The following is a 278,410-nucleotide window of genomic DNA, read 5'->3' on the forward strand; positions in this document are numbered from 1 at the left end:
TCAGTTATTCTGTCAGCTCTACCATCCACTTTGCTGTTTGTCTGACACATTTTCAAAGTGGCTCATGAAGAGTGAAATATGTTTCTGCAAATTTAGCTGATGAAATCAGTCCCTGATCCCAACACATACCGCCCCGTCCTGTTCCCCAGAGCAAGGCACATATACTGTCAGTTAACCAAAAATTATTCATTGATGCTTCACTATTTTAAGCTTTTGGTGAGACTGACCGTGCGTGTGTGTGTGTGTGTGTGAAAGTGAAAGTGAAAGGTATCTGAGGTGGATGGCCATGCTGCATAAGCCTGTAGTATTAGCAGTATTGTCAGGCTTACCTTGGTCTTGCATACATAATGCACCGATCAGTTTAGCAGTAGAGAACCAGCTGGCTGCACTGGAGGTATTGACTGATCGAAAGACAAAGAGTTTAATAAATGTCAAGACCCCTGCATTAGAAAAGACATGCAAATCTACTGAGAGAGCACTTTACTCTCTCAGTAGTAGATTTGCACTTTTGCAGAAGAGCGTGTGTTTGTGTGCACATGAACACTTCACAGAGTGCTCTCGTGTGCACACACACCTCATAACCCTTTGGGCTTCTGCGGACGAAGCCTTAGACTAGCTTTTAATCAAAACATCACTTACCAAGGTCACAGGCTGGGAAACAAGGATTTCTGTTAGTGTGTGTGTGCGTGCGTGTGTGTTTGTTGTGTGCCTGCTTTGAGATAACTCATCTTCATGTTGAGGGGTGACTGAGAAAACTACAATATCGATTAAGTCGTGTGTATGTCTGTGTTTCCGTTTGTGTTCGTTTCTGCAAGTTTTAGCTTTTTCTGTGCATATACATTTCTCAGTGCAGTGGTTCTCAACCTTTTTGCAGCTTTTGAATTGATTGCTATTTTCACGCTGCACTTTTTAAAAAAGTCTCACATACCTCCTGGAGTGCCCTCAAATACACCCCAGGGGTACACATACGCCCATTTTAGAACCACTGTCTTAGTGTATGTTTCTCCCTCACCGTCAGTATCCACTGGGACAACATTAATTGAAACGTGTTCAAAAAATCAAAGAAGTAGCAGAGGATAAAAGATGGCAAGAAAGAGAGAAGGAAAAATAGGATTCAGGGAAACTCAGGAGACGTAGTGACAGAGATGGCTTTGTAAGGAAAAAAGAAAGATGTAGTTAGAAAAGTGATGTGAGAGCAATAGAAAGAATTCATGTAAAAGGAAGGACCAGTGGAGAGAGAGACAGCGAGTGAAAGGGAGAGTGAACGAAACACAAAGACCTACAGTGAAACAGAAAGCGGAGAAGGAAATAATGAAGATGGATGGAGAGGGAAAACAAGAATAAACGTCCTCCTTTGATCGGGGGAAATGGGTGTGTTGGCAGCCAAAGGTTTGCTGTTTTGAAATTAAAACTACAGCTGCAGGGTTCAATGTTGACAGGGAGTTCTGTGTGTGTGTCTGTGTAGGAGACACATACATGATGCAGGGAAGGCTGTTTCTTCAGGAAACAAGTGTAATTAGAAGAACAATGAATCAAACAGGTAGCCTGTGGCCAGCACTCATGTGTGTCTGTGCAATAGGGATCGTGGGCAATCAGCGGTGTGTATATTTGTGAAAAAGATACAAAGTCGCAACAATGAAAAAACCATAAATTGTCGAGTGGCAGTTACAAATTGCTGTATTTTTAGCGTAACCAACCTGAATATATTTATTTAACCCTTTATCTTTCTGCAGGCTGTTTTCTTTCAGTGAAGCTAAAATATAAAAAAAAAATCTGTTCTCCATAAAAGATGATTAGTTGTCAATTGCAAGTACACAAAGAATTGATCTTCACTGTCTCAGATTAAAGAATTTTGTTTCTTTTATTTGCTGAAAAACCATGAAAAGCATGTGTCACCCTTTCCTCTGTCTGCTTTGATGATCTTCTGCATAACTATTCCCAACTGTAATTTGATTGAGAAAATAGAAAAATCAAGGAGTTGCAGTATTTGTGGTTTTTTTTTTTTTTATCTAATATTTTCTATATGATTTAGCATTTAATATGACAGTTGCTTTCCCCCCTTCAGCACCAGTGCAAGCATAAATAAGCCAATCTCTTCTCCATCATAGAAAGTAGCTCATTACTTCCGCTGCTTGTTATATGTCAGGGTAAAAAGGAGAGCGCGGTGTTGAGCCAAGGGGAGTAATCACTTTACTCATCCATGACTGCTGAGTAAAAGGGACACTGTAAAAAGTTATTAGGAGTGAAGTGGTTTGAATGCAGCCAACCGTAACTGACTTTGTTTGAGTAGTGGAATTATCTCTTGAAAAAAAAAAAAGAAAGTCTAACTTCTTTACCCTGTCTTACCTTGTCTTCTCTTCTCCTCCAGGGTCAAAACTGTCAAATACCAATAAATGCCTGTATTAGTTTCCCCTGCTTGAATGGAGGAACCTGCCACATTCAACCTGGCCATGAAGATTACTTCAGGTATAATCTAGACACATATTGCTTTTGTCTGTGTGTCTGCATAGCCTTACAAATAATCATGAAACGCTTCCTTTTCTATTTTGAAACAAGCATCGGAGCCATTGTGTCTATATATATACTCCAAGAAAACAAGTGAGAATAATAAAAGAGGTCATTTCAAAGAAGTTCTTTGGGAATCCATTTGGCTGTGGGTCAAATCACATTGCCCTTTCTCCCCTGCCACCCTCTCCCTATTAGCAGAGACATAAAAAAACATACTCTGTATTCTCATCTAAAGGGAAATATCATTTTTTTTTTGCCTCCAGAAATATTGACATCATGATTAGAGTAGACAGTTATGCATTACCCAAGATAACAACTTACCTGGATCCTATGATGTGTTTTCCTTCTTGTGTGGGTTGTGAGGTGCGGTGGAGGGTTGAGCAGGAAGCGAGCGGCTCTTTCAAAGGGGGAAGCCCCATCCGGCTTGCTCATTAAAATTTGTGTGCCCTTGCTGACCTCGTTGGCTGCCCAAAGAGATCTTTTAAACTTCTGTCATTACTCACAACAGTGCTTTCTTGCTGGTTTTGTGTAAAACTGTCAACAGGTTTCCAGGCTCCAGGTTAAAGTTTTACCAGCATTTCAGAAATCTCAGATGAGATTTTATTGTTGGATACACATTACATACAGACATTAAAAAACAAAAAGCAAGTGAATGTATGTGTTTAAAACTAATTATATTACAACTGGCTACATTAATTGTGGAAATTTTATTCCCTTTAAGATAAGTTCTCTCATGACAATGCCACGGTTTGTTCTTTTTAAATTTAAGCTTATAAGCTCACGTAAGTTTGCAGCAGAAAACCATAATCTATAATGTACCTGACCTCATCTGAATTTGTCCTGGGAAAGCACGCAGAACAAGCTCGCTCTTCTGCAGGAACTCCTTTATGCATTCGCACAGTTCCACACATTCACACCTGGGAGCGGCCCAACACAATCACAGCGTTTGACTCTTGGCTGCAGAGCGCCTCCACTGGAGACTCTGCGGGTCAAAAGCCTCTCTGTGGCAGTTGTTGAGGGAATATAGAGCAGCATATCACTCATTTGCTTTTCCAAGCCATCCAGTCCCAGCTGATCCAGGATTTCAAACTAGTTTCTCACACTTCTAGGCTACTGCTGCAACTTTGCCTAATGAAACAGCTTGAAATGTTGTAAATATTATGTGGAATGGTAAAATCTGTGTTAAAATATTCTTGACCGTGACTTTAATTATTAAGCACTGCATCCTTCTGGTACTTGTCATCTCATGACTAATCCCTTTTGGACTTAGAAACCAAAACGAGAGACAAAATACAACTGTGGTATTAACCCACAGACCAAAGTAATCAAAAGGGTGTTTAGAAATGAGTTCAATAAAAAACAGATTGTATGTGACATTTTTATCCGGTGCATTTTAAACCAAACAGCCATTTTATCCATTGAGTTCAACGAAACCACAGCATATATGTAATATTTCCCAGCCATTAAAATGCTTTGAATGACCAAGGAGCCTTGCTAGTGCTATTACACATATTTGAAAGACTGTATTAAAATGAAAATCTACACACTTAATGCCGTCATACATATAATGCCTGCCAGTCCACTCCAAAAAGTCCGTCTTTGTCAAAGGCTCATGACGAACAGCCACTTTTATTGAAACAATTGTCAGAAATATCTTAACCAGATTTGTTTCTTCCTCTGGTCCCTTAACAAGGCCTTTGCCCTTTCAAGAGCTTTGATATGCATCTAGCCTTTAACGTGGTAATGCTATTAGGGGATTCTTTACCCTTTACGGATCTTCTCTTAATGTTAATACCAACACAGGTGGATACGTGTGCCTCAGAGGGAGACAAAGAAAGACCAGACCCCTTTGACATTTTAATGTTGTATAATCAGTTGGGGATATTCAATAAGTCCAATTAGCCTTTGGTTCTTACGGAGACACATTTGTCAAAATATATCGTTTAAATGTCAAAAGTAGAATTTGATTGGTGGAACAGAGCTTCATGACCCTGTCAGCAGTGGCACTGCTCTTCTCATTTGTATTTCCTCAGTTTCTCATGGGAGCAGCTCGTGTCTTTTTCCTTTTCCACTTTCACTCCAACACGTTCTATTACCGTTTCTTCTCTTCCCTCCATGCCATCTTTTATTTGCAGTAGCAGCAGATATTGTCGCAAGAATGATTATTTGTTGATGTAATAACCTCTAGATTTAACAAGATGTTCTTCAGTGGGAGGTCAAATCACATCCAGAGTCCATTTCTCTTTTGGGCAGAGAGAAGGTGTGTGATGTGTCGGGTCAGCAGCGATGTAAAAAACTCCCTGTGGCAGCAGAGTGATTGTGACAAAGATATGACAACAGACACAACCTTTTTGACCCAATTTTAATATAGATGGAAATGTGGCTGCATTGCAAAGTGCGTATTTAAACCTGATCTGCATAATGGGCAATATTTTGGATATTGGCATCGACAAACTGAGTAATAACATAATAAAAGGGTCACTCTTATCGTCAAATGGCTGAGCATCAACCCAGTGTTCTGCCTCTATGTTGCTTTTACATGTTTTTGGTCCTTTTAGCCACATGAAAAGAAAAGCTGTTTGGTGAGGAAAGTCAAATGAAAGTCAAAAATCCAGCTGTGGATATTAAACCAAAACAAACAATGGTAACATTTCTTTGGGTCTTAGACTCAGTGGCACTAAAATAAGATTAGAAAATCCTGAGTGAGAGTGAAACAAAAGGAATGAAAAATAGATTTTGACGGTCAACTAGTTTTTACAGGTGTGAGGAGTGTGTTACAAATAAGTGGGCAGGAGGAAGAAAAGGAGGCTTTGATAATTCCTGGGCCACAGGTAGGCCGTGTTCAGCACCAGTGGCAAAGTCAGCTTATCACAAGATCCCAGTGTGTTGATTTTGGCTTGAATTTTTTGTTGTGCCTTATTAGACAACCCTCAACCAGAAAGACAGGCATAGGTTGGATCAAAGCCCCGTGCAGGAAAAGTCAGGACGAGTCCATGTGTGGCACTCGTTTAAACTTTCATCACCCATGTTAAAATTTAAAATAAGGCATGAAATGATGTCTCTTGTTGGACCGCTAAATATAGATATGATGTATCTCCAGTGGTGTGTAAGAGCCACCTCAGGGTGGAGGAAACCCCACGAGAATAAAGAATAAATAGTTTTTCTTTAAAGCTCTGAGTTAAGTGACGTTGAGCAGCTGTTTGAACTGGCTGATGGATTTTATTTCAAGGTGTGCGGGATGAGTGTGTGAGCTCGGATCTGGTTCAGTCACCATCTAATGGTGCCCATTTTCTGTATTTCTGCATCTGTTTTTGTATGTGCAGCTGTGTGTGTCCGCCCGGTTTCGAAGGCCGACGTTGTGAGATTAACCCAGACGACTGTGAAGACAACGACTGTGAGAACAATTCTACCTGCATCGATGGAGTTAACAACTACACCTGCATGTGCCCTCCCAACTACACAGGTACACACAAAATCACACAATCCTACATGCACCATCTATTTCTGGACTACAGATATTCCTCACTCTTTGCCCCTGAGAGGCAGACGAGGTCAGCAAGTGCCTCCACTATTGCACACACATACCCACACTTAGAAAATCATAGTTTCCACTTTACTGGATGATAAGTTAGTAATGGACAGCCTCTCTGCACTGAGCTGAAACTGGTCCTACAGGAGGTTGAGAGCACAGTCATGAGCGAGAGACATCACAGAGAGAGAGAGAGAGAGACTGAGGGGAGGATGACAGTCAAATGGCAAAGACGGAATGTGCAGCAGAGGGAATGGGAAAAAGAAACCAGGCCAGGAAAAGAGTAAAGAAGAGGCTAATAATGGGAGAGAGTAAGTGTAGTCCAACAAGTGGAGGCTGAAATGCTGACTGGGAAGTTAAGTTTTTCTATCTGTGACAGAGTCCTCTAACACACACACACACACACACACAGCTGGTCCCCTTTGACACTGGATTTCGGACAATATACACACACATTTACCCACACGCACACTATGTCGTTATCGTTGTTGGCATAAAAACGCTTCATACACTGCCAGCCATCACCACATACAGCTGGAGTGTGCGCACACACACACACACACACACACACACACACACAGCTGGTCTCTTTGGCTCTGCACCTCTACTCAGCCCAGTGAACCGCAGCGTAATCTTCAGGTGTCACATTAAGAGGACAGTCCTTCACTAGTCACTCTGCTTTCTCCAACCTCAGCAACCACGATAGTCACGTCATATTTGCACCAGCCTGGAAAAACACATCAGGATTTAAGGTCACAAGACCCTTTATACAGCTGATATAAGGTTTCTACCACAGAGGAGTCTCATTCCTAAAAAGGAAAGTCAGTGATTTAAGGCGCTTGACAAATTAAATGCCTTTTAGATCATAAGATATGCTATCAATGTGCAGTATCACTATTTTGACTTGAAGGTAGTAAAAGGTCACGGGGGGGGTCGCAAGAGCATTACGATTCATCCCTCTAAACGCAAAACACATGTCAAGAAAGTTCAGCCATGTTTAAAATGCATCACCAAACACCAAACATTAGTAAAACCTGAAGTTGTTTCACTCATTAAATTGATAATTTGAGTGTTAATTGGTTTCCTAATGTTGTGACAAAACTTTAATGTGTTCTGGCTGCCACTTTATCATCATTAACAATCATTACTTTGTCAAAACAAAAAAGACTGCCATGGTCTTTTGGTCGCAGAGCCAGGGCTAACAGTGACAGCGGTTTCCCAGTACTCCCCTCTGTTGTTCTACGGTACAAGTCAAGTAGAGGGCAACGAACCTGCATCACAAACAGGGCTACAGTAAAGCTTTCACCGTGTCTTGTGGTGAGGAACAACTGAATGGGTAAATTAGGCGGAGGATGTTTATCTTCCTTTGCAATTATCTCAACCGCTCAAGGTCTCATTTGTGTATGGTAATTGTACTGAGGTAACACAACTAATAAATGAAAGTTGGCATCTTTTACTTAGTGTCGAGTGTGAAATAGTGGAGCCTGCCCATTCAGTACCCAGGCGCTGTTGGACAGCACTCTGTTGTTTTCTCCACTTGGTGCAGCTGAAAAAGCTAGAGATGCCATTTCTACCAGATGCAGAAGTGAAATGTGGCTCAGAATAATGTGTTTGAAAGTGACTTGATGTGAAGGTGGTGGAGACGCACAGTGTGGGAATGAGGCTGTACGATTAGATTAAAGCGGGCAGAGAGCAATGGAAATGTGTTTGACCTTTCTCAATCTCCTGTTCCTTCATATGACCAACTTCAGCCAGGGATCTTACACACGTTGTTAACCCTTGTCAACCTTGGTGTGTGTGTGTGTGTGTGTGTGTGTCTTTCGACAGCGGCCACTGTGACACACTCTATTAACTCGCTCCTCAATCAGCTCTGAGAAAAAAACTGATAATGCTACTCCCTCTGTGTGTGTATGTAATAGATAAAGACTCCCAAGAACAATCTCTGAGGCCTTGAGAGATAGATAAACATAAAATATATTTTTTTCACTTCACTTTTTCTCTCTCTTTCTTTTCCACCTCCATTTAAAATATAAAGTATGTGTGAGAAATGGTTTACTTTATGTGATAACCTGAGAGTTTCTAAAGAGATAAATGTCTCTCTCTGTCTCCAGGTGACCTCTGTGAGGAGGTGGTTGACCCTTGTCTCCACGGCTTTGACCCATGTCAGCATGACTCAAAATGCGTTCACGTTGGCCGCAGTTACAGGTGAATGATGGCCGGTCATAGTCACTGTGATGTCATTGGAAGTTTTTTTTTTCTCTATTTTTTAACCAAAGGGACACTGAGTAATCGTTATCAAGTATGAAGTGTTTGCTGCCCACAGACAGACACACAAAACAGTAAAATATCTGTAATCATCAGGCAAAGCCTGTTGCCAACCATATTTCCATGTCACTTTAGGTGCGAGTGTTTACCGGGCTATGTGGGGCAGCACTGTGAGCAGGACTATAATGACTGCCTGGAGAATAAGTGTCAACACGGAGCGGAGTGTGTCGACGCTGTCAATGGTTATACCTGCGTCTGCAAAGAGGGTTTCAGGTGAGAGTGATGGGTACAAATCACGGGCGCAGGAACTCACAGAGACGAGCACACTGAACAGTAGACAGTGTAGGGCCAAACTGGGAGGAAATGCAGATGGTGCTTCATAATCAGACACTTGACTGTCTAGACCTATTCCGTGTATGTGTGTGTTTGTGCGCGTTATGTGCAGCAGATGAAGCTCCATGTGGTTAATTATAGCAGGGACTGCTGGCAAGAGAGAAACAAATTCATCACAAGGGACAGAGAGAGAAAGAGACAGAAAGGGGAACCAAAGGAAAATCAGAGAAACGTTAAGGAAAATTGGTTTTAAAAAAAGGAGCTAAATTAAAAATTAAAAATAAGATTCAGAAACTATATAGAATGGCTTTGCTGTGTCATGCTGCTTATCATTTCTTTCATGGATATTACCTTTCCAACTTCAGACATGCAACCCCAAAAGCAATAACTAAGCAACTTTTATCAGAAGATACTGGCGCAGCAAATCAGTCTGTGAATAAGTTTATCTACTGTTTAATCCACTTCTTCAGCGGGCTCTTCTGTGAGAACCCTCCGCCAATGATCTTGCTGCAGACCAGCCCATGTGACCAATCAGACTGCCAGAACAGCGCCCAGTGCCTTGTGGTTGCTGGGGAACCCGTTTGCCGCTGCATGCCTGGTTTCTACGGCAACAAATGTGACAAGATGGCCACTGTTCACTTCCTGGGTCGCGACGGGTATGTGGAGCTGCCAGGCACGAAGCTTCGCCCCACCGCTCATATTTCATTACAGGTACAGTCAGCGTTTGGTCTCTGCTCACAAAGCTTCAGTTTCAAGTTACAGAAATCCAGCAAACACGTGGGAATTAATAGAAGCCTTAAACCTGGTGAACACTAAATTATCACATGGTGCTGCCTCACCTTGAGAATAAAAAAATTTCACCCTTGTAGCCATACTTTGCTGATCTACATGGAAAATATTTCTTGAAATAGAGCCACGAGTCGTTCCCATCAAGGCTATAGAGTTTCAGGACTTTGGGGCAATGAAGCAAAGTAAATATCTGCTACACCCTCTGCTTCCATGTTACTCTTAGCTGTCGCACACACACACACACATGCAAATGCTCAGACTATGCAGCCTATGTTTTGGCCACCTGAGGGTCATATCCTTATAAAGACTTATTTTATCTCCCTTCTTGGGAAGGAAATGTGAATTGGGTGAAAGAGAAACAGGAGACGGAGGGCAGTCTAAATGATATTTACCACCTGTTTGGACCCACGTGAGTCTGGGTGTGTGTGTGTGTGTGTGTGTGTGTGTGTGTGTGTGTGTGTTTGTGTGTGCACGTGCATGTGGGTATTTCTGCCTTCCTGCCAGGAGCTTTCTATGTCAGTGCCAAGGCTGTTAAAACTCTACCAAGGGGCCCTGACTCAGAGGCAAGAGAGGGAAAACGAAAAAAGCAGGAATGAAAGGGCAACAACACTTCATAAATCACTGAATGTTTTTTTTTTTTTTGTCTTTGTCTTTCGCACTTTCATTTCTTTTTTCCTTTTCTTTCAGTCTAGATCTGATTTCTCTCTTTACCCACTTTTCTATATTTCGCTCACTCTTTCCATCACCCGTCTCTCTTCGCCCCCTCCTCTCACTCTCTTTTGTTGTCTCGGTCGCTCCCTCGCTCTCGTCTCTTAGTCTGTCTCTCTGTCTTTTCTCCAGCAGCTTGTTAGCAGGTGTTGACTTGGCTATGCTCCATTGAAGCCAGAGTGTTAAGTGCTTGGCCCTTTCGCCCCATTTCCACTCGCTAGTTAGTTAGCGCTTAGCGGAGCACGCAGGCAAGTGTGACATGTCAAGTGTGTCTGCGTGAGCGGGAGATGTGGGTGACCTCGTTTTGGGTTTCCGAATTTCCGTTTTCTTTCCATTTTCTGCTCCTCATTTAACAGCTTAATTTGTGATATCCGATCAACAGTTCTATTTCTCTCGCTTTCCATCGGCACTCATTGCCAACTATCTGAGTGAATTACCACCAAGTGACAGTCTAGACGTTTCACCAAGTTTTAAAACCTTAAAAACACCAATATGAAAGCTTTAAAGTTTTTATTAACGTAACAGCAGTTGAGATGATTGGCAAATCCTAAAGTCAGAGCGTAATATCAATATTCATGACTGGATTCATTAGCATCTTTACCATGTTACTTTGTATGAGTTCGTTTTACTCCAAATTTGGGTAGTGTGCCAGTATGTGAAGCCATTTCTGCTTCTCATTTGTTCTCCATCTTTTCTGTATACTCAGGTGGCTACAGACAAAGACAACGGTATTTTATTGTATAAGGAGGATCATGACCCCCTGGCGCTGGAGCTCTACCAGGGACACATACGACTGATTTACGACATCGCAAACTACCCACCGACCACTGTGTATAGGTAAGCCACACACAGACAAAACTACTTTCCTGATATCTCGACTTGTACATTGGTTGTTTACTCAGTTAAATTGAGCTTATATTATGCATTGGACTCAAGGTAGTTTAACTACACAAACAAATCAAAAACCTACACAGCGTGTAAAAGCCACTAACGAATTCAATTCAACACAGTTTAAAGATTACAAAAGGGCTGTACCTGTAGACATGTATTTTACATTACTTTAATGTATCCATTTAATTGTGCCACAATGCTATACAACATTAAGAACACTGAAGTTTTAAAGGCGCTTAAGGCGAAGAATATTTTTAACTGTACAGTGCACGCAGTTCCACAACTGAAGTCTTTAAGGATCACAGGTTCCGAGTACTTTTAAAGACTTTTCAGAAAGTGCTTATGTAGCCACACATACACAAATGTACCAGCACACACATTTAAAGACACACACACGTACAGTTTCAGACCCATATCTGAACACTTTCCTCAGTAAGGAAACAGAAACCCTGAACTAAAAGAGTCCGTCTCAAACAGTTGGAACAAAATCCCTCCTTCGTGGTCAGTGGAAGACTTTGGATATTATATGAACTCCATTTATATTTTAATAGTCATGGATATTCAGTTCTAGAAAACAGGAATTTTAATAGGTTCATGGCATTGGTCGTGAGGTCAAGAGAAAAAGGGAAGGTGTATGAAAAAGAGAAAGGGATTAGGTAGAGAAAAATAAAGGAGCAAAAGAAGAAAAGAGATTGGAAAAATGAATTACCCAGCTTTGTAGTGAAGGAGAGGGAGTGTGTGTGTGTGTGTGTGTGTGAGTGAGTGAGTGTGAGAGAGAGAGAGAGAGTGCCCATGTCCACTTTTGTTTGGTGGTGATTGGCTCCTATTGATTCTGTCTGCTTCTCTGTCTGCATGGTCTGTTGCAAAAGACAGATGTGAGAAGGATATATGATACAAGATTCAATACCACAAGTAACATGCACACAGACCGCAGTGCATAACAATGTATAACATGTAAGACTTCCATTAATCAGCAGCAATAATCTGTTACTACATTTATTTGAAAAAATACCAATAACCAAAAAGGCTATTGGCAAGATGTTTGACCACTGTTGTCTATAACTTGATGTGTTGAAGGAAGACAGATACAGTCATAAAGAATCTGAATCTACACTGCACAGAACAATACATTGCCAGTTCAAATACAGCTGAAGTTTACAGAATATTTTGTGTTGGGAGGTGCTTAACGCTCATGGAAAAATCACTTGTGTATAGTTCAGCATGGAATGGGAAAAAAATAAAATTTTTTACTGGAGCAAACTCTAATGGAAACAGCAAGTTTTTGGGGAAATTTGCCAATATCGAGAAACATGAGAACCAACTATACAATAATGTGAGACTGCAGCTTCTAATGCGCTTGGCCAGGGACTAATTTACCTGGTTATTATGGCAAGGTATGAAGGTATGATTGATTGGAAAGTATTCATTGATTAATAGTAACTTTTTTTCTGCATTTGAAGGAGACTTCAGCAAATACTATATGTCGGATGTATCATCTGGGAAGGAAAACAGTTAGTTTGGTATTTTTAATAAAATCAACCTGCCACCCTGTTGAGTCGGTCTAGTTTGCTGCAGATGTTTGTGGCCTCCTGTGCACTTTCCATTTTTGTGGGGAGTTTCTGCTTCCTGTCATGGATGGGGCGGTTTGTAATCTGGGTGGATGTGTAGAAACCACTTTCCCCAAATTTCCTTAACCAGAATATTGCTGTTCACATTACATGACACGTGGTGAAAGGCAGGAAGAGCACAAGAGGACGGAAGGACAGAGTAAAAGAACGGAAACAATGGAGTGAATCTAATTAGCCACTGATACAGATGGGAAGAAGTGGAGACTCCATTGAAAAGGTTGAGAAAAGATAGGGAGGTATGTATTGATGCACTTGGACAGACAGACATAAATGGAGAGATAGATAGAAAGATAGATGAATGGGCTGAGAGGACAGGAATGAAATCGCAAACAACATGATAAAGAGATAACTGGGCAGAATAGGTCGAGCGCCAGAGGAGAAAATGGGAGAAGTAAAACAGATGGGTAGAAGCAGCTGAAACGAAAAGACCATGAGACACGGTTGAATAGCAGGATGGATGAGAGAGGAGTGAGGGATGACAGAGGGATGGAGTGAGAGGCAGAGAAGAGCAGAGGGGGAAAAGTAAACCGCAGAGTGAGTCAGGGAATTATCCTTGTCTGGTCTTGTTAACTTGACACAGGCCACGCCTGGTAGGGAGACAGACAGATGGACACTGCGAGAAAGTGGAAGTGGAGGAAAAAGTGAAAGAAAGACAGATGAAGACAGACAGGGACAAAGAAAGTGACAGTAAAACAGGAAGGAAAGATTGAATTTGATATAATAAACATGTTTCAATGGAGGACACAAATAGAGACAGGGGAGCCAAACGTGGAACATAAGACAATCTACAAGTGTGAGCAATGAAAAACTGGACAAAAAAAATCTATAGGATCAAATCATATCTGAGCACAATGCTGAGCACTAAGTAAGCACCGTCTCTATGTTTTGTTTTGTTTAGCATTAGTAGTCTGGACGAAAACGGGCCTCATTCTACCACAAGCTTCCATGTAGTTCTTTGTACGTGCCATTGTTTGATTGCACGAGTCTGAGCAATGCAAGTGGCCTATGTTATCTGCCCTAATTTGGAAATACATTGTAAACGGACTCAAACCGCATGGCAACGCAAGCGCAGGCAGAATGTCGTCCCGCCATTAAAACTGATGCTGTCCAGAATGGCGTAACTGTTTAACCACCACAATCTGAGCTCAGTATTTCTGGCAGATCCTGAACATGGCACTGTCCATACAGTTACTGCGGTTGAACGACTGAGAGCCAGGGACTAGTGCCAGTCCCTGAGATGTTTCGGAGCGATCCCAGGTTTGGTTATCTTATGTAGAAACCAGAGAAACAGAAAGGGTACTGCATTCAAGTCAGTCTTTCACAATGAGCTGAACTGAAGCTGCCGCGGCCAAACCAGTGTACACTTAAACAAAATTTAGGCTGATAAAACGGTAAATTAACACATCGCCTCAGTTATAATCCTTAATATTTGGCAGTGGCCAGTTGGATGTGTGTGTGAGCTTTCTAGTGTTGGATATCTAAGGGTCAAAGGTTTTCTGTACTGTATGGGTAACAAACTTAGATACATTCGGTATAATTTTGAGTGTTAACAAACATAATGTATACCTTTTGCGTCACATTAATTCATTTGTATTTATCTCCAGCAATGTTTACATCCATGTGCACTAGTTTGCAGCATTCTTCATGGTGCATTACTGCATTTCCTGGTACATTACCATCACCTGTAGATCGTTGGGATAAAAGAAATTTATGAATTATGCAGAATTTATGCTGTGTCATCCACGTATGGGGACCCAAATCTAAAAAACTCCTATATAGCACCATTCCAGGTAAACAACTCTAAAGGGTAGTTTAAAGTTTGTACTAGAAAATGTGTTCCAGGGTCAGCAGAAAAGATAAACGGTAATGGAGTATGTGCAAGGACCAAACACATAGGTCTGTATGTGGAAAGACCAAGAAGGGGAAACAGTAACAATACAAGTACATCACGTTGCCCTTATTAGCAACAGATTAAAGGTTATGTGCATGTGCGGTATTGAATGAACGTGTGTTTGTGTGTGTGTGCGCACGCTGTTGTGTATTAATTTGCTGCCCTTTACTAAATGCCACACTAATCTCCCATCGGGTCAAAGGGAGCACATCTACTGTTGTTCATCAGTGACAGACAGAGAGAGGGATGCAGGGATTTATGGGTACATGAGAGGAGAAGAGGATGATAAAGGAAGGCAGAGGCAGAGAAACCAATGGATGGACAGAAAGGAGAGAGAGAAGACAGAAGTACTGCGGGCAGGAGGGATGATGAAATGTTGGGCAAAGATAAATGGAAAGGGATCCAGAGAACAGTGTTCACTTTGTGAAATAAAACCAAATAAACCAGATTTATTTTCGAGTGGCAGTTATGCAAAGTTCAGAGGAAAAAGGAAGTAAATGAGAAAAACATCTCACCTGACAAACTTTGCCATCATGTCCATGAAAACCGAAGCAGCAGTTCATTTTGACACCAAAAACTGTTGAGTGCAACCAGCAGCGTCTTCTGCTGGGATGGCCAGAAAATGGCGATCCTTGTCTGTTAGGTCATCTTTGTGCCGCTTGAACACAAACAAATGAACTCTGGATTCAACACTGAAATCAGCGAGAGATTACAGAAATCATGCAGGCTATGGAAGAATCCTTCATACTTAAACGCTGAAATTTACACCCAGCGTCTGTTTGTATTTACATCTCTAAAATGATTTGGCCCCCAGATTAGTATGTGACTGACTAAATGCCTGTCATGAATCTGGCTCTTAAAAACCACTGACTTGTGGTTACATCAGAAAGACAATCCGTGAACATTATAGGTTTAAAACACCCAAGGGCAACAAAAATGGTCTAATACTGAAACTTTATAGGCCTGACACAACGAGCAGTCATTCCTGAAACCCTACATCAAACAGTAATGCATCCTCTCCTGAAAAGTACAAATTTCATTCAAACTGGCCGGTCCGCTTAAATGAAAGCTGAAAAAAGAAAGAAAGAAAGAAAACAGCAAAGGCGCTCGCTGTTCACCAGCTGCTGTCTCAGCAACGACTAATTGAGGTTACCACAGCAATACGGGGCTGCGATTCCTGTCTGCTGAACATCATTTTAATCAGATTGGGCTGCTAAACACACACACATGCACATAAATGCACATATGGAAGCACATGCAGACTCACAAACAAGTAAAGATCTACAAAACGGACTGAAACATGCAGACACTAATGAATAGACTGTCCGTGCGCGTACACACTCGTGTAAAGGTAAACGCACACTCGTATATGTTAAAGGAAAAAAAACCCACATTCACAGGCACACATGGGTTCAGTGTCAGATACTTTCATGCATGTATATATCCACACAGGCTGCAGATGGTTGGTGGTTCAATGATAGCAGTGCCTAATTGGATTTAACAGTGGATGTGGATTTGTGCATTTGTTTCTAATCCAAATAGCTTTTTTCAGTTGAGATAAAGTCAACAACCAGTAATGACCTCTGAGTTTTTATGGGATTCGTTTATGTGAAAAAAGCCAGTTTTCAGTTTTAGGAAGTTCTTTTTTAGTAAAGTTTATTTGTCTATGAATATGCTTCTTCGGGGTGTATTTGATTCTGCACTGACAGGAAATTGACGTCCCTTGTGGCTACGGGCAAACGCAGTGAGTGTAAGAGAGAAGGGCAGAGATCTGCCGCAGCTGTGTGTTTGTTTTTATTGAATTCCATAATGGGCTGTTTTTTCACTAATACACTGGGCCAACATGACCGACTTCAAAGAGCCTTGGATATACTTATATGCACACACCCACACACACACACACACACACACACACAAATAGACCCAGCTCTACGATATATGTTCATAAAAGAAATGAAGAAATGTGTTTCACACAAAGGAAAATAAATTCTCACAGGTGTTATTAAGACCTTTTATATGGCTATTTATATATTCCGAGTTTCATTTCCAAATGAATTTCCAAAGTATGTTTCACATTTTGGAAATGATCATTTTGATAGAACAGGGATGAAGTTTGATATTGGCAAACGTCAAATACACAGACTCACGCACACATTGTGACTGCTGCTTGAACTCGCACTAGTTTGACCATCGTCTACTGCCACCTGGTGGAGCTTTATCCTCCCAGCAGAGAGTTTGTGTGTGTGTGATGTGTCAAAATGAGTGTATGAACCTCAAGCCCGTGCCAAAAAATCAATTTCAGAATGCTTTCTGCCATAAGAGCCGCTTGTTTGATTCAACTTTCCGGTGACTTGAACAAATTCAAAGGGGGATGAAGGGCTTCTTGAGAGAAAGCGGAGGCGCTTTAGACGAAGAAAAGGAGGAGAAAGGGCTGTTGAATGGTGTTGGGGTGGAAAAGGACAGCAGAGCGTAAGGGTGAGTCAAGAAGAAACTGGGGAGGAAAAAAGAAAGGGAGGAAGAAGAGTGGAATCGGAGATTTATGGAAAAAAGAATCAGGAAAGCTAGAGTGGGAATACAAAGTAAAGATATGAGAGGAGGGGATGAGGTAAGGTACTAATCTTTCAGGCTAGCAGACCATCATTTCGCTCGGTTGCAGCAGGCCTGTTTGAGACTATTATTAAATTACATGGCTCCTAATGGAAACCATGTATGTGTCTATGTTGGGTCTACAGTGAAGTAACAGCTCTTATTTTAGAAACCACCGGCTAAATCCTCAACTATAGACCGATGTCCAGAAGAACACAATGTTTTGTTGTTTTTGCTGCTGTTAATTGCATAAATGGCTTTGTTGCTCTTTATTACCTCTGCGCTGAGAACAGTCATAGCCAGAGGAATTATGTTTTTTGGAAGTCCAACTGTCCCGTTCTCGTGAGCACAATAACTCGTAACTCAGAAATACACCTCATAATGTTTCATAAATTGCAGTCTTTTATAAAAGCCTGGATGAAATCAAACAGAAAATTGACTATTTGTCATAGTGGTATTGTTGATTTTTTTACTTTATACTATCTAACCTGCATTCTCTTATTGTCGCTCTCAATGATAGCTTCTTCCTTTTTTCCTTTGTTATTTCCCAGCCCTGTAAGTCACTCAGGACTGATTCCAGACTTCACAGCTCCGCTGGCTGATCATGCAACATCACTGTAATCTCTCTATTTTCTACAAATAGCTGTCAATCAAAATGGACTGAAGACTCCTTAGCTAGTCAGACAATGAACGGCTGAAATAAAAGGGATGTATTGTCTTGATGTTGAGCTGTGGGAGTCTTGAGCAGACCACCAACGGAAAGAGTGGCTTCACTTCTTATTTTGTGTTTTTGATGTTGTGCTCGTTTTCTCCGGGTTCGAGGAGGAAAAAACTTGGGTGAACGGAGGCACAGTCAACTTTACCACCCCGCCATCTACCTCTCTTTCCCGCTCTCTCTCTTGCTCTCTTGCTCTCTCTCAGCGGAGCCAAACCACTGTCTCTATAGCTGTCTGTCTCCCCTCCAGCATAAACCACTTAGTGGGAAATCTCAGACACACACTCTTATAGACAAACACACACACACACACGGTTCCCAGGGTCAGAGCTGGTGCAAAAGGTCATGATCCTGATTCATTGCAGGCTCCTCTTCAGCGCAAACAATTATTTCCTCAAAAAAATATCAGAGCTCTCATAACAAAGCTCATTTCTGTAACACAGGAGTAGAAACTGGCTGAGTGTGACCATTAAATTGTCTTAATTTAGTCTCTCCTCTCGGTGCAGGCCCATCAGATTCATTTTGGGCCTAAAGCCCTATGGCCTAAATCAAGGGCACATTTTAATCACTTCCAAAAGACCATTGAGGATGTAATCAGTCTGTTTTATGTTTGAAAATAACATTTCAACCCGGATTTCCCTAATTTCTTTCTCATTTAGTCTGGTCGATTTGCAAACATAACAAAACAAAGAAAAAGAACCGTTTACTTGAAAATGTTTGGTGCCTGCTTTGTGTCTGGCATTTTCAATATGCTCTATCATGGTTTTTTTCTTCACAAATTCTCCTGACTGGTGTAGAATACAGCAGTCATTTATCATAATAAAAACCATCCAGAAAATTTCTCATTCCATGTTTTTTTTTCACTCGTGTGTGTATGTTTGTAACAGCGTGGAGTCGGTGAACGACGGGCTTTTCCACACAGTCGAGCTGCTGATTCAGAACCGTTCCCTGAGCCTGGTGGTGGATAATGGCGTCCCGAAGAGCCTGGGAAAGCTGGCACGCCAGCCGTCGGTCGACCACAACACTCAGCTTTACATAGGAGGTACCCTACACAAATACACACAAATTAAAATATAGTTGTTGAATTTAAACACACAACAGACAAAAATACTTTTTGGTTTTTGTTCTTCAAAAAGAGGCAAGACGGACCCCGGGAAGATTTTTAATTACTTTTATGCAGTGTTAGAAAGAAAAAAATTTGAAGTACTATGATTGCTTATTTCATGTACTTCTCAAACAAGAATAAAAAATATTGGACAGACAGACAATCTTCCTTTACATCACAGCTTTTTTTCTCTAGTCAGCTCAGATTCATCCTGATTTGCTTTCCTTTTCCTCCACGTCTTTATGTCCATTTCTTAGGTGTACCATCTCAGGTGGTGGCTTCAGGTCTACGTACAGGCCCTGAACGTTCTCCTCAGGCTTTCAATGGCTGCCTTCAAAACGTTCAAATCAATGGAGAAACTCAAGATTTGAGTCGCAGAGCCACCGGAGGACGACCACTAAGTGTTGACAGCAAGGTAATCCAATTTTGCAACTCGGGTAGTGTCTTATTACAGCGGAGTGTACAACTCATTCAGCTGTAAGTGTGGCCGGGGAACAAAGCTGTCATCATGTCCATAAAGTTGTTTTTACAAATGAGACCAAGTCCTGATTAAAAAATGCTGATAAGAGAACTTCTCTCTATTTTGGAGCTGTACTCTGACCTTTTCATCGCTGATGGGTACTCCAGCATTCATGTCTTATCTGCATTAAAACACCTTTGACCCTCCTTCCACTCACTTTACTGTCACCCTTTCTTGTTCTGTCACCAGGCCGATGGTATTCTCGCCGGGTGTCATACCTGCAGTGTGTGTGCTAAGGGTGTATGCAGGGAAGGAGGCGAGACGGGGGTAACATGTGACTGTCCTCCAGGACGAAGTGGAGCCCTGTGCGATAAGTCGACAACGCCAAACCCCTGTCAGACCAACAGGTGGGCAGACACACCAGAGACATATGTGGTCAAGTTAAGGAGAGTTTGAAATGTTTCTACTGTTGGTTAAACAGACCAGCCGTGTGTAACAGCAGATGTAAGTAAAATATTAAATCCAGAATAGTTCCAGCTGTTTAATGTAATGCATTACTTTTTTTATATTATTAGCTCAACATATGGGACCTGTCTGTACATCTTTTTGCATTTTATTCTTTATGGTGTAAAAGTTAAAATAATATAATTCATCAAATGTGTATGAAATAATGGAAAGGTGAAGTCTTTTAAAGAAATGTGTATTGCTTCACCACCACAGGGATGTGTGGTTGCATGAACTTTCCCTTGGCATAATTTGTGACAAGTTTATCCCTTTAAAAATTTAGAGGATGCAATGAATGATCTCATCATTTGGAAAAAAATAACATGTTGAAATTTCCCTGGTTGATTTTTCCTGGATGCTCAGTTGTACATCAAATAACTTGAACTTCTCTTTGTTGAAGTAAATCTCATTACCAAAGTGTGTTGAGTAGTTCCTTTAGGTCTTAAAATAATCGCTTATAAAACACACATCTTCCTGAACATAACCTTCTCTTATGACCCGTCTTTCCTCTGTCCATCCTCTTCTTTATACTCCAGATGTGTTCATGGTCTGTGTACACCGAAGGGGCAGTCATACACTTGCCAGTGTAGTGAAGGCTACCAGGGTCAGTATTGTGATAGACGACAGGAGCCTCCCGCCTGCAGGGGGCATCGCTGTGGGCAGGGGGAGTGTCGGGTGTCGGATGTTGGAGAGCCAGTCTGCCACTGTCAGCCTGGCTACACCGGGCCCACCTGTGATACAGGTAAGACACCAAACCAGGAGAGAAATGATCATAGGTCAGGATATGGCACACAAGCATACATCTCATTTGTCCCCTTCCTTCTCAACCAATGTCCAGAGCTGACGTGTCAAGGAGAGATGGTAAGGGAGCAGCTGAAGCGCCACCACCCCATGAGAACATGCACATCCACCAGCAAAATTCCCCGCATGGATTGTCCGCGATCCTGCCAGGCGACAGCACCCTCTGGTGTTTGCTGTGGGGTCACCAAGACCAGGAGGAGGAAAGTGGTTTTCCGCTGTACTGATGGCACCTCGTACTCCGAGGAGATGGAAACTGCTCTGGAATGTGGCTGCCTCAAGTGCCCATTGTAACAGCACCGCAGTTTCTTTCTTTGTTTTTGCGACACCCACCGCTGCCATTTTGTGAATTCTACATGTCTGTAGAGGGATTTTTTCCACGTTGATGAGCACCATCAATATGTGATTTCTTTTTTTCTCCACATCCAGTTTGACCGCTGCCAATTTGCTGCCAAGAGAAACCACAAACAAAAACAAAAAAGGGACATGTGTGTGTTTTTGACAGAGAGAAAATATATTGTAAGATATAAGTGAGAAAAACATAGAACTTATTTTTATTATGGATTTTTTTTTTCTAAAAGATGATAAAAGGACTGATGAGTTGTTTTTTAATGTTGATTATATAATGTGTTACATAGTATAAAAATGTTATTTTGTACCTTGTAAGAAGAAAAAGTAGACCACAAAATAGATTAACATTGCTTAAAAGTATATGAATTTATATGTATGTATAAATCTATATAAATATATACCTTAACCCAATGAATTTTATATTTTCTAAGTGTATTTGCATGATGTTAACGTGAGTGCTGATGTGTGGGAGGCTTTGGACACTGAGTAAAGAGGGCTGAGGAGAAGAGCTCTGTTGATTCCACACAAAGGAAAAAGTGGCAGTCTTTTGTTGCCCTCTCTCTTGGAGGCTGAAGGGGAACTGTATGTGCCTAGCTAACCTGCTTCACTATATAATGGACATCATCCTCACATGTGAGTTTGTTTGGTTTTTTTATTTTTGTTTTGTTTTTTGTTCATTTTTTTGACAAAACATGAAAGACTCTTTCCAGAGAGAGATGAATTGTTTTAAAGTTGTGTTATTCTGTAGTTTGCTGTTGCACACCAGACTTGGAGCCACATGAGGTTTGACATGAAAGACGTCGTTAGCTATTCATTCGGAGTCCATCGCAAATCAGGATTTCCCATTCACATCAACAATAGTGTAATGCTTTAAACTCAGCATCATGTTGAGTCTATCAGCTACTGAGATTAAATTTTTCAGAAACTTTTTTTTTTTTTTAAACATAGAGTAACTGAACACCAGGCTGAAAACATTAAACATTTCAAGTTTGCATCACTGCGTGATCAGAAGTTAGCTAACCAAACCCAACAGTGACATCACACGGTGTGTCAGTACATTAACAATGTGAGGAGTTTAACCACTGGAGTCAACTGTTTTGAATCATGCCATTACACCAAAGTGAACTCTATTTGCCTTAACCAGTAAGTACATCCAATGGCAGAAAATCTTAATTTATACAAGTTGAAGTGCCTTGTACTTATTTTGACACCCAAAACTGGTGCTGTAATATTGTCAGTGGCTTCTCCTGAAAAATGCTTTATTACGTACAGCAGCTGACACCCGTCTTCGTGTCAACACAGTCAAAATTCAATAGAAATGCCAAAATAAATAAAGCAGTTTGTCCAAAAATGATAGAGGCTTTGAGGATGCCGCAGTCCTCTAGCTATGAGCTATATTTTTGTAGGATGGATAGCCTCAATACAATTTTTTTAAATTGCAGCATCAACAAAGATCCCCTCATGCCCCCAAAATGTCCTGTGTTGTATTATGCAGGTTTTCGCGGAGGCCTTAAATAAGAATCTTACTGTTGCTCGCCAAAAGACAGAGTGCTCCAGTCTGCACAGCAAACCTCCACAGCGATTATTAGAGTAATTGGTTGCCTGCTACGTCAATCCAATTCTGTAACTTTGTCACACCGTAGAATGAGATTTGGACCAAGGTACCGCTGATCAGCTGAGAAGAACTCCAACATCAGTTTGGTTTTTAACTTCCCATAAATGACTTACATATTTACAAGCGTAGCAAAATACTAAAATGTAACTACTACTGTATTGTTTATTTTATGCATAGTTGCTTTGTTTACAACAGGTGCAAAGTATTGTCAGACTTAAACAGTTAATTTACAGCTCTGTTATTCTGGGTTTGAGACATATCAGTATTACCCTTGTTTATTAATGTCAGTTTTCTACACACTCTGTTTCTTCCATACAATCCCTCATTTCTTTTCTGCATACTTTTCATTCCTCTCCCTGCTCTGCGCTGCCATTCTTCCCCATTTCGGCCGGGATGATGCCTCTATTTCTGCAGAAATAAACATTCACCATCTCTGCCTGTTGCTTCTTTCTGATTTTTTTTTTTTTTTTTTTTTTTTTTAAAGCTTTTGCCTCATTGTCCTTTCCATTTCTCACCTCTTGTTTCCCTGCCTCAAAATTTCATTGTGACCAGGATAAAAACATTCATGTTTCAGTTATTGACCATAAATTTTATGTGAAGGCAGTCATTTCCATTTTCCAAGTCCTAGATTAAATAAAAATATGAATATGCAAGTGATAATTGATAGTTATGTTGAATGTTAAAATTAAACTACCATTGAAACTACACTTCTTCTCTTTGTCTGAGTTCTTGATAAATTCATGCTTGACTGTAAATATTCATTTGTGTAATTTGCCCCATCGGTTTGGATCGACTAGCTGGTTCTTGGCCAAATTCATATGTTTTTGTCTCTTTGTTGTTTGTTTCTTTAGTTTTCTTGTTCATGTGGAACAATCTTTGTGATTAATTGTTAGACTTTACTATAAATAACAGTCATCACAGTCATTATATAAACATTTATTTGAAAACATATTGATCCTAATTTATCTTTGAATGACTCCCTGCACTAATTACAAGACATGCAAAATCTCCTTTTTATTAATACTGTCAATATAATGTGTTTTTGGTGAATAATAGAAAAGTGCGTGCTTTGGAAAAAAAATGGAGTGTCACTTTAATTTTCTGAAATACAAAAGGCGATGCAATTTCACAAAAAATTTAAATTAAAACAACAGTAGCCTGTGAGGGTGATGGAGTAGCATCCTGCTCACCTGCTGCGGTTGTAGGTAGTGATGTAATCTTTTGAATGACTCAGGAGTAACAAGTCGTCTCAGTGGGTGAGTCGTTCTTTTTCTCTAGTCTCTGGAGGGACCAGTCTGTGGAAGGGTCCGGTATCGTTTCTAGTCCCTGGGAGGCAGAAGTGGACACAACTTCAGTACAAAACTTCACTACTTGAGTAAAAGTACAGTTACTCTGTCAAATATCACTGCAATACAAGTAAAAGTAGCTTCGTCAAAATATGACTGAAGTAAAAGTACAAAAGTATTTGCTTAAAAAATTACTTATAGTATAAGTATAAAATAATACCTCAGGAAATACAGGAAAGGAAAGTATATTTACTGTCATAATACAACACACTGATGTGATTCTGCTACAGACATGTTTATAGCTCAAAAATACCTTCAGTTAAAGAGGCCCTACAAGAACCGGTCTGTGGAGGGGTCCGGTCCAGTCCAGAGGTCTCCAGCTCCGGTCCTGGAGGGGTCCGTTCCGGTCCAGTCCAGAGGTCTCCAGCTCCGGTCCTGGAGGGGTTTGGTCCAGTTCAGAGGTCTCCAGCTCTGGTCCTGGAGGGGTCCGTTCCAGTCCAGTCTAGAGGTCTCCAGCTCTGGTCCTGGAGGGGTTTGGTCCAGTCAGAGATCTCCAGCTCCGGTCCTGGAGGGATCCGGTCCAGTCAGAGGTCTCCAGCTCCGGACCTGGAGGGGTTTGGTCCAGTCAGAGATCTCCAGCTCCGGTCCTGGAGGGATCCGGTCCAGTCCAGAGGTCTCCAGCTCTGGTCCTGGAGGGGTCCGGTCCAGTCAGAGGTCTCCAGCTCCGGTCGTGGAGGGGTCCGTTCCGGTCCAGTCCAGAGGTCTCCAGCTCTGGTCCTGGAGGGATCCGGTCCAGTCCAGAGGTCTCCAGCTCTGGTCCTGGAGGGGTCAGGTCCAGTCAGAGGTCTCAAGCTCCGGTCGTGGAGGGGTCCGTTCCGGTCCAGTCCAGAGGTCTCCAGCTCTGGTCCTGGAGGGGTTTGGTCCAGTCAGAGGTCTCCAGCTCCGGTCCTGGAGGGATCTGGTCCAGTCAGAGGTCTCCAGCTCCGGTCCTGGAGGATCACAGTCCTGCATGTTTTAGATGTTTCCTGCTCCAACACTCCTGATTCAAAGGATCAGTTTGTCTGTTCAGGAGTCACTCATTTGAGTCAGGAAACATCCAGGACCGGGTTTGGAGACCTCTGGACTGGTCCAGTCTCTGGAGGGGTTCGGTCTCAGGGGGGCACTGGACTGGTCTCTCGTCTGTAAAAAACATATTTTATATGGACACAACAAACACAGTCAAAAACTCTGGGGGGTCTCTGCTGGTTGTGTTGTGTGTTACCTGTATTGCTGTCTCTGCTGTTCACCTTGGGTGTGCTCCACGTCTAGTTCCTCCTCTGCCTCCTTTTATGATCGTACTTCTTGTCATAGATTCAGGATGACGACAAAAGTGGAGGTGAGAATTAGTGAGTTAGAGTCGCGGCTCCGCACTTTAGCTAGCTCAGCTTATGCTAATGTAGCTAGCTGTAAAGCTAAGTCTCGTCGACGCTGGTAACCATGGTAACTAGCAGTCCGGGCTGAACACATGGACCGGCTTTATTCAAACATCACACTGACTATAAAGCTTACAGCGGCTACAGCTGGAGTTACTTCTCACACCGTTCACCGGAGAGAGAGACAAACAAAACAAAACAAATCAACACAACATGGCTACGTCACACATTACCCAGAAGGCCACCTGCTTAAAGGGGAATGCTCAGCAGTAATTGGTTAATTGGTTATGAGTAATGGACTGGGATAATACAAGATACGGCGCCCCCCAGGACCAGACCGGACCGGACCGGACCGGACAGGACAGGACAGGACAGGACAGGACAGGACAGGACAGGACAGGACAGGACAGAAAAGAAAACAGGACCGGACAGAAAACAGGACCAAGACAGGACCAAGACAGGACCAAGACAGGACCAAGACTCACTGAGATGACCTGTTTACGGAGGAAAAGGGACGGAATTTAATATACTTTAAATGTAAAAAAATATATATATGGTCCTGTTGCAGTGCTTCATGAATTTATTTTACCCATCAAAGTCAGTGGACGGGGACAAACGGGTCTGCTGTCTTTAAATTATGGAATAATTTTTCCCGACCTTCTTATTGAGGGGCCACCAGAAAACTGGTAGATCAGCAACCTCCATCTGTATTTTTCATTTACATCCCAGTTCAATATTATAAATATGATAGATATCTATTTTATTTATCCTGAGAGAAGTTCACTTACATGCAGCATTCACACAATAAGACAATAAGACATACAGGGACTGCCTCACCTTCACACTGCAGTGTGCTTTACTTCAAACACAACAGACACACACCTTTTTGTACAGATTAGATGATGAAAGGTTTACAAACACAAAGCAGGCTCAGTGATGGAGAACTACAGTGAAATGTATGTTGATTCTTGTGTTTGTGGCACATGAGAGCAGCAGCAGCACAGATGGTCACAGCTCCGGGATAAACTCTGACTGCTGGTCAGTTTGTTGGTTTATTTTTCCTGAAGCTTCTGCCACATTGTGACAGTCCAAAGTTAGTGTTGGTGTTAGTGGACCTTCTTTTAAAGTGTTTATCGGTGGAGCTAAGAGGAGTAGCTGCTGCTGAGGTGGATAAACAGATGTAAGTAAACAATCACATTACTTCATCCATGTCCGTTTATTCTACCAATTTGTTGAATGTGTGAATAACTTTGAGTCAAATTGATTGAAAAGGTTTAAGTTTTAGTGTTGACCGCACTTCTTCATCTCACTGAGCAGCCAGCAGTGCGGTTTTGTGTCGAATCGGTTGTGGATTTGTGGGAACTGTCGGTCTTAATCAATTCAAGAGACTTTTTTTTTTTTTTAACCTGTTAACTTTTCACTCGATGGATAATTTGTGAGCTGCTTGTTAAAAGTTAAAAGTTAAAAGTGTTTTAAAAGTTTGACGGACTTTTTCGCCTGTTAGCGAACCGTTAGCTAACGGTTGGCCACCTGCTAGGTAACTGTTAGCTAACGGCTAGCTACCTGCTAGGTAACTGTTAGTTAACGGCTAGCTACCTGCTAGGTAACTGTTTGCTAACGGCTAGCCACCTGCTAGGTAACTGTTTGCTAACGGCTAGCCACCTGCTAGGTAACTGTTTGCTAACGGCTAGCCACCTGCTAGGTAACTGTTAGCTAACGGCTAGCTACCTGCTAGGTAACTGTTAGCTAACGGCTAGCCACCTGCTAGGTAACTGTTGCTAACGGCTAGCCACCTGCTAGGTAACTGTTTGCTAACGGCTAGCTACCTGCTAGGTAACTGTTTGCTAACGGCTAGCTACCTGCTAGGTAACTGTTAGCTAACGGCTAGCCACCTGTCGGCTCGCCGGTAGCTCCGTTATGGAGCAGCAGCGGACACAGAGCGCAGAGAGGGACGGGCTGAATGTGATCAGTGGCATTAAGTCAGACATTAGCGACGCACCTGTGTTTGGAGACAGCTTTTCAGGCACCCCGCCGCTCGCTAACGGGATTAGCCATTGCAGAGTCATGCGGGTCAATTAGAGGGACTGCTGCTGAGGAGTTAACCGGTTCACTGCTGATTAATGCCGTTTTTGTCTGTAAAACGATGGATCCAAACTCTTAATAGGAACCAAGTTGCAGGCCATTTAAGATTATTATTGTGTTAACAAACCAGTGAGTGCATCATGGATATCCATTAAAAGGTGAACAGTAATAAAGGATGAGCCAGAGTTCATGTTTGGTTTTTGTCTGAGGGCTTATTCATGTGAAAGAAGGAAACCAACCTATGAAAGATTCACCGGTCAGCGCTTTGCTCTGTTGTCTCTGAAAATAGCAAATAAATCCTTTTTGTTTTTGCAGTAGAAAAGAGGAAGCCACATTTCTTCTTTGAGGTTTGCATGCGTTTGTAGGAGCTCATGATGATATGAGCAGGTACTCAGTCTGTTTGTATTTTGTGGTTGGGGTTTGTCTTTGCAGCTGTTAACACACACATAAGGTGTAAAAGCTGCAAAGAATTTCAAAATCAAATGAATAAAAGGTGGTAGTCAGCAGGTCTGACCTGTACACAGCAGATTCTAAAGCAATCTGCCAGGTAGTTGTTGAGATATGTTAACTAAAAGACAAACCTTGCTGGTGCTCTTCTGTATGTCTGTTGAAATGTCCCATCCTGCTACAATACGTTCAAAAATTGACATATCTGTGAGAACATGACTGTTAATAGGTGTACTAGAGTGATGCACGCAAGACGTATCTCAAAAATCAAAACCCACTGTAAGGAGACAAATGCATTCATCTGAGTCAATGAAAGGAGAGTGAATCAGGGAGAGAGAGGGAAAACAGCTAGAAGCCTCCGATGCTTTGTCATTGTTGTCTTAAAGAGAAAGCAAAGTCTGCAAAATGCCAGTACTGTGGTTCTAAACAAACCAAGAAAGTTATAATCCAATTCACAGCTGTCCTGTGCACTATGAGAAAGACATTGGTCATAGTGATAACTGATTTGTGTACTTTGGTTGTGTTGTTAAAGAATAACTCACAATTCACATGTGTGTCTCTGCTATAGTGTCAATAGTTACTCAGTGGTGTTTCACCTGTAACACCAGATAGTTTTTGTCCTTAGAGTTAAATTTTTTTTTTTACCAGAGTAATTATTTCTGATATTCTTTCGTTTGAGAGAAAATGATTGACTTGGTATGTGAGAAATAACTTCAAGTATTTCTTCACAACCACAAAGAATCCTGTTTGTCCTATAAACTACTAAAACTACTAATCAGAAGAAAATCTTATTTTGTATGTAAGATTATTCTGTTCATTATTTTTAAAATGTTCATATGAGTGTTTGTTTTAAATCTTTTTAGCTGCACAACTCTTTGAAAGGGAGTTAGACAAGAGCCTGACAAACATGCAGATCCAGATGCTGCCCTCAAACAACCACTGACCTAACAGCAAGACTAATACTCAGAAGTGACATTCACTGTGTTCCACAGGATGTTGGTTAAGAAGTGCAAACTGACAATAGCCGGTAGCTGGAGGTGGTGGGCCAGGTGGTTAAGTATATTTACTCATGAAACTAGTCTTCAAAAAAAACAACAACAATAAAAGAGAAAACAACTTCTGGACAACAAGCAAGTTGAAGCAAAGCAACACTTTTTTTTTTTTTTTTTTACATTTCTCATGTTTGACTGGCTTTATTATTGGGGTGGCATGTTTACTTTTCATTTGTTGAAAAGTATGTAGTATGTTAAATAGCCTGTCTACGTCATGGAACATGAACTTTCAGATGAACTGCCACAACACAAAGACCACTTTAAATGATGCTGACAAATTTGTCCATGGGTGTGAGGGTGTAAACAGGTTAAATGATAACATGAAAGTGTGGATTCAGCATTATACCACCAAACATATGCTTTCCATGAAAGGATGTGTCTATTAAAAAAAAAAAAAAAAAAAAAAAAAAAAAAAGTATAACTTTTTGTCTAGTGTTGCAACAGCTAGTACACACAGACAGAAGAAAGTAACAGAGTTACACAATAGTGCAAAATCCCTTAATGTTTTATCTGGTTTATTCTAACTACTTTGTTTCACAGCAAGGATTTGCAGCAGAAACTGACATTCTCAACGATTAAGTTTTAACAATTACCATTAATTTTAACATGCTTCTAATACTGTATACTGGTATTGACGGTGGTAGTGACTATGTTTGTGATCTAGATTGTTTTGATGTACTTTTGCAAAGTATCTAAAACTTTGCTGCTTATGCAGCCATGTGCAAATTTGGCCTTGCTCTGATTATATCCGTTGCCAAACAAACTCTGTTAATGCCTTGTTGCAAAATGTTCCCAGAACAGTAGCTGTTGGACAAGCAAATCAAAGTTCAAAATCAGTTCTATAAATGACTTGACCACTTCACAGAAACTGGTCATTGGTCCCCTTTCCTGATACAGGGGCATTTTTGTTGTTGTTGTTGTTAGTATTTGAGAAAGTAAATAGTTTTAATTGATTCATTCATTCATTTACAAATTATTCATTGATTGTTGAGTCTGCCCAGCTGAAAGGAATAAACAAAAGTAAAGAAGAAAAAAGAACAGGTAAGACTTTAGTTTCAAACCTAAATAGTTAGTTTTTAGTTTTAGTATATTACAGGATGTTTGTCATAACAAAAAGATCACTATACATTATCTGTTGCTAGAGTATCAGTGTTGTTATATTGCTGTGAAAAAGATTATGTTTTTAATCCATGCCTGAGATATTAAGATTTGAAAGAAAATTGGTTTTGGGCGTTGGAAGCTCAGTAGAGTTCACTTTGAAAAATGTTGTGATAACACAAGTCTGATTAAGCTGCAACAATCAGAAATTATTTAGTTTCAGAAATGTTTGCAAAAAAGTAAAGTTGATTTATAATATGAACAATAATCTATTGGTCCACAGAAAAAATATAGTTTTGCATGATGAAAATGATAATTAAAAGTTTTGCATACTCGTCTCTGATGTTGCAATAAGTTCTCTAACAACATTTATCTCATGTCTTCACCAGGGAAACATGAGGCTCTCATTTGCATGTTTGCTGCTGTTTTCTGCCAGTGTGCTCTCTCAGGATGTCACAGAACGCTACAGAAAGTTTCTTACGCATCATGTCAATGAGCAGATGATTGTTAACAGGTGTGATGATGTGATTCGAAGTCGAGGTATCTCAAAAACCGACCCTCCCAATGAGTGCAAGGAGACCAATACGTTCATCCGAGCCAACAAAAGGCACGTCAGAGCCATCTGTGAACGTGCAGGAGTAACTGACGGTGAGATGACCACAAGTAACCAACCCTTTGACATCGTCATTTGTACACTGAGAAACCAGGGTGGCAGGCAACCTCGCTGTCAGTACCGTGGCCAAGCTCGCACCAGAAGAATTGCAATTAAATGTGAAAATGGTTTCCCTGTACACTTTCACAGAGACATTTTTCACCTTGAGAACTAGTAAAACAGGAGTTGTTCACTTCAATATCATTGTAAATCAAATACCGTTGGTACCTTACAGTAGGTTTTGGTGGTGGTGACTCAAAAAAAAAAGCCCCCAAACGATTCATAATGGATATTATACAATTTTTCTGTGTGTATAAAAGCTCTGATAAAGCCAATCTATGCCCACTGACACACTTGTGCCTCATTACTTCTTTGTGTGTGTGTGTCTCTCATTATTCTAGTCCACTATTGTGACATTTTTATATTTTCCAAGAATGCAAAAAGCAAATAATATCAGACCTCGAAGTATAAACAGCTAGGGAGGAGTTACATTTGCTGAAAGTAGGTTGTGGTATATCAGCCAGGATGCTCAGCTTTAGTGCATGCAGAAAAAATTAGTCAAGGGTTGAACTGGGCATCATGGGCTGTGGTCACATGGTTTGGGGGTTTGAGGGTGTTAAAGTGTGATTGAGGGGAATTTTCACAACAAGGAACAAACTATAAATGATTTGTATTTTGAAGACTCTTCATTGCTGTCGAGCAGTGCAACACAGGTAAGTGAAACTTTTCTGACCTGTTACGGTTTACACAGTTGTTACAATAAATGACAAAATAACAAATGCTTATTTTTTGCAGAATGAACTAATAAGAAGAAAAAAGGAAGTCACATTTCTTTGGTGAGGTCTGCATATAGTTCTGCAAGCACATGGTGAACAGACATACTCAGAGCTTATTTCTATGTAGGCACGGGGTTGTTTGCAGCTGTTACCACCCATAAAAGCATATGGGTGGTAAAATCTATAAGATTCATTCATCTTCTACTGCTTCTCTTTTTTTTCAGGCTGCGGGGGATGCTGGAAAATGTATATAATTTTGCAAGATGATAATTAGAAGTTTTGCATACTTGTCTCTAATGTTGCAATAAATTCTCTACCAACATTTATCACGTCTTCACCAGGGAAACATGAGGCTCTTGTTTGCATGTTTGCTGCTGCTTTCTGCCAGTGTGGTTTCTTGGAATGTCGAAGAACGCTACAAAAAGTTTCTAAAACAACATGTCGATGGGCAGATTAGCGTTAAGAAGTGTGATTATGTGATACAAAGTCGGGGTATCACAAAAACCAACCGCACCACCAAACTGAAAACCAATGAGTGCAAGGAGACCAATACCTTCATCCGAGACAACAAGAAGCACGTCAAGGCCATCTGTGAACATGCAGGGGAGCCAGACGGTGAGATGACCAGAAGCCGCAAACCCTTTTCCATTGTCATCTGTAAACTGAAGAACCATGGTGCCAGGCAACCTCGCTGTCACTACCGTGGCCAAGATCGCAAGAAAAAAATTGTAATTAAATGTGAAGGAGGTTTCCCTGTGCATCTTGAACGTGACATTGATCAAATTGACAACTGGTACTAGTTGATACTAGTTGCTTGCGTCAATATTGTAAATAGAATACTTTTGTAATCTTACAGTTGTGTGGTGACAACCATAAAAAGGATATAATACCAAAAGCTCTGATAAAGCCGATCTATGCCCACTGACACAGTTGTACCTCATTATTTCTTTGCGTGTGTTCCCTTTATATCCATACATACTTTCTCAGCCTTGCCCCAGCATCAGTCTTTACGCCAACTATTCACTGTATTTGTCCGACCTGTTTCCTTCCTCTGTTCTTTGAAACAAAACCCCATCATGGTGTGGACTGAAAGATTGTTTTTGAAAGTACATTTTTAATTCTACTTGATTGGTTCTCTGTTATCTCCTCTGTTGTCTAGACCTTGAACTATGACACTTTTAAATATATTATTAGTGAATTAAGTAGGGCAGATTCTAATGAAAAACAATGTGCTTTTAAAAAGATAAACTCCTTTGGTTTTCTTAAATAAATGGACCGTACATAGCTGGGGTTTGTTTTGGGTTATATATATATATATATATATATATATATATATATATATATATATATATATATATATATATATGTGTGTGTATATATATATCTCAAAACAACAATGACAAACAAACTTCGATGAATGTCAAATAAGAAAATGTATATTGAATTTGTGTTATCATAGCTCTTAAGTATTCTACTTAGGTTATGTAGTACAAATGTAATAAAGTTTATATAAGCTTCCTTCACTGAATCTGCCAGAAGATGGCAGCAGATACTACTTATACTTAATATGGGCGATTCAAAGTTGTTGTTGCTGTTTTTTTGGGCTTGTTGTTTAAAGTGTGGTTGCCTATTTGGGCTTGCTTTACTCCGTGCATCAACCTCTTGGTTCTCCACAACCACAATAAAGCTTTTACCATAAAGGTTTTGTCAGTCCACAAACTGTGCGCCGGGACTGAGCTTCCACTGAAAAACACGAAACAACTAAAAACCCAAAACACCATCAACAACAACAACAACAACAAAAAAACCCAACTCCACAGATTTTCCATTTATGAGGCTTACGGACATCAGTTTGACTGTCTTAAAACAAAAAGAGCCAAGGCAAACAAGTGAGCTGAAGATAGCCACTTACATTTAGAGCTGTCGATCATCTCAGTGAACTAACTGTGTTCCTCGACTGATAAAGACGTCAAAATGCTAAAACCAGTAACCAGAGTAATGCTGCAACTCACCCATGCATGTTCAAAGACCTGATGAGTTACTGGGGGGGTGCCCAGTAATACTTTGTAATACATGAAAGATATTTACTGTTTTCTAACAAGTGAGATTATTAAATTGCTTCACACTATGTTGTAGGTTTAGATCACTGGTTGGTTGAGAAGTTAAGTCGCTTTTTTTGGGCTTGTCATTAGAGCTGGTTGCTTGTTTTTCTCACAAGATCTGGAAAACTGATTTTTACTGAATCAGCAAACCATCTGCTTGTCACCAGAGGGTGGCAGCAGTGAGGGGGGGGGGGTAATGGTGGTGGGGTGGGGGTTATCAATGTGTAACAAAAAGGAGGCATACATATCTGAGGGTAGAGCTATTATAAGAGCCACATATCTACAGAGGAGACATGATAACATGCCAACTGTATAGGTCTTGTTTTCATTTAGTTCAAATAGGAAAGGAGTAGTTTTGTTGCTCATACAACACAAATGCTCCTCCAGCTAGCGTGGTCTCTCCTGTAGTCCATGGACAGTTTGCATCAGGATTGTTTTGTGCAAGTAACCATTGTTTTATTTTAAACAGATTATCGGTGCTAAACTTATGTATTCATGTTTTGGGTGTTGAGATGAATTTGCCCCCCTGTCCCCCCTCCAGGTTTTCTCTTCTTGTACTTTCTTGGCTTTCAGTGTAGCTGAGAGCCAAAAAGCTGTAATGTGATGAGTGTGGAAAGATGATAAGACAATGATTAAAGTCTACTTTGAGTATGCTTTTGTGTTTTAACTGTGGTAAACCCCACCTGCTGCTATTGAAATCTCCACAACAGTGGCACCCAGCCAAAATGATAAGACACCATTGAGACGGCTCTGAAAGTGTTCCCTCCCACTTCGTTGTAACCTCCCATTTGATACAATTACATCAGAATTTATTGCCTGACAGTGCAGTCTAAATGAGCTGCTGTCCCACATAGATCAACCAGAAAATGCTGATTTTATTTTGTATCATACTCGTGTTCACAAGTGGACGTAAGTACGATATTCTTCTGTCAAGATGACCTAATTACATTCAATTTGTTGTGTATAAATGTATACACAATCTTTTTGACATGTGTCCGATTTTTTTCTCAGGATGTAGAGAGGATCGGGACATTTTGCAAAAACATGTTTCTGTTGGAGCAGATGTCACTCTAACCTGTAACTACCACAATAATATGAGTAACCCAGGAAGCTTATATTGGATCAGACATGTTCCTGGAAACTTGCCTGAAGTCTTGGGAGCTACTTACACTTTTGGTGGTTTAAACATTAATAACACTCCTCGATTCATAGCCACAATAGGTTCAGGCACATATGTCCTTCGTATTTCCAACACACAGCTGAGTGATACTGCATTTTACTACTGTGAGATCGTTTTGGAGCTGCAAAAAACATATGGGAATTTTACTTTTCTTAGAGTCACAGGTGAGTAGAAGAATATTAATTTCTCACTGTTCATTAATCAAATAAAAGAGGTCAGCCTTTGCAGACAAAAATATGTTTTTAATAGGACGTGTTTCCAGTTTAGTGTCATACATTTTGCCGTGAAGTTTACAACTTGTGAAAATGACTAAATCTTTTTTTTTTTCCTCTCATTTCCCAGAACCAGAAGCAACAATCACTGCTGTCACTCAGGAACCTCCATATGATCTGGTTCGTCCAGGAGACTCAGTGACTTTCCAGTGTTTAGTGCTCTCTGACTCTGAGAAGGGAGCTTGTTCAGAAGATCACCATGTGTACTGGCTGAGAGTCAGCTCAGCAGAATCCCATCCTGCTATCATACATGTTAATGCAAACGCTGGTGATCGATCCGAAGAGAGTCCCGAGGCTCAACCTCTTCAGAAATGTCTCTATAGTTTCTTCAAGAACAACATCAGCTCCTCTGATGCTGGGACTTATTACTGTGCTGTGGTCACATGTGGAGAAATTATCTTTGGAAATGGGACTAAACTGGAAATCGAAGGTAACCGCTTAATAGCCATCTGTCTTTTTTTTTTTTTTTTTTAATAACTTAAATCTTAAATAAATGTAACATAGAATGTATGTATGTCTTTAAAAAGAGGTGGCCATACAGTTTAATGATATTTGATTACAGTTCACTGATTTTTGTAGTTTGTTCCTTTTTTAGCAACCAACATGTCATCGTTTCTGCTTTCTGCTGCTTTGGCTCTAAGTTTAATCATTATAGCCTTCCTGATTTACATCATCAAGAAAAACAACTTTAATTGTTTCAGTGGTAATGAAAAAACCTCCCTTAATCAATCTTCAATTCATTTTCATTTTAATTATCTTTGTGGTTACACCTTCACTAATTGTTTGTGTTTTTTCATGCAATAATCCAGATTCCGCTGCTGCTGTTCAAACAAATGCTGCATCAGCCAACCTAAGTCATGTGGTAAGTAAATACAAATATATGATTTGTTTGTGTGTTTGTTTCATTTGATCTCAGTGGTGTCATTATCTTTATCCTTCTTCTACAGGCAGATGAAGACACACTGATTTATTCTGTGGCAAAGTTTACAGAGAAACCTGGCCGGCATTTAAGGAGAGGTGCGAATGTAGTTGATGAAAAGAGCCTTTACACCGATGTGGCTTTTAAGAGGGAAAGGAATACAAAGATAAATGGTGGAGATTTGAATTGATGCTAATTTAATACTTATTTGATACATCATGTGTGGATATCAGAGATTTATGTTGTTTAACATCACTATATATGCGTTACGGCAAATGCCGTCCCTCAAGTGACAAAATATCACACGTCAACCCGATCTTAATTTGTTTAAGTAATTTAAAGTTGATGATATGCCCATAGATGGCTTTTTATAAATACAGAAATATCAGCTTTGAAGACTAAAAATAGCTTTGTGTAGTTGTGTTGACATTATCTTCGGATAAATAATTCAGAGGGCATGTTTTTGTAGAATGCATAAATGTACATATGCAATAGCAACTTCATGATCAAAAATTCCTTTTGTTCAGGAAGATTTCAGCACCATTTTTTGTCTGCCATTGTGGATTGGTTATCATTAGTGGCAATTCTTCAACAAATCAATTATGAAAACACAATTAGAAATGATTGCAAACATCAACCTTTTCCTGTAACCAATTTCAAGCAGCTAATTTTCTGTTACCAAGAGCCACATAATCAACCTATTATACTCCAGCCATCATAAGAAATAAGCATACGTTGAGGATGGGTCTGTGTGGCTTGAAGGAGAGGGGAGGGTTTGTGTTTGACACATGCAGCCTTTTCCTCTGAATGTGAGTTGAAACATAAGATTTTTCATTTCCCCTCATCATACTCTGATAAAAACCTGTTTTGTAAAGTATGATTTGATTAATAAAGTTCTTGGCCAGCTATTCGGAGCTTCTTTTATTAACTGCACACGATTTTTAATGATACAACACAATGAAGAATAATTTGTTCTTGAGTTTTGTTTTTAGTTTTGTTTTCATTTTAGCCATACCAGCAGTGTGGCTCGAGGATGGCTCTAGGGTGTGCTCTTGGGCAGTCCGTCGAGCCACCCCTTTGAGTCTCTCAAAAAGTAATTGATGGATTACAATGAAACAGCTTGCATTATTGCCACAATAGCTGTTGTTTGTTAGGTACTTAGCAGAAGCTATTAATACATTTTATCATAGTAGTATATGAGTAATGGACAACACATCTGTGGCAAGTCTGCATTTTGTTTGCTTTTAAACTTGTCTACCACTGAATCTATTGTCAGTCACTGTTGACCCAAAATCATCTTTAACACTCATGATATTTGCTTCCTGCAATCAGCCAAAAGAAGCTGAATCGTAGGTGGGAGACGTGAAAAACCCTTATTTTGTTAAAGACCACCTTCCGAGTAATTACCTTTCGGTGTGGCTGTCCTCCTTACAAACAAAACCACAGCACCTCATAGACACAAACTTACTTAACAAGTGTCAGAGGAAACACACTTTTGAATCTGCTCTTGTTAACAAAGGAGAAGCATTAGACTGTGGCACAGGAGACAACGTCAGCATGATTATTTTATGGATTGCTCTTCTTCTCCATCAAGGATGTAAGTCAAGCTCCTTTTACTATACAGTGTTTGGAAAAACATTTTTCTGGTTCATTGAATGTTCTTGTTTTTACCTACCATGTTTAGCAGGTAATGTGTTGAATAAGTTATGTAATAAATTACAGCTTTGTTTTTGTTGTCATAAAAAGCTAATGATTCTTTTGTTTATATATAATTCAGATGCTCTGATCTCAGTGGCCACAGTACACCTCGGTGAACCTGTGACCTTCAAATGTGCGCTACCTTCATCAGAACACAGCAATACACGAGTGAAGTGGTACAAACAGAGCTTTGGTGATACCCTCAGATTAATTACTTCACTGATGAAAGGTACCATTAATCCTACGTTTGAAGAAGGCTTTCCTCATTCACGATTTCATGTAGACCATACCGCCACCACAAGCGCTCTAACTATTCACAGCACAGTCCGGGAAGATGAGGCACTGTATCACTGTGCTGTCACCACATGGCACATGGATCAGTGGAACGGCACGTATTTGTCTCTCAAAGGTACATCTACAAATATCTTTTCATTAGGAATATGAGCCTTCCCTTTTTCCCATTTTTATTTTATTTTTATTTGATATTCAAAATCTGCTCAGAAAATTGCACCCTCTAACAACCTCTCACTTTTTCCATTCTCTTGTATTTGAAAGAAAACTCTAGCAGGATGTCGGGCTACACTGTTGTTCAGTTGCCGGCAGTATCGGATGAAGTTCACCCAGGAGAGTCAGTGACTCTTCGATGCTTAGTTCTCTCTGGCTTGGAGAAATCCTCCTGTGCAGATGACCAGGATGTCCACTGGTTTGGAGTCACTTCCGATAACTTTTTGCCAAACGTGCTTTATTCGAACAGGAAAAAAACAGATCAATGTGACAAACAATCTGTTTCACCTTCTACGAAGAGCTGCATTTACAAATTCTCCATGAACCTCAGCTCCTCTGATGCTGGGATCTACTACTGTGCTGTGGTCTCATGTGGAGAGATTTTATTTGGAAATGGAACAAAAGTGGACATTGGAGGTATCTCTACCCTTCATGTGATTATAAAGTTGTAAATATCCGTATTCCACGCTGTTCGATATTACTCATTCATTCAGGACTTGATGGCCTTTTGGCTTCATCATTTATTCAAATGGAAGTGTTTTCGATGCCTTTTGTATACTTTTATGTATATATAATTATGTTGGTTCAAATTATGTCTGTATAGCAGGTATTTGAAATAAGAGAAGTCAGAAGATAGATGTTTATGAAGATAATCAGGGAATCTGCATATTAAAGTCAAATGCATTTCTCTGGTATTATGGTTTCGTCCACTTGAACTAATAACCCTTTCATCATATGTAACTTTTAATGTTTCAGGAAACAAATGGTGGTCCTTTGATGCTTTATGGAAGGACAGCATGAGTCCGTTTCTGCTGGTTGCTGTATCATCAGCATGTCTGATGGTTATCGCCTTCCTGATTTATGTCATCAAGAAAAGCATGTGGGACCATGCCAATGGTAAAATGACTCACCAAACTGACATACCATTCAGCCGATGTCACATAATTATGACGTCTATCTATTCATGCTTATTATTTAAATTGCAGATGCTGTTTCCCTTCAAGAAGATATTGAAAACATGAATTTAATGGTAAAATGAACCTCTTAGTTATTGCGTTTTACTTAACTTTACTGAACTTTTAAGTTATTAAAAGCTATTGTGCATTGTGATAGTTCTCATCTAATCTTTCACAATCCCTTTCCTCAGAGAGATGAGGACAAGTGGGTGTACTCAACGGCTGTCTTTACCATGATGAAACCTGGGAACAGTGGGACAAGAGGTACAAACGCACATGACGGGGAGAAAACCTACGCTGCTATCAAGGCCTTTGGGTTCGAATAGTCAGTCAAATGGACTTACTGAAATAAGTAAGTACCATGAGTGAAAGGGAGCGGTATTGCAGAACTGTGGTGTTGCCTCTTATTAGTGCATCAGTTTTACCAAGATGTACCGAATGAACTGACAGCTCAGTGTATCCTGTGCCTTCGTTTATTGTGTTTTGTCTTTTGTTTAAAATGAGTTGGGATTCAGTCAGATTGCTGTTCTTCTTTCTAATTAAATTGGGCACAACAGTGGGTGAAACATTTATGCTGCTGTCTCATGAACGCACACCTGTCTTTGTGTAAATCACACATGACCTATGACCTTTTGACATTTCAGTTTTGATTTCACCACACTGCATAGTAAATTGCATGCTCCACTTTTATTGTGTCCTCTTATTTTGTATATAATATTTTTTATATATTTGCTTGTATATTTTGGGTAATTGGAAATATGATGGGTCAAAATTAACGTGTAACTGAACTATTGTTTCCTTTGTTAACAGAGTGTTTAGAGTGGGTTTCAGAAATGTGTAGATACGACTTAGTACTTCAGCTAAAGGAAATGACCTTTTCATATCTATGTTTCAAAAAACAGGATGCCCCTATACTCAGCCTGTGAGCAAGCTGTACAGCTGATGCTGCCTTTCACCGACTGCTGATGTTACGGTTAGCTACGGTTGTTACGTTTGTTCATCCATAATACTTTTGACAGTTCTGCACCAAATTTTATTCCTTTACTGACCACAAGGTGTCTCCACTATTAAAAATCAATGTCAATATCTGTGTTCTTCTATTTATATAATTTTTTTCTTCTTCTTTTATATTCTTGTAAAGTTTGCGTGCTAACACGTTAGTGCAGTTTGGACCCTGTCCTTACTCTGTGAGACTGTAGTGTAGTCTGAAGACATAAGGCTTCATGCTGGGCGTATTGTAGTATTTTGTATTGTAATAACAACAAAAGCCTTCAAAAACACACTAAGATCAATTCCTCAGCTATGTTTAAAGAAACAATATATCAAGGTTGGCCTCATTGAGTATACGATATAACATTGCAGCCCCACAGGTGTCAGTTGTTTTTTTGTTTTTCTTGTTTTTCTTAATAAGTAATGATGCAGTATGCATAATCATAAATGTTGAATGCTGTTGTTGACATGCCTCTGCATTTTGGACTTTTTCTACTAGAGATCATTTGCAGAAACGTCTCACCTGACAGCTCTGCAAATACATTTCGACCAGACAGACCAAGAAAAACCAAACAAAAGACAGAAGGACTGATTCTATTTCTACTTGTTTTTTCACCTTCAGTTTGTTTTCATCAACAGTTACAAGGGGAAGCGTTTAGAGTCTTTTCTGTATCTTGGTGGTCGACGGTTAAATGGATGTCTTTTAACCACAATGCCCCTGATGTTTGTTTCATGTCATGCCTCCTCTCTCACATATCATTTCCTGTATGTCTCATCGCTTCTTTAGTCTACAAACTCCAACATAGCAAAAGCATGTATGTGCCAGCAATCTGCCGATGGTGGCGGGCAGCTGAAGACCTGACAAAAGCATTACTGCATGGTGTTTTACTGGTTATTTTCAACCTCTAATGGAGTTGAAAGACTCATTCTAGTTTAAAATAGCCTGCATTGGGTTTTATGGCCATCCCTAAAATTTGCTTAAAGAAGAGATTGATAGACACGCCCCAAAACTGGTCTTGAGTAACTATCCACCACAACATGCTGCACTTGTAGATAAAGAGAAGCAGAAAACTTTTTAATATCATTGGTGCATTTGACTTTTATTTATTTATTTATTTTTTGCAACATAAAAAAAAAAAAAAAACTGTCAAAAATTTGAGCTCATCAACCCAGCCGCTTTTGTCTTTGAGCTCTTAAAGCCAGTTTACACTGAAAACAACAGAAAAGCCACATGCAGCAGCTACCCTCACACACACAGGCTGCGGTGGGCTAGGTCTCTACCTTTGACCAACCACTGAAGTTGCTTACTCAGAACAGACCTGACGACAGTGTTCAACAGGATGTGTAGTGAGGTTACAGATACGGGAAACGCTTCAAGGGCTAGCTAAGAACTTCATTTTAACCAGGTGCTGTACTGGTATAATGATCACAGAGCTACACTCTGAAATTTAATTGGCTTTTTAGGAAGTCAGTGGATCTACAAAAGCCAGAGTACAGGCAGGCTTCATCTGCAGTTTGTATTTATATGGAAAATAATCCTCACCTGAACAAATTATCTTAGAAATAACAGTTGCTGTTTATACATGAACGAGGGAGGAAGTCAGGTGATGGAAATAACCACTGCTTCTTTTAATCATTACCTTTCTAACAATGATGTGTTTGTGACAAAAAAAAAGGTCCTTGAAATTTTTCAGACCAAGAATGAGTGATAGAATAAAGGATTTAAAAGGTTTCCAAACAACTGGGGTTGAGCTCACGGTGCACCATACATTGCACTACAAATTACCATGTATCGTGATATTATTGTGATCTGTACTTTCTCCCTCTGCCCTGTGGTCATGTCATGTGCTTCTGAGAACTAAAGATACTGTATGTTGTTTGAAGTGCACACACTTGGTTGAAGAGTGTGTGAAAACCATGCAGAGCATACCAGACCTACAACGTCACAGAACTAATTCTAAGAAGACAGTTTGCATATTTCTATTTTCATGCCAAGCAATAATGATAGAGGGCAGAAGTTAGAGAACTGGCAGCAGTGCATTTACATTTATTGGTTGGCACGTCTGCTTGCAAAGTTTCCTTCGGAGTTGTGCGTTAAAAGAAGTCGAACTGGACGTGGGAGGATTAAAGTTTTAGCAAAACATGTCACAAATGATCATCAGTGGACCAGTGAGTGTTAGCACGCCTCCGTCTCAGTCAACAGAAACCACCAAAGCAAAAAAAGGTCCAGCGAAAAGCAAGTGGAAACACTCACTGGCTGACGATGTTAGAAGGAAGTGTCGATGTGAACTTTGTGCTATTACACAAAGGGAACAGTAAGTTTGCATCATGTTAGAGCATTGTCATAATAACTACTGTCCCACTTTGTGTTGAAGTCCAACGTTTGTTACTTATACTATGTTATATGGTAATAACTGTGAAAATGGGTGAGCAATGACATGAAACAACTTCGAAGCTTATTTGAAACATATTCACCCCCAGCCATTCTCTATTTTCCATCGTTTGTTTGTCAGAGGTCACTGTGGAGAGACGCATACACCAGAAAACACAGGGGAGGTAGTTTCACTTCTGGTATATTGGACCGCAAATTGGTGTTAGCAGGAAGGAAGGCCTACTTATTGTGCAAGTGGTTTTGCTTTAATTCAAATAAAATTTAACTCTATCCACCGTAAAAACACAAAACTGAAACTGAATATTGCACCAACCATCATCTTTGTTCCAAAAGCTTCATCGACCTCTGTCCATTAAACATTTAATGTCAGATGAATGGGAAACTCTAGCATTGCTGATGGGAACGGGAACTTTCCCTGGCTTGGACCAATGGCAGTCCTTGGACTGGTGGGTTGGCTGGATGGCCGTTGAATCAATGTCAACTGGCCGATGAGTTTCATTTGATCCAGAGCTGGATAAAAATGATTAGCCAAGCACAAAAACAAAACTTCAGACAGGCATGCAAATGAGGGGGGTATGAAACAACGAGTCAGTGAGGGTGGGGTTGTGACTGATCAGATGCCTCTGCTGTTGCTGTTTATCAGGGGGAGGACGGTGTGACGGTACAGCAAACCAACACAGCGAGAGGCCCGTCAGATCACTGACGTTGGTCCAACCCACTTTTATGTCCAGAAAGGTGGATAATTTTGGAGCAGGACCAAACTGAGCAGCAGTCTCGTGTGGAAAAACAAAATAAGTAGATCATATTTTATATACTACTGATGGTTGGAGTGGAGAACATCTGTATTCCATTTGTGGTTTGGCTGTATTGTGATATTACAGTAAAGAGGGTGTGTATTCAGTCAATGTTTGTGTTTTTCTGGATGCTCAGAGAAGCAGATGGTTGAGAGAAAGATCATTTGTTCTGGAGAAAATGTGAGCCGCTAATGTGAATGCAAGAATTCAGGATTTTGTATTTTGAATCAAGTTTGTTTCTGGAAACTATCCTCAAATCTTAAAAAAAAAAAAAAAAAAAAACATACAGTAGTCAGACTGTAGTCAGACAATGAGTCTGAATCTGGAAAGTTTATTCTGCATATTGAGAAAGTAAAGCAAAGTGATGCAGCAGTTTCAACCACAAAGAGGCGTCATATCTTTACAAAGAACAGGTCTGACAGTTGATACAGAAAGCAAATCAGTTTCTTCACAGTCCTTAAAAATTGTTGTGTTGAAGGTCTCTTTTGTGTAGATGTACAGTAGCAGTCAAAAGCTTGGACACACTTTCCCATTCATTTAAAAGGGTAATCAATTTAAATAAATTATGATATGCCTAAAAATGTTCTATTAAAAAGTTAAAAAGGTGATTTAGCCTTAATTATGCATAGATTTTTATATTGTTCTCTTCATTTGTTCTTTCTATTCATATTTTGATATTTTTCAGCAGTCAACATGTGGGATTCTCAGACGGCAAACACAAGTTTGTCTCTCTTGTGTTTTACTTTGGCAATAAGTGTGATCCTCATATTTGGCCTCATTTATTCCATTCAGGTTTATCGTTGTTTCACTGGTAAGGAAGCTTTTCTTCTCCTTTGTTTTATTTGAGGAGTTCAACGTAATTATTGCTGATTATTTATTTATTTTCAATATATTTTATAATACTTTAACAAGAACTGCAAACACGAGTGGACAACAAAATAATTTAAGGGAAAGATTAAGCTTTCTCATAAAATACAGGTCTTCTTTCAATCTCAACTGCATTTATCATGATAACTTGTCACAACTTGCCCAATGTTTTTCCAGAAAGGGGAGGACATGCACATTTATTCAGCCGCCATCTTTGCCATGAGGGATACAACGAAGATGGAGAGGATCCATGACGCTGTCAAGGCTTTTCGGTGAGCCATTCACTCAATTCAAGCAGGAAACATGGCTTTTGCTCAACTTTTAAAGTCAGTCAAGTCACATTTTTACAGTACAAATTTTAAGAAATTGTTATTGTTTGGATTCTTTTAAAAATCCACCTCATAAATACTGGTAATCACAGAGACATTAACACAGGCCACAGTAAACCTGATGACATACACCTGTTGTCGACATTTGCATTTGAATCATTGTGACGGCTATTTGAAAAGCATTTAATCATTTTTTCCTCCAACCAAGGAGTTTAAATAAAAGTACAGAACGGCTCAGTAGCAATAATTTGAAGTTTGTAATTGAAAATGTGTTATTATGCCGTTTAAATCCTGGTGTGACTGGGTCTGACCCTAACCCTTGGCTGGGTACAGAAAGGAGTGCCTTAACTAACTAAACTTTAGGTGGCCAGTTCAGATTCCTTATACAGTACATACTTTGCTGCGTCTATGAAGAGAGTCGGGGCAGCATGTCAGAATCTCATCCAATGTACTCTGAGTATGTACACTCCTGTTGTGACTCGTTCGTCTTCCTTAATCTTTTTGTTCTCTTTGAAGAGAAACTCAGTGCTGCGTAGCTCAATCCTTCATCATCCTAGAAACAATAAAAAAAAAAAAAAAATTAAAAAAGACAATATAAAGGGGAACTGTGTGGGATGGTCAATACAAGTGACACCTTTCTTTGAACACCTATTTAATCTGTTAATATAAAAATGTCCTACGATCACTTCATAATGATGGGAAATATAGAGATATATGAAGTATGCCAGCTCAGTATATTTAATGTACATTTACCACATTATTTGTTTGGCCATGTCCGCTGTGGTGAGAAGCACTCCCAGCTCCTGCAACAAAACAAAACAAAATAAAACATAAACGTTTTCAGCATCTGATTGTTGAGTGAAGTTTCATCGTTTCTACAAGTAAGCATTTCGACGTAGCATACTCACAATTAAATAAACAGTGAAAATCATGAAATGCACGTGAAAGTGTTTGGATTAATAACTACAGTTTTATCTGGCAGATGTACGGAAAGTAATAAAAAAAAAAAAATACAGGAAACTTTCAATTTAACACATCACTGTTTTGACTGTTATGGTTGATTTCTTATTGTTCAATCTTTAATGAAACAAAACTAAACAAAAGCAGAGTAAAATGGAGCAGAAATTAAAAGTGCAGTAATGAGTGGGGAATATGTATGATCAGGGGTTAAACTGGGATTTGTTTTGTGGGGGGTGGTTGTTGGCAATGAGTGCCAAAGTGCATCTTTTTCGTGTTATTCCTATTCTTATTCTTACTCAATGTTTACGGTGCCAGCAGCTGACACGTCACCTTTAAGGTGATCAGGGAAAAGAGAGAACCAGGTTAGGCCTGTGTGCTGGGGCTCAGTGCCGGACGGCCCCGGCCTGCTTTAACTGCTGTGCATGATCAGCCTACCTTCAACATGTTTGCAGACTCTTTGATTTCCACAGAAAATGAGGACGGCTATCGCAGTGACACAGCAGACCAACAGTCCTCCCAGCACGAGGACGACCGGGTCCAGCCCTGATTCTGAATGAGTCATATTCAACATGTCACGATTAGTAAATAATCAGCAAAAATTATGTTTTGCAAAGAGCTGGTACTTTTCCAACTGGTATAGAAATAATAATTAAATTGGACTCCAAGCAATTTGCTTTGTGTCTAGCCAGCCACATTATGATATGTTTTAAACTATTTAAGAGCATTTATAAATGTCAAACTCTAAACACATACTTGTCTCCACTGTAGTTCCTCCACCAAACAGGATCTCTCCACATGTGACCACAGCACAGTAGTAAATCCCGGCATCAGAGGAGTTCAGTATAGTTTTAGACAAACTGTAGACGCAGCTCCTTTCCTCTTCTTCATCACTTCTTTGAGGGTAAATGACTCCTGGATGAAATCCTCCTGATCCGGCTCTGAACCAGTAGACGCTGTTTTCAGCTGGACACGGCACTTTGTTTCTTTCATTCTCATAGAAAAGTGAACAGCGGAGAGTCACAGGGTCTCCCAGATGGACCGATGCTGTCTCTGGACTTTGTTTCACATGTTTCTGCTGATTCCAGTCTGTGTGATTCAGTTTTAAAGAGGGGATAAGATCAATTCACAAACAAAAGGATTTGTGTTATGAGCTCACTGAGGGTTCGAACACAGGAAACGTTACCATTCACAGCCAAGAATGTGCCGTTGCTGAAGGTCTGTTCATACGCAGTCCCGTGTTGACACAAGTATATTGCCTCATCATCTTTGCTGACATTTTTGATGGTAACAATATACTGATCATCCCCTTTTGTTACATTGAAACGTGAAGCAAACTCTTTCATGACTGTTATTCTACCGATTACTGCTGTGCTAACCTTTTGGATCATATGTCCAAGAGGTAGCTTAAACACATTCAAGAATCTGTCACCTCCTCCAGATACTGGAAATGCTAATGTAAGATTGTCACCAGTTTTCGCCTCAGTCAAAGAGATCAGACGAGGAACTTCCGCAGTTTGAATCAGAGCTAAAGAAAAGGGAAAAACAAGAACAATATTACAACCCAAATAAATATATGCATTAAACATAGCTGAAATGTCTACTTTTATTCTTTTTATTAACAAACTAGCCTGTACACTTACACATTGCAGAAAGAAGAATCAAAGCAGCCAAATTTCCGATCATTGCGGCAGAGCAGCCTTCTCTTGCACTACTGATGTTGTCCCGCCCAGATGAAACGTTTAAGTAGTAAGGTCATCATGGTTTACAGAGAAGACGTCGTACTGATTGGCTGACTAAAACTGTACTCTCCCCCTAAACTTAGAATATCTTTTTCCACTTCACTCAAAAAGTGTTCTGTGGCGTGTGAAATCTTTTTTGGGTCATGTTTTGTTTACTACTGGAACTCTCGAAACCTTCTGATTGGTTTATTGTTGTTGTTGTTGTTGTTTTTTTGTTTTTTTTTTGACAAATTCAAAATATTATTTCTAAATTAAGAAAAATCTAAGAAAAGTGTTGCACATTTTTTAGAGCTATAATCTAGCTAATAAAAATTTGGTTCATATTTCAGTTTTGCTATGATGTAAAAAAACACCCTGAACCAAAAGGAGAGAATATCACAATGATCCCCTCCCCCAACTCAAAGAAAATACTATAATTTACCACACCGTCTCATGAAAGCCACACTGATACTCAAAAAAAAAGCAGAGTTACTTTCAATCGAGAGTGTCGAGGAACAGGAAGGAAGATGAAAATGTAAATAATTTGTCTGTATAGTTCAAATCTAAATGATCGTGAACAGCATTTGCCGCCGTCTTAGCCAAACTGTATACAGGTCGGAGTTCATGAAACTAAAACTGACGGTCAAACATAAAAGAAGGCCCTTTTGAATCCGTGCCATAGCTTTACAGCCTCACCACAACACTGCTTAAGTTTCCGTGCATCATGGATTATGTGCACAGTGGTGGTGTGCGGTGACTTTCACTGAAAGGCAACTTTAGTCATGCTTTTTATGGTGAATCTCTCTTGTGCTTTGCATTCTTCATCTTCAGCTTTCTGGCTTAAGTAGCATTAGGATTATATGTTTGAGCTGACAGTAAGCATGTTATACAGGAGAAAATATATGTAAAAAAAAAGTATTACCTGACAATGACACACTCCAGTGGGAACCCCCCAATATTTGTGTATTTTCAACATTTTGTCGTCACGTGAACGCGTCAGACTAGTTTGTACAGTGCAGTTTGAAAGTTTTGATGAATTTTACAAATCCACAGGTCGGGTCTGCAGCTTAACTCCAAATGTGTTTGAGCAACTGGCATACGAGCTGATCGTCAGTGCATCACTTTTAAAATCATGTGATGTCAAGAGGTCAACATGCTTCTTATGTGATAATGTTGACAGTTTCATAATCAATCTAACGTGATGTTGTGCAAAGCCACATCAGAGCTGAAACACTTTAACAGCTCAGCAGAAAGGTTCTGAGCACATAATTCACACAAAACACCTTGAAATAAATTGTACACCGCACCTCCTGTGCTCATAGCAGTACCTTTAATATTGCTTCTATTCTCATAGATTGTCATTTGTGTTGTGTTAAATATTTTGTGTCATGTGAAATATGGCACAAAAACGTTATTTATTAAGGCTTGTCATGTGAATGACAGTGAATGAATGAATTTTGAAAACTCTACTGACTCCACAGTTTTCTTTCTCAGTAGCAGCACTCAAAAGCATTCGGGGCCAAAGCAAAAGGATCATTCTCCTCTTTTGTTGCGTCGTTTAGCTCTTCTCTTAATCCATTGTTCGATTTACTATCAGCTCCAAACCCACAGTGCTCAAAGAGCCAAATACTGCAAATGTTTTTCAGGAAAGCCGTTTGAATATCAGGTTGGACTGTAGAACTGTCCAGGGCTGCCAACTGTCACAAACAAGTCGACTGTCACGCTGCCCGACGAGCTTATATCTGCGGCGCCATTAGTGAGCTTCCTGTGACACCTGCACACTGTGTAACGTCAGGCAGCGTCTCTGTTGGCTCAGCTCTGTCAGTGTATGTAAATGAAGCAGCCTGATTGGCTGTTTAGCATTCAGTCGTAGAAGTCAGGTCATTAAATCCTTACGCAGGTTAGCAGCTGCAGCTTTTATAAACCTTGACAGGTAATTGAATCCAAATGTGTGCCGCTGATTTAGCATGCACCCATCTGATGAAGTCCATGGTACCAAAATCTGATTTTCCAAAAATATGCTTGGATTTTAGATCCCTAAACGAAAAGTGAGACCCTCTTATGCTGATTGGAGTCCGTTTGTACCAGCCTCAGATTAAACTACAAAGAGAGACACATCGTGTTTCTAAAATGATGTTTGGTTCAGGGATGAGGACGTTCACAGCAGGTCGTTCCCCAAAGAGTGAGTTGATCTGCAGCCACGAACATTAATGAACATGAACAGCATGTCTGCCTGGAGAAGGCGAAGCAAAGCAAAGCGGCATGCAGCAGCTTCACTGACAGTCAGAGGTTATGGTGAGATATTTCTCCCCCTCTGACCAACCACCGAAGCTGTTTACTCTCAGCTGCTATGACTGTGGGCGTCAACAGGATGTGAAGCGAGCCCCTCACATGGCAGCTCGCAGCGAGAAGCAAACCAAATCAAAAAAGTTTGATGTAGCATTACAGAGCAGGTGTGTGTGTGTCCAAATCTGTTACCCCAAGAGATACTGTTATGAATCATAACAGTAACAGCAGTCATATTTAAGTGACAAAGCAGCGGTGAAAGCTTGGCTTGGCTTCTGGGGACTGAAATAGAGAGAGAGGAAGAAAAGCCTCTTTGTGTTAGTTTGAAGCGGCAGCCACAACATTGTAAGTTTCCACGAACCATTTCTTTGTCGGCGGTGACCGAACGTGATTCTGTTTGTGTGACAAACAGCAGCAGTGTGAACACAGACGAAGTGTCATGTGTCAGCGTCGGTGATGATGTGGTGCCTTTCCATTGGCTGGTTCAGAGGTCAAATCAAAACACTGTCAGGAAAAAAACACACACACAGGCTTTTAATCTGTCACTGAACTTCTTTATCTTAATGCTGATGTCTGACACGTTTGGGCTTTTCTGGAACATCAGTGAATACACACACACAAGATGCACAACACAAAACTATGCAATTTGATGCTGATATTTCTGTCTCTATTTCTGTGATTTTTGAGCATATTTAAAAAGAATCAGCTGAAAAGTCAAGCAGTGATTGTAACTCATTATTGCACATTTACTGCTTACATCATATTTCATCAGAGTGAACTCAGTGCTGTGTACAGACACCCACCATGTGAAAAAGCTTGTTTTAAGAGGTGTTTTTTGTGTTTCGACAGGAAGGATAGTGATAATATTTCCGCTGTGGTGGAACAGAGCAACGCCAGTGTCATGACTGACCAATCAGGTTACTCGCATGTTGTTCCATCCCCTTTGTAGCACTGCTTTATGGGCAAGCGTCTTAAACAAGGTTTAAAACAACTGCTGTCTTAGGCGGGTTAACAGGAAAATGCTGATCATGTTACATTTTCTGTTGCTACTCAGAGCAGGACGTAAGTAGATTAAGTCAGCTTTTCTCACGTATATTCTGTAGTCTAGGTTTGAAAACATAGTTCAGACATGACATGAATCTGTCTCTCTTATTAACCGCTGCTCCATTTAATTGTATCTTCAGGATGCACAGATGATCTACTCTTTGACACAAAGACTGTTGGTGTTGGAGAAGATGTGACGCTGACGTGTGACCGCTGGACATCTGATGCCACTCCTATATTATTTTGGATCCGACTTGTTTCTGGAAACTTACCTGTTGAACTCTTGAGAGGAACATTTTCATTTGATCATGATGGTGTTAAGAAGACTCCTCGTTTTAGAACAAAACAGGAATCTGGAACTTTTCTCCTGCATATTAGGGCAATTGAGCAAAGTGACACTGGACTGTACTACTGTATAAATACAGCACAATTTGACGTGATGTTCTTAAGAGGAACATATTTGAGCGTAAAAGGTGCATAAACTACAGGACACACACACATTTCAAACAGTTTTTACCTATATTGTGCCAAATGACAACTGAAGTTCTTTAAAGGCAATTATCAAACACAGCAGATATAGTCTTCACATTAATGTGACTAAATAACTTTGAAGTATATTGACTGTGTGATTATATTTCTCAGGAGCAGAACCTGAGATCACCACCAACTTTCAGCTTCCTCCATCTGATCCAGTCCGTCCAGGAGACTCAGTGACTCTTCAGTGTTCGGTCCTCTTTGACTCTGAGAAGAAAACATGTCCAGGAGATCACAGTGTGTACTGGTTCAGAGCTGGATCAGATGAAGCTCATCCCAGTTTCATTTACGCTCATGGAAACAATAGAGATCATTGTAAAAAGAGTCCTGAGTCTGAGTCCACACAGAAATGTGATTACTTCTTCTCCAAGAACGTCAGCTCCTCTGATGCTGGGACTCATTACTGCGCTGTGGCCACGTGTGGAGAAATTTTATTTGGAAATGGGACTAAACTGGAGATTGAAGGTAAATACACTTATTGTTGTTATTTTCATCATACATTTGAAGAATTCAACTTTTACCTTCATTGAACCTTTTATATATTTTAATTTACATTATTTTTTAAATAAATGTAACTCATTGTTTCCATGTTTTCATCATGTTTCAGAATCCATGTTGACGTCTGTTCTTTTTACTACATATCTGCTGCCTGTTCTCTTGCTCATAAGTCTGATAGTCATATTTATCTTCGTTTTCACCAACGAGAAGAACAAATGTGACTGTTGTAATGGTAATGTACCTAAATCATACTTGTCTTTCCATCAGTAAACCTCTCCTGCATCCTGACTGACTGATATCTATATATTTTCTGTTTCCTGCTCCAGCTGCTGCTGTCCTGCACAAAAACAGACGACAACAGACGAGTCAACAGGTGAGGAATTTAAATGTTGGACTGATGTGAACAAAAAAGAGGATTCAGATTTTTCACCTTCATTTCTCTATATATTTCTCCAGAGAGGGAACGATGATGCATGGATTTATTCTTCTGCCATCTACAGCGTGATAAAAACTGGAAGTTGTTCATTAAAGGATGCAAAAGCAGCAGAGAGAGAGAGGACCTTCACTGCTATGAGAGCTTTTGGGATGGATCAATGAATGAATGTGTATTTGTGCTGTATAACGGCAGATATGATCCAAAATGCTATTTTATATCTGTCTGATTGGTAATATTGTCAAAAAATTCATTTTGAACTATTCTACATTTGAAACTTTCCAGATAAAACACTGGATGATGAGTGAAAGCACCGATCACAGTTTGGTGTTTGAAACTGGTAAAATTACAGACATGAATTTTTTTATATCCAACTTTATTTTTCACATCATGATTTTAGTAACACTGTTTTACTTAATGCTGATTGAATTCTTTAGTTTTGTGTTTGCTTCACTGAAAAAACCAAACAGAGTAATAAATTGTTCTCTGCACACATTTACGCTCATAGTGTTTATTTTTTAACAATTAAATTCTTCTCATCTGCTCATGATTTTGCAAACATGCAACAGAAAATAATTTCTCTACGTAAAGATAGATCTTCCAGGAAGTGGCCAGTTGTAACGATGAAATGTGATCTTTGTCACCCACGAGGCTCATTATTTTCATCTGGTGGACAGAATAACAGTGTTGGTGTTTGAATGTCTTCATGATTTCATTCACACCAGAGAAAAGTTTTTAGCTTTTCCATTTGAACTGTTATCACAGACCAGTCTGGCATCAGTCAAGATAACAGCAGTCTGTACATCTTGTGTGCATTTTGGTCTTCTGGTTAACAAAGAGGTTGGTGTGGTAGAGATGTGGGGAGCGACCTACAGAAAGGGGGCTGGAGCCAATCGCAGCTGACAATGGGTGAGCAAACACTCTGAAGAGGTCGGCGGTCGATATCAGGGCCGACATATAAAGGAGGACGAGCATTTACACTCACACTCAGGTCACATATTAATCCAAAGATGAATGTCTCTGGACTGGGAGGAAGCCAGAGAAGCCAGAGTGAACCCAAACAGGCAAACTTAGAAACTGTTGGAAACTCCACCCAGAAAGGCCCCGAGGCCGGGAATCGAACCTTCTTTCTGCGAGACAATAATGTTACTAATGTTCCCACTTTGCTGGTTAATTGATGATGTTTCAGAGATTAAGACTTTGACATCAAGATTAATTATCTGATCAGACTTCTTCAAAAGTGACTACAACCATCTTAACATACTTGATTTATTTATATATTTCCACTCTTTCAGATTTGTTGTGTTTTCTCTTTATATATTCATTCATTACGTCCGGCTGCCAAACTTGTGTGTCAATAATGAAACTTAACATCTCAGTACAAACTGCTGCTCTCAGTAAAAGAGCCTCCTGAGCACCTCCCCCTCTGACAGCAGCTACCAGAGAGCAGCAAACCGCTAAAAGGTCTGAGCAAAAATGGCCGCCATGTAACATGACTGAGAAAGTGTGTGTCTGTGTGCGTGTCTCCGTGTCTCCTTTTACATCTCCTGCTTGTTGTGGTCATCTTTTAAATGATAAAGCAGCAGTAAGAGCTCAGCCTTCTGGGGCTAAAATAGAAAGTGAGAGAGGAAGAAAAGTTTGAAACCACAAACACAACAGTGCTTCAGTTTCCATGCATCGTTTGTTCATCAGCACTGACTGTGAATCTGAGTGTATTTGTGTCAGAAACAACAAACAGTTTGAACACACAAAGAGCTTCATGTACAAAGCAGAACTCAGAATATGTGACAGTATTTTGTTTTCTGGCTCGATGTGTGTAACCATGTTTGTGTGTCATGTTAACAGGACTGGACCCAACATTTTACATGTTGGCCTTCATGGTGACCACAAACTAGAAGTGTGGCCATCTGACATATCAACTACATTTAAAATACAAATTTATGTTGCAGATTATTTCACATTTACTGTCAACATCATGTGTAATCATCTGTTCAGTTGCCTGTTAGAGCCAGTTTTAGAAACCCACTGTGAAAAAAACAGACTTGTTTTTCAGATGTCGTGTTTAGACAGCGAAGATGGGCAATATTTTTTTCACTGTGGTGTACAGAGAGATGTCAGTGCAATGACTGACCAATCAGGTTGCGCTCACTCCCCCTTTCTTACGACTACATGAAGTGAAATCATCTGAAATAGTGTTTAAAACAACTGTTGTTGAGAAGACGAAGATGTTGATCATATACCATTTTTTGCTGTTACTCAGAGCGGGAGGTAAGTAGATGAAGTCAACTTTCTTCATGTTCATTTTGTAGTCTATGTTTTAAAGACATCTTTTTGTATGAGTTTGGACCCAGACATAATCTGAATTTATCTGTTATTATTCACTGCTCCATTTCATGGTGTTTTTAGGATGCACAGATGATCAGATGTTTCAGACGAAGACTGTTGGTGTTGGAAAAGGCGTGAAGTTGACGTGTCCCCGCCACAAATCTGATGACCATGTCAACTTATTTTGGATCCGGCTTGTTCTTGGAAACTTACCTGAATTCTTAGGAGGAACTCCTTCTGTTGATTACAATGGTGTTAAGAAGACTCCTCATTTTACAACAAAACAAGAACCTGGAACTTTTCTTCTGAATATTAATAACACAGAGCAAAGTGACACTGGACTGTACTACTGTATAAAAGTTGATGACTTAGATGTGAAGTTTTTAAAAGGAACGTTTCTGAGGATTAAAGGTAAATTTAATTCAGTACACACACTGTTCACAATCAAAACTGTAGACTTAACATGTTGCTGACAAACGTTGATGTAAATTCCCCTAAAAACTACATATAAAGAGTCTCTTCATTTTGGTAATTTTTAGTTCTATTTAGATGATCAAAACTCATTTCACATATTTTTTTGTGTCTGTATTTCTCAGGAGCAGAAACTGAGATCACCACCAACTTTCAGCTTCCTCCATCTGATCCAGTCCGTCCAGGAGACTCAGTGACTCTTCAGTGTTCGGTCCTCTTTGACTCTGAGAAGAAAACATGTCCAGGAGATCACAGTGTGTACTGGTTCAGAGCTGGATCCGATGAAGCTCATCCCAGTTTCATTTACGCTCATGGAAACAATAGAGATCATTGTAAAAAGAGTCCTGAGTCTGAGTCCACACAGAAATGTGATTACTTCTTCTCCAAGAACGTCAGCTCCTCTGATGCTGGGACTCATTACTGCGCTGTGGCCACGTGTGGAGAAATTTTATTTGGAAATGGGACTAAACTGGAAATTGAAGGTAAGTGGAGAATATTCTTATATAAATGTTCAATTAGCATATTTTTGTGTTTCATTTCAGAATGTAGAATTTAGATCCTATTTAACGCAGGAGTTATTTATATTTTCTCATCCAATCAAATCATAATGAACTTTATTTCTTTGGTCCACATATAATTTCAGAGAATATGATGGATCTCCAGAAGACCATCACACTTCTGTTGGTGTTATGTGGTACTTTGGCTACAGCTCTGATTGTTACTGTCTTCCTGTTTTATATGAAGAAGACAACAGTCAGCACTGATCAGAGAAGTCAGCAGGTAAGATACATGAGAAAAGACAGAACTGGATAAGTTATTAACATTTCTTCTTCCTGAATATGATTTTTTCTGAACTCTCACCATCATTATCATTAATCTCATAACCTTCTTCATTATATATCTTCTCAGGGAGATGAGGACCGACTTACTTATTCTGCTCCAACCTTCACCAGGAGGAAAGATGGAAAAGTGGACAGAAGGAATGAGAAAGCAGCCGAGAAAGAGACGGTGTATTCTGGTGTCAGAGCTTTGTGACAGATTAACAATCCAGACAGTGGATTTGTTTTGAGTTAATAAAGCTGACTTGTTCTTTTCTGGCACACAGCGAGGAATGTACTGCTCCACATCAATGTAACCGAAGGAGCAATATCTTATTACGTCAAGGTCACCTTATATTTTTATTTCTTTAAATGTTTGACAATATTGTGTAGTAATTTCTGTCAAATGGTGTTAATCATGCTGCAGAAATACACAATTCTTAATGTGTAATAGTTTTTAGAAATATCAGACTGCATGTTTTTTCTCTTCTTCTCACTTTAATTGTCATCCTCAATCTTTCCTTTTGTCCTTTTTATTTCTCCACATTTCTACTATTAAAGGAAATTTTTCTGTGATAAATGTGTGTCTTTCATTTTATCAGCTGTGGTGGACGTTCCTGACATGAAAAGTGGGAGGGTCATCAGTGATGATGTCAGTATTTACTTTAAAGCCGTCGTTTAAAGGAGTTATCATTAGTCCATCCTTCTCTGTACGAGGGCTGAACACAGCATCATTTTAGGGATCATAGTTGTGGTCAGCAGTCGGTGGACCTTGATGACGGCCACAAACCAAAGTCTTGTGACCTGACAAATATTTCTGCTCTTTTTTCTCTCTCTCTCAGTGTATTTTCAGTTTTCATACACTTCATACACACATACATCAGCTTTGGTAAGTTTTGGTGGGAGAGGTTTTGCTGTTGTCCTGGACTGTGTGTCTGTGACTGTTACTGACAGTCTTTGTGCTGTTCATAGCATCAGGCATGATTTATTTATATTGAGCACTTTGGTATGTGTATTATGTGAAAACGAAACCTCTGGAGTTTATCACCACCTCCAGCTGAATGTGTTCTGCTTCTGCGTTTCAGCAGCGCTCTGAAAATAACTGAAGAGACTACAGAGGATGGATGTTGTGACCACAGAAACCTCCCCAAGTCTGTCCGCTCTGCTCTTCATGCTGAAGTGACTGATGTGTGGGAGGGGCATCACTGATGATGTGGCACGTGTGGATTGGCTGCTTCACACTAATGCTAAGATGGCTCCTGCATCTTTGTGAGAGAGAAAGACTCAAGAAAGACCCTGATCGGTGCCAACACCCTCGGACTGCTGGGGACTTTCAGTACGGCCATGGCCGGCCTCAGCGGGGTGGAACTGGAGGCCCGGTAAACCCATGGGCATCATTGCACAATGTTCTATGATGAGACAAAAAGTGAGAAATTCAAAGAGGAATGGCACAAAATAACAAGAGGAATCAAAGTTGAGCTGATCTCCCAGTACATTGTAATTGGGCAAGAAGGAGCAGCATTACAGGTAGAATGTAACCCATTCCTCACAAAATGGTTTAACGTGCCAAAATCAACACATTACCTTGGTAAAAAATTAAAATTGAAAAGATAAAGATTTGGGACCAATGATGAAAACTGCCTCTACACTCCAGTGGGACAAAATGATCACCCACTGATTTTTCAGTCCCCAGAGGCAAACATGATAAAGATCCTGTGTGGCACATCAATGTTGGCAAAACCCCAAGAGGTGATACTGATGCCAACTCAAGCTGTTCTAATAACCAAACAAATTAAGACACAGGTTGGCTCATGACTTGAGAATGATAAATGAAATAGTGGAAGAGTTACCAGCAGAAGTGCCCAAACCTCACACACTACCACGCTTGAGCAATTGCAAGATGAGTTAAAAGCATACATGAAACAACTAACTGCTATCCATAGATCTATATACTTACAGGAAGGTCAACCAGGAGCAGGATCCGGCCCGACCAGCAGTGCCAGGAGATCAGGTGTATGTGAAAGTCCTCCGACGAAAGTGGCACGAGCCACTGAGGACCTCAGAAAGACAGAAAGGGCAGTATAAAGCTGAGAGAGACTGATGAGGAGAAAGACTGTGTGGTGCAAACTAGTGACAAGCACTCTCCTGTTGATGTCACTAGGCAATCTGGGACAGATGAAGCCAGCACCAACCAGCCCCTGCCAGGCCAAGAAGATCCAAGCGACTGCAGGACGCCGGAAGGAAAGCACCAGACCACGAAAGGAGCCACTCCCAATGATTCAGATGAGCACGATGCAAAAACAAACACATCCATCCAGACAGTGCGAGGGCCCACACCAGACTTCACACCAACCGTTACAAGTAAAAAACATGCTGCGACACAAGTTAGACGACACAAGTACACTGCATGGGAATGGGTGACACCCCAGACCATACCAGGTGATGTTAAGTCAGAGGAAGCAACTACAGTTACGACTACAGTAAAATGTTAACTGTAATGTCACCTGGGTGTTGTCGTGGTTTCCAGAGACACAGATAAAACCTCAATTTATTACCAAGACTGTACGGTTTGAGAATCCAGTGTCACTGAACCAAGACTGTGAGACGTGAAGTGGTTCGCAACACCGGATGGTTTGAACAATGCTGATGATTCGGAAGACGAATCAGAATAAGAGAAGATGGAGTTCTGAGTACAAAAAGCCCAAAAGGGGGGACATTTACGTTAAGACCTGTTGATGGGCTCAATGGACTGAAATCTTTAGATGCGAGTTGGAGCATTACCAATATACACACACACATTCTTTGAGGTAATGTGCTCATTGCGGAGTTGCAGTCAGTCGAGTGATGAGGGTTGAACTCTTCTAGGAAAGAGGTTCTGTTCCTATTACCATGTTGACACTCGTGATATAGAAGGTTTAGCAAATGCATTAGGATTGTTTTATTTTGTGCAATGAACATTTCCTTGCTGCTGGTATATGCAAAGACCAACAGCTTACACATAGTTGTGCACATATAGGCTGGAGACCTGTTCACGCAATAGCTGTTTTCATCATATACTCTCGACGTAGGTATTAGCAGTAAGAATCACTGCATCACTACAGTTCTAATTGTCATATAGATATCCATTTAATTTCATTATTCAGTGTTTCAGTTTTTTATGAAAATGTGTTGTGTTGATGGTTCACGGTTCATGGTGTGACTTGAGAGGTTGGTTGCCAGAGGGGAAGTGGCCATGGGAGAATTTTCCTGAAAGGTTTTTGGCTCCCATACATCTCTGAAGTTGTGAACTGTCTCATGTATTCCCAGTGTATCCGGATGAATGTTGTCATTATCACAGTAATGTTGGGCTGACTCAATATCCAGTATTTCATGTCATTTTTATGTTTCAGTACATAATATCATTTTGTGTTTTAGTTTTTAGGTTAGTTTTGCAATGTTATTTGATCCATCATTTATAATCGATAAATTTAGTTTAAATCACTACAGGGATTTCAGGGTGCCAGGGAAGAGAAGTACACACACACACACACACACACACACACACACGCACGCATAGTGCTGCAAAATCTCTATGGTTGAAGTTCAACATAAGGGTGAAGGCTATCCACACAATACACACACGTAACCTGTCTTAGGTAGAAGAAGTATGTCACATGATTTTCTGGTGGTTCTGTCTCTGACTACGTTGTTAGTCGGGCTGATGTGAATAAAGAGATTCCCCATCTGACACCTGTGTCCAGACAACCTGACTTCCTCTTTTTGACACAACACTCCCCCCAGAAAGGCCTCAGGTCTGGAAACGAACCCGAAACCTTCTTGTTGTGAGGCAGCAGCACTCACCACTATGCAACTGTGACCCATAAGATGATCTCTTCCATTCCAGCCTCATCATCACCGATGCCCCCCCCCCCCCCCCCCCACATCAGTCACTTCACTATCAGCAGCAGAGCAGAACAGTCTTGAGGAGGTGTTTGTGGTCACTTGTTTCATTTGTTTTCAGAGTCCTGCTGACACACAGAAGCAAAACGGCACTCTTACAGTATCACAGAGACACATTCACCTGGAGGTGGTGAAAACTCTCTGAGGGTTTTCTTTTGCAGCAACATAATAAATGCAAAAGTGCTCAAAATGGATGAATCATGCTTGAAGCCATGTAGAGCAGAAAGACTCTCAGTAACAGTGACAGACACACAGTCCAGGACAACAGCACAAACTCTGAGCTGAAAAAGGACTAAAGTAAAGTGGAGGTATCTGTGTAGGAAACATGTGATGACTGACAATATATAAAGGTAAGAACAAATTAACATGTATAGTAATAAATGTGATATATTTGTTAGATCACCACATTTCTAGTTCAACATAATATTGACAACAACAATTGTCCAATGCAAAATGTTACATCCAGTCCCTGAACATAACACACAAACACGGTTACATACAAAGACTAAAAAAAAAACAATTATATAAAGTTGCATACTGAAACCTGCTTCATTACACGAGGCTCTTACTGTGTTCACACTGTTGTTGTCTCTGACACAAACACACACAAATAAACTCACATTCACAGCACTGATGAACAAACCACATGTGGAAACTTGAGCCTTGTGTCTGTGGTTTCAAACTAAGGTGTAAATACAAAGAGGCTTTTTCTTCCTCTCACGCTTTATGGTATCCACAGGAAACTGGGCTTTTACTGCTGCTATTTTAATAAAAAAAACATCAGCATTTCATTTAATGTTCATAAAAATATCTCTGCAACAAACTGGAGATGTAAAAGGAGGCATGGAGACAAACACACTTTCTCAGTCATGTTACATGGCGGCCATTTTTGCTCAGACCTTTTAACGGTTTGCTGCTCTCTGGTAGCTGCTGTCAGAGGGGGAGGTGCTCAGGAGGCTCTTTCATAGCAGTGAAGGTCCTCTCTCTCTCTGCTGCTTTTGCATCCTTTAATGAGCGACTTCCAGTTTTTATCACGCTGTAGATGGCAGAAGAATAAATCCATGCATCATCGTTCCCTCTCTGGAGAAATATATAGAGAAATGAAGGTGAAAAAGCTGAATCCTGTTTTTTGTTCACATCAGTCCAACATTTAAATTCCTCACCTGTTGACTCGTCTGTTGTCGTCTGTTTTTGTGCAGGACAGCAGCAGCTGGAGCAGGAAACAGAAAATATATAGATATCAGTCAGTCAGGATGCAGGAGAGGTTTACTGATGGAAAGACAAGTATGATTTAGGTACATTACCATTACAACAGTCACATTTGTTCTTCTCGTTGGTGAAAACGAAGATAAATATGACTATCAGACTTATGAGCAAGAGAACAGGCAGCAGATATGTAGTAAAAAGAACAGACGTCTCCGTCAACTTCTACTACCTTTGGAACAATCAGAAGTTTTCTTCTTCATATAAAACAGGAAGACAGTAACAATCAGAGCTGTAGCCAAAGTACAACATAACACCAACAGAAATGTGTTGGTCCTCTGGAGATCCATCATGTTCTCTGAAATTATATGTGGACCAAAGAAATAAAGTTCATTATGATTTGATTGGATGAGAAAATATAAATAACTTCTGTGTTAAATAGGATCTAAATTCTACATTCTCAAATTAAACACAAAAATATGCCAATTGAACATTTATATAAGAATATTCTCCACTTACCTTCAATTTCCAGTTTTTCAATCTCCAGTTTAGTCCCATTTCCAAATAAAATTTCTCCACACGTGGCCACAGCGCAGTAATGAGTCCCAGCATCAGAGGAGCTGACGTCCTTGGAGAAGAAGTAATGACATTTCTGTGTGGACTCAGACTCAGGACTCTTTTTACAATGATCTCTATTGTTTCCATGAGCGTAAATGAAACTGGGATGAGCTTCATCTGATCCAGCTCTGAACCAGTACACACTGTGATCTCCTGGACATGTTTTCTTCTCAGAGTCAAAGAGGACTGAACACTGAAGAGTCACTGAGTCTCCTGGATGGACTGGATCAGATGGAGGAAGCTGAAAGTTGGTGGTGATCTCAGGTTCTGCTCCTGAGAAATACAGACACAAAAAAATATGTGAAATGAGTTGTGATCACCTAAATAAAACTAAAAATTACCAAAATGAAGAGTCTCTTTATATGTAGTTTGTGGGAGAATTTACATCAACGTTTGCCAGCAACATGTTAAGTCTACAGTTTTGATTGTGAACAGTGTGTGTACTGAATTAAATTTACCTTTAATCCTCAGAAATGTTCCTGTTAAAAACTTCATATCTAAGTCATCAACCTTTATACAGTAGTACAGTCCAGTGTCACTTTGCTCTGTTTCCTGAAGATGCAGAAGAAAAGTTCCAGGTTCTTGTTTTGTTGTAAAATGAGGAGTCTTCTTAACACCATTGTAATCAACAGAAGGAGTTCCTCCTAAGAATTCAGGTAAGTTTCCAAGAACAAGCCGGATCCAAAATAAGTTGACATGGTCATCAGATTTGTGGCGGGGACACGTCAACTTCACGCCTTTTCCAACACCAACAGTCTTCGTCTGAAACATCTGATCATCTGTGCATCCTAAAAACACCATTAAATGGAGCAGTGAATAATAACAGATAAATTCAGATTATGTCTGGGTCCAAACTCATACAAAAAGATGTCTTTAAAACATAGACTACAAAATGAACATGAAGAAAGTTGACTTCATCTACTTACCTCCCGCTCTGAGTAACAGCAAAAAATGGTATATGATCAACATCTTCGTCTTCTCAACAACAGTTGTTTTAAACACTATTTCAGATGATTTCCCTTCATGTAGTCGTAAGAAAGGGGGAGTGAGCGCAACCTGATTGGTCAGTCATTGCACTGACATCTCTCTGTACACCACAGTGAAAAAAATATTGCCCATCTTTGCTGTCTAAACACACGACATCTGAAAAACAAGTCTGTTTTTTTCACAGTGGGTTTCTAAAACTGGCTCTAACAGGCAACTGAACAGATGATTACACATGATGTTGACAGTAAATGTGAAATAATCTGCGACATAAATTTGTATTTTAAATGTAGTTGATATGTCAGATGGCCACACTTCTAGTTTGTGGTCACCATGAAGGCCAACATACTGTACATCCATAACTGTCTGCTGTAAAATGTTGGGTCCAGTCCTGTTAACATGACACACAAACATGGTTACACACATCGAGCCAGAAAACAAAATACTGTCACATATTCTGAGTTCTGCTTTGTACATGAAGCTCTTTGTGTGTTCAAACTGTTTGTTGCTTCTGACACAAATACACTCAGATTCACAGTCAGTGCTGATGAACAAACGATGCATGGAAACTGAAGTACTGTTGTGTTTGTGGTTTCAAACTTTTCTTCCTCTCTCACTTCCTATTTTCAGCCCCAGAAGGCTGAGCTCTTACTGCTGCTTTATCATTTAAAAGATGACCACAACAAGCAGGAGATGTACAAACAGACACACACACTTTCTTAGTCATTTTGCATCTCGGCCATTTTTGCTCAGACCTTTTAGAGGTTTGCTGCTCTCTGGTAGCTGCTGTCAGAGGAGGAGGTGCTCAGGAGGCTCTTTTACTGAGAGCAGCAGTTTGTACTGAGATGTTAAGTTTCATTATCAACACACAGGTTTGGCCTTTCTGGGTGGAGGTTCCACATTCCCCCAGTTCTTACATGGGTTACTCTGGCTTCTTCCCACAGTCCAAAGATATTTACATATCAGTTAATGTGTGACTATAAATTTCCCACAGAACTGTGTGAACATGAATTATTGACTGTCTTTATATGTCGGCCCTTGAATAGACTGGCAACTTGTTCAGAGTATCCTCGATGATAGAAATAGAAGAGTGTGTACACAATTGATTTGACTACGACAATGATCAGTGAAACAAGATTGTGTCCAACACCTGTAGACAAAATCAACACACAAAGCTTCATAGAGAGAAGAATGGATTTAAAACAACCAACCTAATTTTAGATGAAGGCCTTGCAGTGAATACTGTAATGTCATCAGTGATTTTTCTGCCAGTAACTTCTACGATGACCCACAAAGTCACAGAAAAACATATCACAGATAATTTTCTTTCAGCAAAAAATGCTGAGAAAAGAGGTAAGAATGAATGAACACCAGTGCAGTCAGGTGTTGTCAAAGCCATTAGACATTTAATTATGAATATTTATGCACCATGATCAACGGCATTTTACAAAAATAATGTCATACAGTTCAGGAAAGATTTTTACAACATCTGAAGTTACACTGACACAAAATACAAAGCCAAAGAGAAATTACCTCAAAACAAATTAAAACAAATCAGCTCTAAGCAATCACAAAGCTCTGACACCAGAGTAGATAGTCTCTTCTCGTTTCTCATTCCTTCTCTCCACTTTTCCAGCTTTCCTCCTGGTGAAGGTTGGAGCGGAGTAAGTAAGTCGGTCCTCATCTCTCTGAGAATATTGAAGAAGGTTATGAGATTAATGACATTAAAACAAATCATATTCAGGAAGAATATATGACAATAATCTTACCTGCTGACTTTTCTGATCAGTGCTGACTGTTGCAGCATCTGCAGCTGTATAGAGTGAAGACGAGAGATGGTTACACAACGGACAAATGGAAATCAAGTCAGGTTGTCTTCAGCAAAATACTCTTTGATATTTAAGAAACTTCTACTACCTTTGGAACAATCACAAGTTTTCTTCTTCATATAAAACAGGAAGACAGTAACAATCAGAGCTGTAGCCAAAGTACCACATAACACCAACAGAAGTGTGTTGGTCCTCTGGAGATCCATCATGTTATCTGAAATTATATAATAATAATAATTATACCAAAGAATTAAAGTTCATTATGATTTGATTGGATGTTAAAATATAAATAACTCTTGCATTAAATAGGATTTAAATTCTACATTCTGAAATTAAACACAAAAATATGCAATTTGAGCAATTATATAAAAATATTCCACTTTTACCTTCAATCTCCAGTTTAGTCCCATTTCCAAATAAAATTTCTCCACACGTGGCCACAGCGCAGTAATGAGTCCCAGCATCAGAGGAGCTGACGTTCTTGGAGAAGAAGTAATCACATTTCTGTGTGGACTCAGACTCAGGACTCTTTTTACAATGATCTCTATTGTTTCCATGAGCGTAAATGAAACTGGGATGAGCTTCATCTGATCCAGCTCTGAACCAGTACACACTGTGATCTCCTGGACATGTTTTCTTCTCAGAGTCAAAGAGGACCGAACACTGAAGAGTCACTGAGTCTCCTGGACGGACTGGATCAGATGGAGGAAGCTGAAAGTTTTTGGTGATATCAGGTTCTGCTCCTGAGAAATATAATAAAATTATACATGAATTCAAAACTTCAATTAAATATTACTTAACATAAAAAATCTAAATCTAAAGCATAGATTCAAGAAATATGTTTCACCTTGATCAACTCCATTTGAAAAGTTCCTTGAGATGATTTCTAATTATATTTGAATCTGTGTACCGTATTTTATTTACCTTTTATCCTCAGAAATGTTCCTGTTAAAAACTTCAGGTTAAGCTTTTCTGTATTTATACAGTAGTACAGTCCAGTGTCACTTTGCTGTATTTTGTTAATATGCAGCAGGTAAATTCCAGGTTCTTGTTTTGTTGTAAAGTGAGGAGTCTTATTAACATGGTTATGATCATGAAATGAAAATGTTCCTCCCAAGACTTCAGGTAAGTTTCCAGCAACAAGTCGGATCCAAAATAAGGTTGCAGAGTAATCAGATTTTTGGCGGGGACACGTCAAGTTCACATCTTCTCCAACACCAACAGTCTTCGTCTCAAAGGTCATTTCATCTGTGCATCCTAAAAATACCATTAAATAGATCAGGAATTAAAATCAGAGACAGAGGCACATATCTCTAGATCTAAACTGATACAAAAATATGATTATAAAATTTGAAACGTAGACTGCAGAATACATTTTGAGAAAAGTTGACTTTATCTACTTACGTCCTGCTCTGAGGAAGAACAAAAGATGAAATATGATCAACATTTTCATGTTAATCCACTTAAGACAGCAGTTATTTTAAACTCTGTTGAAGATGATTTCCCTTAATGTAGTCGTATGAAGGGGAGGGAACAATATGAGAGCAATCTGATTGGTCAGTCATTACACTGGTGTCTCTCTGTGCCACCACAGTGGAAATATTATCACTATCTTTCATGTCTAAACACACAAAACAACATTACAACAAGCTTTTGTTCATGGTGGGTTTCCATGAATGGAACTAACGAGTTAACCTGACAGATTATTCAATATAACAGGAACAGGAAGTGAGAAATAATTGACAACATTTTCAAAGTTTCCACAGTAAATTAATGACTTTTCAACTGATCCTTTTAAAATGTGCTCAAACACTATTGATGTGTAATTTATTCCAATCTGATGCTTTGGAGAAGTTTATTTGCACAAATGAGTAAAGAACAGACAATTTAACACAACATTGCATGTGTTTGCGTTGTGCATCTTTTGTGTGTATGTGTGTCTGTGTATTACTTCACCTTCTAAAATGTTAAAATGAAAGTCATCTGCATGGATTCTCTCTAGGTCCTCTGGGTTCATCCCACAGTCTAGATAACTGCAGGTTTAGGCTGTTTGCCTGTGTGTGTGTCTCTCTCTGTATATTTATAGACTGCTCACCTGTCCAGGTATGCCCCGCCCTTGTCCAGTGTCAGCAGCGGATTGGCTCCAGCCCCTCGATGGCCCTGCTGTTCAAAATCAATGTCTAAAACAAGGTCTACGATGCAAATGGTGAAATCCTATTTATCAGATAGACATCGGTTTGTTCATGTTAACAACAGCTCCTCCTCGTGCACTGTATTCAGTTATGGAGTTCCACAGGGTTCGGTACTTGGACCAATCCTCTTTACTCTTTATCTGCTTCCTCTAGTAACATTATGAGGAAACACAGCATCAACTTTCACTGTATGCAGATGACACTCAGCTGTATTTATCAATAAGTCAAATTGCAGAGATGTCTTGAACACATAAAAGTCTGGATGACCCAAATGTTTTACTCCGTAACTCTGACAAAACTGAAGTTATTGTACTCAGCCCGAAGCACCTTAGAGAAATCCTGTCTGATCATCTAATCAGTCTGGAACGGCATTAGTTTGGCTTCTAGCTCCACTGTAAGAAGCCTTGGAGTAACCTGCATTGGCTGCTGGTAAAATTCAGAATAGAATTTAAATCCTTCTGTTAACATATAAAGCTCTTAATGGCCAAGCTCCGTCATATCTCAGAGAGCTCATAGTTCCTTACTATCCTAGAAAGCCACTCTGCTTTCCAGATGGAGGTTTATTTGTGCTTCCTAGAGTCTCCAAAAGTAAATCTGGAGGCAGATCTTTCAGTTATCAGGCTCCTCTTCTATGGAACCAACTTCCAGTATCAGTCTGGCCGGCGGACTCTTTAGCATTTTCAAGACCAGGCTTCAAACTTTTCTGTATGACAGAGCTTAATAGTTAAAAAGTTAAAGTCCATCTTCTCTTTAGCTATGCTGCTATGGGCCTAGGCTGCTGGGGGAAGGACTGAGCATCTCTCCCTCCCTCTCTCTCTCTTCCTCCCTTTCTCCCTCTCCCTCCCCCCACATGTGCTGACAATAACCACAGTTCTTAAAAATCCCTGTTTGTCCCAGTTCTCAGCATGTGTAGTACATTTACTAACCATGTTCTCCTGAAGTCTCTCTCTCCCTGTCCTCATCCTGCAGGTGGTGACTCATCACCATCCCATGTTCCTGCAACGTCTGCTGCTCCCTAATCCTCATGAATTCCATATTACAGCTCATCTCCATGAACTTCACACAGCATCATGTTCCTGCCTGCACCTATTTGAATATCCCCCTCTCCTGCTCTCATTCTCACCCTACACTACACCCCCCGTGCCTCTCTCTCTCTTTCTATCTCTCCCTCTCTCAACCCAACCGGTCAAGGCAGATGTCCCCCCTCCCCCGAGCCTGGTTCTCCCCGAGGTTTCTGCCTCTTAAAGGAAGTTTTTCCTTGCCACTGTCGCCAAGTGCTTGGTCATCGGGGGATCTGTTGGGTCTCTTTACATGACTTTATAGAGTTTGGTCTAGACCTGCTCTATATGTAAAGTGTCTTGATGTAACTTTGTTATGATTTGGAGCTATACAAATAAATCTGATTTGATTTCAGAACAATAAACCCAAAAAGCTTTTCATTATTAATGTTTGACTCGTTGAATATAATACACTTCTAAAGACGCTGTTGTCTCTACGTAGTTAAGTGGCCATTTTCCACAGTGATTCACTGAGATGCAGGAGCCATCTTAGCATTAGTGTGAAGCAGCCAATCCACACGTGCCACATCATCAGTGATGCCCCTCCCACACATCAGTCACTTCAGCATGAAGAGCAGAGCGGACAGACTTGGGCAGGTTTCTGTGGTCACAACATCCATCCTCTGTAGTCTCTTCAGTTATTTTCAGAGCGCTGCTGAAACGCAGAAGCAGAACACATTCAGCTGGAGGTGGTAATAAACTCCAGAGGTTTAGTTTTCACATAATAAACATACCAAAGTGCTCAATATAAATAAATCATGCCTGATGCTATGAACAGAACAAAGACTGTCAGTAACAGTCACAGACACACAGTCCAGGACAACAGCAAAACCTCTCCCACCAAAACTTACCAAAGCTGATGTATGTGTGTATGAAGTGTATGAAAACTGAAAATACACTGAGAGAGAGAAAAAAAAGAACAGAAATATTTGTCAGGTCACAAGACTTTGGATTGTGGCCGTCATCAAGGTCCACCGACTGCTGACCACAACTATGATCCCTAAAATGATGCTGTGTTCAGCCCTCGTACAGAGAAGGATGGACTAATGATAACTCCTTTAAACGACGGCTTTAAAGTAAATACTGACATCATCACTGATGACCCTCCCACTTTTCATGTCAGGAACGTCCACCACAGCTGATAAAATGAAAGACACACATTTATCACAGAAAAATTTCCTTTAATAGTAGAAATGTGGAGAAATAAAAAGGACAAAAGGAAAGTTTGAGGATGACAATTAAAGTGAGAAGAAGAGAAAAAACATGCAGTCTGATATTTCTAAAAACTATTACACATTAAGAATTGTGTATTTCTGCAGCTTGATTATCACCATTTGACAGAAATTACTACACACTATTGTCAAACATTTAAAGAAATAAAAATACGAGGTGACCTTGACGTAATAAGATATTGCTCCTTTGGTTACATTGATGTGGAGCAGTACATTCCTCGCTGTGTGCCAGAAAAGCTTTATTAACTCAAAACAAATCCACTGTCTGGATTGTTAATCTGTCACAAAGCTCTGACACCAGAGTACACCGTCTCTTTCTCGACTGCTTTTTCATTCCTTCTGTCCACTTTTCCAGCTTTCCTCCTGGTGAAGGTTGGAGCAGAATAAGTAAGTCGGTCCTCATCTCCCTGAGAAGATATATAATGAAGAAGGTTATGAGATTAATGATAATGATGGTGAGAGTTCAGAAAAAATCATATTCAGGAAGAAGAAATGTTAATAACTTATCCAGTTCTGTCTTTTCTCATGTATCTTACCTGCTGACTTCTCTGATCAGTGCTGACTGTTGCAGCATCTGCAGCTGTATAGAGTGAAGACGAGAGATGGTTACACAACGGACAAATGGAAATCAAGCCAGGTTGTCTTCAGCAAAATACTCTTTGATATTTAAGAAACTTCTACTACCTTTGGAACAATCACAAGTTTTCTTCTTCATATAAAACAGGAAGACAGTAACAATCAGAGCTGTAGCCAAAGTACCACATAACACCAACAGAAGTGTGTTGGTCCTCTGGAGATCCATCATGTTATCTGAAATTATATATGAACCAAAGAATTAAAGTTTATTATGATTTGATTGGATGAGAAAATATAAATAACTACTGCGTTAAATAGGATCTAAATTCTACATTCTGAAATTAAACACAAAAATATGCCAATTGAACATTTATATAAGAATATTCTCCACTTACCTTCAACTTCCAGTTTTTCAATCTCCAGTTTAGTCCCATTTCCAAATAAAATTTCTCCACACGTGGCCACAGCGCAGTAATGAGTCCCAGCATCAGAGGAGCTGACGTTCTTGGAGAAGAAGTAATCACATTTCTGTGTGGACTCAGACTCAGGAATCTTTTTACAATGATCACTATTGTTTCCATGAGCGTAAATGAAACTGGGATGAGCTTCATCTGATCCAGCTCTGAACCAGTACACACTGTGATCTCCTGGACATGTTTTCTTCTCAGAGTCAAAGAGGACCGAACACTGAAGAGTCACTGAGTCTCCTGGACGGACTGGATCAGATGGAGGAAGCTGAAAGTTGGTGGTGATCTCAGGTTCTGCTCCTGAGAAATACAGACACAAAAAAATATGTGAAATGACTTTTGATCATCTAAATAGAACTAAAAATTACCAAAATGAAGAGACTCTTTATATGTAGTTTGTAAATGTTTGCCAGTAACATGTCTACAGTTTTGATGATTGTGAACAGTGTGTGTACTGAATTAAATTTACCTTTAATCCTCAGAAATGTTCCTTTTAAAAACTTCATATCTAAGCCTTTGACTTTTATACAGTAGTACAGTCCAGTGTCACTTTGCTCTGTTTCATTAATATACAGAAGAAAAGTTCCAGGTTCTTGTTTTGTTGTAAAGTGAGGAGTCTTATTAACACGATAATCATCAAATGAATATGTTCCTCCCAAGAGTTCAGGTAAGTTTCCAGAAACAAGTCCGATCCAAAATAAATTTGCAGAGTAATCAGATTTTTGGCGGGGACATGTCAACTTCACGTCTTCTCCAACACCAACAGTCTTCGTCTCAAAGGTCATTTCATCTGTGCATCCTAAAAATACCATTAAATAGATCAGGAATTAAAATCAGAGACAGAGGCACATATCTCTAGATCTAAACTGATACAAAAAGATGATTATAAAATTTGAAACGTAGAATGCAGAATACATTTTGAGAAAAGTTGACTTTATCTACTTACGTCCTGCTCTGAGGAAGAACAAAAGATGAAATATGATCAACATTTTCATGTTAATCCACTTAAGACAGCAGTTATTTTAAACTCTGTTGAAGATGATTTCCCTTAATGTAGTCGTATGAAGGGGAGGGAACAATATGAGAGCAATCTGATTGGTCAGTCATTACACTGGTGTCTCTCTGTGCCACCACAGTGGAAATATTATCACTATCTTTCCTGTCTAAACACACAAAACAACCCTGAAAACAAACTTTTTTTCATGGTGGGTTTCTGTAACTGGCTCTGAAAGTTCACTCAGCTGGTGATGAGATATGATGCAAACAGTAAATGTGCAATCATCTACAACATTTTAGTTTAAGTGTAGGTCATAATTAATTGTAGTTTTTTATATTTTCAATAAAAATATGACATATTTTAAAAATAAACTCGGACACCACCAGCCACGTGTCATTTCTACCAAATGGGGGTCAATTTTAGAAAATTTGTGCCACTGAGTCATGAATAGACAATATGACATAACACTGCATATTTCTGCGTTGTTCATCTTGTGTGTGCATTAATTTACTTTCCATGAGAGATAAAATGTACAGCAGGTGCAATTTGCTTGTGCTTCACAGGTTTTGTCCCTCTCACATGTCGACATGATATTATCAGTAATGCCTTTTTGTCCCAAAGTCTGATCCATCAAACCAAACACAGCTCATGATCACATCCAAAGAAGTTTATCGGCACGTTTAAACATGAGATCAATGAAACAAAAGGTTCAGCAGCATTTTTGTTTGAGGTTGTTGAGAAAAGAATGATGATAAAAAAAAGTCTTTGTGTTTTTCCTGACATTGTTTGATTCGACCTCTCTGAACTGTGAGGATGTGAGCACTGAAATGACAGATCCTCATCCGACTGTTGCTTTTGTTGTTCAACTGTAGACAAAATACATCTTCATATCTAAGTGATTCACAAAGGCAGTGGAGCCATCTTCAATTTCCTGTGAAGCAGCCAATCCAGACGTGCCACATCATCAGTGATGCCCCTCCCACACATCAGTCACTTCAGCATGAAGAGCAGAGCGGACAGACTTGGGGAGGTTTCTGTGGTCACAACATCCATCCTCTGTAGTCTCTTCACTTGTTCTCTACAGAACAGAGCAGCACTCTTACAGTGAAAACTTCTGATGTCTTTCTTGAGGTGTAATTACCAAGAGGCCTTTATTCCTCTCTCTCTGTATTTTAGCTCAACTTTTACTGCTGCTTATCATTTTAAAAATAGTAGTATTACTCTTATAATTAATAATAATACCTCAGTAGCCAACAGGAGATGTAAAAGGAGGAATGGAGACAAACACACTTTCTCAGTAATGTTACATGGTGGCTATTTTTGCTCAGACCTTTTAGAGGTTTGCTGCTCTCTGGTAGCTGCTGTCAGAGGGGGAGGTGCTCAGGAGGCTCTTTTACTGAGAGCAGCAGTTTGTACTGAGATGTTAAGTTTCATTATTGAAACACAAGTTTGACTGCCAGTTTGAAAAAAATAATTTATACCATTATATTTAAGACAAAACACAAAATAATTGGAAGAGTCCTCATACTTACTGACAGATGTGTGTCGTTTTCAGGTCGGGTCTGCTGAGAATAAACAGCTTCAGTGGTCGGTCGGAGGGAGAGAAATATCCCACCACAACCTCTGACTGTTGTGGCTTTGCTTATTCTCAGGGTGGACACGTAGACTGTCTTGAGGAATTCTACCTACAGCATAAAGTGATGTCTGTCTGATTGTAAAAAGATATAACATGTTTTTTCTGCTAGCAGAAACATAGATGAAAGAAAGTCACATTTTATTTTGGGTTCAAATAGAATGTATTTGAACCCAAACTGTGATGCCCACCTTGAACATTAGAGTCAGCTTCTGATCAGTCAAATGATCTTTACAGTGCTGTGCTGTCTTTTTTCCACTGGTGAGACACAATGATGCTGATTTGATTCATTCAATAATTCATCTTCTCACACTTATCCGTTTCCAGCTCGTGGGGGGTGCTGGATCCAATCCCAGGTCACACTGGGTGAGGGTGGGGTCACCCTGGACGGGTCGCCAGTCCATCACAGGGCAAGAAACTACTCAGAAAACACAGGAGAAAATACTATTGTCAGATTCAGAGCCTGATCTACTGACAAAATGTCCTTTACTTTCTATGTTTCCAAACTGTATTGAATTCCACTTATGGCTTTGTGTTTTTAAGGCTTTTTAATGACACCCATCATATTAATACTGCTGTAACAGGCCAATTAGGATTTTTAGTTTTTACTGAATTCACACTGTATCAAATTACATCTGTTGGGTTAAGCTTTCATTCAAAGACATTATGTCTGTGAATATTTATTTGTATTCTGCTCATCTTCTTGGGCAAAGCAATTATATCCATATACATTTCCTGTATAAGTTAACTGAGGATTAATGTCATTCATCAATAATGTGTTGTTGTCACTTCGTGTTTTAAACTGTTTGAAGACGCAGATAAACAAGACGAACTCGGTTTCTATGATTCAGTTTTAAACCAAAGGTGGAAAAGAAAAACTACAAATAAAAGTGAAATTAATTGGAAACAAAAAAGTCTCCCGACTTTCCGTATCAAATGTCAGCAGTAAAACAGAGTAAAGCTCAGTTCATGAAGTGACAGCCACCTTTAAGTTAAATGCTGCGCTAACGCTGAATGATGCTAAGCTAACACCGTTACTAGCTAACGGCTGGAAAAAAATGTATTTTTAAATAAAACACAGCTCATTTAAACTCACTAGAGGATATTTATACGTTCCTAAACTCAATAACTACCTGACAAACTGACAGCCATTTCTTTTGCAGTCCTGGAAAAGTGTTTAAAAAAGCAAACACGGAAATTTTCACCCGCCGATGTTTGGTTGGTTAGCATGTCAAAATAAAAGTCCGTCAGTTTGATGTGTAACTGAAGTGACTCAACTGCATTTCTGTAAAGGAATAAAAATAATACATTAATTAATAATGATATATTTAAATAAAAAAATATTAATGAGCGTCAGAGTAAACCATTGGTAAGCTTTAGTGTTTATTTACTAGAATGAAGTGCTAAAGTTAGCGCCGAGGAAGATGTGATGCAAATAGAAAATCTGTTATACCATTAAAAGACGTCGCTATTTGATAAAACAACAAATACAAATAATAAAAAACAAATACATTTTAAAATACATAAAAAAGCCACACCGGAAGTGTGCGGTCCGATGATATATATGGCTTCCGGTCTTCGAAGAAGAAGAAGAAACATGAAAAATGAGACAGTGAGTGAAATGGCTTCTTTTGAAATTATTGTTTAAATGTGAAAAAAATTATAATCTGTACCTAAATATACAGTTTTAAGTGTTGAAACACAAAGTGATAAATCAAATAAACGTCGACATGACGAGCGCCGATCGATGTAGTTTGATCGCAGGAATATAAATCAATGCAGCGACAAATCGATACACCCCGACAAATAATAAAATACTAATCTGTAAACTATCTAATATGAGATATGACAGGATCGATATCAGAAAGAAACACGTGTTACATTTGAAATCAAAACACACAGTCATAAAAAAAATGATAAAAAAACAAAACACAAACAAACAAAACTAAACAGGATGGTTTAAATGTTAAACGTTCAGAATTGACTCTTTTCTTCCTTCATACTGTCACTGGAGAGCTGACCATTTTGTTTTTTATAAAACAGTAACATCCCATGGAGAGATCTGTAAGAATGTCAAGTTTATTTGCTGGCAAGGAGTGGATGATATTTATCCACCGTCATAAATCTAATTTATTCATTATTTAATAAGAAATGACTGGAAGTGTCCCGATGGATTAGGAATTTCACAACATCAGGCCTTAATGAAGAGTTAGTGAAATGATATTTTACTGAAGTTTTATTATACTTGACAATTTCTTGCTTTTTTCAAAAGACAAGTAAGAATGTGTTAGACTGGGGTGGAAGGTTCAGGAAAATTAAATCTAAAACCTGTTTTGGGTTAGTGCAGAAAGTAATATTTTCCTCCAAACAGGTCCATCATTTTATGGAAGTTGCTAGACGCTGGACGGGGTCAAAGTCGTCTTAACTCATCGAACTGACTCCACCAGCTTGTCTTCTTCCCATAATGCATCCTGATGTCACGTCCATCAGACCATCATTAAACTACCTGTGTGAGTAAACAGTTGAAACAGCGTTAACAATCTCTTGTTTTGATTTGAGTCCCATCCGATGGTCTCTGAACCAGCAGCACCAGCAGCTAACACCTTTTTCAGAGAATCTGTGAAAGCTCTTAGCTTCCTCATCGTGCCAGTGTCTGTGTATCGGGGGGGTAAAGTTTTCTGACTTTACAGTGTAAACTTTGCAGTGTATTGTGCAAATGGTGATGAGTTCTATTCAGTTAGAGAAGGAATATTGACATGGACAGAGACAGTGACCCTGAGTGTCAACCAAACTGCAACTGCCATTAATGTTAGTATTTCCAGGAAGTGACTTAACACAAAGAGGATCTGTCATTTCAGTGCTCACATCCTCACAGTTCAGAGAGGTCGAATCAAACAATGTCAGGAAAAACACAAAGACTCTTTTATCATAATTCTTCTCTCAACAACCTCAAACAAAAATGCTGCTGAACTTTTTGTTTCATTGATCTCATGTTTAAATGTGCCAATAAACTTCTTTGGATGTGATCATGAGCTGTGTTTGGTTTGATGGATCAGACGTTGGGATAAAAATGACATGTGGCTGGTGGTGTCCGAGTTTATTTTTTAAAATGTCATATTTTTCTTGAAAAATATAAAAAACTGCAATTAATTATTAATTAATTATTATACTTAAACTAAAATGTTGTAGATGATTGCACATTTACTGTTTGCATCATATCTCATCACCAGCTGAGTGAACTTTCAGAGCCAGTTACAGAAACCCACCATGAAAAAAAGTGTGTTTTCAGGGTTGTTTTGTGTGTTTAGACAGGAAAGATAGTGATAATATTTCCACTGTGGTGGCACAGAGAGACACCAGTGTAATGACTGACCAATCAGATTGCTCTCATATTGTTCCCTCCCCTTCATACGACTACATTAAGGGAAATCATCTTCAACAGAGTTTAAAATAACTGCTGTCTTAAGTGGATTAACATGAAAATGTTGATCATATTTCATCTTTTGTTCTTCCTCAGAGCAGGACGTAAGTAGATAAAGTCAACTTTTCTCAAAATGTATTCTGCATTCTACGTTTCAAATTTGATAATAATCTTTTTGTATCAGTTTAGATCTAGAGATATGTGCCTCTGTCTCTGATTTTAATTCCTGATCTATTTAATGGTATTTTTAGGATGCACAGATGAAATGACCTTTGAGACGAAGACTGTTGGTGTTGGAGAAGACGTGAAGTTGACATGTCCCCGCCAAAAATCTGATTACTCTGCAAATTTATTTTGGATCGGACTTGTTTTTGGAAACTTACCTGAACTCTTGGGAGGAACATATTCATTTGATGATTATCGTGTTAATAAGACTCCTCACTTTACAACAAAACAAGAACCTGGAACTTTTCTTCTCTATATTAATGAAACAGAGCAAAGTGACACTGGACTGTACTACTGTATAAAAGTCAAAGGCTTAGATATGAAGTTTTTAAAAGGAACATTTCTGAGGATTAAAGGTAAATTTAATTCAGTACACACACTGTTCACAATCAAAACTGTAGACTTAACATGTTGCTGGCAAACGTTGATGTAAATTCCCCTACAAACTACATATAAAGAGTCTCTTCATTTTTGTAATTTTTAGTTCTATTTAGGTGATCAAAAGTCATTTCACATATTTTTTTGTGTCTGTATTTCTCAGGAGCAGAACCTGAGATCACCACCAACTTTCAGCTTCCTCCATCTGATCCAGTCCGTCCAGGAGACTCAGTGACTCTTCAGTGTTCGGTCCTCTTTGACTCTGAGAAGAAAACATGTCCAGGAGATCACAGTGTGTACTGGTTCAGAGCTGGATCAGATGAAGCTCATCCCAGTTTCATTTACGCTCATGGAAACAATAGAGATCATTGTAAAAAGAGTCCTGAGTCTGAGTCCACACAGAAATGTGATTACTTCTTCTCCAAGAACGTCAGCTCCTCTGATGCTGGGACTCATTACTGCGCTGTGGCCACGTGTGGAGAAATTTTATTTGGAAATGGGACTAAACTGGAGATTGAAGGTAACTGGAGAATATTTTTATATCATAGTGACATTCTAGACGTAACATGTACTCTATTTATATTTTATTTTTACAAAAACGTTATTGATATCTTCACATCCTGTCAAATCATAAAGAACTTTAATTCTTTGGTTCATATATAATTTCAGAGAACATGATGGATCTCCAGAGGACCAACACACTTCTGTTGGTGTTATGTGGTACTTTGGCTACAGCTCTGATTGTTACTGTCTTCCTGTTGTATATGAAGAAGAAAACTTCTGATTGTTCCAAAGGTAGTAGAAGTTGACGGAGACGTTTGTTCTTTTTACTACATATCTGCTGCCTGTTTTCTTGCTCATAAGTCTGATAGTCATATTTATCTTCGTTTTCACCAACGAGAAGAACAAATGTGACTGTTGTAATGGTAATATACCTAAATCATACTTGTCTTTCCATCAGTAAACCTCTCCTGCATCCTGACTGACTGATATCTATATATTTTCTGTTTCCTGCTCCAGCTGCTGCTGCCCTGCACAAAAACAGACGACAACAGACGAGTCAACAGGTGAGGAATTTAAATGTTGGACTGATGTGAACAAAAAAGAAGATTCAGATTTTTCACCTTCATTTCTCTATATATTTCTCCAGAGAGGGAACAATGATGCATGGATTTATTCTTCTGCCATCTACAGCGTGATAAAAACTGGAAGTTGTTCATTAAAGGATGCAAAAGCAGCAGAGAGAGAGAGGACCTTCACTGCTATGAGAGCTTTTGGGATGGATCAATGAATGAATGTGTATTTGTGCTGTATAACGGCAGATATGATCCAAAATGCTATTTTATATCTGTCTGATTGGTAATATTGTCAAAAAATTCATTTTGAACTATTCTACATTTGAAACTTTCCAGATAAAACACTGGATGATGAGTGAAAGCACCGATCACAGTTTGGTGTTTGAAACTGGTAAAATTACAGACATGAATTTTTTTATATCCAACTTTATTTTTCACATCATGATTTTAGTAACAATGTTTTACTTAATGCTGATTGAATTCTTTAGTTTTGTGTCTGCTTCATTGAAAAAACCAAACAGAGTAATAAATTGTTCTCTGCACACATTTACGCTCATAGCGTTTATTTTTTAACAATTAAATTCTTCTCATCTGCTCATGATTTTGCAAACATGCAACAGAAAATAATTTCTCTACGTAAAGATAGATCTTCCAGGAAGTGGCCAGTTGTAACGATGAAATGTGATCTTTGTCACCCACGAGGCTCATTATTTTCATCTGGTGGACAGAATAACAGTGTTGGTGTTTGATGTCTTCATGATTTCATTCACACCAGAGAAAAGTTTTTAGCTTTTACATTTGAACTGTTATCACAGACCAGTCTGGCATCAGTCAAGATAATCGCAGCTGACAATGGGCGAGCAAACACTCTGAAGAGGTCGGCGGTCGATATCAGGGCCGACGTATAAAGGAGGACGAGCATTTACACTCACACTCAGGTCACATATTAATCCAAAGATGAATGTCTCTGGACTGGGAGGAAGCCAGAGAAGCCAAAAACACGAAAAAGGAAACAGAGCCGGTCAAATGATTTCTATCGCCTTGTATATTTCTTACAGTTTCAGTTTGTTTAGATGAATAAAACAGGACAGAAAATATTTTGCACAAATCAGCATCACTGTGTCTCTCCAGTTAAAAAGGACAACACAACACTGTAAAGAGCATTTGACTGATCCACAGATGACTTTTTGTGTTCAAGCTGAAGGGAATCATCATTTGGATTAAAATGAGTTCTTTTGCTCGCACACATAACTTCCTTTCATTCTTTCTTTTGCTTGTAGAAAAAAATGTTTATGTTAATAGACTCAAAGAGAGAAAACTTGATGCTGTAGGTACAATTCATCATGTCTGCCTTGAGAACAACAAGCAAAGCCACATGCAGCAGCTACAGTCACAGTCACAGGTTGAGGTGGGACATTTCTCCCCCTCTGACCGACCACACAAGTTTTTCACTCTCAACAGACCTGACCAGAAAAAAACACATAACTACAAGTACATGCAGCTTTAGTTTTTAACCAATCAAACTATCTTCAAATGATTTAGTGCTTCATTTTAAATGTGAATATATTCATCCATTACGTCCGGCTGCCAAACTTGTGTGTCAATAATGAAACTTAACATCTCAGTACAAACTGCTGCTCTCAGTAAAAGAGCCTCCTGAGCACCTCCCCCTCTGACAGCAGCTACCAGAGAGCAGCAAACCGTTAAAAGGTCTGAGCAAAAATGGCCGCCATGTAACATGACTGAGAAAGAGTGTTTGTCTCCATGCCTCCTTTTACATCTCCTGTTTGTTGCAGAGATATTTTTTTCACATTAACTGAAATGCTGATGTTTTTTTTATTAAAATAGCAGCAGTAAAAGCCCAGTTTCCTGTGGATACCATAAAGCGTGAGAGGAAGAAAAGCCTCTTTGTATTTACACCTTAGTTTGAAACCACAGACACAAGGCTCAAGTTTCCACACATCGTTTGTTCATCAGTGCTGTGAATGTGAGTTTATTTGTGTGTGTTTGTGTCAGAGACAACAACAGTGTGAACACAGTAAGAGCCTCGTGTAATGAAGCAGGTTTCAGTATGCAACTATTAATATAATATAATTTGATTTAAATTGGGGTTTTTTTAGTCTTTGTATGTAACCGTGTTTGTGTGTTATGTTCAGGGACTGGATGTAACATTTTGCATTGGACAATTGTTGTTGTCAACATTATGTTGAACTAGAAATGTGGTGATCTGACAAATATATCACATTTATTACTATACATGTTCATTTTTTCTTACCTTTATATATTGTCAGTCATCACATGTTTCCTACACAGATACCTCCACTTTACTTTAGTCCTTTTTCAGCTCAGAGTTTGTGCTGTTGTCCTGGACTGTGTGTCTGTCACTGTTACTGAGAGTCTTTCTGCTCTACATGGCTTCAAGCATGATTCATCCATTTTGAGCACTTTTGCATTTATTATGTTGCTGCAAAAGAAAACCCTCAGAGAGTTTTCACCACCTCCAGGTGAATGTGTCTCTATGATACTGTAAGAGTGCCGTTTTGCTTCTGTGTGTCAGCAGGACTCTGAAAACAAATGAAACAAGTGACCACAAACACCTCCTCAAGACTGTTCTGCTCTGCTGCTGATAGTGAAGTGACTGATGTGGGGGGGGCATCGGTGATGATGAGGCTGGAATGGAAGAGATCATCTTATGGGTCACAGTTGCATAGTGGTGAGTGCTGCTGCCTCACAACAAGAAGGTTGTGGGTTCGTTTCCAGACCTGGGGCCTTTCTGTGGGGAGGTTTCATGTTCTCCCTGTGCCTGCATTGGTTTCCTCCCACCGTCCAAAGACATCATGTCCGTAGGTCTGACTGTGAGCGGTTGTTGGTCTCTGTCTGTCTCTGTGTGTTGGCCTGTGATGGACTGGTGACCTGTCCAGGGTGACCCCGCCCTCGTCCAGAGTCATCTGGGATTGGCTCCAGAACCCCCCACGACCTGGAAATGGATAAGTGGTAGAAGATGAAAGAATGTTCTACTTTTATCCTTTGTGGGTTTTTGTTATTTGCTTGTTTTCAACAAAGTTGAGAAACAAATCAGGAATTACAATGTATCTGTACTGCAGCGGTTCTCTAAGGGGGGGCACAGAGCCATTGCAGGGGGGTTGCTGCACAGCTACAGAGCTAAATGAATGAGGCATGCTTGGACAGTCAGTGTGTTTACGTGCAGATTTAGTCCGACTAAGACCGGACTTTTAAATGCATGTAAACACCGAAGCTCGACTGGAATGGAGCTATCCGTAACTCCACTAAGACCTCCACATTATTAGATTCATAGTCCAGCTATTGTTGCATGAAAACATACTTTATGCATGGCAAAGTAACTGTCAATATTTTCAGGGGAGCTGATGATTGTAAAGGGGAAACTGCTAGGAAGACATTCACAGAAACAAACACACAAAATAACTAAAACTGAGACCACAAATGGACACAAAAAATAAAAGACACAAAATAGCCACTAGCTCTTTTGGAGGAGAGAAAAGAGATGCATGAGAGAGATAGAGTGAAATTGGCTGTTGTTGTTATTGTTGTCACTGCACTGGGTGACACAGTGTTGTGTTACCACAGCTGAACCTGTCAGCTCAGAGTTGTGTGACAGTGACCTCTCGTAGAACCTTTGAGACCAGAACATCAGAAGCAGAACTGCTGCTGTTCCGCTGACTGTGACATCACAATGGAGGAAGAAGAGAACTGCAGGAGGATTCAGGTTCAGCCTTCTTCCCACATCAACCTTTGAAGAGGTAAGTCACTCTGCTGCTGAGTCCAAACTTTTTTATTTACTTCTTAATTTTTGTTTAACACACTAATACTTTTTGGGAAAGAAGTTAATTTACTTTAAAGTCAAATAAAAGACTTTTTTCATGAGTTATGCTGTGAACAACTCTGAATGTGCATGTGATGGGTGAAGGCGAAGTGTAAGCTAGAGGATGTAAAATGACATTTACAACAAAAACCTCACTTTTAAACTTCATTTCACTTGTTTTCAAGTTGTATTTGTGCTAAAAAGGTACATTTCACTTTGACGGGACAGTTTGTCCTCTCATCTGTGACAATTGTGCAGTTTCATGCTGCAGTTTAATAAAATAAAACAAATAAAATCAAACATGATGATCATCTAATGTTCATTTTATAAATCATATTTCCTGTATATTTCATATTTACTAAATATAATTCATTGACTCTTTATTTTTCAGTGTGCTGCCTACTGATGTCAATTAAATCCTTTGTATGGTATAATATTATTATTATTAGTAGTAGTAGTATTTGCAGTAGTAAGCAGAATATCAATAAAGAAATAGTCATGCATTGGAGCTTGTTTCACATTTTTCTTTATGACTTTTCATAAAATCATTCTGGTCTCATTCCATTTTATGAAGGTTTAGGTAAAGAGTTTGCTCTGTGTAAGTCTTGACAAAAATCATGTGATCATAGTTGAAATAAATGTTGTGTGTTTTTGTTTCTGCAGTTTATCAACGTTGGTTTTCTGTGAGAGTATTAACATGTCATCTGTGCAACGATCGCTTTCGAAACCTTGGTTTCCACAAGATCTACTTCCCTCCTTTCCAAGGAGGAATTACAGGGAGACAGCTGCGACACCCGAGTTTCTGTTCGAAACAGCAGATACTCCGCCAGACTCCACCCGGCAGGGCCGCAATCTCTTGGCTTTTCAAAATAACATCAGACAAAGGGGTGAGAGTCCTTTGGTTCTGTCTAAAATATTCACGGAGGAATTGGCCGGCCCTTCGTCCCGTCAAAACATCGACAGAGGTCCCATCAGACCAACAGCAAACCCACCAGCTGGTATAGATGGAGGACCTTCTATGGCCTGGCAGGAGAGAGAGATAGGTAGAGAGGAAGAGGAGAAGAGTGAGAAGGAGAGACTGAGGGAGGAGAGGCAGGAAAGAAAGAGACGGGAGAGGGAGGAGAGGAAGGAAAGAAGGAGAGAGGACAGGGAGGAGAGGAAGGAAAGAAGGAGAGAGGAGAGGGAGGAGAGGAAGGAAAGAAGGAGAGAGGAGAGGGAGGAGAGGAAGGAAAGAAGGAGACAGGAGAGGGAGGAGAGGGAGGAGAAGAAGGAAAGAAAGAGACAGGAGAGGGAGGAGAGGGAGGAGAAGAAGGAAAGAAAGAGACAGGAGAAGGAGGAGAGGGAGGAGAGAAAGAGACAGGAGAGGGAGGAGAGGGAGGAAAGAAAGAGACAGGAGAAGGAGGAGATGGAGGAGAGAAAGAGACAGGAGAGGGAGGACAAAAAGGAAAGAAAGAGACAGGAGAGGGAGGAGAGGGAGGAGAGAAAGAGAGAGGAAAAGGAGGAGAGGGAGGAGAAGAAGGAAAGAAAGAGACAGGAGAAGGAGAAAAAGGAGAGGAAGAGACAGGAGAAGGAGGAGAGAGAGGAAAGAAAGAGACAGGGGAGGGAGGAGAGGGAAGAGAAGGAGGAAAGAAAGAGACAGGAAAAGGAGGACAAGAAGGAGAGAAAGAGACAGGAGAAGGAGGAGAGGGAAGAGAAGGAGGAAAGAAAGAGACAGGAAAAGGAGGACAAGAAGCAAAGAAAGACACAGGAGAAGGAGGAGAAGAAGGAGAGAAAGAGACAGGAGAAGGAGGAGAAGAAGAAGAGAAAGAGACAGGACAAGGAGGAGAAGAAGGAGAGAAAGAGACAGGAGAAGGAGGACAAAAAGAAACGGAAGAGACAGGAGAAGGAGGAGAAGAAGGAGAGGGAAGAGAAGGAGGACAAGAAGCAAAGAAAGAGACAGGAGAAGGAGGAGAGGGAGGCGAGAAAGAAGGAGGAGAGGGAGGAGAAGAAGGACAGAAGGAGAGAGGAGAAGGGTAAGGGTAAAGGGGAGGAGCTTAGGGGTGAGGAGGTGATAGTGGAGGAGGTAGAGGAGGAGGAGGAGGAGCTTAGGGGTGAGGAGGTGGTGGAGGAGGATGTAGAGGAGGAGAGTCCAAACATGAGCCTGGTCTCCAGACTCTACATGTGGCTGTTTGACATCCAGAACAGGAATGTTGTCAGGGAAATCAACAAAACCTACGAGGCCGAGTGGTTCATCAACTTGAACAGTAAGAACACACACACACACGTTGATCTGTACACAAAACAATTTACAACTACACAACATACTTCATGAAACTCACCAATCATCCTCTTGTTTCAGTTTCAGGAATCTCACTGAGAGAGTCAGACATACAATTGAAGCGCAGGCAGTATAGGAGGATTAAACTGTGGAGGCTAAAACGAGAAATAGAAAGAGATCAGGAGCTGGTGATGGAGTGGGAAAGAAAGAGGAGAGAGAGTCGGGCCCAAAAAGAGGTATGCAGCAAAACAAAAAAACCACACAAGTCATTTTTCTCCCGGGTCAGAAATGTATTCAAGATACACAATCGCGTCCACGTGCCTGGAGAAAATGAAACAATAACTAAGTTTGACTGAAGTAAGTTTAAATCTCAAAAAATATGTTTTTTTATTATTTGCGTTCCGATTTTGCGTGCGATTTTTTTTTACAGGAGCCCCACAATGCAACGTTAAAATAAATAGTTGAGAACCCTCCACAGGTGGTGTAACCCTCACACACGCCGGGGGCCATGTGACCCCGAGGTGTCACTGCTAACCAGAAGAAGTTCATAATCAGTCGGATTGTTTTGCGATGTAATATTGTGAACATAACCACTACTAATGAACCAGACCAGCTCAGCTCAGCAGAGGCTGATTTAGTTTATTTAAGGCTAATCTTCACTAACCTTACCTGATTTTTGTGACAGAATTTAAACCAACCTGGCCTAACTCTTAATTTCACCTAAATTAAACCTAAACCTAATCCAGCCTCTTAATGTGGGGCCTACAGGTTTCCTACGCCTTCTGGAAAAAGACACACACAGTTTGGTCCACTGAGTGTGGCAGGTGTTGTCTTCCAAATTGGAGGCTGAACAGCTCCTTCTCCCTTTCAGATGGCCGTCACACAGACCAACAAAACTAGTTTTCTTGTCGGTCTCTCATTCATTCATTCATTCTGGGCAGATGCTGACCTTTTAGTTAATGGGGAAGATAAATGAGGCGACTGGGTAGAATCCTGATTGTTGTTCTGAGTGTTGATTCGGCACCGATCAGGGCAGGCATGTTCACATCCTCTTTAAAGCTGGAATGGTGTTCATCCATTCCCATCTGTTAAAACAAAAACAAAAACAAATTGAGTCTTGCCACTCTTTAGAAAAAGGTCAAGTATGGAAGACTGTTTCACCTATGACGGGTAAGATCCCCCTGCGAAACCTCGGGACAACCTAAGGCAGGTACAGCCACGATTACTTGACCTCACCGCCACTGTGAGCAGGCACAGAGCGGCGGAAAAAACACTGTGACTTGTGTCTCAGGACATAGTGTGACAGAAAAACAAGGCAGGCAGGTATGGAAGACTGGTTCGCCTATGACGGGTAAGATCCCCCCTGTAAATCCTGGGGACGACCTAAGGCAGGCACAGCCACGATTACCTGGCCTAAAGTTGCTATTGTGTGATCAGACACATTGTGTGACTTGCCACAGAAATGCAAGACTTCATGTCACAGAGAACTAATACAGATAAATCCCTCAGAGCTGAGGGATGCAGCAGGATGTGGTTTGTGCTTTGCCCTTGAGCGGTAGCTGCTTATTGACACCTGGGTCAAGGAGAGACACCCTGTCAATGGCCTCTGGTAAATCTTCCTTAAAGTGTTTTGCCCCCCCCCCCCCACAGCAGGGTCTCGGGAAAAAAAAAAAAACTAATTAGTACGTAATGTTAAAACATTTTTTGAAAACAAATGTTCAAACATGTTAATTCCATCAGTTTTGTCTGATTAAACTTAAGAAACTGATTATGGAATCATCCAGATATAACCGTGACGGTGCGTACGCTCCCCCTCTCTGTTCCTCAGTCGCTTTCATCATTTTATCAGTCCTTATTACATTTCTAGCTCTACAGCTGTATTGCAACATCACACAACTTCAGCCTCTGCTGATCTGTTTTTAAAACTGTACTGACTTTTTAACCAGAACAGACACCAAACGCTAAGCTGTGCTATAAATCAAATGGACTAAACTCAAAATGCCGTTTTGAACATGTGGTCAATGTAGAAGTCACCTTTCAGTAGTCTGAGCTTTTTGAGGTCGCTGCTGTTGCTGGGTGGTCACTACGTACAAACGATGAAAGGCAATTCAATGGGGACTGTTTGATTATAGTCTATTTTCAAAAAAAAAAAAATTGTCTTGGCATAAATAGACATCGTGTCTTTCTCAGATATTCGTATGTATAGGCACTTAAAATGGTGGACCAACCAATTGGCTGTAGTTTGCCCGGGTTTTTAACTTGATGTGGTTTTTGCTGCATGAGGTTGTTGTGGGTATCTCTCAGCAATGCCAACTGACCTCAGCAGGACAGTGAAAAGGGACCGTCAATGGTTCTGTCTGAAGAAAGCAAACATCATCCTCCCACTTCCTGACTACTGTGCAGTCCGGGGTCAGTGCTGACAAAGCCCCACCTGGAGTCCAAGCAAAACCCTGTCTCAGAAACGATAAAATGAAACTATGACTTTTAGTCCTCCACCTGAAGTACAAGAAAACATGCCTCTGCTGCCCCATGGGATCCATTTGGACATCCCACCTGTCGGTAATTTAAATCCAGATTTTCTCCTGAAAATGCTCCTGATGCCCTGTCCATATCAGAGATCGGAAAAGCTCCTCCAGCTATGTTGACCATCTCTCGTGGGTGAGGTTTGGACCCAAAAGCAGCACCAACAAGACCAGGTAGATTGGTAATGACTTTTATTGTCAGCAGAAGCAGGTAAATAAGCACAGTTCAGTTCAAAGGGGAAATGGCAGTCCTTAAGGAGCTTGGGGGGGGGGGTCCGAGAGCCCAGAATGAAGCTGTTGATGAGGCAGCAGTACCAGGCACAGGGCAGGTCGGAAACAGGCAGAGGACCGAAGAACCAGCAGGCAATTTGACACAAGAAATGCTCCCGAGGATACTGTCCCAGCGATGATCAATGGAGAGACCAGGAGAAATCACACACTGCAGCACTGGAGGTGGAGGACTCAGAGCAGCCCATTGAGCAGGCAGACAGAAACCAGGAAGGAGCAAGGCAGAGTCGTGGTCACAAACAGGAGGGCTGAAGTAGTTACCAGGGCAGAGACAAGGCGAGTAGGTCGGGAGCAGGCAGGGCCAGAACCGGGAGATCAGACAAAGGAATAATACTGGAAAGTCTTGCATGGGTACAAAGAACAATCTGGCAGTGAGCGTGGAGGAGAGTGGAGCTTTTAACATGGCGTGATTGCTGCGGAGCTGCAGCTGAGTGAACAGGTGAATAGAGTGACTGACGAGGTGGATGTGTCTGGTAGATGTGGTGAGCAGGGGAGAGGTGAGTGGAAAACTACTGCAGGCAGGTATGTATGGAGGACAAATCATGACACCAGCACTCCTTCAGTCCCAGATTATGTCTTTCCTGGGGTCAGTGGCTTGACCTCTTTGCACACAGTCCAGCTTCTCCTTTCTCAGTACTCAGACCTAGTCAAGGCCTTCCAGCACTAATCCAACTAATGATTTTTTCACCATTATAGAGTAAAAGTTAATGCTTTTTAAGACCTTTTTAAGACCTCAACAAATAGATTATTTGTTAAAATATATTTTTTTTATTTATTTATTCGTTTTTTTCCTGACAATTTAAACCTGGCCCTGCTGTGGCGAGCTGCTGCCACGTACTGCTAGTGCTTTGCTCCTTTCATATGTGACTCGACGGCTTTGAGACCCTTCCATCCATTTGTTGTTAAATCTGCACTTCCCCATGGCTGCATGTTGAACCGCTCACTTCGACAACCATGGCGTGTAATAGCGGCACACAGTCAGACGTCAGTCTGTCGCTGATTTACTGTAACGGCTATTAGTCACGGAGTCTCTCATTTACTATACGGTCTTTGTACAAAGTTAATCAAAGACACACTACGTTTTACGGTCAGCCACTGTACTTTCCTATTTGCATTAAATTCCACTAAAAAATGTAATACCTATAGCAGATTTATGGTGAATTTAAGACATTTTAAGGCCTTAATTACCCGGATTTTAATTGAAGACATTTGAAGACTTTTGAAGGACCCACAGGGACCCTGTAATCCTACAGCTTTGTAGTCTGCCTGAACTCAGCCGTTTACCTTTACAACAACAGAGGCTGCAGTTCTTCTACATGTTAGGGTTGTGAACCGATATGACCGGATATTCGATCTGACAAGTTAGAGATACAGTTGTATCGGTGGCAGCCTCCTCAGTGTTTCCCCTACCATTATATTAGGGCGGCCCTTCGTCCTCCCAACGGCACCTCCTGCCCCCCCTAGAAGGTCAAGTTAATTTTGTATAACTTAATTTTCTATATAGCGCAAGATCCCAACAGATGTCATTTAAGGTTAATTTTCTGATAGAGATATAAAGCTTTATAACTTCAGATGTACTAATCCCAGAACAATGGCTGTTGGCTTAAATGAAAGAAGACATCTGTACCTTTACAGCCATTGAATTTAAAATATTGATTGAGTCATTCCCTAAAAGATAGGGCCATTTGAAAAACTATTTTTTTTGGAAAAATAAATAACGGGTAAGAAAACTGTGATATATCAAAATGTTCACTATGAATTTTACATATATGGTACACACACTCCCTGTCCACAAGTGTACCAAATTTTAGGTTGATAGGTAAAACTACTGAGGAACTATAGAGTTTTTACCAAACAGTGCTCCTTGGCGATCTCCAGTGTGCCAAACCTATCCAAAATGGTCCATTTTGGCTAAAATTCACACTGCGAGATTTCACTGATATACACATTTTTTTTAACTGATAACTTTTTGGGGCCAATCACAGACATGTCTGCTTTTAGGAACACCAGTTACAAAAGTAAAATTTCATTTGAAAATTGCATTTATAGGGCTGAATATATGGTGTCCAAGACCTATCCAAACGCGAATTTGACCTACTTTTGCCTGTTTTATGTTGTTATTTTGAAGCTTTATGACTCCAGACGTAAACACACGACTATCAGGGATGGCTGAAATAAACAAAGACCTTCGAAAAATCAAGTTATGAAATTTACTGTACTGTCTTTTATTAGAAATTTCATAATTACATTAAAACTTGGGGCAGTAAAAACACACTTTTACTCGAAATGTCCATTGTTTACGTGTTGACACGCAGCGTAGAGTAAACAAAGGGACCAGCTGGCTGCAGGCGGCCGTCGTAGACGTCGCCGTCCTTTTCATCCTTACTGTACAACATTTGCAGCAGCTCCGTCAGTGTAAACGCCATATTCTCCATGTTGGTGTAAAAAAGAGTCAAACGTCTCCACAACAGTAACAAAAACGACGGTAAAATCCGAGTCAACACCGAGTAAACACCGAGTTAAAGGGACATCCGGGACATCACCAGGTGCGTCATGACGTGAGTGCGTCACTGCCTGTTTGTCCCGTGCAGCTCTGGTCCCGTTACGCAGCCCTTATTTGGGGGGACAAACGGCCCAATCATGGATTGTTATACGTCTGTGGAAACCTCAGGGCCTCTGCTATTGGAGGGAAATATTGTTTTCATTGTGACTTTGATTGACAGGAGACGCTGCCTGCGCGTAGTAGATGCACAGTTTGACGGACCTTTAAATTTGCGTTCGCCCAGAGGGGAAAAAAAAGACAAAATGTCCGATTAACGGGACATGATGGATAAAATTGAACTGCGGATCATTGTTGGGCACATCTTCGGCTTTAAAATGAGGCCAAGCTTGTGGTTTTATTCGGCATTTTAGTCGGGTTTGATCGAAGAATGTTCGTACTTCACAGAGACAGAAAACTTTTTTTGTTTTTGGTGAGCAGGCTTGTTGAAACCTTTATCGGGAAATAAACTCCATTTCTGCACTTTGGTGTTGTTTCTGTGACAGTAAACAATTTTTTTGAGGTGAAAGAAACGGGGTAAAGATAGTACACATATGTTTACAGTCCCTTTTGCAGAAGTGCCTTCTGCACTTTGGTGTTGTTTCTGTGACAGTAAACAATTTTTTTGAGGTGAAAGAAACGGGGTAAAGATAGTACACATATGTTTACAGTCCCTTTGTTGTTGACGTGATGCCGCTTGTTGTCTTGCCGTCGTCTCCGACAGTCCGACACATTTTCAGTAACTATGATAAAACCGGAGCACCCAGAAATTCTTGTGCATGCAGCTGAAAGTGTGTTAAAAACGTCTGCAGTGAAATTTTCACTAAACCCCGCCTACTGTCGCTGCATGAAGCGCGCCTTTCATATGTTTATTAGTTTGGGACGCTGGCGTCCCAACCACTAGGGGGACTGCAGAAAGAGGTTAAAAAACATAGTTATATTATATATTATTATATATTATATTATATATTATTTATTTTATTTACGCAACAGAATGCAATTTCTGTCTCTCCATATTCGCACTGTTCTCCTCTGCCCTTTGTATCACACATGGTGTAGCGCTGCCTTTATGCACAGACTCCCTCCAGCGAGGGAAAAAAAATCACAAGAAAAGCAAAGCAAAATATCAGCGTTTTTTAAACGCTCACAGGGCGACGATGGCAACACCAGTCGCTCCTCTGGTAGTAGCAGCCAGAGCAGCTCTCCTGCTAAAGTCTGCTAACCACTGCATGTCAGGCTGTGACCCAGCTTGGCTGTCAGAGGGGAAATATTCCACCTGGCTGTACAAGACTGATATTGGTAAGTAATTAACCAAGTCATTCAATACATACATTACATAAATAAAAGATAGATAGATAGATAGCATTTGGGACAGTCTACAAGCAGCTACACTCCCTGACAACACTGAACACACAAAACTGAGGATACCGATGGAGAAGTTTTGTTCCCGTGCCGATTTTGGCACTGTCCTTGAAGAATGGAAATCCTTCCAGGAGCAAATGGTCTCTGGTCCACTTAAGGTAACTTAAAAATGTGTTTTCACATGACATTATCAAGAACACTAAACTGTGTTGCTGATATAATTTTGACCATTTTCAGAACAAGACACAGTTGGCCATACTATCTGAATTGTCCTCAAAATAGAGGGGTTTGGTGTCTTGTCCCCAACTATGAGCCTGCTGGCTTCCATCCCAGTCAGCAGTGTAAACTGTGAGAGGGACTCCTCAAACATGAACGGGGTAATATATACTTTTCGCAATAGGATTTGCAGCTATGCTATCACTATTTAAAGCCATCAGCTATGACTATTAAAGCCTAACAGTTCATGTCTTTGCAGGTCAAGACAAACATCCACAACAGACTGCAAGGGGACCATCTAGCAGCCTGCCTGCAGATCTCAATAAATGGGACAGAAGTTTCAGACTTCCCACATGAAGAGGTGCTGGAAATGCTCTTCCACCAGCCCAGGAAGATTCACTGCAGTGACAAAAACTCCTTATTGTTCAGTTCTATTGTATTATATATTGTTGTCATTAAAATATATTATGATTCTGATTCCTTTTTTCGGGTTTTTGTACGACGTCATTGTTTTTTGATGAATTTTGACAAGTCATTTTGAAAAGTTCTTCAAAATAAATTCAATTCAAAGTTCATTGTTGTACTGTAGTGAGAAGGTAAGGAAGTACTGGAGGTATTACTAAAATATTAACCAAATAATACAAAATATAAATATAAAAAATATAATGGAAAAATATGAATATGTACAATACAAATGTGTGTAAAGTGGGGGGTGGGGGCGTCAGAGGGGTCTCTGGGTGATTAGATGGCTTATTTTAGTCCTGATGGAACAAACTGCTCTGGTTCAGAGTTTATGTTCTGGGTGGGAAGGGGTACAATCTTTACTGCTCACCTTCGGGCCTAGAGGAATCACTGTCTCATCAGAATTAACGCTGTAGTCTGATATCTGTGTACGAGGCGGCAGCGGAGGATGGACTCATCGATGGCGGTTCGGAGGTTCACTATTATTGACCTTGGCAGGTTGAAATATTTCAGCTGTTCCTGTTATGCTGAGCGTCCTGGATGAGAGCGCTTATGTTCCTGTGTGACGATGGCGTCCAGGAAGCAGAGGTTCTCCACAATGACCACAGGGGAGTCACACAGGGTGAGGAAGGTGGGTGGTGTTGGGCTCCTCTGGAGTGCCATTATCATCTCTGGGAAATTCTCCTCTCCTGAAACCAAACCAGGAATTTGATCAGTGCCATTCCTTTATTTCTACCAGCATTCAAGTATTTGTCTAATGTGCTGTTCAAATAAATGGAAAATGCTTATTCAACTCATTTTTCTCTTTCATGAGGTTGGCATGTTTCTGTGCAGGAGATGAATTTGTTGTAGACATTTGTTAAAACACATTCTCCAAAAGGTGTTGTTATCCAAATTGCAGACAACATCATGGTGACAGGTGGCGATTCAGCAGCTGGTGAAGAAATGCCTTTGGAAACTTCTGGCTCACAACATCTATTTACCACCTCCATGAACACAAACTCTACTTGTGTTAAGATCATTTTTTGCGGGACACAAACCATAAAGCCCATGACAATGATGAAAAAAAAAAAGAAAAACTAGATACGTTGCAACGTTTTGATATACATAATTTTAGGCTGTCAGGCTTTTAAATTACAGGCTGGAGGTTATTTGAAGTTATTTGATCCTGCTGTATCAACACAACAGTTTTGTGAAGGCGTCTGTCTGTTTATATATAAATACATTGTATGTGTGTGTATATTTATTTGTATTGCTGCTCATCTTCTTGGGCAAAGCAATTATATCCATATACATTTCCTGTATAAGTTAACTGAGGATTAATGTCATTCATCAATAATGTGTTGTTGTCACTTCGTGTTTTAAACTGTTTGAAGACGCAGATAAACAAGACGAACTCGGTTTCTATGATTCAGTTTTAAACCAAAGGTGGAAAAGAAAAACTACAAATAAAAGTGAAATTAATTGGAAACAAAGAAGTCTCCCGACTTTCCGTATCAAATGTCAGCAGTAAAACAGAGTAAAGCTCAGTTCATGAAGTGACAGCCACCTTTAAGTTAAATGCTGCGCTAACGCGGAATGATGCTAAGCTAACACCGTTACTAGCTAACGGCTGGAAAGAAATTATTTTTAAATAAAACACAGCTCATTTAAACTCACTCGAGGATATTTATACGTTCTTAAACTCAATAACTAACTGCCAAACTTACAGCAATTTCTTTTGCAGTCCTGAAAAAGTGTTTAAAAAAGCAAACACGGAAATTTTCACCCACCGATGTTTGGTTGGTTGGCATGTCAAAATAAAAGTCCGTCATTTTGATGTGTAACTGAAGTGACTCAACTGCATTTCTGTAAAGGAATAAAAATGATAAATTAATTAGTAATGATCTATTTAAATATATAAAAAATATTAATTTGCGTCAGAGTAAACTATAATTAAGCTTTAGTGTTTATTTACTAGAATAAAGTGCTAAAGTTAGTGCCGAGGAAGCTGTTATGTAGATAAAAAAAATCCGTTATAGCATAAAAAGACGTCGTTATTTGATAAAACAACAAATACAAATAATAAAAAAACAAAAACATTTTAAAATACATAAAAAAGCCACACCGGAAGTGTGCGGTCCGATTATATAATTGGCTTCCGGTCTTCGAAGAAGAAGAAGAAGAAGAAGAAGAAGAAGAAGAAACATGAAAAATGAGACAGTGAGTGAAATGCCATCTTTTTGAAATTATTGTTTCAGTGGGAAAAAATATTATAATATGCACCTAAGTATACAATTTTAAGTATTGAAATACAAAGTGATAAATTAAATAAAACTGTTTATTTACCTTTCAATTCAATTTTAGATCTATAAACGTCGACATGACGAGCGCCGATCGATGTAGTTTGATCGCAGGAATATAAATCAATGCAACGACAAATCGATTCACCCCGACTAATAATAAAATACTAATCTGTAAACTATCTAATATGAGATATAACAGGATCGATATCAGAAAGAAATATGTGTTACATTTGAAATCAAAACACACAGTCATTAAAAAATGATAAAAAACAAAACACAAACAAACAAAACTAAACAGGATGGTTTCAATGTTCAACGGTCAGAATTGACTCTTTTCTTCCTTCATACTGTCACTGGAGAGCTGACCATTTTGTTTTTTATAATACAGTAACATCCCATGGAGATATCTGTAAGAATGTCAAGTTTATCTGCTGGCAAGGAGTGGATGATATTTATCCACTGTCAAAAATCTAATTTATTCATTATTTAATAAAAAATGACTGGAAGTGTCCCGATGGATTAGGAATTTCACAACATCAGGCCTTAATGAAGAGTTAGTGAAATGATATTTTACTGCAGTTTTATTATACTTGACAATTTCTTGTTTCTTTCAAAAGACAAGTAAGAATGTGTTAGACTGGGGTGGAAGGTTCAGGAAAATTAAATCTAAAACCTGTTTTGGGTTAGTGCAGAAAGTAATATTTTCCGTCAAACAGGTTCATCATTTTATGGAAGTTGCTGGACGCTGGACGGGGTCAAAGTCGTCTTAACTCATCGAACTGACTCCACCAGCTTGTCTTCTTCCCATAATGCATCCTGATGTCACATCTTCCCCAGGTAAAAGATACACAAACCTGATTCATCAGACCATCATTAAACTACCTGTGTGAGTAAACAGTTGAAACAGCGTTAACAATCTCTTGTTTGGATTTGAGTCCCATCCGATGGTCTCTGAACCAGCAGCACCAGCAGCTAACACCTTTTTTAGAGATTCTGTGAAAAGCTCTGAGCTTCCTCATCGTGCCAGTGTCTGTGTATCGAGGGGGGGGGCTAAAGTATTCTGATCAACCAAAGGGGGCCCCGGCAGAAAGACTTTGCAGTGTATTGTGCAAATGGTGATGAGTTCTATTCAGTTAGAGAAGGAATATTGACATGGACAGAGACAGTGACCCTGAGTGGCAACCAAACTGCAACTGCCATGAATTTTAGTATTTTAGTACTTAACACAAACACAGACACAAAAGATGCACAATGCAAACCTGCTATATTGTGTTATTTTGCCTCCTCTACTCAAAATGGAAAAGGAAATGATCTAATACACAACCCCATCTGTAAAAAAAAACAAAATACAGTATTGGTGGTATATACACTCATTACTCAGGAAATTATTGGGTAGATTTAAAGGGAAATATTGTGGATTATTGCACAGTTACTGTTCACATCATTTCAAGTCATCTGCTGAGTTAATTGTCAGCGTCAGTCATAGAAACCACCATGATAAAAGCTTGTTTTTAGTGTTGTGTTGTGAGGTGTTTACGCTGGAAAGATGGTTGATAACATTTCCACTTGTGGTGGTTACAGAGAGACGCCAGTGTGGAGACTGGCCAATCAGCTTGCCCCCACATTGTTCCCTCCCCTTTCATATGACTATATTAAGGGAAATCATTTTAAATAGGCTCTAAAATAACTGCCTGCTTAAATGGATTAACAGGAAAATGCTGCTCATATTACATTTTCTGCTGTTACTCAGAGTGGGACGTAAGTAGAGAAAGTCAGCTTTTCTCTAGACATGTTCTGTAGTCTTATGTTTTACATTTTATATCCATCTCTGTGCATTAGTTAAGATCTGGATATTTTATAAATCTATCTCTATTGATAATTGTATTTTTAGGATCCACTGATGATCTGATCGTTGAGATGAAGACTGTTGATGTTGGAGAAAATGTGAAGTTGACGTGTCAACGCCAAGTTGACAGAGCTGCCAAGTTATTTTGGATCCGGCTTGTTTCTGGAAGCTTTCCTGAAGTCTTAGGAGGAGCATTTTCATTTAATCACACGTCAGATCAGCTCAGTTTTGTGAATGAGATCCCTCGCTTCACAACAAAGCAAGAACCTGGAACTTTTTCTCTCTATATTAAAGAAATGGAGCGAAGTGATACTGGACTGTACTACTGTGTAAAAGCAAAGCAGTTTGACATTAAGTTTTTAACAGGAACATTTCTGACAGTGAAAGGTAAATAAAATACAGTACACAAATACATTAACTTAGAATATATTAAGTTCATGCCAAATAATGTCAAATTTCCCTGTAATAAGCCGTCTTATGATAGAAAGCATCTTAAGGCAGTTGTTGAATTGAGCAGGTCTAAACTACTTTTAAAGTAAACTTCTGAAATTTGATGTTAAACCTTTAATTTCGTACAAAACATTTTTTATAATTTTATTATATTTCCAGGAGCAGAACCTGAGATCACCACCAACTTTCAGCTTCCTCCATCTGATCCAGTCCGTCCAGGAGACTCAGTGACTCTTCAGTGTTCGGTCCTCTTTGACTCTGAGAAGAAAACATGTCCAGGAGATCACAGTGTGTACTGGTTCAGAGCTGGATCAGATGAAGCTCATCCCAGTTTCATTTACGCTCATGGAAACAATCGAGATCATTGTAAAAAGAGTCCTGAGTCTGAGTCCACACAGAAATGTGATTACTTCTTCTCCAAGAACGTCAGCTCCTCTGATGCTGGGACTCATTACTGCGCTGTGGCCACGTGTGGAGAAATTTTATTTGGAAATGGGACTAAACTGGAAATTGAAAAACTGGAGATTGAAGGTAAGTGGAGAATATTCTTATATAAATGTTCAATTAGCATATTTTTCTGTTTCATTTCAGAATGTAGTGTATTTAGATCCCATTTAATGCAGTACTTATTTATATTTTCTTATCCAATCAAATCATGACAAACTTTATTTCTTTGGTCCACATATAATTTCAGAGAACATGATGGATCTCCAGAGGACCAACACACTTCTGTTGGTGTTATGTGGTACTTTGGCTACAGCTCTGATTGTTACTGTCTTCCTGTTTTATATGAAGAAGAAAACTTGTGATTGTTCCAAAGGTAGTAGAAGTTTCTTAAATATCAAAGAGTATTTTGCTGAAGACAACCTGACTTGATTTCCATTTGTCCGTTGTGTAACCATCTCTCGTCTTCACTCTATACAGCTGCAGATGCTGCAACAGTCAGCACTGATCAGAGAAGTCAGCAGGTAAGATACATGAGAAAAGACAGAACTGGATAAGTTATTAACATTTCTTCTTCCTGAATATGATTTGTTTTAATGTCATTAATCTCACAACGTTCTTCAATCTTCTCAGAGAGATGAGAACCGACTTACTTACTCCGCTCCAACCTTCACCAGGAGGAAAGCTGGAAAAGTGGACAGAAGGAATGAGAAACGAGAAGAGACTATCTACTCTGGTGTCAGAGCTTTGTGATTGCTTAGAACTGATTTGTTTTGATTTGTTTTGAGGTAATTTCTCTTTGGCTTTGTATTTTTTGTCAGCGTAACTTCAGATGTTGTAAAAATCTTTCCTGAACTGTATGACATTATTTTTGTAAAATGCCGTTGATCATGGGGCATAAATATTTATAATTAAATGTCTAATGGCTTTGACAACACCTGACTGCACTGGTGTTCATTCATTCTTACCTCTTTTCTCAGCATTTTTTGCTGAAAGAAAATTATCTGTGATATGTTTTTCTGTGACTTTGTGGGTCATCGTGGAAGTTACTGGCAGAAAATTCACTGATGACAATACAGTATTCACTGCAAGGCCTTCATCTAAAATTAGTTTGTTTGTTTTGAGTCCATTCTTCTCTCTATGAAGCTTTGTGTGTTGATTTTGTCTACAGGTGTTGGACACAATCTTGTTTCAGGGATCATTGTCGTAGTTAAATCAATTGTGTACACACTCTTCTATTTCTATCATCAAGGATACTCTGAACAAGTTGCCAGTCTATTCAAGGGCCGACATATAAAGACAGTCAATAATTCATGTTCACACAGTTCTGTGGGAAATTTATCGTCACACATTAACCGATATGTAAATATCTTTGGACTGTGCGAAGAAGCCAGAGTAACCCATGTAAGAACTGGGGGAATGTGGAACCTCCACCCAGAAAGGCCAAACCTGTGTGTTGATAATGAAACTTAACATCTCAGTACAAACTGCTGCTCTCAGTAAAAGAGCCTCCTGAGCACCTCCTCCTCTGACAGCAGCTACCAGAGAGCAGCAAACCTCTAAAAGGTCTGAGCAAAAATGGCCGAGATGCAAAATGACTAAGAAAGTGTGTGTGTCTGTTTGTACATCTCCAGCTCGTTTTCATATTTTAAATGATAAAGCTGCAGGAAGAGCTCAGCCTTCTGGGGCTAAAATAGAAAGTGAGAGAGGAAGAAAAGTTTGAAACCACACACACAACAGTGCTTCAGTTTCCGTGCATCTTTTGTTCATCAGCACTGACTGTGAATCTGAGTGTATTTGTGTCAGAAGCAACAAACAGTTTGAACACACAAAGAGCTTCATGTACAAAGCAGAACTCAGAATATGTGACAGGAAGTTTTTTTCTGACTCGATGTGTGTAACCATGTTTGTATGTCATGTTAACAGGACTGGACCCATCAGTTTGTATCAGACAGTTGTATGTTGGCCGTGATGGCGACCACAAACTAGAAATGTGTTGATCCCACATATTCATGATAACACATATTTATTATTCTGTTCTATCTATAAATTGTCAGCCTTAATACACAGCTCCCTCCACTCCACTTCAGTCATATTTTGTGACCAGACTTTGAGGTATTGTCCTGGACAACACCACAAACAGTCTCACTGTTACTGACAGTCTTTCTGCTGTACTCAGCATCAGACATGATTTATTCATACCAAGCACTATTATATCTTCATGATGTTACTGCAAACTGTCTCTGAATCTGTTTTTATGATATCGTAAGAGTGCCGTTCTGCTGCTGTGTTTCAGCAGCGCTCTGAAAAGAAGTGAAACAAGTAGAGAGGATGGATGCTGTGACCACAAACACCTCCTGAAGTCTGTACTCTGCTCTTCATGCTAAAATGACTGATGTGTGGGAGGGTCATCACTGATGATGTTCAGTGTCTGACTTGGCTGGTTCACAAGATACACTGTGCTGCTAAAAGTATTGGCTCACCTGCCTTGACTGGAATATAAACATTCTTAATCCAAAGAGTTTAACATGATGTCGGTCCACCCTTTGCAGCTATAACAGCTTCAGCTCTTCAGGGAAGGCTTTCCAAAATGTTTAGGAGTGTGTTTATGGGAAGTTTTGACCATTCTTCCAGAAGCGCATTTGTAAGTTTCACACACTGATGCTGGAGCAGAAGGCCTGGCTCTCAGTCTCCGCTCAAATTCATCCCAAAGGTAGAACGGGTTGAGGTCAGGACTCGGTGCGGGCCAGTCAAGTTCACCAACACCAAATATCTCTCTCTCTCTCTCAATCTTTATCTCTCATCCATGTTTTAGTGGACCTTTTTTTGTGCGCTGGTGCAGTCATGTTGGAACAGGAAGACTCCATCCCCAGTTTTGGATTAAATCTAATTATGTCATCAAACTCAGTTTACGCCACAGACTCATGAAAATGACAATATCTGTTGGCCCCAAATAAAAAGTGCAACGAAAACAACAGCCAGATGAGGATTGTTTTAATTTCAGTGCTCACATCTGCTGAGTTCAGAGGTCAAATCAAAGGACATCAGGAGAAAAAAGAAAAGACTGGTTTTTAACCACAAGATTTTTTTTTCTCACAGTCCTCAAAAAAATGCTGTTGAACATTTTAAACTTGGACAAAACGGTGTGAAATTCTTAAAAATTATTATTTGTTTGGAAAATTTTCCATGAAATTTTGGTGGATTATTGCAAAAATTACTGTTCACACAATTTAAGGTCATCTGCTGAGTTAACTCTCAGTGACAGGTATGAAAACTCACCGTGAAGGAAGTTTGTTCATCAGTGTTGTTTCATGTGTTTACAACGGAAAGAGTATCAATAATATTTCCACTGTGGTGGCACAGAGGAACGCCAGAGAAATGACTGACCAATCAGGTTGCTCTCACATTGTTCCTGCCCCCTTCATATGTCTTCTTTAAGGGAAGTCATCTTCAACAGAGTTTAAAATAACTGCTGTCTTAAGTGGATTAACATGAAAATGTTGATCATATTTCATCTTTTGTTCTTCCTCAGAGCAGGACGTAAGTAGATAAAGTCAACTTTTCTCAAAATGTATTCTGCAGTCTACGTTTCAAATTTGATAATAATCTTTTTGTATCAGTTTAGATCTAGAGATATGTGCCTCTGTCTCTGATTTTAATTCCTGATCTATTTAATGGTGTTTTTAGGATGCACAGATGAAATGACCTTTGAGACGAAGACTGTTGTTGTTGGAGAAGACGTGAAGTTGACATGTCCCCGCCAGACATCTGATTACACCTCAAAAATATTTTGGATCCGACTTGTTTCTGGAAACTTCACTGAACTCTTGGGAGGAACATATTCATTTCATGATCATAACCGTGTTAATAAGACTCCTCGTTTTACAACAAAACAAGAACCTGGAACTTTTCTTCTGTATATTAATGAAACTGAGCAAAGTGACACTGGACTGTACTACTGTATAGATACAGACAAGCTTGACCTGAAGTTTTTAACAGGAACATTTCTGAGGATTAAAGGTAAATAAAATACGGTACACACATTCAAATTTATTTAGAAATCATCTCAAGGAACTTTTCAAATAGAGTTGATCAAGGTGAAACATATTTCGTGAATCTATACTTTGGATTTAGATTTTTTATGTTAAGTAATATTTAATTGAAGTTCTGAATTCATGTATAATTTTATTATATTTGTCAGGAGAAGAACCTGAGATCACCACCAACTTTCAGCTTCCTCCATCTGATCCAGTCCGTCCAGGAGACTCAGTGACTCTTCAGTGTTCGGTCCTCTTTGACTCTGAGAAGAAAACATGTCCAGGAGATCACAGTGTGTACTGGTTCAGAGCTGGATCAGATGAAGCTCATCCCAGTTTCATTTACGCTCATGGAAACAATAGAGATCATTGTAAAAAGAGTCCTGAGTCTGAGTCCACACAGAAATGTGATTACTTCTTCTCCAAGAACATCAGCTCCTCTGATGCTGGGACTCATTACTGCGCTGTGGCCACGTGTGGAGAAATTTTATTTGGAAATGGGACTAAACTGGAGATTGAAGGTAAAAGTGGAATATTCTTATATAATTGTTCAATTGGCATATTTTTGTGTTTAATTTCAGAATGTAGTGTATTTAGATCCTATTTAACGCAGTAGTTATTTATATTTTCTCATCCAATCAAATCATAATAAACTTTAATTCTTTGGTATAATTATTATTATTATATAATTTCAGAGAACATGATGGATCTCCAGAGGACCAACACACTTCTGTTGGTGTTATGTGGTACTTTGGTTACAGCTCTGATTGTTACTGTCTTCCTGTTTTATATGAAGAAGAAAACTTGTGATTGTTCCAAAGGTAGTAGAAGTTTCTTAAATATCAAAGAGTATTTTGCTGAAGACAACCTGACTTGATTTCCATTTGTCCGTTGTGTAACCATCTCTCGTCTTCACTCTATACAGCTGCAGATGCTGCAACAGTCAGCACTGATCAGAGAAGTCAGCAGGTAAGATACATGAGAAAAGACAGAACTGGATAAGTTATTAACATTTCTTCTTCCTGAATATGATTTTTTCTGAACTCTCACCATCATTATCATTAATCTCATAACCTTCTTCATTATATATCTTCTCAGGGAGATGAGGACCGACTTATTTATTCTGCTCCAACCTTCACCAGGAGGAAAGCTGGAAAAGTGGACAGAAGGAATGAAAAAGCAGCTGAGAAAGAGACGGTGTATTCTGGTGTCAGAGCTTTGTGACAGATTAACAACCCAGACAGTGGATTTGTTTTGAGTTAATAAAGCTGATGATGTGAATGGACTTACTGCGAAGTTTTTGTTTTAAATGAGTTATCATTAGTCCATCCTTCTGATGAGTATGCTCACTTGGTATACGGGACACCGGGGTTCGATTCCCTGGTGAAGAAGTCCAGCCACAAGGCGCCCACTGTGGTACTCTTGTGCCGGTCCCAAGCCCGGGTGATTGTTTGGGCTTTGTCAGGAAGGACATCTGGCATAAAACTGGAGCCAAATCAAATCATGTAAGTGGAAGGACGGTGACTTGCTGTGGTGACCCCGAACAGGGAAAAGCTGAAAGAGGAAACAAATAAAAAATGAGTCCATCCTTCTCCACATGAAGCTGTCTGTGTCTGTTCTTTGAACGAGGAACAAACACATCATTGTTTTCAGGATCATTATGGGCTCAATCATTTGTGGACCTTCATGTTTGCTGAAAACCAAAATGTGGTGATCTGCCAAATATTGCTATGTATTTACTCTACATGTGATCAGCCGGGCAGCACGGCGGCACAGTGTTGTTATCTCACAACAAGAAGGTTGTGGGTTCGGTTCCCGGCCTGGGGCCTTTCTGAGCGTGCCTGTGTGGGTTTCCTCCCACCGTCCAAAGACATCATGTTTGGGTTAACTGCTGACTCTAAATGGTCCGTAGGTCTGAGTGTGAGTGGTTGTTGGTCTCTGTCTGTCTCTGTGTGTCGGCCCTGTGATGGACTGGTGACCTGTCCAGGGTGACCCCTCCCTCACCCAGTGTGACCTGGACTGACTCCAGCAACAACAGCGTTAGAAGATGAATGAAGACAACAGCGTTAGAAGATGAATGAAGATATGTTCAGCTTTCATTGGTGTCATACACAGATACTTCTGCTCTACTTTTACATTTTTGAGGGCAGAATTTGTACTGTTGTCCTGGAAAGTGTTTCTGTCACGATATTAGAGTCTTTCCACTGTTGTTCATGGCATCAAACAGGATTTATTCATGTTGAGCACTTTGGTGTCTTTATGATGTTACTGGAAGAGAAAAATCCCAGAAAGTTTTCAGCACCTCCAGCTGAATGTGTTCTGCTTCTGCGTTTCAGCAGCGCTCTGAAAATAACTGAAGAGACTACAGAGGATGGATGTTGTGACCACAGAAACCTCCCCAAGTCTGTCCGCTCTGCTCTTCATGCTGAAGTGACTGATGTGTGGGAGGGGCATCACTGATGATGTGGTGCATCTGGATTGGCTGCTTCACAGGAAATTGAAGATGGCTCCACTGCCTTTGTGAATCACTTAGATATGAAGATGTATCTTGTCTGCAGTTGAACAACAAAAGCAACAGTCGGATGAGGATCTGTCATTTCAGTGCTCACATCCTCACAGTTCAGAGAGGTCGAATCAAACAATGTCCGGAAAAACACAAAGACTTTTTTTTATCATCATTCTTTTCTCAACAACCTCAAACAAAAATGCTGCTGAACCTTTTGTTTCATTGATCTCATGTTTAAACGTGCCGATAAACTTCTTTGGATGTGATCATGAGCTGTGTTTGGTTTAATGGATCAGACTTTGGGACAAAAAGGCATTACTGATAATATCATGTCGACATGTGAGAGGGACAAAACCTGTGAAGCACAAACAAATTGCACCTGCTGTACATTTTATCTCTCATGGAAAGTGAATTAACGCACACACAAGATGATCAACGCAGAAATATGCAGTGTTGTGTCATATTGTCTATTCATGACTCAAAGGCACACATTTTCTAAAATTGACCTCCATTTGGTAAAACTGACACGTGGCTGGTGGTGTCCGAGTTTATTTTTAAAATATGCCGTATTTCTTATTCAGGAATATTAATAAACTGCAAGAAATTATGATGCAAACTTAAACTAAAATGTAGATGATTCACTGTTTGCATCATATCTCATCACCAGCTGAGTGAACTTTCAGAGCCAGTTACAGAAACCCACCGTGAAAAAAGCTTGTTGTGATGTTTTTTGTGTTTAGACATGAAAGATAGTGATAATATTTCCACTGTGGTGGCACAGAGAGACACCAGTGTAATGACTGACCAATCAGATTGCTCTCATATTGTTCCCTCCCCTTCATACGACTACATTAAGGGAAATCATCTTCAACAGAGTTTAAAATAACTGCTGTCTTAAGTGGATTAACATGAAAATGTTGATCATATTTCATCTTTTGTTCTTCCTCAGAGCAGGACGTAAGTAGATAAAGTCAACTTTTCTCAAAATGTATTCTGCAGTCTAAGTTTTCAAATTTGATAATAATCTTTTTGTATCAGTTTAGATCTAGAGATATGTGCCTCTGTCTCTGATTTTAATTCCTGATCTGTTTAATGGTATTTTTAGGATGCACAGATGAAATGACCTTTGAGACGAAGACTGTTGGTGTTGGAGAAGACGTGAAGTTGAAATGTCCCCGTCTGAATTCTAGTCAGATCCCAAAGCAGACCACATTATTTTGGATCCGACTTGTTTCTGGAAACTTTCCTGAAATCTTGGGAGGAACATTTTCATTTGATTATGACGGTGTGAATGAGAGTCCTCGTTTTACAGCCAAACAAGAACCTGGAACATTTCTGCTGCATATTAACAAAATAGAGTCAAGTGACACTGGAATGTACTACTGTATAGATACAGAAACGCTTGACCTGAAGTTTTTAAAAGGAACATTTCTGAGAGTTAAAGGTAAATTTAATTCAGTACACACACTGTTCACAATCAAAACTGTAGACTTAACATGTTGCTGGCAAACGTTGATGTAAATTCTCCCACAAACTACATATAAAGAGTCTCTTCATTTTGGTAATTTTTAGTTTTTTTTATTTGATCAAAACTCATTTCACATATTTTTTTGTGTCTGTATTTGTCAGGAGCAGAACCTGAGATCACCACCAACTTTCAGCTTCCTCCATCTGATCCAGTCCGTCCAGGAGACTCAGTGACTCTTCAGTGTTCGGTCCTCTTTGACTCTGAGAAGAAAACATGTCCAGGAGATCACAGTGTGTACTGGTTCAGAGCTGGATCAGATGAAGCTCATCCCAGTTTCATTTACGCTCATGGAAACAATAGAGATCATTGTAAAAAGAGTCCTGAGTCTGAGTCCACACAGAAATGTGATTACTTCTTCTCCAAGAACGTCAGCTCCTCTGATGCTGGGACTCATTACTGCGCTGTGGCCACGTGTGGAGATATTTTACTTGGAAATAGGACTAAACTGGAGATTAAAGGTAAATGGAGAATATTTTTATATCATAGTGACAATCTAGACGTAACATGTACTCTATTTATATTTTATTTTTACAAACATGTTATTGATATCTTCACATCCAATCAAATCACAATGAACTTTAATTCTTTGGTTCATATATAATTTCAGAGAACATGATGGATCTCCAGAGGACCAACACACTTCTGTTGGTGTTATGTGGTACTTTGGCTACAGCTCTGATTGTTACTGTCTTCCTGTTTTATATGAAGAAGAAAACTTGTGATTGTTCCAAAGGTAGTAGAAGTTTCTTAAATATCAAAGAGTATTTTGCTGAAGACAACCTGACTTGATTTCCATTTGTCTGTTGTGTAACCATCTCTCGTCTTCACTCTATACAGCTGCAGATGCTGCAACAGTCAGCACTGATCAGAGAAGTTAGCAGGTAAGATTATTGTCATATATTCTTCCTGAATATGATTTGTTTTAATGGCATTAATCTCATAACCTTCTTCAATATTCTCAGAGAGATGAGGACCGACTTACTTACTCCGCTCCAACCTTCACCAGGAGGAAAGCTGCAAAAGTGGATAGAAGGAATGCAAAATGAGAAGAGACTATCTACTCTGGTGTCAGAGCTTTGTGATTGCTTAGAACTGATTTGTTTTGATTTGTTTTGAGGTAATTTCTCTTTGGCTTTGTATTTTTTGTCAACGTAACTTCAGATGTTGTAAAAATCTTTCCTGAACTGTATGACATTATTTTTGTAAAATGGCGTTGATCATGGGGCATAAATATTCATAATTAAATGTCTAATGGCTTTGACAACACCTGACTGCACTGGTGTTCATTCATTCTTACCTCTTTTCTCAGCATTTTTTGCTGAAAGAAAATTATCTGTGATATGTTTTTCTGTGACTTTGTGGGTCATCGTAGAAGTTACTGGCAGAAAATTCACTGATGACATTACAGTATTCACTGCAAGGCCTTCATCTAAAATTAGGTTGGTTGTTTTATGTCCATTGTTCTCTCTATGAAGCTTTGTGTGTTGATTTTGTCTACAGGTGTTGGACACAATCTTGTTTCAGGGATCATTGTCGTAGTTAAATCAATTGTGTACACACTCTTCTATTTCTATCATCAAGGATACTCTGAACAAGTTGCCAGTCTATTCAAGGGCCGACATATAAAGACAGTCAATAATTCATGTTCACACAGTTCTGTGGGAAATTTATAGTCACACATTAACCGATATGTAAATATCTTTGGACTGTGGGAAGAAGAGAGCAGCAAACTGCTAAAATGTCTGAGCAAAAATGGCCGCGATGCAAAATGACTATGAAAGTGTGTGTGTCTGTTTGTACATCTCCAGCTCGTTTTCATCTTTTAAATGATAAAGCTGCAGTAAGAGCTCAGCCTTCTGGGGCTAAAATAGAAAGTGAGAGAGGAAGAAAAGTTTGAAACCACACACACAACAGTGCTTCAGTTTCCGTGCATCTTTTGTTCATCAGCACTGACTGTGAATCTGAGTGTATTTGTGTCAGAAGCAACAAACAGTTTGAACACACAAAGAGCTTCATGTACAAAGCAGAACTCAGAATATGTGACAGTAAGTTTTTTTCTGACTCGATGTGTGTAACCATGTTTGTGTGTCATGTTAACAGGACTGGACCCATCAGTTTGTATCAGACAGTTGTATGTTGGCCGTGATGGCGACCACAAACTAGAAATGTGTTGATCCCACATATTCATGATAACACATATTTATTATTCTGTTCTATCTATAAATTGTCAGCCTTAATACACAGCTACCTCCACTCCACTTCAGTCATATTTTGTGACCAGACTTTGAGGTATTGTCCTGGACAACACCACAAACAGTCTCACTGTTACTGACAGTCTTTCTGCTGTACTCAGCATCAGACATGATTTATTCATACCAAGCACTATTATATCTTCATGATGTTACTGCAAACTGTCTCTGAATCTGTTTTTATGATATCGTAAGAGTGCCGTTCTGCTGCTGTGTTTCAGCAGCGCTCTGAAAAGAAGTGAAACAAGTAGAGAGGATGGATGCTGTGACCACAAACACCTCCTGAAGTCTGTACTCTGCTCTTCATGCTAAAATGACTGATGTGTGGGAGGGTCATCACTGATGATGTTCAGTGTCTGACTTGGCTGGTTCACAAGATACACTGTGCTGCTAAAAGTATTGGCTCACCTGCCTTGACTGGAATATAAACATTCTTAATCCAAAGAGTTTAACATGATGTCGGTCCACCCTTTGCAGCTATAACAGCTTCAGCTCTTCAGGGAAGGCTTTCCAAAATGTTTAGGAGTGTGTTTATGGGAAGTTTTGACCATTCTTCCAGAAGCGCATTTGTTGGAACAGGAAGACACCATCCCCAGCTTTGAATTAAATCTAATTATGTCATCAAACTCAGTTTACGCCACAGAATGATGAAAATGACAACATCTGTTGGCCCAAAATAAAAAGTGCAACGAAAACAACAGCCAGATGAGGATTGTTTTCAGTTCAGTGCTCACATCTGCAGAGTTCAGAGGTCAAATCAAAGGACATCAGGAGAAAAAAGAAAAGACTGGTTTTTAACCACAATATATTTTTTTTCTCACAGTCCTCAAAAAAAAAGAAATGCTGTTGAACATTTTAAACCTGGAAAAAACTCAGTCATTTTATAAAATTATCATTATTTTTTGTGAAAATTTTCCATGAAATTGTGGATTATTGCAAAACTTACTTTCCACACAATTTAAGGTCATCTGCTGAGTTAACTCTCAGTGACAGGTATGAAAACTCACCGTGAAGGAAGTTTTTTCATCAGTGTTGTTTCATGTGTTTACAACGGAAAGAGTATCAATAATATTTCCACTGTGGTGGCACAGACGAACGCCAGAGAAATGACTGACCAATCAGGTTGCTCTCACATTGTTCCTGCCCCCTTCATATGTCTTCTTTAAGGGAAGTCATCTTCAATAGAGTTTAAAATAACTGCTGTCTTAAGTGGATTAACATGAAAATGTTGATCATATTTCATCTTTTGTTCTTCCTCAGAGCAGGACGTAAGTAGATAAAGTCAACTTTTCTCAAAATGTATTCTGCAGTCTACGTTTCAAATTTGATAATAATTTTTTTGTGTCAGTTTAGATCTAGAGATATGTGCCTCTGTCTCTGATTTTAATTCCTGATCTATTTAATGGTGTTTTTAGGATGCACAGATGAAATGAATTTTGATTCTGTTGTTGTTGGAGAAGACGTGAAGTTGACGTGTCCTCGCCAAACATCTGATTACTCTGCAACCTTATTTTGGATCCGACTTGTTTCTGGAAACTTAGCTGAACTGTTGGGAGGAACAAATTCATTTGATGATTATCGTGTTAATAAGAATCCTCATTTTACAACAAAACAAGAACCTGGAACTTTTCTTCTCTATATTAATGAAACAGAGCAAAGTGACACTGGACTGTACTACTGTGTAAAAGTAGTACAGCTTGACTTGGAGGTTATAAAGGGAACATTTCTGAAAATTAAAGGTAAATAAAACACAGGACAACACATTTGAAATGATTTTTATTTATATTGTGCCAAATCACAACAGAAATTATCCCAAGTTAATTTTCAAATACCTCAGGTCAAGGCCTATTTTTTAGGATAGAAACAGATTAATGTATATTAGACTTTAAACGAAGATGTTTCAATAACTTCACAGTAAATTAACTGTGTGTTTTTATTTCCCAGGAGCAGAACCTGAGGTCACCACCAACTTTCAGCTTCCTCCATCTGATCCAGTCCGTCCAGGAGACTCAGTGACTCTTCAGTGTTCGGTCCTCTTTGACTCTGAGAAGAAAACATGTCCAGGAGATCACAGTGTGTACTGGTTCAGAGCTGGATCAGATGAAGCTCATCCCAGTTTCATTTACGCTCATGGAAACAATAGAGATCATTGTAAAAAGAGTCCTGAGTCTGAGTCCACACAGAAATGTGATTACTTCTTCTCCAAGAACGTCAGCTCCTCTGATGCTGGGACTCATTACTGCGCTGTGGCCACGTGTGGAGAAATTTTATTTGGAAATGGGACTAAACTGGAGATTGAAGGTAAAAGTGGAATATTTTTATATCATAGTGACATTCTAGATGTAACATGTACTCTATTTATATTCTATTTTTACAAAAATTTTATTATCTTCATATCCTATCAAATCATAATGAACTTTATTTCTTTGGTTCATATATAATTTCAGAGAACATGATGGATCTCCAGAGGACGATCACATTTCTGTTGGTATTATGTGGTACTTTGGCTACAGCTCTGATTGTTACTGTCTTCCTGTTTTATATGAAGAAGAAAACTTCTGATTGTTCCAAAGGTAGTAGAAGTTGACGGAGACGTCTGTTCTTTTTACTACATATCTGCTGCCTGTTCTCTTGCTCATAAGTCTGATAGTCATATTTATCTTCGTTTTCACCAACGAGAAGAACAAATGTGACTGTTGTAATGGTAATATACCTAAATCATACTTGTCTTTCCATCAGTAAACCTCTCCTGCATCCTGACTGACTGATATTTATATATTTTCTGTTTCCTGCTCCAGCTGCTGCTGTCCTGCACAAAAACAGACGACAACAGACGAGTCAACAGGTGAGGAATTTAAATGTTGGACTGATGTGAACAAAAAAGAAGATTCAGATTTTTCACCTTCATTTCTCTATATATTTCTCCAGAGAGGGAACAATGATGCATGGATTTATTCTTCTGCCATCTACAGCGTGATAAAAACTGGAAGTTGTTCATTAAAGGATGCAAAAGCAGCAGAGAGAGAGAGGACCTTCACTGCTATGAGAGCTTTTGGGATGGATCAATGAATGAATGTGTATTTGTGCTGTATAACGGCAGATATGATCCAAAATGCTATTTTATATCTGTCTGATTGGTAATATTGTCAAAAAATTCATTTTGAACTATTCTACATTTGAAACTTTCCAGATAAAACACTGGATGATGAGTGAAAGCACCGATCACAGTTTGGTGTTTGAAACTGGTAAAATTACAGACATTATTTTTTTTATATCCAACTTTATTTTTCACATCATGATTTTAGTAACAATGTTTTACTTAATGCTGATTGAATTTTTAGTTTTGTGTCTGCTTCATTGAAAAAAACCAAACAGTAATAAATTGTTCTTTGCACACATTTACGCTCATACTGTATATTTTTTAACAATTAAATTCTTCTCATCTGCTCATGATTTTGCAAACATGCAACAGAAAATAATTTCTCTACGTAAAGATAGATCTTCCAGGAAGTGGCCAGTTGTAACGATGAAATGTGATCTTTGTCACCCATGAGGCTCATTATTTTCATCTGGTGGACAGAATAACAGTGTTGGTGTTTGAATGTCTTCATGATTTCATTCACACCAGAGAAAAGTTTTTAGCTTTTCCATTTGAACTGTTATCACAGACCAGTCTGGCATCAGTCAAGATAACAGCAGTCTGTACATCTTGTGTGCATTTTGGTCTTCTGGTTAACAAAGAGGTTGGTGTGGTAGAGATGTGGGGAGCGACCTACAGAAAGGGGGCTGGAGCCAATCGCAGCTGACAATGGGCGAGCAAACACTCTGAAGAGGTCGGCGGTCGATATCAGGGCCGACATATAAAGGAGGACGAGCATTTACACTCACACTCAGGTCAATTTAGAGAAACACAAGAAACTTGTGCGACAAAAAAAATGGACCAGACTCAGTGATCACCTTCCTAGCAACAAACTTTCACACTGCTCTATGTTCCCTACAGATAATATCCAACTAGGCCAGTGAGCGGTGATAGCTATCATGTCTTTGGGGTCATCAGGTGGGAACCTCCTTTCGTCGGTGTTTCGTCTAGTTAGGCCCACAACACCTCCAGAAGGCTAGACCGTGAACACTGGCGTCCCAGAGTCACCCCCTAATGCCAGCCATCACCACTCCTCACACAAAGACAACTATCTCAAACAGCACTACTATCACCTACTCTGACCTCTCACCAACTGCACCAGTGAAAGCGGGGTGGGGATACAGACCCTGGTTCGGGTAGGGGGGAGAAATAGAAGAGGTGGAGATAAAAGTAGGGATGGGATACAGACCCTGGTTCGGGTAGGGGGCATGAAAGTATAGAGGGTGCAGGAGGTGGAGGCAATACAAGCTGCATTAGTAGATTCAGCAACTAAACTCACCTAAATGGTCCTATACTCAAACAACACTCCAACCCAGGCCAGCTCACCTGTACTAACTGCATGATGTCAAAGAGGCACAAACACAAAAGGAACTATCTCAAGCACCACTGTCAACTACTCTAACCTCTCACCAATTGCACCAGTGAAAGCGGGGTGGGGATACAGACCCTGGTTCGGGTAGGAGGGAGAAATAGAGGAGAGAGAAAAGTAGGGATGGGATACAGACCCTGGTTCGGGTAGGGGGCATGAAAGTATAGAGCGTGCAGGAAGTGGAGGCAATACAAGCTACACTAGCACACTAGCAGATTCAGCAACTAAACTCACCTGAACAGCCAAAGCCAGCACTCCAACAAAGGCCAATTCTCCTAGGCTAACCGCATGGTGTCGAAAAGGCACAAACACAAAGAACTATTTCAAGCAACACCACTGTCAACTACTCTAACCTCTCACCAATTGCACCAGTGAAAGCGGGGTGGGGATACAGACCCTGGTTCGGGTAGGGGGGAGAAATAGAGGAGAGAGAAAAGTAGGGATGGGATACAGACCCTGGTTCGGGTAGGGGGCATGAGAGTATAGAGGGTGCAGGAGGGGGAGGCAGTACAAGCTACACTAGCAGATTCAGCGACTAACCTCATCTAAACAATCCTATATTCAAGTAAAATCAACACACCAACACAGGCCAACTCACCTGGACTAACCACATGGTGGCAAAGAGGCTCAAACAGGCCACACCCCCACTTAAATACACTTCCCCTGCCTGGATTTCTTCCTCTGCTTCTCCCGAGAGTCTGTCTATCTTAAGAGCTCCCCCTGCTGGGCCCCCAGCTACTATAACCTCTTCTAACCCAAATCCACTGACTAGATCTTACTGCCTCATCTGACATTTCCTTCACTATTTTCCTCACCCTCTGGCTGCTTCCTCCTAACTCCCTCAACAAAGCAACAGCAGATCTTGCTACAAACCCTCTACATCCTACTTCCACTGGACAAATCCTAACCTTCCATCCTCGCTGCTCAGCATCCTTACCTAAATCTGCATACCTGAGCTTTTTCCTTTCATATGCTTCTTCAACTAAATCCTCCCAAGGCACAGTCAGCTCTATGAAATATACTTTCTTTCTACTCCTAGACCACAAAACTATATCAGGCCTTAGCTTTGTGCAGGCTATTTCCTGGGGTACAACAAGCTTTCCTCCTAAATCTACCTGCATCTCCCAGTCACTAGCATCCTCTAAACTGCCTGCCTCCGTATATCTTCAATGCCTGCAGCTAAGCTTTTTAAAACCTGGTTATGTTGCCACGTATATCGGCCTTGTGAGAGACTAACCTTACAACCTGACAAGATGTGTTTTAAAGTTGCAGTACCTGAACATACAACATACCGGGTCTCCATTTACCCAGAGTTTTAGGTTCTGGGGAGTTGGCAAAACATCATATGTTGCCCCTATCAAAAATCTAATCCTACTTTCCTCCATACTCCACAGCTCTTTCCAACTAAGCTTTTTCTTCTCTACACCTTCCCAGTTCAACCACTGTCCCTGCTTAGCCTGAGCCACTGCCCTCGCACCTCTTAATATTTCCTCCTGTCTACGAACCTGCTCCACAACTAGCTTCCTCTTCTCTTTGGGACCTGCTCTACTCCACACTGGTTTGCCTGAGCCAAGCCCCAAGCCTCCCCGGCCTATCTGTACATTACCCACAATCTCGGTATGCCTAAGAGCTGCTTCTGCTTCCTGCACTGCCATTCTTGGATTCCATTTTCTCCCCTTGGTTGGGTTTGGAATCACTTTACTAACAACCACGTCTTTACTCCCAGATAACAGGAGCTCTGTCCTAACCTTAGTACATTTAAACTCCTCCACTAGACTAGATACTGGGAGCTGAAGTATGCCTTTCCCATACAATGCCACAGTGCTTAAACATCTCAGAACCCCGAGCCACTTCCTAATGTAAAAGCTTACTAGTCTTTCCATTTTCTCTGCAACAGATATTGGAATCTCATATACTGACAGTGGCCACATCAATCTAGGAAACAATCCAAACTGCAAACACCACAACTTCAACTTTCCTGGAAGTCCTGATTTATCTATTCTATCCAGTCCCTCAGCAACATCCTTCCTAAACTGCACTACCTGTTCTCTGTCATTCAAATCTGCCTTGTACTACCTACCTAAGCTCTTTACTGGTTTTTCCCTAATTATTGGAATTGCTTCTTCATTTATTACAAACTTTCGATCACTTAATCTTCCTCTACTTATTGAAATACTTTTAGACTTACTAGGCTTGATTCTCATACTAGCCCACTTTAAGTTTTTATTAAGTCCCTCAAGTATTCTTTTCATACATGGCACCGTTGTAGTTATCAACGTCATGTCGTCCATATATGCCCTAATTGGTGTAAGGCGCATCCCATCCTGCCGCCTCTCTCCACCTACAACCCACCTAGAGGCTCTAATAATTACCTCCATTGCCATTGTGAATGCTAATGGAGAAATCGTACACCCTGCCATAATACCTATTTCTAACTTCTGCCAACCTGTTGTAAAGCCTGCCGCACTTAAACATAGTCAGATATCTTGGAAATAGCTTCTTACTAAATTGACTACTACTCTAGGCACTCTAAAATAATCAAACGCCTCCCAAATAAGACTATGTGGCACTGACCCAAATGCATTTGCTAAGTCCAAGAATATCACATGCAAATCTCTTTTCTCACTCTTGGCTGCCTGAATCTGATGCCAAATCATGCTAGTGTGCTCTAAACACCCTGCGAAACCTGGTATTCCTGCCTTCTGTACTGAAATGTCTATTAAGCTATTCCTTTCTAAATAACTAGCTAGTCTCCGTGCAACTACATGAAAGAAAATCTTCCCCTCTACATTCAGGAAATAGATCATACAAAACTGACTCAACTCTGAGGACTCCTTCTCCTTAGGAATAAGAACACCTCCTGCCCTACGCCATGCTCTGGGAATAGACTGTTTCTTCCAAACTATTCTTAACTGCCTCCACAAAAACTTTAGGATATCAGGTGCGCTTTTATAGACCCGGTAGGGGACTCCATTTGGCCCTGGGGCCGAAGAAGCCTTTGCATATTAATCCAAAGATGAATGTCTCTGGACTGGGAGGAAGCCAGAGAAGCCAAAAACACAAAAAAGGAAACAGAGCCGGTCAAATGATTTCTATCGCCTTGTATATTTCTTGCAGGTTCAGTTTGTTTAGATGAATAAAACAGGACAGAAAATATTTTGCACAAATCAGCATCACTGTGTCTCTCCAGTTAAAAAGGACAACACAACACTGTAAAGAGCATTTGACTGATCCACAAATGACTTTTTGTGTTCAAGCTGAAGGGAATCATCATTTGGATTAAAATGAGTTTGTCAGGTTTTGGGTTAAAGCTGGGGTTAGTGTTCTGTCCATGTCACTTTCTGTTTTATTTTGTAGTCCTGGTCCCTTCGTGTTCCCGGTTATGTTACTTCCTGGTTGTGTCCCATGTTGATTGTCTTCCCTCCCCTGATCTGGATCACCTGTGTCTTGTTTACCACTGTGTATTTAAGTCCTGTTTTCAGTCTTGTCCTTGTTGGATCATTGTCGCTGTCACTGTCATTGCCGCTGTCACTGTCATTGTCATTGTCCGGTCTCCGTGTTGTGGCCTTGTCCATGCCTTGTCCATGCCTTGTCCATGCCTTGTCCATGCCTTGTCCATGCCTTGTCCATGCCTTGTCCATGCCTTGTCCATGCCTTGTCCATGCCTTGTCCATGCCTTGTCCATGCCTTGTCCATGCCCTGCCTAGTTGTCTTGCCCATGCCCTGTAGATTTTTTTGCTCCTTGAGTAAAGTCCGTTTTTCCACCTACCTGGTTTCCGGCTCCTGCATCTGGGTCCTACCCGCAACACGCTCACCGCGTTCTGCCCCCCCAGTCCTGACAGAGTTCTTTTGCTCGCACACATAACTTCCTTTCATTCTTTCTTTTGCTTGTAGAAAAAAATGTTTATGTTAATAGACTCAAAGAGAGAAAACTTGATGCTGTAGGTACAATTCATCATGTCTGCCTTGAGAACAACAAGCAAAGCCACATGCAGCAGCTACAGTCACAGTCACAGGTTGAGGTGGGACATTTCTCCCCCTCTGACCGACCACACAAGTTTTTCACTCTCAACAGACCTGACCAGAAAAAAACACATAACTACAAGTACATGCAGCTTTAGTTTTTAACCAATCAAACTATCTTCAAATGATTTAGTGCTTCATTTTAATTGTGAATATATTCATCCATTACGTCCGGCTGCCAAACTTGTGTTTCGATAATGAAACTTAACATCTCAGTACAAACTGCTGCTCTCAGTAAAAGAGCCTCCTGAGCACCTCCCCCTCTGACAGCAGCTACCAGAGAGCAGCAAACCGTTAAAAGGTCTGAGCAAAAATGGCCGCCATGTAACATGACTGAGAAAGTGTGTTTGTCTCCATGCCTCCTTTTACATCTCCTGTTTGTTGCAGAGATATTTTTATGAACATTAAATGAAATGCTGATGTTTTTTTTATTGAAATAGCAGCAGTAAAAGCCCAGTTTCCTGTGGATACCATAAAGCGTGAGAGGAAGAAAAAGCCTCTTTGTATTTACACCTTAGTTTGAAACCACAGACACAAGGCTCAAGTTTCCACACATCGTTTGTTCATCAGTGCTGTGAATGTGAGTTTATTTGTGTGTGTTTGTGTCAGAGGCAACAACAGTGTGAACACAGTAAGAGCCTCGTGTAATGAAGCAGGTTTCAGTATGCAACTTTATATAATTATAATATAATTAATATGATATATATAATATAATTATATCATTTTGCATTGGACAATTGTTGTTGTCAACATTATGTTGAACTAGAAATGTGGTGATCTGACAAATATATCACACATTTATTACTATACATGTCAATTTTTTCTTACCTTTATATATTGTCAGTCATCACATGTTTCCTACACAGATACCTCCACTTTACTTTAGTCCTTTTTCAGCTCAGACTTTGTGCTGTTGTCCTGGACTGTGTGTCTGTCACTGTTCCTGAGAGTCTTTCTGCTCTACATGGCTTCAAGCATGATTCATCCATTTTGAGCACTTTTGCATTTATTATGTTGCTGCAAAAGAAAACCCTCAGAGAGTTTTCACCACCTCCAGGTGAATGTGTCTCTGTGATACTGTAAGAGTGCCGTTTTGCTTCTGTGTGTCAGCAGGACTCTGAAAACAAATGAAACAAGTGACCACAAACACCTCCTCAAGACTGTTCTGCTCTGCTGCTGATAGTGAAGTGACTGATGGGGGGGGGGGGGCATCGGTGATGATGAGGCTGGAATGGAAGAGATCATCTTATGGGTCACAGTTGCATAGTGGTGAGTGCTGCTGCCTCACAACAAGAAGGTTGTGGGTTCGTTTCCAGACCTGAGGCCTTTCTGTGCGGAGTGTTGTGACAAAAAGAGGAAGTCAGGTTGTCTGGACACAGGTGTCAGATGGGGAATCTCTTTATTCACATCAGCCCTACTAACAACGTAGTCAGAGACAGAACCACCAGAAAATCATGTGACATATATATATATGTTCTATATCACGAGTGTCAACATGGTAATAGGAACAGAACCTCTTTCCTAGAAGAGTTCAACCCTCATCACTCGACTGACTGCAACTCCGCAATGAGCACATTACCTCAAAGAATGTGTGTGTGTATATTGGTAATGCTCCAACTCGCATCTAAAGATTTCAGTCCATTGAGCCCATCAACAGGTCTTAACGTAAATGTCCCCCCAGTTGGGCTTTTTGTACTCAGAACTCCATCTTCTCTTATTCCGATTCGTCTTCCGAATCATCAGCATTGTTCAAACCATCCGGTGTTGCGAACCACTTCACGTCTCACAGTCTTGGTTCAGTGACACTGGATTGTTCAAACCATACAGTCTTGGTAATAAATTGAGGTTTTATCTGTGTCTCTGGAAACCACGACAACACCCAGGTGACATTACAGTTAACAGTTGCATTCCCCGCCATTTTACTGTAGTCGTAACTGTAGTTGCTTCCTCTGACTTAACATCACCTGGTATGGTCTGGGGTGTCACCCATTCCCATGCAGTGTACTTGTGTCGTCTAACTTGTGTCGTCTAACTTGTGTCGCAGCATGTTTTTTTACTTGTAACGGTTGGTGTGAAGTCTGGTGTGGGCCCTCGCACTGTCTGGATGGATGTGTTTGTTTTTGCATCGTGCTCATCTGAATCATTGGGAGTGGCTCCTTTCGTGGTCTGGTGCTTTCCTTCCGGCGTCCTGCAGTCGCTTGGATCTTCTTGGCCTAGCAGGGGCTGGTTGGTGCTGGCTTCATCTGTCCCAGATTGCCTCGTGACATCAACAGGAGAGTGCTTGTCACTAGTTTGCACCACACAGTCTTTCTCCTCATCAGTCTCTCTCAGTTTTATGCTGCCCTTTCTGTCTTTCTGAGGTCCTTCACGTCTAGGCTCGTGCCACTTTCGTCGGAGGACTTTCACATACACCTGATCTCCTGGCACTGCTGGTCGGGCCGGATCCTGGTCCTGGTTGACCTTCCTGTAAGTATATAGATCTATGGATAGCAGTTAGTTGTTTCATGTATGCTTTTAACTCATCTTGCAATTGCTCAAGCGTAGTAGTGTGTGAGGTTTGGGCACTTCTGCTGGTAACTCTTCCACTATTTCATTTATCATTCTCAAGTCATGAGCCAACCTGTGTCTTAATTTGTCTGATTTTAACACAGGAAGAATGGTGGTATTGTATACACTACCTGTTTCAACCAATACTCCGGTTTTGGGTTTACCGGGCCTCCAGTTCCACCCCGCTGAGGCTGGCCATGGCCGTACTGAAAGTCCCCAGCAGTCCGAGGGTGCTGGCACCGATCAGGGTCTTTCTTGAGTCTTTCTCTCTCACAAAGATGCAGGAGCCATCTTAGCATTAGTGTGAAGCAGCCAATCCACACGTGCCACATCATCAGTGATGCCCCTCCCACACATCAGTCACTTCAGCATGAAGAGCAGAGCGGACAGACTTGGGGAGGTTTCTGTGGTCACAACATCCATCCTCTGTAGTCTCTTCAGTTATTTTCAGAGCGGAACACATTCAGCTGGAGGTGGTAATAAACTCCAGAGGTTTAGTTTTCACATAATAAACATACCAAAGTGCTCTATATAAATAAATCATGCCTGATGCTATGAACAGAACAAAGACTGTCAGTAACAGTCACAGACACACAGTCCAGGACAACAGCAAAACCTCTCCCACCAAAACTTACCAAAGCTGATGTATGTGTGTATGAAGTGTATGAAAACTGAAAATACACTGAGAGAGAGAGAAAAAAGAACAGAAATATTTGTCAGGTCACAAGACTTTGGATTGTGGCCGTCATCAAGGTCCACCGACTGCTGACCACAACTATGATCCCTAAAATGATGCTGTGTTCAGCCCTCGTACAGAGAAGGATGGACTAATGATAACTCCTTTAAACGACGGCTTTAAAGTAAATACTGACATCATCACTGATGACCCTCCCACTTTTCATGTCAGGAACGTCCACCACAGCTGATAAAATGAAAGACACACATTTATCACAGATATATTTCCTTTAATAATAGAAATGTGGAGAAATAAAAAGGACAAAAGGAAAGATTGAGGATGACAATTAAAGTGAGAAGAAGAGAAAAAACATGCAGTCTGATATTTCTAAAAACTATTACACATTAAGAATTGTGTATTTCTGCAGCATGATTAACACCATTTGACAGAAATTACTACACAATATTGTCAAACATTTAAAGAAATAAAAATATGAGGTGACCTTGACGTAATAAGATATTGCTCCTTCGGTTACATTGATGTGGAGCAGTACATTCCTCGCTGTGTGCCAGAAAAGAACAAGTCAGCTTTATTAACTCAAAACAAATCCACTGTCTGGATTTTTAATCTGTCACAAAGCTCTGACACCAGAATACACCGTCTCTTTCTCGACTGCTTTTTCATTCCTTCTGTCCACTTTTCCAGCTTTCCTCCTGGTGAAGGTTGGAGCAGAATAAGTAAGTCGGTCCTCATCTCCCTGAGAAGATATATAATGAAGAAGGTTATGAGATTAATGATAATGATGGTGAGTTTTCAGAAAAAATCATCTTCAGGAAGAAGAAATGTTAATAACTTATCCAGTTCTGTCTTTTCTCATGTATCTTACCTGCTGACTTCTCTGATCAGTGCTGACTGTTGCAGCATCTGCAGCTGTATAGAGTGAAGACGAGAGATGGTTACACAACGGACAAATGGAAATCAAGTCAGGTTGTCTTCAGCAAAATACTCTTTGATATTTAAGAAACTTCTACTACCTTTGGAACAATCACAAGTTTTCTTCTTCATATACAACAGGAAGACAGTAACAATCAGAGCTGTAGCCAAAGTACCACATAACACCAACAGAAGTGTGTTGGTCCTCTGGAGATCCATCATGTTCTCTGAAATGTTATGTGAACCAAAGTCATGATTTCATTATGTCATGATTTGATTGGATGTTAAAATAAAAATAACTACTGCTTTAAATAGGATCTAAATACACTACATCCTGAAATTAAAAACAAAAATAGGCAATTTGAGCAATTATATAAAAATATTCCACTTTTACCTTCAATCTCCAGTTTAGTCCCATTTCCAAATAAAATTTCTCCACACGTGGCCACAGCGCAGTAATGAGTCCCAGCATCAGAGGAGCTGACGTTCTTGGAGAAGAAGTAATCACATTTCTGTGTGGACTCAGACTCAGGACTCTTTTTACAATGATCTCTATTGTTTCCATGAGCGTAAATGAAACTGGGATGAGCTTCATCTGATCCAGCTCTGAACCAGTACACACTGTGATCTCCTGGACATGTTTTCTTCTCAGAGTCAAAGAGGACCGAACACTGAAGAGTCACTGAGTCTCCTGGACGGACTGGATCAGATGGAGGAAGCTGAAAGTTGGTGTTGATCTCAGGTTCTGCTCCTGAGAAATCTAATAAAATTATACATGAATTCAAAACTTCACTTCAACATTACTGAACATAAAAATTCTAATTCTAAAATATAAACCAGAGAAATATGTTTCACTTTGACCAACTCTATCTAATAAGTTCCTTGAGATGATTTCTAATTAAATTTGAATGTGTGTACCGTACTTTATTTACCTTTAACTCTCAGAAATGTTCCTGTTAAAAACTTCAGGTTAAGCTTGTCTGTATCTATACAGTAGTACATTCCAGTGTCACTTGGCTCCATTTTATGAAAATGCAGCAGAAAAGTTCCAGGTTCTTGTTTGGCTGTAAAACGAGGACTCTCATTCACACCGTCATAATCAAATGAAAATGTTCCTCCCAAGATTTCAGGAAAGTTTCCAGAAACAAGTCGGATCCAAAATAACTTGGTCTGCTTTGGGATCTGAGTAGAATTCAGACGGGGACATTTCAACTTCACGTCTTCTCCAACACCAACAGTTTTCGTCTCAAAGATCATTTCATCTGTGCATCCTAAAAATACCATTAAACAGATCAGGAATTAAAATCAGAGACAGAGGCACATATCTCTAGATCTAAACTGATACAAAAAGATTATTACAAAATTGAAAACTTAAGACTGCAGAATACATTTTGAGAAAAGTTGACTTTATCTACTTACGTCCTGCTCTGAGGAAGAAGAAAAGATGAAATATGATCAACATTTTCATGTTAATCCACTTAAGACAGCAGTTATTTTAAACTCTGTTGAAGCTGATTTCCCTTAATGTAGTCGTATGAAGGGGAGGGAACAATATGAGAGCAATCTGATTGGTCAGTCATTACACTGGTGTCTCTCTGTGCCACCACAGTGGAAATATTATCACTATCTTTCCTGTCTAAACACACAAAACAACCCTGAAAACAAACTTTTTTTCATGGTGGGTTTCTGTAACTGGCTCTGAAAGTTCACTCAGCTGGTGATGAGATGTGATGCAAACAGTGAATCATCTACATTTTAGTTTAAGTTTGCATAATAATTTCTTGCAGTTTATTAATATTCCTGAATAAGAAATATGGCATATTTTAAAAATAAACTCGGACACCACCAGCTACGTGTCATTTCTACCAAATGGGGGTCAATTCTAGAAAATTTGTGCCACTGAGTCATGAATAGACAATATGACACAACACTGCATATTTCTGCGTTGTTCATCTTGTGTGTGCGTTAATTCACTTTCCATGAGAGATAAAATGTACAGCAGGTGCAATTTGTTTGTGCTTCACAGGTTTTGTCCCTCTCACATGTCGACATGATATTATCAGTAATGCCTTTTTGTCCCAAAGTCTGATCCATTAAACCAAACACAGCTCATGATCACATCCAAAGAAGTTTATCGGCACGTTTAAACATGAGATCAATGAAACAAAAAGTTCAGCAGCATTTTTGTTTGAGGTTGTTGAGAAAAGAATGATGATAAAAAAAAGTCTTTGTGTTTTTCCGGACATTGTTAGATTCGACCTCTCTGAACTGTGAGGATGTGAGCACTGAAATGACAGATCCTCATCCGACTGTTGCTTTTGTTGTTCAACTGCAGACAAAATACATCTTCATATCTAAGTGATTCACAAAGGCAGTGGAGCCATCTTCAATTTCCTGTGAAGCAGCCAATCCAGATGCACCACATCATCAGTGATGCCCCTCCCACACATCAGTCACTTCAGCATGAAGAGCAGAGCGGACAGACTTGGGGAGGTTTCTGTGGTCACAACATCCATCCTCTGTAGTCTCTTCAGTTATTTTCAGAGCGCTGCTGAAATGCAGAAGCAGAACACATTCAGCTGGAGGTGCTGAAAACTTTCTGGGATTTTTCTCTTCCAGTAACATCATAAAGACACCAAAGTGCTCAACATGAATAAATCCTGTTTGATGCCATGAACAACAGTGGAAAGACTCTAATATCGTGACAGAAACACTTTCCAGGACAACAGTACAAATTCTGCCCTCAAAAATGTAAAAGTAGAGCAGAAGTATCTGTGTATGACACCAATGAAAGCTGAAAACATCTTCATTCATCTTCTAACGCTGTTGTCTTCATTCATCTTCTAACGCTGTTGTTGCTGGAGTCAGTCCAGGTCACACTGGGTGAGGGAGGGGTCACCCTGGACAGGTCACCAGTCCATCACAGGGCCGACACACAGAGACAGACAGAGACTAACAACCACTCACACTCAGACCTACGGACCATTTAGAGTCAGCAGTTAACCCAAACATGATGTCTTTGGACGGTGGGAGGAAACCCACACAGGCACGTTCAGAAAGGCCCCAGGCCGGGAACCGAACCCACAACCTTCTTGTTGTGAGATAACAGCACTGTGCCGCCGTGCTGCCCGGCTGATCACATGTAGAGTAAATACATAGCAATATTTGGCAGATCACCACATTTTGGTTTTCAGCAAACATGAAGGTCCACAAATGATTGAGCCCATAATGATCCTGAAAACAATGATGTGTTTGTTCCTCGTTCAAAGAACAGACACAGACAGCTTCATGTGGAGAAGGATGGACTCATTTTTTATTTGTTTCCTCTTTCAGCTTTTCCCTGTTCGGGGTCACCACAGCAAGTCACCGTCCTTCCACTTACATGATTTGATTTGGCTCCAGTTTTACGCCAGATGTCCTTCCTGACAAAGCCCAAACAATCACCCGGGCTTGGGACCGGCACAAGAGTACCACAGTGGGCGCCTTGTGGCTGGAGTTCTTCGCCAGGGAATCGAACCCCGGTGTCCCGTATACCAAGTGAGCATACTCATCAGAAGGATGGACTAATGATAACTCATTTAAAACAAAAACTTCGCAGTAAGTCCATTCACATCATCAGCTTTATTAACTCAAAACAAATCCACTGTCTGGATTGTTAATCTGTCACAAAGCTCTGACACCAGAATACACCGTCTCTTTCTCGGCTGCTTTTTCATTCCTTCTGTCCACTTTTCCAGCTTTCCTCCTGGTGAAGGTTGGAGCAGAATAAGTAAGTCGGTCCTCATCTCCCTGAGAAGATATATAATGAAGAAGGTTATGAGATTAATGATAATGATGGTGAGAGTTCAGAAAAAATCATATTCAGGAAGAAGAAATGTTAATAACTTATCCAGTTCTGTCTTTTCTCATGTATCTTACCTGCTGACTTCTCTGATCAGTGCTGACTGTTGCAGCATCTGCAGCTGTATAGAGTGAAGACGAGAGATGGTTACACAACGGACAAATGGAAATCAAGTCAGGTTGTCTTCAGCAAAATACTCTTTGATATTTAAGAAACTTCTACTACCTTTGGAACAATCACAAGTTTTCTTCTTCATATAAAACAGGAAGACAGTAACAATCAGAGCTGTAGCCAAAGTACCACATAACACCAACAGAAGTGTGTTGGTCCTCTGGAGATCCATCATGTTCTCTGAAATTACGTATGAACCAAAGAAATAAAGTTCATTATGATTTGGTTGGATGTTAAAATATAAATAACTCCTGCGTTAAATAGGATTTAAATTCTACATTCTGAAATTAAACACAAAAATATGCCAATTGAACATTTATATAAGAATATTCTCCACTTACCTTCAATTTCCAGTTTTTCAATCTCCAGTTTAGTTCCATTTCCAAATAAAATTTCTCCACACGTGGCCACAGCGCAGTAATGAGTCCCAGCATCAGAGGAGCTGACGTTCTTGGAGAAGAAGTAATCACATTTCTGCGTGGACTCAGACTCAGGAGTCTTTTTACAATGATCTCTATTGTTTCCATGAGCGTAAATGAAACTGGGATGAGCTTCATCTGATCCAGCTCTGAACCAGTACACACTGTGATCTCCTGGACATGTTTTCTTCTCAGAGTCAAAGAGGACCGAACACTGAAGAGTCACTGAGTCTCCTGGACGGACTGGATCAGATGGAGGAAGCTGAAAGTTGGTGGTGATCTCAGGTTCTGCTCCTGGGAAATAAAAACACACAGTTAATTTACTGTGAAGTTATTGAAACATCTTCGTTTAAAGTCTAATATACATTAATCTGTTTCTATCCTAAAAAAGAGGCCTTGACCTGAGGTATTTGAAAATTAACTTGGGATAATTTCTGTTGTGATTTGGCACAATATAAATAAAAATCATTTCAAATGTGTTTGTCCTGTGTTTTATTTACCTTTAATTTTCAGAAATGTTCCCTTTATAACCTCCAAGTCAAGCTGTACTACTTTTACACAGTAGTACAGTCCAGTATCACTTTGGTCTGCTTTACTGATTTTCAAAGGAAATGTTTCAGGTTCTTCTTTTGCTGTAATTCGAGGAGTCTTTTTTGTACCATCATAATGAAATAAGTATGTTCTTCCCAAGAGTTCAGGCATGTTTCCAGAAACAAGCCGGATCCAAAAAAAGTTGGCATTGTAATCAGATATATGGCGAGGACAGGTCAACTGCACATCCTCTCCAACACCAGCAGTCTTCGTCTCAAAGATCCGATCATCTGTGCCTCCTGAAGAGAACATTATACAGCCGCAGACAGAGGTTGATCAATATAATTAATACAAAAAGACAAAACTGAAATTTTAAACATAGACTAAAAAATATATGTGAAAAATACTGATTCATCTACTTACGTCCTGCTCTGAGTAGCAACAGGAAATGTACTATTATCAACATTTTCATGTTAATCCATGTAAGACAGCAGTTATTTTAAACTCTGTTGAAGATGACTTCCCTTAAAGAAGACATACGAAGGGGGCGGCAACAATGTGAGAGCAACCTGATTGGTCAGTCATTTCTCTGGCGTTCCTCTGTGCCACCACAGTGGAAATATTATTGATACTCTTTCCGTTGTAAACACATGAACAAACTTCCTTCACGGTGAGTTTTCATACCTGTCACTGAGAGTTAACTCAGCAGATGACCTTAAATTGTGTGAAGAGTAAGTTTTGCAATAATAAAATTTTCCAAACAAATAATAATTTTAAGAATTTCACACCGTTTTGTCCAAGTTTAAAATGTTCAACAGCATTTTTTGAGGACTGTGAGAAAAAAAATTATTGTGGTTAAAAACCAGTCTTTTCTTTTTTCTCCTGATGTCCTTTGATTTGACCTCTGAACTCAGCAGATGTGAGCACTGAACTGAAAATAATCCTCATCTGGCTGTTGTTTTCATTGCACTTTTTATTTGGGGCCAACAGATATTGTCATTTTCATGAGTCTGTGGCGTAAATTGAGTTTGATGACATAATTAGATTTAATTCAAAACTGGGGATGGAGTCTTCCTGTTCCAACATGACTGCACCAGCGCACAAAAAAAGGTCCACAAAAACATGGATGAGAGAGTTTGGTGTTGGTGAACTTGACTGGCCCGCACCGAGTTCTGACTTCAACCCGACAGAACACCTTTGGGATGAATTTGAGCGGAGACTGAGAGCCAGGCCTTCTGCTCCAGCATCAGTGTGTGAAACTTACAAATGCGCTTCTGGAAGAATGGTCAAAACTTCCCATAAACACACTCCTAAACATTTTGGAAAGACTTCCCTGAAGAGCTGAAGCTGTTATAGCTGCAAAGGGTGGACCGACATCATGTTAAACTCTTTGGATTAAGAATGTTTATATTCCAGTCAAGGCACGTGAGCCAATACTTTTAGCAGCACAGTGTATCTTGTGAACCAGCCAAGTCAGACACTGAACATCATCAGTGATGACCCTCCCACACATCAGTCATTTTAGCATGAAGAGCAGAGTACAGACTTCAGGAGGTGTTTGTGGTCACAGCATCCATCCTCTCTACTTGTTTCACTTCTTTTCAGAGCGCTGCTGAAACACAGCAGCAGAAGGGCACTCTTACGATATCATAAAAACAGATTCAGAGACAGTTTGCAGTAACATCATGAAGATATAATAGTGCTTGGTATGAATAAATCATGTCTGATGCTGAGTACAGCAGAAAGACTGTCAGTAACAGTGAGACTGTTTGTGGTGTTGTCCAGGACAATACCTCAAAGTCTGGTCACAAAATATGACTGAAGTGGAATGGAGGTAGCTGTGTATTAAGGCTGACAATTTATAGATAGAACAGAATAATAAATATGTGTTATCATGAATATGTGGGATCAACACATTTCTAGTTTGTGGTCGCCATCACGGCCAACATACAACTGTCTGATACAAACTGATGGGTCCAGTCCTGTTAACATGACACACAAACATGGTTACACACATCGAGTCAGAAAAAAACTTACTGTCACATATTGAGTTCTGCTTCATACACGAAGCTCTTTGTGTGTTCAAAGTGTTTGTTGTTTCTGATACAAATACACTCAGATTCACAGTCAGTGCTGATGAACAAAAGATGCACGGAAACTGAAGCACTGTTGTGTGTGTGGTTTCTAACTTTTCTTCCTCTCTCACTTTCTATTTTGGCCCCAGAAGGCTGAGCTCTTACTGCTGCTTTATCATTTAAAAGATGAAAACGAGCTGGAGATGTACAAACAGACACACACACTTTCATAGTCATTTTGCATCGCGGCCATTTTTGCTCAGACCTTTTAGCGGTTTGCTGCTCTCTGGTAGCTGCTGTCAGAGGGGGAGGTGCTCAGGAGGCTCTTTTACTGAGAGCAGCAGTTTGTACTGAGATGTTAAGTTTCATGATCGACACACAAGTTTGGCCTTTCTGGGTGGAGGTTGCACATTCCCCCAGTTCTAAGTACACAATTGATTTGACTACAACAATGATCCCTGAAACAAGATTGTGTCCAACACCTGTAGACAAAATCAACACACAAAGCTTCATAGAGAGAACAATGGACATAAAACAACCAACCTAATTTTAGATGAAGGCCTTGCAGTGAATACTGTAATGTCATCAGTGATTTTTCTGCCAGTAACTTCTACGATGACCCACAAAGTCACAGAAAAACATTTCACAGATCATTTTCTTTCAGCAAAAAATGCTGAGAAAAGAGGTAAGAATGAATGAACACCAGTGCAGTCAGGTGTTGTCAAAGCCATTAGACATTTAATTATGAATATTTATGCCCCATGATCAACGCCATTTTAGAAAAATAATGTCATACAGTTCAGGAAAGATTTTTACAACATCTGAAGTTACGCTGAGAAAAAATACAAAGCCAAAGAGAAATTACCTCAAAACAAATTAAAACAAATCAGCTCTAAGCAATCACAAAGCTCTGACACCAGAGTAGATAGTCTCTTCTCGTTTCTCATTCCTTCTCTCCACTTTTCCAGCTTTCCTCCTGGTGAAGGTTGGAGCGGAGTAAGTAAGTCGGTCCTCATCTCCCTGAGAAGATATATAATGAAGAAGGTTGTGAGATTAATGACATTAAAACAAATCATATTCAGGAAGAAGATATGTTAATAACTTATCCAGTTCTGTCTTTTCTCATGTATCTTACCTGCTGACTTCTCTGATCAGTGCTGACTGTTGCAGCATCTGCAGCTGTATAGAGTGAAGACGAGAGATGGTTACACAACGGACAAATGGAAATCAAGTCAGGTTGTCTTCAGCAAAATACTCTTTGATATTTAAGAAACTTCTACTACCTTTGGAACAATCACAAGTTTTCTTCTTCATATAAAACAGGAAGACAGTAACAATCAGAGCTGTAGCCAAAGTACCACATAACACCAACAGAAGTGTGATGGTGCTCCGCAATTCGATTACGTTCTCTTCTGAAGTAACTTTGGGAACAAAGAAAGAAACTTAATCATGATTTGATTGGATGATAAAATATAAATAACTACTGCATTAAATAGGATCTAAATACACTACATTCTGAAATTACACACAAAAATACACACAATTACACAATTACCTTCAATTTCCAGTTTTTCAATCTCCAGTTTAGTCCCATTTCCAAATAAAATTTCTCCACACGTGGCCACAGCGCAGTAATGAGTCCCAGCATCAGAGGAGCTGACGTTCTTGGAGAAGACGTAATCACATTTCTGTGTGGACTCAGACTCAGGACTCTTTTTACAATGATCTCTATTGTTTCCATGAGCGTAAATGAAACTGGGATGAGCTTCATCTGATCCAGCTCTGAACCAGTACACACTGTGATCTCCTGGACATGTTTTCTTCTCAGAGTCAAAGAGGACCGAACACTGAAGAGTCACTGAGTCTCCTGGACGGACTGGATCAGATGGAGGAAGCTGAAAGTTGGTGGTGACCTCAGGTTCTGCTCCTGACAAATATAATAAAATTATAAAAAAAAAATAATAATAATTAAAAAATTGTACCAAATTAAAGGTTTCACATCAAATTTCAGAAATTACTTTAAAAGTAGTTTAGACCTGCTCAATTTGAAAACTGCCTTCAGATCCTTTCTATCATAAGATGGCCTATTATAGGGAAAAATTGAAATGACTTGGCATGAACTTTATATATTCTAAGTTAATGTATTTGTGTACTGTATTTTATTTACCTTTCACTGTCAGAAATTTTTCTGTTAAAAACTTAATGTCAAAATTCCTTGCTTTTACACAGTAGTACAGTCCAGTATCACTTCGCTCCATTTCTTTAATATAGAGAGAAAAAGTTCCAGGTTCTTGCTTTGTTGTGAAGCGAGGGATCTTATTTACAAAACTGAGCTGATCTGACATGTGATTAAATGAAAATGCTCCTCCTAAGACTTCAGGAAAGCTTCCAGAAACAAGCCGGATCCAAAATAACTTGGCATCACTGTCAACTTGGCGTTGACACGTCAATTTCACATTTTCTCCAACATCAACAGTCTTCATCTCAACGATCAGATCATCAGTGGATCCTAAAAATACAATTATCAATAGAGATAGATTTATAAAATATCCAGATCTTAACTAATGCAAAGAGATGGATATAAAATGTAAAACATAAGACTACAGAACATGTCTAGAGAAAAGCTGACTTTCTCTACTTACGTCCCACTCTGAGTAACAGCAGAAAATGTAATATGAGCAGCATTTTCCTGTTAATCCATTTAAGCAGGCAGTTATTTTAGAGCCTATTTAAAATGATTTCCCTTAATATAGTCATATGAAAGGGGAGGGAACAATGTGGGGGCAAGCTGATTGGCCAGTCTCCACACTGGCGTCTCTCTGTAACCACCACAAGTGGAAATGTTATCAACCATCTTTCCAGCGTAAACACCTCACAACACAACACTAAAAACAAGCTTTTATCATGGTGGTTTCTATGACTGACGCTGACAATTAACTCAGCAGATGACTTGAAATGATGTGAACAGTAACTGTGCAATAATCCACATTTCCCTTCAAATCTACCCAATAATTTACTGAGTAATGAGTGTATATACCACCAATACTGTATTTTGTTTTTTTTTTACAGATGGGGTTGTGTATTAGATAAATAACACAACATAGCACGTTTGCATTGTGCATCTTTTGTGTCTGTGTTTGTGTTAAGTCACTTTCTGGAAATACTAAAATTAATGGCAGTTGCAGTTTGGTTGCCACTCAGGGTCACTGTCTCTGTCCATGTCAATTGTCCTTCTCTAACTGAATAGAACTCATCACCATTTGCACAATACACTGCAAAGTTTTTCTGCCGGGGCCCCCTTTGGTTGATCAGAATACTTTACCCCCCCGATACACAGACACTGGCACGATGGGGAAGCTAACAGCTTTCACAGATTCTCTGAAAAAGGTGTTAACTGCTGGTGCTGCTGGTTCAGAGACCATCGGATGGGACTCAAATCCAAACAAGAGATTGTTAACGCTGTTTCAACTGTTTACTCACACAGGTAGTTTAATGATGGTCTGATGGACGTGACATCAGGATGCATTATGGGAAGAAGACAAGCTGGTGGAGTCAGTTCGATGAGTTAAGACGACTTTGACCCCGTCCAGCGTCTAGCAACTTCCATAAAATGATGGACCTGTTTGGAGGAAAATATTACTTTCTGCACTAACCCAAAACAGGTTTTAGATTTAATTTTCCTGAACCTTCCACCCCAGTCTAACACATTCTTACTTGTCTTTTGAAAGAAACAAGAAATTGTCAAGTATAATAAAACTGCAGTAAAATATCATTTCACTAACTCTTCATTAAGGCCTGATGTTGTGAAATTCCTAATCCATCAGGACACTTCCAGTCATTTCTTATTAAATAATGAATAAATTAGATTTATGACGGTGGATAAATATCATCCACTCCTTGCCAGCAAATAAACTTAACATTCTTACAGATCTCTCCATGGGATGTTACTGTTTTATAAAAAACAAAATGGTCAGCTCTCCAGTGACAGTATGAAGGAAGAAAAGAGTCAATTCTGACCGTTGAACATTTAAACCATCCTGTTTGGTTTTGTTTGTTTGTGTTTTGTTTTTTATCATTTTTTAATGACTGTGTGTTTTGATTTCAAATTTAACACATATTTCTTTCTGATATCGATCCTGTTATATCTCATATTAGATAGTTTACAGATTAGTATTTTATTATTTGTCGGGGTGTATCGATTTGTCGTTGCATTGATTTATATTCCTGCGATCAAACAACACCGATCGGCGCTCGTCATGTCGACGTTTATAGATCTAAAATTGAATTGAAAGGTAAATAAACAGTTTTATTTAATTTATCACTTTGTATTTCAATACTTAAAATTGTATACTTAGGTGCATATTATAATATTTTTTCCCATTGAAACAATAATTTCAAAAAGAAGGCATTTCACTAAGTGTCTCTTTTTTCATTTTTCATGTTTCTTCTTCTTCTTCTTCTTCTTCTTCGAAGACCGGAAGCCAATTATATCATCGGACCGCACACTTCCGATGTGGCTGTTTTATGTATTTTAAAATGTTTTTGTTTTTTTTTTATTATTTGTATTTGTTGTTTTATCAAATAACGACGTCTTTTTATGCTATAACGGATTTTTTTAATCTACATAACATCTTCCTCGGCACTAACCTTAGCACTTTATTCTAGTAAATAAACACTAAAGCTTACTTTTAGTTTACTCTGACGCTAATTAATATTTTTTATATATTTAAATAGATCATTACTAATTAATTTATCATTTTTATTCCTTTACAGAAATGCAGTTGAGTCACTTCAGTTACACATCAAACTGACAGACTTTTATTTTGACATGCCAACCAACCAAACATCGGTGGGTGAAAATTTCCGTGTTTGCTTTTTTAAACACTTTTTCAGGACTGCAAAAGAAATTGCTGTAAGTTTGGCAGTTAGTTATTGAGTTTAAGAACGTATAAATATCCTCGAGTGAGTTTAAATGAGCTGTGTTTTATTTAAAAATAATTTCTTTCCAGCCGTTAGCTAGTAACGGTGTTAGCTTAGCATCATTCCGCGTTAGCGCAGCATTTAACTTAAAGGTGGCTGTCACTTCATGAACTGAGCTTTACTCTGTTTTACTGCTGACATTTGATACGGAAAGTCGGGAGACTTTTTTGTTTCCAATTAATTTAACTTTTATTTGTAGTTTTTCTTTTCCACCTTTGGTTTAAAACTGAATCATAGAAACCGAGTTCGTCTTGTTTATCTGCGTCTTCAAACAGTTTAAAACACGAAGTGACAACAACACATTATTGATGAATGACATTAATCCTCAGTTAACTTATACAGGAAATGTATATGGATATAATTGCTTTGCCCAAGAAGATGAGCAGCAATACAAATAAATATACACACACATACAATGTATTTATATATAAACAGACAGACGCCTTCACAAAACTGCTGTGTTGATACAGCAGGATCAAATAACTTCAAATAACCTCCAGCCTGTAATTTAAAAGCCGGACAGCCTAAAATTATGTATATCAAAACGTTACAACTTATCTAGTTTTTCTTCTTTTTTTTCATCATTGTCATGGGCTTTATGGTTTGTGTGCAAAAAATGATCTTAACACAACAAGTAGAGTTTGTGTTCATGGAGGTGGTAAATGGATGTTGTGAGCCAGAAGTTTCCAAAGGCATTTCTTCACCAGCTGCTGAATCGCCACCTGTCACCATGATGTTGTCTGCAATTTGGATAACAACACCTTTTGGAGAATGTGTTTTAACAAATGTCTACAACAAATTCATCTCCTGCACAGAAACATGCCAACCTCATGAAAGAGAAAAATGAGTTGAATAAGCATTTTCCATTTATTTGAACAGCACATTCGACAAATACTTGAATGCTGGTAGAAATAAAGGAAAGGCCCTAATCAAATTCCTGGTTTGGTTTCAGGAGAGGAGAATTTCCCAGAGATGATAGTGGAACTCCAGAGGAGCCCAACACCACCCACCTTCCTCACCCTGTGTGCACCCTCCCCTGTGGTCATTGTGGAGAACCTCTGCTTCCTGGACGCCATCATCACACAGGAACATAAGCGCTCTCATCCAGGACGCTCAGCATAACAGAAACAGCTGAAATATTTCAACCTGCCAAGGTCAATAATAGTGAACCTCCGAACCGCCATCGATGAGTCCATCCTCCGCTGCCGCCTCGTACACAGATATCAGACTACAGCGTTAATTCTGATGAGACAGTGATTCCTCTAGGCCCGAAGGTGAGCAGTAAAGATTTGCTTTGTACATATTAATATTTTTCCATTATATTTTTTATATTTATATTTTGTATTATTTGATTAATATTTTAGTAATACCTCCAGTACTTCCTTACCTTCTCACTACACTACAACAATGAACTTTGAATTGAATTTATTTTGAAGAACTTTTCAAAATGACTTGTCAAAATTCATCAAAAAACAATGACATCGTACAAAAACCCGAAAAAAGGAATCAGAATCATAATATATTTTAATGACAACAATATATAATACAATAGAACTGAACAATAAGGAGTTTTTGTCACTGCAGTGAATCTTCCTGGGCTGGTGGAAGAGCATTTCCAGCACCTCTTCATGTGGGAAGTCTGAAACTTCTGTCCCATTTATTGAGATCTGCAGGCAGGCTGCTAGATGGTCCCCTTGCAGTCTGTTGTGGATGTTTGTCTTGACCTGCAAAGACATGAACTGTTAGGCTTTCATAGTCGTAGCTGATGGCTTTAAATAGTGATAGCATAGCTGCAAATCCTATTGCAAAAAGTATTTATTACCCCGTTCATGTTTGAGGAGTCCCTCTCACAGTTTACACTGCTGACTGGGATGGAAGCCAGCAGGCTCATAGTTGGGGACAAGACACCAAACTCCTCTATTTTGAGGACAATTCAGATAGTATGGCCAACTGTGTCTGAAAATGTTCAAAATTATATCAGCAACAGTGTTAGTTAGTGTTCTTGATAATGTCATGTGAAAACACATTTTTAAGTTACCTTAAGTGGACCAGAGACCATTTGCTCCTGGAAGGATTTCCATTCTTCAAGGACAGTGCCAAAATCGGCACGGGAACAAAACTTCTCCATCGGTATCCTCAGTTTTGTGTGTTCAGTGTTGTCAGGGAGTGTAGCTGCTTGTAGACTGTCCCAAATGCTATCTATCTATCTATCTTTTATTTATGTAATGTATGTATTGAATGACTTGGTTAATTACTTACCAATATCAGTCTTGTACAGCCAGGTGGAATATTTCCCCTCTGACAGCCAAGCTGGGTCACAGCCTGACATGCAGTGGTTAGCAGACTTTAGCAGGAGAGCTGCTCTGGCTGCTACTACCAGAGGAGCGACTGGTGTTGCCATCGTCGCCCTGTGAGCGTTTAAAAAACGCTGATATTTTGCTTTGCTTTTCTTGTGATTGTTTTTTTCCCTCGCTGGAGGGAGTCTGTGTATAAAGGCAGCGCTACACCATGTGTGATACAAAGGGCAGAGGAGAACAGTGCGAATATGGAGAGACAGAAATTGCATTCTGCATTCTTAACACACTTTCAGCTGCATGCACAAGAATTTTGACGTTTCTGGGTGCTCCGGTTTTATCATAGTTACTGAAAATGTGTCGGACTGTCGGAGACGACAGCAAGACAACAAGCGGCATCACGTCAACAACAAAGGGACTGTAAACATATGTGTACTATCTTTACCCCGTTTCTTTCACCTCCAAAAAATCGTTTACTCTCACAGAAACACCAAAGTGCAGAAATGGAGTTTATTTCCCGATAAAGGTTTCAACAAGCCTGCTCACCAAAAACAAAAAAAGTTTTCTGTCTCTGTGAGGTATGAACATTCTTCGATCAAACCCCGACTAAAATGCCGAATAAAACCACAAGCTTGGCCTCATTTTAAAGCCGAAGATGGGCCCAACAATGATCCGTGGTTCAATTTTATCCATCGTGTCCTGTTAATCGGACATTTTGTCTTTTTTTCCCCTCTGGGCGAACGCAAATTTAAAGGTCCGTCAAACTGTGCATCTACTACGCGCAGGCAGCGTCTCCTGTCAATCAAAGTCACAATGAAAACAATATTTCCCTCCAATAGCAGAGGCCCTGAGGTTTCCACAGACGTATAACAATCCCTGATTGGGCCGTTTGTCCCCCCAAATAAGGGCTGCGTAACGGGACCAGAGCTGCACGGGACAAACAGGCAGTGACGCACTCACGTCATGACGCACCTGGTGATGTCCCGGATGTCCCTTTAACTCGGTGTTTACTCGGTGTTGACTCAGATTTTACCGTCGTTTTTGTTACTGTTGTGGAGACGTTTGACTCTTTTTTACACCAACATGGAGAATATGGCGTTTACACTGACGGAGCTGCTGCAAATGTTGTACAGTAAGGATGAAAAGGACGGCGACGTCTACGACGGCCGCCTGCAGCCAGCTGGTCCCTTTGTTTACTCTACGCTCTACGCTGTTTTTACTGCCCCAAGTTTTAATGTAATTATGAAATTTCTAATAAAAGACAGTACAGTAAATTTCATAACTTAATTTTTCAAAGGTCTTTGTTTATTTCAGCCATCCCTGATAGTCGTGTGTTTACGTCTGGAGTCATAAAGCTTCAAAATAACAACATAAAACAGGCAAAAATAGGTCAAATTCGCGTTTGGATAGGTCTTGGACACCATATATTCAGCCCTATAAATGCAATTTTCAAATGAAATTTTACTTTTGTAACTGGTGTTCCTAAAAGCAGACATGTCTGTGATTGGCCCCAAAAAGTTATCAGTTGAAAAAATTTTTGTGTATATCTGTGAAATCTCGCAGTGTGAATTTTAGCCAAAATGGACCATTTTGGATAGGTTTGGCACACTGGAGATCGCCAAGGAGCACTGTTTGGTAAAAACTCTATAGTTCCTCAGTAGTTTTACCTATCAACCTAAAATTTGGTACACTTGTGGACAGGGAGTGTGTGTACCATATATGTAAAATTCATAGTGAACATTTTGAGATATCACAGTTTTCACAAAAAATTTCTTACCCGTTTTTTATTTTTCCAAAAAATATAGTTTTTCAAATGGCCCTATCTTTTAGGGAATGACTCAATTCAATATTTTAAATTCAATGGCTGTAAAGGTACAGATGTCTTCTTTCATTTAAGCCAACAGCCATTGTTCTGGGATTAGTACATCTGAAGTTATAAAACTTTATTTGAAGTGCCAAAAAGGGCCTCTGCGCAAAGGTGCTATCAGAAAATTAACCTTAAATGACGTCTGTTGGGATCTTGCGCTATATAGAAAATTAAGTTATACAAAATTAACTTGACCTTCTAGGGGGGGCAGGAGGTGCCGTTGGGAGGACGAAGGGCCGCCCTAATATAATGGTAGGGGAAACACTGAGGAGGCTGCCACCGATACAACTGTATCTCTAACTTGTCAGATCGAATATCCGGTCATATCGGTTCACAACCCTAACATGTAGAAGAACTGCAGCCTCTGTTGTTGTAAAGGTAAACGGCTGAGTTCAGGCAGACTACAAAGCTGTAGGATTACAGGGTCCCTGTGGGTCCTTCAAAAGTCTTCAAATGTCTTCAATTAAAATCCGGGTAATTAAGGCCTTAAAATGTCTTAAATTCACCATAAATCTGCTATAGGTATTACATTTTTTAGTGGAATTTAATGCAAATAGGAAAGTACAGTGGCTGACCGTAAAACGTAGTGTGTCTTTGATTAACTTTGTACTAAGACCGTATAGTAAATGAGAGACTCCGTGACTAATAGCTGTTACAGTAAGTCAGCGACAGACTGACGTCTGACTGTGTGCCGCCATTACACGCCATGGTTGTCGAAGTGAGCGGTTCAACATGCAGCCATGGGGAAGTGCAGATTTAACAACAAATGGATGGAAGGGTCTCAAAGCCGTCGAGTCACATATGAAAGGAGCAAAGCACTAGCAGTACGTGGCAGCAGCTCGCCACAGCAGGGCCAGGTTTAAATTGTCAGGAAAAAAACTAATAAATAAATAAAAAAAATATATTTTAACAAATATTCTATTTGTTGAGGTCTTAAAAAGGTCTTAAAAAGCATTAACTTTTACTCTATAATGGTGAAAAAATCATTAGTTGGATTACTGCTGGAAGACCTTGACTAGGTCTGAAGCTGTTTAGGTAAACTGTCTGAGTACTGAGAAAGGAGAAGCTGGACTGTGTGCAAAGAGGTCAAGCCACTGACCCCAGGAAAGACATAATCTGGGACTGAAGGAGTGCTGGTGTCATGATTTGTCCTCCATACATACCTGCCTGCAGTAGTTTTCCACTCACCTCTCCCCTGCTCACCCCATCTACCAGACACATCCACCTCGTCAGTCACTCCATTCACCTGTTCACTCAGCTGCAGCTCCGCAGCAATCACGCCATGTTAAAAGCTCCACTCTCCTCCACGCTCACTGCCAGATTGTTCTTTGTACCCATGCAAGACTTTCCAGTATTATTCCTTTGTCTGATCTCCCGTTTCTGGCCCTGCCTGCTCCCGACCTACTCGCCTTGTCTCTGCCCTGGTAACTACTTCAGCCCTCCTGTTTGTGACCACGACTCTGCCTTGCTCCTTCCTGGTTTCTGTCTGCCTGCTCAATGGGCTGCTCTGAGTCCTCCACCTCCAGTGCTGCAGTGTGTGATTTCTCCTGGTCTCTCCATTGATCATCGCTGGGACAGTATCCTCGTGAGCATTTCTTGTGTCAAATTGCCTGCTGGTTCTTCGGTCCTCTGCCTGTTTCCGACCTGCCCTGTGCCTGGTACTGCTGCCTCATCAACAGCTTCATTCTGGGCTCTCGGACCCCCCCCCCCCAAGCTCCTTAAGGACTGCCATTTCCCCTTTGAACTGAACTGTGCTTATTTACCTGCTTCTGCTGGCAATAAAAGTCATTACTAATCTACCTGGTCTTGTTGGTGCTGCTTTTGGGTCCAAACCTCACCCATGAGAGATGGTCGACATAGCTGGAGGAGCTTTTCCGATCTCTGATATGGACAGGGCATCAGGAGCATCTTCAGCATTTTCAGGAGAAAATCTGGATTTAAATTACTGACAGGTGGGATGTCCAAATGGATTCCATGGGGCAGCAGAGGCATGTTTTCTTGTACTTCAGGTGGAGGACTAAAAGTCATAGTTTCATTTTATCGTTTCTGAGACAGGGTTTTGCTTGGACTCCAGGTGGGGCTTTGTCAGCACTGACCCCGGACTGCACAGTAGTCAGGAAGTGGGAGGACTGATGTTTGCTTTCTTCAGACAGAACCATTGATGGTCCCTTTTCACTCTGTCCTGCTGAGGTCAGTTGGCATTGCTGAGAGTTACCCACAACAACCCCATGCAGCAAAAACCACATCAAGTTAAAAACCCGGGCAAACTACAGCCAATTGGTTGGTCCACCATTTTAAGTGCCTATACATACGAATATCTGAGAAAGACACGATGTCTATTTATGCCAAGACAATTTTTTTTTTTTTTGTGAATGAAAATAGAGACTATGATAATCAAACAGTCCCCATTGAATTGCCTTTCATCGTTTGTACGTAGTGACCACCCAGCAACAGCAGCGACCTCAAAAAGCTCAGACTACTGAAAGGTGACTTCTACATTGACCACATGTTCAAAACGGCATTTTGAGTTTAGTCCATTTGATTTATAGCACAGCTTAGCGTTTGGTGTCTGTTCTGGTTAAAAAGTCAGTACAGTTTTAAAAACAGATCAGCAGAGGCTGAAGTTGTGTGATGTTGCAATACAGCTGTAGAGCTAGAAATGTAATAAGGACTGATAAAATGATGAAAGCGACTGAGGAACAGAGAGGGGGAGCGTACGCACCGTCACGGTTATATCTGGATGATTCCATAATCAGTTTCTTAAGTTTAATCAGACAAAACTGATAGAATTAACATGTTTGAACATTTGTTTTCAAAAAATGTTTTAACATTACGTACTAATGTGTTATTTTTTTTCCCGAGACCCTGCTGTGGGGGGGGGGGCAAAACACTTTAAGGAAGATTTACCAGAGGCCATTGACAGGGTGTCTCTCCTTGTCCCAAGTGTCAATAAGCAGCTACCGCTCAAGGGCAAAGCACAAACCACATCCTGCTGCATCCCTCAGCTCTGAGGGATTTATCTGTATTAGTTCTCTGTGACATGAAGTCTTGCATTTCTGTGGCAAGTCACACAATGTGTCTGATCACACAATAGCAACTTTAGGCCAGGTAATCGTGGCTGTGCCTGCCTTAGGTCGTCCCCAGGATTTACAGGGGGGATCTTACCCGTCATAGGCGAACCAGTCTTCCATACCTGCCTGCCTTGTTTTTCTGTCACACCATGTCCTGAGACACAAGTCACAGTGTTTTTTCCGCCGCTCTGTGCCTGCTCACAGTGGCGGTGAGGTCAAGTAATCGTGGCTGTACCTGCCTTAGGTTGTCCCGAGGTTTCGCAGGGGGATCTTACCCGTCATAGGTGAAACAGTCTTCCATACTTGACCTTTTTCTAAAGAGTGGCAAGACTCCATTTGTTTTTGTTTTTGTTTTAACAGATGGGAATGGATGAACACCATTCCAGCTTTAAAGAGGATGTGAACATGCCTGCCCTGATCGGTGCCGAATCAACACTCAGAACAACAATCAGGATTCTACCCAGTCGCCTCATTTATCTTCCCCATTAACTAAAAGGTCAGCATCTGCCCAGAATGAATGAATGAATGAGAGACCGACAAGATAACTAGTTTTGTTGGTCTGTGTGACGGCCATCTGAAAGGGAGAAGGAGCTGTTCAGCCTCCAATTTGGAAGACAACACCTGCCACACTCAGTGGACCAAACTGTGTGTGTCTTTTTCCAGAAGGCGTAGGAAACCTGTAGGCCCCACATTAAGAGGCTGGATTAGGTTTAGGTTTAATTTAGGTGAAATTAAGAGTTAGGCCAGGTTGGTTTAAATTCTGTCACAAAAATCAGGTAAGGTTAGTGAAGATTAGCCTTAAATAAACTAAATCAGCCTCTGCTGAGCTGAGCTGGTCTGGTTCATTAGTAGTGGTTATGTTCACAATATTACATCGCAAAACAATCCGACTGATTATGAACTTCTTCTGGTTAGCAGTGACACCTCGGGGTCACATGGCCCCCGGCGTGTGTGAGGGTTACACCACCTGTGGAGGGTTCTCCACTAATTTATTTTAAGGTTGCATTGTGGGGCTCCTGTAAAAAAAAAATCCAGGAACGCAAATAATAAAAAAACATATTTTTAGAGATTTAAACTTACTTCAGTCAAACTTAGTTATTGTTTCATTTTCTCCAGGCACGTGGACGCGATTGTGTATCTTGAATACATTTCTGACCCGGGAGAAAAATGACTTGCGTGGTTTTTTTGTTTTGCTGCATACCTCTTTTTGGGCCCGACTCTCTCTCCTCTTTCTTTCCCACTCCATCACCAGCTCCTGATCTCTTTCTATTTCTCGTTTTAGCCTCCACAGTTTAATCCTCCTATACTGCCTGCGCTTCAATTGTATGTCTGACTCTCTCAGTGAGATTCCTGAAACTGAAACAAGAGGATGATTGGTGAGTTTCATGAAGTATGTTGTGTAGTTGTAAATTGTTTTGTGTACAGATCAACGTGTGTGTGTGTGTGTTCTTACTGTTCAAGTTGATGAACCACTCGGCCTCGTAGGTTTTGTTGATTTCCCTGACAACATTCCTGTTCTGGATGTCAAACAGCCACATGTAGAGTCTGGAGACCAGGCTCATGTTTGGACTCTCCTCCTCTACATCCTCCTCCACCACCTCCTCACCCCTAAGCTCCTCCTCCTCCTCCTCTACCTCCTCCACTATCACCTCCTCACCCCTAAGCTCCTCCCCTTTACCCTTACCCTTCTCCTCTCTCCTTCTGTCCTTCTTCTCCTCCCTCTCCTCCTTCTTTCTCGCCTCCCTCTCCTCCTTCTCCTGTCTCTTTCTTTGCTTCTTGTCCTCCTTCTCTTCCCTCTCCTTCTTCTCCTCCTTCTCCTGTGTCTTTCTTTGCTTCTTGTCCTCCTTTTCCTGTCTCTTTCTTTCCTCCTTCTCTTCCCTCTCCTCCTTCTCCTGTCTCTTTCTCTCCTTCTTCTCCTCCTTCTCCTGTCTCTTTCTCTCCTTCTTGTCCTCCTTTTCCTGTCTCTTTCTTTCCTCTCTCTCCTCCTTCTCCTGTCTCTTCCTCTCCTTTTTCTCCTTCTCCTGTCTCTTTCTTTCCTTCTTCTCCTCCCTCTCCTCCTTTTCCTCTCTCTTTCTCTCCTCCCTCTCCTCCCTCTCCTCCCTCTCCTGTCTCTTTCTTTCCTTCTTGTCCTCCCTCTCCTGTCTCTTTCTCTCCTCCCTCTCCTCCTTCTCCTGTCTCTTTCTTTCCTCCCTCTCCTCCCTCTCCTGTCTCTTTCTCTCCTCCCTCTCCTCCTTCTCCTGTCTCTTTCTTTCCTTCTTCTCCTCCCTCTCCTCCCTCTCCTGTCTCTTTCTTTCCTTCTTCTCCTCCCTCTCCTCCCTCTCCTGTCTCCTTCTTTCCTTCCTCTCCTCCCTCTCCTGTCTCCTTCTTTCCTTCCTCTCCTCCCTCTCCTCTCTCCTTCTTTCCTTCCTCTCCTCCCTGTCCTCTCTCCTTCTTTCCTTCCTCTCCTCCCTCTCCCGTCTCTTTCTTTCCTGCCTCTCCTCCCTCAGTCTCTCCTTCTCACTCTTCTCCTCTTCCTCTCTACCTATCTCTCTCTCCTGCCAGGCCATAGAAGGTCCTCCATCTATACCAGCTGGTGGGTTTGCTGTTGGTCTGATGGGACCTCTGTCGATGTTTTGACGGGACGAAGGGCCGGCCAATTCCTCCGTGAATATTTTAGACAGAACCAAAGGACTCTCACCCCTTTGTCTGATGTTATTTTGAAAAGCCAAGAGGCTGCGGCCCTGCCGGGTGGAGTCTGGCGGAGTATCTGCTGTTTCGAACAGATACTCGGGTGTCGCAGCTGTCTCCCTGTAATTCCTCCTTGGAAAGGAGGGAAGTAGATCTTGTGGAAACCAAGGTTTCGAAAGCGATCGTTGCACAGATGACATGTTAATACTCTCACAGAAAACCGACGTTGATAAACTGCAGAAACAAAAACACACAACATTTATTTCAACTATGATCACATGATTTTTGTCAAGACTTACACAGAGCAAACTCTTTACCTAAACTTTCATAAAATGGAATGAGACCAGAATGATTTTATTAAAAGTCATAAAGAAAAATGTGAAACAAGCTCCAATGCATGACTATTTCTTTATTGATATTCTGCTTACTACTGCAAATACTACTACTAATAATAATAATAATAATATTATACCATACAAAGGATTTAATTGACATCAGTAGGCAGCACACTGAAAAATAAAGAGTCAATGAATTATATTTAGTAAATATGAGATATACAGGAAATATGATTTATAAAATGAACATTAGATGATCATCATGTTTGATTTTATTTGTTTTATTTTATTAAACTGCAGCATGAAACTGCACAATTGTCACAGATGAGAGGACAAACTGTCCCGTCAAAGTGAAATGTACCTTTTTAGCACAAATACAACTTGAAAACAAGTGAAATGAAGTTTAAAAGTGAGGTTTTTGTTGTAAATGTCATTTTACATCCTCTAGCTTACACTTCGCCTTCACCCATCACATGCACATTCAGAGTTGTTCACAGCATAACTCATGAAAAAAGTCTTTTATTTGACTTTAAAGTAAATTAACTTCTTTCCCAAAAAGTATTAGTGTGTTAAACAAAAATTAAGAAGTAAATAAAAAAAGTTTGGACTCAGCAGCAGAGTGACTTACCTCTTCAAAGGTTGATGTGGGAAGAAGGCTGAACCTGAATCCTCCTGCAGTTCTCTTCTTCCTCCATTGTGATGTCACAGTCAGCGGAACAGCAGCAGTTCTGCTTCTGATGTTCTGGTCTCAAAGGTTCTACGAGAGGTCACTGCCACACAACTCTGAGCTGACAGGTTCAGCTGTGGTAACACAACACTGTGTCACCCAGTGCAGTGACAACAATAACAACAACAGCCACGGATTTAGTTACGGATAGCTCCATTCCAGTCGAGCTTCGGTGTTTACATGCATTTAAAAGTCTTCTTAGTCGGACTATGCCAATAATTAGATTTTCTAAAGCTGCACGTAAACACACTGACTGTCCAAGCATGCCTCATTCATTTAGCTCTGTAGCTGTGCAGCAACCCCCCTGCAATGGCTCTGTGCCCCCCCTTAGAGAACCGCTGCAGTACAGATACATTGTAATTCCTGATTTGTTTCTCAACTTTGTTGAAAACAAGCAAATAACAAAAACCCACAAAGGATAAAAGTAGAACATTCTTTCATCTTCTACCACTTATCCATTTCCAGGTCGTGGGGGGTTCTGAAGCCAATCCCAGATGACTCTGGACGAGGGCGGGGTCACCCTGGACAGGTCACCAGTCCATCACAGGCCAACACACAGAGACAGACAGAGACCGACAACCGCTCACAGTCAGACCTACGGACATGATGTCTTTGGACGGTGGGAGGAAACCAATGCAGGCACAGGGAGAACATGAAACCTCCCCAAAGAAAGGCCCCAGGTCTGGAAACAAACCCACAACCTTCTTGTTGTGAGGCAGCAGCACTCACCACGATGCAACTGTGACCCATAAGATGATCTCTTCCATTCCAGCCTCATCATCACCGATGCCCCCCCCCCCACATCAGTCACTTCATTATCAGCAGCAGAGCAGAACAGTCTTGAGGAGGTGTTTGTGGTCACTTGTTTCATTTGTTTTCAGAGTCCTGCTGACACACAGAAGCAAAACGGCACTCTTACAGTATCACAGAGACACATTCACCTGGAGGTGGTGAAAACTCTCTGAGGGTTTTCTTTTGCAGCAACATAATAAATGCAAAAGTGCTCAAAATGGATGAATCATGCTTGAAGCCATGTAGAGCAGAAGGACTCTCAGTAACAGTGACAGACACACAGTCCAGGACAACAGCACAAACTCTGAGCTGAAAAAGGACTAAAGTAAAGTGGAGGTATCTGTGTAGGAAACATGTGATGACTGACAATATATAAAGGTAAGAAAAAATGAACATGTATAGTAATAAATGTGTGATATATTTGTCAGATCACCACATTTCTAGTTCAACATAATGTTGACAACAACAATTGTCCAATGCAAAATGTTACATCCAGTCCCTGAACATAACACACAAACACGGTTACATACAAAGACAAAAAAAAAAAAAATTTAAATCAAATTATATAAAGTTGCATACTGAAACCTGCTTCATTACACGAGGCTCTTACTGTGTTCACACTGTTGTTGCCTCTGACACAAACACACACAAATAAACTCACATTCACAGCACTGATGAACAAACCACATGTGGAAACTTGGGCCTTGTGTCTGTGGTTTCAAACTAAGGTGTAAATACAAAGAGGCTTTTTCTTCCTCTCACGCTTTATGGTATCCACAGGAAACTGGGCTTTTACTGCTGCTATTTTAATAAAAAAAACATCAGCATTCCAGTTAATGTGAATAAAAATATCTCTGCAACAAACAGGAGATGTAAAAGGAGGCATGGAGACAAACACTTTCTCAGTAATGTTACATGGCAGCCATTTTTGCTCAGACCTTTTAACGGTTTGCTGCTCTCTGGTAGCTGCTGTCAGAGGGGGAGGTGCTCAGGAGGCTCTTTTACTGAGAGCAGCAGTTTGTACTGAGATGTTAAGTTTCATTATCAACACACAAGTTTGGCAGCCGGACGTAATGGATGAATATATTCACATTTAAAATGAAGCACTAAATCATTTGAAGATAGTTTGATTGGTTAAAAACTAAAGCTGCATGTACTTGTAGTTATGTGTTTTTTTCTGGTCAGGTCTGTTGAGAGTGAAAAACTTGTGTGGTCGGTCAGAGGGGGAGAAATGTCCCACCTCAACCTGTGACTGTGACTGTAGCTGCTGCATGTGGCTTTGCTTGTTGTTCTCAAGGCAGACATGATGAATTGTACCTACAGCATCAAGTTTTCTCTCTTTGAGTCTATTAACATAAACATTTTTTTCTACAAGCAAAAGAAAGAATGAAAGGAAGTTATGTGTGTGAGCAAAAGAACTCATTTTAATCCAAATGATGATTCCCTTCAGCTTGAACACAAAAAGTCATCTGTGGATCAGTCAAATGCTCTTTACAGTGTTGTGTTGTCCTTTTTAACTGGAGAGACACAGTGATGCTGATTTGTGCAAAATATTTTCTGTCCTGTTTTATTCATCTAAACAAACTGAACCTGCAAGAAGGCAATAGAAATCATTTGACCGGCTCTGTTTCCTTTTTTGTGTTTTTGCTTCTCTGGCTTCCTCCCAGTCCAGAGACATTCATCTTTGGATTAATATGTGACCTGAGTGTGAGTGTAATTGCTCGTCCTCCTTTATATGTCGGCCCTGATATCGACCATGGACCTCTTCAGAGTGTTTGCTCGCCCATTGTCAGCTGCAATTGGCTCCAGCCCCCTTTCTGTAGGTCGCTCCCCACATCTCTACCACACCAACCTCTTTGTTAACCAGAAGACCAAAATGCACACAAGATGTACAGACTGCTGTTATCTTGACTGATGCCAGACTGGTCTGTGATAACAGTTCAAATGGAAAAGCTAAAAACTTTTCTCTGGTGTGAATGAAATCATGAAGACATTCAAACACCAACACTGTTATTCTGTCCACCAGATGAAAATAATGAGCCTCATGGGTGACAAAGATCACATTTCATCGTTACAACTGGCCACTTCCTGGAAGATCTATCTTTACGTAGAGAAATTATTTTCTGTTGCATGTTTGCAAAATCATGAGCAGATGAGAAGAATTTAATTGTTAAAAATTAAACAGTATGAGCGTAAATGTGTGCAGAGAACAATTTATTACTCTGTTTGGTTTTTTCAATGAAGCAGACACAAAACTAAAGAATTCAATCAGCATTAAGTGAAACATTGTTACTAAAATCATGATGTGAAAAATAAAGTTGGATATAAAAAAATTCATGCCTGTAATTTTACCAGTTTCAAACACCAAACTGTGATCGGTGCTTTCACTCATCATCCAGTGATTTATATGGAAAGTTTCAAATGTAGAAGAGTTCAAAATTATATTTTTGACAATATTACCAATCAGACAGATATAAAATAGCATTTTGGATCATATCTGCCGTTATACAGCACAAATACACATTCATTCATTGATCCATCCCAAAAGCTCTCATAGCAGTGAAGGTCCTCTCTCTCTCTGCTGCTTTTGCATCCTTTAATGAACAACTTCCAGTTTTTATCACGCTGTAGATGGCAGAAGAATAAATCCATGCATCATTGTTCCCTCTCTGGAGAAATATATAGAGAAATGAAGGTGAAAAATCTGAATCTTCTTTTTTGTTCACACCAGTCCAACATTTAAATTCCTCACCTGTTGACTCGTCTGTTGTCGTCTGTTTTTGTGCAGGACAGCAGCAGCTGGAGCAGGAAACAGAAAATATATAGATATCAGTCAGTCAGGATGCAGGAGAGGTTTACTGATGGAAAGACAAGTATGATTTAGGTATATTACCATTACAACAGTCACATTTGTTCTTCTCGTTGGTGAAAACGAAGATAAATATGACTATCAGACTTATGAGCAAGAGAACAGGCAGCAGATATGTAGTAAAAAGAACAGACGTCTCCGTCAACTTCTACTACCTTTGGAACAATCAGAAGTTTTCTTCTTCATATAAAACAGGAAGACAGTAACAATCAGAGCTGTAGCCAAAGTACCACATAACACCAACAGAAATGTGATCGTCCTCTGGAGATCCATCATGTTCTCTGAAATTATATATGGACCAAAGAAATAAAGTTCATTATGATTTGATAGGATGTGAAGATAATAAAATTTTTGTAAAAATAGAATGTAAATAGAGTACATGTTACATCTAGAATGTCACTATGATATAAAAATATTCCACTTTTACCTTCAATTTCCAGTTTAGTCCCATTTCCAAATAAAATTTCTCCACACGTGGCCACAGCGCAGTAATGAGTCCCAGCATCAGAGGAGCTGACGTTCTTGGAGAAGAAGTAATCACATTTCTGTGTGGACTCAGACTCAGGACTCTTTTTACAATGATCTCTATTGTTTCCATGAGCGTAAATGAAACTGGGATGAGCTTCATCTGATCCAGCTCTGAACCAGTACACACTGTGATCTCCTGGACATGTTTTCTTCTCAGAGTCAAAGAGGACCGAACACTGAAGAGTCACTGAGTCTCCTGGACGGACTGGATCAGATGGAGGAAGCTGAAAGTTGGTGGTGATCTCAGGTTCTGCTCCTGACAAATATAATAAAATTATACATGAATTCATGAACTCTATCGAATAAGTTCCTTGAGATGATTTGTAATTAAATTTTCATGTGTGTACCGTACTTTATTTACCTTTAACTCTCAGAAATGTTCCTTTTAAAAACTTCAGGTCAAGCTTTTCTGTATCTATACAGTAGTACATTCCAGTGTCACTTGACTCTATTTTGTTAATATGCAGCAGAAAAGTTCCAGGTTCTTGTTTGGCTGTAAAACGAGGACTCTCATTCACACCGTCATAATCAAATGAAAATGTTCCTCCCAAGATTTCAGGAAAGTTTCCAGAAACAAGTCGGATCCAAAATAATGTGGTCTGCTTTGGGATCTGACTAGAATTCAGACGGGGACATGTCAACTTCACGTCTTCTCCAACACCAACAGTCTTCGTCTCAAAGATCATTTCATCTGTGCATCCTAAAAATACCATTAAACAGATCAGGAATTAAAATCAGAGACAGAGGCACATATCTCTAGATCTAAACTGATACAAAAAGATTATTATCAAATTTGAAACGTAGACTTCAGAATACATTTTGAGAAAAGTTGACTTTATCTACTTACGTCCTGCTCTGAGGAAGAACAAAAGATGAAATATGATCAACATTTTCATGTTAATCCACTTAAGACAGCAGTTATTTTAAACTCTGTTGAAGATGATTTCCCTTAATGTAGTCGTATGAAGGGGAGGGAACAATATGAGAGCAATCTGATTGGTCAGTCATTACACTGGTGTCTCTCTGTGCCACCACAGTGGAAATATTATCACTATCTTTCCTGTCTAAACACAAAAAACAACCCTGAAAACAAACTTTTTTTCATGGTGGGTTTCTGTAACTGGCTCTGAAAGTTCACTCAGCTGCTGATGAGATATGCTGCAAATAGTGAATTTGCAATCATCTACAACATTTTAGTTTAAGTGTAGGTCATAATTAATTGCAGTTTTTTATATTTTTCAATAAAAATATGACATATTTTTAAAAATAAACTCGGACACCACCAGCCACGTGTCAGTTTTACCAAATGTGGATAAATTTCAGAAAATGTGTGCCTTTGAGTCATGAATAGACAATATGACACAACACTGCATATTTCTGCGTTGTTCATCTTGTGTGTGCGTTAATTCACTTTCCATGAGAGATAAAATGTACAGCAGGTGCAATTTGTTTGTGCTTCACAGGTTTTGTCCCTCTCACATGTCGACATGATATTATCAGTAATGCCTTTTTGTCCCAAAGTCTGATCCATTAAACCAAACACAGCTCATGATCACATCCAAAGAAGTTTATCGGCACGTTTAAACATGAGATCAATGAAACAAAAGGTTCAGCAGCATTTTTGTTTGAGGTTGTTGAGAAAAGAATGATGATAAAAAAAAGTCTTTGTGTTTTTCCTGACATTGTTTGATTCGACCTCTCTGAACTGTGAGGATGTGAGCACTGAAATGACAGATCCTCATCCGACTGTTGCTTTTGTTGTTCAACTGCAGACAAGATACATCTTCATATCTAAGTGATTCACAAAGGCAGTGGAGCCATCGTCAATTTCCTGTGAAGCAGCCAATCCAGATGCACCACATCATCAGTGATGCCCCTCCCACACATCAGTCACTTCAGCATGAAGAGCAGAGCGGACAGACTTGGGGAGGTTTCTGTGGTCACAACATCCATCCTCTGTAGTCTCTTCAGTTATTTTCAGAGCGCTGCTGAAACGCAGAAGCAGAACACATTCAGCTGGAGGTGCTGAAAACTTTCTGGGATTTTTCTCTTCCAGTAACATCATAAAGACACCAAAGTGCTCAACATGAATAAATCCTGTTTGATGCCATGAACAACAGTGGAAAGACTCTAATATCGTGACAGAAACACTTTCCAGGACAACAGTACAAATTCTGCCCTCAAAAATGTAAAAGTAGAGCAGAAGTATCTGTGTATGACACCAATGAAAGCTGAAAATATCTTCATTCATCTTCTAACGCTGTTTCCAGGTCGCTGTGGTGCTGGAGTCAGTCCAGGTCACACTGGGTGAGGGAGGGGTCACCCTGGACAGGTCACCAGTCCATCACAGGGCCGACACACAGAGACAGACAGAGACCAACAACCACTCACACTCACACTCAGACCTACGGACCATTTAGAGTCAGCAGTTAACCCAAACATGATGTCTTTGGACGGTGGGAGGAAACCCACACAGGCACGTTCAGAAAGGCCCCAGGCCGGGAACCGAACCCACAACCTTCTTGTTGTGAGATAACAGCACTGTGCCGCCGTGCTGCCCGGCTGATCACATGTAGAGTAAATACATAGCAATATTTGGCAGATCACCACATTTTGGTTTTCAGCAAACATGAAGGTCCACAAATGATTGAGCCCATAATGATCCTGAAAACAATGATGTGTTTGTTCCTCGTTCAAAGAACAGACACAGACAGCTTCATGTGGAGAAGGATGGACTCATTTTTTATTTGTTTCCTCTTTCAGCTTTTCCCTGTTCGGGGTCACCACAGCAAGTCACCGTCCTTCCACTTAGATGATTTGATTTGGCTCCAGTTTTATGCCAGATGTCCTTCCTGACGCAGCCCAAACAATCACCTGGGCTTGGGACCGGCACAAGAGTACCACAGTGGGCGCCTTGTGGCTGGACTTCTTCGCCAGGGAATTGAACCCCGGTGTCCCGTATACCAAGTGAGCATACTCATCAGAAGGATGGACTAATGATAACTCATTTAAAACAAAAACTTCGCAGTAAGTCGAGTCACATCATCAGCTTTATTAACTCAAAACAAATCCACTGTTTGGATTGTTAATCTGTCACAAAGCTCTGACACCAGAATACACCGTCTCTTTCTCGGCTGCTTTTTCATTCCTTCTCTCCACTTTTCCAGCTTTCCTCCTGGTGAAGGTTGGAGCAGAATAAGTAAGTCGGTCCTCATCTCCCTGAGAAGATATATAATGAAGAAGGTTATGAGATTAATGATAATGATGGTGAGAGTTCAGAAAAAATCATATTCAGGAAGAAGAAATGTTAGTAACTTATCCAGTTCTGTCTTTTCTCATGTATCTTACCTGCTGACTTCTCTGATCAGTGCTGACTGTTGCAGCATCTGCAGCTGTATAGAGTGAAGACGAGAGATGGTTACACAACGGACAAATGGAAATCAAGTCAGGTTGTCTTCAGCAAAATATGGTTTTGATATTTGATATTTTCTTTGATATTTAAGAAACTTCTACTACCTTTGGAACAATCACAAGTTTTCTTCTTCATATAAAACAGGAAGACAGTAACAATCAGAGCTGTAGCCAAAGTACCACATAACACCAACAGAAGTGTGTTGGTCCTCTGGAGATCCATCATGTTCCCTGAAATTACGTATGAACCAAAGAAATAAAGTTCATTATGATTTGGTTGGATGTTAAAATATAAATAACTCCTGCGTTAAATAGGATTTAAATTCTACATTCTGAAATTAAACACAAAAATATGCCAATTGAACATTTATATAAGAATATTCTCCACTTACCTTCAATTTCCAGTTTATCAATCTCCAGTTTAGTTCCATTTCCAAATAAAATTTCTCCACACGTGGCCACAGCGCAGTAATGAGTCCCAGCATCAGAGGAGCTGACGTTCTTGGAGAAGAAGTAATCACATTTCTGTGTGGACTCAGACTCAGGACTCTTTTTACAATGATCTCTATTGTTTCCATGAGCGTAAATGAAACTGGGATGAGCTTCATCTGATCCAGCTCTGAACCAGTACACACTGTGATCTCCTGGACATGTTTTCTTCTCAGAGTCAAAGAGGACCGAACACTGAAGAGTCACTGAGTCTCCTGGACGGACTGGATCAGATGGAGGAAGCTGAAAGTTGGTGGTGATCTCAGGTTCTGCTCCTGGGAAATAAAAACACACAGTTAATTTACTGTGAAGTTATTGAAACATCTTCGTTTAAAGTCTAATATACATTAATCTGTTTCTATCTTAAAAAATAGGCCTTGACCTGAGGTATTTGAAAATTAACTTGGGATAATTTCTGTTGTGATTTGGCACAATATAAATAAAAATCATTTCAAATGTGTTTGTCCTGTGTTTTATTTACCTTTAATTTTCAGAAATGTTCCCTTTATAACCTCCAAGTCAAGCTGTACTACTTTTACACAGTAGTACAGTCCAGTATCACTTTGGTCTGCTTTACTGATTTTCAAAGGAAATGTTTCAGGTTCTTCTTTTGCTGTAATTCGAGGAGTCTTTTTTGTACCATCATTATGAAATAAGTATGTTCTTCCCAAGAGTTCAGGCATGTTTCCAGAAACAAGCCGGATCCAAAAAAAGTTGGCATTGTAATCAGATATATGGCGAGGACAGGTCAACTGCACATCCTCTCCAACACCAGCAGTCTTCGTCTCAAAGATCAGATCATCTGTGCCTCCTGAAGAGAACATTATACAGCCGCAGACAGAGGTTGATCAATATAATTAATACAAAAAGACAAAACTGAAATTTTAAACATAGACTAAAAAATATATGTGAAAAATACTGATTCATCTACTTACGTCCTGCTCTGAGTAGCAACAGGAAATGTACTATTATCAACATTTTCATGTTAATCCATGTAAGACAGCAGTTATTTTAAACTCTGTTGAAGATGACTTCCCTTAAAGAAGACATACGAAGGGGGCGGCAACAATGTGAGAGCAACCTGATTGGTCAGTCATTTCTCTGGCGTTCCTCTGTGCCACCACAGTGGAAATATTATTGATACTCTTTCCGTTGTAAACACATGAAACAACACTGATGAACAAACTTCCTTCACGGTGAGTTTTCATACCTGTCACTGAGAGTTAACTCAGCAGATGACCTTAAATTGTGTGAAGAGTAAGTTTTGCAATAATCCACCACAATTTCCTGGAAAGCTTTCACAAAAAACAATAATAATAATTAAAAAAAATCACTCTGTTTTGTCCAGGTTTAAAATGTTCAACAGCATTTTTTGAGGACAGTGAGAAAAAAAATTATTGTGGTTAAAAACCAGTCTTTTCTTTTTTCTCCTGATGTCCTTTGATTTGACCTCTGAACTCAGCAGATGTGAGCACTGAAATGAAAACAATCCTCATCTGGCTGTTGTTTTCGTTGCACTTTTTATTTGGGGCCAACAGATATTGTCATTTTCATGAGTCTGTGGCGTAAATTGAGTTTGATGACATAATTAGATTTAATTCAAAACTGGGGATGGAGTCTTCCTGTTCCAACATGACTGCACCAGCGCACAAAAAAAGGTCCACAAAAACATGGATGAGAGAGTTTGGTGTTGGTGAACTTGACTGGCCCGCACCGAGTTCTGACTTCAACCCGACAGAACACCTTTGGGATGAATTTGAGCGGAGACTGAGAGCCAGGCCTTCTGCTCCAGCATCAGTGTGTGAAACTTACAAATGCGCTTCTGGAAGAATGGTCAAAACTTCCCATAAACACACTCCTAAACATTTTGGAAAGACTTCCCTGAAGAGCTGAAGCTGTTATAGCTGCAAAGGATGGACCGACATCATGTTAAACTCTTTGGATTAAGAAAGTTTATATTCCAGTCAAGGCACGTGAGCCAATACTTTTAGCAGCACAGTGTATCTTGTGAACCAGCCAAGTCAGACACTGAACATCATCAGTGATGACCCTCCCACACATCAGTCATTTTAGCATGAAGAGCAGAGTACAGACTTCAGGAGGTGTTTGTGGTCACAGCATCCATCCTCTCTACTTGTTTCACTTCTTTTCAGAGCGCTGCTGAAACACAGCAGCAGAACGGCACTCTTACGATATCATAAAAACAGATTCAGAGACAGTTTGCAGTAACATCATGAAGATATAATAGTGCTTGGTATGAATAAATCATGTCTGATGCTGAGTACAGCAGAAAGACTGTCAGTAACAGTGAGACTGTTTGTGGTGTTGTCCAGGACAATACCTCAAAGTCTGGTCACAAAATATGACTGAAGTGGAGTGGAGGTAGCTGTGTATTAAGGCTGACAATTTATAGATAGAACAGAATAATAAATATGTGTTATCATGAATATGTGGGATCAACACATTTCTAGTTTGTGGTCGCCATCACGGCCAACATACAACTGTCTGATACAAACTGATGGGTCCAGTCCTGTTAACATGACACACAAACATGGTTACACACATCGAGTCAGAAAAAAACTTACTGTCACATATTGAGTTCTGCTTTGTACACGAAGCTCTTTGTGTGTTCAAACTGTTTGTTGTTTCTGATACAAATACACTCAGATTCACAGTCAGTGCTGATGAACAAAAGATGCACGGAAACTGAAGCACTGTTGTGTGTGTGGTTTCTAACTTTTCTTCCTCTCTCACTTTCTATTTTGGCCCCAGAAGGCTGAGCTCTTACTGCAGCTTTATCATTTAAAAGATGAAAACGAGCTGGAGATGTACAAACAGACACGCACACTTTCATAGTCATTTTGCATCGCGGCCATTTTTGCTCAGACCTTTTAGCGGTTTGCTGCTCTCTGGTAGCTGCTGTCAGAGGGGGAGGTGCTCAGGAGGCTCTTTTACTGAGAGCAGCAGTTTGTACTGAGATGTTAAGTTTCATGATCGACACACAAGTTTGGCCTTTCTGGGTGGAGGTTGCACATTCCCCCAGTTCTAAGTACCCAATTGATTTGACTACGACAATGATCCCTGAAACAAGATTGTGTCCAACACCTGTAGACAAAATCAACACACAAAGCTTCATAGAGAGAACAATGGACATAAAACAACCAAACTAATTTTAGATGAAGGCCTTGCAGTGAATACTGTAACATCATCAGTGAATTTTCTGCCAGTAACTTCTACGATGACCCACAAAGTCACAGAAAAACATATCACAGATAATTTTCTTTCAGCAAAAAATGCTGAGAAAAGAGGTAAGAATGAATGAACACCAGTGCAGTCAGGTGTTGTCAAAGCCATTAGACATTTAATTATGAATATTATGCCCCATGATCAACGCCATTTTACAAAAATAATGTCATACAGTTCAGGAAAGATTTTTACAACATCTGAAGTTACGCTGAGAAAAAATACAAAGCCAAAGAAAAATTAGCTCAAAACAAATTAAAACAAATCAGCTCTAAGCAATCACAAAGCTCTGACACCAGAGTAGATAGTCTCTTCTCGTTTCTCATTCCTTCTGTCCACTTTTCCAGCTTTCCTCCTGGTGAAGGTTGGAGCGGAGTAAGTAAGTCGGTCCTCATCTCTCTGAGAAGATATATAATGAAGAAGGTTGTGAGATGAATGACATTAAAACAAATCATATTCAGGAAGAATAAATGTTAATAACTTATCCAGTTCTGTCTTTTCTCATGTATCTTACCTGCTGACTTCTCTGATCAGTGCTGACTGTTGCAGCATCTGCAGCTGTATAGAGTGAAGACGAGAGATGGTTACACAACGGACAAATGGAAATCAAGTCAGGTTGTCTTCAGCAAAATACTCTTTGATATTTAAGAAACTTCTACTACCTTTGGCACAATCACAAGTTTTCTTCTTCATATAAAACAGGAAGACAGTAACAATCAGAGCTGTAGCCAAAGTACCACATAACACCAACAGAAGTGTGTTGGTGTTCCGCAATTCGATTACGTTCTCTTCTGAAGTAACTTAGGGAACAAAGAAAGAAACTTAATCATGATTTGATTGGATGATAAAATACAAATAACTACTGCATTAAATAGGATCTAAATACACTACATTCTGAAATTACACACAAAAATACACACAATTACACAATTACCTTCAATTTCCAGTTTATCAATATCCAGTTTAGTTCCATTTCCAAATAAAATTTCTCCACACGTGGCCACAGCGCAGTAATGAGTCCCAGCATCAGAGGAGCTGACGGTCTTGGAGAAGACGTAATCACATTTCTGTGTGGACTCAGACTCAGGACTCTTTTTACAATGATCTCTATTGTTTCCATGAGCGTAAATGAAACTGGGATGAGCTTCATCTGATCCAGCTCTGAACCAGTACACACTGTGATCTCCTGGACATGTTTTCTTCTCAGAGTCAAAGAGGACCGAACACTGAAGAGTCACTGAGTCTCCTGGACGGACTGGATCAGATGGAGGAAGCTGAAAGTTGGTGGTGACCTCAGGTTCTGCTCCTGGAAATATAATAAAATTATAAAAAAAAAAATTAATAAAAAAATTGTAACAAATTAAAGGTTTAACATCAAATTTCAGAAATTACTTTAAAAGTAGTTTAGACCTGCTCAATTTGAAAACTGCCTTGAGATCCTTTCTCATAAGATTCATAAGATGGCTTATTATAGGGAAAAATTGAAATGACTTGGCATGAACTTAATATATTCTAAGTTAATGTATTTGTGTACTGTATTTTATTTACCTTTCACTGTCAGAAATGTTCCTGTTAAAAACATAATGTCAAAATTCCTTGCTTTTACACAGTAGTACAGTCCAGTATCACTTCGCTCCATTTCTTTAATATAGAGAGAAAAAGTTCCAGGTTCTTGCTTTGTTGTGAAGCGAGGGATCTCATTCACAAAACTGAGCTGATCTGACGTGTGATTAAATGAAAATGCTCCTCCTAAGACTTCAGGAAAGCTTCCAGAAACAAGCCGGATCCAAAATAACTTGGCATCACTGTCAACTTGGCGTTGACACGTCAATTTCACATTTTCTCCAACATCAACAGTCTTCATCTCAACGATCAGATCATCAGTGGATCCTAAAAATACAATTATCAATAGAGATAGATTTATAAAATATCCAGATCTTAACTAATGCAAAGAGATGGATATAAAATGTAAAACATAAGACTACAGAACATGTCTAGAGAAAAGCTGACTTTCTCTACTTACGTCCCACTCTGAGTAACAGCAGAAAATGTAATATGAGCAGCATTTTCCTGTTAATCCATTTAAGCAGGCAGTTATTTTAGAGCCTATTTAAAATGATTTCCCTTAATATAGTCATATGAAAGGGGAGGGAACAATGTGGGGGCAAGCTGATTGGCCAGTCTCCACACTGGCGTCTCTCTGTAACAACCACAGGTGGAAATGTTATCAACCATCTTTCCAGCGTAAACACCTCACAACACAACACTAAAAACAAGCTTTTATCATGGTGGTTTCTATGACTGACGCTGACAATTAACTCAGCAGATGACTTGAAATGATGTGAACAGTAACTGTGCAATAATCCACAATATTTCCCTTTAAATCTACCCAATAATTTACTGAGTAATGAGTGTATATACCACCAATACTGTATTTTTTTTTTTTTTTTTTTACAGATGGGATCTTGTATTAGATCATTTACTTTTCCATCGTGAGTAGAGGAGGCAAAATAACACAATATAGCACGTTTGCATTGTGCATCTTTTGTGTCTGTGTTTGTGTTAAGTCACTTCCTGGAAATACTAAAATTAATGGCAGTTGCAGTTTGGTTGCCACTCAGGGTCACTGTCTCTGTCCATGTCAATATTCCTTCTCTAACTGAATAGAACTCATCACCATTTGCACAATACACTGCAAAGTTTTTCTGCCAGGCCAGTGACAGTATGAAGGAAGAAAAGAGTCAATTCTGAACGTTTAACATTTAAACCATCCTGTTTGGTTTTGTTTGTTTGTGTTTTGTTTTTTATCATTTCTTTAATGACTGTGTGTTTTGATTTCAAATGTAACACGTGTTTCTTTCTGATATCGATCCTGTCATATCTCATATTAGATCACTTACAGATTAGTATTTTAGTATTAGTCAGAGTGTATCGATTTATCGCTGCATTGATTTATATTTTCTGCGATCAAACTACATCGATCGGCGCTCGTCATGTCGACGTTTATCGAGCTAGAATGGATTTGAAAGGTAAATAAACGGTTTTATTTCATTTATCACTTCGTATTTCAACACTTAAAACTGTATACTTAGGTGCATCATATTTTTTTCCCATCGAAACAATAATTTCAAAAGAAACCATTTCACTCACTGTCTCATTTTTCATGTTTCTTCTCCTTCTTCGAAGACCGGAAGCCAATTATATCATCGGACCGCACACTTCCGGTGTGGCTGTTTTATGTATTTTAAAATGTATTTGTTTTTTATTATTTGTATTTGTTGTTTTATTGAATAGCAATGTCTTTTTATTGTATAACAGATTTTCTATTTACATAACAACTTCCTCTGCACTAACTTTAGCACTTCATTCTAGTAAATAAACACTAAAGCTTACTTATGGTTTACTCTGACGCAGTTTAATATATATTTTTTTACATTTACATAGATTATTATTAATTAACATCATTTTTATTCCTTTACAGAAATGCAGTTGAGTCACTTCAGTTACACATCAAACTGACGGACTTTTATTTTGACATGCTAACCAACCAAACATCGGCGGGGCTTTTCAAACACTTTTTCAGGACTGCAAAAGAAATGGCTGTAAGTTTGTCAGGTAGCTATTGAGTTTAAGAACGTATAAATATCCTCGAGTGAGTTTAAATGAGCTGTGTTTTATTTCAAAATATTTTTTTTTCCAGCCGTTAGCTAGTAACGATGTTAGCTTAGCATCATTCAGCGTTAGCGCAGCATTTAACTTAAAGGTGGCTGTCACTTCATGAACTGAGCTTTACTCTGTTTTACTGCTGACATTTGATACGGAAAGTCGGGAGACTTTTTTGTTTCCAATTAATTTAACTTTTATTTGTAGTTTTTCTTTTCCACCTTTGGTTTAAAACTGAATCATAGAAACCGAGTTCGTCTTGTTTATCTGCGTCTTCAAACAGTTTAAAACACGAAGTGACAACAACACATTATTGATGAATGACATTAATCCTCAGTTAACTTATACAGGAAATGTATATGGATATAATTGCTTTGCCCAAGAAGATGAGCAGAATACAAATAAATATTCACAGACATAATGTCTTTGAATGAAAGCTTAACCCAACAGATGTAATTTGATACAGTGTGAATTCAGTAAAAACTAAAAATCCTAATTGGCCTGTTACAGCAGTATTAATATGATGGGTGTCATTAAAAAGCCTTAAAAACACAAAGCCATAAGTGGAATTCAATACAGTTTGGAAACATAGAAAGTAAAGGACATTTTGTCAGTAGATCAGGCTCTGAATCTGACAATAGTATTTTCTCCTGTGTTTTCTGAGTAGTTTCTTGCCCTGTGATGGACTGGCGACCCGTCCAGGGTGACCCCACCCTCACCCAGTGTGACCTGGGATTGGATCCAGCACCCCCCATGAGCTGGAAACAGATAAGTGTGAGAAGATGAATTATTTGAATGAATCAAATCAGCATCTTTGTGTCTCGCCAGTGGAAAAAAGACAGCACAGCACTGTAAAGATCATTTGACTGATCAGAAGCTGACTCTAATGTTCAAGGTGGGCATCACAGTTTGTTTCAAATGTGACTTTCTTTCATCTGTGCTTCTGCTAGCAGAAAAAACATGTTATATCTTTTTACAATCAGACAGACATCACTTTATGCTGTAGGTAGAATTCCCCAAGACAGTCTACGTGTCCACCCTGAGAACAAGCAAAGCCACAACAGTCAGAGGTTGTGGTGGGATATTTCTCTCCCTCCGACCGACCACTGAAGCTGTTTATTCTCAGCAAACCCGACCTGAAAACGACACACATCTGTCAGTAAGTATGAGGACTCTTCCAATTATTTTGTGTTTTGTCTTAAATATAATGGTATAAATTATTTTTTTCAAACTGGCAGTCAAACTTGTGTTTCAATAATGAAACTTAACATCTCAGTACAAACTGCTGCTCTCAGGAAAAGAGCCTCCTGAGCACCTCCCCCTCTGACAGCAGCTACCAGAGAGCAGCAAACCTCTAAAAGGTCTGAGCAAAAATAGCCACCATGTAACATTACTGAGAAAGTGTGTTTGTCTCCATTCCTCCTTTTACGTCTCCTGTTGGTTACTGAGGTATTATTATTAATTATAAGAGTAATACTACTATTTTAAAATGATAAGCAGCAGTAAAAGTTGAGCTAAAATACAGAGAGAGAGGAATAAAGGCCTCTTGGTAATTACACCTCAAGAAAGACATCAGAAGTTTTCACTGTAAGAGTGCTGCTCTGTTCTGTAGAGAACAAGTGAAGAGACTACAGAGGATGGATGTTGTGACCACAGAAACCTCCCCAAGTCTGTCCGCTCTGCTCTTCATGCTGAAGTGACTGATGTGTGGGAGGGGCATCACTGATGATGTGGTGCATCTGGATTGGCTGCTTCACAGGAAATTGAAGATGGCTCCACTGCCTTTGTGAATCACTTAGATATGAAGATGTATTTTGTCTCCAGTTGAACAACAAAAGCAACAGTCGGATGAGGATCTGTCATTTCAGCGCTCACATCCTCACAGTTCAGAGAGGTCGAATCAAACAATGTCAGGAAAAACACAAAGACTTTTTTTTATCATCATTCTTTTCTCAACAACCTCAAACAAAAATGCTGCTGAACCTTTTGTTTCATTGATCTCATGTTTAAACGTGCCGATAAACTTCTTTGGATGTGATCATGAGCTGTGTTTGGTTTGATGGATCAGACTTTGGGACAAAAAGGCATTACTGATAATATCATGTCGACATGTGAGAGGGACAAAACCTGTGAAACACAAACAAATTGCACCTGCTGTACATTTTATCTCTCATGGAAAGTAAATTAACGCACACACAAGATGAACAACGCAGAAATATGCAGTGTTGTGTCATATTGTCTATTCATGACTCAAAGGCACAAACTTTCTAGATTTTATCCCCGTTTGGTAAAAATGACACGTGGCTGGTGGTGTCCGAGTTTATTTTTAAAATATGTCATATTTTTATTGAAAATATAAAAAACTGCAATTAATTATGACCTACACTTAAACTAAAATGTTATAGATGATTGCACATTTACTGTTTGCATCATATCTCATCAGCAGCTGAGTGAACCTTCAGAGCCAGTTACAGAATCCCACCATGAAAAAAAGTTTGTTTTCAGGGTTGTTTTGTGCGTTTAGACATGAAAGATAGTGATAATATTTCCACTGTGGTGGCACAGAGAGACACCAGTGTAATGACTGACCAATCAGATTGCTCTCATATTGTTCCCTCCCCTTCATACGACTACATTAAGGGAAATCATCTTCAACAGAGTTTAAAATAACTGCTGTCTTAAGTGGATTAACATGAAAATGTTGATCATATTTCATCTTTTGTTCTTCCTCAGAGCAGGACGTAAGTAGATAAAGTCAACTTTTCTCAAAATGTATTCTGCAGTCTACGTTTCAAATTTTATAATCATCTTTTTGTATCAGTTTAGATCTAGAGATATGTGCCTCTGTCTCTGATTTTAATTCCTGATCTATTTAATGGTATTTTTAGGATGCACAGATGAAATGATCTTTGAGACGAAAACTGTTGGTGTTGGAGAAGACGTGAAGTTGACATGTCCCCGCCAAAAATCTGATTACTCTGCAAATTTATTTTGGATCCGACTTGTTTCTGGAAACTTACCTGAACTCTTGGGAGGAACATTTTCATTTGATGATTATCGTGTTAATAAGAGTCCTCGTTCTACAGCAAAACAAAAACCTGGAACTTTTCTGCTGCATTTTCATAAAACAGAGCAAAGTGACACTGGACTGTACTACTGTATAAAAGTCGATGACTTAGAGATGAAGTTTTTAACAGGAACATTTCTCAGAGTTAAAGGTAAATAAAGTACGGTACACAGATTAAAATTTAATTAGAAATAATCTCAAGGAACTTCTCAAATACAATTGGTCAAAGTGAAACATATTTCTTCGATGTATACTTTAGATTTAGATTTATTTATTTTAAGTGATATTTAATTGAAGTTCTGAATTCATGTATAATTTTATTATATTTCTCAGGAGCAGAACCTGAGATCACCACCAACTTTCAGCTTCCTCCATCTGATCCAGTCCGTCCAGGAGACTCAGTGACTCTTCAGTGTTCGGTCCTCTTTGACTCTGAGAAGAAAACATGTCCAGGAGATCACAGTGTGTACTGGTTCAGAGCTGGATCAGATGAAGCTCATCCCAGTTTCATTTACGCTCATGGAAACAATAGAGATCATTGTAAAAAGAGTCCTGAGTCTGAGTCCACACAGAAATGTGATTACTTCTTCTCCAAGAACGTCAGCTCCTCTGATGCTGGGACTCATTACTGCGCTGTGGCCACGTGTGGAGAAATTTTATTTGGAAATGGGACTAAACTGGAGATTGATAAACTGGAAATTGAAGGTAAGTGGAGAATATTCTTATATAAATGTTCAATTGGCATATTTTTGTGTTTAATTTCAGAATGTAGAATTTAGATCCTATTTAACGCAGTAGTTATTTATATTTTCTCATCCAATAAAATCATAATGAACTTTATTTCTTTGGTTCATATATAATTTCAGAGAACATGATGGATCTCCAGAGGACGATCACACTTCTGTTGGTGTTATGTGGTACTTTGGCTACAGCTCTGATTGTTACTGTCTTCCTGTTTTATATGAAGAAGAAAACTTCTGATTGTTCCAAAGGTAGTAGAAGTTGACGGAGACGTCTGTTCTTTTACTACATATCTGCTGCCTGTTCTCTTGCTCATAAGTCTGATAGTCATATTTATCTTCGTTTTCACCAACGAGAAGAACAAATGTGACTGTTGTAATGGTAATGTACCTAAATCATACTTGTCTTTCCATCAGTAAACCTCTCCTGCATCCTGACTGACTGATATCTATATATTTTCTGTTTCCTGCTCCAGCTGCTGCTGTCCTGCACAAAAACAGACGACAACAGACGAGTCAACAGGTGAGGAATTTAAATGTTGGACTGATGTGAACAAAAAAGAAGATTCAGATTTTTCACCTTCATTTCTCTATATATTTCTCCAGAGAGGGAACGATGATGCATGGATTTATTCTTCTGCCATCTACAGCGTGATAAAAACTGGAAGTTGTTCATTAAAGGATGCAAAAGCAGCAGAGAGAGAGAGGACCTTCACTGCTATGAGAGCTTTTGGGATGGATCAATGAATGAATGTGTATTTGTGCTGTATAACGGCAGATATAATCCAAAATGCTATTTTATATCTGTCTGATTGGTAATATTGTCAAAAAATTCATTTTGAACTGTTCTACATTTGAAACTTTCCAGATAAAACACTGGATGATGAGTGAAAGCACCGATCACAGTTTGGTGTTTGAAACTGGGAAAATTACAGACATGAATTTTTTATATCCAACTTTATTTTTCACATCATGATTTTAGTAACAATGTTTTACTTAATGCTGATTGAATTCTTTAGTTTTGTGTTTGCTTCATTGAAAAAACCAAACAGTAATAAATTGTTCTTTGCACACATTTACGCTCATACTGTTTATTTTTTAACAATTAAATTCTTCTCATCTGCTCATGATTTTGCAAACATGCAACAGAAAATAATTTCTCTACGTAAAGATAGATCTTCCAGGAAGTGGCCAGTTGTAACGATGAAATGTGATCTATGTCACCCACGAGGCTCATTATTTTCATCTGGTGGACAGAATAACAGTGTTGGTGTTTGAATGTCTTCATGATTTCATTCACACCAGAGAAAAGTTTTTAGCTTTTCCATTTGAACTGTTATCACAGACCAGTCTGGCATCAGTCAAGATAACAGCAGTCTGTACATCTTGTGTGCATTTTGGTCTTCTGGTTAACAAAGAGGTTGGTGTGGTAGAGATGTGGGGAGCGACCTACAGAAAGGGGGCTGGAGCCAATCGCAGCTGACAATGGGCGAGCAAACACTCTGAAGAGGTCGGCGGTCGATATCAGGGCCGACATATAAAGGAGGACGAGCATTTACACTCACACTCAGGTCACATATTAATCCAAAGATGAATGTCTCTGGACTGGGAGGAAGCCAGAGAAGCAAAAACACAAAAAAGGAAACAGAGCCGGTCAAATGATTTCTATCGCCTTCTTGCAGGTTCAGTTTGTTTAGATGAATAAAACAGGACAGAAAATATTTTGCACAAATCAGCATCACTGTGTCTCTCCAGTTAAAAAGGACAACACAACACTGTAAAGAGCATTTGACTGATCCACAGATGACTTTTTGTGTTCAAGCTGAAGGGAATCATCATTTGGATTAAAATGAGTTCTTTTGCTCACACACATAACTTCCTTTCATTCTTTCTTTTGCTTGTAGAAAAAAATGTTTATGATAATAGACTCAAAGAGAGAAAACTTGATGCTGTAGGTACAATTCATCATGTCTGCCTTGAGAACAACAAGCAAAGCCACATGCAGCAGCTACAGTCACAGTCACAGGTTGAGGTGGGACATTTCTCCCCCTCTGACCGACCACACAAGTTTTTCACTCTCAACAGACCTGACCAGAAAAAAAACACATAACTACAAGTACATGCAGCTTTAGTTTTTAACCAATCAAACTATCTTCAAATGATTTAGTGCTTCATTTTAAATGTGAATATATTCATTCATTACGTCCGGCTGCCAAACTTGTGTTTCAATAATGAAACTTAACATCTCAGTACAAACTGCTGCTCTCAGTAAAAGAGCCTCCTGAGCACCTCCCCCTCTGACAGCAGCTACCAGAGAGCAGCAAACCTCTAAAAGGTCTGAGCAAAAATATCCACCATGTAACATTACTGAGAAAGTGTGTTTGTCTCCATTCCTCCTTTTACGTCTCCTGTTGGTTACTGAGGTATTATTATTAATTATAAGAGTAATACTACTATTTTAAAATGATAAGCAGCAGTAAAAGTTGAGCTAAAATACAGAGAGAGAGGAATAAAGGCCTCTTGGTAATTACACCTCAAGAAAGACATCAGAAGTTTTCACTGTAAGAGTGCTGCTCTGTTCTGTAGTGAACAAGTGAAGAGACTACAGAGGATGGATGTTGTGACCACAGAAACCTCCCCAAGTCTGTCCGCTCTGCTCTTCATGCTGAAGTGACTGATGTGTGGGAGGGGCATCACTGATGATGTGGTGCATCTGGATTGGCTGCTTCACAGGAAATTGAAGATGGCTCCACTGCCTTTGTGAATCACTTTGATATGAAGATGTATTTTGTCTGCAGTTGAACAACAAAAGCAACAGTCGGATGAGGATCTGTCATTTCAGTGCTCACATCCTCACAGTTCAGAGAGGTCGAATCAAACAATGTCCGGAAAAACACAAAGACTTTTTTTTATCATCATTCTTTTCTCAACAACCTCAAACAAAAATGCTGCTGAACTTTTTGTTTCATTGATCTCATGTTTAAACGTGCCGATAAACTTCTTTGGATGTGATCATGAGCTGTGTTTGGTTGATGGATCAGACTTTGGGACAAAAAGGCATTACTGATAATATCATGTCGACATGTGAGAGGGACAAAACCTGTGAAGCACAAACAAATTGCACCTGCTGTACTTTTTGACACGTGGCTCGTGGTATCTGAGTTTATTTTTTAAATATGTCATATTTCTTATTTAGGAATATAAATAAACTGCAATTAATTATGACCTACACTTAAACTAAAATGTTGTAGATGATTGCACATTTACTGTTTGCATCATATCTCATCACCAGCTGAGTGAACTTTCAGAGCCAGTTACAGAAACCCACCATGAAAAAAAGTTTGTTTTCAGGGTTGTTTTGTGTGTTTAGACAGGAAAGATAGTGATAATATTTCCACTGTGGTGGCACAGAGAGACACCAGTGTAATGACTGACCAATCAGATTGCTCTCATATTGTTCCCTCCCCTTCATACGACTACATTAAGGGAAATTATCTTCAACAGAGTTTAAAATAACTGCTGTCTTAAGTGGATTAACATGAAAATGTTGATCATATTTCATCTTTTGTTCTTCCTCAGAGCAGGACGTAAGTAGATAAAGTCAACTTTTCTCACGAATATTGTGTAACCTAGGTTTGAAAACATCACTTTAGAAATGATGTGAATCTGTCTCTGTTATTAATCAATCTAATTAATTAATCTGCTCCATTTAATTGTATCTTCAGGATGCACAGATGATCTACTCTTTGACAGAAAGACTGTTGGTGTTGGAGAAGATGTGAATTTGACATGTAAACGCCAAGTTAGCCACATGGGCAAGTTATTTTGGATCCGGCTTGTTTCTGGAAACTTAGCTGAACTCTTGGGAGGAACATATTCATTTGATCATAATTTTGTTAATAAGACTCTTCGTTTTGCAACAAAACAGGAAACTGGAACTTTTCTTCTGCATATTAATGAAACTGAGCAAAGTGACACTGGACTGTACTACTGTATAAAAGTCGAAGGCTTAGATATGAAGTTTTTAAAAGGAACATTTCTGAGGATTAAAGGTAAATTTAATTCAGTACACACACTGTTCACAATCATCAAAATTATAGACATGTTACTGGCAAACGTTTACAAACTACGTATAAAGAGTCTTTTCATTTTGGTAATTTTTAGTTTTGTTTAGATGATCAAAAGTAATTTCACATATTTTTTTGTGTCTGTATTTCTCAGGAGCAGAACCTGAGATCACCACCAACTTTCAGCTTCCTCCATCTGATCCAGTCCGTCCAGGAGACTCAGTGACTCTTCAGTGTTCTGTCCTCTTTGACTCTGAGAAGAAAACATGTCCAGGAGATCACAGTGTGTACTGGTTCAGAGCTGGATCAGATGAAGCTCATCCCAGTTTCATTTACGCTCATGGAAACAATAGAGATCATTGTAAAAAGATTCCTGAGTCTGAGTCCACGCAGAAATGTGATTACTTCTTCTCCAAGAACGTCAGCTCCTCTGATGCTGGGACTCATTACTGCGCTGTGGCCACGTGTGGAGAAATTTTATTTGGAAATGGGACTAAACTGGAGATTGAAGGTAAAAGTGGAATATTTTTATATAATTGCTCAAATTGCATATTTTTGTGTTTAATTTCAGAATGTAGAATTTCAATCCTATTTAATGCAGGAGTTATTTATATTTTAACATCCAATCAAATCATAATAAACTTTAATTCTTTGGTATAATTATTATTATTATATAATTTCAGATAACATGATGGATCTCCAGAGGACCAACACACTTCTGTTGGTGTTATGTGGTACTTTGGCTACAGCTCTGATTGTTACTGTCTTCCTGTTGTATATGAAGAAGAAAACTTGTGATTGTTCCAAAGGTAGTAGAAGTTTCTTAAATATCAAAGAGTATTTTGCTGAAGACAACCTGACTTGATTTCCATTTGTCCGTTGTGTAACCATCTCTCGTCTTCACTCTATACAGCTGCAGATGCTGCAACAGTCAGCACTGATCAGAGAAGTCAGCAGGTAAGATACATGAGAAAAGACAGAACTGGATAAGTTATTAACATCTCTTCTTCCTGAATATGATTTTTTCTGAACTCTCACCATCATTATCATTAATCTCATAACCTTCTTCATTATATATCTTCTCAGGGAGATGAGGACCGACTTACTTATTCTGCTCCAACCTTCACCAGGAGGAAAGCTGGAAAAGTGGACAGAAGGAATGAAAAAGCAGTCGAGAAAGAGACGGTGTACTCTGGTGTCAGAGCTTTGTGACAGATTAACAATCCAGACAGTGGATTTGTTTTGAGTTAATAAAGCTGACTTGTTCTTTTCTGGCACACAGCAAGGAATGTACTGCTCCACATCAATGTAACCAAAGGAGCAATATCTTATTACGTCAAGGTAACCTCGTATTTTTATTTCTTTAAATGTTTGACAATATTGTGTAGTAATTTCTGTCAAATGGTGATAATCAAGCTGCAGAAATACACAATTCTTAATGTGTAATAGTTTTTAGAAATATCAGACTGCATGTATTTTCTCTTCTTCTCACTTTAATTGTCATCCACAAACTTTCCTTTTGTCCTTTTCATTTCTCCACATTTCTACTATTAAAGGAAATTTTTCTGTGATAAATGTGTGTCTTTCATTTTATCAGCTGTGGTGGACGTTCCTGACATGAAAAGTGGGAGGGTCATCAGTGATGATGTCAGTATTTACTTTAAAGCCGTCGTTTAAAGGAGTTATCATTAGTCCATCCTTCTCTGTACGAGGGCTGAACACAGCATCTGTGATGTTATTGTTTTGAGTTTGAGTTTAACACAGATGTTTTTGCAGCAACGCTAATTTGTGCCTTCTGTGTTTCCGTAGCTGGTGCAGACTAGAGGAAGTCAGGTATAGTTTTTAGTTGACCTAGTTTTGGAGAGAGACGGACAGCGGGAGAACTCCCATCCTTTTTTTTAATATATATATATATATATATATATATATATGGCCAGAAAACGTTTGCCTTTTTACAGTGATTTCTAAATAAAGTTGAAAAGAAAGCTCAGCTTCCTTTTTTGGAGAAACTGTTCGCTATCTGCCGAGCTAGTGTAACGGGCGAGAAGACGTGAAACACACACAAGCAGGGGCAGAATAGTAAAAAGGCAGACTCTTCCAACGGTCGACAATCTTCCATCCTGTGAGTAGAAAGGAAAAACAAGTCATCAACATGACACAGAGCAAACAACAAGAGATGGATTTTGAAGAACTAGAAACAAGATCACAAATTTCCAGCTGCTCACGAACCAGCAAACTGTCTGTAGCCAGCTCGCTCGCTTTGAAAGCACGAGCTAAAGCTGAAGCCACACGTACAGAGCTAGCATTCGCTAAACGAGAGGCAGAGATGCTAAAACAACAAGCTATGCTACAAGCTAGTTTGCATGAACTGAGAATGGAAAAGGCAGCAGCAGCTGCTGAAGAATATAAGCAGGGGGACCCACTTCAGCTGAGTAAAAGCATGCTGCCTCAGAAACCAGATGAAATACACAATGTGAGCACTACAGTGCAAAGTCCTGTTCAATATCCAGGCCACTTCTCCCATCAGAGTGTAATAACCGCCAACTCATTAAATGCAGTCACAACTTCACCTCCCAATGCAAAGCCATCTACAAGTTCACATCCACCAGTGCGCCAGCCTACCATGTGAAGCACAGAACTACAGGAATCAGGGTGCTACGCCATTGAGGGAAATCAGTGACTATGAGTTTTTTGAAGTCACGCCACAACACTTGCACCGAGGAGAAACCACTGATCGCTCACATGATGTCACTAACACTAGAAATGCACAAAGAAAATCATACTGTGACAGGGAACTTCCCAATACCATAGATGAACGCAGGCCCCCACAGCCATATCAAACCCATTCATGCCCGATGTACAACGCCAGCCCCGCCAGTACAGCGGCTGCAACTGACCTAGGGAGGTACCTGATACGACGTGAGCTGGTGAGTTCAGGCTTACTGAAGTTTGACGACAAGCCGGAGAATTACTGGGCCTGGAAAGCATCTTTCATCAGCTCAACTGACGACTTAAAGCTCTCTGCCAGAGAGGAGCTGGATCTCCTGTGTAAATGGCTTGGGCCATCATCATCTGAGCAAGCTTAAAGAATCAGAGCAGTACACATTCACAATACACCTACAGGTCTCAAGATGCTGTGGCAGAGACTGGAGGATGTCTACGGCTCACCATAGGTGATTGAGAATGCCCTCCTGAAAAAGATAGAAGATTTCCCCAAAATCTCAGCCAGGGACAATCACAAACTGAGAGAACTTGGAGACGTTGTCATGGAGCTCGAGGCAGCAAAGACAGATGGATACTTACCTGGTCTTTCATATCTCAACACCTCCCGCAGAGTCAGCCCGATAGTCAAGAAACTCCCACACACCCTACAAGAGAAGTGGATCACAGTAGGGTCACGTTACAAAGAACAACACAGAATTCCATATCCTCCATTCTCAGTCTTCGTCAACTTCATCTGCGAACAAGCAAAGATGCGCAACGATCCCAGCTTTGCCAGCATTGCAGCAACATGGTGTGCTCCCAAAACAGAGAAAAACAACCCATACAACCAACACATGAGAACATCAGTAGCTGTTAAAAAGACTGAAATCTCAACAGGAAGCAACAACAGTGGCAGCACTACAACAGCCCGACCTGAAGATAATCCAGACAAATATTGCCCCCTACATAACAAGCCTCATCCTCTGAGAAAGTGTCGTGGCTTCAGAAACAAAACGCTGGAAGAAAGAAAGGCTTATCTGAAGGACAAACACATTTGCTTCAGGTGCTGCGCGTCATCTACCCATGTCGCTAAAGACTGTGACAAGCCAGTGCAATGTATGGAGTGTAACAGCGACAGACATCCTACAGCACTACATCCAGGGCCAGCGCCATGGAAGGCAGATGTTCACCAGAGCGCTGCACACCATGGCGGGGAGCAACAGCAGCAGCAAAGGGAGACTGGTCCATCAGTGATTTCCAAATGTACAGAAATCTGTGGCAGTACAAACACTTCAAAGTCATGCTCCAAAATCTGTCTTGTGCTGGTGTATCCTGCAGGGCAAAGAGACCGAGCTATGAAGACCTACGCTGTTCTTGATGAACAAAGCAACAAGTCACTGTGCAGGACAGAATTCTGTGACTACTTCGACATTAAAGGGGAAGGACCAACGTACACCCTGAAGACATGTTCAGGGGTGTTCGAGACTGCAGGAAGACGTGTCAGCAATTTCATTGTGGAATCACTAGATGGCATCACACAAATTCCCTTGCCTACTTTGATTGAATGTGACATGCTACCAGATGAGAGGTCTGAAATACCATCATCAGAGGTAGCCAGACACTATTCTCATCTTGAGCACCTGGCGGACAAAATCCCACCGTTGGACCCAGATGCATCCATCCTCCTCCTCCTCGGGCGAGATTTGATCCAGGTGCACAAAGTAAGAGAACAATGTAATGGACCTCACAGCGCTCCGTTTGCCCAGTGGCTGGACCTTGGGTGGGTGATCATCGGTGACGTTTGCCTGGGAAGAGCGCACAGACCAACCAATGTCTCTGTCTTCAGAACCAGTGTGTTGGTGAGTGGGCGTCACTCTATTCTCAGCCCATGCACCAGCAGCCTTGTTGTAAAAGAAAAGATTGACAGCTTGGAGCCCCCCGACAGCTTCCCAAGCGTCTCTGCAGCCAGCCTCAACAATGACAGCTTGGGCAGTAATGTGTTTCAAAGAACACATCATGATGATAAGCTCGGGATGTCCATTGAAGACGAGCTGTTCCTGGACCTCATGGACAGAGAGGTGTACATGGATGAAGCTAACTGCTGGGTAGCACCCTTACCTTTCAGGCCGAACAGGCCGCGTTTACCCAACAACAGGCAGCACGCCATCAACCGCCTCATGTCCTTGTGCCGCATGCTGGAGAAAAAACACACCATGAAGGAACACTTCTTCAAATTCACGCAAGCCATGCTCGACTCAGACCAAGCAGGGCCTGCTCCAGTGCTAATGCCACACCAAGAACGCTGGTATTTACCAATCTTCGGTGTCTATCACCCTCAGAAAAAAGACCAGATCCGTGTGGTTTTTGACTCTAGTGCCAAGCATGAGAACATCTCCCTCAATGATGTTCTTCTCCGAGGGCCTGACATGAACAATTCTTTGCTGGGAGTCCTGATGCGCTTCCGGAAAGAACCTGTAGCAGTAACGACATTCAGCAGATGTTCTACTGCTTCATCGTACGGGAAGACCATCGCGATTTCCTGAGATTTCTGTGGTATGAAGATAATGACCCCAACAAGCGGATCACTGAATACCGTATGAAAGTCCATGTTTTTGGAAACTCACCTTCTCCTGCAGTAGACATCTATGGCCTGAGAAGAGCAGCACTGCATGGAGAGAAAGAACATGGTGCCGAAGCTAAACAATTCCTCATGAGGAACTTTTATGTTGATGATGGGCTTTCCCACTGACGACGAAACCATCACTGTCCTGAAAAGAACAAAGGAAATGCTAGCAGAGTCCAGCATCAAACTGCACAAAGTAGCATCGAACAGCCGTGATGTGATGGATGCCTTTCCACCAGAAGAGAGGGCCAAAAACCTGGTGGATTTAGAGTTGACTGTGGACCCTTTGCCACCACAGCGGAGTCTAGGTCTTACCTGGAACCTGCAGTCAGACACATTCACCTTCCACGTATCCAGAGAACGAAAACCATTCACCCGAAGGGGAATTTTGTCGACTGTCAATGGCCTTTATGATCCCCTGGGATATGCGGCACCTGTAACGATACAAGGAAAGGCCTTAGTCAGAGAGCTATCCGCCAAACAAGCTGAATGGGATGTTCCTCTGCCAGCACTGAAGGAAGAACAGTGGAGACTATGGAATGACTCACTGTGTGAACTTGAACAACTTCAGATCGACAGACCATATATACCTGCTTCTCTGTGCTCCACAAGATACAGAGAACTCTGTGTCTTTTCTGATGCTTCTACTATGGCCATATCAGCAGTGGCATACCTGAAAACAGCAGACACGGAGGGAAACACTCATATCGGGTTCGTCATGGGCAAATCGAAGCTGGCTCCACATCCTCCACACACCATCCCACGCTTAGAACTTTGTGCGGCTGTCTTGGCCACCGAAATGGCAGACTTAATCACTGATGAACTGGACATAGACATCCACAAGGTCACATTCTACACAGACAGTCGGATTGTTTTGGGCTACATTCACAACACAAGCAGAAGATTCTATGTATATTTAGCCAACAGAGTTGCCCGCATCAGAAAGTCCACAAGCCCTGAACAGTGGCACTTCGTCAGCACAGAACACAACCCTGCAGACCACGGGACCCGCTCAGTGCCAGCCATCATGTTGAAAGAAACCAACTGGTTTAAAGGTCCATCTTTCTTGTCCAGAGACTCCCCCCCCCCAGAGACACTTGAGCTGATAGAACCTGATACAGACATAGATATACGCACACAGCAGGTCACAGCTTTCGCAACCAAATCCTTTGAAGATGAGCTTAGTTCACACCGATTTGAATGCTTCTCCAGCTGGAAGATACTCAATCGGGCTATCACCAAGCTCATACACAAGGCCAGAGTGCACACGAAAAGCCTGAACAGCAAGATAGATGCTCTGACACAAGCTAGACTGGTAATCATCAGAAATGTTCAACACGACGTGTTCGCTGAAGAGGTGAAATGTCTTTCCAGGGGTGATGTCATCTCCAAGTCTAGTCCCCTGAGAAAACTGAACCCAATTGTAGATGCAGATGGCCTGCTGAGAGTTGGAGGGCGCATCTCTTTGGCAGACATTCCCTGGGAAGAGAAACACCCGATCATTGTCCCCAAGAAACACCATGTAGCTACTTTATTGGTGAGACATTACCATGAAGAGGTGGCACATCAGGGGAGGTACCTGACAGAAGGTGCTGTACTCTCTGCTGGGCTGTGGCTGATTGGAGGCAAAAGGCTGGTGACAAACATCATACAGAAATGTGTAATCTGTAACAAGCTAAGAGGAAGAATGGAAGAACAAAAAATGTCAAACTTACCTGCTGAACGACTCGAACCAGGTCCTCCATTCACAAATGTAGGAGTTGATGTGTTTGGCCCATGGATCATCAGCACAAGACGAACCCGGGGTGGCATTGCAGAGAACAAACGTTGGGCAGTTATCTTTACCTGCCTAGTCACAAGAGCAGTGCATATTGAAGTGCTTGAATCACTGTCCTCAAGCTTTGTAAATGCATTGAGAAGATTTGCCGCTGTCCGTGGTCCTGTTCGTCTCTTCCGTTCTGATCGAGGAACAAACTTCGTGGGGGCATGAGAGGAGTTAAGAATGAACTCTGAAGACCCTGAGCTGACAACTTACCGTCAAGATCAAGGCAGCAGGTGGATCTTTAACCCTCCCCACTCCTCACACATGGGTGGAGTGTGGGAGCGGATGATAGGAGTTGCTCGCAGAATATTGGATGCACTGCTGCTTAAGGCAAAAACACCCCACCTGACTCATGAAGTTCTGGTTACGTTCATGTCTGAAGTCATGGCCATTATAAATGCCAGACCTCTGGTTCCTGTGTCTTCTGATCCAGATGCGCCCACTATCCTGTCACCTGCCATGCTCTTGACACAGAAAGCTGAGCCAGTGTTGCCACCACCAGGAGAGTATGACCTCAAAGACCTCTACAGAAAGCAGTGGAAGCAAGTCCAGTCTATGGCTGATGTATTCTGGAAACGCTGGCATCAAGAGTTCCTGGTGTCACTTCAACCAAGGCGAAAGTGGCATGTGGAGAAGCGGAACCTGACTGAAGGAGATGTCGTGCTTCTTAAAGATGCACAAGTCAAAAGAAATGAGTGGCCTGTAGGAGTGGTGGTGAAGGCCATTCCTAGCAAAGACTCTAAAGTCCGCAAAGTAGATGTTAAAGTAGTCAGACATGGTACTCAGAAGATGTACACTAGGCCTGTTTCAGAGGTTGTATTGCTTGTGAAAAATGAGTAGTGTTATAATGCATTATAACAGGCGGGGAGTGTGATGTTATTGTTTTGAGTTTGAGTTTAACACAGATGTTTTTGCAGCAACGCTAATTTGTGCCTTCTGTGTTTCCGTAGCTGGTGCAGACTAGAGGAAGTCAGGTATAGTTTTTAGTTGACCTAGTTTTTGAGAGAGACGGACAGCGGGAGAACTCCCATCCTTTTGTTTTTTTTTATATGGCCAGAAAACGTTTGCCTTTTTACAGTGATTTCGAAATAAAGTTGAAAGGAAACCTCAGCTTCCTTTTTTGGAGAAACTGTTCGCTATCTGCCGAGCTAGTGTAACGGGCGAGAAGACGTGAAACACACACAAGCACGGGCAGAATAGCATCATTTTAGGGATCATAGTTGTGGTCAGCAGTCGGTGGACCTTGATGACGGCCACAAACCAAAGTCTTGTGACCTGACAAATATTTCTGTTCTTTTTTTTCTCTCCCTCAGTGTATTTTCAGTTTTCATACACTTCATACACACATACATCAGCTTTGGTAAGTTTTGGTGGGAGAGGTTTTGCTGTTGTCCTGGACTGTGTGTCTGTGACTGTTACTGACAGTCTTTGTTCTGTTCATAGCATCAGGCATGATTTATTTATATTGAGCACTTTGGTATGTTTATTATGTGAAAACTAAACCTCTGGAGTTTATTACCACCTCCAGCTGAATGTGTTCTGCTTCTGCGTTTCAGCAGCGCTCTGAAAATAACTGAAGAGACTACAGAGGATGGATGTTGTGACCACAGAAACCTCCCCAAGTCTGTCCGCTCTGCTCTTCATGCTGAAGTGACTGATGTGTGGGAGGGGCATCACTGATGATGTGGCACGTGTGGATTGGCTGCTTCACACTAATGCTAAGATGGCTCCTGCATCTCAGTGAATCACTGTGGAAAATGGCCACTTAACTACGTAGAGACAACAGCGTCTTTAGAAGTGTATTATATTCAACAAGTCGAACATTAATAATGAAAAGCTTTTTGGGTTCATTGTTCTTAAATCTCCATTTGCATCATAGACCTTGTTTTAGACATTGATTTTGAACAGCAGGGCCATCGAGGGGCTGGAGCCAATCTGCTGCTGACACTGGACAAGGGCGGGGCATACCTGGACAGGTGAGCAGTCTATAAATATACAGAGAGAGACACACACAGGCAAACAGCCTAAACCTGCAGTTATCTAGACTGTGGGATGAACCCAGAGGACCTGCAGAGAATCCATGCAGATGACTTTCATTTTAACATTTTAGAAAGTGAAGTAATACTGTAATACAGTAACACATGCAATTTTGTGTTAAATTGTCTGTTCTTTACTCATTTGTGCAAATAAACTTCTCCAAAGCATCAGATTGGAATAAATTACACATCAATAGTGTTTGAGCACATTTTAAAAGGATCAGTTGAAAAGTCATTGATTTATTGTGGAAACTTTGAAAATGTTGTCAGTTATTTCTCACTTCCTGTTCCTGTTATATTGAATAATCTGTCAGGTTAACTCGTTAGTTCCATTCATGGAAACCCACCATGAACAAGAGCTTGTTGTAATGTTGTTTTGTGTGTTTAGACATGAAAGATAGTGATAATATTTCCACTGTGGTGGCACAGAGAGACACCAGTGTAATGACTGACCAATCAGATTGCTCTCATATTGTTCCCTCCCCTTCATACGACTACATTAAGGGAAATCATCTTCAACAGAGTTTAAAATAACTGCTGTCTTAAGTGGATTAACATGAAAATGTTGATCATATTTCATCTTTTGTTCTTCCTCAGAGCAGGACGTAAGTAGATAAAGTCAACTTTTCTCAAAATGTATTCTGCAGTCTAAGTTTTCAATTTTATAATAATCTTTTTGTATCAGTTTAGATCTAGAGATATGTGCCTCTGTCTCTGATTTTAATTCCTGATCTATTTAATGGTATTTTTAGGAAGCACAGATGAAATGACCTTTGAGACGAAGACTGTTGTTGTTGGAGAAGACGTGAAGTTGACGTGTCCCCGCCAAACATCTGATTACTCTGCAACCTTATTTTGGATCCGACTTGTTTATGGAAACTTACCTGAAGTCTTGGGAGGAACATATTCATTCGATGATTATCGTGTTAATAAGAGTCCTCGTTCTACAGCAAAACAAAAACCTGGAACTTTTCTGCTGCATTTTCATAAAACAGAGCAAAGTGACACTGGACTGTACTACTGTATAAAAGTCGATGACTTAGAGATGAAGTTTTTAACAGGAACATTTCTCAGAGTTAAAGGTAAATAAAGTACGGTACACAGATTCAAATTTAATTAGAAATAATCTCAAGGAACTTCTCAAATACAATTGGTCAAAGTGAAACATATTTCTTCAATGTATACTTTAGATTTTTTTATATTTGTCAGGAGCAGAACCTGAGATCACCACCAACTTTCAGCTTCCTCCATCTGATCCAGTCCGTCCAGGAGACTCAGTGACTCTTCAGTGTTCGGTCCTCTTTGACTCTGAGAAGAAAACATGTCCAGGAGATCACAGTGTGTACTGGTTCAGAGCTGGATCAGATGAAGCTCATCCCAGTTTCATTTACGCTCATGGAAACAATAGAGATCATTGTAAAAAGACTCCTGAGTCTGAGTCCACACAGAAATGTGATTACTTCTTCTCCAAGAACGTCAGCTCCTCTGATGCTGGGACTCATTACTGCGCTGTGGCCACGTGTGGAGAAATTTTATTTGGAAATGGGACTAAACTGGAGATTGATAAACTGGAAATTGAAGGTAAGTGGAGAATATTCTTATATAAATGTTCAATTGGCATATTTTTGTGTTTAATTTCAGAATGTAGAATTTAGATCCTATTTAACGCAGTAGTTATTTATATTTTCTCATCCAATAAAATCATAATGAACTTTATTTCTTTGGTTCATATATAATTTCAGAGAACATGATGGATCTCCAGAGGACGATCACACTTCTGTTGGTGTTATGTGGTACTTTGGCTACAGCTCTGATTGTTACTGTCTTCCTGTTTTATATGAAGAAGAAAACTTCTGATTGTTCCAAAGGTAGTAGAAGTTGACGGAGACGTCTGTTCTTTTTACTACATATCTGCTGCCTGTTCTCTTGCTCATAAGTCTGATAGTCATATTTATCTTCGTTTTCACCAACGAGAAGAACAAATGTGACTGTTGTAATGGTAATGTACCTAAATCATACTTGTCTTTCCATCAGTAAACCTCTCCTGCATCCTGACTGACTGATATCTATATATTTTCTGTTTCCTGCTCCAGCTGCTGCTGTCCTGCACAAAAACAGACGACAACAGACGAGTCAACAGGTGAGGAATTTAAATGTTGGACTGATGTGAACAAAAAAGAAGATTCAGATTTTTCACCTTCATTTCTCTATATATTTCTCCAGAGAGGGAACGATGATGCATGGATTTATTCTTCTGCCATCTACAGCGTGATAAAAACTGGAAGTTGTTCATTAAAGGATGCAAAAGCAGCAGAGAGAGAGAGGACCTTCACTGCTATGAGAGCTTTTGGGATGGATCAATGAATGAATGTGTATTTGTGCTGTATAACGGCAGATATAATCCAAAATGCTATTTTATATCTGTCTGATTGGTAATATTGTCAAAAAATTCATTTTGAACTGTTCTACATTTGAAACTTTCCAGATAAAACACTGGATGATGAGTGAAAGCACCGATCACAGTTTGGTGTTTGAAACTGGGAAAATTACAGACATGAATTTTTTTATATCCAACTTTATTTTTCACATCATGATTTTAGTAACAATGTTTTACTTAATGCTGATTGAATTCTTTAGTTTTGTGTTTGCTTCATTGAAAAAACCAAACAGTAATAAATTGTTCTTTGCACACATTTACGCTCATACTGTTTATTTTTAACAATTAAATTCTTCTCATCTGCTCATGATTTTGCAAACATGCAACAGAAAATAATTTCTCTACGTAAAGATAGATCTTCCAGGAAGTGGCCAGTTGTAACGATGAAATGTGATCTATGTCACCCACGAGGCTCATTATTTTCATCTGGTGGACAGAATAACAGTGTTGGTGTTTGAATGTCTTCATGATTTCATTCACACCAGAGAAAAGTTTTTAGCTTTTCCATTTGAACTGTTATCACAGACCAGTCTGGCATCAGTCAAGATAACAGCAGTCTGTACATCTTGTGTGCATTTTGGTCTTCTGGTTAACAAAGAGGTTGGTGTGGTAGAGATGTGGGGAGCGACCTACAGAAAGGGGGCTGGAGCCAATCGCAGCTGACAATGGGCGAGCAAACACTCTGAAGAGGTCGGCGGTCGATATCAGGGCCGACATATAAAGGAGGACGAGCATTTACACTCACACTCAGGTCACATATTAATCCAAAGATGAATGTCTCTGGACTGGGAGGAAGCCAGAGAAGCAAAAACACAAAAAAGGAAACAGAGCCGGTCAAATGATTTCTATCGCCTTCTTGCAGGTTCAGTTTGTTTAGATGAATAAAACAGGACAGAAAATATTTTGCACAAATCAGCATCACTGTGTCTCTCCAGTTAAAAAGGACAACACAACACTGTAAAGAGCATTTGACTGATCCACAGATGACTTTTTGTGTTCAAGCTGAAGGGAATCATCATTTGGATTAAAATGAGTTCTTTTGCTCACACACATAACTTCCTTTCATTCTTTCTTTTGCTTGTAGAAAAAAATGTTTATGATAATAGACTCAAAGAGAGAAAACTTGATGCTGTAGGTACAATTCATCATGTCTGCCTTGAGAACAACAAGCAAAGCCACATGCAGCAGCTACAGTCACAGTCACAGGTTGAGGTGGGACATTTCTCCCCCTCTGACCGACCACACAAGTTTTTCACTCTCAACAGACCTGACCAGAAAAAAACACATAACTACAAGTACATGCAGCTTTAGTTTTAACCAATCAAACTATCTTCAAATGATTTAGTGCTTCATTTTAAATGTGAATATATTCATTCATTACGTCCGGCTGCCAAACTTGTGTTTCAATAATGAAACTTAACATCTCAGTACAAACTGCTGCTCTCAGTAAAAGAGCCTCCTGAGCACCTCCCCCTCTGACAGCAGCTACCAGAGAGCAGCAAACCTCTAAAAGGTCTGAGCAAAAATATCCACCATGTAACATTACTGAGAAAGTGTGTTTGTCTCCATTCCTCCTTTTACGTCTCCTGTTGGTTACTGAGGTATTATTATTAATTATAAGAGTAATACTACTATTTTAAAATGATAAGCAGCAGTAAAAGTTGAGCTAAAATACAGAGAGAGAGGAATAAAGGCCTCTTGGTAATTACACCTCAAGAAAGACATCAGAAGTTTTCACTGTAAGAGTGCTGCTCTGTTCTGTAGTGAACAAGTGAAGAGACTACAGAGGATGGATGTTGTGACCACAGAAACCTCCCCAAGTCTGTCCGCTCTGCTCTTCATGCTGAAGTGACTGATGTGTGGGAGGGGCATCACTGATGATGTGGTGCATCTGGATTGGCTGCTTCACAGGAAATTGAAGATGGCTCCACTGCCTTTGTGAATCACTTTGATATGAAGATGTATTTTGTCTGCAGTTGAACAACAAAAGCAACAGTCGGATGAGGATCTGTCATTTCAGTGCTCACATCCTCACAGTTCAGAGAGGTCGAATCAAACAATGTCAGGAAAAACACAAAGACTTTTTTTTATCATCATTCTTTTCTCAACAACCTCAAACAAAAATGCTGCTGAACTTTTTGTTTCATTGATCACATGTTTAAACGTGCCGATAAACTTCTTTGGATGTGATCATGAGCTGTGTTTGGTTTGATGGATCAGACTTTGGGACAAAAAGGCATTACTGATAATATCATGTCGACATGTGAGAGGGACAAAACCTGTGAAGCACAAACAAATTGCACCTGCTGTACTTTTTGACACGTGGCTCGTGGTATCTGAGGTTATTTTTTAAATATGTCATATTTCTTATTTAGGAATATAAATAAACTGCAATTAATTATGACCTACACTTAAACTAAAATGTTGTAGATGATTGCACATTCACTGCACTTTGCATCATATCTCATCACCAGCTGAGTGAACTTTCAGAGCCAGTTACAGAAACCCACCATGAAAAAAAGTTTGTTTTCAGGGTTGTTTTTTGTGTTTAGACAGGAAAGATAGTGATAATATTTCCACTGTGGTGGCACAGAGAGACACCAGTGTAATGACTGACCAATCAGATTGCTCTCATATTGTTCCCTCCCCTTCATACGACTACATTAAGGGAAATTATCTTCAACAGAGTTTAAAATAACTGCTGTCTTAAGTGGATTAACATGAAAATGTTGATCATATTTCATCTTTTGTTCTTCCTCAGAGCAGGACGTAAGTAGATAAAGTCAACTTTTCTCACGAATATTGTGTAACCTAGGTTTGAAAACATCACTTTAGAAATGATGTGAATCTGTCTCTGTTATTAATCAATCTAATTAATTAATCTGCTCCATTTAATTGTATCTTCAGGGTGCACAGATGATCTACTCTTTGACAGAAAGACTGTTGGTGTTGGAGAAGATGTGAATTTGACATGTAAACGCCAAGTTAGCCACATGGGCAAGTTATTTTGGATCCGGCTTGTTTCTGGAAACTTAGCTGAACTCTTGGGAGGAACATATTCATTTGATCATAATTTTGTTAATAAGACTCTTCGTTTTGCAACAAAACAGGAAACTGGAACTTTTCTTCTGCATATTCATGAAACTGAGCAAAGTGACACTGGACTGTACTACTGTATAAAAGTCGAAGGCTTACTTATGAAGTTTTTAAAAGGAACATTTCTGAGGATTAAAGGTAAATTTAATTCAGTACACACACTGTTCACAATCATCAAAATTGTAGACATGTTACTGGCAAACGTTTACAAACTACGTATAAAGAGTCTTTTCATTTTGGTAATTTTTAGTTTTGTTTAGATGATCAAAAGTAATTTCACATATTTTTTTGTGTCTGTATTTCTCAGGGGCAGAACCTGAGATCACCACCAACTTTCAGCTTCCTCCATCTGATCCAGTCCGTCCAGGAGACTCAGTGACTCTTCAGTGTTCTGTCCTCTTTGACTCTGAGAAGAAAACATGTCCAGGAGATCACAGTGTGTACTGGTTCAGAGCTGGATCAGATGAAGCTCATCCCAGTTTCATTTACGCTCATGGAAACAATAGAGATCATTGTAAAAAGAGTCCTGAGTCTGAGTCCACACAGAAATGTGATTACTTCTTCTCCAAGAACGTCAGCTCCTCTGATGCTGGGACTCATTACTGCGCTGTGGCCACGTGTGGAGAAATTTTATTTGGAAATGGAACTAAACTGGAGATTGAAGGTAAAAGTGGAATATTTTTATATAATTGCTCAAATTGCATATTTTTGTGTTTAATTTCAGAATGTAGAATTTAAATCTTATTTCACACAGGAGTTATTTATATTTTAACATCCAATCAAATCATAATAAACTTAAATTCTTTGGTATAATTATTATTATTATATAATTTCAGAGAACATGATGGATCTCCAGAGGACCAACACACTTCTGTTGGTGTTATGTGGTACTTTGGCTACAGCTCTGATTGTTACTGTCTTCCTGTTTTATATGAAGAAGAAAACTTCTGATTGTTCCAAAGGTAGTAGAAGTTGACGGAGACGTCTGTTCTTTTTACTACATATCTGCTGCCTGTTCTCTTGCTCATAAGTCTGATAGTCACATTTATCTTCATTTTCACCAACGAGAAGAACAAATGTGACTGTTGTAATGGTAATATACCTAAATCATACTTGTCTTTCCATCAGTAAACCTCTCCTGCATCCTGACTGACTGATATTTATATATTTTCTGTTTCCTGCTCCAGCTGCTGCTGTCCTGCACAAAAACAGAGGACAACAGACGAGTCAACAGGTGAGGAATTTAAATGTTGGACTGATGTGAACAAAAAAGAAGATTCAGCTTTTTCACCTTCATTTCTCTATATATTTCTCCAGAGAGGGAACGACAATGCATGGATTTATTCTTCTGCCATCTACAGCGTGATAAAAACTGGAAGTTGTTCATTAAAGGATGCAAAAGCAGCAGAGAGAGAGAGGACCTTCACTGCTATGAGAGCTTTTGGGATGGATCAATGAATGAATGTGTATTTGTGCTGTATAACGGCAGATATGATCCAAAATGCTATTTTATATCTGTCTGATTGGTAATATTGTCAAAAAATTCATTTTGAACTGTTCTACACTTGAAACTTTCCAGATAAAACACTGGATGATGAGTGAAAGCACCGATCACAGTTTGGTGTTTGAAACTGGTAAAATTACAGACATGAATTTTTTTATATCCAACTTTATTTTTCACATCATGATTTTAGTAACAATGTTTTACTTAATGCTGATTGAATTCTTTAGTTTTGTCTGCTTCATTGAAAAAACCAAACAGAGTAATAAATTGTTCTCTGCACACATTTATGCTCATAGTGTTTATTTTTTAACAATTAAATTCTTCTCAACTGCTCATGATTTTGCAAACATGCAACAGAAAATAATTTCTCTACGTAAAGATAGATCTTCCAGGAAGTGGCCAGTTGTAACGATGAAATGTGATCTTTGTCACCCACGAGGCTCATTATTTTCATCTGGTGGACAGAATAACAGTGTTGGTGTTTGAATGTCTTCATGATTTCATTCACACCAGAGAAAAGTTTTTAGTTCTTCCATTTGAACTGTTATCACAGACCAGTCTGGCATCAGTCAAGATAACAGCAGTCTGTACATCTTGTGTGCATTTTGGTCTTCTGGTTAACAAAGAGGTTGGTGTGGTAGAGATGTGGGGAGCGACCTACAGAAAGGGGGCTGGAGCCAATCGCAGCTGACAATGGGCGAGCAAACACCCTGAAGAGGTCAGCGGTCGATATCAGGGCCGACATATAAAGGAGGACGAGCATTTACACTCACACTCAGGTCACATATTAATCCAAAGATGAATGTCTCTGGACTGGGAGGAAGCCAGAGAAGCCAAAAACACAAAAAAGGAAACAGAGCCGGTCAAATGATTTCTATCGCCTTCTTGCAGGTTCAGTTTGTTTAGATGAATAAAACAGGACAGAAAATATTTTGCACAAATCAGCATCACTGTGTCTCTCCAGTTAAAAAGGACAACACAACACTGTAAAGAGCATTTGACTGATCCACAGATGACTTTTTGTGTTCAAGCTGAAGGGAATCATCATTTGGATTAAAATGAGTTCTTTTGCTCACACACATAACTTCCTTTCATTCTTTCTTTTGCTTGTAGAAAAAAATGTTTATGTTAATAGACTCAAAGAGAGAAAACTTGATGCTGTAGGTACAATTCATCATGTCTGCCTTGAGAACAACAAGCAAAGCCACATGCAGCAGCTACAGTCACAGTCACAGGTTGAGGTGGGACATTTCTCCCCCTCTGACCGACCACACAAGTTTTTCACTCTCAACAGACCTGACCAGAAAAAAACACATAACTACAAGTACATGCAGCTTTAGTTTTTAACCAATCACACTATCTTCAAATGATTTAGTGCTTCATTTTAAATGTGAATATATTCATTCATTACGTCCGGCTGCCAAACTTGTGTTTCAATAATGAAACTTAACATCTCAGTACAAACTGCTGCTCTCAGGAAAAGAGCCTCCTGAGCACCTCCCCCTCTGACAGCAGCTACCAGAGAGCAGCAAACCGTTAAAAGGTCTGAGCAAAAATGGCCGCAATGTAACATGACTGAGAAAGTGTGTTTGTCTCCATTCCTCCTTTTACATCTCCTGTTGGTTACTGAGGTATTATTATTAATTATAAGAGTAATACTACTATTTTAAAGTGATAAGCAGCAGTAAAAGTTGAGCTAAAATACAGAGAGAGAGGAATAAAGGCCTCTTGGTAATTACACCTCAAGAAAGACATCAGAAGTTTTCACTGTAAGAGTGCTGCTCTGTTCTGTAGAGAACAAGTGAAGAGACTACAGAGGATGGATGTTGTGACCACAGAAACCTCCCCAAGTCTGTCCGCTCTGCTCTTCATGCTGAAGTGACTGATGTGTGGGAGGGGCATCACTGATGATGTGGTGCATCTGGATTGGCTGCTTCACAGGAAATTGAAGATGGCTCCACTGCCTTTGTGAATCACTTAGATATGAAGATGTATCTTGTCTGCAGTTGAACAACAAAAGCAACAGTCGGATGAGGATCTGTCATTTCAGTGCTCACATCCTCACAGTTCAGAGAGGTTGAATCAAACAATGTCCGGAAAAACACAAAGACTTTTTTTTATCATCATTCTTTTCTCAACAACCTCAAACAAAAATGCTGCTGAACCTTTTGTTTCATTGATCTCATGTTTAAACGTGCCGATAAACTTCTTTGGATGTGATCATGAGCTGTGTTTGGTTTGATGGATCAGACTTTGGGACAAAAAGGCATTACTGATAATATCATGTCGACATGTGAGAGGGACAAAACCTGTGAAGCACAAACAAATTGCACCTGCTGTACATTTTATCTCTCATGGAAAGTGAATTAACGCACACACAAGATGAACAACGCAGAAATATGCAGTGTTGTGTCAGATTGTCTATTCATGCCTCAAAGGCACAAATTTTCTAAAATTGACCTCCATTTGGTAAAAATGACACGTAGCTGGTGGTGTCCGAGTTTATTTTTAAAATATGCCATATTTCTTATTCAGGAATATTAATAAACTGCAAGAAATTATGATGCAAACTTAAACTAAAATGTAGATGATTCACTGTTTGCATCATATCTCATCACCAGCTGAGTGAACTTTCAGAGCCAGTTACAGAAACCCACCGTGAAAAAAGCTTGTTGTGATGTTTTTTGTGTTTAGACATGAAAGATAGTGATAATATTTCCACTGTGGTGGCACAGAGAGACACCAGTGTAATGACTGACCAATCAGATTGCTCTCATATTGTTCCCTCCCCTTCATACGACTACATTAAGGGAAATCATCTTCAACAGAGTTTAAAATAACTGCTGTCTTAAGTGGATTAACATGAAAATGTTGATCATATTTCATCTTTTGTTCTTCCTCAGAGCAGGACGTAAGTAGATAAAGTCAACTTTTCTCAAAATGTATTCTGCAGTCTATGTTTCAAATTTGATAATAATCTTTTTGTATCAGTTTAGATCTAGAGATATGTGCCTCTGTCTCTGATTTTAATTCCTGATCTATTTAATGGTATTTTTAGGATGCACAGATGAAATGATCTTTGAGACGAAGACTGTTGGTGTTGGAGAAGACGTGAAGTTGAAATGTCCCCGTCTGAATTCTACTCAGAGCCTAAAGCAGACCACATTATTTTGGATCCGACTTGTTTCTGGAAACTTTCCTGAAATCTTGGGAGGAACATTTTCATTTGATTATGACGGTGTGAATGAGAGTCCTCGTTTTACAGCCAAACAAGAACCTGGAACTTTTCTGCTGCATATTAACAAAATAGAGTCAAGTGACACTGGAATGTACTACTGTATAGATACAGAAACGCTTGACCTGAAGTTTTTAAAAGGAACATTTCTGAGGATTAAAGGTAAATTTAATTCAGTACACACACTGTTCACAATCAAAACTGTAGACTTAACATGTTGCTGGCAAACGTTGATGTAAATTCCCCTACAAACTACATATAAAGAGTCTCTTCATTTTCGTAATTTTTAGTTCTATTTAGATGATCAAAAGTCATTTCACATATTTTTTTGTGTCTGCATTTCTCAGGAGCAGAACCTGAGATCACCACCAACTTTCAGCTTCCTCCATCTGATCCAGTCCGTCCAGGAGACTCAGTGACTCTTCAGTGTTCGGTCCTCTTTGACTCTGAGAAGAAAACATGTCCAGGAGATCACAGTGTGTACTGGTTCAGAGCTGGATCAGATGAAGCTCATCCCAGTTTCATTTACGCTCATGGAAACAATAGAGATCATTGTAAAAAGAGTCCTGAGTCTGAGTCCACACAGAAATGTGATTACTTCTTCTCCAAGAACGTCAGCTCCTCTGATGCTGGGACTCATTACTGCGCTGTGGCCACGTGTGGAGATATTTTACTTGGAAATAGGACTAAACTGGAGATTAAAGGTAAATGGAGAATATTTTTATATCATAGTGACAATCTAGACGTAACATGTACTCTATTTATATTTTATTTTTACAAACATGTTATTGATATCTTCACATCCAATCAAATCACAATGAACTTTAATTCTTTGGTTCATATATAATTTCAGATAACATGATGGATCTCCAGAGGACCAACACACTTCTGTTGGTGTTATGTGGTACTTTGGCTACAGCTCTGATTGTTACTGTCTTCCTGTTTTATATGAAGAAGAAAACTTGTGATTGTTCCAAAGGTAGTAGAAGTTTCTTAAATATCAAAGAGTATTTTGCTGAAGACAACCTGACTTGATTTCCATTTGTCCGTTGTGTAACCATCTCTCGTCTTCACTCTATACAGCTGCAGATGCTGCAACAGTCAGCACTGATCAGAGAAGTCAGCAGGTAAGATTATTGTCATATATTCTTCCTGAATATGATTTGTTTTAATGGCATTAATCTCATAACCTTCTTCAATATTCTCAGAGAGATGAGGACCGACTTATTTACTCCGCTCCAACCTTCACCAGGAGGAAAGCTGCAAAAGTGGAGAGAAGGAATGCAAAATGAGAAGAGACTATCTACTCTGGTGTCAGAGCTTTGTGATTGCTTAGAACTGATTTGTTTTGATTTGTTTTGAGGTAATTTCTCTTTGGCTTTGTATTTTTTGTCAGCGTAACTTCAGATGTTGTAAAAATCTTTCCTGAACTGTATGACATTATTTTTGTAAAATGGCGTTGATCATGGGGCATAAATATTCATAATTAAATGTCTAATGGCTTTGACAACACCTGACTGCACTGGTGTTCATTCATTCTTACCTCTTTTCTCAGCATTTTTTGCTGAAAGAAAATGATCTGTGATATGTTTTTCTGTGACTTTGTGGGTCATTGTAGAAGTTACTGGCAGAAAATTCACTGATGACAATACAGTATTCACTGCAAGGCCTTCATCTAAAATTAGGTTGGTTGTTTTATGTCCATTGTTCTCTCTATGAAGCTTTGTGTGTTGATTTTGTTTACAGGTGTTGGACACAATCTTGTTTCAGGGATCATTGTCGTAGTCAAATCAATTGTGTACACACTCTTCTATTTCTATCATCAAGGATACTCTGAACAAGTTGCCAGTCTATTCAAGGGCCGACATATAAAGACAGTCAATAATTCATGTTCACACAGTTCTGTGGGAAATTTATAGTCACACATTAACCGATATGTAAATATCTTTGGACTGTGGGAAGAAGAGAGCAGCAAACTGCTAAAATGTCTGAGCAAAAATGGCCGCGATGCAAAATGACTATGAAAGTGTGTGTGTCTGTTTGTACATCTCCAGCTCGTTTTCATCTTTTAAATGATAAAGCTGCAGTAAGAGCTCAGCCTTCTGGGGCTAAAATAGAAAGTGAGAGAGGAAGAAAAGTTTGAAACCACACACACAACAGTGCTTCAGTTTCCGTGCATCTTTTGTTCATCAGCACTGACTGTGAATCTGAGTGTATTTGTGTCAGAAGCAACAAACAGTTTGAACACACAAAGAGCTTCATGTACAAAGCAGAACTCAGAATATGTGACAGTAAGTTTTTTTCTGACTCGATGTGTGTAACCATGTTTGTGTGTCATGTTAACAGGACTGGACCCATCAGTTTGTATCAGTTGTATGTTGGCCGTGATGGCGACCACAAACTAGAAATGTGTTGATCCCACATATTCATGATAACACATATTTATTATTCTGTTCTATCTATAAATTGTCAGCCTTAATACACAGCTACCTCCACTCCACTTCAGTCATATTTTGTGACCAGACTTTGAGGTATTGTCCTGGACAACACCACAAACAGTCTCACTGTTACTGACAGTCTTTCTGCTGTACTCAGCATCAGACATGATTTATTCATACCAAGCACTATTATATCTTCATGATGTTACTGCAAACTGTCTCTGAATCTGTTTTTATGATATCGTAAGAGTGCCGTTCTGCTGCTGTGTTTCAGCAGCGCTCTGAAAAGAAGTGAAACAAGTAGAGAGGATGGATGCTGTGACCACAAACACCTCCTGAAGTCTGTACTCTGCTCTTCATGCTAAAATGACTGATGTGTGGGAGGGTCATCACTGATGATGTTCAGTGTCTGACTTGGCTGGTTCACAAGATACACTGTGCTGCTAAAAGTATTGGCTCACGTGCCTTGACTGGAATATAAACATTCTTAATCCAAAGAGTTTAACATGATGTCGGTCCATCCTTTGCAGCTATAACAGCTTCAGCTCTTCAGGGAAGGCTTTCCAAAATGTTTAGGAGTGTGTTTATGGGAAGTTTTGACCATTCTTCCAGAAGCGCATTTGTTGGAACAGGAAGACTCCATCCCCAGCTTTGAATTAAATCTAATTATGTCATCAAACTCAGTTTACGCCACAGAATGATGAAAATGACAACATCTGTTGGCCCAAAATAAAAAGTGCAACGAAAACAACAGCCAGATGAGGATTGTTTTCAGTTCAGTGCTCACATCTGCAGAGTTCAGAGGTCAAATCAAAGGACATCAGGAGAAAAAAGAAAAGACTGGTTTTTAACCACAATATATTTTTTTTCTCACAGTCCTCAAAAAAAAAGAAATGCTGTTGAACATTTTAAACCTGGAAAAAACTCAGTCATTTTATAAAATTATCATTATTTTTTGTGAAAATTTTCCATGAAATTGTGGATTATTGCAAAACTTACTTTCCACACAATTTAAGGTCATCTGCTGAGTTAACTCTCAGTGACAGGTATGAAAACTCACCGTGAAGGAAATTTTTTCATCAGTGTTGTTTCATGTGTTTAAAACGGAAAGAGTATCAATAATATTTCCACTGTGGTGGCACAGAGGAACGCCAGAGAAATGACTGACCAATCAGGTTGCTCTCACATTGTTCCTGCCCCCTTCATATGTCTTCTTTAAGGGAAGTCATCTTCAATAGAGTTTAAAATAACTGCTGTCTTAAGTGGATTAACATGAAAATGTTGATCATATTTCATCTTTTGTTCTTCCTCAGAGCAGGACGTAAGTAGATAAAGTCAACTTTTCTCAAAATGTATTCTGCAGTCTACGTTTCAAATTTGATAATAATTTTTTTGTGTCAGTTTAGATCTAGAGATATGTGCCTCTGTCTCTGATTTTAATTCCTGATCTATTTAATGGTGTTTTTAGGATGCACAGATGAAATGAATTTTGATTCTGTTGTTGTTGGAGAAGACGTGAAGTTGACGTGTCCTCGCCAAACATCTGATTACTCTGCAACCTTATTTTGGATCCGACTTGTTTCTGGAAACTTAGCTGAACTGTTGGGAGGAACAAATTCATTTGATGATTATCGTGTTAATAAGAATCCTCATTTTACAACAAAACAAGAACCTGGAACTTTTCTTCTCTATATTAATGAAACAGAGCAAAGTGACACTGGACTGTACTACTGTATAAAAGTCAGAGACTTAGATATGAAGTTTTTAAAAGGAACGTTTCTGAGGATTAAAGGTAAATTTAATTCAGTACACACACTGTTCACAATCAAAACTGTAGACTTAACATGTTGCTGGCAAACGTTGATGTAAATTCCCCTACAAGCTACATATAAAGAGTCTCTTCATTTTCGTAATTTTTAGTTCTATTTAGATGATCAAAAGTCATTTCACATATTTTTTTGTGTCTGCATTTCTCAGGAGCAGAACCTGAGATCACCACCAACTTTCAGCTTCCTCCATCTGATCCAGTCCGTCCAGGAGACTCAGTGACTCTTCAGTGTTCGGTCCTCTTTGACTCTGAGAAGAAAACATGTCCAGGAGATCACAGTGTGTACTGGTTCAGAGCTGGATCAGATGAAGCTCATCCCAGTTTCATTTACGCTCATGGAAACAATAGTGATCATTGTAAAAAGAGTCCTGAGTCTGAGTCCACACAGAAATGTGATTACTTCTTCTCCAAGAACGTCAGCTCCTCTGATGCTGGGACTCATTACTGCGCTGTGGCCACGTGTGCAGAAATTTTATTTGGAAATGGGACTAAACTGGAGATTGAAGGTAACTGCAGCCTACTTTTAAATTAGCATTGATAAATTTGAAAATTTCTTAGCTCAATTTTAGAAGCTTGTCTATTTATAGCCTGTTTCATAAAAATGTTGAAACAATACGTTCACATCCTATGAAATTATGATCAACTAATTATGTTATTGTTGTCTTATTTCGATTGTGAAATAAGGATGTTTATCTGTTTAATCTTAGAATGTTTGTCAGCATTTTTATTTTCTCATCCAATCAAATCACGATTAAGTTTCTTTCTTTGTTCCCTAAGTTACTTCAGAAAAGAACCTAATTGAATTGCAGAGGACCATCACGCTTCTGTTGGTGTTATGTGGTACTTTGGCTACAGCTCTGATTGTTACTGTCTTCCTGTTTTATATGAAGAAGAAAACTTGTGATTGTTCCAAAGGTAGTAGAAGTTTCTTAAATATCAAAGAGTATTTTGCTGAAGACAACCTGACTTGATTTCCATTTGTCCGTTGTGTAACCATCTCTCGTCTTCACTCTATACAGCTGCAGATGCTGCAACAGTCAGCACTGATCAGAGAAGTCAGCAGGTAAGATACATGAGAAAAGACAGAACTGGATAAGTTATTAACATTTCTTCTTCCTGAATATGATTTTTTCTGAACTCTCACCATCATTATCATTAATCTCATAACCTTCTTCATTATATATCTTCTCAGGGAGATGAGGACCGACTTACTTATTCTGCTCCAACCTTCACCAGGAGGAAAGCTGGAAAAGTGGACAGAAGGAATGAAAAAGCAGCCGAGAAAGAGACGGTGTATTCTGGTGTCAGAGCTTTGTGACAGATTAACAATCCAGACATTGGATTTGTTTTGAGTCAATAAAGCTGATGATGTGACTCGACTTACTGCAAATCTTTTGTTTTAAATGAGTTATCATTAGTCCATCCTTCTGATGAGTATGCTCACTTGGTATACGGGACACCAGGGTTCGATTCCCTGGTGAAGAACTCCAGCCACAAGGCGCCCACTGTGGTACTCTTGTGCCGGTCCCAAGCCCGGGTGATTGTTTGGGCTGCGTCAGGAAGGACATCTGGCGTAAAACTGGAGCCAAATCAAATCATCTAAGTGGAAGGACGGTGACTTGCTGTGGTGACCCCGAACAGGGAAAAGCTGAAAGAGGAAACAAATAAAAAATGAGTCCATCCTTCTCCACATGAAGCTGTCTGTGTCTGTTCTTTGAACGAGGAACAAACACATCATTGTTTTAAGGATCATTATGGGCTCAATCATTTGTGGACCTTCATGTTTGCTGAAAACCAAAATGTGGTGATCTGCCAAATATTGCTATGTATTTACTCTACATGTGATCAGCCGGGCAGCACGGCGGCACAGTGCTGTTATCTCACAACAAGAAGGTTGTGGGTTCGGTTCCCGGCCTGGGGCCTTTCTGAACGTGCCTGTGTGGGTTTCCTCCCACCGTCCAAAGACATCATGTTTGGGTTAACTGCTGACTCTAAATGGTCCGTAGGTCTGAGTGTGAGTGTGAGTGGTTGTTGGTCTCTGTCTGTCTCTGTGTGTCGGCCCTGTGATGGACTGGTGACCTGTCCAGGGTGACCCCTCCCTCACCCAGTGTGACCTGGGTGACCTGGGACCAGCAACAACAGCGTTAGAAGATGAATGAAGACAACAGCGTTAGAAGATGAATGAAGATATGTTCAGCTTTCATTGGTGTCATACACAGATACTTCTGCTCTACTTTTACATTTTTGAGGGCAGAATTTGTACTGTTGTCCTGGAAAGTGTTTCTGTCACGATATTAGAGTCTTTCCACTGTTGTTCATGGCATCAAACAGGATTTATTCATGTTGAGCACTTTGGTGTCTTTATGATGTTACTGGAAGAGAAAAATCCCAGAAAGTTTTCAGCACCTCCAGCTGAATGTGTTCTGCTTCTGCGTTTCAGCAGCGCTCTGAAAATAACTGAAGAGACTACAGAGGATGGATGTTGTGACCACAGAAACCTCCCCAAGTCTGTCCGCTCTGCTCTTCATGCTGAAGTGACTGATGTGTGGGAGGGGCATCACTGATGATGTGGTGCATCTGGATTGGCTGCTTCACAGGAAATTGAAGATGGCTCCACTGCCTTTGTGAATCACTTAGATATGAAGATGTATTTTGTCTGCAGTTGAACAACAAAAGCAACAGTCGGATGAGGATCTGTCATTTCAATGCTCACATCCTCACAGTTCAGAGAGGTCGAATCTAACAATGTCCGGAAAAACACAAAGACTTTTTTTTATCATCATTCTTTTCTCAACAACCTCAAACAAAAATGCTGCTGAACCTTTTGTTTCATTGATCTCATGTTTAAACGTGCCGATAAACTTCTTTGGATGTGATCATGAGCTGTGTTTGGTTTGATGGATCAGACTTTGGGACAAAAAGGCATTACTGATAATATCATGTCGACATGTGAGAGGGACAAAACCTGTGAAGCACAAACAAATTGCACCTGCTGTACATTTTATCTCTCATGGAAAGTGAATTAACGCACACACAAGATGAACAACGCAGAAATATGCAGTGTTGTGTCATATTGTCTATTCATGACTCAGTGGCACAAATTTTCTAAAATGTATCCCCGTTTGGTAAAAATGACACGTGGCTGGTGGTGTCCGAGTTTATTTTTAAAATATGTCATATTTCTATTGAAAATATAAAAAACTGCAATTAATTATGACCTACACTTAAACTAAAATGTTGTAGATGATTGCACATTTACTGTTTGCATCATATCTCATCACCAGCTGAGTGAACTTTCAGAGCCAGTTACAGAAACCCACCATGAAAAAAAGTTTGTTTTCAGGGTTGTTTTGTGTGTTTAGACAGGAAAGATAGTGATAATATTTCCACTGTGGTGGCACAGAGAGACACCAGTGTAATGACTGACCAATCAGATTGCTCTCATATTGTTCCCTCCCCTTCATACGACTACATTAAGGGAAATCATCTTCAACAGAGTTTAAAATAACTGCTGTCTTAAGTGGATTAACATGAAAATGTTGATCATATTTCATCTTTTGTTCTTCCTCAGAGCAGGACGTAAGTAGATAAAGTCAACTTTTCTCAAAATGTATTCTGCATTCTACGTTTCAAATTTGATAATAATCTTTTTGTATCAGTTTAGATCTAGAGATATGTGCCTCTGTCTCTGATTTTAATTCCTGATCTGTTTAATGGTATTTTTAGGATGCACAGATGAAATGAATTTTGATTCTGTTGTTGTTGGAGAAGACGTGAAGTTGACGTGTCCTCGCCAAACATCTGATTACTCTGCAACCTTATTTTGGATCCGACTTGTTTCTGGAAACTTAGCTGAACTGTTGGGAGGAACAAATTCATTTGATGATTATCGTGTTAATAAGAATCCTCATTTTACAACAAAACAAGAACCTGGAACTTTTCTTCTCTATATTAATGAAACAGAGCAAAGTGACACTGGACTGTACTACTGTATAAAAGTCAGAGACTTAGATATGAAGTTTTTAAAAGGAACGTTTCTGAGGATTAAAGGTAAATTTAATTCAGTACACACACTGTTCACAATCAAAACTGTAGACTTAACATGTTGCTGGCAAACATTGATGTAAATTCCCCTACAAACTACATATAAAGAGTCTCTTCATTTTCGTAATTTTTAGTTCTATTTAGATGATCAAAAGTCATTTCACATATTTTTTTGTGTCTGCATTTCTCAGGAGCAGAACCTGAGATCACCACCAACTTTCAGCTTCCTCCATCTGATCCAGTCCGTCCAGGAGACTCAGTGACTCTTCAGTGTTCGGTCCTCTTTGACTCTGAGAAGAAAACATGTCCAGGAGATCACAGTGTGTACTGGTTCAGAGCTGAATCAGATGAAGCTCATCCCAGTTTCATTTACGCTCATGGAAACAATAGTGATCATTGTAAAAAGAGTCCTGAGTCTGAGTCCACACAGAAATGTGATTACTTCTTCTCCAAGAACGTCAGCTCCTCTGATGCTGGGACTCATTACTGCGCTGTGGCCACGTGTGGAGAAATTTTATTTGGAAATGGAACTAAACTGGAAATTGAAGGTAAAAGTGGAATATTCTTATATAAATATTCAATTGGCATATTTTTGTGTTTCATTTCAGAATGTAGAATTTAGATCCTATTTAACGCAGGAGTTATTTATATTTTAACATCCAACCAAATCATAATGAACTTTAATTCTTTGGTTCATATATAATTTCAGAGAACATGATGGATCTCCAGAGGACCATCACATTTCTGTTGGTGTTATGTGGTACTTTGGCTACAGCTCTGATTGTTACTGTCTTCCTGTTTTATATGAAGAAGAAAACTTCTGATTGTTCCAAAGGTAGTAGAAGTTGACGGAGACGTCTGTTCTTTTTACTACATATCTGCTGCCTGTTCTCTTGCTCATAAGTCTGATAGTCATATTTATCTTCGTTTTCACCAACGAGAAGAACAAATGTGACTGTTGTAATGGTAATATACCTAAATCATACTTGTCTTTCCATCAGTAAACCTCTCCTGCATCCTGACTGACTGATATTATATATTTTCTGTTTCCTGCTCCAGCTGCTGCTGTCCTGCACAAAAACAGACGACAACAGACGAGTCAACAGGTGAGGAATTTAAATGTTGGACTGATGTGAACAAAAAAGAAGATTCAGATTTTTCACCTTCATTTCTCTATATATTTCTCCAGAGAGGGAACGATGATGCATGGATTTATTCTTCTGCCATCTACAGCGTGATAAAAACTGGAAGTTGTTCATTAAAGGATGCAAAAGCAGCAGAGAGAGAGAGGACCTTCACTGCTATGAGAGCTTTTGGGATGGATCAATGAATGAATGTGTATTTGTGCTGTATAACGGCAGATATGATCCAAAATGCTATTTTATATCTGTCTGATTGGTAATATTGTCAAAAAATTCATTTTGAACTATTCTACATTTGAAACTTTCCAGATAAAACACTGGATGATGAGTGAAAGCACCGATCACAGTTTGGTGTTTGAAACTGGGAAAATTACAGACATGAATTTTTTTATATCCAACTTTATTTTTCACATCATGATTTTAGTAACACTGTTTTACTTAATGCTGATTGAATTCTTTAGTTTTGTGTCTGCTTCATTGAAAAAAACCAAACAGTAATAAATTGTTCTTTGCACACATTTACACTCATACTGTATATTTTTTAACAATTAAATTCTTCTCATCTGCTCATGATTTTGCAAACATGCAACAGAAAATAATTTCTCTACGTAAAGATAGATCTTCCAGGAAGTGGCCAGTTGTAACGATGAAATGTGATCTTTGTCACCCATGAGGCTCATTATTTTCATCTGGTGGACAGAATAACAGTGTTGGTGTTTGAATGTCTTCATGATTTCATTCACACCAGAGAAAAGTTTTTAGCTTTTCCATTTGAACTGTTATCACAGACCAGTCTGGCATCAGTCAAGATAACAGCAGTCTGTACATCTTGTGTGCATTTTGGTCTTCTGGTTAACAAAGAGGTTGGTGTGGTAGAGATGTGGGGAGCGACCTACAGAAAGGGGGCTGGAGCCAATCGCAGCTGACAATGGGTGAGCAAACACTGAAGAGGTTGGCAGTCGATATCAGGGCCGACATATAAAGGAGGACGAGCATTTACACTCACACTCAGGTCAATTTAGAGAAACACAAGAAACTTGTGCGACAAAAAAAATGGACCAGACTCAGTGATCACCTTCCTAGCAACAAACTTTCACCCTGCTCTATGTTCCCTACAGATAATATCCAACTAGGCCAGTGAGCGGTGATAGCTATCATGTCTTCGGGGTCATCTGGTGGGAACCTCCTTTCGTCGGTGTTTCGTCTAGTTAGGCCCACAACACCTCCAGAAGGCTAGACCGTGAACACTGGCGTCCCAGAGTCACCCCCTAATGCCAGCCATCACCACTCCTCACACAAAGACAACTATCTCAAACAGCACTACTATCACCTACTCTGACCTCTCACCAACTGCACCAGTGAAAGCGGGGTGGGGATACAGACCCTGGTTCGGGTAGGGGGGAGAAATAGAGGAGAGAGAAAAGTAGGGATGGGATACAGACCCTGGTTCGGGTAGGGGGCATGAAAGTATAGAGCGTGCAGGAAGTGGAGGCAATACAAGCTACACTAGCACACTAGCAGATTCAGCAACTAAACTCACCTGAACAGCCAAAGCCAGCACTCCAACAAAGGCCAATTCTCCTAGGCTAACCGCATGGTGTCGAAAAGGCACAAACACAAAGAACTATTTCAAGCAACACCACTGTCAACTACTCTAACCTCTCACCAATTGCACCAGTGAAAGCGGGGTGGGGATACAGACCCTGGTTCGGGTAGGGGGGAGAAATAGAGGAGAGAGAAAAGTAGGGATGGGATACAGACCCTGGTTCGGGTAGGGGGCATGAGAGTATAGAGGGTGCAGGAGGGGGAGGCAGTACAAGCTACACTAGCAGATTCAGCGACTAACCTCATCTAAACAATCCTATATTCAAGTAAAATCAACACACCAACACAGGCCAACTCACCTGGACTAACCACATGGTGGCAAAGAGGCTCAAACAGGCCACACCCCCACTTAAATACACTTCCCCTTCCTGGATTTCTTCCTCTGCTTCTCCCGAGAGTCTGTCTATCTTAAGAGCTCCCCCTGCTGGGCCCCCAGCTACTATTACCTCTTCTAACCCAAATCCACTGACTAGATCTTACTGCCTCATCTGACATTTCCTTCACTATTTTCCTCACCCTCTGGCTGCTTCCTCCTAACTCCCTCAACAAAGCAACAGCAGATCTTGCTACAAACCCTCTACATCCTACTTCCACTGGACAAATCCTAACCTTCCATCCTCGCTGCTCAGCATCCTTACCTAAATCTGCATACCTGAGCTTTTTCCTTTCATATGCTTCTTCAACTAAATCCTCCCAAGGCACAGTCAGCTCTATGAAATATACTTTCTTTCTACTCCTAGACCACAAAACTATATCAGGCCTTAGCTTTGTGCAGGCTATTTCCTGGGGTACAACAAGCTTTCCTCCTAAGTCTACCTGCATCTCCCAGTCACTAGCATCCTCTAAACTGCCTTGCTTCCTTATTATCTTATTAACCCTCCTTCCTGCACAAACTGTATTGCAACTCTCTTTGTCTTAGACCCTCCTAAAACTGCCTGCCTCCGTATATCTTCAATGCCTGCAGCTAAGCTTTTTAAAACCTGGTTATGTTGCCACGTATATCCGCCTTGTGAGAGACTAACCTTACAACCTGACAAGATGTGTTTTAAAGTTGCAGTACCTGAACATACAACATACCGGGTCTCCATTTACCCAGAGTTTTAGGTTCTGGGGAGTTGGCAAAACATCATATGTTGCCCCTATCAAAAATCTAATCCTACTTTCCTCCATACTCCACAGCTCTTTCCAACTAAGCTTTTTCTTCTCTACACCTTCCCAGTTCAACCACTGTCCCTGCTTAGCCTGAGCCACTGCCCTCGCACCTCTTAATATTTCCTCCTGTCTACGAACCTGCTCCACAACTAGCTTCCTCTTCTCTTTGGGACCTGCTCTACTCCACACTGGTTTGCCTGAGCCAAGCCCCAAGCCTCCCCGGCCTATCTGTACATTACCCACAATCTCGGTATGCCTAAGAGCTGCTTCTGCTTCCTGCACTGCCATTCTTGGATTCCATTTTCTCCCCTTGGTTGGGTTTGGAATCACTTTACTAACAACCACGTCTTTACTCCCAGATAACAGGAGCTCTGTCCTAACCTTAGTACATTTAAACTCCTCCACTAGACTAGATACTGGGAGCTGAAGTATGCCTTTCCCATACAATGCCACAGTGCTTAAACATCTCGGAACCCCGAGCCACTTCCTAATGTAAAAGCTTACTAGTCTTTCCATTTTCTCTGCAACAGATATTGGAATCTCATATACTGACAGTGGCCACATCAATCTAGGAAACAATCCAAACTGCAAACACCACAACTTCAACTTTCCTGGAAGTCCTGATTTATCTATTCTATCCAGTCCCTAAGCAACATCCTTCCTAAACTGCACTACTTGTTCTCTGTCATTCAAATCTGCCTTGTACTACCTACCTAAGCTCTTTACTGGTTTTTCCCTAATTATTGGAATTGCTTCTTCATTTATTACAAACTTTCGATCACTTAATCTTCCTCTACTTATTGAAATACCTTTAGACTTACTAGGCTTGATTCTCATACTAGCCCACTTTAAGTTTTTATTAAGTCTCTCAAGTATTCTTTTCATACATGGCACCGTTGTAGTTATCAACGTCATGTCGTCCATATATGCCCTAATTGGTGTAAGGCGCATCCCATCCTGCCGCCTCTCTCCACCTACAACCCACCTAGAGGCTCTAATAATTACCTCCATTGCCATTGTGAATGCTAATGGAGAAATCGTACACCCTGCCATAATACCTATTTCTAACTTCTGCCAACCTGTTGTAAAGCCTGCCGCACTTAAACATAGTCAGATATCTTGGAAATAGCTTCTTACTAAATTGACTACTACTCTAGGCACTCTAAAATAATCAAACACCTCCCAAATAAGACTATGTGGCACTGACCCAAATGCATTTGCTAAGTCCAAGAATATCACATGCAAATCTCTTTTCTCACTCTTGGCTGCCTGAATCTGATGCCAAATCATGCTAGTGTGCTCTAAACACCCTGCGAAACCTGGTATTCCTGCCTTCTGTACTGAAATGTCTATTAAGCTATTCCTTTCTAAATAACTAGCTAGTCTCCGTGCAACTACATGAAAGAAAATCTTCCCCTCTACATTCAGGAAATAGATCATACAAAACTGACTCAACTCTGAGGACTCCTTCTCCTTAGGAATAAGAACACCTCCTGCCCTACGCCATGCTCTGGGAATAGACTGTTTCTTCCAAACTATTCTTAACTGCCTCCACAAAAACTTTAGGATATCAGGTGCGCTTTTATAGACCCGGTAGGGGACTCCATTTGGCCCTGGGGCCGAAGAAGCCTTTGCATATTAATCCAAAGATGAATGTCTCTGGACTGGGAGGAAGCCAGAGAAGCCAAAAACACAAAAAAGGAAACAGAGCCGGTCAAATGATTTCTATCGCCTTGTATATTTCTTGCAGGTTCAGTTTGTTTAGATGAATAAAACAGGACAGAAAATATTTTGCACAAATCAGCATCACTGTGTCTCTCCAGTTAAAAAGGACAACACAACACTGTAAAGAGCATTTGACTGATCCACAGATGACTTTTTGTGTTCAAGCTGAAGGGAATCATCATTTGGATTAAAATGAGTTTGTCAGGTTTTGGGTTAAAGCTGGGGTTAGTGTTCTGTCCATGTCACTTTCTGTTTTATTTTGTAGTCCTGGTCCCTTCGTGTTCCCGGTTATGTTACTTCCTGGTTGTGTCCCATGTTGATTGTCTTCCCTCCCCTGATCTGGATCACCTGTGTCTTGTTTACCAGTGTGTATTTAAGTCCTGTTTTCAGTCTTGTCCTTGTTGGATCATTGTCGCTGTCACTGTCATTGCCGCTGTCATTGTCGTTGTCATTGTCCGGTCTCCGTGTTGTGGCCTTGTCCATGCCTTGTCCATGCCTTGTCCATGCCTTGTCCATGCCTTGTCCATGCCTTGTCCATGCCTTGTCCATGCCTTGTCCATGCCTTGTCCATGCCTTGTCCATGCCCTGTAGATTTTTTTGCTCCTTGAGTAAAGTCCGTTTTTCCACCTACCTGGTTTCCGGCTCCTGCATCTGGGTCCTACCCGCAACACGCTCATCGCGTTCTGCCCCCCCAGTCCTGACAGAGTTCTTTTGCTCGCACACATAACTTCCTTTCATTCTTTCTTTTGCTTGTAGAAAAAAATGTTTGTTAATAGACTCAAAGAGAGAAAACTTGATGCTGTAGGTACAATTCATCATGTCTGCCTTGAGAACAACAAGCAAAGCCACATGCAGCAGCTACAGTCACAGTCACAGGTTGAGGTGGGACATTTCTCCCCCTCTGACCGACCACACAAGTTTTTCACTCTCAACAGACCTGACCAGAAAAAAACACATAACTACAAGTACATGCAGCTTTAGTTTTTAACCAATCAAACTATCTTCAAATGATTTAGTGCTTCATTTTAATTGTGAATATATTCATCCATTACGTCCGGCTGCCAAACTTGTGTTTCGATAATGAAACTTAACATCTCAGTACAAACTGCTGCTCTCAGTAAAAGAGCCTCCTGAGCACCTCCCCCTCTGACAGCAGCTACCAGAGAGCAGCAAACCTCTAAAAGGTCTGAGCAAAAATGGCCGCCATGTAACATGACTGAGAAAGTGTGTTTGTCTCCATGCCTCCTTTTACATCTCCTGTTTGTTGCAGAGATATTTTTATGAACATTAAATGAAATGCTGATGTTTTTTTTATTAAAATAGCAGCAGTAAAAGCCCAGTTTCCTGTGGATACCATAAAGCGTGAGAGGAAGAAAAAGCCTCTTTGTATTTACACCTTAGTTTGAAACCACAGACACAAGGCTCAAGTTTCCACACATCGTTTGTTCATCAGTGCTGTGAATGTGAGTTTATTTGTGTGTGTTTGTGTCAGAGACAACAACAGTGTGAACACAGTAAGAGCCTCGTGTAATGAAGCAGGTTTCAGTATGCAACTTTATATAATTATAATATAATTAATATGATATATATAATATAATTATATCATTTTGCATTGGACAATTGTTGTTGTCAACATTATGTTGAACTAGAAATGTGGTGATCTGACAAATATATCACACATTTATTACTATACATGTCAATTTTTTCTTACCTTTATATATTGTCAGTCATCACATGTTTCCTACACAGATACCTCCACTTTACTTTAGTCCTTTTTCAGCTCAGAGTTTGTGCTGTTGTCCTGGACTGTGTGTCTGTCACTGTTACTGAGAGTCTTTCTGCTCTACATGGCTTCAAGCATGATTCATCCATTTTGAGCACTTTTGCATTTATTATGTTGCTGCAAAAGAAAACCCTCAGAGAGTTTTCACCACCTCCAGGTGAATGTGTCTCTGTGATACTGTAAGAGTGCCGTTTTGCTTCTGTGTGTCAGCAGGACTCTGAAAACAAATGAAACAAGTGACCACAAACACCTCCTCAAGACTGTTCTGCTCTGCTGCTGATAGTGAAGTGACTGATGGGGGGGGGGGGCATCGGTGATGATGAGGCTGGAATGGAAGAGATCATCTTATGGGTCACAGTTGCATAGTGGTGAGTGCTGCTGCCTCACAACAAGAAGGTTGTGGGTTCGTTTCCAGACCTGGGGCCTTTCTGTGCGGAGTGTTGTGACAAAAAGAGGAAGTCAGGTTGTCAGGACACAGGTGTCAGATGGGGAATCTCTTTATTCACATCAGCCCTACTAACAACGTAGTCAGAGACAGAACCACCAGAAAATCATGTGACATATATATATATGTTCTATATCACGAGTGTCAACATGGTAATAGGAACAGAACCTCTTTCCTAGAAGAGTTCAACCCTCATCACTCGACTGACTGCAACTCCGCAATGAGCACATTACCTCAAAGAATGTGTGTGTGTATATTGGTAACGCTCCAACTCGCATCTAAAGATTTCAGTCCATTGAGCCCATCAACAGGTCTTAACGTAAATGTCCCCCCTGTTGGGCTTTTCGTACTCAGAACTCCATCTTCTCTTATTCTGATTCGTCTTCCGAATCATCAGCATTGTTCAAACCATCCGGTGTTGCGAACCACTTCACGTCTCACAGTCTTGGTTCAGTGACACTGGATTGTTCAAACCATACAGTCTTGGTAATAAATTGAGGTTTTATCTGTGTCTCTGGAAACCACGACAACACCCAGGTGACATTACAGTTAACATTTTACTGTAGTCGTAACTGTAGTTGCTTCCTCTGACTTAACATCACCTGGTATGGTCTGGGGTGTCACCCATTCCCATGCAGTGTACTTGTGTCGTCTAACTTGTGTCGCAGCATGTTTTTTACTTGTAACGGTTGGTGTGAAGTCTGGTGTGGGCCCTCGCACTGTCTGGATGGATGTGTTTGTTTTTGCATCGTGCTCATCTGAATCATTGGGAGTGGCTCCTTTTGTGGTCTGGTGCTTTCCTTCCGGCGTCCTGCAGTCGCTTGGATCTTCTTGGCCTGGCAGGGGCTGGTTGGTGCTGGCTTCATCTGTCCCAGATTGCCTCGTGACATCAACAGGAGAGTGCGTGTCACTAGTTTGCACCACAGAGTCATTCTCCTCATCAGTCTCTCTCAGTTTTATACTGCTCTTTCTGTCTTTCTGAGGTCCTCAGTGGCTCGTGCCACTTTCGTCGGAGGACTTTCACATACACCTGATCTCCTGGCACTGCTGGTCGGGCCGGATCCTGCTCCTGGTTGACCTTCCTGTAAGTATATAGATCTATGGATAGCAGTTAGTTGTTTCATGTATGCTTTTAACTCATCTTGCAATTGCTCAAGCGTAGTAGTGTGTGAGGTTTGGGCACTTCTGCTGGTAACTCTTCCACTATTTCATTTATCATTCTCAAGTCATGAGCCAACCTGTGTCTTAATTTGTCTGATTTTAACACAGGAAGAATGGTGGTATTGTATACACTACCTGTTTCAACCAATACTCCGGTTTTGGGTTTACCGGGCCTCCAGTTCCACCCCGCTGAGGCTGGCCATGGCCGTACTGAAAGTCCCCAGCAGTCCGAGGGTGCTGGCACCGATCAGGATCTTTCTCAGGTCTTTCTTTCTCACTAGATGCAGGAGCCATCTTAGCATTAGTGTGAAGCAGCCAATCCACACGTGCCACATCATCAGTGATGCCCCTCCCACACATCAGTCACTTCAGCATGAAGAGCAGAGCGGACAGACTTGGGGAGGTTTCTGTGGTCACAGCATCCATCCTCTGTAGTCTCTTCAGTTATTTTCAGAGCGCTGCTGAAACGCAGAAGCAGAACACATTCAGCTGGAGGTGGTAATAAACTCCAGAGGTTTAGTTTTCACATAATAAACATACCAAAGTGCTCAATATAAATAAATCATGCCTGATGCTATGAACAGAACAAAGACTGTCAGTAACAGTCACAGACACACAGTCCAGGACAACAGCAAAACCTCTCCCACCAAAACTTACCAAAGCTGATGTATGTGTGTATGAAGTGTATGAAAACTGAAAATACACTGAGAGAGAGAGAAAAAAGAGCAGAAATATTTGTCAGGTCACAAGACTTTGGATTGTGGCCGTCATCAAGGTCCACCGACTGCTGACCACAACTATGATCCCTAAAATGATGCTGTGTTCAGCCCTCGTACAGAGAAGGATGGACTAATGATAACTCCTTTAAACGACGGCTTTAAAGTAAATACTGACATCATCACTGATGACCCTCCCACTTTTCATGTCAGGAACGTCCACCACAGCTGATAAAATGAAAGACACACATTTATCACAGAAAAATTTCCTTTAATAGTAGAAATGTGGAGAAATAAAAAGAACGAAAGGAAAGATTGAGGATGACAATTAAAGTTAGAAGAAGAGAAAAAACATACAGTCTGATATTTCTAAAAACTATTACACATTAAGAATTGTGTATTTCTGCAGCATGATTATCACCATTTGACAGAAATTACTACACAATATTGTCAAACATTTAAAGAAATAAAAATATAAGGTGACCTTGACGTAATAAGATATTGCTCCTTCGGTTACATTGATGTGGAGCAGTACATTCCTCGCTGTGTGCCAGAAAAGAACAAGTCAGCTTTATTAACTCAAAACAAATCCACTGTCTGGATTGTTAATCTGTCACAAAGCTCTGACACCAGAGTACACCGTCTCTTTCTCGACTGCTTTTTCATTCCTTCTGTCCACTTTTCCAGCTTTCCTCCTGGTGAAGGTTGGAGCAGAATAAGTAAGTCGGTCCTCATCTCCCTGAGAAGATATATAATGAAGAAGGTTATGAGATTAATGATAATGATGGTGAGAGTTTAGAAAAAATCATATTCAGGAAGAAGAGATGTTAATAACTTATCCAGTTCTGTCTTTTCTCATGTATCTTACCTGCTGACTTCTCTGATCAGTGCTGACTGTTGCAGCATCTGCAGCTGTATAGAGTGAAGACGAGAGATGGTTACACAACGGACAAATGGAAATCAAGTCAGGTTGTCTTCAGCAAAATACTCTTTGATATTTAAGAAACTTCTACTACCTTTGGAACAATCACAAGTTTTCTTCTTCATATACAACAGGAAGACAGTAACAATCAGAGCTGTAGCCAAAGTACCACATAACACCAACAGAAGTGTGTTGGTCCTCTGGAGATCCATCATGTTCTCTGAAATTAAATGTGGACCAAAGAATTAAAGTTTGCCATGATTTGATTGGATGTGAACATACCAATAAGATGTTTGAAAAAATAGAATATAAATAGGCTACATGCTACATCTAGATTGTCACAATTATATAAAAATATTCTCCATTTACCTTCAATTTCCAGTTTTTCAATCTCCAGTTTAGTCCCATTTCCAAATAAAATTTCTCCACACGTGGCCACAGCGCAGTAATGAGTCCCAGCATCAGAGGAGCTGACGTTCTTGGAGAAGAAGTAATCACATTTCTGTGTGGACTCAGACTCAGGACTCTTTTTACAATGATCACTATTGTTTCCATGAGCGTAAATGAAACTGGGATGAGCTTCATCTGATCCAGCTCTGAACCAGTACACACTGTGATCTCCTGGACATGTTTTCTTCTCAGAGTCAAAGAGGACCGAACACTGAAGAGTCACTGAGTCTCCTGGACGGACTGGATCAGATGGAGGAAGCTGAAAGTTGGTGGTGATCTCAGGTTCTGCTCCTGACAAATATAATAAAATTATACATGAATTCATGAACTCTATCGAATAAGTTCCTTGAGATGATTTGTAATTAAATTTTCATGTGTGTACCGTACTTTATTTACCTTTAACTCTCAGAAATGTTCCTTTTAAAAACTTCAGGTCAAGCTTTTCTGTATCTATACAGTAATACATTCCAGTGTCACTTGACTCTATTTTGTTAATATGCAGCAGAAAAGTTCCAGGTTCTTGTTTGGCTGTAAAACGAGGACTCTCATTCACACCGTCATAATCAAATGAAAATGTTCCTCCCAAGATTTCAGGAAAGTTTCCAGAAACAAGTCGGATCCAAAATAATGTGGTCTGCTTTGGGATCTGACTAGAATTCAGACGGGGACATGTCAACTTCACGTCTTCTCCAACACCAACAGTCTTCGTCTCAAAGATCATTTCATCTGTGCATCCTAAAAATACCATTAAACAGATCAGGAATTAAAATCAGAGACAGAGGCACATATCTCTAGATCTAAACTGATACAAAAAGATTATTATCAAATTTGAAACGTAGACTTCAGAATACATTTTGAGAAAAGTTGACTTTATCTACTTACGTCCTGCTCTGAGGAAGAACAAAAGATGAAATATGATCAACATTTTCATGTTAATCCACTTAAGACAGCAGTTATTTTAAACTCTGTTGAAGATGATTTCCCTTAATGTAGTCGTATGAAGGGGAGGGAACAATATGAGAGCAATCTGATTGGTCAGTCATTACACTGGTGTCTCTCTGTGCCACCACAGTGGAAATATAATCACTATCTTTCCTGTCTAAACACAAAAAACAACCCTGAAAACAAACTTTTTTTCATGGTGGGTTTCTGTAACTGGCTCTGAAAGTTCACTCAGCTGGTGATGAGATATGATGCAAACAGTGAATGTGCAATCATCTACAACATTTTAGTTTAAGTGTAGGTCATAATTAATTGTAGTTTTTTATATTTTCAATAAAAATATGACATATTTTTAAAAATAAACTCGGACACCACCAGCCACGTGTCAGTTTTACCAAATGTGGATAAATTTTAGAAAATTTGTGCCATTGAGTCATGAATAGACAATATGACACAACACTGCATATTTCTGCGTTGTTCATCTTGTGTGTGCGTTAATTTACTTTCCATGAGAGATAAAATGTACAGCAGGGGCAATTTGTTTGTGCTTCACAGGTTTTGTCCCTCTCACATGTCGACATGATATTATCAGTAATGCCTTTTTGTCCCAAAGTCTGATCCATCAAACCAAACACAGCTCATGATCACATCCAAAGAAGTTTATCGGCACGTTTAAACATGAGATCAATGAAACAAAAGGTTCAGCAGCATTTTTGTTTGAGGTTGTTGAGAAACGAATGATGATAAAAAAAAGTCTTTGTGTTTTTCCGGACATTGTTAGATTCGACCTCTCTGAACTGTGAGGATGTGAGCACTGAAATGACAGATCCTCATCCGACTGTTGCTTTTGTTGTTCAACTGCAGACAAAATACATCTTCATATCTAAGTGATTCACAAAGGCAGTGGAGCCATCTTCAATTTCCTGTGAAGCAGCCAATCCAGATGCACCACATCATCAGTGATGCCCCTCCCACACATCAGTCACTTCAGCATGAAGAGCAGAGCGGACAGACTTGGGGAGGTTTCTGTGGTCACAACATCCATCCTCTGTAGTCTCTTCAGTTATTTTCAGAGCGCTGCTGAAATGCAGAAGCAGAACACATTCAGCTGGAGGTGCTGAAAACTTTCTGGGATTTTTCTCTTCCAGTAACATCATAAAGACACCAAAGTGCTCAACATGAATAAATCCTGTTTGATGCCATGAACAACAGTGGAAAGACTCTAATATCGTGACAGAAACACTTTCCAGGACAACAGTACAAATTCTGCCCTCAAAAATGTAAAAGTAGAGCAGAAGTATCTGTGTATGACACCAATGAAAGCTGAAAATATCTTCATTCATCTTCTAACGCTGTTTCCAGGTCGCTGTGGTGCTGGAGTCAGTCCAGGTCACACTGGGTGAGGGAGGGGTCACCCTGGACAGGTCACCAGTCCATCACAGGGCCGACACACAGAGACAGACAGAGACCAACAACCACTCACACTCACAGATAACAGCACTGTGCCGCCGTGCTGCCCCGCTGATCACATGTAGAGTAAATACATAGCAATATTTGGCAGATCACCACATTTTGGTTTTCAGCAAACATGAAGGTCCACAAATGATTGAGCCCATAATGATCCTGAAAACAATGATGTGTTTGTTCCTCGTTCAAAGAACAGACACAGACAGCTTCATGTGGAGAAGGATGGACTCATTTTTTATTTGTTTCCTCTTTCAGCTTTTCCATGTTCGGGGTCACCACAGCAAGTCACCGTCCTTCCACTTAGATGATTTGATTTGGCTCCAGTTTTACGCCAGATGTCCTTCCTGACGCAGCCCAAACAATCACCTGGGCTTGGGACCGGCACAAGAGTACCACAGTGGGCGCCTTGTGGCTGGAGTTCTTTGCCAGGGAATTGAACCCCGGTGTCCCGTATACCAAGTGAGCATACTCATCAGAAGGATGGACTAATGATAACTCATTTAAAACAAAAACTTCGCAGTAAGTCGAGTCACATCATCAGCTTTATTAACTCAAAACAAATCCACTGTCTGGATTGTTAATCTGTCACAAAGCTCTGACACCAGAATACACCGTCTCTTTCTCGGCTGCTTTTTCATTCCTTCTGTCCACTTTTCCAGCTTTCCTCCTGGTGAAGGTTGGAGCAGAATAAGTAAGTCGGTCCTCATCTCCCTGAGAAGATATATAATGAAGAAGGTTATGAGATTAATGATAATGATGGTGAGAGTTCAGAAAAAATCATATTCAGGAAGAAGAAATGTTAATAACTTATCCAGTTCTGTCTTTTCTCATGTATCTTACCTGCTGACTTCTCTGATCAGTGCTGACTGTTGCAGCATCTGCAGCTGTATAGAGTGAAGACGAGAGATGGTTACACAACGGACAAATGGAAATCAAGTCAGGTTGTCTTCAGCAAAATACTCTTTGATATTTAAGAAACTTCTACTACCTTTGGAACAATCACAAGTTTTCTTCTTCATATACAACAGGAAGACAGTAACAATCAGAGCTGTAGCCAAAGTACCACATAACACCAACAGAAGTGTGTTGGTCCTCTGGAGATCCATCATGTTCTCTGAAATTATGTATGAACCAAAGAAATAAAGTTCATTATGATTTGGTCGGATGTTAAAATATAAATAACTTCTGTGTTAAATAGGATTTAAATTCTACATTCTGAAATTAAACACAAAAATATGCCAATTGAACATTTATATAAGAATATTCTCCACTTACCTTCAATTTCCAGTTTATCAATCTCCAGTTTAGTCCCATTTCCAAATAAAATTTCTCCACACGTGGCCACAGCGCAGTAATGAGTCCCAGCATCAGAGGAGCTGACGTTCTTGGAGAAGAAGTAATCACATTTCTGTGTGGACTCAGACTCAGGACTCTTTTTACAATGATCTCTATTGTTTCCATGAGCGTAAATGAAACTGGGATGAGCTTCATCTGATCCAGCTCTGAACCAGTACACACTGTGATCTCCTGGACATGTTTTCTTCTCAGAGTCAAAGAGGACCGAACACTGAAGAGTCACTGAGTCTCCTGGACGGACTGGATCAGATGGAGGAAGCTGAAAGTTGGTGGTGATCTCAGGTTCTGCTCCTGGGAAATAAAAACACACAGTTAATTTACTGTGAAGTTATTGAAACATCTTCGTTTAAAGTCTAATATACATTCATCTGTTTCTATCTTAAAAAAAAGAGGCCTTGACCTGAGGTATTTGAAAATTAACTTGGGATAATTTCTGTTGTGATTTGGCACAATATAAATAAAAATCATTTCAAATGTGTTTGTCCTGTTTTTTATTTACCTTTAATTTTCAGAAATGTTCCCTTTATAACCTCCAAGTCAAGTTGTACTACTTTTACACAGTAGTACAGTCCAGTATCACTTTGGTCTGCTTTACTGATTTTCAAAGGAAATGTTTCAGGTTCTTCTTTTGCTGTAATTCGAGGAGTCTTTTTTGTACCATCATAATGAAATAAGTATGTTCTTCCCAAGAGTTCAGGCATGTTTCCAGAAACAAGCCGGATCCAAAAAAAGTTGGCATTGTAATCAGATATATGGCGAGGACAGGTCAACTGCACATCCTCTCCAACACCAGCAGTCTTCGTCTCAAAGATCAGATCATCTGTGCCTCCTGAAGAGAACATTATACAGCCGCAGACAGAGGTTGATCAATATAATTAATACAAAAAGACAAAACTGAAATTTTAAACATAGACTAAAAAATATATGTGAAAAATACTGATTCATCTACTTACGTCCTGCTCTGAGTAGCAACAGGAAATGTACTATTATCAACATTTTCATGTTAATCCATGTAAGACAGCAGTTATTTTAAACTCTGTTGAAGATGACTTCCCTTAAAGAAGACATACGAAGGGGGCGGCAACAATGTGAGAGCAACCTGATTGGTCAGTCATTTCTCTGGCGTTCCTCTGTGCCACCACAGTGGAAATATTATTGATACTCTTTCCGTTGTAAACACATGAACAAACTTCCTTCACGGTGAGTTTTCATACCTGTCACTGAGAGTTAACTCAGCAGATGACCTTAAATTGTGTGAAGAGTAAGTTTTGCAATAATAAAATTTTCCAAACAAATAATAATTTTTAAGAATTTCACACCGTTTTGTCCAAGTTTAAAATGTTCAACAGCATTTTTTGAGGACTGTGAGAAAAAAAATTATTGTGGTTAAAAACCAGTCTTTTCTTTTTTCTCCTGATGTCCTTTGATTTGACCTCTGAACTCAGCAGATGTGAGCACTGAACTGAAAATAATCCTCATCTGGCTGTTGTTTTCATTGCACTTTTTATTTGGGGCCAACAGATATTGTCATTTTCATGAGTCTGTGGCGTAAATTGAGTTTGATGACATAATTAGATTTAATTCAAAACTGGGGATGGAGTCTTCCTGTTCCAACATGACTGCACCAGCGCACAAAAAAAGGTCCACAAAAACATGGATGAGAGAGTTTGGTGTTGGTGAACTTGACTGGCCCGCACCGAGTCCTGACCTCAACCCGACAGAACACCTTTGGGATGAATTTGAGCGGAGACTGAGAGCCAGGCCTTCTGCTCCAGCATCAGTGTGTGAAACTTACAAATGCGCTTCTGGAAGAATGGTCAAAACTTCCCATAAACACACTCCTAAACATTTTGGAAAGACTTCCCTGAAGAGCTGAAGCTGTTATAGCTGCAAAGGATGGACCGACATCATGTTAAACTCTTTGGATTAAGAATGTTTATATTCCAGTCAAGGCACGTGAGCCAATACTTTTAGCAGCACAGTGTATCTTGTGAACCAGCCAAGTCAGACACTGAACATCATCAGTGATGACCCTCCCACACATCAGTCATTTTAGCATGAAGAGCAGAGTACAGACTTCAGGAGGTGTTTGTGGTCACAGCATCCATCCTCTCTACTTGTTTCACTTCTTTTCAGAGCGCTGCTGAAACACAGCAGCAGAAGGGCACTCTTACGATATCATAAAAACAGATTCAGAGACAGTTTGCAGTAACATCATGAAGATATAATAGTGCTTGGTATGAATAAATCATGTCTGATGCTGAGTACAGCAGAAAGACTGTCAGTAACAGTGAGACTGTTTGTGGTGTTGTCCAGGACAATACCTCAAAGTCTGGTCACAAAATATGACTGAAGTGGAGTGGAGGTAGCTGTGTATTAAGGCTGACAATTTATAGATAGAACAGAATAATAAATATGTGTTATCATGAATATGTGGGATCAACACATTTCTAGTTTGTGGTCGCCATCACGGCCAACATACAACTGTCTGATACAAACTGATGGGTCCAGTCCTGTTAATATGACACACAAACATGGTTACACACATCGAGTCAGAAAAAAACTTACTGTCACATATTGAGTTCTGCTTCATACACGAAGCTCTTTGTGTGTTCAAAGTGTTTGTTGTTTCTGACACAAATACACTCAGATTCACAGTCAGTGCTGATGAACAAAAGATGCACGGAAACTGAAGCACTGTTGTGTGTGTGGTTTCTAACTTTTCTTCCTCTCTCACTTTCTATTTTGGCCCCAGAAGGCTGAGCTCTTACTGCTGCTTTATCATTTAAAAGATGAAAACGAGCTGGAGATGTACAAACAGACACACACACTTTCATAGTCATTTTGCATCGCGGCCATTTTTGCTCAGACCTTTTAGCGGTTTGCTGCTCTCTGGTAGCTGCTGTCAGAGGGGGAGGTGCTCAGGAGGCTCTTTTACTGAGAGCAGCAGTTTGTACTGAGATGTTAAGTTTCATGATCGACACACAAGTTTGGCCTTTCTGGGTGGAGGTTGCACATTCCCCCAGTTCTAAGTACCCAATTGATTTGACTACGACAATGATCCCTGAAACAAGATTGTGTCCAACACCTGTAGACAAAATCAACACACAAAGCTTCATAGAGAGAAGAATGGACATAAAACAACCAACCTAATTTTAGATAAAGGCCTTGCAGTGAATACTGTAATGTCATCAGTGATTTTTCTGCCAGTAACTTCTACGATGACCCACAAAGTCACAGAAAAACATTTCACAGATCATTTTCTTTCAGCAAAAAATGCTGAGAAAAGAGGTAAGAATGAATGAACACCAGTGCAGTCAGGTGTTGTCAAAGCCATTAAACATTTAATTATGAATATTTATGCCCCATGATCAACGCCATTTTAGAAAAATAATGTCATACAGTTCAGGAAAGATTTTTACAACATCTGAAGTTACGCTGAGAAAAAATACAAAGCCAAAGAAAAATTACCTCAAAACAAATTAAAACAAATCAGCTCTAAGCAATCACAAAGCTCTGACACCAGAGTAGATAGTCTTATCTCGTTTCTCATTCCTTCTCTCCACTTTTCCAGCTTTCCTCCTGGTGAAGGTTGGAGCGGAGTAAGTAAGTCGGTCCTCATCTCTCTGAGAAGATATATAATGAAGAAGGTTGTGAGATGAATGACATTAAAACAAATCATATTCAGGAAGAATAAATGTTAATAACTTATCCAGTTCTGTATTTTCTCATGTATCTTACCTGCTGACTTCTCTGATCAGTGCTGACTGTTGCAGCATTTGCAGCTGTATAGAGTGAAGACGAGAGATGGTTACACAACGGACAAATGGAAATCAAGTCAGGTTGTCTTCAGCAAAATACTCTTTGATATTTAAGAAACTTCTACTACCTTTGGCACAATCACAAGTTTTCTTCTTCATATAAAACAGGAAGACAGTAACAATCAGAGCTGTAGCCAAAGTACCACATAACACCAACAGAAGTGTGTTGGTGTTCCGCTATTCGATTACGTTCTCTTCTGAAGTAACTTTGGGAACAAAGAAAGAAACTTAATCATGATTTGATTGGATGATAAAATACAAATAACTACTGCATTAAATAGGATCTAAATACACTACATTCTGAAATTACACATAAAAATACACACAATTACACAATTACCTTCAATTTCCAGTTTATCAATTTCCAGTTTAGTCCCATTTCCAAATAAAATTTCTCCACACGTGGCCACAGCGCAGTAATGAGTCCCAGCATCAGAGGAGCTGACGTTCTTGGAGAAGAAGTAATCACATTTCTGTGTGGACTCAGACTCAGGACTCTTTTTACAATGATCTCTATTGTTTCCATGAGCGTAAATGAAACTGGGATGAGCTTCATCTGATCCAGCTCTGAACCAGTACACACTGTGATCTCCTGGACATGTTTTCTTCTCAGAGTCAAAGAGGACCGAACACTGAAGAGTCACTGAGTCTCCTGGACGGACTGGATCAGATGGAGGAAGCTGAAAGTTGGTGGTGACCTCAGGTTCTGCTCCTGGAAATATAATAAAATTATAAAAAAAAAATTAATAAAAAAATTGTAACAAATTAAAGGTTTAACATCAAATTTCAGAAATTACTTTAAAAGTAGTTTAGACCTGCTCAATTTGAAAACTGCCTTGAGATCCTTTCTATCATAAGATGGCTTATTATAGGGAAAAATTGAAATGACTTGGCATGAACTTAATATATTCTAAGTTAATGTATTTGTGTACTGTATTTTATTTACCTTTCACTGTCAGAAATGTTCCTGTTAAAAACTTAATGTCAAAATTCCTTGCTTTTACACAGTAGTACAGTCCAGTATCACTTCGCTCCATTTCTTTAATATAGAGAGAAAAAGTTCCAGGTTCTTGCTTTTTTGTGAAGCGAGGGATCTCATTCACAAAACTGAGCTGATCTGACATGTGATTAAATGAAAATGCTCCTCCTAAGACTTCAGGAAAGCTTCCAGAAACAAGCCGGATCCAAAATAACTTGGCATCACTGTCAACTTGGCGTTGACACGTCAATTTCACATTTTCTCCAACATCAACAGTCTTCATCTCAACGATCAGATCATCAGTGGATCCTAAAAATACAATTATCAATAGAGATAGATTTATATAATATCCAGATCTTAACTAATGCAAAGAGATGGATATAAAATGTAAAACATAAGACTACAGAACATGTCTAGAGAAAAGCTGACTTTCTCTACTTACGTCCCACTCTGAGTAACAGCAGAAAATGTAATATGAGCAGCATTTTCCTGTTAATCCATTTAAGCAGGCAGTTATTTTAGAGCCTATTTAAAATGATTTCCCTTAATATAGTCATATGAAAGGGGAGGGAACAATGTGGGGGCAAGCTGATTGGCCAGTCTCCACACTGGCGTCTCTCTGTAACCACCACAAGTGGAAATGTTATCAACCATCTTTCCAGCGTAAACACCTCACAACACAACACTAAAAACAAGCTTTTATCATGGTGGTTTCTATGACTGACGCTGACAATTAACTCAGCAGATGACTTGAAATGATGTGAACAGTAACTGTGCAATAATCCACATTTCCCTTCAAATCTACCCAATAATTTCCTGAGTAATGAGTGTATATACCACCAATACTGTATTTTGTTTTTTTTTTTTACAGATGGGGTTGTGTATTAGATAAATAACACAATATAGCACGTTTGCATTGTGCATCTTTTGTGTCTGTGTTTGTGTTAAGTCACTTCCTGGAAATACTAACATTAATGGCAGTTGCAGTTTGGTTGCCACTCAGGGTCACTGTCTCTGTCCATGTCAATTTTCCTTCTCTAACTGAATAGAACTCATCACCATTTGCACAATACACTGCAAAGTTTTTCTGCCGGGGCCCCCTTTGGTTGATCAGAATACTTTACCCCCCCGATACACAGACACTGGCACGATGAGGAAACTAAGAGCTTTCACAGATTCTCTGAAAAAGGTGTTAGCTGCTGGTGCTGCTGGTTCAGAGACCATCGGATGGGACTCAAATCCAAACAAGAGATTGTTAACGCTGTTTCAACTGTTTACTCACACAGGTAGTTTAATGATGGTCTGATGAATCAGGTTTGTGTATCTCTTACCTGGGGAAGATGTGACATCAGGATGCATTATGGGAAGAAGACAAGCTGGTGGAGTCAGTTCGATGAGTTAAGATGACTTTGACCCCGTCCAGCGTCTAGCAACTTCCATAAAATGATGAACCTGTTTGACGGAAAATATTACTTTCAGCACTAACCCAAAACAGGTTTTAGATTTAATTTTCCTGAACCTTCCACCCCAATCTAACACATTCTTACTTGTCTTTTGAAAGAAACAAGAAATTGTCAAGTATAATAAAACTGCAGTAAAATATCATTTCACTAACTCTTCATTAAGGCCTGATGTTGTGAAATTCCTTATCCATCGGGACACTTCCAGTCATTTCTTATTAAATAATGAATAAATTAGATTTATGACGGTGGATAAATATCATCCACTCCTTGCCAGCAGATAAACTTGACATTCTTACAGATCTCTCCATGGGATGTTACTGTTTTATAAAAGACAAAATGGTCAGCTCTCCAGTGACAGTATGAAGGAAGAAAAGAGTCAATTCTGACCGTTGAACATTTAAACCATCCTGTTTGGTTTTGTTTGTTTGTGTTTTGTTTTTTATCATTTTTTAATGACTGTGTGTTTTGATTTCAAATTTAACACATATTTCTTTCTGATATCGATCCTGTTATATCTCATATTAGATAGTTTACAGATTAGTATTTTATTATTTGTCGGGGTGTATCGATTTGTCGTTGCATTGATTTATATTCCTGCGATCAAACTACATCGATCGGCGCTCGTCATGTCGACGTTTATAGATCTAAAATTGAATTGAAAGGTAAATAAACAGTTTTATTTAATTTATCACTTTGTATTTCAATACTTAAAATTGTATACTTAGGTGCATATTATAATATTTTTTCCCATTGAAACAATAATTTCAAAAAGAAGGCATTTCACTCACTGTCTCATTTTTCATTTTTCATTTTTCATTTTTCATGTTTCTTCTTCTTCTTCTTCTTCTTCGAAGACCGGAAGCCAATTACATAATCGGACCGCACACTTCCTGTGTGGCTTTTTAATGTATTTTAAAATGTTTTTGTTTTTTTTATTATTTGTATTTGTTGTTTTATCAAATAACGACGTCTTTTTATGCTATAACGGATTTTTTTAATCTACATAACAGCTTCCTCGGCACTAACTTTAGCACTTTATTCTAGTAAATAAACACTAAAGCTTACTTTTAGTTTACTCTGACGCTAATTAATATTTTTTTTATATTTAAATAGATCATTACTAATTAATTTATCATTTTTATTCCTTTACAGAAATGCAGTTGAGTCTCTTCAGTTACACATCAAACTGACAGACTTTTATTTTGACATGCCAACCAACCAAACATCGGTGGGTGAAAATTTCCGTGTTTGCTTTTTTAAACACTTTTTCAGGACTGCAAAAGAAATTGCTGTAAGTTTGGCAGTTAGTTATTGAGTTTAAGAACGTATAAATATCCTCGAGTGAGTTTAAATGAGCTGTGTTTTATTTAAAAATAATTTCTTTCCAGCCGTTAGCTAGTAACGGTGTTAGCTTAGCATCATTCCGCGTTAGCGCAGCATTTAACTTAAAGGTGGCTGTCACTTCATGAACTGAGCTTTACTCTGGTTTACTGCTGACATTTGATACGGAAAGTCGGGAGACTTTTTTGTTTCCAATTAATTTAACTTTTATTTGTAGTTTTTCTTTTCCACCTTTGGTTTAAAACTGAATCATAGAAACCCAGTTCGTCTTGTTTATCTGCGTCTTCAAACAGTTTAAAACACGAAGTGACAACAACACATTATTGATGAATGACATTAATCCTCAGTTAACTTATACAGGAAATGTATATGGATATAATTGCTTTGCCCAAGAAGATGAGCAGCAATACAAATAAATATACACACACATACAATGTATTTATATATACGGGATAAACAGACAGACGCCTTCACAAAACTGATGTGTTGATACAGCAGGATCAAATAACTTCAAATAACCTCCAGCCTGTAATTTAAAAGCCTGACAGCCTAAAATTATGTATATCAAAACGTTACAACATATCTAGTTTTTCTTTTTTTTTCATCATTGTCATGGGCTTTATGGTTTGTGTCCCGCAAAAAATGAGCTTAACACAACAAGTAGAGTTTGTGTTCATGGAGGTGGTAAATGGATGTTGTGAGCCAGAAGTTTCCAAAGGCATTTCTTCACCAGCTGCTGAATCGCCACCTGTCACCATGATGTTGTCTGCAATTTGGATAACAACACCTTTTGGAGAATGTGTTTTAACAAATGTCTACAACAAATTCATCTCCTGCACAGAAACATGCCAACCTCATGAAAGAGAAAAATTAGTTTAATAAACATTTTCCATTTATTTGAACAGCACATTAGACAAATACTTGAATGCTGGTAGAAATAAAGGAATGGCCCTGATCAAATTCCTGGTTTGGTTTCAGGAGAGGAGAATTTCCCAGAGATGATAGTGGAACTCCAGAGGAGCCCAACACCACCCACCTTCCTCACCCTGTGTGACTCCCCTGTGGTCATTGTGGAGAACCTCTGCTTCCTGGACGCCATCATCACACAGGAACATAAGCGCTCTCATCCAGGATGCTCAGCATAACAGGAACAGCTGAAATATTTCAACCTGCCAAGGTCAATAATAGTGAACCTCCGAACCGCCATCGATGAGTCCATCCTCCGCTGCCGCCTCGTACACAGATATCAGACTACAGCGTTAATTCTGATGAGACAGTGATTCCTCTAGGCCCGAAGGTGAGCAGTAAAGATTGTATCTGACCCTTCCCACCCAGAACATAAACCCCTCTGACACCCCCACCCCCCACTTTACACACATTTGTATTGTACATATTCATATTTTTCCATTATATTTTTTATATTTATATTTTGTATTATTTGATTAATATTTTAGTAATACCTCCAGTACTTCCTTACTTTCTCACTACAGTACAACAATGAACTTTGAATTGAGTTTATTTTGAAGAACTTTTCAAAATGACTTGACAAAATTCATCAAAAAACAATGACGTCGTACAAAAACCCGGAAAAAGGAATCAGAATCATAATATATTTTAATGACAACAATATATAATACAATAGAACTGAACAATAAGGAGTTTTTGTCACTGCAGTGAATCTTCCTGGGCTGGTGGAAGAGCATTTCCAGCACCTCTTCATGTGGGAAGTCTGAGACTTCTGTCCCATTTATTGAGATCTGCAGGCAGGCTGCTAGATGGTCCCCTTGCAGTCTGTTGTGGATGTTTGTCTTGACCTGCAAAGACATGAACTGTTAGGCTTTAATAGTCATAGCTGATGGCTTTAAATAGTGATAGCATAGCTGCAAATCCTATTGCGAAAAGTATTTATTACCCCGTTCATGTTTGAGGAGTCCCTCTCACAGTTTACACTGCTGACTGGGATGGAAGCCAGCAGGCTCATAGTTGGGGACAAGACACCAAACTCCTCTATTTTGAGGACAATTCAGATAGTATGGCCAACTGTGTCTGAAAATGTTCAAAATTATATCAGCAACACAGTTTAGTGTTCTTGATAATGTCATGTGAAAACACATTTTTAAGTTACCTTAAGTGGACCAGAGACCATTTGCTCCTGGAAGGATTTCCATTCTTCAAGGACAGTGCCAAAATCGGCACGGGAACAAAACTTCTCCATCGGTATCCTCAGTTTTGTGTGTTCAGTGTTGTCAGGGAGTTGCGCTGCTTGTAGAGTGTCCCAAATGCTATCTATCTATCTATCTTTTATTTATGTAATGTATGTATTGAATGACTTGGTTAATTACTTACCAATATCAGTCTTGTACAGCCAGGTGGAATATTTCCCCTCTGACAGCCAAGCTGGGTCACAGCCTGACATGCAGTGGTTAGCAGACTTTAGCAGGAGAGCTGCTCTGGCTGCTACTACCAGAGGAGCGACTGGTGTTGCCATCGTCGCCCTGTGAGCGTTTAAAAAACGCTGATATTTTGCTTTGCTTTTCTTGTGATTGTTTTTTCCCTCGCTGGAGGGAGTCTGTGCATAAAGGCAGCGCTACACCATGTGTGATACAAAGGGCAGAGGAGAACAGTGCGAATATGGAGAGACAGAAATTGCATTCTGCATTCTTAACACACTTTCGGCTGCATGCACAAGAATTTTGACGTTTCTGGGTGCTCCGGTTTTATCATAGTTACTGAAAATGTGTCGGACTGTCGGAGACGACGGCAAGACAACAAGTTTCATCACGTCAACAACAAAGGGACTATAAACATATGTGTACTATCTTTACCCCGTTTCTTTCACCTCCAAAAAATCGTTTACTCTCACAGAAACACCAAAGTGCAGAAATGGAGTTTATTTCCCGATAAAGGTTTCAACAAGCCTGCTCACCAAAAACAAAAAAAGTTTTCTGTCTCTGTGAAGTACGAACATTCTTCGATCAAACCCCGACTAAAACGCCGAATAAAACCACAAGCTTGGCCTCATTTTAAAGCCGAAGATGGGCCCAACAATGATCCGCGGTTCAATTTTATCCATCGTGTCCCATTAATCGGACATTTTGTCTTTTTTTCCCCTCTGGGCGAACGCAAATTTAAAGGTCCGTCAAACTGTGCATCTACTACGCGCAGGCAGCGTCTCCTGTCAATCAAAGTCACAATGAAAACAATATTTCCCTCCAATAGCAGAGGCCCTGAGGTTTCCACAGATGTATAACAATCCCTGATTGGGTCGTTTGTCCCCCCAAATAAGGGCTGCGTAACGGGACCAGAGCTGCACGGGACAAACAGGCAGTGACGCACTCACGTCATGACGCACCTGGTGATGTCCCGGATGTCCCTTTAACTCGGTGTTGTTGTGGAGACGTTTGACTCTTTTTTACACCAACATGGAGAATATGGCGTTTACACTGACGGAGCTGCTGCAAATGTTGTACAGTAAGGATGAAAAGGACGGCGACGTCTACGACGGCCGCCTGCAGCCAGCTGGTCCCTTTGTTTACTCTACGCTCTACGCTGTTTTTACTGCCCCAAGTTTTAATGTAATTATGAAATTTCTAATAAAAGACAGTACAGTAAATTTCATAACTTAATTTTTCGAAGGTCTTTGTTTATTTCAGCCATCCCTGATAGTCGTGTGTTTACGTCTGGAGTCATTAGGCTTCAAAATAACAACATAAAACAGGCAAAAGTAGGTCAAATTCGTGTTTGGATAGGTCTTGGACACCATATATTCAGCCCTATAAATGCAATTTTCAAATGAAATTTTACTTTTGTAACTGGTGTTCCTAAAAGCAGACATGTCTGTGATTGGGCCCAAAAAGTTATCAGTTTAAAAAAAATGTGTATATCAGTGAAATCTCGCAGTGTGAATTTTAGCCAAAATGGACCATTTTGGATAGGTTTGGCACACTGGAGATCGCCAAGGAGCACTGTTTGGTAAAAACTCTATAGTTCCTCAGTAGTTTTACCTATCAACCTAAAATTTGGTACACTTGTGGACAGGGAGTGTGTGTACCATATATGTAAAATTCATAGTGAACATTTTGAGATATCACAGTTTTCACAAAAAATGTCTTACCCGTTTTTTATTTTTCCCAAAAATATAGTTTTTCAAATGGCCCTATCCTTTAGGGAATGACTCAATTCAATATTTTAAATTCAATGGCTGTAAAGGTAAAGATGTCTTCTTTCATTTAAGCCAACAGCCATTGTTCTGGGATTAGTACATCTGAAGTTATAAAGCTTTATTTGAAGTGCCAAAAAGGGCCTCTGCGCAAAGGTTCTATCAGAAAATTAACCTTAAATGACGTCTGTTGGGATCTTGCGCTATATAGAAAATTAAGTTATACAAAATTAACTTGACCTTCTAGGGGGGGCAGGAGGTGCCGTTGGGAGGACGAAGGGCCGCCCTAATATAATGGTAGGGGAAACACTGAGGAGGCTGCCACCGATACAACTGTATCTCTAACTTGTCAGATCGAATATCCGGTCATATCGGTTCACAACCCTAACATGTAGAAGAACTGCAGCCTCTGTTGTTGTAAAGGTAAACGGCTGAGTTCAGGCAGACTACAAAGCTGTAAGATTACAGGGTCCCTGTGGGTCCTTCAAAAGTCTTCAAATGTCTTCAATTAAAATCCAGGTAATTAAGGCCTTAAAATGTCTTAAATTCAACATAAATCTGCTATAGGTATTACATTTTTAGTGGAATTTAATGCAAATAGGAAAGTACAGTGGCTGACCGTAAAACGTAGTGTGTCTTTGATTAACTTTGTACAAAGACCGTATAGTAAATGAGAGACTCCGTGACTAATAGCCGTTACAGTAAGTCAGCGACAGACTGACGTCAGACTGTGTGCCGCTATTACACGCCATGGTTGTCGAAGTGAGCGGTTCAACATGCAGCCATGGGGAAGTGCAGATTTAACAACAAATGGATGGAAGGGTCTCAAAGCCGTCAAGTCACATATGAAAGGAGCAAAGCACTAGCAGTACATGGCAGCAGCTCGCCACAGCAGGGCCAGGTTTAAATTGTCAGGAAAAAAACAAATAAATAAATAAATAAAATATATTTTAACAAATAATCTATTTGTTGAGGTCTTAAAAAGGTCTTAAAAAGCATTAACTTTTACTCTATAATGGTGAAAAAATCATTAGTTGGATTACTGCTGGAAGACCTTGACTAGGTCTGAAGCTGTTTAGGTAAACTGTCTGAGTACTGAGAAAGGAGAAGCTGGACTGTGTGCAAAGAGGTCAAGCCACTGACCCCAGGAAAGACATAATCTGGGACTGAAGGAGTGCTGGTGTCATGATTTGTCCTCCATACATACCTGCCTGCAGTAGTTTTCCACTCACCTCTCCCCTGCTCACCCCATCTACCAGACACATCCACCTCGTCAGTCACTCCATTCACCTGTTCACTCAGCTGCAGCTCCGCAGCAATCACGCCATGTTAAAAGCTCCACTCTCCTCCACGCTCACTGCCAGATTGTTCTTTGTACCCATGCAAGACTTTCCAGTATTATTCCTTTGTCTGATCTCCCGTTTCTGGCCCTGCCTGCTCCCGACCTACTCGCCTTGTCTCTGCCCTGGTAACTGCTTCAGCCCTCCTGTTTGTGACCACGACTCTGCCTTGCTCCTTCCTGGTTTCTGTCTGCCTGCTCAATGGGCTGCTCTGAGTCCTCCACCTCCAGTGCTGCAGTGTGTGATTTCTCCTGGTCTCTCCATTGATCATCGCTGGGACAGTATCCTCGTGAGCATTTCTTGTGCCAAATTGCCTGCTGGTTCTTCGGTCCTCTGCCTGTTTCCGACCTGCCCTGTGCCTGGTACTGCTGCCTCATCAACAGCTTCATTCTGGGCTCTCGGACCCCCCCCCAAGCTCCTTAAGGACTGCCATTTCCCCTTTGAACTGAACTGTGCTTATTTACCTGCTTCTGCTGACAATAAAAGTCATTACCAATCTACCTGGTCTTGTTGGTGCTGCTTTTGGGTCCAAACCTCACCCATGAGAGATGGTCAACATAGCTGGAGGAGCTTTTCCGATCTCTGATATGGACAGGGCATCAGGAGCATCTTCAGCATTTTCAGGAGAAAATCTGGATTTAAATTACTGACAGGTGGGATGTCCAAATGGATCCCATGGGGCAGCAGAGGCATGTTTTCTTGTACTTCAGGTGGAGGACTAAAGGTCATAGTTTCATTTTATCGTTTCTGAGACAGGGTTTTGCTTGGACTCCAGGTGGGGCTTTGTCAGCACTGACCCCGGACTGCACAGTAGTCAGGAAGTGGGAGGACTGATGTTTGCTTTCTTCAGACAGAACCAGACTTTTCACTCTGTCCTGCTGAGGTCAGTTGGCATTGCTGAGAGATACCCACAACAACCCCATGCAGCAAAAACCACATCAAGTTAAAAACCCGGGCAAACTACAGCCAATTGGTTGGTCCACCATTTTAAGTGCCTATACATACGAATATCTGAGAAAGACACGATGTCTATTTATGCCAAGACAATTTTTTTTTTTTTTGAAAATAGACTATAATCAAACAGTCCCCATTGAATTGCCTTTCATCGTTTGTACGTAGTGACCACCCAGCAACAGCAGCGACCTCAAAAAGTTTAGACTACTGAAAGGTGACTTCTACATTGACCACATGTTCAAAACGGCATTTTGAGTTTAGTCCATTTGATTTATAGCACAGCTTAGCGTTTGGTGTCTGTTCTGGTTAAAAAGTCAGTACAGTTTTAAAAACAGATCAGCAGAGGCTGAAGTTGTGTGATGTTGCAATACAGCTGTAGAGCTAGAAATGTAATAAGGACTGATAAAATGATGAAAGCGACTGAGGAACAGAGAGGGGGAGCGTACGCACCGTCACGGTTATATCTGGATGATTCCATAATCAGTTTCTTAAGTTTAATCAGACAAAACTGACAGAATTAACATGTTTGAACATTTGTTTTCAAAAAATGTTTTAACATTACGTACTAATGAGTTATTTTTTTTCCCGAGACCCTGCTGTGGGGGGGGGGGGGGGAAACACTTTAAGGAAGATTTACCAGAGGCCATTGACAGGGTGTCTCTCCTTGTCCCAAGTGTCAATAAGCAGCTACCGCTCAAGGGCAAAGCACAAACCACATCCTGCTGCATCCCTCAGCTCTGAGGGATTTATCTGTATTAGTTCTCTGTGACATGAAGTCTTGCATTTCTGTGGCAAGTCACACAATGTGTCTGATCACACAATAGCAACTTTAGGCCAGGTAATCGTGGCTGTGCCTGCCTTAGGTCGTCCCCAGGATTTACAGGGGGGATCTTACCCGTCATAGGCGAACCAGTCTTCCATACCTGCCTGCCTTGTTTTTCTGTCACACCATGTCCTGAGACACAAGTCACAGTGTTTTTTCCGCCGCTCTGTGCCTGCTCACAGTGGCGGTGAGGTCAAGTAATCGTGGCTGTACCTGCCTTAGGTTGTCCCGAGGTTTCGCAGGGGGATCTTACCCGTCATAGGTGAAACAGTCTTCCATACTTGACCTTTTTCTAAAGAGTGGCAAGACTCCATTTGTTTTTGTTTTTGTTTTAACAGATGGGAATGGATGAACACCATTCCAGCTTTAAAGAGGATGTGAACATGCCTGCCCTGATCGGTGCCGAATCAACACTCAGAACAACAATCAGGATTCTACCCAGTCGCCTCATTTATCTTCCCCATTAACTAAAAGGTCAGCATCTGCCCAGAATGAATGAATGAATGAGAGACCGACAAGAAAACTAGTTTTGTTGGTCTGTGTGACGGCCATCTGAAAGGGAGAAGGAGCTGTTCAGCCTCCAATTTGGAAGACAACACCTGCCACACTCAGTGGACCAAACTGTGTGTGTCTTTTTCCAGAAGGCGTAGGAAACCTGTAGGCCCCACATTAAGAGGCTGGATTAGGTTTAGGTTTAATTTAGGTGAAATTAAGAGTTAGGCCAGGTTGGTTTAAATTCTGTCACAAAAATCAGGTAAGGTTAGTGAAGATTAGCCTTAAATAAACTAAATCAGCCTCTGCTGAGCTGAGCTGGTCTGGTTCATTAGTAGTGGTTATGTTCACAATATTACATCGCAAAACAATCCGACTGATTATGAACTTCTTCTGGTTAGCAGTGACACCTCGGGGTCACATGGCCCCCGGCGTGTGTGAGGGTTACACCACCTGTGGAGGGTTCTCAACTATTTATTTTAAGGTTGCATTGTGGGGCTCCTGTAAAAAAAAATCCAGGAACGCAAATAATAAAAAAACATATTTTTAGAGATTTAAACTTACTTCAGTCAAACTTAGTTATTGTTTCATTTTCTCCAGGCACGTGGACGCGATTGTGTATCTTGAATACATTTCTGACCCGGGAGAAAAATGACTTGTGTGGTTTTTTTGTTTTGCTGCATACCTCTTTTTGGGCCCGACTCTCTCTCCTCTTTCTTTCCCACTCCATCACCAGCTCCTGATCTCTTTCTATTTCTCGTTTTAGCCTCCACAGTTTAATCCTCCTATACTGCCTGCGCTTCAATTGTATGTCTGACTCTCTCAGTGAGATTCCTGAAACTGAAACAAGAGGATGATTGGTGAGTTTCATGAAATATGTTGTGTAGTTGTAAATTGTTTTGTGTACAGATCAACGTGTGTGTGTGTGTGTTCTTACTGTTCAAGTTGATGAACCACTCGGCCTCGTAGGTTTTGTTGATTTCCCTGACAACATTCCTGTTCTGGATGTCAAAAAGCCACATGTAGAGTCTGGAGACCAGGCTCATGTTTGGACTCTCCTCCTCTACATCCTCCTCCACCACCTCCTCACCCCTAAGCTCCTCCTCCTCCTCCTCTACCTCCTCCACTATCACCTCCTCACCCCTAAGCTCCTCCCCTTTACCCTTACCCTTCTCCTCTCTCCTTCTGTCCTTCTTCTCCTCCCTCTCCTCCTTCTTTCTCGCCTCCCTCGCCTCCTTCTCCTGTCTCTTTCTCTCCTTCTTCTCCTCCTTCTCCTGTCTCTTTCTTTGCTTCTTGTCCTCCTTCTCTTCCCTCTCCTTCTTCTCCTCCTTCTCCTGTCTCTTCCTTTTCTTTTTGTCCTCCTTCTCCTGTCTCTTTCTTTCCTTCTTCTCCTCCTTCTCCTGTGTCTTTCTTTGCTTCTTGTCCTCCTTCTCCTGTCTCTTTCTTTCCTCCTTCTCTTCCCTCTCCTCCTCCTGTCTTTTTCTCTCCTTCTTCTCCTCCTCCTCCTGTCTCTTTCTCTCCTTCTTCTCCTCCTTTTCCTGTCTCTTTCTATCCTTCTTCTCCTCCCTCTCCTCCTTTTCCTCTCTCTTTCTCTCCTCCCTCTCCTCCCTCTCCTCCCTCTCCTGTCTCTTTCTTTCCTTCTTGTCCTCCCTCTCCTGTCTCTTTCTCTCCTCCCTCTCCTCCTTCTCCTGTCTCTTTCTTTCCTCCCTCTCCTCCCTCTCCTGTCTCTTTCTCTCCTCCCTCTCCTCCTTCTCCTGTCTCTTTCTTTCCTTCTTCTCCTCCCTCTCCTCCCTCTCCTGTCTCTTTCTTTCCTCCATCTCTTCCCTCTCCTCCTTCTCCTGTCTTTTTCTCTCCTTCTTCTCCTCCTTCTCCTCCTTTCCTCTCTCTTTCTCTCCTCCCTCTCCTCCCTCTCCTGTCTTTTTCTCTCCTTCTTCTCCTCCTTCTCCTGTCTCTTTCTTTCCTTCTTCTCCTCCCTCTCCTCCTTTTCCACTCTCTTTCTCTCCTCCCTCTCCTCCTTCTCCTGTCTCTTTCTTTCCTTCTTCTCCTCCCTCTCCTGTCTCTTTCTCTCCTCCCTCTCCTCCTTCTCCTGTCTCTTTCTTTCCTCCCTCTCCTCCCTCTCCTGTCTCTTTCTCTCCTCCCTCTCCTCCTTCTCCTGTCTCTTTCTTTCCTTCTTCTCCTCCCTCTCCTCCCTCTCCTGTCTCTTTCTTTCCTTCTTCTCCTCCCTCTCCTCCCTCTCCTGTCTCCTTCTTTCCTTCCTCTCCTCCCTCTCCTGTCTCCTTCTTTCCTTCCTCTCCTCCCTCTCCTCTCTCCTTCTTTCCTTCCTCTCCTCCCTGTCCTCTCTCCTTCTTTCCTTCCTCTCCTCCCGCTCCCGTCTCTTTCTTTCCTGCCTCTCCTCCCTCAGTCTCTCCTTCTCACTCTTCTCCTCTTCCTCTCTACCTATCTCTCTCTCCTGCCAGGCCATAGAAGGTCCTCCATCTATACCAGCTGGTGGGTTTGCTGTTGGTCTGATGGGACCTCTGTCGATGTTTTGACGGGACGAAGGGCCGGCCAACTCCTCCGTGAATATTTTAGACAGAACCAAAGGACTCTCACCCCTTTGTCTGATGTTATTTTGAAAAGCCAAGAGGCTGCGGCCCTGCCGGGTGGAGTCTGGCGGAGTATCTGCTGTTTCGAACAGATACTCGGGTGTCGCAGCTGTCTCCCTGTAATTCCTCCTTGGAAAGGAGGGAAGTAGATCTTGTGGAAACCAAGGTTTCGAAAGCGATCGTTGCACAGATGACATTTTAATACTCTCACAGAAAACCGACGTTGATAAACTGCAGAAACAAAAACACACAACATTTATTTCAACTATGATCACATGATTTTTGTCAAGACTTACACAGAGCAAACTCTTTACCTAAACCTTAATAAAATGGAATGAGACCAGAATGATTTTATGAAAAGTCATAAAGAAAAATGTGAAACAAGCTCCAATGCATGACTATTTCTTTATTGATATTCTGCTTACTACTGCAAATACTACTACTAATAATAATAATAATAATATTATACCATACAAAGGATTTCATTGACATCAGTAAGCAACACACTGAAAAATAAAGAGTCAATGAATTATATTTAGTAAATATGAGATATACAAGAAATATGATTTATAAAATGAACATTAGATGATCATCATGTTTGATTTTATTTGTTTTATTTTATTAAACTGCAGCATGAAACTGCACAATTGTCACAGATGAGAGGACAAACTGTCCCGTCAAAGTGAAATGTACCTTTTTAGCACAAATACAACTTGAAAACAAGTGAAATGAAGTTTAAAAGTGAGGTTTTTGTTGTAAATGTCATTTTACATCCTCTAGCTTACACTTCGCCTTCACCCATCACATGCACATTCAGAGTTGTTCACAGCATAACTCATGAAAAAAGTCTTTTATTTGACTTTAAAGTAAATTAACTTCTTTCCCAAAAAGTATTAGTGTGTTAAACAAAAATTAAGAAGTAAATAAAAAAAGTTTGGACTCAGCAGCAGAGTGACTTACCTCTTCAAAGGTTGATGTGGGAAGAAGGCTGAACCTGAATCCTCCTGCAGTTCTCTTCTTCCTCCATTGTGATGTCACAGTCAGCGGAACAGCAGCAGTTCTGCTTCTGATGTTCTGGTCTCAAAGGTTCTACGAGAGGTCACTGTCACACAACTCTGAGCTGACAGGTTCAGCTGTGGTAACACAACACTGTGTCACCCAGTGCAGTGACAACAATAACAACAGCCAATTTCACTCTATCTCTCTCATGCATCTCTTTTCTCTCCTCCAAAAGAGCTAGTGGCTATTTTGTGTCTTTTATTTTTTGTGTCCATTGGTGGTCTCAGTTTTAGTTATTTTGTGTGTTTGTTTCTGTGAATGTCTTCCTAGCAGTTTCCCCTTTACAATCATCAGCTCCCCTGAAAATATTGACAGTTACTTTGCCATGCATAAAGTGTGTTTTCATGCAACAATAGCTGGACTATGAATCTAATAATGTGGAGGTCTTAGTGGAGTTACGGATAGCTCCATTCCAGTCGAGCTTCGGTGTTTACATGCATTTAAAAGTCCGGTCTTAGTCGGACTATGTCAATAATTAGATTTTCTAAAGCTGCACGTAAACACACTGACTGTCCAAGCATGCCTCATTCATTTAGCTCTGTAGCTGTGCAGCAACCCCCCTGCAATGGCTCTGTGCCCCCCCTTAGAGAACCGCTGCAGTACAGATACATTGTAATTCCTGATTTGTTTCTCAACTTTGTTGAAAACAAGCAAATAACAAAAACCCACAAAGGATAAAAGTAGAACATTCTTTCATCTTCTACCACTTATCCATTTCCAGGTCGTGGGGGGTTCTGGAGCCAATCCCAGATGACTCTGGACGAGGGCGGGGTCACCCTGGACAGGTCACCAGTCTATCACAGGCCAACACACAGAGACAGACAGAGACCAACAACCGCTCACAGTCAAACCTACGGACATGATGTCTTTGGACAGTGGGAGGAAACCAATGCAGGCACAGGGAGAACATGAAACCTCCCCACAGAAAGGCCCCAGGTCTGGAAACGAACCCACAACCTTCTTGTTGTGAGGCAGCAGCACTCACCACTATGCAACTGTGACCCATAAGATGATCTCTTCCATTCCAGCCTCATCATCACCGATGCCCCCCCCCCCCACATCAGTCACTTCACTATCAGCAGCAGAGCAGAACAGTCTTGAGGAGGTGTTTGTGGTCACTTGTTTCATTTGTTTTCAGAGTCCTGCTGACACACAGAAGCAAAACGGCACTCTTACAGTATCACAGAGACACATTCACCTGGAGGTGGTGAAAACTCTCTGAGGGTTTTCTTTTGCAGCAACATAATAAATGCAAAAGTGCTCAAAATGGATGAATCATGCTTGAAGCCATGTAGAGCAGAAAGACTCTCAGTAACAGTGACAGACACACAGTCCAGGACAACAGCACAAACTCTGAGCTGAAAAAGGACTAAAGTAAAGTGGAGGTATCTGTGTAGGAAACATGTGATGACTGACAATATATAAAGGTAAGAAAAAATTAACATGTATAGTAATACATGTGTGATATATTTGTCAGATCACCACATTTCTAGTTCAACATAATATTGACAACAACAATTGTCCAATGCAAAATGTTACATCCAGTCCCTGAACATAACACACAAACACGGTTACATACAAAGACTAAAAAAAAAAACAATTATATAAAGTTGCATACTGAAACCTGCTTCATTACATGAGGCTCTTACTGTGTTCACACTGTTGTTGCCTCTGACACAAACACACACAAATAAACTCACATTCACAGCACTGATGAACAAACGATGTGTGGAAACTTGAGCCTTGTGTTTGTGGTTTCAAACTAAGGTGTAAATACAAAGAGGCTTTTTCTTCCTCTCACGCTTTATGGTATCCACAGGAAACTGGGCTTTTACTGCTGCTATTTTAATAAAAAAAACATCAGCATTTCAGTTAATGTGAATAAAAATATCTGTGCAACAAACAGGAGATGTAAAAGGAGGCATGGAGACAAACACTCTTTCTCAGTCATGTTACATGGCGGCCATTTTTGCTCAGACCTTTTAGCGGTTTGCTGCTCTCTGGTAGCTGCTGTCAGAGGGGGAGGTGCTCAGGAGGCTCTTTTACTGAGAGCAGCAGTTTGTACTGAAATGTTAAGTTTCATTATTGAAACACAAGTTTGGCAGCCGGACGTAATGGATGAATATATTCACATTTAAAATGAAGCACTAAATCATTTGAAGATAGTTTGATTGGTTAAAAACTAAAGCTGCATGTACTTACTGTAGTTATGTGTTTTTTTCTGGTCAGGTCTGTTGAGAGTGAAAAACTTGTGTGGTCGGTCAGAGGGGGAGAAATGTCCCACCTCAACCTGTGACTGTGACTGTAGCTGCTGCATGTGGCTTTGCTTGTTGTTCTCAAGGCAGACATGATGAATTGTACCTACAGCATCAAGTTTTCTCTCTTTGAGTCTATTATCATAAACATTTTTTTCTACAAGCAAAAGAAAGAGTGAAAGGAAGTTATGTGTGCGAGCAAAAGAACTCATTTTAATCCAAATGATGATTCCCTTCAGCTTGAACACAAAAAGTCATCTGTGGATCAGTCAAATGCTCTTTACAGTGTTGTGTTGTCCTTTTTAACTGGAGAGACACAGTGATGCTGATTTGTGCAAAATATTTTCTGTCCTGTTTTATTCATCTAAACAAACTGAAACTGTAAGAAATATACAAGGCGATAGAAATCATTTGACCAGCTCTGTTTCCTTTTTTGTGTTTTTGGCTTCTCTGGCTTCCTCCCAGTCCAGAGACATTCATCTTTGGATTAATATGTGACCTGAGTGTTAGTGTAATTGCTCGTCCTCCTTTATACGTCGGCCCTGATATCGACCGCCAACCTCTTCAGAGTGTTTGCTCACCCATTGTCAGCTGCGATTGGCTCCAGCCCCCTTTCTGTAGGTCGCTCCCCACATCTCTACCACACCAACCTCTTTGTTAACCAGAAGACCAAAATGCACACAAGATGTACAGACTGCTATTATCTTGACTGATGCCAGACTGGTCTGTGATAACAGTTCAAATGGAAAAGCTAAAAACTTTTCTCTGGTGTGAATGAAATTATGTAGACATTCAAACACCAACACTGTTATTCTGTCCACCAGATGAAAATAATGAGCCTCATTGGTGACAAAGATCACATTTCATCGTTACAACTGGCCACTTCCTGGAAGATCTATCTTTACGTAGAGAAATTATTTTCTGTTGCATGTTTGCAAAATCATGAGCAGATGAGAAGAATTTAATTGTTAAAAAATAAACACTATGAGCGTAAATGTGTGCAAAGAACAATTTATTACTGTTTGGTTTTTTCAATGAAGCAAACACAAAACTAAAGAATTCAATCAGCATTAAGTAAAACATTGTTACTAAAATCATGATGTGAAAAATAAAGTTGGATATAAAAAAATTCATGTCTGTAATTTTACCAGTTTCAAACACCAAACTGTGATCGGTGCTTTCACTCATCATCCAGTGTTTTATCTGGAAAGTTTCAAATGTAGAACAGTTCAAAATTATATTTTTGCCAATATTACCAATCAGACAGATATAAAATAGCATTTTGGATCATATCTGCCGTTATACAGCACAAATACACATTCATTCATTGATCCATCCCAAAAGCTCTCATAGCAGTGAAGGTCCTCTCTCTCTCTGCTGCTTTTGCATCCTTTAATGAACAACTTCCAGTTTTTATCACGCTGTAGATGGCAGAAGAATAAATCCATTCATTGTCGTTCCCTCTCTGGAGAAATATATAGAGAAATGAAGGTGAAAAAGCTGAATCCTCTTTTTTGTTCACATCAGTCCAACATTTAAATTCCTCACCTGTTGACTCGTCTGTTGTCGTCTGTTTTTGTGCAGGACAGCAGCAGCTGGAGCAGGAAACAGAAAATATATAGATATCAGTCAGTCAGGATGCAGGAGAGGTTTACTGATGGAAAGACAAGTATGATTTAGGTACATTACCATTACAACAGTCACATTTGTTCTTCTCGTTGGTGAAAACGAAGATAAATGTGACTATCAGACTTATGAGCAAGAGAACAGGCAGCAGATATGTAGTAAAAAGAACAAACATCTCCGTCAACTTCTACTACCTTTGGAACAATCAGAAGTTTTCTTCTTCATATAAAACAGGAAGACAGTAACAATCAGAGCTGTAGCCAAAGTACAACATAACACCAACAGAAGTGTGATCGTCCTCTGCAATTCGATTACGTTGTCTTCTGAAGTAACTTTGGGAACAAAGAAAGAAACTTAATCATGATTTGATTGGATGAGAAAATAAAAATGCTGACAAACATTCTAAGATTAAACAGATAAACATCCGTTTATATAATAATAAAACAATAACTTAATTAGTTGATCATAATTTCATAGGATGTGAACGTATTGTTTCAACATTTTTATGAAACAGACTATAAATAGACAAGCTTCTAAAATTGAGCTCAGAAATTTTCAAATTTATCAATGCTAATTTAAAAGTAGTCTGCATTTACCTTCAATCTCCAGTTTAGTTCCATTTCCAAATAAAATTTCTCCACATGTGGCCACAGCGCAGTAATGAGTCCCAGCATCAGAGGAGCTGACGTTCTTGGAGAAGAAGTAATCACATTTCTGTGCGGACTCAGACTCAGGAGTCTTTTTACAATGATCTCTATTGTTTCCATGAGCGTAAATGAAACTGGGATGAGCTTCATCTGATCCAGCTCTGAACCAGTACACACTGTGATCTCCTGGACATGTTTTCTTCTCAGAGTCAAAGAGGACCGAACACTGAAGAGTCACTGAGTCTCCTGGACGGACTGGATCAGATGGAGGAAGCTGAAAGTTGGTGGTGATCTCAGGTTCTGATCCTGAGAAATATAATAAAATTATACATGAATTCAAAACTTCACTTCAACATTACTGAACATAAAAATTCTAATTCTAAAATATAAACCAGAGAAATATGTTTCACTTTGACCAACTCTATTTGAAAAGTTCCTTGAGATGATTTGTAATTAAATTTTCATGAGTGTACCGTACTTTATTTACCTTTAACTCTCAGAAATGTTCCTTTTAAAAACTTCAGGTCAAGCTTTTCTGTATCTATACAGTAGTACATTCCAGTGTCACTTGACTCTATTTTGTTAATATGCAGCAGAAAAGTTCCAGGTTCTTGTTTGGCTGTAAAACGAGGACTCTCATTCACACCGTCATAATCAAATGAAAATGTTCCTCCCAAGATTTCAGGAAAGTTTCCAGAAACAAGTCGGATCCAAAATAATGTGGTCTGCTTTAGGCTCTGAGTAGAATTCAGACGGGGACATTTCAACTTCACGTCTTCTCCAACACCAACAGTCTTCGTCTCAAAGATCATTTCATCTGTGCATCCTAAAAATACCATTAAACAGATCAGGAATTAAAATCAGAGACAGAGGCACATATCTCTAGATCTAAACTGATACAAAAAGATGATTATAAAATTTGAAACGTAGACTGCAGAATACATTTTGAGAAAAGTTGACTTTATCTACTTACGTCCTGCTCTGAGGAAGAACAAAAGATGAAATATGATCAACATTTTCATGTTAATCCACTTAAGACAGCAGTTATTTTAAACTCTGTTGAAGATGATTTCCCTTAATGTAGTCGTATGAAGGGGAGGGAACAATATGAGAGCAATCTGATTGGTCAGTCATTACACTGGTGTCTCTCTGTGCCACCACAGTGGAAATATTATCACTATCTTTCATGTCTAAACACACAAAACAACCCTGAAAACAAAGTTTTTTTCATGGTGGGTTTCTGTAACTGGCTCTGAAAGTTCACTCAGCTGGTGATGAGATATGATGCAAACAGTGAATCATCTACATTTTAGTTTAAGTTTGCATAATAATTTCTTGCAGTTTATTAATATTCCTGAATAAGAAATATGGCATATCTTAAAAATAAACTCGGACACCACCAGCTACGTGTCATTTTTACCAAATGGAGGTCAATTTTAGAAAATTTGTGCCACTAAGTCATGAATAGACAATATGACACAACACTGCATATTTCTGCGTTGTTCATCTTGTGTGTGCGTTAATTCACTTTCCATGAGAGATAAAATGTACAGCAGGTGCAATTTGTTTGTGCTTCACAGGTTTTGTCCCTCTCACATGTCGACATGATATTATCAGTAATGCCTTTTTGTCCCAAAGTCTGATCCATCAAACCAAACACAGCTCATGATCACATCCAAAGAAGTTTATCGGCACGTTTAAACATGAGATCAATGAAACAAAAGGTTCAGCAGCATTTTTGTTTGAGGTTGTTGAGAAAAGAATGATGATAAAAAAAAGTCTTTGTGTTTTTCCTGACATTGTTTGATTCGACCTCTCTGAACTGTGAGGATGTGAGCACTGAAATGACAGATCCTCATCCGACTGTTGCTTTTGTTGTTCAACTGCAGACAAAATACATCTTCATATCTAAGTGATTCACAAAGGCAGTGGAGCCATCGTCAATTTCCTGTGAAGCAGCCAATCCAGATGCACCACATCATCAGTGATGCCCCTCCCACACATCAGTCACTTCAGCATGAAGAGCAGAGCGGACAGACTTGGGGAGGTTTCTGTGGTCACAACATCCATCCTCTGTAGTCTCTTCAGTTATTTTCAGAGCGCTGCTGAAACGCAGAAGCAGAACACATTCAGCTGGAGGTGCTGAAAACTTTCTGGGATTTTTCTCTTCCAGTAACATCATAAAGACACCAAAGTGCTCAACATGAATAAATCCTGTTTGATGCCATGAACAACAGTGGAAAGACTCTAATATCGTGACAGAAACACTTTCCAGGACAACAGTACAAATTCTGCCCTCAAAAATGTAAAAGTAGAGCAGAAGTATCTGTGTATGACACCAATGAAAGCTGAAAATATCTTCATTCATCTTCTAACGCTGTTTCCAGGTCGCTGTGGTGCTGGAGTCAGTCCAGGTCACACTGGGTGAGGGAGGGGTCACCCTGGACAGGTCACCAGTCCATCACAGGGCCGACACACAGAGACAGACAGAGACCAACAACCACTCACACTCACACTCAGACCTACGGACCATTTAGAGTCAGCAGTTAACCCAAACATGATGTCTTTGGACGGTGGGAGGAAACCCACACAGGCACGTTCAGAAAGGCCCCAGGCCGGGAACCGAACCCACAACCTTCTTGTTGTGAGATAACAGCACTGTGCCGCCGTGCTGCCCGGCTGATCACATGTAGAGTAAATACATAGCAATATTTGGCAGATCACCACATTTTGGTTTTCAGCAAACATGAAGGTCCACAAATGATTGAGCCCATAATGATCCTGAAAACAATGATGTGTTTGTTCCTCGTTCAAAGAACAGACACAGACAGCTTCATGTGGAGAAGGATGGACTCATTTTTTATTTGTTTCCTCTTTCAGCTTTTCCCTGTTCGGGGTCACCACAGCAAGTCACCGTCCTTCCACTTAGATGATTTGATTTGGCTCCAGTTTTATGCCAGATGTCCTTCCTGACGCAGCCCAAACAATCACCTGGGCTTGGGACCGGCACAAGAGTACCACAGTGGGCGCCTTGTGGCTGGACTTCTTCGCCAGGGAATTGAACCCCGGTGTCCCGTATACCAAGTGAGCATACTCATCAGAAGGATGGACTAATGATAACTCATTTAAAACAAAAACTTCGCAGTAAGTCGAGTCACATCATCAGCTTTATTAACTCAAAACAAATCCACTGTTTGGATTGTTAATCTGTCACAAAGCTCTGACACCAGAATACACCGTCTCTTTCTCGGCTGCTTTTTCATTCCTTCTCTCCACTTTTCCAGCTTTCCTCCTGGTGAAGGTTGGAGCAGAATAAGTAAGTCGGTCCTCATCTCCCTGAGAAGATATATAATGAAGAAGGTTATGAGATTAATGATAATGATGGTGAGAGTTCAGAAAAAATCATATTCAGGAAGAAGAAATGTTAGTAACTTATCCAGTTCTGTCTTTTCTCATGTATCTTACCTGCTGACTTCTCTGATCAGTGCTGACTGTTGCAGCATCTGCAGCTGTATAGAGTGAAGACGAGAGATGGTTACACAACGGACAAATGGAAATCAAGTCAGGTTGTCTTCAGCAAAATATGGTTTTGATATTTGATATTTTCTTTGATATTTAAGAAACTTCTACTACCTTTGGAACAATCACAAGTTTTCTTCTTCATATAAAACAGGAAGACAGTAACAATCAGAGCTGTAGCCAAAGTACCACATAACACCAACAGAAGTGTGTTGGTCCTCTGGAGATCCATCATGTTCCCTGAAATTACGTATGAACCAAAGAAATAAAGTTCATTATGATTTGGTTGGATGTTAAAATATAAATAACTCCTGCGTTAAATAGGATTTAAATTCTACATTCTGAAATTAAACACAAAAATATGCCAATTGAACATTTATATAAGAATATTCTCCACTTACCTTCAATTTCCAGTTTATCAATCTCCAGTTTAGTTCCATTTCCAAATAAAATTTCTCCACACGTGGCCACAGCGCAGTAATGAGTCCCAGCATCAGAGGAGCTGACGTTCTTGGAGAAGAAGTAATCACATTTCTGTGTGGACTCAGACTCAGGACTCTTTTTACAATGATCTCTATTGTTTCCATGAGCGTAAATGAAACTGGGATGAGCTTCATCTGATCCAGCTCTGAACCAGTACACACTGTGATCTCCTGGACATGTTTTCTTCTCAGAGTCAAAGAGGACCGAACACTGAAGAGTCACTGAGTCTCCTGGACGGACTGGATCAGATGGAGGAAGCTGAAAGTTGGTGGTGATCTCAGGTTCTGCTCCTGGGAAATAAAAACACACAGTTAATTTACTGTGAAGTTATTGAAACATCTTCGTTAAAGTCTAATATACATTAATCTGTTTCTATCTTAAAAAATAGGCCTTGACCTGAGGTATTTGAAAATTAACTTGGGATAATTTCTGTTGTGATTTGGCACAATATAAATAAAAATCATTTCAAATGTGTTTGTCCTGTGTTTTATTTACCTTTAATTTTCAGAAATGTTCCCTTTATAACCTCCAAGTCAAGCTGTACTACTTTTACACAGTAGTACAGTCCAGTATCACTTTGGTCTGCTTTACTGATTTTCAAAGGAAATGTTTCAGGTTCTTCTTTTGCTGTAATTCGAGGAGTCTTTTTTGTACCATCATTATGAAATAAGTATGTTCTTCCCAAGAGTTCAGGCATGTTTCCAGAAACAAGCCGGATCCAAAAAAAGTTGGCATTGTAATCAGATATATGGCGAGGACAGGTCAACTGCACATCCTCTCCAACACCAGCAGTCTTCGTCTCAAAGATCAGATCATCTGTGCCTCCTGAAGAGAACATTATACAGCCGCAGACAGAGGTTGATCAATATAATTAATACAAAAAGACAAAACTGAAATTTTAAACATAGACTAAAAAATATATGTGAAAAATACTGATTCATCTACTTACGTCCTGCTCTGAGTAGCAACAGGAAATGTACTATTATCAACATTTTCATGTTAATCCATGTAAGACAGCAGTTATTTTAAACTCTGTTGAAGATGACTTCCCTTAAAGAAGACATACGAAGGGGGCGGCAACAATGTGAGAGCAACCTGATTGGTCAGTCATTTCTCTGGCGTTCCTCTGTGCCACCACAGTGGAAATATTATTGATACTCTTTCCGTTGTAAACACATGAAACAACACTGATGAACAAACTTCCTTCACGGTGAGTTTTCATACCTGTCACTGAGAGTTAACTCAGCAGATGACCTTAAATTGTGTGAAGAGTAAGTTTTGCAATAATCCACCACAATTTCCTGGAAAGCTTTCACAAAAAACAATAATAATAATTAAAAAAAATCACTCTGTTTTGTCCAGGTTTAAAATGTTCAACAGCATTTTTTGAGGACAGTGAGAAAAAAAATTATTGTGGTTAAAAACCAGTCTTTTCTTTTTTCTCCTGATGTCCTTTGATTTGACCTCTGAACTCAGCAGATGTGAGCACTGAAATGAAAACAATCCTCATCTGGCTGTTGTTTTCGTTGCACTTTTTATTTGGGGCCAACAGATATTGTCATTTTCATGAGTCTGTGGCGTAAATTGAGTTTGATGACATAATTAGATTTAATTCAAAACTGGGGATGGAGTCTTCCTGTTCCAACATGACTGCACCAGCGCACAAAAAAAGGTCCACAAAAACATGGATGAGAGAGTTTGGTGTTGGTGAACTTGACTGGCCCGCACCGAGTTCTGACTTCAACCCGACAGAACACCTTTGGGATGAATTTGAGCGGAGACTGAGAGCCAGGCCTTCTGCTCCAGCATCAGTGTGTGAAACTTACAAATGCGCTTCTGGAAGAATGGTCAAAACTTCCCATAAACACACTCCTAAACATTTTGGAAAGACTTCCCTGAAGAGCTGAAGCTGTTATAGCTGCAAAGGATGGACCGACATCATGTTAAACTCTTTGGATTAAGAAAGTTTATATTCCAGTCAAGGCACGTGAGCCAATACTTTTAGCAGCACAGTGTATCTTGTGAACCAGCCAAGTCAGACACTGAACATCATCAGTGATGACCCTCCCACACATCAGTCATTTTAGCATGAAGAGCAGAGTACAGACTTCAGGAGGTGTTTGTGGTCACAGCATCCATCCTCTCTACTTGTTTCACTTCTTTTCAGAGCGCTGCTGAAACACAGCAGCAGAACGGCACTCTTACGATATCATAAAAACAGATTCAGAGACAGTTTGCAGTAACATCATGAAGATATAATAGTGCTTGGTATGAATAAATCATGTCTGATGCTGAGTACAGCAGAAAGACTGTCAGTAACAGTGAGACTGTTTGTGGTGTTGTCCAGGACAATACCTCAAAGTCTGGTCACAAAATATGACTGAAGTGGAGTGGAGGTAGCTGTGTATTAAGGCTGACAATTTATAGATAGAACAGAATAATAAATATGTGTTATCATGAATATGTGGGATCAACACATTTCTAGTTTGTGGTCGCCATCACGGCCAACATACAACTGTCTGATACAAACTGATGGGTCCAGTCCTGTTAACATGACACACAAACATGGTTACACACATCGAGTCAGAAAAAAACTTACTGTCACATATTGAGTTCTGCTTTGTACACGAAGCTCTTTGTGTGTTCAAACTGTTTGTTGTTTCTGATACAAATACACTCAGATTCACAGTCAGTGCTGATGAACAAAAGATGCACGGAAACTGAAGCACTGTTGTGTGTGTGGTTTCTAACTTTTCTTCCTCTCTCACTTTCTATTTTGGCCCCAGAAGGCTGAGCTCTTACTGCAGCTTTATCATTTAAAAGATGAAAACGAGCTGGAGATGTACAAACAGACACGCACACTTTCATAGTCATTTTGCATCGCGGCCATTTTTGCTCAGACCTTTTAGCGGTTTGCTGCTCTCTGGTAGCTGCTGTCAGAGGGGGAGGTGCTCAGGAGGCTCTTTTACTGAGAGCAGCAGTTTGTACTGAGATGTTAAGTTTCATGATCGACACACAAGTTTGGCCTTTCTGGGTGGAGGTTGCACATTCCCCCAGTTCTAAGTACCCAATTGATTTGACTACGACAATGATCCCTGAAACAAGATTGTGTCCAACACCTGTAGACAAAATCAACACACAAAGCTTCATAGAGAGAACAATGGACATAAAACAACCAAACTAATTTTAGATGAAGGCCTTGCAGTGAATACTGTAACATCATCAGTGAATTTTCTGCCAGTAACTTCTACGATGACCCACAAAGTCACAGAAAAACATATCACAGATAATTTTCTTTCAGCAAAAAATGCTGAGAAAAGAGGTAAGAATGAATGAACACCAGTGCAGTCAGGTGTTGTCAAAGCCATTAGACATTTAATTATGAATATTTATGCCCCATGATCAACGCCATTTTACAAAAATAATGTCATACAGTTCAGGAAAGATTTTTACAACATCTGAAGTTACGCTGAGAAAAAATACAAAGCCAAAGAAAAATTAGCTCAAAACAAATTAAAACAAATCAGCTCTAAGCAATCACAAAGCTCTGACACCAGAGTAGATAGTCTCTTCTCGTTTCTCATTCCTTCTGTCCACTTTTCCAGCTTTCCTCCTGGTGAAGGTTGGAGCGGAGTAAGTAAGTCGGTCCTCATCTCTCTGAGAAGATATATAATGAAGAAGGTTGTGAGATGAATGACATTAAAACAAATCATATTCAGGAAGAATAAATGTTAATAACTTATCCAGTTCTGTCTTTTCTCATGTATCTTACCTGCTGACTTCTCTGATCAGTGCTGACTGTTGCAGCATCTGCAGCTGTATAGAGTGAAGACGAGAGATGGTTACACAACGGACAAATGGAAATCAAGTCAGGTTGTCTTCAGCAAAATACTCTTTGATATTTAAGAAACTTCTACTACCTTTGGCACAATCACAAGTTTTCTTCTTCATATAAAACAGGAAGACAGTAACAATCAGAGCTGTAGCCAAAGTACCACATAACACCAACAGAAGTGTGTTGGTGTTCCGCAATTCGATTACGTTCTCTTCTGAAGTAACTTAGGGAACAAAGAAAGAAACTTAATCATGATTTGATTGGATGATAAAATACAAATAACTACTGCATTAAATAGGATCTAAATACACTACATTCTGAAATTACACACAAAAATACACACAATTACACAATTACCTTCAATTTCCAGTTTATCAATATCCAGTTTAGTTCCATTTCCAAATAAAATTTCTCCACACGTGGCCACAGCGCAGTAATGAGTCCCAGCATCAGAGGAGCTGACGGTCTTGGAGAAGACGTAATCACATTTCTGTGTGGACTCAGACTCAGGACTCTTTTTACAATGATCTCTATTGTTTCCATGAGCGTAAATGAAACTGGGATGAGCTTCATCTGATCCAGCTCTGAACCAGTACACACTGTGATCTCCTGGACATGTTTTCTTCTCAGAGTCAAAGAGGACCGAACACTGAAGAGTCACTGAGTCTCCTGGACGGACTGGATCAGATGGAGGAAGCTGAAAGTTGGTGGTGACCTCAGGTTCTGCTCCTGGAAATATAATAAAATTATAAAAAAAAAAATTAATAAAAAAATTGTAACAAATTAAAGGTTTAACATCAAATTTCAGAAATTACTTTAAAAGTAGTTTAGACCTGCTCAATTTGAAAACTGCCTTGAGATCCTTTCTCATAAGATTCATAAGATGGCTTATTATAGGGAAAAATTGAAATGACTTGGCATGAACTTAATATATTCTAAGTTAATGTATTTGTGTACTGTATTTTATTTACCTTTCACTGTCAGAAATGTTCCTGTTAAAAACATAATGTCAAAATTCCTTGCTTTTACACAGTAGTACAGTCCAGTATCACTTCGCTCCATTTCTTTAATATAGAGAGAAAAAGTTCCAGGTTCTTGCTTTGTTGTGAAGCGAGGGATCTCATTCACAAAACTGAGCTGATCTGACGTGTGATTAAATGAAAATGCTCCTCCTAAGACTTCAGGAAAGCTTCCAGAAACAAGCCGGATCCAAAATAACTTGGCATCACTGTCAACTTGGCGTTGACACGTCAATTTCACATTTTCTCCAACATCAACAGTCTTCATCTCAACGATCAGATCATCAGTGGATCCTAAAAATACAATTATCAATAGAGATAGATTTATAAAATATCCAGATCTTAACTAATGCAAAGAGATGGATATAAAATGTAAAACATAAGACTACAGAACATGTCTAGAGAAAAGCTGACTTTCTCTACTTACGTCCCACTCTGAGTAACAGCAGAAAATGTAATATGAGCAGCATTTTCCTGTTAATCCATTTAAGCAGGCAGTTATTTTAGAGCCTATTTAAAATGATTTCCCTTAATATAGTCATATGAAAGGGGAGGGAACAATGTGGGGGCAAGCTGATTGGCCAGTCTCCACACTGGCGTCTCTCTGTAACAACCACAGGTGGAAATGTTATCAACCATCTTTCCAGCGTAAACACCTCACAACACAACACTAAAAACAAGCTTTTATCATGGTGGTTTCTATGACTGACGCTGACAATTAACTCAGCAGATGACTTGAAATGATGTGAACAGTAACTGTGCAATAATCCACAATATTTCCCTTTAAATCTACCCAATAATTTACTGAGTAATGAGTGTATATACCACCAATACTGTATTTTTTTTTTTTTTTTTTTTACAGATGGGATCTTGTATTAGATCATTTACTTTTCCATCGTGAGTAGAGGAGGCAAAATAACACAATATAGCACGTTTGCATTGTGCATCTTTTGTGTCTGTGTTTGTGTTAAGTCACTTCCTGGAAATACTAAAATTAATGGCAGTTGCAGTTTGGTTGCCACTCAGGGTCACTGTCTCTGTCCATGTCAATATTCCTTCTCTAACTGAATAGAACTCATCACCATTTGCACAATACACTGCAAAGTTTTTCTGCCAGGCCAGTGACAGTATGAAGGAAGAAAAGAGTCAATTCTGAACGTTTAACATTTAAACCATCCTGTTTGGTTTTGTTTGTTTGTGTTTTGTTTTTTATCATTTCTTTAATGACTGTGTGTTTTGATTTCAAATGTAACACGTGTTTCTTTCTGATATCGATCCTGTCATATCTCATATTAGATCACTTACAGATTAGTATTTTAGTATTAGTCAGAGTGTATCGATTTATCGCTGCATTGATTTATATTTCTGCGATCAAACTACATCGATCGGCGCTCGTCATGTCGACGTTTATCGAGCTAGAATGGATTTGAAAGGTAAATAAACGGTTTTATTTCATTTATCACTTCGTATTTCAACACTTAAAACTGTATACTTAGGTGCATCATATTTTTTTCCCATCGAAACAATAATTTCAAAAAGAAACCATTTCACTCACTGTCTCATTTTTCATGTTTCTTCTCCTTCTTCGAAGACCGGAAGCCAATTATATCATCGGACCGCACACTTCCGGTGTGGCTGTTTTATGTATTTTAAAATGTATTTGTTTTTTATTATTTGTATTTGTTGTTTTATTGAATAGCAATGTCTTTTTATTGTATAACAGATTTTCTATTTACATAACAACTTCCTCTGCACTAACTTTAGCACTTCATTCTAGTAAATAAACACTAAAGCTTACTTATGGTTTACTCTGACGCAGTTTAATATATATTTTTTTACATTTACATAGATTATTATTAATTAACATCATTTTTATTCCTTTACAGAAATGCAGTTGAGTCACTTCAGTTACACATCAAACTGACGGACTTTTATTTTGACATGCTAACCAACCAAACATCGGCGGGGCTTTTCAAACACTTTTTCAGGACTGCAAAAGAAATGGCTGTAAGTTTGTCAGGTAGCTATTGAGTTTAAGAACGTATAAATATCCTCGAGTGAGTTTAAATGAGCTGTGTTTTATTTCAAAATATTTTTTTTCCAGCCGTTAGCTAGTAACGATGTTAGCTTAGCATCATTCAGCGTTAGCGCAGCATTTAACTTAAAGGTGGCTGTCACTTCATGAACTGAGCTTTACTCTGTTTTACTGCTGACATTTGATACGGAAAGTCGGGAGACTTTTTTGTTTCCAATTAATTTAACTTTTATTTGTAGTTTTTCTTTTCCACCTTTGGTTTAAAACTGAATCATAGAAACCGAGTTCGTCTTGTTTATCTGCGTCTTCAAACAGTTTAAAACACGAAGTGACAACAACACATTATTGATGAATGACATTAATCCTCAGTTAACTTATACAGGAAATGTATATGGATATAATTGCTTTGCCCAAGAAGATGAGCAGAATACAAATAAATATTCACAGACATAATGTCTTTGAATGAAAGCTTAACCCAACAGATGTAATTTGATACAGTGTGAATTCAGTAAAAACTAAAAATCCTAATTGGCCTGTTACAGCAGTATTAATATGATGGGTGTCATTAAAAAGCCTTAAAAACACAAAGCCATAAGTGGAATTCAATACAGTTTGGAAACATAGAAAGTAAAGGACATTTTGTCAGTAGATCAGGCTCTGAATCTGACAATAGTATTTTCTCCTGTGTTTTCTGAGTAGTTTCTTGCCCTGTGATGGACTGGCGACCCGTCCAGGGTGACCCCACCCTCACCCAGTGTGACCTGGGATTGGATCCAGCACCCCCCATGAGCTGGAAACAGATAAGTGTGAGAAGATGAATTATTTGAATGAATCAAATCAGCATCTTTGTGTCTCGCCAGTGGAAAAAAGACAGCACAGCACTGTAAAGATCATTTGACTGATCAGAAGCTGACTCTAATGTTCAAGGTGGGCATCACAGTTTGTTTCAAATGTGACTTTCTTTCATCTGTGCTTCTGCTAGCAGAAAAAACATGTTATATCTTTTTACAATCAGACAGACATCACTTTATGCTGTAGGTAGAATTCCCCAAGACAGTCTACGTGTCCACCCTGAGAACAAGCAAAGCCACAACAGTCAGAGGTTGTGGTGGGATATTTCTCTCCCTCCGACCGACCACTGAAGCTGTTTATTCTCAGCAAACCCGACCTGAAAACGACACACATCTGTCAGTAAGTATGAGGACTCTTCCAATTATTTTGTGTTTTGTCTTAAATATAATGGTATAAATTATTTTTTTCAAACTGGCAGTCAAACTTGTGTTTCAATAATGAAACTTAACATCTCAGTACAAACTGCTGCTCTCAGGAAAAGAGCCTCCTGAGCACCTCCCCCTCTGACAGCAGCTACCAGAGAGCAGCAAACCTCTAAAAGGTCTGAGCAAAAATAGCCACCATGTAACATTACTGAGAAAGTGTGTTTGTCTCCATTCCTCCTTTTACGTCTCCTGTTGGTTACTGAGGTATTATTATTAATTATAAGAGTAATACTACTATTTTAAAATGATAAGCAGCAGTAAAAGTTGAGCTAAAATACAGAGAGAGAGGAATAAAGGCCTCTTGGTAATTACACCTCAAGAAAGACATCAGAAGTTTTCACTGTAAGAGTGCTGCTCTGTTCTGTAGAGAACAAGTGAAGAGACTACAGAGGATGGATGTTGTGACCACAGAAACCTCCCCAAGTCTGTCCGCTCTGCTCTTCATGCTGAAGTGACTGATGTGTGGGAGGGGCATCACTGATGATGTGGTGCATCTGGATTGGCTGCTTCACAGGAAATTGAAGATGGCTCCACTGCCTTTGTGAATCACTTAGATATGAAGATGTATTTTGTCTCCAGTTGAACAACAAAAGCAACAGTCGGATGAGGATCTGTCATTTCAGCGCTCACATCCTCACAGTTCAGAGAGGTCGAATCAAACAATGTCAGGAAAAACACAAAGACTTTTTTTTATCATCATTCTTTTCTCAACAACCTCAAACAAAAATGCTGCTGAACCTTTTGTTTCATTGATCTCATGTTTAAACGTGCCGATAAACTTCTTTGGATGTGATCATGAGCTGTGTTTGGTTTGATGGATCAGACTTTGGGACAAAAAGGCATTACTGATAATATCATGTCGACATGTGAGAGGGACAAAACCTGTGAAACACAAACAAATTGCACCTGCTGTACATTTTATCTCTCATGGAAAGTAAATTAACGCACACACAAGATGAACAACGCAGAAATATGCAGTGTTGTGTCATATTGTCTATTCATGACTCAAAGGCACAAACTTTCTAGATTTTATCCCCGTTTGGTAAAAATGACACGTGGCTGGTGGTGTCCGAGTTTATTTTTAAAATATGTCATATTTTTATTGAAAATATAAAAAACTGCAATTAATTATGACCTACACTTAAACTAAAATGTTATAGATGATTGCACATTTACTGTTTGCATCATATCTCATCAGCAGCTGAGTGAACCTTCAGAGCCAGTTACAGAATCCCACCATGAAAAAAAGTTTGTTTTCAGGGTTGTTTTGTGCGTTTAGACATGAAAGATAGTGATAATATTTCCACTGTGGTGGCACAGAGAGACACCAGTGTAATGACTGACCAATCAGATTGCTCTCATATTGTTCCCTCCCCTTCATACGACTACATTAAGGGAAATCATCTTCAACAGAGTTTAAAATAACTGCTGTCTTAAGTGGATTAACATGAAAATGTTGATCATATTTCATCTTTTGTTCTTCCTCAGAGCAGGACGTAAGTAGATAAAGTCAACTTTTCTCAAAATGTATTCTGCAGTCTACGTTTCAAATTTTATAATCATCTTTTTGTATCAGTTTAGATCTAGAGATATGTGCCTCTGTCTCTGATTTTAATTCCTGATCTATTTAATGGTATTTTTAGGATGCACAGATGAAATGATCTTTGAGACGAAAACTGTTGGTGTTGGAGAAGACGTGAAGTTGACATGTCCCCGCCAAAAATCTGATTACTCTGCAAATTTATTTTGGATCCGACTTGTTTCTGGAAACTTACCTGAACTCTTGGGAGGAACATTTTCATTTGATGATTATCGTGTTAATAAGAGTCCTCGTTCTACAGCAAAACAAAAACCTGGAACTTTTCTGCTGCATTTTCATAAAACAGAGCAAAGTGACACTGGACTGTACTACTGTATAAAAGTCGATGACTTAGAGATGAAGTTTTTAACAGGAACATTTCTCAGAGTTAAAGGTAAATAAAGTACGGTACACAGATTAAAATTTAATTAGAAATAATCTCAAGGAACTTCTCAAATACAATTGGTCAAAGTGAAACATATTTCTTCGATGTATACTTTAGATTTAGATTTATTTATTTTAAGTGATATTTAATTGAAGTTCTGAATTCATGTATAATTTTATTATATTTCTCAGGAGCAGAACCTGAGATCACCACCAACTTTCAGCTTCCTCCATCTGATCCAGTCCGTCCAGGAGACTCAGTGACTCTTCAGTGTTCGGTCCTCTTTGACTCTGAGAAGAAAACATGTCCAGGAGATCACAGTGTGTACTGGTTCAGAGCTGGATCAGATGAAGCTCATCCCAGTTTCATTTACGCTCATGGAAACAATAGAGATCATTGTAAAAAGAGTCCTGAGTCTGAGTCCACACAGAAATGTGATTACTTCTTCTCCAAGAACGTCAGCTCCTCTGATGCTGGGACTCATTACTGCGCTGTGGCCACGTGTGGAGAAATTTTATTTGGAAATGGGACTAAACTGGAGATTGATAAACTGGAAATTGAAGGTAAGTGGAGAATATTCTTATATAAATGTTCAATTGGCATATTTTTGTGTTTAATTTCAGAATGTAGAATTTAGATCCTATTTAACGCAGTAGTTATTTATATTTTCTCATCCAATAAAATCATAATGAACTTTATTTCTTTGGTTCATATATAATTTCAGAGAACATGATGGATCTCCAGAGGACGATCACACTTCTGTTGGTGTTATGTGGTACTTTGGCTACAGCTCTGATTGTTACTGTCTTCCTGTTTTATATGAAGAAGAAAACTTCTGATTGTTCCAAAGGTAGTAGAAGTTGACGGAGACGTCTGTTCTTTTTACTACATATCTGCTGCCTGTTCTCTTGCTCATAAGTCTGATAGTCATATTTATCTTCGTTTTCACCAACGAGAAGAACAAATGTGACTGTTGTAATGGTAATATACCTAAATCATACTTGTCTTTCCATCAGTAAACCTCTCCTGCATCCTGACTGACTGATATCTATATATTTTCTGTTTCCTGCTCCAGCTGCTGCTGTCCTGCACAAAAACAGACGACAACAGACGAGTCAACAGGTGAGGAATTTAAATGTTGGACTGATGTGAACAAAAAAGAAGATTCAGATTTTTCACCTTCATTTCTCTATATATTTCTCCAGAGAGGGAACGATGATGCATGGATTTATTCTTCTGCCATCTACAGCGTGATAAAAACTGGAAGTTGTTCATTAAAGGATGCAAAAGCAGCAGAGAGAGAGAGGACCTTCACTGCTATGAGAGCTTTTGGGATGGATCAATGAATGAATGTGTATTTGTGCTGTATAACGGCAGATATAATCCAAAATGCTATTTTATATCTGTCTGATTGGTAATATTGTCAAAAAATTCATTTTGAACTGTTCTACATTTGAAACTTTCCAGATAAAACACTGGATGATGAGTGAAAGCACCGATAACAGTTTGGTGTTTGAAACTGGGAAAATTACAGACATGAATTTTTTTATATCCAACTTTATTTTTCACATCATGATTTTAGTAACAATGTTTTACTTAATGCTGATTGAATTCTTTAGTTTTGTGTTTGCTTCATTGAAAAAACCAAACAGTAATAAATTGTTCTTTGCACACATTTACGCTCATACTGTTTATTTTTTAACAATTAAATTCTTCTCATCTGCTCATGATTTTGCAAACATGCAACAGAAAATAATTTCTCTACGTAAAGATAGATCTTCCAGGAAGTGGCCAGTTGTAACGATGAAATGTGATCTATGTCACCCACGAGGCTCATTATTTTCATCTGGTGGACAGAATAACAGTGTTGGTGTTTGAATGTCTTCATGATTTCATTCACACCAGAGAAAAGTTTTTAGCTTTTCCATTTGAACTGTTATCACAGACCAGTCTGGCATCAGTCAAGATAACAGCAGTCTGTACATCTTGTGTGCATTTTGGTCTTCTGGTTAACAAAGAGGTTGGTGTGGTAGAGATGTGGGGAGCGACCTACAGAAAGGGGGCTGGAGCCAATCGCAGCTGACAATGGGCGAGCAAACACTCTGAAGAGGTCGGCGGTCGATATCAGGGCCGACATATAAAGGAGGACGAGCATTTACACTCACACTCAGGTCACATATTAATCCAAAGATGAATGTCTCTGGACTGGGAGGAAGCCAGAGAAGCAAAAACACAAAAAAGGAAACAGAGCCGGTCAAATGATTTCTATCGCCTTCTTGCAGGTTCAGTTTGTTTAGATGAATAAAACAGGACAGAAAATATTTTGCACAAATCAGCATCACTGTGTCTCTCCAGTTAAAAAGGACAACACAACACTGTAAAGAGCATTTGACTGATCCACAGATGACTTTTTGTGTTCAAGCTGAAGGGAATCATCATTTGGATTAAAATGAGTTCTTTTGCTCACACACATAACTTCCTTTCATTCTTTCTTTTGCTTGTAGAAAAAAATGTTTATGATAATAGACTCAAAGAGAGAAAACTTGATGCTGTAGGTACAATTCATCATGTCTGCCTTGAGAACAACAAGCAAAGCCACATGCAGCAGCTACAGTCACAGTCACAGGTTGAGGTGGGACATTTCTCCCCCTCTGACCGACCACACAAGTTTTTCACTCTCAACAGACCTGACCAGAAAAAAACACATAACTACAAGTACATGCAGCTTTAGTTTTTAACCAATCAAACTATCTTCAAATGATTTAGTGCTTCATTTTAAATGTGAATATATTCATTCATTACGTCCGGCTGCCAAACTTGTGTTTCAATAATGAAACTTAACATCTCAGTACAAACTGCTGCTCTCAGTAAAAGAGCCTCCTGAGCACCTCCCCCTCTGACAGCAGCTACCAGAGAGCAGCAAACCTCTAAAAGGTCTGAGCAAAAATATCCACCATGTAACATTACTGAGAAAGTGTGTTTGTCTCCATTCCTCCTTTTACGTCTCCTGTTGGTTACTGAGGTATTATTATTAATTATAAGAGTAATACTACTATTTTAAAATGATAAGCAGCAGTAAAAGTTGAGCTAAAATACAGAGAGAGAGGAATAAAGGCCTCTTGGTAATTACACCTCAAGAAAGACATCAGAAGTTTTCACTGTAAGAGTGCTGCTCTGTTCTGTAGTGAACAAGTGAAGAGACTACAGAGGATGGATGTTGTGACCACAGAAACCTCCCCAAGTCTGTCCGCTCTGCTCTTCATGCTGAAGTGACTGATGTGTGGGAGGGGCATCACTGATGATGTGGTGCATCTGGATTGGCTGCTTCACAGGAAATTGAAGATGGCTCCACTGCCTTTGTGAATCACTTTGATATGAAGATGTATTTTGTCTGCAGTTGAACAACAAAAGCAACAGTCGGATGAGGATCTGTCATTTCAGTGCTCACATCCTCACAGTTCAGAGAGGTCGAATCAAACAATGTCCGGAAAAACACAAAGACTTTTTTTTATCATCATTCTTTTCTCAACAACCTCAAACAAAAATGCTGCTGAACTTTTTGTTTCATTGATCTCATGTTTAAACGTGCCGATAAACTTCTTTGGATGTGATCATGAGCTGTGTTTGGTTTGATGGATCAGACTTTGGGACAAAAAGGCATTACTGATAATATCATGTCGACATGTGAGAGGGACAAAACCTGTGAAGCACAAACAAATTGCACCTGCTGTACTTTTTGACACGTGGCTCGTGGTATCTGAGTTTATTTTTAAATATGTCATATTTCTTATTTAGGAATATAAATAAACTGCAATTAATTATGACCTACACTTAAACTAAAATGTTGTAGATGATTGCACATTTACTGTTTGCATCATATCTCATCACCAGCTGAGTGAACTTTCAGAGCCAGTTACAGAAACCCACCATGAAAAAAAGTTTGTTTTCAGGGTTGTTTTGTGTGTTTAGACATGAAAGATAGTGATAATATTTCCACTGTGGTGGCACAGAGAGACACCAGTGTAATGACTGACCAATCAGATTGCTCTCATATTGTTCCCTCCCCTTCATACGACTACATTAAGGGAAATTATCTTCAACAGAGTTTAAAATAACTGCTGTCTTAAGTGGATTAACATGAAAATGTTGATCATATTTCATCTTTTGTTCTTCCTCAGAGCAGGACGTAAGTAGATAAAGTCAACTTTTCTCACGAATATTGTGTAACCTAGGTTTGAAAACATCACTTTAGAAATGATGTGAATCTGTCTCTGTTATTAATCAATCTAATTAATTAATCTGCTCCATTTAATTGTATCTTCAGGATGCACAGATGATCTACTCTTTGACAGAAAGACTGTTGGTGTTGGAGAAGATGTGAATTTGACATGTAAACGCCAAGTTAGCCACATGGGCAAGTTATTTTGGATCCGGCTTGTTTCTGGAAACTTAGCTGAACTCTTGGGAGGAACATATTCATTTGATCATAATTTTGTTAATAAGACTCTTCGTTTTGCAACAAAACAGGAAACTGGAACTTTTCTTCTGCATATTAATGAAACTGAGCAAAGTGACACTGGACTGTACTACTGTATAAAAGTCGAAGGCTTAGATATGAAGTTTTTAAAAGGAACATTTCTGAGGATTAAAGGTAAATTTAATTCAGTACACACACTGTTCACAATCATCAAAATTATAGACATGTTACTGGCAAACGTTTACAAACTACGTATAAAGAGTCTTTTCATTTTGGTAATTTTTAGTTTTGTTTAGATGATCAAAAGTAATTTCACATATTTTTTTGTGTCTGTATTTCTCAGGAGCAGAACCTGAGATCACCACCAACTTTCAGCTTCCTCCATCTGATCCAGTCCGTCCAGGAGACTCAGTGACTCTTCAGTGTTCTGTCCTCTTTGACTCTGAGAAGAAAACATGTCCAGGAGATCACAGTGTGTACTGGTTCAGAGCTGGATCAGATGAAGCTCATCCCAGTTTCATTTACGCTCATGGAAACAATAGAGATCATTGTAAAAAGATTCCTGAGTCTGAGTCCACGCAGAAATGTGATTACTTCTTCTCCAAGAACGTCAGCTCCTCTGATGCTGGGACTCATTACTGCGCTGTGGCCACGTGTGGAGAAATTTTATTTGGAAATGGGACTAAACTGGAGATTGAAGGTAAAAGTGGAATATTTTTATATAATTGCTCAAATTGCATATTTTTGTGTTTAATTTCAGAATGTAGAATTTCAATCCTATTTAATGCAGGAGTTATTTATATTTTAACATCCAATCAAATCATAATAAACTTTAATTCTTTGGTATAATTATTATTATTATATAATTTCAGATAACATGATGGATCTCCAGAGGACCAACACACTTCTGTTGGTGTTATGTGGTACTTTGGCTACAGCTCTGATTGTTACTGTCTTCCTGTTGTATATGAAGAAGAAAACTTGTGATTGTTCCAAAGGTAGTAGAAGTTTCTTAAATATCAAAGAGTATTTTGCTGAAGACAACCTGACTTGATTTCCATTTGTCCGTTGTGTAACCATCTCTCGTCTTCACTCTATACAGCTGCAGATGCTGCAACAGTCAGCACTGATCAGAGAAGTCAGCAGGTAAGATACATGAGAAAAGACAGAACTGGATAAGTTATTAACATCTCTTCTTCCTGAATATGATTTTTTCTGAACTCTCACCATCATTATCATTAATCTCATAACCTTCTTCATTATATATCTTCTCAGGGAGATGAGGACCGACTTACTTATTCTGCTCCAACCTTCACCAGGAGGAAAGCTGGAAAAGTGGACAGAAGGAATGAAAAAGCAGTCGAGAAAGAGACGGTGTACTCTGGTGTCAGAGCTTTGTGACAGATTAACAATCCAGACAGTGGATTTGTTTTGAGTTAATAAAGCTGACTTGTTCTTTTCTGGCACACAGCAAGGAATGTACTGCTCCACATCAATGTAACCAAAGGAGCAATATCTTATTACGTCAAGGTAACCTCGTATTTTTATTTCTTTAAATGTTTGACAATATTGTGTAGTAATTTCTGTCAAATGGTGATAATCAAGCTGCAGAAATACACAATTCTTAATGTGTAATAGTTTTTAGAAATATCAGACTGCATGTATTTTCTCTTCTTCTCACTTTAATTGTCATCCACAAACTTTCCTTTTGTCCTTTTCATTTCTCCACATTTCTACTATTAAAGGAAATTTTTCTGTGATAAATGTGTGTCTTTCATTTTATCAGCTGTGGTGGACGTTCCTGACATGAAAAGTGGGAGGGTCATCAGTGATGATGTCAGTATTTACTTTAAAGCCGTCGTTTAAAGGAGTTATCATTAGTCCATCCTTCTCTGTACGAGGGCTGAACACAGCATCTGTGATGTTATTGTTTTGAGTTTGAGTTTAACACAGATGTTTTTGCAGCAACGCTAATTTGTGCCTTCTGTGTTTCCGTAGCTGGTGCAGACTAGAGGAAGTCAGGTATAGTTTTTAGTTGACCTAGTTTTGGAGAGAGACGGACAGCGGGAGAACTCCCATCCTTTTTTTTAATATATATATATATATATATATATATATATGGCCAGAAAACGTTTGCCTTTTTACAGTGATTTCTAAATAAAGTTGAAAAGAAAGCTCAGCTTCCTTTTTTGGAGAAACTGTTCGCTATCTGCCGAGCTAGTGTAACGGGCGAGAAGACGTGAAACACACACAAGCAGGGGCAGAATAGTAAAAAGGCAGACTCTTCCAACGGTCGACAATCTTCCATCCTGTGAGTAGAAAGGAAAAACAAGTCATCAACATGACACAGAGCAAACAACAAGAGATGGATTTTGAAGAACTAGAAACAAGATCACAAATTTCCAGCTGCTCACGAACCAGCAAACTGTCTGTAGCCAGCTCGCTCGCTTTGAAAGCACGAGCTAAAGCTGGAGCCACACGTACAGAGCTAGCATTCGCTAAACGAGAGGCAGAGATGCTAAAACAACAAGCTATGCTACAAGCTAGTTTGCATGAACTGAGAATGGAAAAGGCAGCAGCAGCTGCTGAAGAATATAAGCAGGGGGACCCACTTCAGCTGAGTAAAAGCATGCTGCCTCAGAAACCAGATGAAATACACAATGTGAGAACTACAGTGCAAAGTCCTGTTCAATATCCAGGCCACTTGTCCCATCAGAGTGTAATAACCGCCAACTCATTAAATGCAGTCACAACTTCACCTCCCAATGCAAAGCCATCCACAAGTTCACATCCACCAGTGCGCCAGCCTACCATGTGAAGCACAGAACTACAGGAATCAGGGTGCTACGCCATTGAGGGAAATCAGTGACTATGAGTTTTTTGAAGTCACGCCACAACACTTGCACCGAGGAGAAACCACTGATCGCTCACATGATGTCACTAACACTAGAAATGCACAAAGAAAATCATACTGTGACAGGGAACTTCCCAATACCATAGATGAACGCAGGCCCCCATCATCATCTGAGCAAGCTTAAAGAATCAGAGCAGTACACATTCACAATACACCTACAGGTCTCAAGATGCTGTGGCAGAGACTGGAGGATGTCTACGGCTCACCAGAGGTGATTGAGAATGCCCTCCTGAAAAGATTTCCCCAAAATCTCAGCCAGGGACAATCACAAACTGAGAGAACTTGGAGACGTTCTCATGGAGCTCGAGGCAGCTAAAACAGATGGATACTTACCTGGTCTTTCATATCTCAACACCTCCCGCGGAGTCAGCCCAATAGTCCAGAAACTCCCACACACCCTACAAGAGAAGTGGATCACAGTAGGGTCACGTTACAAAGAACAACACAGAATTCCATATCCTCCATTCTCAGTCTTCGTCAACTTCATCTGCGAACAAGCAAAGATGCGCAACGATCCCAGCTTTGCCAGCATTGCAGCAACATGGTGTGCTCCCAAAACAGAGAAAAACAACCCATACAACCAACACATGAGAACATCAGTAGCTGTAAAAAGACTGAAATCTCAACAGGAAGCAACAACAGTGGCAGCACTACAACAGCCCGACCTGAAGATAATCCAGACAAATATTGCCCCCTACATAACAAGCTTCATCCTCTGAGAAAGTGTCGTGGCTTCAGAAACAAAACGCTGGAAGAAAGAAAGGCTTATCTGAAGGACAAACACATTTGCTTCAGGTGCTGCGCGTCATCTACCCATGTCGCTAAAGACTGTGACAAGCCAGTGCAATGTATGGAGTGTAACAGCGACAGACATCCTACAGCATTACATCCAGGGCCAGCGCCATGGAAGGCAGATGTTCACCAGAGCGCTGCAAACCATGGCGGGGAGCAACAGCAGCAGCAAAGGGAGACTGGTCCATCAGTGATTTCCAAATGTACAGAAATCTGTGGCAGTACAAACACTTCAAAGTCATGCTCCAAAATCTGTCTTGTGCTGGTGTATCCTGCAGGGCAAAGAGACCGAGCTATGAAGACCTACGCTGTTCTTGATGAACAAAGCAACAAGTCACTGTGCAGGACAGAATTCTGTGACTACTTCGACATTAAAGGGGAAGGACCAACGTACACCCTGAAGACATGTTCAGGGGTGTTCGAGACTGCAGGAAGACGTGTCAGCAATTTCATTGTGGAATCACTAGATGGCATCACACAAATTCCCTTGCCTACTTTGATTGAATGTGACATGCTACCAGATGAGAGGTCTGAAATACCATCATCAGAGGTAGCCAGACACTATTCTCATCTTGAGCACCTGGCGGACAAAATCCCACCGTTGGACCCAGATGCATCCATCCTCCTCCTCCTCGGGCGAGATTTGATCCAGGTGCACAAAGTAAGAGAACAATGTAATGGACCTCACAGCGCTCCGTTTGCCCAGCGGCTGGACCTTGGGTGGGTGATCATCGGTGACGTTTGCCTGGGAAGAGCGCACAGACCAACCAATGTCTCTGTCTTCAGAACCAGTGTGTTGGTGAGTGGGCGTCACTCTATTCTCAGCCCATGCACCAGCAGCCTTGTTGTAAAAGAAAAGATTGACAGCTTGGAGCCCCCCGACAGCTTCCCAAGCGTCTCTGCAGCCAGCCTCAACAATGACAGCTTGGGCAGTAATGTGTTTCAAAGAACACATCATGATGATAAGCTCGGGATGTCCATTGAAGACGAGCTGTTCCTGGACCTCATGGACAGAGAGGTGTACATGGATGAAGCTAACTGCTGGGTAGCACCCTTACCTTTCAGGCCGAACAGGCCGCGTTTACCCAACAACAGACAGCACGCCATCAACCGCCTCATGTCCTTGTGCCGCATGCTGGAGAAAAAACACACCATGAAGGAACACTTCTTCAAATTCACGCAAGCCATGCTCGACTCAGACCAAGCAGAGCCTGCTCCAGTGCTAATGCCACACCAAGAACGCTGGTATTTACCAATCTTCGGTGTCTATCACCCTCAGAAAAAAGACCAGATCCGTGAGGTTTTTGACTCTAGTGCCAAGCATGAGAACATCTCCCTCAATGATGTTCTTCTCCGAGGGCCTGACATGAACAATTCTTTGCTGGGAGTCCTGATGCGCTTCCGGAAAGAGCCTGTAGCAGTAACGACATTCAGCAGATGTTCTACTGCTTCATCGTACGGGAAGACCATCGCGATTTCCTGAGATTTCTGTGGTATGAAGATTATGACCCCAACAAGCGGATCACTGAATACCGTATGAAAGTCCATGTTTTTGGAAACTCACCTTCTCCTGCAGTAGCCATCTATGGCCTGAGAAGAGCAGCACTGCATGGAGAGAAAGAACATGGTGCCGAAGCTAAACAATTCCTCATGAGGAATTTTTATGTTGATGATGGGCTGTCCTCATTTCCCACTGACGACGAAACCATCACTGTCCTGAAAAGAACAAAGGAAATGCTAGCAGAGTCCAGCATCAAACTGCACAAAGTAGCATCGAACAGCCGTGCTGTGATGGATGCCTTTCCACCAGAAGAGAGGGCCAAAAACCTGGTGGATTTATAGTTGACTGTGGACCCTTTGCCACCACAGCGGAGTCTAGGTCTTACCTGGAACCTGCAGTCAGACACATTCACCTTCCACGTATCCAGAGAACGAAAACCATTCACCCGAAGGGGAATTTTGTCGACTGTCAATGGCCTTTATGATCCCCTGGGATATGCGGCACCTGTAACGATACAAGGAAAGGCCTTAGTCAGAGAGCTATCCGCCGAACAAGCTGAATGGGATGTTCCTCTGCCAGCACTGAAGGAAGAACAGTGGAGACTATGGAATGACTCACTGTGTGAACTTGAACAACTTCAGATCGACATATATACCTGCTTCTCTGTGCTCCACAAGATACAGAGAACTCTGTGTCTTTTCTGACGCTTCTACTATGGCCATATCAGCAGTGGCATACCTGAAAACAGCAGACACGGAGGGAAACACTCATATCGGGTTCGTCATGGGCAAATCGAAGCTGGCTCCACATCCTCCACACACCATCCCACGCTTAGAACTTTGTGCGGCTGTCTTGGCCACCGAAATGGCAGACTTAATCACCGATGAACTGGACATAGACATCCACAAGGTCACATTCTACACAGACAGTCGGATTGTTTTGGGCTACATTCACAACACAAGCAGAAGATTCTATGTATATGTAGCCAACAGAGTTGCCCGCATCAGAAAGTCCACAAGCCCTGAACAGGGGCACTTCGTCAGCACAGAACACAACCCTGCAGACCACGGGACCCGCTCAGTGCCAGCCATCATGTTGAAAGAAACCAACTGGTTTAAAGGTCCATCTTTCTTGTCCAGAGACTCCCCCCCCCCGAGACACTTGAGCTGATAGAACCTGATACAGACATAGATATACGCACACAGCAGGTCACAGCTTTCGCAACCAAATCCTTTGAAGATGAGCTTAGTTCACACCGATTTGAATGCTTCTCCAGCTGGAAGATACTCAATCGGGCTATCACCAAGCTCATACACAAGGCCAGAGTGCACACGAAAAGCCTGAACAGCAAGATAGATGCTCTGACACAAGCTAGACTGGTAATCATCAGAAATGTTCAACACAACGTGTTCGCTGAAGAGGTGAAATGTCTTTCCAGGGGTGATGTCATCTCCAAGTCTAGTCCCCTGAGAAAACTGAACCCAATTGTAGATGCAGATGGCCTGCTGAGAGTTGGAGGGCGCATCTCTTTGGCAGACATTCCCTGGGAAGAGAAACACCCGATCATTGTCCCCAAGAAACACCATGTAGCTACTTTATTGGTGAGACATTACCATGAAGAGGTGGCACATCAGGGGAGGTACCTGACAGAAGGTGCTGTACTCTCTGCTGGGCTGTGGCTGATTGGAGGCAAAAGGCTGGTGACAAACATCATACAGAAATGTGTAATCTGTAACAAGCTAAGAGGAAGAATGGAAGAACAAAAAATGTCAAACTTACCTGCTGAACGACTCGAACCAGGTCCTCCATTCACAAATGTAGGAGTTGATGTGTTTGGCCCATGGATCATCAGCACAAGACGAACCCGGGGTGGCATTGCAGAGAACAAACGTTGGGCAGTTATCTTTACCTGCCTAGTCACAAGAGCAGTGCATATTGAAGTGCTTGAATCACTGTCCTCAAGCTTTGTAAATGCATTGAGAAGATTTGCCGCTGTCCGTGGTCCTGTTCGTCTCTTCCGTTCTGATCGAGGAACAAACTTCGTGGGGGCATGAGAGGAGTTAAGAATGAACTCTGAAGACCCTGAGCTGACAACTTACCGTCAAGATCAAGGCAGCAGGTGGATCTTTAACCCTCCCCACTCCTCACACATGGGTGGAGTGTGGGAGCGGATGATAGGAGTTGCTCGCAGAATATTGGATGCACTGCTGCTTAAGGCAAAAACACCCCACCTGACTCATGAAGTTCTGGTTACGTTCATGTCTGAAGTCATGGCCATTATAAATGCCAGACCTCTGGTTCCTGTGTCTTCTGATCCAGATGCGCCCACTATCCTGTCACCTGCCATGCTCTTGACACAGAAAGCTGAGCCAGTGTTGCCACCACCAGGAGAGTATGACCTCAAAGACCTCTACAGAAAGCAGTGGAAGCAAGTCCAGTCTATGGCTGATGTATTCTGGAAACGCTGGCATCAAGAGTTCCTGGTGTCACTTCAACCAAGGCGAAAGTGGCATGTGGAGAAGCGGAACCTGACTGAAGGAGATGTCGTGCTTCTTAAAGATGCACAAGTCAAAAGAAATGAGTGGCCTGTAGGAGTGGTGGTGAAGGCCATTCCTAGCAAAGACTCTAAAGTCCGCAAAGTAGATGTTAAAGTAGTCAGACATGGTACTCAGAAGATGTACACTAGGCCTGTTTCAGAGGTTGTATTGCTTGTGAAAAATGAGTAGTGTTATAATGCATTATAACAGGCGGGGAGTGTGATGTTATTGTTTTGAGTTTGAGTTTAACACAGATGTTTTTGCAGCAACGCTAATTTGTGCCTTCTGTGTTTCCGTAGCTGGTGCAGACTAGAGGAAGTCAGGTATAGTTTTTAGTTGACCTAGTTTTTGAGAGAGACGGACAGCGGGAGAACTCCCATCCTTTTGTTTTTTTTTATATGGCCAGAAAACGTTTGCCTTTTTACAGTGATTTCGAAATAAAGTTGAAAGGAAACCTCAGCTTCCTTTTTTGGAGAAACTGTTCGCTATCTGCCGAGCTAGTGTAACGGGCGAGAAGACGTGAAACACACACAAGCACGGGCAGAATAGCATCATTTTAGGGATCATAGTTGTGGTCAGCAGTCGGTGGACCTTGATGACGGCCACAAACCAAAGTCTTGTGACCTGACAAATATTTCTGTTCTTTTTTTTCTCTCCCTCAGTGTATTTTCAGTTTTCATACACTTCATACACACATACATCAGCTTTGGTAAGTTTTGGTGGGAGAGGTTTTGCTGTTGTCCTGGACTGTGTGTCTGTGACTGTTACTGACAGTCTTTGTTCTGTTCATAGCATCAGGCATGATTTATTTATATTGAGCACTTTGGTATGTTTATTATGTGAAAACTAAACCTCTGGAGTTTATTACCACCTCCAGCTGAATGTGTTCTGCTTCTGCGTTTCAGCAGCGCTCTGAAAATAACTGAAGAGACTACAGAGGATGGATGTTGTGACCACAGAAACCTCCCCAAGTCTGTCCGCTCTGCTCTTCATGCTGAAGTGACTGATGTGTGGGAGGGGCATCACTGATGATGTGGCACGTGTGGATTGGCTGCTTCACACTAATGCTAAGATGGCTCCTGCATCTCAGTGAATCACTGTGGAAAATGGCCACTTAACTACGTAGAGACAACAGCGTCTTTAGAAGTGTATTATATTCAACAAGTCGAACATTAATAATGAAAAGCTTTTTGGGTTCATTGTTCTTAAATCTCCATTTGCATCATAGACCTTGTTTTAGACATTGATTTTGAACAGCAGGGCCATCGAGGGGCTGGAGCCAATCTGCTGCTGACACTGGACAAGGGCGGGGCATACCTGGACAGGTGAGCAGTCTATAAATATACAGAGAGAGACACACACAGGCAAACAGCCTAAACCTGCAGTTATCTAGACTGTGGGATGAACCCAGAGGACCTGCAGAGAATCCATGCAGATGACTTTCATTTTAACATTTTAGAAAGTGAAGTAATACTGTAATACAGTAACACATGCAATTTTGTGTTAAATTGTCTGTTCTTTACTCATTTGTGCAAATAAACTTCTCCAAAGCATCAGATTGGAATAAATTACACATCAATAGTGTTTGAGCACATTTTAAAAGGATCAGTTGAAAAGTCATTGATTTATTGTGGAAACTTTGAAAATGTTGTCAGTTATTTCTCACTTCCTGTTCCTGTTATATTGAATAATCTGTCAGGTTAACTCGTTAGTTCCATTCATGGAAACCCACCATGAACAAGAGCTTGTTGTAATGTTGTTTTGTGTGTTTAGACATGAAAGATAGTGATAATATTTCCACTGTGGTGGCACAGAGAGACACCAGTGTAATGACTGACCAATCAGATTGCTCTCATATTGTTCCCTCCCCTTCATACGACTACATTAAGGGAAATCATCTTCAACAGAGTTTAAAATAACTGCTGTCTTAAGTGGATTAACATGAAAATGTTGATCATATTTCATCTTTTGTTCTTCCTCAGAGCAGGACGTAAGTAGATAAAGTCAACTTTTCTCAAAATGTATTCTGCAGTCTAAGTTTTCAATTTTATAATAATCTTTTTGTATCAGTTTAGATCTAGAGATATGTGCCTCTGTCTCTGATTTTAATTCCTGATCTATTTAATGGTATTTTTAGGAAGCACAGATGAAATGACCTTTGAGACGAAGACTGTTGTTGTTGGAGAAGACGTGAAGTTGACGTGTCCCCGCCAAACATCTGATTACTCTGCAACCTTATTTTGGATCCGACTTGTTTATGGAAACTTACCTGAAGTCTTGGGAGGAACATATTCATTCGATGATTATCGTGTTAATAAGAGTCCTCGTTCTACAGCAAAACAAAAACCTGGAACTTTTCTGCTGCATTTTCATAAAACAGAGCAAAGTGACACTGGACTGTACTACTGTATAAAAGTCGATGACTTAGAGATGAAGTTTTTAACAGGAACATTTCTCAGAGTTAAAGGTAAATAAAGTACGGTACACAGATTCAAATTTAATTAGAAATAATCTCAAGGAACTTCTCAAATACAATTGGTCAAAGTGAAACATATTTCTTCAATGTATACTTTAGATTTTTTTATATTTGTCAGGAGCAGAACCTGAGATCACCACCAACTTTCAGCTTCCTCCATCTGATCCAGTCCGTCCAGGAGACTCAGTGACTCTTCAGTGTTCGGTCCTCTTTGACTCTGAGAAGAAAACATGTCCAGGAGATCACAGTGTGTACTGGTTCAGAGCTGGATCAGATGAAGCTCATCCCAGTTTCATTTACGCTCATGGAAACAATAGAGATCATTGTAAAAAGAGTCCTGAGTCTGAGTCCACACAGAAATGTGATTACTTCTTCTCCAAGAACGTCAGCTCCTCTGATGCTGGGACTCATTACTGCGCTGTGGCCACGTGTGGAGAAATTTTATTTGGAAATGGGACTAAACTGGAGATTGATAAACTGGAAATTGAAGGTAAATGGAGAATATTTTTATATAATTGTGACAATCTAGATGTAGCATGTAGCCTATTTATATTCTATTTTTTCAAACATCTTATTGGTATGTTCACATCCAATCAAATCATGGCAAACTTTAATTCTTTGGTCCACATATAATTTCAGAGAACATGATGGATCTCCAGAGGACCATCACACTTCTGTTGGTGTTATGTGGTACTTTGGCTACAGCTCTGATTGTTACTGTCTTCCTGTTTTATATGAAGAAGAAAACTTGTGATTGTTCCAAAGGTAGTAGAAGTTTCTTAAATATCAAAGAGTATTTTGCTGAAGACAACCTGACTTGATTTCCATTTGTCCGTTGTGTAACCATCTCTCGTCTTCACTCTATACAGCTGCAGATGCTGCAACAGTCAGCACTGATCAGAGAAGTCAGCAGGTAAGATACATGAGAAAAGACAGAACTGGATAAGTTATTAACATTTCTTCTTCCTGAATATGATTTTTTCTGAACTCTCACCATCATTATCATTAATCTCATAACCTTCTTCATTATATATCTTCTCAGGGAGATGAGGACCGACTTACTTATTCTGCTCCAACCTTCACCAGGAGGAAAGATGGAAAAGTGGACAGAAGGAATGAAAAAGCAGTCGAGAAAGAGACGGTGTATTCTGGTGTCAGAGCTTTGTGACAGATTAACAATCCAAACAGTGGATTTGTGTTAATTTTTGGGTAAAAAAAGCTGACATTTTCTTCTGGCACACAGTAGCAAATTGATTGCATTATATCACTGTGACGAACATTATTTGCAAAATGTTAAATTTGCCAATTAAACTTTATATCGTGTGTCAAGCCTTTCTATAGTTCTATGTCATTAGAATTAGTTTATTTTGTAAAATGATGTTGATTTTGGTGAAAAAAATCTTTAAAATAATTAAACATTCAAAATACCTCACTCCAGTGGTATTTCATATTCATTCATTCATTCTTTTTTCATTTCCCAGCATTTTTGCGATGAAAAGAGATTTACCTGTATATCCGCCATATCACAAATCTCCTCAATTTCTATATTGTCTTCGGTCTGTCTACATTTCACTGTAAAAAACCACCAAGCCGATGAAACCGTTGGTGGTTAATACACTCTCCACCTGGTGAGTAATCCGTCTTTGATGATCCAACGCTGCGTTTTCTTTCTATTTGTCGTGAATATATAACTCTATCAGCTGATCACCACTGCTTATGTGTGATGATGGACAGCGAATCATGTTGGCAAAAATCTAAATTACAACTGATACGGGTTATTAGTGATCCACTTCATCAAAGCAAACAGAAGTGGAGCAACAGAGAGGTTTATATGTTGAAAAGATGAGCGTGTGAAAATGTACATGCTGACAATCATCAGTATCAGCTGGTCTTGTAACCAGTCTGAGGAGACAAAATATTTTAATGTGTAAGTTTCGTCTGAACTGACCATTTGTCTAATCAATTTATTGTCAAATTATCCATCCATTGTCCAAATCCTTTTCATATTGAGGCGATAAAACACTCCGTGCCCTGAAAGGTCACAGAGCCAGTTTATAGAGAACTTGTCTTCGGTCTGTGGGTGGCAGTATGTCTTTCACATGAAATGCCAACCAATTATTGGAGTGAAAAACTGAAGAAGCGGGATAAATATCCAGGGAATGAGTCCTCTGGTTGGAAGATACCGAGCCTCCTCCTTTGTTGCTGTTTTTTTTTTTTTTTTTTTTGTCTTTGAACGTGAGGCAATATCCATTTGGAGCACGTGATGTCCACGAGAAGCTGCTCACCCGAGCACAATGTCAGAAAGTGAACATATCTAAGTTACGTTGTGGGCAAGTATTAGACGAGGATTTGAAGCTTCTAAGGAGTGCCCCGTCTCTGTAGTTTCACATTGTGTCACTCTGTGACATGTCTGCCTTGAGATGCCACATACAGCAGCTTCACTGACTGACTGAATACCAGTGTTAAGACAAAAAAAAAGTGCTTTGCAGTGCTGGCTTTGTCGTAGTCAGACTTTCTGTGAAGAAATAGCCTGGTGTCCGGTATTACAGTAGCCTTCACTTGCATGACATCAGCAGTGATGGTGTAGTTTTTTGTTTTAGTTTCACAGGTTCCCTTTATGTCTGCATTTCATTTACCTGAGAGACAGATTTTTTTTTAAATAAAAGCCAAAGCTGTTTATGTAGACAATTTTTTTTTCTTTTTTTTTCTTAAATCTGACAGCAAATTAACTGACAGAAAACTGACAGCACCCAGCACTTACTTTTACCTAAATACATTTTGTTCTCAGTGTTGGCTGTGTGGAGTGAGTGGTGGTGTGTGGCTTTGAGGGACAGTTGCATGGGAGGTGACAGGAAATGTGACCAAAACCACACAAGAATTCAAAAGTACAAATGTAAACATCAAACTGTTTTCTATCGATTGCCATTAAGAAAAAAAAATAAAATGCAATTTTACAGCAGACACATTCGATGAAGGTGAAATGTTTTTCTTCCGCAGTCTGAAAAGAACTGAACCAAATGTGGCAGTTGTGACAGCCAGGTCTGCAGCTCAGTATACTGGGCTCTTTATGCTGCAGTGACAGTGAAAACATCACTGTAGCTTGTAGCACATGATATTTAAGTTGGCCCTGCATGCCTGCCTGGAAACCAACAAGCAAAGCCACATGCAGCAGCTGCGCTGACAGTCACAGGTTGTGGTGAGCCTTTTCTCCCCATCTGACTGACCACTGAAGCTGTTTACGCAGAACAACAGGATATGCAGCAAGAAAGGTGCTAAATTAAACCTTCAAAAATGTTCACTTAAAAAAAAAAAAAGAGGCTGAAATCCTTGACAATGTGCTTTGTGTTTTTCAAGAGGACAGAGAAAAGGGTGTGTGTGTGTGTATTTATATATATATATATATATATATGTATATACATACTCTTGATGATTAGTTTTTTTTTTTGTTTTCGATGTATTGAACTGAATGTATTCATCAATATGAATATGTAATAATATATAATAATAATATAAACTAAACATTAAATGCAATACAAACTGCCCTCCTTCCTAAAAGAGCCAGAATGACACAAAATGAGTCAGAAAAGACATTTAGTATTCACACCTTCAATCAAACCACAAAAATACTTGTTTCCATGCATCCAGGAAACAATACCCAACATCCGTTCTTACAAAGTTTTTGGTTTTGTTTTGAGGTTTTTTTTTGTTTGTTTGTTTGTTTTTTTGTTTGTTTTTTTTTTCATACATTTCTTTGTCCACCTAACGTTTATTATTACAAATTTTTCCATGTTAAAATGTTGGGTTTGAGGGGAAACTCAGAGGACATGATGCTGCAGACATCACTGAAGACAGACAAGACTATCTGACACAGACAGGAAAGAGGGCTCGAGGAGACGAGACAGGTCAGAGTAATCACAGTGGAGGGAAACTTGGCAGGAAGTGGGGAAGGATGAAGACAGACTGCCAAAATAAAACAGCAAGTGCCCACAAAACAAAACAACTCAGCAGGGTCTGATACTTGTATATGTAAGTTAGGTCCTCTTTATTTCCATATCACTTCATTACAAATACAATAATCAATATTCAAACTGATCATTTTGAATATCGTGACTTCATGCAGCAAAAGACCCCCAGACCCAAAAATTGAACACAACTTTCTTGATGTGAGGAAATGACACTAACCACTGTCTCAGTCTACACTGAATCATGCTCTGAAAAACTGGCTGTGTGCCAGCTGGTTGCAGAATGACAAAGTGTATGAACAGTTTGTGTAAGTAGTGAAACACCCTACAGCGAAACATCAGCTGCTATTAAATTTCCATGTGTCAGGTGCAAATTACTGTTTCCTACAGACAGAGACCTTTACATTTACACACAGAGCATCAATGCCACTACAAAGGTCTGACACCGGATCAGTTATTCCGAAAAGTGACAGTATTGTAAAAGACTGTGTTCGCTTGTAAGCATCAAAGATGGCTTTGACTTTGCTAAAGCATTAAACGTGCAACTGCATGTTCAGACTCAGATGTTTATTTCCTATCACCAAAATCCACCCCTCTAACCTTAAAGGGAAAATAAATGATTAATAAATTAATACTGATGATGCTGAGAAAGTCCAGGAGTAAGCCACCACTCAGCATCGAAGTTCAGAGAGTGCAACATATCACTGATTTCAGAGCTCTGGATGTGTTTAGGAACATAAATATGACCTCCACTGTGTTTTACTATATTTCACTTTCAGATGCGATATTCAGACTCTTATGTGTGAGCATCAGTGACATTAACTGATCTGTTGTGTTTACAGAAACTTTCAGCTCTAGAAACCCACATGTTGTATGAAACTCACTGTTGGTGTTGTTTAATGTGTTTAGGTTGGAAAGATGGTGATTTCCACTGAGGCGGCTGTGACATTAAAACGCCAACATGACAATCGGCCAATCAAACTGCTTACATATTGTTTCCTCCCACTTGATGTGAATACATGCTAACCAGCCTTTGCATTATTCAGTTCAATTTTCAGCACCTTCAAGGAGAATAAGCAGAAGATGCGGCTTGTATTGTATTTACTGCTGATACTCAGAGTGGGGAGTAAGTATTTTGTAGATTCACTGAATTCAAAGTTTCGTCTTCCATTTACTGTTATGTAGAAGATGATTTATTTGACTTTTCACTGCTGTGTTTGATTTTCTTTCAGGATGCTCAGACAAGCAGATGATTGTGATGATTCCTGTTGGAGATAAAGTGAGCCTCACATGTGAATTCAGGGATATTGGCAAAGTGCTTTGGATGAAGATTGTTTCTGGAAACCTTCCTCAAATCTTAAAAAGAACAAACAGTGTAAGGACTGATGATCCTCGCATTACAGCCCAAAAGGAATCTGGAAAGTTTATTCTGCATATAGAGGAGGTAAAGCAGAGCGATACAGGAGTTTACTTCTGTCTGAAAACAAAAGACGGGGATGTCACATTTTTAAAAAGAATAGATCTGACAGTTGAAGGTAAATACAGCAAAACAGAGAAACTGGTTTTGTTTTAAAAATTGTGTTTATTTTGTATAAAATTATAGAAGATTCCTTTTTTTTCACACCCCAGGAACAGAAATTGTTAAAACTGCAGCTCCCACATCTCATCCAACAAATCCAAAAGACTCAGTTTTTCTACAGTGTTCGACCCTCTCTGAGTCTGAGACGACAGAACATCCAGAAAAAAAGTGCGTATGCTGTTTTAAAGCTGGAACAGAAATACATCCAAGTGTTATAGATAGTCAAAGAAACAGCATTTGTGGATTTGATGATAACCCTGAAGGAGCCTGCACAAAGACATGGAACTGCAGCTTTTCAAACGTCTTCTCCTCCAATGCTTCGACTCATTGCTGTGCTGCCGTCACATGTGGACAGATATTTTCTGGAGGCAGTTCAAAAAAGAAATGTGGAGGTAACGGCATTATGTTTCTACTTTCTGAAGAAATTTGCATATGCGTATTTGTGCTCACGGTCCGTTGTGCATTCCGTATCAAAAATAATGAATTACTCTTGATTACACTTTGATGAATAAATAACTTTAATTTTTGCCCCTTTTTCACGTTATGTCAGCAGAAAATGTTTGCAATTCGCAGACGGACAACACAGTTCTCTTCCTGTTATGTGCAGCTTTGGCTTTGAGTCTAAGTGTCATAGCCTGTCTACTTTATTCAACAAACAAACGCAAGCAAAATTCTCAATGTAACTACGGTAAGAAATGTCACTCACACACTCAACTCGCACAAACTATGTGAAAATACATTCACATTCTATTTGATATTTCAGCTGCCGTTGCTCTGAATGCAACAGCTGGTGCTAATCAGGAACGCCAGCAGGTAAGGAATATTATTATCATAAAGACGGGTAGCTGAAAATCATGTTTTCATCATGTGTCTGTCTACCATTGTAGATATTATCAGCTTGAATTTACTTTCATGTTTCTCTAGACAGATGAGGATTCGTTGGTTTACTCTGCTCCAGCCTTCATCGACAGGCAGGCCAGCACAAGCAAAGCAAGGACAAGGGACGCAAAATCGGAAGAGGAAGAGGAAGATACCATCTATACTAATATAAAGACTCTTGAGATGGACTGATAATAGTGAATAGTCTTTAATAGTTTGAAGTGCGATGTTTTCCATCTTTCAAATCACTGCAATACAATTACGTGTTAACTGAGTCCTTTTCTATATAGCATTCATTTGTATGTCTGTAAAGTTCCTCTGTGTATTAATGCCATGCTAAGTTTATGTCCTGAAGGACTGCCTGTAGGTAAAAATAAAAAAATTACAATTTGTATTATTTAATTTGTTTTTGTCGTAGCGTCATTTTATGGGATGTGTACCACACCATCTCATTTCAGTTCCGCCTCCACCATAATCTACGTGGCTATGTTGGCCACATCTTGCTCAGATTGAAGCCCCTGAATTGGATCAGGGTTTGAACCTTTCATGTCAACTTGTCAAATCCAAAAAGAATAACGTGATCGAGTGAGTGACTTCAGATTTGGGCCATTGGTTGGTTTCAGTTTGCAGTCGTGTTACAATGGTGACTGGTACTGCCAAGCTGTTTAATTGAAAATTATTATATTATTAAATTATTATATTTTATATATACTTATATATATATATATATATATATATTTTTTTTTTTTATGGTACTTTTGGACACATTCCCAGAAAGAAATTCTAATTAATGTTGTTTCTCTCGAAACAGGAATTTAATTTTGCATTCAGCTACTACTAAATAATTCTAAAAGAAGTTTAGAAAAATATGACATTATTAAAAGAGCACCAGATAAACTTGAAATGAATGAAAACAGTGTAAAGAATATAATGAAAATGTTCCATTTATCTGAAAACATTACTCTCCACTGACCAAAATGAGTCCAGTGTGTCAGGGAGTGCACCTTCAAACAACTTCTGTGATAACCAATCAGGCGCGTCGGACAGCGACACATATTGTGGCTGCATTACATCACCTCCTTCACTCGCTGAGACACAAGTGAAACACCAAGTCAAGATGATCCTGTTATGGGTTACACTGTTTGCTCCTCATCAAGTATGTAAGTGATATATATTTCATTCAATGTTGTCAGTTAAGAATTCACATATATTACATTTTAATAGGATGATCTTTGTTTACCAAATCATTTCATTTAGATTCGCTGGTTCCAGTGATCACAGCTCCACTCGGTGAACCTGTGACCTTCACGTGTGCTCTACCTGAGGCTGAGGTCAGCCACAGGACACTGTACTGGTTCAAGCAAAGCCCCGGGGACGCTCTGAAATTAATCGTGACGCAGCATAAATTTGGAAAACCTGAGTACACATCGGAGCTTTCTGAATCCAGATCAAAGGTGGACCATGATAATGATTTTATCAACCTGACAATAGTGAGGACGATCAAAGAAGATGAGGGAATGTATCACTGTGCCGTCACAGAGTGGATCGGTAATGTTGCATGGAGTGGCATGTATCTGTTCCTAAAAGGTAAATATGTCTTGCAAATGTTTCATTTACTGATTGTTAGCTTCATTCACACACCAGAGTTACTGATAGTGATTGAAAAATAATTAAATCAGTTTCAGTGTGACTGAATTAAGATTTGAGATCGATTTAATGTATTCATGTTTAAGATTTCTTTATATACAGGAAACTCTCAACGGACAAACTTTTCAATTCAGCAGCCAACAGTGTCTGATCCAGTCCTCCCCGGAGGCTCGGTGTCTCTGCAGTGTTCGGTTCTCTCTCAGTCTGAGACCAAGACGTGTCCAGAAGGTCACAGCGTGTACTGGGTCAGAGCCGGACCAGATAAATACCATCCAGAAATCATCTACGCTGATGGAAATGAGTGTGAGGAAAGCTCTGACCTCCCAAAGAGCTGCGTTTATCGGTTACCTAAAAATATCAGCTCCTCTGATTCTGGGACGTATCACTGTGCTGTGGCCGTCTGTGGAGAGATCTTATTTGGAAATGGGACAAAAGTGGATAACCAAGGTGTTATTATTGTTTTTATTCTGCTATTATCATTATTATTATGCTCATTTATCTGTCAGTTTATATATCAAGGTAAATAAACGGTACAAGGATTTGCCAAATAAATTTTTGCTTTACATTTAAAATCAACTTAATGGAATTATTATTTATTATTTAAATAGTATAGTTTCGATGTTTTCATGGTGTAATGGTGCTTTCATGGTGTTGTAGGAGCCTGCACGTCTTCACAGACGACTGGAGCCATGGTGGCTCAGCTGGGTGTTGTCCCTGCTGTATGTCTGGTTGTGACAGCCTGTCTCATTTTCATCACCAAGAAAAACAACTGTGCTTGTTCTGATGGTAATTTAAGTCAACTAGCATTCTCTCTGTTTTTAATAATTTAAACGACGTCAATCTCTCATTTATTTTTCTGAATATTTTCTATTTCTATTACAGCCGCCGTTCGTCAAAAGAAGAGCATAAATCAAAAAAGTAATCAGGTAAAGTAGTTCCATGTAAAATAACTTTAACCAAAAGATTCGTTTTTTGTTTTTTTTTTCACTTCGCCTCTTTTCTCAGCAGGATTCTGACGAAAGGGTTTATTCTACTGCTGTATTCACCGTGCTTAATGGTGAGCGTTGTGCAATACAGGATGCGAGAACATCTGCAGAGAGGATCTACGCTGCTGTGATGGCCTTTGAGTGCTATTAGAGAGATACACATCGGTATCGCAGTATCTGGTGTTGTATGATGTGGTTTTTGTGGGCCTGCTTAGAGCTAAAGCGGTTCGTTGAACATAGCGATTAGATAGAGGGATGGAAACAACACAGCACCGGTACCAGTTAACTTGTTTTTGTGGCTTTCGTTTCTTTGAACAACTTAATTTTGTTTCCTTACCAAGAAGTAGCCCGGCTGCCTGTCGCTTAGCCAACTCCGACAACAATTACTATTATTGCTGTTATTATTGTTATAAACTGCCTGTACATCATATTTGGCTTAAATAAAATAAAAGATGAAAAGAAGTCTGTCCTATCTGAAGACAGATGCTTTTTATTCTGATATGACTGCTGATGCTTTTATTTATTTTATGCTTTTATTTTTTCTTTTGTGCTTAAAATGTTCAAATTAACCAATTGATCAAATCAAGGTGAAAAAAACTAAGATCACATGAAATAACCAAGTATGCCTCCATTAAAGGAACACTGTCCTGTTTCTATAATATCCATCAGCCATTTCCCTAATCCTTTAGAGAACAGTGGCTTCCCTCTGCAACTTTTTCTGTAGAAATCATCTTTGAACAATAAACTGGCTGCTCATCGTCAACTCACAGCCAGTCACACAGTCACACAGGGATGTGTTACAAAAATAAAACAGCAACACAATTAAAAAAACAGATTCATTCGAAATCACAACAATTGCTCACAACCTAGCAACAGTATAAATGATCATTGTCTACGCTGTAAAAATCAAGTTTATCAAATCAATTTTTCCAAAATTCCATCACATCCAGGCTTATTTGGACATAATTTAATTAATCCTCTTATTATTATTATTATATATTTTTTTCTTTGTTACTTAGTTGGCCCTTATAATTGGTAGTGAAATGGTAGTCATCAAATCTTCTCAGTTTTACAGCTCGTTTTGTATTATGTAGGTTTGTTTTTGTAGCACATTTCAGCTCTGCTCTGTATTAACTGCGGCCATGTCATGGAAACTGACCCTTTGGAAACTCTACAGTGATGAAGGCATTATGCAACACGTATGTGTGAAAAAACGGGGCCAGAGCGATCAAAGCAAAATTCAAAAGCGAAACATTGGACATTGGATATCAAAGATTCAAAAAAAAAAAAAAAAAGTCACATGCTTTACAAAGGAAAAAATTACGTGGCAGGAAGTGCACCTTTCAAATCTTTTCTGTCATAACCAATCAGATGCCTTTCATGGTCTTTCCTAATGATCGTCTCTGCCGTACTACTTCCTACTCTCAGTGACAAACTACCACCACATCAGTGAAGATGATCGTGTTGTGGCTGACACTGCTTGTTCTTCATCATGGATGTAAGCGTATTCTTATTTGTTTCTGTGCTCTGGCGGCAGCATCTTTCACCATCGCTCTCACACGCTGCACACTGGGTTTTGCTGAATGTTCTGTAATGTTTTCTCTCCAATCAGATTCACTGCTTCCGGTAGTCACCGTTCAGCTCGGTGAGCCTGTGACCTTCACATGTGCTCACAGCAATTTTGAGAGCAGCAGAAGGGAGCTTTACTGGTTCAAGCAAAGTATCGGGGATACTCTTGAAATCATTGTGACAGCATGGAGAGCGCAAAAACCAAAGTATTCAGACGAGTTTTCCGAATCCAGATGGAAGCTAACTATTGATACAAGTTTTACAAACCTGACCATCGTGAAGACGACTCGAGAAAATGAGGGAATGTATCACTGCGCAATCGCAGGGTGGGGTGAGATTGCTTGGAGTGGGACATATTTGTTAGTCAAAGGTAAGGACGAAGACAGCTTGAACGGCTTTGGGGTCTTACAGTTTGAAACAGTTTTTTACTGTGTTCCTGCGTTCCCCAGGAAATTCTCCCAGGACTACCTACACGATTGTTCAGCAGCCAGCGGTGTCTGATCCCGTCCGTCCCGGAGACTCATTGAATTTGCAGTGTTCGGTCTTCTCTCACTCTGGGAACCAGACGTGTCCGGCAGATCACAGTGTGTACTGGGTCAGAGCTGGATGGGATCAAGCTCATTCAGAAATCATCTACACTGATGGAAAAAGACAAGATGACTGCGAGGAGAGCCCTCATGCATATTCTGTGCCGAACAGCTGTGTTTATCGCCTCTCGACGAGTGTCAGCTCCTCTGATGGGGGGACCTTCTACTGTGTCTTGGCCACATGTGGAGAGATCTTATTTGGACATGGCACGAAGGTTAAAATTGGTAGGATTTTCTGTATTACCCAAAATATGTTGCTATCATCATAATCAATCAGTCTCTTCTTCTTTAGGAAGCATTGACCAGTGTGTTTTGTTTTTTTTTTTGTCTTTGTTTTCTAGCACCTACGACACATATGCAGTTCATTGCATTTGGGACATTAACAGTCTTTCTGGCCATTTCTGTTGTCTTGAATATTTTCCTCATCTGTAAACAAAGAGCACATAAAAAACTTAAGAGTAAGTGTTGGAGGAAACAGTTTCTTTCCTAAGTATGGTGCTACATCTAATCAATATTCATCATGAGATTAAAGAACATTTGTGCATTTATGAAGCTGGATAACTTTACTAAATTGTTCTAAATTTAATATTTATCTAATATTATTAATGAATAGGTGTTAAGAACCAACGGTCCTCACTGAACACAACGTCTTACTTGTTCAGGAAAATTTCTGTCCCTTCTTTAGTTGTAACATTATACTTTTACTGGAAAGTCTGATTAAGTTTTCATCTTCAGGAATGGAAACTTCTGGTGCTTCTGGTGCACAGAATCTCAACTCCCACCTGCAAGATCATGATATTGTAAGTGCAAATTTGAAATTGAATCTATTATTATTCCCTTCGTATTCTTTTTAAAGACCCCAAAGATTGATGTCACTTTAACATTTTTGTATTGCGCAGAGTGGATGTGAAGACAGCTTGAACTACGCTGCTTTGAACTTCTCTCAAAGAAAAGCAGGCGGAAGAAAGAAACAAGAGTTTCCTGGGGACAGTTTGTACTCTCAAATTAAAGGTTGACTCTTTATAATGAGGACTTCAATCTGAACTTTAAAACTGGTTACTTACCTGGCATGTTTTCATCTGCTTGGGACTGCTTTAAGTTTTGTTTTTTTTTTAATCTAGGCGGTATATTAAATATTGCTCTTTAATTGATATTTGAGTAAATTAAGGCCTATATCATATTTTTGTTTCGTTTCAAAACTATAATCACGTTTTTAACTATTAGAAATGTAAAATATTCCAAATTTCAATAATTGCTTAGCAGCCATAGGTAGCAGCATTTAAGATTCTTTGCCTCCCTGCTGTCCTGATGAAACCCCTAATCAGATTTGAGTACTCCCACTCAAACTTCAACTCTTTTATTAATTATCTCTGCTGGGCAGTTTAGTTTCCAGTCAGCCAATGGTTAAAACAAAACATAATGACCACAGCCAGCAAACATTAAAAACGCTCATTCAATCGGCCTGTCGGTGCAACAGATGACATGTGAGAGCCAGAGCAACGAATACAAAGGTACACATGCATGGACCATCAGGGACCATCATAATATATAAATAAATACATGCATGGATCCTTTGTTGATTGAAGAAAGTTACAAGCTCAACATCATACCACATCTCTTTGACTAGCGCAGCCCAGTCCTTGTCCCCAGTGGATATCACCGCCATACAAGAAATGTCACCCACTCTTTTTAGATCAGCTTTCTTGCACGTTGTAAAATCAAATTCTTGTCACATAGCTGTTGAGAAACAAAGTGGCCTTAAAAATGTTTGAACCAAATGGCTCACTGGTTTCCTGTGTGTAAATAAATCTCAGTAAGCTCTCCAACCTGAAAAACCTTGAAGTTCATGTTTGTTTGTTTGTTTTTTTTCGTCTTTATTAAAGCACCTCTCATCGCGATGACCCAAGCACTTGGCTGGTACTGGTACATAAACATCTCCTGTTGGTTGTGAAAGAGTGTCATCATTGTCCTGAAGTCTGGATAAAGCACACCGTAACAAAGCAGATGAAATCTAAAGCTGTTGTCACACTCAGTCCCTCATCAGTCACAGACTCCTGCACCTGGTCTCCCCCGGCTGAAGCGGCTCTCTACTCATCAGCCAGCCCACATCGTCGAGGACGCTGCCAGCGTGTCGTCGTGCCGTGCTCCACTCAGGACTGGTATCCTGGTATCCACGTCTGACCTGCCTTCTGCCCCTCCTGGTAGGAACTGCCTGTTCCCTCTTTCTCTGTTCCTGCTGCCGTCTCAGCCAGCCTACTCTGTAGCCGAGTGTGAACTGGGTTTACATCCCGACAGAGACACTAACTGAACTCTGAACATTGAGAAAAATTCTTACTTCTTATTGTTACTCAGTTGCTGTGATGACTTGAGGGAAGATGCTCCAGCTGCAGTTATGTTCTGTGTGGTTACATCAACCTTTGATCACCAAAATCCAATCACGTCGTCTGCATCCAAGCTAACGATTGTGCCGATTGTTTTCGAGGATTCCCTTCCTTTGAAATTATGAGCCATTGATTTTAATAGTGACACCAAGAGAAGGAAATATTTTGTCAGTTTTCTGTGACTAAATTTTATGCGTGATGAAAGATTTATCCAATGGTAGCATAAAAAAAAAACTAATACAGACAAGAACTTGTATATAGGAACTTAAAATGTATTTTATGTAATGTAATGTAATTTATTTCATTTAGAGTTTGAGTTATTACTCACAATCAATATGACAAGCATGACAAGCATTGATAAAGGAATGGGAGTGATCGTACACATCTTTTCTTTAAATGAGCCAAATTCCAACAGAACAGAAGTGGCCTGTCGCCAACGAATGCTTCTGTTGGACTGTTACAGCAACAGTTCTTTCACCTGAACAGGAAGTAGAACTTTATCAAGGTGATTTTCAGTGACGGTAAACAGTGTAGACGTTCAGTTGCTCCTCCTTCAGTCGCATGGTTTTGTGTGGACTGCTCTGTGATGCCCTGCAGTCGATCTTTTTGTATTTCTTGAGAAATCCAGCGCTGCATAGTACACCGTTGAGTCACTGTCACCTTCCTACACACAGTAATTTGGATTGAAGGTTTCAGGTTAATGGCAGAACTGAGGTTATTTTTGCGCATTAAAAGCGACATGTGCTACATTTACACATTTATACATACACATTTGGTTTAGAAGGATCACAACATTTCGTAACGTTTACAGAAAACTTTTTTTTTTTTTTTTTACCTGCAGTGTAAAAATGGTATGGTGTGCATATATATTTATTTTTTTTGGCATTGAATCAAAGCCACAATTCGGAGCCAAAACCAAACCACATTTTGAAAGCCTGCACGAGAAACATCCACCATCAAATAATGACACATTCAGAGGATGTTTACCATGTGATGTGACTGATCTTCAGCTGATCTGTTGCGGTCTGCAGGATGAGAGACATTCATTTCTCCTGTTCATAAAAACAAGACAAGACAAAAAAAATGGTGACAGTGACATGATCCTTTTTTTTTTTTTAAACTATAAGAAGAACTATTTTTATTGGCATTATAGACACTGAAGTCAATGCAAACAAACCAAAATTCCATCCACAACCCAAACAAACGCAACCACACACACCGGGCCCCATATTGTATTATGCAAACGTGCAAAGAGGTTTCAGAGTGATGGTCCTGGTTTTTTTGGAAAACCTCTTAATTCACCTGTCCACAGTCCATTTCATTGTCCGGTGCTGGGACGTGAACCGGTTCCCAAGTAGAGTCCCAAACCACCGAGCCACTCCCACAAACCAACATATTAACTATTAACTGACCCCACAACATGAGACTTTAATTATCAAATCTAAACAAACTGCCTAAAAGAAGCAGCACCTCGTTAGGTTAAAGTATCGAATAATCCATAAATACACAGTGAACCCACCTCTGCAATGGTCGCAAACAAGCTTCCGCTTTCTGGCAAGAATGAGAGCGACAATCACGATGAGACAGCAGAGCAGCAGTATCCCCAAAACAACGTGAGAGAGACCCACCGTTTGCCCTGAAATAAAGAAACCGTCAGAAAGACACCGTAAAATCTAAAGATCAGTTTGGAGTAGATCGTTCCACCCCGTTTTTATCTGCTTCATCCTTTAGGCAGACTTGATTTGCTTTTTTCATTAGAAGAAAAACTCATTTTTAGCCGCTCTGTAAATGACAACACACAGTGATTTGTAAGGTTGTTGTAGGTACACAACTTTGGTCCATAAAATCATCCAAACGTACAACCACTGGATGAACTATTGTTGTGATTATTATTATTATTAGCTGTGATACAAGCACTTGTCGTTCCTTTAGGAGGAACGCTAACAGGTTTGGTTCCTCAGGCCATCAGGTCAGGTCTTTTGTTTCAACACTGACACACATAAGCTCAGAGCTCAGAACCTCTCCCTAACCACAGCTGCTTTTGAGGCTTAAACCTACACGCGAGCCAAAATCTGGACCCAAACACAGTGTCCGTGATTGTTAGTGCCCTTCTTTGTGCAACTTTGGTGCAGCATGCAGGACACAAAGCATGAACACTTTACACCTACATGCACTTTGTAAAGGTTATTAGGTGATTGCATGAAAAGTTTTTTGTTTTTTTTTAGCTTTACTAAATCATCATCAACGCGCTGACACAGTTGACAGCATTGAGAGGAAAACATGAAAACACAGCAGAGGTCTCAGTGGAACAAAAAGCACCACAGGAAACCATGACAAAAGTCACACACACACACACACACACATACACACACACACATGCACAAATCTAAACAGTAAGAACAAAGAAAGGAAAAGAAGCAGAGGCAACAAAAACCCCACTCAAGTCCGAACTGCATTATGGAGGTGTTACCACTACAAGCCCGCCTCACTGAGCCTGTGAACTATAAAAACTAGTTCAGTGGTTCTCAGCCTTAGAGAGGTGTTGCTTTTCTTTCCTCCTTTACTCAGAAAGAAACAGAAGAAGGAACATGAATAAACTATGACTGAAATAAGACTTTGAAACATACTTGTCTCCACTGTAGTTCCTCCACCAAACAGGATCTCTCCACATGTGACCACAGCACAGTAGTAAATCCCGGCATCAGAGGAGTTCAGTATAGTTTTAGACAAACTGTAGACGCAGCTCCTTTCCTCTTCTTCATCACTTCTTTGAGGGTAAATGACTCCTGGATGAAATCCTCCTGCTCCGGCTCTGAACCAGTAGACGCTGCGTTCAGCTGGACACGGCACTTTGTTTCTTTCATTCTTGTAGAGAAATGAACAGCGGAGAGTCGCCGGGTCTCCCAGCTGGACTGACGCTGTCTTTGGACTTTGTTCCACATAGACATTTTTCTGTAGACTTTGATGATCTGTGCAATTCATAAAAAGAACATGAAAAAAAAATAATACTCTGCGAGTGTATTATGGGGGTATGTGGGTGTTGATAAAATCATATGTAATCATAGTAGGTAAAAACACTGAAACTAGCATACTTTACCATTCACAGCTAAAATTGTGCCATTATAGATTTGCAGTCCATATAACGATCCTGCTTGACAGAAGTATATTGCTTCATCTTCTTTGCTAACATTTCTTATCCTAAGAGACTGAAGAGTCTCCCCTGGTGTGATTTCAAATCTTGGGTTGTCAAATTGTCCTATACATTTTGCTTTATCAAAAGTGCCTGAAGCAATGGTCTGAATCACATACAACAAACTTTGCTTATACCAGTACACCAACCCAACCTCGTTCCCATTAACTGGACATGTCAGAGTCAAATTATCTCCAAGGTCAAGCACAGTCAAAGAAATCTGCTGAGGACTGTCTGTAGCTTCAATCACATCTAAAGAGAAGAGACGGGAAAATGATTATAACATGATGGGATAAAAAAAAAAAAAAAAAATAAAACATTTGACCAGTTTCTCCAAATAAGTCATCTGACAGTTAATGCAGTCTGTTATATTACATATACAGTGGATAAGAACTGTACTCACGCAATGCAGTTAGAAGAAACCAACCTGCCAGTCGACCAATCATTGTTGTACTCTGACACTGCACCTCTCTTGCACAACTGTGTCTACCAACTCAAATGGAAGATTTTGTCAGACGTTAAAGAGGTTAACAAGGTGGAAATTGCAATGATTGGTTGATTCACAGAATTCACAGCATTTCCTTTTCACATTTTCTGCACCAATCTATGCTGCTCTCTTTCTCTGATCACTATAATATAGTCAATTATACTCGATTTAAAAACATTTTTTTGTAAAGCCCAACTTCTGACATTAAACACATAGTAACTATTTGAATACACAATTATAGATATAACTAAAATCTGAGGTGTCTATTTTTTTCTTTAAATATTATTGATGCAAAACAATAATTTCTTTTCACTTATGAAGTTTTTTAAAGCGCAGGTAGAAAAAGGACAAATACTAATTGAAATATAGACCTAAACTAATTCAGGAGATTTAAAGTACTATTATTTTTATTACGAGTTTAAATTATTTTGGGCTCATAATCGACTATTGAGGCTTTGTTTCGAGGCAACTTTAGCAGTTTTTGAAGTAACAAATCTTCCAAGAAAGCCTGTTGGTATCAATTTCAATATCCATTTCATGTTACTTTATGCAAAGTAATTTTTTTTTGTTCAGTAATTCTCTGCAAAGAGAGAAGAGATGATGAAAGGGGAAAAACAGTCCACCACAAACCTGCTTAGTTTGCTCTGTCGCGAAAACATCCTTGAATGTTGCCGTGTGGAACAAAGCTTTGTGAAGCTGCCAAAACATTTTGAATTTGTGCTCTCTATTACTACAACCTGTCATTGCTTGGAATAGAAGTGTTTTTTTTTTTTCCTGCAGTTTACAGGATTTAGTACTTGTGATTAAATGAGTCAAAGTGAAGTGAAATCAATATCCAGTCAGATAAAGTCAATTCAGCTGAATTAACTTCATTTTTAGACGACATAAAGATAGATGAACAATAAATCATAATTTACTACAATATGCAATATACATAATAAAGGGAAAGTATTATTCATGTTCCTAATAGAGATTGGGAAGTAGAAGTCGTGGAAGTAGCATGTGGACGGTGAGTCTGTCCACGACTTAGGTCGAGCCTAAAATATCTCAACAAGCTGTTTCATAGATTTTCATTGCATCTTTCAGTGTATGGCAGCTTCTGTGTAAAATAAATCTCTTGGATGGACTGATACGACTGCTGCAAACAACAGAAATTCTCATCAAGCTGAAATGTTGCATTATTTGTTTTCTATTTCTATAAACCCATCAGTTTTTGTTTTTTTTTTTGGGGGGGGGGGGGGGGGGGTAGGGTTTGACAACGTTGGCATGCTAATCTGATAAACTAAGATGGTAAACATTATGTGCTGGTTTTGCGAACATCTAAGCACACTGCTAGCAGTTAGCTGATGACGTTGCTACAGTCTCACAAACAT

General features: G+C 39.9%; 32 protein-coding genes and 3 long non-coding RNA genes across 43 annotated transcripts in view; 22 read left to right on the forward strand and 13 right to left on the reverse strand.

The window, feature by feature from the left end:
- The window catches only part of slit3 (slit homolog 3 (Drosophila)), a 214,489-nt gene extending 191,033 nt beyond the window's left edge, over positions 1-23,456 (forward strand). Inside the window, exons 28-38 of the mRNA XM_029511904.1 lie at positions 2,369-2,466; positions 5,832-5,971; positions 8,149-8,242; positions 8,438-8,575; positions 9,106-9,346; positions 10,839-10,969; positions 18,731-18,885; positions 19,206-19,363; positions 19,658-19,815; positions 20,449-20,654; positions 20,751-23,456. Coding sequence (XP_029367764.1) covers positions 2,369-2,466; positions 5,832-5,971; positions 8,149-8,242; positions 8,438-8,575; positions 9,106-9,346; positions 10,839-10,969; positions 18,731-18,885; positions 19,206-19,363; positions 19,658-19,815; positions 20,449-20,654; positions 20,751-21,004 — 1,773 coding nt within the window. The 3' untranslated portion in view covers positions 21,005-23,456. The remainder of the gene's footprint in view (positions 1-2,368; positions 2,467-5,831; positions 5,972-8,148; positions 8,243-8,437; positions 8,576-9,105; positions 9,347-10,838; positions 10,970-18,730; positions 18,886-19,205; positions 19,364-19,657; positions 19,816-20,448; positions 20,655-20,750) is intronic.
- An 8,044-nt stretch (positions 23,457-31,500) lies between these two features.
- LOC115050183 (ribonuclease-like 3) lies at positions 31,501-32,406 on the forward strand. The gene is made up of 3 exons (XM_029512958.1): positions 31,501-31,541; positions 31,706-31,727; positions 31,823-32,406. The coding sequence occupies exons 2-3, from the start codon at positions 31,716-31,718 to the stop codon at positions 32,279-32,281; spliced, it is 471 nt and encodes a 156-aa protein (XP_029368818.1). The 5' UTR covers positions 31,501-31,541; positions 31,706-31,715; the 3' UTR covers positions 32,282-32,406.
- Positions 32,407-34,449: 2,043 nt separating this feature from the next.
- On the forward strand, positions 34,450-36,144 carry LOC115050383 (uncharacterized). Its single transcript, XM_029513228.1, has 6 exons — positions 34,450-34,492; positions 34,595-34,927; positions 35,106-35,465; positions 35,631-35,738; positions 35,845-35,897; positions 35,983-36,144. Exons 1-6 carry the CDS (start codon positions 34,450-34,452, stop codon positions 36,142-36,144), a joined length of 1,059 nt encoding a protein of 352 aa, XP_029369088.1.
- Positions 36,145-37,430: 1,286 nt separating this feature from the next.
- Positions 37,431-40,335, forward strand: LOC115050188 (uncharacterized). Of its 2 annotated transcripts, XM_029512978.1 has the most exons (7): positions 37,431-37,551; positions 37,732-38,061; positions 38,208-38,573; positions 38,913-39,053; positions 39,143-39,186; positions 39,304-39,464; positions 40,015-40,335. In XM_029512978.1, the coding sequence occupies exons 1-6, from the start codon at positions 37,512-37,514 to the stop codon at positions 39,436-39,438; spliced, it is 1,056 nt and encodes a 351-aa protein (XP_029368838.1). In that variant the 5' UTR covers positions 37,431-37,511; the 3' UTR covers positions 39,439-39,464; positions 40,015-40,335. The 2 variants fall into 2 exon arrangements, with proteins under 2 accessions (XP_029368838.1, XP_029368837.1); XM_029512977.1 differs by having other exon boundaries at positions 39,304-40,335.
- Positions 40,336-43,583: 3,248 nt separating this feature from the next.
- LOC115049935 (uncharacterized) lies at positions 43,584-47,142 on the reverse strand. Of its 2 annotated transcripts, none has more exons than XM_029512587.1 (6): positions 47,085-47,142; positions 46,913-46,969; positions 46,198-46,530; positions 45,880-45,993; positions 45,238-45,287; positions 43,584-45,037 (listed from the first exon to the last, which is right to left on the reverse strand). In XM_029512587.1, the coding sequence occupies exons 1-6, from the start codon at positions 47,125-47,127 to the stop codon at positions 44,924-44,926; spliced, it is 711 nt and encodes a 236-aa protein (XP_029368447.1). In that variant the 5' UTR covers positions 47,128-47,142; the 3' UTR covers positions 43,584-44,923. The 2 variants fall into 2 exon arrangements, with proteins under 2 accessions (XP_029368447.1, XP_029368446.1); XM_029512586.1 differs by having other exon boundaries at positions 46,628-46,969.
- Positions 47,143-50,446: 3,304 nt separating this feature from the next.
- Positions 50,447-52,441, forward strand: LOC115050205 (signal-regulatory protein beta-2-like). The gene is made up of 6 exons (XM_029512998.1): positions 50,447-50,510; positions 50,633-50,965; positions 51,135-51,491; positions 51,634-51,756; positions 51,851-51,897; positions 51,981-52,441. Exons 1-6 carry the CDS (start codon positions 50,468-50,470, stop codon positions 52,119-52,121), a joined length of 1,044 nt encoding a protein of 347 aa, XP_029368858.1. The 5' UTR covers positions 50,447-50,467; the 3' UTR covers positions 52,122-52,441.
- A 1,731-nt stretch (positions 52,442-54,172) lies between these two features.
- Positions 54,173-55,955, forward strand: LOC115049642 (uncharacterized). Its single transcript, XM_029512022.1, has 5 exons — positions 54,173-54,225; positions 54,364-54,693; positions 54,879-55,235; positions 55,397-55,533; positions 55,663-55,955. The coding sequence occupies exons 1-5, from the start codon at positions 54,183-54,185 to the stop codon at positions 55,786-55,788; spliced, it is 993 nt and encodes a 330-aa protein (XP_029367882.1). The 5' UTR covers positions 54,173-54,182; the 3' UTR covers positions 55,789-55,955.
- Positions 55,956-60,003: 4,048 nt separating this feature from the next.
- On the reverse strand, positions 60,004-62,310 carry LOC115049636 (uncharacterized). Of its 2 annotated transcripts, XM_029512016.1 has the most exons (6): positions 62,258-62,310; positions 61,790-62,119; positions 61,233-61,604; positions 60,946-61,071; positions 60,674-60,720; positions 60,004-60,590 (listed from the first exon to the last, which is right to left on the reverse strand). In XM_029512016.1, the coding sequence occupies exons 1-6, from the start codon at positions 62,298-62,300 to the stop codon at positions 60,444-60,446; spliced, it is 1,065 nt and encodes a 354-aa protein (XP_029367876.1). In that variant the 5' UTR covers positions 62,301-62,310; the 3' UTR covers positions 60,004-60,443. The 2 variants fall into 2 exon arrangements, 1 of the variants encoding a protein (XP_029367876.1); XR_003841135.1 differs by lacking the exons at positions 60,946-61,071; positions 61,233-61,604; positions 61,790-62,119; positions 62,258-62,310 and adding an exon at positions 60,815-60,925 and having other exon boundaries at positions 60,530-60,590.
- Positions 62,311-63,758: 1,448 nt separating this feature from the next.
- On the reverse strand, positions 63,759-65,580 carry LOC115049645 (uncharacterized). The gene is made up of 6 exons (XM_029512025.1): positions 65,549-65,580; positions 65,069-65,401; positions 64,531-64,887; positions 64,233-64,358; positions 64,085-64,128; positions 63,759-64,003 (listed from the first exon to the last, which is right to left on the reverse strand). Exons 2-6 carry the CDS (start codon positions 65,385-65,387, stop codon positions 63,884-63,886), a joined length of 966 nt encoding a protein of 321 aa, XP_029367885.1. The 5' UTR covers positions 65,388-65,401; positions 65,549-65,580; the 3' UTR covers positions 63,759-63,883.
- Positions 65,581-68,684: 3,104 nt separating this feature from the next.
- Positions 68,685-70,454, reverse strand: LOC115050385 (uncharacterized). The gene is made up of 5 exons (XM_029513229.1): positions 70,139-70,454; positions 69,598-69,969; positions 69,311-69,436; positions 69,163-69,206; positions 68,685-69,033 (listed from the first exon to the last, which is right to left on the reverse strand). The coding sequence occupies exons 1-5, from the start codon at positions 70,452-70,454 to the stop codon at positions 68,908-68,910; spliced, it is 984 nt and encodes a 327-aa protein (XP_029369089.1). The 3' UTR covers positions 68,685-68,907.
- A 5,531-nt stretch (positions 70,455-75,985) lies between these two features.
- On the forward strand, positions 75,986-77,844 carry LOC115050386 (uncharacterized). The gene is made up of 5 exons (XM_029513230.1): positions 75,986-76,301; positions 76,487-76,843; positions 76,993-77,118; positions 77,344-77,390; positions 77,474-77,844. The coding sequence occupies exons 1-5, from the start codon at positions 75,986-75,988 to the stop codon at positions 77,612-77,614; spliced, it is 987 nt and encodes a 328-aa protein (XP_029369090.1). The 3' UTR covers positions 77,615-77,844.
- A 17,043-nt stretch (positions 77,845-94,887) lies between these two features.
- LOC115049644 (uncharacterized) lies at positions 94,888-96,781 on the forward strand. The gene is made up of 6 exons (XM_029512024.1): positions 94,888-94,929; positions 95,063-95,404; positions 95,627-95,998; positions 96,162-96,287; positions 96,392-96,435; positions 96,545-96,781. The coding sequence occupies exons 2-6, from the start codon at positions 95,089-95,091 to the stop codon at positions 96,662-96,664; spliced, it is 978 nt and encodes a 325-aa protein (XP_029367884.1). The 5' UTR covers positions 94,888-94,929; positions 95,063-95,088; the 3' UTR covers positions 96,665-96,781.
- A 2,622-nt stretch (positions 96,782-99,403) lies between these two features.
- On the forward strand, positions 99,404-101,172 carry LOC115049639 (signal-regulatory protein beta-2-like). The gene is made up of 6 exons (XM_029512018.1): positions 99,404-99,451; positions 99,599-99,931; positions 100,113-100,469; positions 100,644-100,769; positions 100,874-100,917; positions 101,047-101,172. The coding sequence occupies exons 1-6, from the start codon at positions 99,409-99,411 to the stop codon at positions 101,170-101,172; spliced, it is 1,029 nt and encodes a 342-aa protein (XP_029367878.1). The 5' UTR covers positions 99,404-99,408.
- A 6,276-nt stretch (positions 101,173-107,448) lies between these two features.
- Positions 107,449-109,578, forward strand: LOC115049640 (uncharacterized). The gene is made up of 6 exons (XM_029512019.1): positions 107,449-107,499; positions 107,647-107,970; positions 108,176-108,532; positions 108,679-108,804; positions 109,030-109,076; positions 109,160-109,578. The coding sequence occupies exons 1-6, from the start codon at positions 107,451-107,453 to the stop codon at positions 109,298-109,300; spliced, it is 1,044 nt and encodes a 347-aa protein (XP_029367879.1). The 5' UTR covers positions 107,449-107,450; the 3' UTR covers positions 109,301-109,578.
- An 8,810-nt stretch (positions 109,579-118,388) lies between these two features.
- On the reverse strand, positions 118,389-120,378 carry LOC115049643 (signal-regulatory protein beta-2-like). The gene is made up of 6 exons (XM_029512023.1): positions 120,338-120,378; positions 119,851-120,189; positions 119,313-119,669; positions 119,020-119,145; positions 118,872-118,915; positions 118,389-118,742 (listed from the first exon to the last, which is right to left on the reverse strand). The coding sequence occupies exons 2-6, from the start codon at positions 120,173-120,175 to the stop codon at positions 118,617-118,619; spliced, it is 978 nt and encodes a 325-aa protein (XP_029367883.1). The 5' UTR covers positions 120,176-120,189; positions 120,338-120,378; the 3' UTR covers positions 118,389-118,616.
- Positions 120,379-122,581: 2,203 nt separating this feature from the next.
- Positions 122,582-124,346, reverse strand: LOC115050387 (uncharacterized). Its single transcript, XM_029513231.1, has 6 exons — positions 124,304-124,346; positions 123,850-124,179; positions 123,272-123,643; positions 122,985-123,110; positions 122,837-122,880; positions 122,582-122,707 (listed from the first exon to the last, which is right to left on the reverse strand). The coding sequence occupies exons 1-6, from the start codon at positions 124,344-124,346 to the stop codon at positions 122,582-122,584; spliced, it is 1,041 nt and encodes a 346-aa protein (XP_029369091.1).
- A 2,408-nt stretch (positions 124,347-126,754) lies between these two features.
- Positions 126,755-127,335, reverse strand: LOC115049647 (uncharacterized). Its single transcript, XR_003841138.1, has 3 exons — positions 127,239-127,335; positions 127,091-127,134; positions 126,755-126,975 (listed from the first exon to the last, which is right to left on the reverse strand). It is a non-coding gene; the product is annotated as an uncharacterized LOC115049647 (long non-coding RNA).
- A 17,637-nt stretch (positions 127,336-144,972) lies between these two features.
- LOC115049637 (signal-regulatory protein beta-2-like) lies at positions 144,973-146,985 on the reverse strand. 2 transcript variants are annotated; one of them, XM_029512017.1, is made up of 6 exons: positions 146,933-146,985; positions 146,447-146,785; positions 145,985-146,341; positions 145,713-145,838; positions 145,441-145,487; positions 144,973-145,357 (listed from the first exon to the last, which is right to left on the reverse strand). In XM_029512017.1, the coding sequence occupies exons 1-6, from the start codon at positions 146,979-146,981 to the stop codon at positions 145,217-145,219; spliced, it is 1,059 nt and encodes a 352-aa protein (XP_029367877.1). In that variant the 5' UTR covers positions 146,982-146,985; the 3' UTR covers positions 144,973-145,216. The 2 variants fall into 2 exon arrangements, 1 of the variants encoding a protein (XP_029367877.1); XR_003841136.1 differs by having other exon boundaries at positions 145,269-145,357; positions 145,582-145,838.
- A 2,178-nt stretch (positions 146,986-149,163) lies between these two features.
- LOC115050388 (signal-regulatory protein beta-2-like) lies at positions 149,164-150,809 on the reverse strand. Its single transcript, XM_029513233.1, has 5 exons — positions 150,467-150,809; positions 149,889-150,260; positions 149,602-149,727; positions 149,434-149,477; positions 149,164-149,304 (listed from the first exon to the last, which is right to left on the reverse strand). The coding sequence occupies exons 1-5, from the start codon at positions 150,807-150,809 to the stop codon at positions 149,179-149,181; spliced, it is 1,011 nt and encodes a 336-aa protein (XP_029369093.1). The 3' UTR covers positions 149,164-149,178.
- An 8,984-nt stretch (positions 150,810-159,793) lies between these two features.
- Positions 159,794-166,251, forward strand: LOC115050390 (uncharacterized). Its single transcript, XM_029513235.1, has 5 exons — positions 159,794-160,109; positions 164,920-165,276; positions 165,449-165,574; positions 165,679-165,722; positions 165,852-166,251. The coding sequence occupies exons 1-5, from the start codon at positions 159,794-159,796 to the stop codon at positions 165,975-165,977; spliced, it is 969 nt and encodes a 322-aa protein (XP_029369095.1). The 3' UTR covers positions 165,978-166,251.
- Positions 160,983-161,398, forward strand: LOC115049646 (uncharacterized). Its single transcript, XR_003841137.1, has 3 exons — positions 160,983-161,080; positions 161,175-161,221; positions 161,305-161,398. It is a non-coding gene; the product is annotated as an uncharacterized LOC115049646 (long non-coding RNA).
- An 8,267-nt stretch (positions 166,252-174,518) lies between the features above and the next one.
- On the forward strand, positions 174,519-176,355 carry LOC115049641 (signal-regulatory protein beta-2-like). Its single transcript, XM_029512021.1, has 6 exons — positions 174,519-174,554; positions 174,702-175,031; positions 175,159-175,530; positions 175,692-175,817; positions 176,043-176,089; positions 176,173-176,355. The coding sequence occupies exons 2-6, from the start codon at positions 174,716-174,718 to the stop codon at positions 176,311-176,313; spliced, it is 1,002 nt and encodes a 333-aa protein (XP_029367881.1). The 5' UTR covers positions 174,519-174,554; positions 174,702-174,715; the 3' UTR covers positions 176,314-176,355.
- A 2,284-nt stretch (positions 176,356-178,639) lies between these two features.
- Positions 178,640-181,029, forward strand: LOC115050391 (uncharacterized). Its single transcript, XM_029513236.1, has 7 exons — positions 178,640-178,649; positions 179,123-179,155; positions 179,294-179,620; positions 179,790-180,146; positions 180,319-180,444; positions 180,670-180,716; positions 180,800-181,029. The coding sequence occupies exons 1-7, from the start codon at positions 178,640-178,642 to the stop codon at positions 180,938-180,940; spliced, it is 1,041 nt and encodes a 346-aa protein (XP_029369096.1). The 3' UTR covers positions 180,941-181,029.
- Positions 181,030-183,846: 2,817 nt separating this feature from the next.
- On the forward strand, positions 183,847-189,931 carry LOC115050127 (signal-regulatory protein beta-2-like). 2 transcript variants are annotated; one of them, XM_029512874.1, is made up of 6 exons: positions 183,847-183,897; positions 188,128-188,451; positions 188,637-188,993; positions 189,265-189,402; positions 189,507-189,550; positions 189,680-189,931. In XM_029512874.1, exons 1-6 carry the CDS (start codon positions 183,849-183,851, stop codon positions 189,803-189,805), a joined length of 1,038 nt encoding a protein of 345 aa, XP_029368734.1. In that variant the 5' UTR covers positions 183,847-183,848; the 3' UTR covers positions 189,806-189,931. The 2 variants fall into 2 exon arrangements, with proteins under 2 accessions (XP_029368734.1, XP_029368735.1); XM_029512875.1 differs by lacking the exons at positions 188,128-188,451; positions 188,637-188,993; positions 189,265-189,402; positions 189,507-189,550; positions 189,680-189,931 and adding exons at positions 184,045-184,383; positions 184,569-184,925; positions 185,075-185,200; positions 185,305-185,348; positions 185,430-185,655 and having other exon boundaries at positions 183,848-183,897.
- Positions 189,932-192,015: 2,084 nt separating this feature from the next.
- LOC115050393 (uncharacterized) lies at positions 192,016-193,380 on the forward strand. Its single transcript, XM_029513237.1, has 4 exons — positions 192,016-192,066; positions 192,214-192,537; positions 192,723-193,079; positions 193,241-193,380. Exons 1-4 carry the CDS (start codon positions 192,018-192,020, stop codon positions 193,378-193,380), a joined length of 870 nt encoding a protein of 289 aa, XP_029369097.1. The 5' UTR covers positions 192,016-192,017.
- A 6-nt stretch (positions 193,381-193,386) lies between these two features.
- On the forward strand, positions 193,387-193,814 carry LOC115050128 (uncharacterized). The gene is made up of 3 exons (XR_003841170.1): positions 193,387-193,497; positions 193,591-193,637; positions 193,721-193,814. It is a non-coding gene; the product is annotated as an uncharacterized LOC115050128 (long non-coding RNA).
- Positions 193,815-202,671: 8,857 nt separating this feature from the next.
- LOC115050229 (signal-regulatory protein beta-2-like) lies at positions 202,672-204,567 on the reverse strand. Its single transcript, XM_029513044.1, has 6 exons — positions 204,515-204,567; positions 204,029-204,367; positions 203,552-203,923; positions 203,277-203,402; positions 203,129-203,172; positions 202,672-202,999 (listed from the first exon to the last, which is right to left on the reverse strand). The coding sequence occupies exons 1-6, from the start codon at positions 204,561-204,563 to the stop codon at positions 202,874-202,876; spliced, it is 1,056 nt and encodes a 351-aa protein (XP_029368904.1). The 5' UTR covers positions 204,564-204,567; the 3' UTR covers positions 202,672-202,873.
- A 16,468-nt stretch (positions 204,568-221,035) lies between these two features.
- On the reverse strand, positions 221,036-225,191 carry LOC115050394 (trichohyalin-like; the record flags this gene model as incomplete). Its single annotated transcript, XM_029513238.1, is given in 4 exon segments — positions 221,036-221,109; positions 223,707-223,770; positions 223,888-224,634; positions 224,637-225,191. Coding segments are annotated over 4 exon segments (1,440 nt in total), but the record flags the coding sequence as incomplete, so codon positions are not given.
- Positions 225,192-234,136: 8,945 nt separating this feature from the next.
- Positions 234,137-235,781, reverse strand: LOC115050395 (signal-regulatory protein beta-2-like). The gene is made up of 5 exons (XM_029513239.1): positions 235,439-235,781; positions 234,862-235,233; positions 234,575-234,700; positions 234,407-234,450; positions 234,137-234,277 (listed from the first exon to the last, which is right to left on the reverse strand). Exons 1-5 carry the CDS (start codon positions 235,779-235,781, stop codon positions 234,152-234,154), a joined length of 1,011 nt encoding a protein of 336 aa, XP_029369099.1. The 3' UTR covers positions 234,137-234,151.
- Positions 235,782-244,766: 8,985 nt separating this feature from the next.
- Positions 244,767-246,445, forward strand: LOC115050396 (uncharacterized). Its single transcript, XM_029513240.1, has 5 exons — positions 244,767-245,082; positions 245,265-245,636; positions 245,798-245,923; positions 246,149-246,195; positions 246,279-246,445. The coding sequence occupies exons 1-5, from the start codon at positions 244,767-244,769 to the stop codon at positions 246,417-246,419; spliced, it is 1,002 nt and encodes a 333-aa protein (XP_029369100.1). The 3' UTR covers positions 246,420-246,445.
- Positions 246,446-248,283: 1,838 nt separating this feature from the next.
- On the forward strand, positions 248,284-251,225 carry LOC115050397 (uncharacterized). Its single transcript, XM_029513241.1, has 7 exons — positions 248,284-248,342; positions 249,252-249,259; positions 249,398-249,724; positions 249,894-250,250; positions 250,423-250,548; positions 250,653-250,696; positions 250,826-251,225. The coding sequence occupies exons 1-7, from the start codon at positions 248,284-248,286 to the stop codon at positions 250,949-250,951; spliced, it is 1,047 nt and encodes a 348-aa protein (XP_029369101.1). The 3' UTR covers positions 250,952-251,225.
- Positions 251,226-259,248: 8,023 nt separating this feature from the next.
- Positions 259,249-268,974, forward strand: LOC115050399 (uncharacterized). The gene is made up of 11 exons (XM_029513242.1): positions 259,249-259,284; positions 259,432-259,761; positions 259,889-260,260; positions 260,410-260,535; positions 260,640-260,683; positions 260,813-260,921; positions 267,225-267,350; positions 267,448-267,777; positions 267,940-268,284; positions 268,495-268,556; positions 268,846-268,974. Exons 2-11 carry the CDS (start codon positions 259,446-259,448, stop codon positions 268,972-268,974), a joined length of 1,959 nt encoding a protein of 652 aa, XP_029369102.1. The 5' UTR covers positions 259,249-259,284; positions 259,432-259,445.
- On the forward strand, positions 264,789-266,575 carry LOC115050039 (uncharacterized). 3 transcript variants are annotated; one of them, XM_029512744.1, is made up of 7 exons: positions 264,789-264,858; positions 264,965-265,107; positions 265,362-265,479; positions 265,575-265,703; positions 265,862-265,999; positions 266,075-266,124; positions 266,236-266,575. In XM_029512744.1, the coding sequence occupies exons 1-7, from the start codon at positions 264,816-264,818 to the stop codon at positions 266,380-266,382; spliced, it is 768 nt and encodes a 255-aa protein (XP_029368604.1). In that variant the 5' UTR covers positions 264,789-264,815; the 3' UTR covers positions 266,383-266,575. The 3 variants fall into 3 exon arrangements, with proteins under 3 accessions (XP_029368604.1, XP_029368601.1, XP_029368602.1); XM_029512741.1 differs by having other exon boundaries at positions 264,965-265,267; positions 265,362-265,703; XM_029512742.1 differs by having other exon boundaries at positions 264,965-265,267; positions 265,362-265,703; positions 265,865-265,999.
- A 1,291-nt stretch (positions 268,975-270,265) lies between the features above and the next one.
- Positions 270,266-272,896, forward strand: LOC115049817 (uncharacterized). The gene is made up of 6 exons (XM_029512365.1): positions 270,266-270,321; positions 270,436-270,762; positions 270,842-271,204; positions 271,321-271,437; positions 271,715-271,779; positions 271,879-272,896. The coding sequence occupies exons 1-6, from the start codon at positions 270,279-270,281 to the stop codon at positions 271,993-271,995; spliced, it is 1,032 nt and encodes a 343-aa protein (XP_029368225.1). The 5' UTR covers positions 270,266-270,278; the 3' UTR covers positions 271,996-272,896.
- Positions 272,897-273,617: 721 nt separating this feature from the next.
- LOC115049819 (uncharacterized) lies at positions 273,618-277,535 on the reverse strand. 2 transcript variants are annotated; one of them, XM_029512366.1, is made up of 6 exons: positions 276,954-277,535; positions 276,458-276,802; positions 275,988-276,329; positions 274,880-274,996; positions 274,348-274,412; positions 273,618-274,024 (listed from the first exon to the last, which is right to left on the reverse strand). In XM_029512366.1, the coding sequence occupies exons 1-6, from the start codon at positions 276,994-276,996 to the stop codon at positions 273,914-273,916; spliced, it is 1,023 nt and encodes a 340-aa protein (XP_029368226.1). In that variant the 5' UTR covers positions 276,997-277,535; the 3' UTR covers positions 273,618-273,913. The 2 variants fall into 2 exon arrangements, with proteins under 2 accessions (XP_029368226.1, XP_029368227.1); XM_029512367.1 differs by having other exon boundaries at positions 276,978-277,050.
- Positions 277,536-278,410: the final 875 nt, after the last annotated feature.

Source organism: Echeneis naucrates, chromosome 10 (assembly GCF_900963305.1).
Source record: "Echeneis naucrates chromosome 10, fEcheNa1.1, whole genome shotgun sequence".
NCBI lineage: Eukaryota > Metazoa > Chordata > Actinopteri > Carangiformes > Echeneidae > Echeneis > Echeneis naucrates.

Excerpts from the sequence above, each read along its gene's own strand:
- LOC115050383 (XM_029513228.1), top strand. The coding sequence starts at position 34,450 with ATGCTGATTTTATTTTGTATCATACTCGTGTTCACAAGTGGAC. Across the intron at positions 34,928-35,105 it reads TACTTTTCTTAGAGTCACAG|AACCAGAAGCAACAATCACT; the intron begins GTGAGTAGAAGA and ends CTCATTTCCCAG. Across the intron at positions 35,466-35,630 it reads GACTAAACTGGAAATCGAAG|CAACCAACATGTCATCGTTT; the intron begins GTAACCGCTTAA and ends TTCCTTTTTTAG.
- LOC115050188 (XM_029512977.1), top strand. The coding sequence starts at position 37,512 with ATGATTATTTTATGGATTGCTCTTCTTCTCCATCAAGGAT. Across the intron at positions 38,062-38,207 it reads CACGTATTTGTCTCTCAAAG|AAAACTCTAGCAGGATGTCG; the intron begins GTACATCTACAA and ends TGTATTTGAAAG. Across the intron at positions 38,574-38,912 it reads AACAAAAGTGGACATTGGAG|GAAACAAATGGTGGTCCTTT; the intron begins GTATCTCTACCC and ends TTAATGTTTCAG.
- LOC115049935 (XM_029512586.1), bottom strand. The coding sequence starts at position 47,127 with ATGATCGGAAATTTGGCTGCTTTGATTCTTCTTTCTGCAATGT. Across the intron at positions 45,994-46,197 it reads AGGAACTACAGTGGAGACAA|AATCAGGGCTGGACCCGGTC; the intron begins GTATGTGTTTAG and ends TGACTCATTCAG. Across the intron at positions 45,288-45,879 it reads AGTCTGCAAACATGTTGAAG|GAGCTGGGAGTGCTTCTCAC; the intron begins GTAGGCTGATCA and ends GTTTTGTTGCAG.
- LOC115050205 (XM_029512998.1), top strand. The coding sequence starts at position 50,468 with ATGCTGATCATGTTACATTTTCTGTTGCTACTCAGAGCAGGAC. Across the intron at positions 51,757-51,850 it reads CAAATGTGACTGTTGTAATG|CTGCTGCTGTCCTGCACAAA; the intron begins GTAATGTACCTA and ends TTCCTGCTCCAG. Across the intron at positions 51,898-51,980 it reads GACAACAGACGAGTCAACAG|AGAGGGAACGATGATGCATG; the intron begins GTGAGGAATTTA and ends ATATTTCTCCAG.
- LOC115049642 (XM_029512022.1), top strand. The coding sequence starts at position 54,183 with ATGTTGATCATATACCATTTTTTGCTGTTACTCAGAGCGGGAG. Across the intron at positions 54,226-54,363 it reads GCTGTTACTCAGAGCGGGAG|GATGCACAGATGATCAGATG; the intron begins GTAAGTAGATGA and ends TGGTGTTTTTAG. Across the intron at positions 54,694-54,878 it reads AACGTTTCTGAGGATTAAAG|GAGCAGAAACTGAGATCACC; the intron begins GTAAATTTAATT and ends TGTATTTCTCAG.
- LOC115049636 (XM_029512016.1), bottom strand. The coding sequence starts at position 62,300 with ATGTTGATCATATACCATTTTTTGCTGTTACTCAGAGCGGGAG. Across the intron at positions 62,120-62,257 it reads GCTGTTACTCAGAGCGGGAG|GATGCACAGATGATCAGATG; the intron begins GTAAGTAGATGA and ends TGGTGTTTTTAG. Across the intron at positions 61,605-61,789 it reads AACATTTCTGAGGATTAAAG|GAGCAGAACCTGAGATCACC; the intron begins GTAAATTTAATT and ends TGTATTTCTCAG.
- LOC115049645 (XM_029512025.1), bottom strand. The coding sequence starts at position 65,387 with ATGACCTTTGAGACGAAGACTGTTGGTGTTGGAGAAGATGTGAACTTG. Across the intron at positions 64,888-65,068 it reads AACATTTCTGAGGATAAAAG|GAGCAGAACCTGATATCACC; the intron begins GTAAATAAAATA and ends TATATTTCTCAG. Across the intron at positions 64,129-64,232 it reads AACTTGTGATTGTTCCAAAG|CTGCAGATGCTGCAACAGTC; the intron begins GTAGTAGAAGTT and ends CACTCTATACAG.
- LOC115050385 (XM_029513229.1), bottom strand. The coding sequence starts at position 70,454 with ATGACCTTTGAGACGAAGACTGTTGGTGTTGGAGAAGACGTGAAGTTG. Across the intron at positions 69,970-70,138 it reads AACATTTCTGAGGATTAAAG|GAGCAGAACCTGAGATCACC; the intron begins GTAAATTTAATT and ends TGTATTTCTCAG. Across the intron at positions 69,034-69,162 it reads CTGATCAGAGAAGTCAGCAG|GGAGATGAGGACCGACTTAC; the intron begins GTAAGATACATG and ends ATATCTTCTCAG.
- LOC115050386 (XM_029513230.1), top strand. The coding sequence starts at position 75,986 with ATGACCTTTGAGACGAAGACTGTTGGTGTTGGAGAAGACGTGAAGTTG. Across the intron at positions 76,844-76,992 it reads GACTAAACTGGAGATTGAAG|AGAACATGATGGATCTCCAG; the intron begins GTAACTGGAGAA and ends ATATAATTTCAG. Across the intron at positions 77,119-77,343 it reads AACTTCTGATTGTTCCAAAG|CTGCTGCTGCCCTGCACAAA; the intron begins GTAGTAGAAGTT and ends TTCCTGCTCCAG.
- LOC115049644 (XM_029512024.1), top strand. The coding sequence starts at position 95,089 with ATGAAGACTGTTGATGTTGGAGAAAATGTGAAGTTGACGTGTCAACGC. Across the intron at positions 95,405-95,626 it reads AACATTTCTGACAGTGAAAG|GAGCAGAACCTGAGATCACC; the intron begins GTAAATAAAATA and ends TTATATTTCCAG. Across the intron at positions 96,288-96,391 it reads AACTTGTGATTGTTCCAAAG|CTGCAGATGCTGCAACAGTC; the intron begins GTAGTAGAAGTT and ends CACTCTATACAG.
- LOC115049639 (XM_029512018.1), top strand. The coding sequence starts at position 99,409 with ATGTTGATCATATTTCATCTTTTGTTCTTCCTCAGAGCAGGAC. Across the intron at positions 99,452-99,598 it reads GTTCTTCCTCAGAGCAGGAC|GATGCACAGATGAAATGACC; the intron begins GTAAGTAGATAA and ends TGGTGTTTTTAG. Across the intron at positions 99,932-100,112 it reads AACATTTCTGAGGATTAAAG|GAGAAGAACCTGAGATCACC; the intron begins GTAAATAAAATA and ends TATATTTGTCAG.
- LOC115049640 (XM_029512019.1), top strand. The coding sequence starts at position 107,451 with ATGAAAATGTTGATCATATTTCATCTTTTGTTCTTCCTCAGAGCAGGA. Across the intron at positions 107,500-107,646 it reads GTTCTTCCTCAGAGCAGGAC|GATGCACAGATGAAATGAAT; the intron begins GTAAGTAGATAA and ends TGGTGTTTTTAG. Across the intron at positions 107,971-108,175 it reads AACATTTCTGAAAATTAAAG|GAGCAGAACCTGAGGTCACC; the intron begins GTAAATAAAACA and ends TTTATTTCCCAG.
- LOC115049643 (XM_029512023.1), bottom strand. The coding sequence starts at position 120,175 with ATGATCTTTGAGACGAAAACTGTTGGTGTTGGAGAAGACGTGAAGTTG. Across the intron at positions 118,916-119,019 it reads AACTTGTGATTGTTCCAAAG|CTGCAGATGCTGCAACAGTC; the intron begins GTAGTAGAAGTT and ends CACTCTATACAG. Across the intron at positions 118,743-118,871 it reads CTGATCAGAGAAGTCAGCAG|GGAGATGAGGACCGACTTAC; the intron begins GTAAGATACATG and ends ATATCTTCTCAG.
- LOC115050387 (XM_029513231.1), bottom strand. The coding sequence starts at position 124,346 with ATGTTGATAATAGTACATTTCCTGTTGCTACTCAGAGCAGGAC. Across the intron at positions 124,180-124,303 it reads GTTGCTACTCAGAGCAGGAC|GAGGCACAGATGATCGGATC; the intron begins GTAAGTAGATGA and ends TGTTCTCTTCAG. Across the intron at positions 123,644-123,849 it reads AACATTTCTGAAAATTAAAG|GAGCAGAACCTGAGATCACC; the intron begins GTAAATAAAACA and ends TTTATTTCCCAG.
- LOC115049637 (XM_029512017.1), bottom strand. The coding sequence starts at position 146,981 with ATGAAAATGTTGATCATATTTCATCTTTTGTTCTTCCTCAGAGCAGGA. Across the intron at positions 145,839-145,984 it reads GACTAAACTGGAAATTGAAG|AGAACATGATGGATCTCCAG; the intron begins GTAAAAGTGGAA and ends ATATAATTTCAG. Across the intron at positions 145,358-145,440 it reads GACAACAGACGAGTCAACAG|AGAGGGAACAATGATGCATG; the intron begins GTGAGGAATTTA and ends ATATTTCTCCAG.
- LOC115050388 (XM_029513233.1), bottom strand. The coding sequence starts at position 150,809 with ATGTTCTCTTCAGGAGGCACAGATGATCTGATCTTTGAGACGAAGACT. Across the intron at positions 149,728-149,888 it reads TGATAAACTGGAAATTGAAG|GGAACATGATGGATCTCCAG; the intron begins GTAAGTGGAGAA and ends ACGTAATTTCAG. Across the intron at positions 149,478-149,601 it reads AACTTGTGATTGTTCCAAAG|CTGCAGATGCTGCAACAGTC; the intron begins GTAGTAGAAGTT and ends CACTCTATACAG.
- LOC115050390 (XM_029513235.1), top strand. The coding sequence starts at position 159,794 with ATGATCTTTGAGACGAAAACTGTTGGTGTTGGAGAAGACGTGAAGTTG. Across the intron at positions 160,110-164,919 it reads AACATTTCTCAGAGTTAAAG|GAGCAGAACCTGAGATCACC; the intron begins GTAAATAAAGTA and ends TGTATTTCTCAG. Across the intron at positions 165,575-165,678 it reads AACTTGTGATTGTTCCAAAG|CTGCAGATGCTGCAACAGTC; the intron begins GTAGTAGAAGTT and ends CACTCTATACAG.
- LOC115049641 (XM_029512021.1), top strand. The coding sequence starts at position 174,716 with ATGACCTTTGAGACGAAGACTGTTGTTGTTGGAGAAGACGTGAAGTTG. Across the intron at positions 175,032-175,158 it reads AACATTTCTCAGAGTTAAAG|GAGCAGAACCTGAGATCACC; the intron begins GTAAATAAAGTA and ends TATATTTGTCAG. Across the intron at positions 176,090-176,172 it reads GACAACAGACGAGTCAACAG|AGAGGGAACGATGATGCATG; the intron begins GTGAGGAATTTA and ends ATATTTCTCCAG.
- LOC115050391 (XM_029513236.1), top strand. Across the intron at positions 180,147-180,318 it reads AACTAAACTGGAGATTGAAG|AGAACATGATGGATCTCCAG; the intron begins GTAAAAGTGGAA and ends ATATAATTTCAG. Across the intron at positions 180,717-180,799 it reads GACAACAGACGAGTCAACAG|AGAGGGAACGACAATGCATG; the intron begins GTGAGGAATTTA and ends ATATTTCTCCAG.
- LOC115050127 (XM_029512874.1), top strand. The coding sequence starts at position 183,849 with ATGAAAATGTTGATCATATTTCATCTTTTGTTCTTCCTCAGAGCAGGA. Across the intron at positions 188,994-189,264 it reads GACTAAACTGGAGATTGAAG|TTACTTCAGAAAAGAACCTA; the intron begins GTAACTGCAGCC and ends TTGTTCCCTAAG. Across the intron at positions 189,403-189,506 it reads AACTTGTGATTGTTCCAAAG|CTGCAGATGCTGCAACAGTC; the intron begins GTAGTAGAAGTT and ends CACTCTATACAG.
- LOC115050393 (XM_029513237.1), top strand. The coding sequence starts at position 192,018 with ATGAAAATGTTGATCATATTTCATCTTTTGTTCTTCCTCAGAGCAGGA. Across the intron at positions 192,067-192,213 it reads GTTCTTCCTCAGAGCAGGAC|GATGCACAGATGAAATGAAT; the intron begins GTAAGTAGATAA and ends TGGTATTTTTAG. Across the intron at positions 193,080-193,240 it reads AACTAAACTGGAAATTGAAG|AGAACATGATGGATCTCCAG; the intron begins GTAAAAGTGGAA and ends ATATAATTTCAG.
- LOC115050229 (XM_029513044.1), bottom strand. The coding sequence starts at position 204,563 with ATGAAAATGTTGATCATATTTCATCTTTTGTTCTTCCTCAGAGCAGGA. Across the intron at positions 203,403-203,551 it reads TGAAAAACTGGAAATTGAAG|AGAACATGATGGATCTCCAG; the intron begins GTAAATGGAGAA and ends ATTTAATTTCAG. Across the intron at positions 203,173-203,276 it reads AACTTGTGATTGTTCCAAAG|CTGCAGATGCTGCAACAGTC; the intron begins GTAGTAGAAGTT and ends CACTCTATACAG.
- LOC115050395 (XM_029513239.1), bottom strand. The coding sequence starts at position 235,781 with ATGTTCTCTTCAGGAGGCACAGATGATCTGATCTTTGAGACGAAGACT. Across the intron at positions 235,234-235,438 it reads AACATTTCTGAAAATTAAAG|GAGCAGAACCTGAGATCACC; the intron begins GTAAATAAAACA and ends TTTATTTCCCAG. Across the intron at positions 234,278-234,406 it reads CTGATCAGAGAAGTCAGCAG|GGAGATGAGGACCGACTTAC; the intron begins GTAAGATACATG and ends ATATCTTCTCAG.
- LOC115050396 (XM_029513240.1), top strand. The coding sequence starts at position 244,767 with ATGATCTTTGAGACGAAAACTGTTGGTGTTGGAGAAGACGTGAAGTTG. Across the intron at positions 245,637-245,797 it reads TGATAAACTGGAAATTGAAG|AGAACATGATGGATCTCCAG; the intron begins GTAAGTGGAGAA and ends ATATAATTTCAG. Across the intron at positions 245,924-246,148 it reads AACTTCTGATTGTTCCAAAG|CTGCTGCTGTCCTGCACAAA; the intron begins GTAGTAGAAGTT and ends TTCCTGCTCCAG.
- LOC115050397 (XM_029513241.1), top strand. The coding sequence starts at position 248,284 with ATGGATGTTGTGACCACAGAAACCTCCCCAAGTCTGTCCGCTCTGCTC. Across the intron at positions 249,725-249,893 it reads AACATTTCTGAGGATTAAAG|GAGCAGAACCTGAGATCACC; the intron begins GTAAATTTAATT and ends TGTATTTCTCAG. Across the intron at positions 250,549-250,652 it reads AACTTGTGATTGTTCCAAAG|CTGCAGATGCTGCAACAGTC; the intron begins GTAGTAGAAGTT and ends CACTCTATACAG.
- LOC115050399 (XM_029513242.1), top strand. The coding sequence starts at position 259,446 with ATGACCTTTGAGACGAAGACTGTTGTTGTTGGAGAAGACGTGAAGTTG. Across the intron at positions 260,261-260,409 it reads TGATAAACTGGAAATTGAAG|AGAACATGATGGATCTCCAG; the intron begins GTAAATGGAGAA and ends ATATAATTTCAG. Across the intron at positions 267,351-267,447 it reads GTTTGCTCCTCATCAAGTAT|ATTCGCTGGTTCCAGTGATC; the intron begins GTAAGTGATATA and ends CATTTCATTTAG.
- LOC115050039 (XM_029512741.1), top strand. The coding sequence starts at position 264,816 with ATGCGGCTTGTATTGTATTTACTGCTGATACTCAGAGTGGGGA. Across the intron at positions 264,859-264,964 it reads GCTGATACTCAGAGTGGGGA|GATGCTCAGACAAGCAGATG; the intron begins GTAAGTATTTTG and ends ATTTTCTTTCAG. Across the intron at positions 265,704-265,861 it reads TTCAAAAAAGAAATGTGGAG|CAGAAAATGTTTGCAATTCG; the intron begins GTAACGGCATTA and ends ACGTTATGTCAG.
- LOC115049817 (XM_029512365.1), top strand. The coding sequence starts at position 270,279 with ATGATCGTGTTGTGGCTGACACTGCTTGTTCTTCATCATGGAT. Across the intron at positions 271,438-271,714 it reads AGCACATAAAAAACTTAAGA|GAATGGAAACTTCTGGTGCT; the intron begins GTAAGTGTTGGA and ends TTTCATCTTCAG. Across the intron at positions 271,780-271,878 it reads ACCTGCAAGATCATGATATT|AGTGGATGTGAAGACAGCTT; the intron begins GTAAGTGCAAAT and ends TGTATTGCGCAG.
- LOC115049819 (XM_029512366.1), bottom strand. The coding sequence starts at position 276,996 with ATGATTGGTCGACTGGCAGGTTGGTTTCTTCTAACTGCATTGC. Across the intron at positions 276,803-276,953 it reads GTTTCTTCTAACTGCATTGC|ATGTGATTGAAGCTACAGAC; the intron begins GTGAGTACAGTT and ends TCTTCTCTTTAG. Across the intron at positions 274,025-274,347 it reads AAGATCAGTCACATCACATG|GAAGGTGACAGTGACTCAAC; the intron begins GTAAACATCCTC and ends TACTGTGTGTAG.